Source organism: Pogona vitticeps, chromosome 5 (genome assembly GCF_051106095.1).
Source record: "Pogona vitticeps strain Pit_001003342236 chromosome 5, PviZW2.1, whole genome shotgun sequence".
Classification (NCBI taxonomy): Eukaryota; Metazoa; Chordata; class Lepidosauria; order Squamata; family Agamidae; genus Pogona; species Pogona vitticeps.
In genome coordinates this window covers 121651571-121905784 of record NC_135787.1, presented here as the reverse complement: position 1 = coordinate 121905784, position 254214 = coordinate 121651571, and the positions used below count along the sequence as shown (strand labels likewise).

At 40.7% G+C, this 254214-nt stretch overlaps 3 long non-coding RNA genes across 4 annotated transcripts in view; 2 read left to right on the top strand and 1 right to left on the bottom strand.

Moving 5' to 3' along the window:
* The window catches only part of LOC144589538 (uncharacterized), a 22348-nt gene extending 20114 nt beyond the window's left edge, over positions 1–2234 (bottom strand). Inside the window, exon 1 of the long non-coding RNA XR_013545705.1 lies at positions 1809–2234. This is a non-coding gene — a long non-coding RNA (uncharacterized LOC144589538). The remainder of the gene's footprint in view (positions 1–1808) is intronic.
* Positions 1–3270, top strand: part of LOC144589539 (uncharacterized) — a 5472-nt gene extending 2202 nt beyond the window's left edge. The window contains exons 1-2 of the long non-coding RNA XR_013545706.1: positions 1–1040; positions 2212–3270. The exon at positions 1–1040 is cut by the window's left edge and continues 2202 nt beyond it. This is a non-coding gene — a long non-coding RNA (uncharacterized LOC144589539). The remainder of the gene's footprint in view (positions 1041–2211) is intronic.
* Positions 3271–20723: 17453 nt separating this feature from the next.
* On the top strand, positions 20724–132257 carry LOC140707740 (uncharacterized). Of its 2 annotated transcripts, none has more exons than XR_013545704.1 (3): positions 20724–20811; positions 81862–81983; positions 127616–132257. It is a non-coding gene; the product is annotated as an uncharacterized LOC140707740 (long non-coding RNA). The 2 variants fall into 2 exon arrangements; XR_013545703.1 differs by lacking the exon at positions 127616–132257 and adding an exon at positions 89203–89277.
* Positions 132258–254214: the final 121957 nt, after the last annotated feature.

The following is a 254214-nucleotide window of genomic DNA, read 5'->3' as shown; positions in this document are numbered from 1 at the left end:
ATGTGTAGAAACTGTGTATTTCCTTTGTCTGGTATTGTATAAAAAAAAACTCTGATGGTGATAAATCTAGGTGTATATATTCAGGTAGAGGTATTCTCTCTGGCCCATAAATTTAGAAAACAGCAGAGTTTCTGGAAATATATAAAACAGAAATAGGACTCCCTCTAGACAGAAGGGCATTGCAATAAAAAATGAAGTTCTCTTTTTGCACAGGTCTTTTATAGGAAAGTATATGACTGCGCTGGTTCAATATAGTTTTAAAAAATTCTACCTAGGACTCTAAATCATCTTCAATGTGAAGATGAGAATGAATTATATTTTTGATGTTGAATTCAATGAGGTGCAAAAGATATGATGATTATGGTTTTAATGCCATTTAGGAGCTCTTGGTCAGGCAAAAATATAGCTAGTATTAAGGTCCTAAGTCCCAATCTTGTCAACTGTTTAAACTGAGGATAAAACTTAAATGGTTAATGTAGGTAGTGCACTTTCAACCTGAGAGTGCTTCTGGATGTAATTTATGGAGACATGGAAACAGACACATACATTATGTACAATACACCCAGTGCTCACTCACAATAGACATCTGTGTTTTGTCTAAATAGACCAGTGATATTCTTGCCTCAATCAAAACCTTTAAAGCTATCCAAATGCAAAACGGGACATAGTTCAGATGTGTTGCCTAGAATTCAAATGAATTATGTCATGCTGATCTCACATAATTTAAAACAGCAATTTCCCCCCTTCAGTGTGCTGAATTTAGTTGCTGATACCTTTATGGAAAGTTGTTCCTCTCTCTCTCTCTCTCTCTCTCTCTCTCTTTTTCTCTCTCTGTGTGTTACATGTCTACAAACAGCATGATATACAATCAAATAACTAAGTCATCATGTCATTATTTTACATTAGCAGCTCCACCAGTACCCATCCGTTTTGATTGCTCCCCAAGACAGCTGAGAACTGGATGAGCTGAAACTAAACCAGCTAAAGCTGTGCCCTTGGGATTCTGGACATTACTCAAGACCCTGGCTTAACCCTCACAGGTAGATAAGTTCATTATGCTCTTCTCCGCTTGTGAAATGCACTGCTTTAGATGGGCTATTATTGAAACAAAATATATGCTAGAAAGTGTGCTACGTATATGTGAATAATATGTAAAATCTGTCATCATTGGATTATCTGCTTTTCAGACATTGATGAGATCAAATTCTTGTGTTCATATTATCATGTTACTTTCCTTCACTTCCCTCTTTCTGTTTTATTATTTTGCTTATTTATTTAATTTGTTTTTATTTAAAATGTTTTTACCCTGCCTTTCTCCTAAAAAAGGACCCAAGGCAGCTTACATCATTAAAAAAATATTAAAAGCTAAAAACATTACATTATCTGAATATTAAAAAAAGACTTAAACTAAATTATTTTGAATCTACTAAAACAGTTTTAATTGATTTTAATTTTTGTCCTATTATAATTTCTCTTTCCTTAAATTTATCTAAATTTACCTAATGTTTTAAAAAGGGTATCCTTTAAGATTTTCATTTATTTCTTATTTTGTTCATAAATAGAAGTGGAAGTAAATATTTTATATCCCCAAATCAAGTCTTCTTTTGAGTTTTTATTTTCCCTTTTCCAAATGGGAATGCTGCTGAAAAAAAATTATGGCTACTCCTCTTGACTTAGAATTTCCTGGGGCAGAGTAAGGTTGCCAATTATGTCTATGTTTTAGCAGTCCCTCTTCTCCTTTACTATGATGCATCTCCTGGAGCATAGCAACTCCTAGGCACAATTCTATTACACAGTTTGCAACTCACCTTAATAGGATCACCCGTTCCTCTTACAGTTAGTGTATAGATTTTAACATCTCCTTTTAACATCTCCTTTTTCAGTCAGAGTTTTAACACTCCACTCCATATTTTTCCCCTCTCCATCTTCAGATCATCTTCTCTCTGCCTAGACAGGAACACAAGGTCCTATGAGTGACCTGCCACATGTGTAGGACCAATGACATCTTGGGACAGGCCCATGGATGTCATGGAGTCCATGAACCCTAGGCTATCCCAGCAACCTGCATCTTAGCATGAATTTTAAAGTCTCCCAGAAATAAAAGTCTGGGGACCTCAACAGTGAACCTGAGATGAAGTCTGTCAGCCCTGGTAGGGAAAGCGCTGGATCTCAAATGAAGTGGTATATCAACACAATTCCCTCTCTTTCCAGATTGTCCAACATCAGGTGAAGATGTACAAAGCCTGGGCATGAATGGGCAAAGATTTTGCTTGCCTTAATAGGTTTCCTATGGACTATGGCAACACCCCCTCCTTGCCCTTCTGATCTGCCATGATGCTTGATGTAACATCCTGGGGGGCATATCTGGGTAAGCGCAATCCTACCTTCTACACCCACCCAGGTTTCAGTTATACAGACCTGGTCAGCCTTTTTATCTACTATTAGACCACAAATTAGCTCAGACTTACCTGGCATTTAGCAGCATCATGAGCATATAAGACGGTCACCTGATAAGGGTATCTTGATTCTGCCTGGTGGGAGAAGGGCCAGAGCATGGGATAGGTATTTAAATCTGGAGCATGCTCTCCTGTAATGGCCAGTCCTTCATCCAATGCCATGTGTCCCCCTACTCATTTTCACAAATATAACCTTGCTCCTGGCCTCATCCATGGTTAGCTAACAGCGAGCGCTTTCCTACCTTTTATCAACCTGAGTTCCCTTCAGATGTGAGACAAAAAGAGTAAAAAGAAAATATATATACAAATGCGAAAATAAGATAGTAATAGTACACTGTATAATTATATCTCCTAGACAGACATGCCTAATGCCTCCAATCCAGTCATAGTCATTTAAATTAAAATTACATAAATTGAATAATCAGCCTCATAATAATAATGAATAACCAGCCTCATAATAATAACGTCCTGGGCTATAAATGAATTTAATAACACAAAACCACACTCCTTACCTCCTCTCCATTAACTAAACCAACTCAACCCCCTTCCAACCCAGAAAAAGTCCTCTAAAGCAAATCAATCATATAGTTAGGGATTAAAGATAAATTCATTTAAATGAAACTGTTTAGATTAATTTACATAAATTAGACAAAGTAAGGTTTTGGGATCCAGTCAACAAAATCAGTTAGAATCTAAGTAGGTAAGGAGTGAGCAAATAACTGAGAAGAGACAGAATGCAAATTAGCAATTTAAAAAGTAACAGTAGTCACTAATAAATACAAGTGTTAGAGTCTTTACCAAATTAACAAAGAAATGTCAGAAATGATCAGTTAATAAAGAACAGACTAAAGCCAAAATGGGAAGTAGAATAACCAAACAAAGCTGCAGTATGGTCCTTAAATTTAAGGTCCTTAAATCTTCCTCAACCTCCATGGCAGACTATTACTATCAGACAAATTCAGTTTACGCTGCCAGCTGTTCAAGCCCATTGCTTGCCAGATATGCCAATGCTTTTTGAAGGGAAAAGCTGGAGCAGGCGGCAATAAAGATTGGAATGTCTGATAGTTACCCAGTTCTCCACAGCTTCTCATTTCAACACAGTTCAGACTTCAAAAGCTGTAACCTGGAGGCAGGTTAATGGTGGCAGACAAAGCTTGAAGATATAGGATAATTCTTGTTTTTCTTAGAGGCCAAATTCTGCCTCAGTACTCCAGTTCACAATCAAGGGCATAGATTTTTGTCTGTAAATTATCTCTCTGAACACATTCTGATGGTGGGGATCACACCAGGAAATACAGTGGTGCCTCGCTAGACAGTTACCCCACATGACAGTTTTTTCGCTAGACATTGACTTTTTGCGATCGCTATAGCGATTCGCAAAACAGTGATTCCTATGGGGGAATTTCGCTAGACAATGTTTGGTCCCTGCTTCGCAAACCAATTTTCACTAGACAACAATTTGCTTTTCGCTAGACATTGATTTCGTTAAACAGCTATTTCAGTGGAATGGATTATCATTGTCTAGCGAGGCACCACTGTATAACCCTGTCCCCTAACATTGCCATACTTTACTGATGCTTTGGAACAACATGATGAACTACTGGGATCCACTCTACCTTCCATGGAGAAGGAGTAACTCAAAACCTGATCTCTGTCAGAGGTTACCAAACTACCAGGAAATGTATAAAGTCAACATTCTAACAAAAACAAAAAACAAAACAAAAAACAAAACAAAAAACAAAACCAAGACCACATCGGCATGTCATGTTGTCATCATATGGGGGATTTTTTAAAAAAAATTGGTAAAACTCAGCATTAAAGCTTTTTTGTACCAGGAGATTTATTCAATTATATCTCTGAGTTACTCAAGCCCCTGCGCCACGACAAGGCAGCAATCCATGAAGGGTGTATATATATATATATATATATATATACACACACACACCCTCCATATATATATATATATACACCCTTCATGGATTGCTGCCTTGTCGTGGCGCAGGGGCTTGAGTAACTCAGAGAAGCTATGGGCTAGGCCGTGCAGGGACACCCAAGATGGACAGATCATAATGGAGAGTTCCGACTAAACGCAATCCACCTGGAGTAGGAAATGGCAAGCCACTCCAGTGTCTTTGCCAAGAATACCCCATGAACAGAAACAAAAGGCTAAAAGATATGACGCTGGAAGATGGGCCCCTCAGGTTGGAAGGCGTCCAACATGCTACTGAGGAAGAGCGGAGGACAAGTACAAGTAGCTCCAGAGCTAATGAAGTGGTTGGGCCAAAGCCGAAAGGACGCTCAGCTGTGGACGTGCCTGGAAGTGAAAGAAAAGTCCAATGCTGCAAAGAAAAATACTGCATATGAACCTGGAATGTAAGATCTATGAACCTTGGGAAGCTGGAGGTGGTCAAACAGGAGATGGCAAGAATAAACATCGACATCCTGGGCATCAGTGAACTAAAATGGACAGGAATGGGCGAATTCAGCTCAGATGATTATCATATCTTCTATTGTGGGCAAGAATCCCGTAGAAGGAATGGAGTAGCCTTCATAGTCAACAGAAGAGTGGGAAAAGCTGTAATGGGATACAGTCTCAAAAATGATAGAATGATGTCAATACAAATCCAAGGCAGACCTTTCAACATCACAATAATCCAAGTTTATGCACCAACCACCATTGCTGAGGAGACTGAAATTGAACCGTTTTATGAAGATTTACAACACCTTCTAGAACTGACACCAAAGAAAGATGTTCTTCTTATTCTAGGAGACTGGAATGCTAAAGTAGGGAGCCAAGAGATAAAAGGAACAACAGGGAAGTTTGGCCTTGGAGTTCAGAATGAAGCAGGACAAAGGGTAATAGAGTTTTGTCAAGAGAACAAGCTGGTCATCACAAACACTCTTTTCCAACAACACAAGAGGCGACTCTATACATGGAAATCACCAGATGGGCAATATCGAAATCAGATTGATTATATTCTCTGCAGCCAAAGATGGAGAAGCTCTATACAGTCAGCAAAAACAAGACCTGGAGCTGACTGCGGCTCTGATCATCAGCTTCTCATAGCAAAATTCAAGCTTAGACTGAAGAGAGTAGGAAAAACCACTAGGCCACTCAGGTATCATATAAACCAAATCCCTTATGAATACACAGTGGAAGTAAAGAACAGATTTAAGGAACTAGATTTGGTGGACAGAGTGCCTGAAGAACTTTGGACAGAGGCTCGTAACATTGTCCAGGAGGCAGCAACAAAAACCATCCCAAAGAAAAGGAAATGCAAGAAAGCAAAGTGGCTGTCCAGTGAGGCCTTAGAAATAGCAGAGAGGAGAAGGGAAGGAAAATGCAAGGGAGATAGGGAAAGTTACAGAAAATTGAATGCAGACTTCCAAAGAATAGCAAGGAGAGACAAGAGGGCCTTCTTAAATGAACAATGCAAAGAAATAGAGGAAAATAACAGAAAAGGAAAAATCAGAGATCTGTTCAGGAAAATTGGAGATATTAGAGGAACATTTTGCGCAAAGATGGACATGATAAAGGACAAAAATGGGAGGGACCTAACAGAAGCAGAAGACGTCAAGAAGAGGTGGTGAGAGTACACAGAGGAATTATATCAGAAAGATTTGGATATCCCGGACAACCCAGATAATGTAGTTGCTGACCCTGAGCCAGACATCCTGGAGAGTGAAGTCAAGTGGGCCTTAGAAAGCCTGGCTAACAACAAGGCCAGCGGAGGTGATGGCATTCCAGATGAACTATTTAAAATCTTGAAAGATGATGCTGTTAAGGTGCTACATTCAATATGCCAGCAAGTTTGGAAAACCCAACAGTGGCCAGAGGATTGGAAAAGATCAGTCTACATCCCAATCCCAAAGAAAGGCAGTGCCAAAGAATGCTCCAACTACCGTACAATTGCACTCATTTCACACGCTAGTAAGGTTATGCTCAAAATCCTGCAAGGTAGGCTTCAGCAATATGTGGACCGAGAACTCCCAGAAGTACAAGCTGGATTCTGATGAGGCAGAGGAACTAGAGACCAAATTGCTAACTTGCGCTGGATTATGGAGAAAGCCAGAGAGTGCCAGAAAAATATCTACTTCTGCTTCATTGACTATGCAAAATCCTTTGACTGTGTGGACCACAGCAAACTATGGCAAGTTCTTAAAGAAATGGGAGTGCCTGACCACCTTATCCATCTCCTGAGAAACCTATATGTGGGACAGGAAGCAACAGTTAGAACTGGATGTGGGACAACTGATTGGTTCAAAATTGGGAAAGGAGTACGACAAGGCTGTATATTGTCCCCCAGCTTATTTAACTTATATGCAGAATACATCATGTGGAAGGCTGGACTGGAGGAATCCCAAACCGGAATTAAGATTGCCTGAAGAAATATCAACAATCTCCGATATGCAGATGATACCACTCTGATGGCAGAAAGTGAGGAGGAATTAAAGAACCTTGTAATGAGGGTGAAAGAGGAGAGTGCAAAAAACGGTCTGAAACTCAACATCGAAAAAACTAAGATCATGGCCACTGGTCCCATCACCTCCTGGGAAATAGAAGGGGAAGATACGGAGGCAGTGACAGATTTTATTTTCCTGGGCTCCATGATCACTGCAGATGGCGACAGCGGCCACGAAATTAAAAGACGCCTGCTTCTTGGGAGGAAAGCGATGACAAATCTTGACAGCATCTTAAAAAGCAGAGACATAACCTTGCCAACAAAAGTCTGAATAGTCAAAACTATGGTTTTTCCTGTTGTGATGTATGGATGTAAGAGCTGGATCATAAAGAAAGCAGACCGCCGAAGAATGGATGCTTTTGAATTGTGGTGCTGGAGGAGGCTCTGGAGAGTCCCCTGGACTGCAAGGAGAACAAACCTATCAATTCTAAAGGAAATCAACCCTGAGTGCTCACTGGAAGGACAGATCCTGAAGCTGAGGCTCCAATACTCTGGCCATCTCATGAGAAGAGAAGACTCCCTGGAAAGATACCCTGATGTTAGGAAAGTGTGAAGGCAAGAGGAGAAGGGGACGACCGAGGATGAGATGGCTGGACAGTGTCTGCGAAGCAACCAACATGAATTTGACACAGCTCCGGGAGGCAGTGGAAGATAGGAGGGCCTGGCGTGCTCTGGTCCATGGGGTCACGAAGAGTCGGACACAACTAAACAACTAAACGAAACGAAACGAAAATATTTTTGTTGCTTGTAAAAACTAATCCTTAGATTATTCTTAGGAAAGAAATTTGTCATTTTCCAATCTTCTGCTGTTATAATAGAAATTGTTATACCTCCCTTAAATTTCTCAATTTAACATTTGGGAAATCTGTTTCATACTCTGGTGAAGCATGTAACATTGAGAGTAGACCCATTTGAATCAATGGAATTTACAGAGAAGTTGCTTCACCAAATCTGCACTGATTCAATAGGCGTACTCTAAGCACATTGTGCTATGCTAAGCAACAGGATTTCAGCCATTATCTGAAATATTTATTTCAAATACTCAGGAACAGACCACCAGAATCTTTTTTTTAAATAATATTTTTTAAAAATAATAATTTTTTTTGGTATTTTATATCCCATTCCAGTTTTTTTTTTTCAACATGATGCCAGAATCTCCAGGAAGCAGAAATTAAGCAAAACCTGTTACTATCTATTTTGTGCTTGTCTTTGTTGTTTCTATTTCACTTATTTTAAACTAGATCTATAACACCTTTATGGTAACCTCTAATTATGATTTCTTTTTCAGCAAATTCATAAATATATTTAATTAATTGAGCAAAAACCATGACTTAATTGTTTATGTTCGCCTGTGTCGGACCAAGAGTTCCAAATGTCTCCTTAAGAATAATAAAATCCCTTTCTTTGTCATTTTGACTTCTGTTGGGATGAAGATGACTGGATGCTTTAATTGCTATAGCAATTCCTTTTGATTCAGTCTTTGAATAAGAAGCATAGATTAGGCCTATTCTGAAGGCTCTAAACATTATTTTTCTCTCTATATTTTTAATATGAAAATAAATTTTAAAAATAACTTACCATTTTAATCTGTCCCAGTTATTAGGAAGACTATTGTTAAAAAATCAGTGACTCTCTTCTAGTTGTCAGATCTTCATCTATCTGAGTTGTTGTCCTCCTTTTATTTTTTTAAATGCTATGTCTTATAAATATTCCTAATCTCTTTCCACCAACATAATAGATCTGTCTGGGGGCTAGATAAAAGGCAGAATGGAATGGAACAGTCTGGAACAGAGATTTCTTAATAAAGATTTATGCCAAAAATAGTAGGATGTGATGGACAAACATCCAAACAATAAGAGCCCCGTGGCGCAGTGGTTAAAACGCTGTACTGCAGCTAAAACTGTGCTCACGACCTGGGGTTCAAATCCCAGGTAGCCGGCTCAAGGTTGACTCAGCCTTCCATCCTTCCGAGGTCGGTAAAATGAGTACCCAGCTTGCTGGGGGGGCAATGTGTAGCCTTTATAATTAAAATTGTAAACCGCCCGGAGAGTGCTTGTAGCGCTATGGGGCGGTATATAAGTCCAATAAATAAATAAATATATAAATAAATTTAGGCCTCAAACCCAATGAATATTAATCTTTCATTATCCTTTGGTTGTCCTCAAACCGGCTAGAATGGAACACAATCCAAGTAGGGCAGCCCAACCAGGTTCACCCATCTGACTAGGAGGGACTGATGCAGCTGTTCATAAAACACCCCCAGGAGCAACATTTCAGTACCCATTCCAGGCAGAAAAGTGACATCACAAAAAATAGCCCAGAACAGCAACTTCTCAGTAGGACAGCCCAACTGCATTCCCTATCCCTCCTGACTAAGGGAGACTCTTAGAAGAAGTGACAAAACATCCCCAAGTCACAAAACATCCCACACATGTTCAGGATAGAAAATCAATATTGCAAAAAATAGCACAGAACAGCATCTTCAGAGTAGGATTGCTCAACCAAATTCACCTGCCCCACCCAGGTAGCACATATTGATGGAGTTAGCTACAAAATGCCCCCAGGAAGACCATTCTGGTATTTATTCAAAAGAGAAGAATTAATATTCTTTGTTACAAAACCTATTCATAGAAGAATCACCAAAGATGCCAAATTAGAAGTAATTGGTTATAGAATTCGAATACAAGGCAGAATTTTTTCCAAGTCTCAACATGCACAAACATCTCTTGAACCCATAGTTGTCACTTCCAAAAAATCACATCATTTCGCAAAGGAATTTATTCTTCTTCCCTCTCCTTGCCCTCTTTCTGCTAACTTTCTGTAATCTCCTTACCTTTCAGAATAGAAAGATAATGACACATATGTCTCATAATATTCACTATATTTTTCACCATGAGTCTTATTCTCTCTCTCTTTTCCTCCAACACACACATCTCAAATTATCCATCTGTCCTTGGCATAGATCCTCACTGCCCTTTCAAGATTCCATTATTTTTCTGATATCCTCTCAATCAACAAATGAACCTCAATCTCAGTTTCCATGTAGCTGTTTCTCCAGCTTTTGCTAACCTCCCCAGACCTATCACCTTGGGTTATCCTGGAGAAGAGAAGACTAAGATGACACACACTGTCGTTGTTCTGATCCTTCAAGCTGATGCTGACTTACAATGGCTCACCCATGTTTTTCAAGGTATCTGAGATGTTTCAAGACTGGCTTACCATTACCACCCCCCCCCAGTGAATTTCTGGGGCCACAACCTCTGCAGCAATGCTGGCAGCACTCATACGTCTATTTCGCTAACCTCTGGATATGATGCTGAGCATGGGCACTCAAATTCTTTGGTCGACCATAGCAAGGCCTGTTCTGAGTGGAACCTGTCCTGTTAAACCACTGTATGATCTTGGCCACTGTGCTGCAGCTCAGTTTCAGGTTTTTGGCAATCTGCTTATAGCCTAGGCCATCTTTATGTAGAGCAATAATTCATTTTTTCAGATCCTCAGACAGTTCATTACCATGAAGTGCCATGTGGAACTTCCAGTGACCAGTCTGAGAGAGTGAGAGCGATAACACCTGCTCCCCCTTCACACCTGAGACTTGTGACACTAATGGGTCTCATGACACCAGGAGGGGGGGAAACAGCTACTTGGGCCCAGTTTGGATATTGTCACTTAGGGGTGTACTCACTTAGACATTAATGGCTGTGTGTTGTTTTATTTTGAGGGGACAACATATTTACACTGTTATACAAGCTGTATACTTAGTGCTTTACATTGTAGTCAAGTGTCATTTCTTCAGTGTTGTCACATGAAAAGATATACTAAAATATTTATGAAATGTGAGGGGGTGTAACTTACTTCTGTGACATAGTGTATGTCATGGTTTGGGACTGCATGAGTGCTGCCGGAACTGGAGAACTACAGTTCATTGAGGGAACTATGAATGCCAACATGTACTGTGACATACTGAAGCACAGCATGATTCCCTCCCTTTGGGGACTGGGCCACAGGGCAGTATTCCAACATGATAACGACCCCAAACACACCTCCAAAATGACCACTGCCTTGCTAAAGAAGCTGAGGGTAAAGGTGATGGACTGGCCAAGCAGGTCTCCAGACCTAAATCCTATTGAGCATCTGTGGAGCATCCTGAAATGGAAGGTGGAGGTGAACAAGGTCTCTAACATCCAACAGATGTTGTCATGGAGGAGTGGAAGAGGACTCCAGTGGTAACCTGTGAAGCTCTGGTGAACTCTATGCCCAAGAGGGTTAAGGCAGTGCTGGAAAATAATGATGGCCACCCAAAATATTGACACTTTGTGCCCAATTTGGACATTGTCACTTAGGGGTGTACTCACTTTTGTTACCAGTGGTTTAGACATGAATGGCTGTGTGTTGCGTTACTTTGCGGGGACAACATATTCACACTGTTATAGTCCCTGATGTACATTGTAGCCAAGTGTCATTTCTTCAATGTTGTCACATGAAAGGATATACTAAAATATTTATGAGATGTGAGGGGGTGGACTCACTTCTGTGATATATTGTAAAGTTATACTATTGTTTTGTTCTGATTGCTGTTGTTCTGAATGTGTAAGGATGTCAGTTCCGTTCTGCTAGACATTTTGCTTTATTGTGTTTTTGTTTTTTAAAAAATCAGAACATAGGGCTGAAAATCAACTTATGTAAAAAAAATCTTTCTCTCTCTGACAAGTGATGAAACTACATTCATTTTGTCCTCTTTTAGTTGACAACACTGATTCCCTTGGGAAGTGCCCCAGTTAAGTAGATAGGAAGAAAAAGAAAAGGGAGTCCCACTGTACTCTCGAAGGCTTTCATGGCTGGGATCCAATGGTTGTTGTAGGTTTTTTGGGCTATTTGTCCATGTTCTGGAGGTTTTTCTTCCTAACGTTTCACCAATCTCTGTAGCTGGCATCTTCAGAGGACAAGAGTTAGTTCTAACATTAGGAAGAAAAACCTCCAGAACACGGCCAAGCAGCCCGAAAAACCCACAACAACCAAAAGGGAGTTCCATTTAATTTGAGAAATGCTATTTTGACTCTACAAATGTGGTGGAGTGCAACATTCATAATCAAAAAATTACATCAAAATGTCTTTTAGCAGAAAACAATGATTTGAATCTGTTTTTTCAATTATTATCTGCTGGCTAATGGGTTCACACCACTTCAAAGTGCCCCTTTTGTTGTTTCTATGGTTATTAGGAGAGCCTGTTATTCGCCCTCTTCCAGCTTCTTTCTGTTAACTGCTGAACAGTTATTGGTGACTTTTTTTGAAGCTGCCATTTCAAGAACTGTAATATATGGCTCTTTTGCAAGGTCACCTAAGTCTCTAGTTATAAAATACTGCTTCATTAAGTAACCATTGCAAACATGAACTTGAGAACATGTGCGAATAAAGTGAGACTCAATCATATGCATATGTGCCTGGAAGTAAGACCCAATGAACACAGTGGACTTAATTTTGAGTTTATTATTGCTGCATGAGAGTGCAGCAATGATCTTCTGCTGGCAAAGCAAATCAACATTTTATAAGGCAATTCTAAAAATAGGGGCAACCCCCCAAAATTTATAACTTTAATACAGAGCTTTGGATCAGAACCAAATATGTCACAGTTGTAGCAGATGGTCTGCTCTTGCTCTGTTTCAAACTTGAGAAGTTTGGAAAAGTTTAAATCCCTGTTCCCAACCCCCCCCCCCAAATACTTTATTTATTTATTTATTTATTTATTTATTTATTTATTTATTTATTTATTTATTTATTTATTTATTTATTTATTTCAAGGGTAAAGGGAAATAACTCAGGATAACAGGGAATATATCATGCTATACATCACATATTATTTGTACTTAAACATATCATTTTCTGTTAGTGTCTGTTAGTTGCCTATATAATTCCTAGAGCTATTTGACTATTTTGCATTAAAATTATCACATTTGGCTTTCAGGTTATAGACCGGATCCAATTATACATAGTGTCCCATTTTTCAGATGCTTCTTTGACTGAATTGTCTTTCAAAGCTTCTGTTAATATGTCCATCTCCACCACTTCCATAATCTTTTCCACTAGTTCTTCACGATTTGGTATTTCGGTTTGCTTCCATTTCCATGCACATGGTATTCTGGCTGCAGTTATTATATGTATCACCAAATGGCTCTCTCTCCTATCTAAACTCTCTGGTAACATATTTAATAAGAATAATTCTGGTTTAAATAGTATATTACGTAGCAGAATTTTCTGTAAACATTCATGTATTTGTTGTTGTTGTTTAGTCATTAAGTCATCTCCAACTCTCTCTCTATACACACACACACACAGTTGGACATGACTTAATGACTAAACAACAACAACAACAAATACATTTATTTATTTATTTATTTTATTTTATTTTATTTTATTTTATTTTATTTTATTTTATTTTATTTATATCCTGCCTATCTGGTCGGTTGAGGACCACTCTAGGCGGCTAACAGTCAAACAATAGTATAATAAAATATAAATAGAAAGTTCTAAATGATAAAACAGTACATTACAACCCACAATGTGCAACAGGGAACAGTAAAGAAAAAGAAAGTGGGTCAGGAGTTATGTGATGGGAAGGGCTGCCGAAACATCCATGTCTTTAATTCCTTCTTAAAGGTACCCAGCGAGGGAGCCCCGCGAATCTCAGGAGGTAGATTGTTCCAGAGGCGAGGAGCCACCGCCGAGAAGGCCCGATTTACAGAATGTTTACAGAAAATTCTGCTATATATATATCTTGTCCTTCTAACTCGTCTTTTGTTTTTAATTCGCAATTTAAAAGGATCGTAGGGGGTGAAGGGAAAAAGCCTTAAAGTATAGTTTAAAACTATAGCTCAGAACTGGTAGTATGAGTAATCTCATAAAACTTTGAGTGTACCAAAACAATTGACCCCATACCAAGGATTCAGAATTTGTAAACAATGATAGCTATATGTTGAATATTTTTCATTGAGGTAGCTCCATCTTTCAGAAAAGTACTAATATTTGAACCCTGTGAAATTCAACAATATGCTGTACTTAAGTATCAAAAACAAAGGCACCACTTTCTTAAGGTTGAAAGATAGTAACAACAAAAATGTTTTCCAAACAAAAAACAGTTGACTTGGGGAAGAGGCAAAGGACCGAAATGAATGGGGATTTAAATGGGGCTGGAACATGTAGAAATTCCTATTGTTGAAAACCAAGTTAGCAAAACAAGATAAGAGGTAAATGAAAACAGTCTGTAAGAGTTATAAATATGGTGACAGGGTACACACAGTTATGAATGAACAGACATCCAGATATAGCATTGCAGCAACAGGTTTTGTTTCCAGATGCTGGCAACAACCACCAAATAGATCCAAATAGTCTGGATGAGAAAATCTTTTTCTGTGTGTGTACTTAACATGTTTAGAGGACAAGTAACACTTTTTTTACTTTATATATTTTTATTATTAATAGTTCTGGTATTTCCCCATGCTTTTCAAATTTAATAATTTTTTGTAAAAATATTTAAATAATTTTACTATGTAGAGATGTATCCTCTGCCATTATGGGCTGTTAAGCTTTTGCATTTTTATAATGTAACTAGAAATACTTCCATTGGTCTTTATTACTTTAAAAGAGATTTTCCTATATTTTTGACAAGTATGTGCTTACAGCTTAAGTTCAATTTTCACATATTTTTAAACATATGTGCCTACAGCTTTTACCTTACCTTTTGCATGTTCCAACAACTCTGAAGTAATTTTGTACATATGGAACCTAGAAATAATGTAAATAAACAAAGCTTTCCCCAGGAATATTATCTTTTCTGGTCAGTTCTGTATTCTCATTATATGTATAAGATAGGTTTGCTTCAATTTACTCTTTTTTGCTCTAGTGAAAGTTCAAACCTGGCTTTATTTGACGTTGCTTTCAAGGGACAATCTTTGATAAGTGCCACCCACACTTTTATTTCAAAGGACAAGGGGACATCTATTGGAAAACGAGCTGGCAATCTGTTTGTAGAACAAGAATTTGGAAAGAGGAACATAGCATTCTACTCTGCATTCTGAGAAGTAGGCATGGCAACGCTAGTTTACTTGAGGGATTAAAGGGTGTGTATGTTTGTGTTTCTTTGTTGCATGTATTGCACTCACTCACACTTTTGCTTCACACTTTATTAAGTCCAAAACAGCCCTTCATAATATTTTGGCACAGAGGGACTTGTTGCCACGTGCCGTCTGTTTTTGGTTCTGCCCTTCCCCAGCAACCATATTACAGATTATATGCGTATCTTCTTGAATCATGGAGGTAGGAGCATAATATCCCAAATTCATCAAACAAATTCTTTCCCTAATCTAGATGGATTTGCTCACCTCACCTTGGGCTGCAATCTTAAAGTGAATTGTCTTAATCCTAAGCATTGTTTTCAGAGTCATTTCATTTTCATAGGCATCCTTCAGTCTCGAGAGACAATGGTAACATGCTCTGAATCGAGGAGTGTCCTCTCCAGAGCATGAAGCCTGGGTAAAGTAATATGGAGGATAGGCTGTTACCCAAGCAGCAGATCCCCCCTCTCCACATTGCTGAAATGGTCCAATGGAAAGGCAAGAGCCAATACAACTGGTTCCAGCAACGTCGCAGGAGTTGACAGAATGACATGAACTGCCTTCGGGACTCCAGCTCCAGATTTTGCCTCTAGGTTAACTCCTGAAGTCTTTTCCATGAGTGGATATAGCTGCAAGGCAGTGTATCTGTTTCAGAGTCTCTGTTTGGATATGTTAATGCATGATTAACACTAAGTGCACACTATGTGCAAAAATGATATGCATTGTTTCAAAGCATTGTTTCCACTGTTAAACTGAACACAATCACATCTAATCTAATCTTTTCAATCACATTCTTCCTTCTAGGGATTCAGAATGGCATGCAAGAGTTGTCTTAATAAACTACAACCATTTTGTCCTCATAGTAAACCTATGAAGTAAGCTAGCCTGAGAGAAAGCAACGGGCCTAAAGTCACATGGCAAACTTCATGACTGAACAGAATATTAGAAACTGAGGCCATGGTCACACTAATGAAATATTTCCCAATTCTTCCTCATTGGTTTTGATTTTTGTGTATGTGTGGTCAGGTGATGCACAGCCATTATCAAATCTTTTGGTCTGCCTCTGTGTTATCTCTGCCTCAAATCCTGCCCACCAGGAGGCTTCTACATTTTTGTTGTGTGATTTATCATGCAACAGTTTTACAGTGACATCTTCTGTGCATGGATACTTGTTCTAGCAAGTTGCTTTGTGTTGCTTCTGCCAGTTGTGTCATTTTCCTATATATCTCTTTAACTTTTTTTTAAAAAAATTAGTGGGTGAAGTGTCAATGCATCAGAAAACTTACCTCATTGGTATTTGCAGATCCTTCCACCAGGTGGGTGTTCCTTCCTCTGAGCCCTTTCATCTCTTCCTCTTGGGGACCTTGTGGTACAGCTGCCATGAGAACAAAGTCCAGCTACAAGTTTCTCTGCTGCAAGAGGCACAAATGCAGCAGTGAAACTCGTACCCATCAAGGAAATGTAGTTGAAACATCGATGTAATGAATTTAAAACAGGAAAAAGCGTTCCCCCCCACCCCGAGATATAAACATCCAGAGGGTAATATTCTGGTACCAAAGTGTAGCCAATCATATCACATCAAATTTAGGGAAATGTCACAGTAATTCAAAAACACATCAGAATGCCCACCCCAGGATATCTGTCACATGACTGCAACACATGACTGCTCAGGGAGCAAAAGATATGAGAAAACAGGAGGACATTTCAGTGGTGTGACTATGGCCTGAATCTCTGCAGTCCTAGTTTGGTGCTCCACTCATTCCTACCCCATTGGACCTCGGTCTACGTATCTGAAACAGAGCTCTTCTAAGTCTATATATAATAAGAAAGCATTTAGGCTTCCTTGCTGTGGTTTTACCAGAAAAGGGTAAAGGAAAGCAGCCAGAATTCTTGTGCTATCTCATGCACAGAGCATGAAAACTCAACTTTAGTATCATGTCTGAAAAGGTTCACTGTCTGATTGGTCTCACTGACAATTTCTCCTCAGTAAATATGTTTCGTATTAGTCTGTAAAGCTATATCCTATAGATTTCCTCCCAGTTCTGGTTTTTACTGTTGAAAAATCAATGTTAAAAACTATGGTAAAGCTACTTCCTGCTAAGACAGAATAATAAAAATGTAAAGGTAAAGCTTTCCATTATTGATTGGCAGTGTCTTCAAACATTGCCTTGTTGTTTCTGCTTTCCCTCTTGTTATAACATGTAAACGAAGTAACATGAAATTACGTACTCCTTTTAGCTTATAAACAGCAGTCAAACAATGCTGAAAAGAAACTGCTAATAGTACAGTTACTTTTACTCTATGCAGATATTATAGCAAGAAATAACTGTTATCCCGTCCTTGGTAGTAAACAATATCTCTCTATTCTGTGAATGCAAAAGTTGTTATTGTTTTTTAACATGAATCACCCTTACCCCAAGACAGACGTCTTTGTCTGCTTTTAAAATTATATATATAATTATATAATTTAAATTTTATAATTTAAAAGCAGATACACACACACACACACACACACACACACAGAGAGAGAGAGAGAGAGAGAGAGAGAGAGAGAGAGAGAGAGTATATTAAAAATACCTCCAATATGGCCAGAATCAGCACTCGCTTCTTAATTTTTTTTACTGTGTTTATTTTAATTTGCATTACTTTCAAGTGGTTAGAAATAGTGGACACATATCCTGTATTGAAAATCTCTAAACTAATTTGAGTGCAATTATCTTCTAGTACTAGGGAAAGTATGTAGATTCACCCAAATTAGAAACTCTTTAATCCCACTCTTACTCTAGTGTTCTTCTCTGCCATTTCTCATTCTTTCTGATCTTTCTCCTCCTTCATCCCCAGTACCCATGACATTTGTATCAATTTCCTGAGTCTGAAAACCCTTCTGCGCAGATCACCTTACTGTTGCATAATTTCTCTCTCTACGTAATGGTTTAGATATTTGGCTGAGGAACCAGAGGATGGGAATTTTATTCTGCACTGTGTCTATTTGGGTGTCCACAGGGATCAGGGAGCAGAATTTTCTAAGCCAGGAGTTGGAACTACATCCATGAATTTCCATCTCCAGGTTATCTCCTATTTTGCTGATGCAACACACAAGCATGTAAGAGCCTTGTGTAGTACACATCGGTTACCTTCAATAAAAGTAAACAGTAATAACAAAGCATTATATTTCTTTATTACTTTGGTTTGAAGTAGAGATGGGGAATTCATATTCATCTCTTGGGGAAGACAAATATTAAGCCCGCCATCACAGCTAGATCGCCTGATGAAACCCTCCCCGCACACCAGGCGTCCACTTATAGCTTCCAGTGTGGCGCACGCTGCCATCATTCTCTCCACACCAATCACGGGAGTGATTGGCTGGGGCTCCCCCACCTCCCTGTGCTGCTGACCAATCAGCAGCTGTGTGGAGAGGCTTGCCATCCTGTCCCCTGGCCAGATTGTCCAGCAACACAGGGAGCTGGGGGGAAGCCCCAGCCAGGCTACCTCCACAATTGGCATAGAGAGAAGCAGCGTGCGCCACGGTGGAAGCTGTTAGTGGATGCTCAGTGAGGGGGGGGAGCGTTTCATCAGGCTGGCCAGTTGTGATGGCGGGCTTTGTATTTGTCTCCCCCAGGAGCTGAATGTGAATCCCTCATCTCCAGTTTTAAGTCTTAGACATTAAGTCTGTTATACCATCCCAAAATACTGACACTTGGGAAATCAACCCACAAACGCAATGGGGCCATCTCTCCAACAAAGTGAAGGTGATGCTGACATAAATTCAGATAGCTTTGTAGGGAAAAGGCACTATCTGTGGAGCCTCTTCAGCATGCTTTCTTTGAGTGCTTCCAATGTTGTCCTGAAGAATGGAGAGGACCAAATTTTCAAGCAGTCATTAGAAAGTTACGGGTCAGATCCCCATGCTAATATAGAACCAACTGGAGAGTTATATACTGAGTAAGTAAGCCAGCTATAGATCTTCAAAGTTGGCTCACTTAGAAGTTTATTTGGAAGTGAAAACAAGGTCAGTTGTTCAGCCTAGCAGGGAGAAATTAACTTCCAATTAGTCACAGCTGCATTCCTCTTGAGAGGACTGGGAATGTGTGAGATGGCTAGAAAGATTTGAGAAAACTGGATAGGGTTTGTCATCACTGCTGCTGAGGGCAAAAACAGACCTGTTTGAAATCCTATTGCATAAGTTATGCTACCTAAGGCTTGACACCATGAGCTACAGCATTTTTTCCAGAAATAAAATGCTTCCAATTTCTCCCCTGAAGGTCCTGAGGATTCCATAAAATCTTTTTCATTGTCAGGAAGCTATTGGGGTTCTTGAGATGAGTTGGAAGTCTTTAATTTCTGATAATTGCTGTCATTGGTAAAATCATCCCTCAGTGGCCTTAGGATGGGGGGGGGGAATTGTGAATATTATGTTTTTGGAAAATCACTGAAGCTGCTTATGTCATCATCAGCTTTACACAGCATAACTAACAGCAACAGGATTTCAGTCTTTATGTTAGACTACCTGAGGCTAGTCTTATCTTAGACTAGCTGACATCTCTTATCTTTGGGTGCAAGCATATACTTGATGAAATTTGCATTCTGTATAAGCCCACACATCGGTCTGCTTCTCTGGTGAGATCTCCTGATACAGTGGTTTGTTTCCAAAATTGTTCTATGTCTAATTAGTAATTGGCCCTTTGTTCTTCTTAATTCTCTGACCCTATCTTTTCCGATAAAATAAATTCTCCACATTTGATGTGTTTACCGGAAGTGTGGTGGGAAGAGAGTTGGTCCTAAATCATTCTTGGCTCCTTGGTTAGCTGCAGAGTTAAGTGATGCCACAGTTTTCCTTACTGGGATGGTATTGAGCCTGAGGGAAGAGAGTCATCAGCCAGCACTCCTGGGCACAAAAATTTTAACCGCTCTAAGGATGTTGAAAGCCTTGAACATTTTTATGCTTAGCGAGATGGGAGAGAAAGAAAGAAAGAGATCTCCGCCTATTAATAATATAAGAGGCTACTTATAAGGCCACAGATCTGCACCTTATATCTTTCCCTCAGGTGATCACTGCAAGACAGATTTGTGATGACAGCCAAATTAGTTGCTAGCTTTAAAAAGGAGACTAGACAGATAATTCATTGTGGAGCATCTATCAGTAGTTATCTGAATGTCACCAGGCTATAGCAGTAGAGGGGAACCACCAAGTAACTCTGAAAGTAAGAGGTAATGGCAGGCTAGGGAATAATGGAGGATTCTTAGCCCTGTGGAGGGCTTGGAATCTGGCCACTAGCATAGCTGAGCCCTCCGTCATGCCTTAATGGTTGAAGTTGCCACTGAAGCTTTATTGGAGTGTTCACTTGTCACTCATTTTCTCCTTTAGAGCCGGCAGCTTCATCTTTTGGTGTTCCATTTCCTCACTTCAAATGACTGGCTGTCTTTGCCTAAAAGATTTTAACCTCATGCATAGCCAGATGGAAAATGAAGAATCCATGGCAATGCTGCTTCATCCTGCAGGAGACAGATGTGTGTGTGTGTGTGTGTGTGTCTCTGTGTGTGTCTGTGTGTGTGTGTGTGTGTGTTTGCTTTGCTTTGCTTTGCTTTGCCGTTGCCCTAGAATTACAAAATGCCTCTGAGTTTGCATATTTGTCCAAACACAGTGTACATTCCTAATATCAACATTGAGAAAGTAGTAAAACATTAGCCTTCCAAGTAAAAACCACTAATTCAAACCTCCACATTTGTGTTTCTTTTCTCCCACTCCAACTACTACAATCTTTACCTTCATCACTGCCTCCTAAGGTAAGGAGATATGAAGGATGAGACTGAGAGATTAATACAGACAAGATGGGATAGAAGCCATGAACCTGAACCATACTGAAGAAGGGGTTGAGGCAGAGACCAGAGTACTGCTTTGAAAGTTCAATTTTTCTTCAAAGCATGTAATTTGAAGACCACAAGAACTTACTGTACAAGCCAGGCTTGGTCAAACTTAATACATAATGTTTCATCTTCCATAATACCCTGTTAGTGCACTTAGATACTATACGTAAACAGTAAACCAAAACAAGTGATTGATTGATTTTGTAAATCTCTGGTGATGGACCACACTAAAAATGTTATGACATTTATGAACTGAGAAATTGCATGAATGTTTCTTTTTAAAAAGTGTATAATAAACAAAGGAAGTCCATTCTAACTCAATGGCTTTGGGAAGATCAAAAAGTGACTGTGATTGCCCAGTTACGTCACTACCTTAACAGGGGATTCTTGGCAACAGTGGTACATGTGTTGGTGATCTCAAAAACTGACTATTCCCATGTTCTCCACATGGGGCTCCCCTTGCAACTGACTGGGAGACTGTAACAGGTGCAGAATGTGGTGTGGTTGTCACTGGGGTGGCAAAGGTTGATCACATTTTTCCTAGGGTTTGTGTGCCTTTCTGAGCCAGGTTCAAGGTTTTGCTCTTAATATACAAAGCCCTTAATGGTTTGGGACCCCAATATCTGTCTTAGTATCTCTTCCCTGAAGAACATCAGCCCACATCACACTATCCACTCAGGCCACTCACCTACAGGTGGCCACTCTGAGGAGAAGCTCCATGAAAAAATGAGCCTTCACAGTAGTGGCCCCAACCTTCAAGGGGTGGTTAAAGACCTGCTTCTTTGAGAGTCCCCCCACCTCCTGGGGTTTACCGTTCAGCTATAAGTGTGTTTGTTTATTATATGATGCTTTATTGGATTGGGTTTGTTTGGGATTTGATGTGTGTGGGGGAGGTGTATTGGGATTTAGTATATTATTGTCAACCACCCAGTGTAGTGCTTGGCACTAAATTGGGTGATATACAAATAAGTGAAACAAACATCCCAGAGGAGGTTTTAAACTTTGTCTTTCACTGTTTTCCTGATACAGAAAGAGTGACATTGGCAGGAACACTTCCATTTGTATTTTTCCTTCCAGGGATGGGGAGTCTCAAGTTGTGACTTGCTGTCAAGTTGGACTTAAGTCGCACCAGTGACTCGACTTGGACTTAGGCTTTTCTTTTTTTAAGACTTGGACTTAACACATCACGTGGACCCATTTTTCATGTTTTCAAGTCTCTATTACTTTAACAGAAACTTATTATGTATTGGATACTGACCTTTCATCAGTCAGCCTGCCAGGCCATCTATTTTTTTTCCCTCAGGGTCTTGGCCCTCAGACACAAAACCAAACCCAATTCCTTTATTTGTTTTTAAGCGACCACCTCCTGCCTTGTTCTTTCCGCCTCACTCTCTGAGATTGTGTATTTACCTCACGCCAGAGCTGCCAGCCCACCTCCCAACAACAGGCCACCCTTCGCCATCAGGCCTCCTTGGCCTACATATCCCAGCATGCCTGGCACATGCTTCCCATCATGTACCACTTTGCTCCTCTTAGCATTCCCTTGCCATGCAAAAAATTGTAGAGCCTTGAGTTATCAATCCCTTTCCAAGTTTCAGGGACTGTATTAACCACAAAGTGGCTCCAGAGCTTTGTGGGTAAAGGACCCCCTTCCTTCTCCGATTCCTCATTGGGCCCCTTGGGGTAAAGTAGGGCCTTTGGGCTTCCCTGGAAGGCTGAAAAGGGGGGGAGAGAAAAAGGGCTAGTTGGGAGGAAGAAATAGAACCTGAAACCTTTTAAATTTTTTTAAAAAGTCTTTAAAATTTCAAAACTTTTTAATAAGGACTTGGCACTTAGATTTGAGGCTTGAAATGCAGGATTTGGTACCACAGACTTGGACTTGGACTTGAAACTCAGATCTAAAGATTTGCCAACATCATTTTTATATTGGAGATAATGTTTAATCTCCCCCCCCCAATGGAAATGTTTAGAAGATTGAGAAATCTTGACAAATTATAAGGTTTATTCAGAGAGAATAAAGGTATGTGAATACCATTCAATCAGATCAGGCACTTTAAAAGAAATTCGAAAGTAGAAAATAGCCATGTGAGGAAGAGAAAAATAGTTTCTCATGCTACTTTGACCTGTCCAGTCAAAGCCCATACAATGTAGTCAGTTGTCCATTACAAATTCACACACACATTCATTCCTAAGTGTAATGAAGATTTGCTGTCACTATCTAAAAGAAAAAAAATCTAGAATTCCAACAGTCAAATAAGTGAGGCACAATCTCTCCTTTCTGTGTATGGACTCAAAATGGCTCAGTCAAATAGATGGGGGATAAATACAGTCCACTGAGGGATCTGATGAGATCAATCTAAGCCCTCGTCACAGGTTAGGCCAAGCCCCCAGAACTCAGCAATAGGAATTTCCAGAAAAAGTTTTGCCTTTCATCTCCTTCTGCTTTACAGCTTCCTTCTCTGGCTATAGAAGTTGGTGTCAAGTAGTTTTGTTCAAACATTAGCACTTTTCACTCACAAAACAACAAAGCAATATCAATGATTTATTGGGACACCCTCATTGACATAATATTCATTTTGAACTCACCCTGTATCTTTTTCAGTCATGTAAATATACCTTCTATTCTTCATTCTGCACACTTTTTGCACAATACTAATTGAGAATTGACGTGGTGACGCTGTGGGTTAAACCACAAAACCTCTGAGCTGCAAGGTCATAAGATCAGCAGTTTGAATCCACGTGACAGAGAGAGCTCCCATCGCTTGTCCCAGCTCCTGCCAACCTAGCAGTTCGAAAGCATATAAAAATTGTGAGTAGATAAATAGGTACCACCAAGGTGGGAAGGGAATGGCATTCCATGTCTAGCCGCACTGGCCATGTGACCACGGAAACTGTCTATGGACAAATGCTGACTCTATGGCTTGGAAATGGGGATGAGCACTGCCCCCTAGAGTCAGGCACAACTGGATAATTTGTCAAGGGAAAACTTTACCTTTAATAATTTAGAAGGTTACCTATATATTTGAAAACTTTAAAAACCGTTCTGATGAGTTGTGATGGAAATGAGGTGCACAAGCACTTGGGGGAAAAGGTAGTGCAACATTTTGATATCCAGTAGTTGCTTCTGTTCTGCTGAATAGGTTCAGCCAAAATTTCCCACATCCTATTGGCTCCTGTTTCCATTCAGATTCTTTTTAGAGAGTAAAATAAGAAAAAGGAAACCATGCAGCATCAAAGCTGTTCATACTGGTGTAGTCTCCAGTTCTTTTGGATAGATATGCCAATTGTGCTGCAAGAGGAGAAATCTTGTCTTCATAACATACCTTATTATAATGAAATAATTAGCTTTTCGTTATGCACTGTTTCCAAATACTGTGTGACTCTACATCATCATGTGGATTAGATTTTGTCACAGAATAGCTGTTTCAAAACTTGTAAGCATTTTGTTAAATGATATGTGGGAGTCTGTGTTGAGGGGATAACCCTAACTGTGCCGAGGCAGAGATAGAAAAGTTTTTTCTTACTACAAGTCCCATAATACCCCAGCCAGCATAACTAGCTGGGCATTCTGGGAACTGTTGTACAAAAAATTAAATTTCCCTGTCTCCGACCTGAATTGTTCAGCATGCTTTGAATACTGGATTCTGTTATTTAATTTATATATATTCACCATAAGTGAAATTCAGACTATTAATAGACGTTCTGATCCAGTCTTTGTTAAGGAAAATTTCCACTGATATCTGTAGGAGTAATAGTAGGCTGAACATACTAAGAGATTTGTTCCAAAGAGTCATATTCCAAAAATGAGCCAATTTCTTTTTATGAAAAGGCAATTTCCCATTATAAAAAAAAAACTTCTAGGTAAAACCAGAAGTTGCACATTGTGTTGCAATAATATCAACACAGCTGGTCTTTAATAATAGCTCAATTGTGATTATAAGCAGTGTATAGCCTGTGAATTTATAATTAGATGTTCATTAAGAATATGTCAGGGTGAACATAATCGATTCATTTCATCTGACAGAACAAGAATATATTATTTGGAGGAATTTTTTAAAATAACACATGTCTCCACTGTTTGAGCAAGTTAACTGAAAATCAGACCATTATGTTCAAATAATAAGCAAAAGGTCAATGTGGTGTAATTCATAGTCAAAGCAGGTATGACTTTAAAGAAGCAGTTAGCAGATTTTTAAGAAGAAACCTCTAGTAAGCACAGGGGGTCTGATATGGACTAGGACCCTTGGTCATGTGTGGTAGACCAACGTTTGGATATACAGTAACTAGTTATGAGTACTGTAATTACCTGACACCATTTTTTTTTCTAACAAGGGTATAACCTGCATATTAGAAGACATGCAATGAGCATTAGTAGCAGGTGTCATAGTTATTTTTGCCGTAATGAGAAACATTTTCCAGTTTATTTCAGAAATGAAATTTAAGAGGCATTTTAAGGTATTTATAGGGACATTTTGAGAGGAATGTTGCAAATTCCAGGAATTTGTCCTGTCAATCCTAGTCTTAATTGAAGTCTTGCTTTGTTTCATATTTTTATAACTACTTTCAAGTTGCAACATCAGAATTGTCCTCTAGTCTACAGGGAACTGGAGAGTATTTTTCTGGCACATTAGTAAGGCCAATACAGGATGCTAATAATGACACTTAATTGATTATTTTAGAGATTGAGCACCAGCAATAATAAAGATAACTTAGTTGCAAATAAATGAGTCATATAATGTGTTCTTGTTTTTAAAAAAGGACTTTGTATGGAGTTCTTTTTTTAATGTTTGCTCTGGTTACCCTATGCTTGCAACATAAATCTCTACCCTTTTTTGGTTTATTTGTCTAAATGGGGGAATATTGTATCCTGTATTCATAATTTAAGAAGCATTTTTCTATAGAGACATTTTACTTCAACACAGATAATTTTATGCATCCCCCAAGCCTGCTGCTACTATGATTATTTATTTTTACCCCTATTTACCTTGGAATGGTTTAGGGGACATGCTGAACTAACATAATTATTGAATCAGGAGATACGGTAAGCACCTCAACTGTTAAAGAATAATTGTCCCTTCATTCCATTCAAAGTTGAAGATTTACTCCACTTATCTTTTGTTTGAATAAAAGTGCTATTAATTGCATTTATATTCTTTAAATGAAGTATGTCAGATGCTTTTAGCTGATGACTTGCTTGCCAACCAATTTGCATTATAATGAATAAAATCACAAAAATCTTAAAATATGGTGATGAACAAAAGTGGTCAATATGCAAATACATGCATGAACTTTTAGGGTCTCAAATATTATCTAAATGTGCTTTAAAATACATTAAGTTTCTGTGAAAGTTAATTAAAATTAACATGTTCTCTTCCTATATTGTAGCAAATCTAGTGATAATTAAAACAGTTTGCACAATATAAAGTTTAGTTTTCCTTGTCTACTGAATTAGAACAGTGACATTGCATATGGACCAGCATGGGTATTTTGTAGTTCCTTTAACATTGCCATTTTAAACTACAAACAAAAGTAAAGTATCCAAAACATTTATATACATACACGCAAGGATTTTTGACTCAGAATAGGGGCTACTCAGATTTCAAGAATATTTTAGCTTGTGTAAATCTCTACTTCATTGTTTGGTTGTTATTGTCTTACAAAAACAAATTACTTTATATGTAACAAAAATAAATTTCTTGTCTGTATAGGCCAGACAAGAACTATTTGTGAGCAGAGTTTTCTGTATCTGAGAACTGTTCAGAAATAGTGTCTCAAAATTCTCCACCCTATTTGTGAGCAGAGGAAAGAGGGGACTACTTCACTAAATTTCTGCAGAGAAAGAACATTCTCCAAGAGCTTTCCAGAGAATCGACTAACAACTAATAACGGTAGTAGCACTGCATCTTTTTCTCTTCCCCCCCCCCCGGTAACAACTAGAGAGGCTTTGTTGGCTGCCTGGAAACCATTTTGCATTGTCTACAATATCTTGTACCTGATATTATTTTGAGGATGCTGTTTAGTGACAGAGAGGCAACCATCAACAAGGAGAAAATTTGGAAATAAAGTTTGCAAAATAGTCTTTATTGTCTAGATCATAGGTTCCCAAACTTTTTTGCCCCATAGACCATTTGCTGACTTATTTGCTTTCTGTAGACCCCTATGCAATCGTAACAACTACAAAATATGTATAAAATTTTGTACTTACTTTTCTTAGGCACTCCTAAAGAAGATGATTTTGATTCACTTGTCTTTTACCTATTTTCTATCTATATTTTTGAAAACACAGGTCATGGGCCAGGGCATGGACTCACCTCCCTCTATTGCCATCTCCACGCAAGAATTGGAGGTTGTTCATGACTTTGTGTACCTGGGCTCAACGATCTCTGACACTCTCTCTCTAGATGTCGAGCTGGATAAACGCATCGGCAAAGCAGCTATCATGTTCTCTAGACTCACAAAGAGAGTATGGCTTAATAAGAAGCTGACAGCATATGCCAAGATCCAAGTCCATAGAGCCTGTGTCCTGAGTACACTCCTGTACTTCAGTGCGTCCTGGACCCTTTATGCATGGCAGGAGAGGAAACTGAACACATTCCATATGCGCTGTCTCTGACACATTTTTGTATCTGGCAGGACAAAGCTCCAAATAGAGTAGTCCTAGAATGAGCTGGAATTTTTAGCATATATACATTACTGAAACACTGACATCTAGATTGGCTTGGGAATGTTGTAAGAATGGCTGATGGTCGGATTCCAAAAGATCTCCTGTATAGAGAATTAGTGAAGGGAAATTGCCCCAGAAGGGACACCACAGGTGCAGTACAAGGATATCTGCAAGCAGGATCTGAAGGCCTTAAGAATGGACCTCAACAGATGGTAAACCTTGACATCTGAGCGTTCAGCCTGGAGGCAGGCAGTGCATCATGGCCTCTCCCAATTTCAAGAGACCCTTATCCAGCAGGCTGAGACAAAGAGGCAATCCCGAAACCAGCAAAATCAGGGAGCTGGACGGGGTACAGATTGTATTTGTCTTCAGTGTGGAAGGGATTGTCACTCTAGAATTGGCCATACTCTCAGCCACACTAGACGCTGTTCCAAGTCCTCCATACAGAGCACGCTACCATAGTCTCTTGAAACTGAAAGATGCCTAACTAATTTTTGAACATATTTTTATGCCACTTTTCTTCTCAAAACTTAGAAAGCAATTGAACATCTCTAGCACTCCTATTTATCAATACAGACAGCACACAGTACGTAATTAAATAATATTATGAAATATTATGTACAGAATCTGTGTTTGGTGTAATTACGGATTGCCTAAATATTTATTATGATCTGCCTAATGGGATCTGCCCATTTACATCTCGTGCACCCCTAATTTTTTTCTCTCTGATGTGGACCCCCTGCAAGTCAAAATCGACCCCTGTTTAATATAGCTCCTGCGTGGTAGGCCTGGTATCATATAAGAAAGTTTGGGGTATTTTTGTTTCATTTTCATTGCCTTTTTGAACATATTTGAATAAGATTATACTCAAAAATATTCCATAACATTGCAAGGTGTCCAACAGCAATCAATTTTTTTCTGTTACATATCCCTTCATTACAATGCAGCTTCCTTAGCTCTTCCTCATCTGGGGGGGGGGGACTACAGGTGTTACCATCTTACTGTACTTCATAAACTTTAACCGGAGCCTTGTGGCACAGTGTTTAAACTACAGTACTGCAGAAAAGGCTCTGTTTGCGACTTGAGTTTAATCTTGGGCTCAGGTAGCTGCCTTGAAGTTGACTCAGCCTTCCATCCTTTAGAGGTCAATAAATTGAGTAACCAACTTCTGGGGGAAGCAATGTGTAGCCTGCATAATTAAATTGTAAACCACCCAGAGAGTGCTTTATGCACTATGGGGTGATATATGAGCAGCACAGTTTTGCTTTGATGCATGGGAAGTCTGTGAGCAAAGTAGGTGCCATATCATCAGACACAGACCAGTTTTCTAGACTCTTCAGACACTCCTTCTAAATAAGAAAGTAAAAAGTGCTACCTATGGGAATTTCACTGAAATTTTCTTTTCCTTCAAAATCCTTTAAAAAGGAATTTATTTCTCTCTCAGATTAAATGACAATGCTTTTTAAAAGTGGGAGAAAACTTAGCACAACACTAATATATATAGATTTAAACTATTGTGGGTACAATATAATGAACAATTGTTTACTGCAACCAGGTGTATATCTGTTATGAGGTCCTGTCAATGGGACGTATAACCAGGTTATGGATCTTACTTTTAAGTTGTACTTTAGGAAGGTACTTTATATAACTATCAAGTGGCATTCAGTGAGTTAATAGAGACTAAGTTTCAGTAAGGGCGTTAAGCGCTGTGTTTAAATCTCTTTTTGAAATCAATGGAACTGGAGTGGCTGGGGTCATTCCCAAGAATTGCATCAGTGCCTGCAATGTCAATGCTTAGATTTTTTTTTTTAAAAAAAGACTCTCAAATGATTATTATTTTCCAAGTTATTGTCTGTAATTGTAGTTAAAATTAAACTTCAGATTACTCATGGACAGGATATAGTCTCTTTTACAGAGAAAAATGCTGAATTGCACACAAATGAGACTTCACATTTTTGAAGAAGAGATGTTAATAAGAAGCACTATTATATCAAGGCCCATTAATTAAATATTGACAGAACAGTTTTGGAAGATGAATTTATTAAAGCAGCATGAGGTTTGATTAGCAATTAGCAGACTGAGGTAGTTGTGATTTTTCACATACAATAGAGACAAAGCATACCTTGTTTATTTAGTTCAGGCAGTTTTTCATGATATTAGCAAATGAGCTCAGTGCATCAAACAGCTTGGGTTGTTTATCTTTCAACAAAACTGGTGCATGTGGTTGTATTTTCCTAACTTCCCATTTTCCTGCCAAATTACATTCAATAAAGAAAACATTTGAAATATAATATTTCACTTGTGAGAATGAAGTAAGTGTAGTGAAGATTGAAATTCCTGCACTGCAACTGGCTGAAGATGAATCTTTTAAAAAGTCTGAGGAGAGGAGACAGGCATGGTGTCTCAAAAAATGGAAATCTTTTCCTACAAGGAAAACACTGGGATATTGGGTGGAGAAACGATGTATTGTATAGTTTAATCACTGGTGGCTCCAGTTTCTGATGACTTTGAAATGGGTCCTTAATCCCATTTCTTTAAGGGAGAAAACTTGAATTAATATATCAAATGGCCATTCCAATGTTCAGTGGTTTTCACGGATTCCACCTCCTGAGATGACTAATATTAAGTGTTTTGGTGTAATCTCTGGGTTCCGAAAGCATATAGTATTGTATGCATGCTTGGAAAATGCTGTAAGTTCAAGTCCACATGCAGCTTGTCATCCACCCCTTTCCTATTGCACTTTCTGTGACACTAGGAAAGTGAGCAGACAACAAAATAAGAAAAATATTCTTTAACTTATTCTTTCAGATTTTGTAGGTTTCTTGAGTGGAATATCCCTTTGAAGTATGAGGATTTCATACAAATTGCGTACGAACTGTGGAGGAAAGATATGAACCTGATCTGAATTTGTGTGGGTTTCTCAGCTAGGGTGACTCCATTTTTAATGTCATTTAGATAACAATTCTCAAAAGTGGATGTGCACAAATGTATATATTTACATATATCTCCTAAAATGTGCCAGGCACATTTCCTGCAAATTTTAGTCATTACACCAATAAATATAACAACTGCTGTTAGCTCTTTCAAAATATTTCCACAGAGATTAATTGTGTTAAGAGGCTACTATGCCTGTTAATTTCACTAAATAATTTCAACAGAAGGAAAATAATATTACCATGTATTAACTTCCAACTAAAGTCAACAGAAGGCCAAGGGATTTGGATTTCTGAAGCCAGAGTCAAAATCAAGAAGTCTCCAAAGAAGGCCTTGATCACATGAAGGAGATTTTTTTGGGTCCTTCAGATACTTTCCATACCTCTGGTGTACTGTACCATCGTAATGTGGTTTTTAGCTCTGGACAAACATCCCAAGAACTTTTAGTGCTACTGATTTATTTCCTCTTATTTGATTCGTTATGGCCAGCTAGACCATGGTATCAGTTTATTTTCTCTCTTGTTTCAAGGGGCAATTTAGGCCCTTTATTTATATGTATTCAAAAATAATATTTATCCAAACATTGATATATCAGGAACAAGGTTCTCTCTAACGTATGTGACTGCACGCGTGCACGTGACTCCACTCCCTCTGCACAGCTTTCCTCCTCCCCTGTATACCCATGATGATTGTTTCCAGCCCCTTTTGTTCCAGTTGCAATGTCCTACGTGGGAGGCCAGACTTGCACATGGGGGTTTGAACCCCACCCAGTGGGGCTGAAAATTAGGGGGAACAATGATCGGGAAGGGCTTTCAGTCTAGGAAAGTTTCCTCTGTTGCACTGGCTGCTCCTGAAGATATACATTGCACACAATGAACATGGGATAGCCGTGCGGCAGTACTGGCAATCACACACAGACATACCCTGGTGACATTGGCATATCAGTGTTTCAATGTATCTTCCCGTAAAATAATATTTTAAAAATTATTCACCAATAATGTAATGGCGACAGTCTCCTTGTGCCATACCTTTAGCAACATATCAATGTATCGAACACAATTTTTTTAAAAAAATAAGTGTGCCACAGTGATGGCAGCCACCTTCCCAGCTTCAATTCTGAAAAGAAGCAGGGCAATCCTGGTAAGGAATACGCCAGTACGACAAAGGTACCAAAAACCACAACCCTCCTGGCAATGGGGAAATGTTCCCCAGTTATATTGCTAGCTGGGAAAATGTCTTGATCATGAGTGTGCATTGTGTGACCAGGAAAAAAAAGAAACAAACTAAATGGGGAATAACTAGAGAACATTTCCCTCATGTTACCAGGGCCAAAGTCCGAACTTAATCAGGCTGTTTTTGTGTATTTCTAAGCTGGAGACAAGGTAGCCCCTTGTGGTCAATGACCACCTCTATTATCCATCTATAACTTCCCCCTATGTTAACTACCAGTAATCCCTGAATTTGATCACTTATTTATAAATGAATTGGGCATGCTTGTTGGAAACATAAAATAGTGCTTTGCTTGACCCAAGCAATGAATTTATTTTATTTGTTTTATTATTATAAGGGGATATCTGCTCTCTTGTGCAATGAAAAATCCTTACTTTGTTTTGCTTCCTCTTAGTAACCTCATCCTTTTATGAAGAAAGCTGAGACGGATATATATTTTTTTTCATTACTTGCAGCTGCTGTGATACTGATTTTGAGAAAGCAAGTAGGCTTAGCAGGAAGTTTCTTTGAAATGAACATTTTGCTCCGGCTTGAAGACTAAACTCAAAGTCTGAACTGTACTCTTTTCACTTAATTTCATGTGGCCCTCCCCCAAGTTTTCACTGCTCTAATTACTGCAACTGGGTCATCTGAAAGAGTAACAAAATCCTACCCTATATTTTTAAAAAGTCACCCACCTTTAACTACCTTTGGGGTTTATACTGCTCATGCTTTGAATCTACTCTTTTCTTGTTTTCTCTCTCCAAAATAGCTACTATTTATATCAGCTCCCTTGTGCAGAGTGTAGTCATCCTGCCTTCTGGCTCTCTGAATCAGAGGCAGCAACAATTGACCTGACATTACCCGTGGCTTCTTCAGCTATGCAAAGATTTCATAACCTAGCAGTTCAGTTTAACAGGTTGAGAGGTTGGATGTGCCTAAGCAGATTGCCCAAGAAGCATTTAAGTAATCTTTGGGAAAAAAATGGATGACTTTCTCCTGTCGACCTAGAAGGTCCAAGAAAGCATATTACTTCTGTGGAGAAGATCAGAAAAGGTTTTTTTTTTTTTTGGTTATTTTTTAAAAATACCCTTTTCCCCCTTTGGGGATCTGAGACATTTTCATAAAGTTTAATGAGGACATTAATATTTTATTAAGAGACTTATCAAAGCCACTTTCATTTAGTCATGGTGAAGGGGTAGTGGGAACAGTTAAGGGCTGAATTTTAAATAGTTCCAACATAATGAACCTAAGGTCTCAGGTTCATCATCTTTTGGGTTAGACAAAAAGTATTTTGCCTGTTACAATTGACCAGAACCATCGTAATTTTGCTGTTGACAGGCATTTAAGTGCTGTTTGCTTGTTCAGAAACAGGAATATCCTTTTCACATTGATCCCCACCACCCCCACCAAACCCACATGTTTCTCATTTGGTTTTTTATAATGGGAAAGTGCCACCCAGAAGAGGGAGACAGGTCCAGCCAATTCCACAGCTTTTGAAGACTGATTGATTTTCAGTTCATTAGAATCTGCTTCCTGATTGTTTCAATCTTTCTTCAGCTGACATTATGTGGGAGGACCTTCTGTACTCTGTGAGGTATATGAGCCAAACTCAACTCTTTTTGATTGTGGATCTTTTCCATGAAAGACCTCTGATAGAAGAGTGCTGGTGCATGAAAAATATAGCTGAATATCATAAGCGTGACAGAGTTTTTAATTAGGCTGGAAAAAGATGTTCCGCAAAACCTTTACATTTTACAGAGGACTCTGATGCAGCTTTGGAATTCCTCTTCCTGTGACCTTTTGAGATTGCATGGTAGGCAGAAAATGGAGAACTTCTGTTTTCCTGGTTTCTTCCCAGAATCCACACAGTAATAAAAGAGAAGAAAGGTGAGATGTATGTGGAGTCCTCACACTGCTGTATCAAAATGATTGCTCAGGGTGTGATCATTACACTGGATTGTGTTGGAAAGTGTCGCTTTATTTATTTGATTTATTTTAAAATATTTTTAAACTCCTTAAAAAGGACCCAAGGCAGCTTACAACAGTTAAATGCCATAAACAACCCTACATAGAGCATGTTACAGTAACCCAGCCAGGATGGAAATAAAGCATGTGTCACTGTGGCCAGATCAGACCTCTCCAGCAATGGATGCAGGTGACACACTTGTTGTAACTGTGCAAATGCACTACGGGTACAGCCACAATCTGGACATCCAGACTCAGAGACGAATCCAGGGGTACTCCAAGGCATCTGGGTGAGTATCACCCCATGCAGAACAGGCTGCATCACTGTTCTCTGATTTGCCTTTCATCTTACCAGGAACATCTCTGTCTTGTTTGGATAATGTTTCATTTTATTCATCCTCAACTAGTTCATTACTGATACTAGACACTGATCTAGAGCTGAACAGCTTCCTCAGATTTAGATGGCAAGGTGAGATAGAGTTGGGTGTCATTTGCATAGTGGTGACAGCAAACAAAAACAAAAAACTTTGCGAATCTCTCCCAGTGGTTTCATGTTGCTATAAAATAACATGGGAGACAAAACTGAACCCTGAGGGTCCCCGCAGACCAGTGGCCAGGGTATTGAACAGGAATACCCCAGCACCACCTTCTGAGTTTTCTCTTCCAGGAAGGTCCTGAGCCACTGTAAAACAGTGCCTCCAAGTCCAGTCCCAGAGAGAGAGGCCATAAGGACACCATGGTCAATGGTACTGAAAGCTGCTAAACAATCCAGTAGAATCAACAGGGACACACTCCCGTTGTCCAGTTCCTGGCGTAGGTAATCCACCAAAGTGACTACAGAAGTCTTCGTTCCATTACCAGCTTGAAGCCAGATTGAAATAGATCTAGATAATCAATCTCATTCTGGAACCTCTGGAGCTGAGAAGCCACAACCCACTCCAACACCTTGCTTAAGAATGGAATATTTGAGACAGGTTAGTAGTTATTCAGTATTGCATGATCTAAGGAGGGCTTTTTCAACAATGCTCTTATTATTGCCTCCTTTAAGCATGCTGGGATCCTACTCCGTTGCAAGGAGGCATTTACCACTCCTCCTATCCACTTGGCCAGTCACTTTCTGGCAGTTTTTATAAGCCAAGAAGGACATGAATCCAGCTGACATGTGGTAGGTAGCCTTTACATTTCCAAAGGTTTTGTCAACATCATCAGGCTGAAGAAACTGAAGCTCATCCATCAACACAGGGACCCTTTAAAGTAACTCTTTTGTCCAGTCCCAATTGCACAAGCCCACTCCAAAAGAAAAAGCAGCTGAGTACCCAGCTTGCTGGGGAGTAGGGGGACAACATGTAGCCTGCATAATGTAATTGAAAACCATCCAGAGAATGCTTTAAGCACCAAGGGGTGGTATATAAGCAACACACTTTTTTGCTTTTTTTGCTTACACGCTCTTTAACCTCTCAAGCAAATTAATATTGCCATACTCTGCAGAGTGTAGACTATAAATCCATGTTCCAATTTCCAAACACTTTCCTTGGCATAAGCAACCTCAAGAAGAAAAGCTACATCAGACCAAAAGCACTAGAAAGATTTTGCTTGCATGTTTTTCCAAAACATATCCCCTCACCTTTTGAAACTAAAGAGAGAGAGAGGGCTCATAGTCTCTAAAGACTGTCACTGAAAACCAAGGTCAAAACCATCCATATTGTGTAATGGAAAGATGGGAGGGAAATCAACTAATTTGAAAAGTAGTTTTGGATGAAAGCCTTAAAGATACCACTGACAACTAGAAAGGTAGAAAAGCGGGTGCTCAATCAAGTCAAGCCCGAACTTTCACTAGAGCAAAAGTGAGTGAACTGAGACTATCCTCCCATGTACATATAAGGAGAATGCAGAACTGACCATAAAGGACAATATATCTGGGAAGAGTGTGAGGGGGCAGTAGGAAGAAAGGAAGACCTAACATGAAACAGATTGTTGCAATAAAGGAAGCCACAGCTGTTAGTTTGCCAGACCTGATCAGAACATACTGGAAAAGACAATATTGCTAGGAAGGAGTGGCAAACCAGTAGGAAGAGAGAAGAACCTAAGATGTGATGCTGTTGGTTTGCAAAATCTGAGCAGAGCTGTTGCTGATTGGACATTAGGGAGGTCATTAACTGATATAGTCACCACTAAAGATGGGACAAAATTCAGTCCCTGATGATGAAATTCATTGGCATGGAACCACAGCTGTCTTGTGCCCCTGGACGGGGCCATTTACTTTGCATTGCATACTTTGCATTCCCTGGGCCATTTACTTTGCATTGCATACCACCAGGAGCCCTCTTCTCTGATGGTGCTTCAGTTTGGGCAGGTACCTGGGTTGCCCATCCCCACTTCCTCTGGCAGCCAACCACTCACTGGCTGCATGGGAAGAATCCCCATCCCACCTCCTCATTGGGAGTGATCGGCTGCCAGAGTAGGCAGGGATGGGCAGCCCAGGTACCTGCTCAGATTGGAGTGCTACCAGAGAAGAAAGAACCTAGCAGAGCATGATGCAAAGTAAGTGGTCCAGCTGGTGTGGGTGGGGTGAAGGGACACCTGGCAGCTGTGGTGTCATGCCGATGAACTTCATCACCATCTCTACTCACCACACATCAGAAGTGAGTTGATTGCACATAACATTGTATAGTGAAAGATAGATGGAATAGCTGAGTCTATGGCAGGATATAGGCACCAAAGCTCTGCTAATATCAAGACCATCCCCATAGCTTAAGAAACATTAATTTAAAAACTTAAATGAGTGAACTTCTGAATATTTATTCTTTATTCATTTAAATGTACCTTTAAAAATATTTTTACAGCTAGACACGAAATCCTTTTCCCAGCACAAATACCTGGCTGGAAAGGAAGTAATTAAAATGTTAAGCTAGTAAGAGAATACATTAAGCTAGTAAGTGAAGCAAATTTGGTCTTTTCAATTTGTATGAACTATTCTAAATCTGGAGACATTTGGAGAAGACACTCACAACTTTTTTTGGACATGGCCATAAATACAACATGAAAGCAATATAAGCTGAATCAAGACTGTGTAAGTTGCATAACTAACATTTTAAGATGGTGTGTTAAGAACTATTTCCCATCTATGCCCCCCTTCAAATATACCAGGGCCTTAATTGAAAATGCTGGTTTAGGGTCACCTATTTCTGAACCAGGTCAAACTGTTTACTTTAGAAAGTCAGAACTTGAAAGCCCTTTGAACAAACTTCTGCAAATCTGGCACAAAGCAGTAGCAAACAGTCAGCTACAGCAGTGCCAAAGTTGGTGCTGATCTGAAGTCCAGTTTCAGAGTTATAATTTTCTGTTTCAGCTGACCCCATTTTTAGAATTACCTTGTTGAATATTGATTTGTTCTGCTGCACAGTAACATAACTGAGCTATAATAAACCTTAGCTTCTTCTTCTTCTTCTTCTTCTTGGCCAGGAAAGTCAGAGCTTTTAAGTACTTTTGTAGCAGCATGAGACTCATGTTCAGCAGGTTCCCTTTGACTTTGCAGCCTCTCATCTTCAACTAACACTACATGTCATTTGTCAGTGTCACTTTCAAAAGCTGTATCTGACACCAAGAGTAGCGGGGGCAGAAGTAGTGGCCGCATCTTCTCCTTTTATCCAGCTGGAAATTCATCCTGGCATCGAAGTAGGAATAAGAACAAGAACTGCTAACAGGACAGATGAGTATCCAGTACAGAACCCTTCTAAGAAAATGCTAGTGTATGTTCACTGCCTCCATAGCCTTGTCACTTCCAAGGAAGCCTCCTCAGAGTCCCCCTTCTTCCCAGTGCTCTCCTTCCAAGTCGAGCCAAGGGATTTGGGCTTTAAAAAAAGGACAGCAATATATCTGGTATTTCTGAGGGCACTGCTCTATTAAGAATGGAAGAATCTGTTCCATTCAACTCATAACACAATGGTTAAACTGCAGTATTGCAATGAAGGCTCACATCCTGACTTCAATTTCAGCAGGCTCAGGTTGCTGGCTCAAGACTGACTCATCCATCCTTCCAAGATTGGTATACTGAATACCCAGCTTGCTGGGGTGGAGAGGCAATGTTTCGCTTGTGTCATTAAATTGTTAACCACTCAGAAAGATCTTTCAGCGCTATATAAGCAGCACACTTTGCTCTGCTTTAATTATACTTCCTTACCCCCACATTCCATTTTCTTTTAAAAGATGTCTATTCTTTTGATTCCAAGTATGAAGAAATTATAAGGGACATGGTGGTGCTGTGGGCTAAACCGCAGAAGCCTGTGCTGCAGGGTCAGAAGAACAAGCAGTTGTAAGATCGAATCCACGCGACGGAGTGAGCTCCCGTCACTTTGTCCCAGCTCCCGCCAACCTAGCGGTTCAAAAGCATGCAAATGCAAGTAGATAAATAGGGACCACCTCGGTGGGAAGGTAACAGCATTCCGTGTCTAAGTCGCACTGGCCATGTGACCACGGAAGATTGTCTTCGGACAAAACGCTGGCTCTAGGGCTTGGAAACGGGGATGAGGACCGCCCCCTAGAGTCGAACATGACTGGACAAAAATTGTCGAGGGGAACTTTTACCTTTACCTTTATGAAGAAATTAGCAAATGAAAAATTAGCAAATGATGGTAAGTCCTTTTTTTAAAAAAACAAACAGCTTTTATCATTTTTATGGAAAGCAGGCAATGTCATAAACAATAATTGTTATAAATCAAAACATACTAGAATAAAGCATGTAACAATGTACACGTGACATATTGGTGGGCGTGAAACTGAAGAATCCGTCAGTCATGATTCTAAGCCCAGCAATGTAGTGATTTTTGTCATCTGCATCCAGGAATGTGAGCCTTCATCATAAGTTTTGCTAAATCCTTGAAATAGAACTAAAATGAAATTCTCACCAGCTGGGCAAATTAAATAGGGTTCAGCTATCAAAATTGTACTAAATTGAAATTCTTACCCCTCCCTATCCTGAATTTTCTTTGTAAAGGGGAAAGGTTGCTCAGCTACCCTTCAGATAATGTTTAGAAAACCAGAGTTCCCATTCTTTGTGCTGACTAAAAAGAGCATAGAGCTGGAAAAAGGTCATAATGTTTTGGATGCCCCATGTTTTTATGAAATAAAGATTCCTTTGTATCCTAAAAAAGCAAGGGAAGGCTTTAAACCAGTCTTCATCTGGCCATGCACCATTATGTTGTGGACCGTGCAGTAAAAACATACTAAATCTCAAAAATCATGGCAGATATTAATGCCCGGTCTGTTTCTTAGAGTCCTGGAATGCAGGCTGTAAACACAGGTCAGGAGTGTTGGTTGCAAATTCCATCCCTGATGATGTTGGCTGGATTCTCTCTCCCAATTCATCAAAGGATCACCAGGAATTCAGCATTTCCCCATTCCCACACTGATTTATTTTGAAACTCAAAAATTCTCCTATTTGGCCAGGGGAAAAAGTTACACAGAGATGAGACAAACCCCTGAGAATAAAATTTAGTTTACCCATAGGTGAAGGCAATTGAAACCAAATTGATAACATTACCTAATGGTCAGAAGCAGATGTTTTCTTCAGTTTGCAGTCCTATATGGTTGGCGTTAAATGTCCATGTTGTCTTCTAAATGGTGTTGCGGGCACCAAATATCAGAACAGAGAATCATATGTTTTTACTGTACTATCCATTACATATTGGTGCACGCAGCCTGATTATGATGAGTATATCTCTAAAGCTAACTATTAAAAAAATAGTGGTCTAATAAAGGTGTAAGGACTGCATGGCTCTATTTGTTTCTTTTCTCTTATACCCTGTCCCTTTAGGTGCTCACCATGTCTCCACAAGCAGAATTAAACTTAGACATCTGTATATATTCTGTAAATCTGAAAACCGCACAACTATGGAACATGTCCAATTATTCTTACCATTTTTGACTGAAAATCCCATGCCTGCCAGATTAAGAATTAGAATCCACTCCCCCGCTGCCTGAAGTTCCATGGAAAAGTTGGTCCTTAACATGAACAATTCATACTGAATAAATGCAGTGAAGTGGAGGTAATAAATACCTGTCAGTAATTAGAGCCAAGGGCACATTATTCATCGCAAACACTGGCAGGCAAGGGAATCTTCCAAGAGTGTAATAATATTTTATTGTCATTTATGTTACAAGTCTACCAGAACAGAAACTGGCTTATGCAGAAGCAGTACTGAAAGGCATTGTACCCATCTTCTCTCCCCTGAACAACCCTGCAGGAGGCAATAGCTTTTTGTCTTGGCTGCTTTCCATAATTTGTAGAAGTAACAGTGAGAAAACTAAGAGATACTAAGGAATAAGAGGTGTGTGTCTGTATGTGTATGAGAGATGGATGGACGGACAGATTAGGAATAAATAGATTTCCTTCCCTTGGGCAAGTGGGGCTATAGCTAATGTCGGCAGATGTTGCATGTTGTTATGTGCTGTCAATTTACATCTAATCGATGGCAACCTTAATAGCATCTTCAAGATATGTTTTCGAGGTCTGTGAGGTATTTAAGGAAGAGCTTTATCGGTGCCAACCCTAGAGGGTTACCATGGCTGAGCAGGGAATTGAATCCAAGTCATTTCTATCCCAGCCCTTCATTCTATTCACTATACTATGTTGCACAACAGGTGGAACATTTGAAGCTTGGGAAAGTAGGTTTTCAGACTATAACTCCCAGAATCCTCCAGACATCCTGGCAATGCTGGGTTGGTGTCTTCAGAATTTGCAACTTTCTGGACCTTTTGTCACTTTTGTTACCCACTGAGGCTGTGCCTCAATGGCACTACATGGTTACAATTAATTTCAGAAGAAAACAGGCAGAAATCTGGCCTTTTTAAATCTTGAAACTGAATGTTGAATTGTGCCTGCTTTGGGAGCAGAGAGGAGAAAGCTGAAGTGTGTGTGTTTGGGAGGGGGGTATTGAGTGTTTGTGGGTGAGACAAGGGGGAAATGCAGAAGGTGAAGGGGGAAAAAAAACCTCCTTTCAGAGTTGCTTTGTCTTCTCAGCTGCAAGCAATCTTACTTCCATTTATGCAAGCATATGCTCCATATACTCACTAATATTTTTAAGTAAACTTGTGCAGGATTGCATTGTTAATGTCATTTCTGAAAACAAAGTAACTTTATGTCACAAGTGGCCAAGTTCAAAGACAATTGGTCCTTAGCTTCATTTTGAAACAGAAGCCAGTTGCTTAAAATGTGCCTGTTGAGCATTACCTCAATGATCTTTGAAGTACGGATAAAAATCCTCCTTGTGTTATCCTCTCATAGAAGGGCAAGGAAAAGCAGTATTCCTCTCTTCCCCAGAGGAGATTACAACGGTTTGCCTTGTACCCGCAATAGAGTCCTCACATACTAGAAAATTATTTCTTGTGAAAAAATATTTATTTTGGCACAAAACTGCTTGATTTTCTGTACAATCACTTAATTCAGACCTATGAATTGTGCAAATTGCTCGAAACAAGGATAACAGCTACTTAATTTTGGACTCTGAAGCACCAAATAGGTTGTTTGCATCTTTCTTAACAATCAACCAGTCCTTCTTTGCTTGTTTTGTTTCCCAAAGGCGCAGGTGTTGGTGATATTTTATGTAAATATCAAGGACCTTGTGGAAAGAGCTATTTGTCTCATTTATAGCTGAACATAATTCTGCATGGCTTTAATTTTTTTTTCTATGAGGAGTCTTTTTCTTTCAAGTCATCCTGAATAAGTGAGAACAAGGAATAAGTGAGAACATTTTTTCACCACTACTTTGTAGGTGCCCTAATCCCAAATGAAATCAATATGGTTGTAATCCTTTTGCAGTCAGAACCTTAACACAAGCATGTGCACAGATGCAGTTGGATAATTTTAGATGCCTGAAACAGGATCCGACATTTTGTGGGCTTCTTGTTCATAGCAATTTTAGGCTTGCTTAATAGCTGCATCTTCTGAAGTTGTTAAGGACAACACAGAATAGGTTCCCAAGTTGGCAAGTGGTGCATAAGGGTTTAGAGACTTAGTTCAGCCCTGTAGGACTGGGGGAAGTGTGGGAGGAAGGCCAGGGGAATGACACTATATCACTAATAAAAGGTGTTCTGAGCTGGAGCCCATGAAGTTATGGCCAAGGGACCCTAGTCCTGCTGATATTGCAAGTGGAGGTGCTGGTGGGGCACAGTAGTACTTTGTAAGTGTGTGTATACATATGCTGATCAACCTTGTCATAACCCACAATATGATTTGTCTAATAAGCAAATAATTTGTTCAGTTTGCGAGAGTAGGTGTCTGTATTTGAGGAACTAAGGTACAGTAATTCACAGACTGAGAGAGAAAGTGTGTGTGTGTGTATGTGTGTGTGTGTGTGTGTGTGTGTGTGTGTGTGTTCTGATGTCTGATAATGGAGAATTAGTGGAAAGGAGAATCAGAAAGGAAAGCTTTATAAGTGGCAGGAAAAGAAGGAAAAGAACAGCAAGAAAGAGAACAGGGAAGAGGATAAAACTACAAACATGGACTAAAAGGTTTCAAACGTGAAGCCGATACCGAGTGAAGACGTACCAAAGGAGAAGAAGCAAAAGGCTAGTGAGGAAAAGGTGGGCAGAGAGAAGGAAAATAGCAAGAGGATGGAGATGGAACAACAGATTTTGGGCCTATGCAAAGCTGGACACTTTCTCCAATACATTTAGAAACATCTTTAAGCCCCATTATGTTATTCTTACTATGTGTAGGTTTATTTGTGTATTAGTCACTCTACTGTCTTTTCTCTGTCTTTACATTCTTTCTTTCTTGTTATTTACTATTTTATTTATTTTTATACATATTTATTTTTCAGTAAATGAAATGTTTCTGAATAATTTTTTTTATGAAACGAGGAGGGCAGTGATTAGAAGTCACTTAAACTACCATCCTACACCCATGTACTTGACAGTAAACCCCACTGTGTATAGTGGGACTTATTTCTGATGAATCATGCATAAGATGTCTAGCATATAAAAGTGCACCGTTAGACATCATTTAACTGTAGCAACTGAGATGAACTGCTACTTTAGGCTGCACTACAGTTCTGTCTCAACCTCGTTAAGTGATGTTGCTGTTATGTGCTATCAAGCTGTTTCCAACTTATGGTGACCTTGTGAATTAATGACCTCCAAAAGTCCTGTCATTAACAGCTTTACTCTGCTCTTTCAAAGTAATAACCGTAATTAATTAAGGCTGGCACGCTATATCCACTTTCCTGGGAGAAAGCCCTACTGAACTCAGTGAAACTTACTTCAGAGTAGACATGTCAAAGGCTGGAATCTTATTGATTCTAACTCTCACTTCATCCATAATGATGCAATTCTAAAATGAGGGAACATAGTCTCCTTTTTGTCACCCATATATGAGTGCAACCGTTTTTTTTTAATGAATATGTGCACACATCCCTATTTTCAAACACAAGAAACACAACATTTATGGGGGAAAGGGATCCAGATATCTTGCAAGATTAGGAAGACTGACAGTAGAAAGTAGTATGGCCTTGCATGATTAACTTAAAGTTGAAGATACAAAGTAGAGAATTTTGACCCAACAATGGCAGCCCTGTCTTTGCTGGCATCAGAGTTGAAAATCCAGTTTCTAAGAGCTTGAGGACTAAAACAAAGAAACATTTCCATGGAAAGACTGTAAACCTTTAACTTATCTTGACACCACTGTGCCCATCCTCACATCTGCAGTTGCTCCAGCCAGCAGTACTTGGTCCTCCACGCTATTTAGCCTATGCCAGTATCTGGCCATAACTGAATCAGCTCTGGCCATAATTGAAAGGAGCCCCAACTCAGCCCTAATATGAGCCAAAGAGTCCCTGGAGGGAACGCCAGTATCTGTCTCATGAATTTATTCTGCACAACCTCCACATTTGCCTGGATTACCTCTCTCCATAGTTCTGCCCCATAAAGCATTTGAGTCAAAAGGGTGGGATTTATTAGCTGCCCCCCTTTGACATAAAAAAATATTTTCAGCTGCCCAATAGATATGGCAGTCAATATGTTTACAGCATTTGGCTAATCAATGACTAAAATCTTCTTGGTGTAATTTATGCCATGTAAGTCAGATGGTGCCACCACCTGGTCACTGGAAAATTTAATTTAAATTAATTGAAAACTTCTGAACACCTTTCAAGTTCCAGGGTTCCCTTGTGTTCTGTGGAAGACTTTGGGAGCCTTGCGATGGGGAGGAGCTTTTAATAATCCCAAATCACCTCTAGATAGGAAATTTTCAATTAATTAATTATCTCACTTGGTCATCCTACTTGCAAGACATAAAGTCATGCAAGAGGATTTCAGCCAATGTAATATTTTGTGCCTCTGTTTTAAAGAGTGAAGAGATTAGAGGAAACACGAAGATCTACCTTATATCTCAATGATTTGCTTAAAAATAAACAATTATATAAAACAAAACATTCAGATACAAAGGAATACATTGTTTAGCATAAATAAATTTTGCTGAGTTAATTGTTGTTGTAGGTTTTTTGGGCTGTTTGGCCATGTTCTTGCGGTTTTTCTTCCTAATGTTTCACCAGTCTCTGTGGCCTGCATTTTCAGAGAACAGGAGTTAGAACTCTGTCTGTGTTCTGGTGTAGTGTGTGGGATTGTTGAATATTTGTAGCTGTGGGATCAGTTTTTTGTTCTTTTTAGGAGACTGGGTGATTATTGTGATCAGGGTGTTTTTGTTATGGGTGTATTGTTGTGATAAGGGTGGAGGGGTGGTCTGTCACTGTGATCGATGAGTATTGTTAGCTAGTCTTTTGTGTGCAGCGATCACCGGTCCTTGTGGCTGGGTAGAGTTCACTGACCTTTTTGCAGGCTGTATTTTTCAGTGCTGGGAACCAGGCTTTGTTGAGTTTTAGACTGTCTTCTTTTTTGTTGAAGCTTTGCTCGTGTTTGTGGGTCTCAATGGGTTCCCTGTGCAGTCTAAAATAATGATTGCTGGTGTTGTCCAGTACTTCAGTATTTTGAAATAGGATTTCATGTCCAGTTTGTTTTAGGGAATGTTAAGTTACTGCAATTTTTCCAGTTGTTTTAGTCTGCAGTGTCTCTTGTGTTCTTTCATTCTGGTGTGGATGCTGTGTTTTGTGGTCCCAATATATACTTGCCCACAACTGCAAGGTATCCGGTATGCTTCTGTAGTGGTGAGGGGGTCCCTTTTGTCCTTTGCTGACCGTAACATTAGTTGTATTTTTGTGGTGGGCCTGAATACTGTTTGTAGGGGGGTTTTTTTCAACAGTTTCCCCATGCGGTCTGTGACCCCTTTGATGTATGGCAGAAATACTTTATTTGTGGATGGCTGTTTTTCTTCTTCAGTTCGGTGTTATTTTCTTGGTTTGATGGCTCTTGTGATTTCATTCTTGGAACAGCCATTTGCCTGTAGGGCCCAATTCAGATGGTTGAGTTCGGTGCTGAGAAATTGAGTTTCACAGTTCTGATTTGCATGGTCTACCAGTGTTTTCATTATGCCTCTTTTTTTGTTGTTGTTGTGGGTGGTGGTTGGAGTTTTTGTGTAGGTACCGCTCTGTGTGGGTGGGTTTTCTGTAGACCTTGTGTCCCAATAGGTTAGGTTTGCGTATGACCATGACATCTAAAAAAGGGTTGTAGATGTGGCTAGCCTGTGGGGAAATGAAGGTCTTTTTTGTCCTGAGGAAAGCTGATATGGTTTTTATGTCTCTGTAGCATAGTAGAAATGTTAAGGAACATAGTCGGTGCACTCTTTTTCGGAGTGTTTCCAGTCTCCAGGTCTGTCTTACTGTTTGCTTCCCATAGAGGTGTTTAATGTATTCTTGAAGGCTTTCACAGCCGGGATCCGATGGTGAGTTACTTTACTCTTTCAAAAAGCTTGTTGTCAATCCAGTGTAGGATGTTGTTTAAGGCAAACATTAAATTGTTTACAAGACAACCTACAATATTTATCATGATAATCAAAACCGCAGCTGTTCCTCTCTTAACAGAAAGGCACAGACAGACAGACAGATCCATCACCAAATCTTCTTCAATTTAAACAGAGAGGAAAGACAATATGTTCATCACATCTATACACGACTCATCCTCTCACCTCAGACACTCACAAATGCAAACAGACACACATTTTGTTTCCATTCTGTAGACAGCATTTGTTGTATGTTAATGTGGGGTTGCCTAACATTTTCCTGGAAACAGTGTAAAACTTGTTGTAGGACAGAAGTTATAGCATAACATTTTCAGATATCTTTCAAAGAGCCACGAAGTATATCTCCTCTTAATTGTTTCCATCTGCTATGGCACTGCACATCCTCAGCAGCATATTTAATCAAATTGGTTAGAGTTTTTAAAAAGGAAATCCTAAAGCAGTAGTTCAAATTGCATTCTGCTGCAGGCACAGAACTTCCTATTCAAATGACAAATGTCCCTCCTCACAGATTTGAAAAACTCACTTATTGACTCTTCCATCTTGTGTAAACAAATAATCATCCAATCTCAGTGCTAGCGCTGGGGTGGGGAGGGATGCAGATGTGTGTGTGTGTGTGTGTGTGTGTGTGTGTGTGTGTGTGTGTGTGTGTGTGTGTGTATGTGTGTGTGTATGTGTGTGTAAGGGGGGGAATTGGGGAGAGGATAACAGTGTGACTCTTTTGGGAGTGCTGCCAAACACTGCATTAGTCAGATTGAAAAACAACTTGTTTGCTGTTAATATTGCCATTATACACAGGCAGGAGACAGCAAAGATGAGGAAGAACAAAAGAAGATCTACAAAGAGTTGGTAATAGTATATATGTTTTCACACCTTAGAGAAAGTGAGCTGGCAGTCCCTCCCTGCCCTCAGTTCATGAATTATAGCAATGATATTATGTTGTTTTATAGCATCTTGGTGAACATTTGTACAAGGATAGAGAGAGCATGCAACGGACAAAATGTAGTTTAAAGATTTTGTAAATACTGATTTCACTTTTTCAGAAAGTTTAAATATGTTTTATATGTTGCATTTCCCCTTTTCTTCCCTTCCCTTTTCTTTTCATCTCTCCCTTTCTTTTCTGGCTTTCTTTTGATTTCCCCCCCCCCCCCCCACAATAGAATATCCTTGCATTCTAATAACCACGCAAGACCAAGCATATGGGTTAAACACGGGCCACACGTTATTAAACTCTATTCAGTTCTCATCAATATTGCTAATCCTTTGGCAAAGGGGGCTCCTGCTGTAGTGTGGATTCAGGCTTCCCTCTTGGGTTCTCAAATAGCCATCCAAACTGGCCTCCGTTATCCCCTTCTTAATGACTCACTTTTGCCTTGGACCCCATGCCCCTCTCTCTGTGCCAACCGAGTGTCAGGGTGCATCCCCAGCGCATCTTTCCCTCCAAGCACTGAATCACCTGATCAGCAGTGCTGGGAGTTCAGATGAGCTACAATTTCCTGCCGTTCCCATTAAAATCCTGGTTCCAATACCTGTCCAAGCCACACTACCTGCCACAGCATTGGGACTAGCCCTGCTATGTCCCATGCTCGCCATTGAGCTGCTCCAGCTCCAACAGAAGCCCCCCCTTGATGTCCTCCAGGAAAACATCCAAACCTTGTTCGGACAGATGAACGCCATCTGCTCTGAAAAATTCTGGCCTATCGATCTGGATCCTGTGGTGGCCGACCACTGATCCCAGGCCTCCACAAACTGTTCTGCAGATTTCCCTGTTAACACCCCACTGGGCATTGTTTACAGGCCAACACTGTCTGGCCTCTCTCCAATGCAGGTGAGGGATGACCATCAACCATATAATACTTATTTCCGGATAAGTGCCCTTCAGCCAAGTGAGGTCACAGATCACATCGATTACCAGGGACCTCCCTGGGTACCGTGCCAAATCGTTTCCGCCCAGGTGTATCACCAACACGTCCAGTGGGTGTTATCCAAAGGCAGCCACATGACAAAGATGACTCCACAGCATGCCGCGGCGCCCCCTCCATTCCACGTGAGCCCACACATTGAGGCCCAGGTTGCTCTCCCATGGGGATGCGGTGGTGTATCTTCCCACCCAAAACACATAACTGTGGCCTGTCATGACAATGTGTCTCCTCCTTGGTCCCAACAGGGCACCTGTAAAACATAAATACAGTAGGCCTCCTGCCTACACATTAGGTAGTGGCCGAACATACCGGCGATACGATGTTGATGCCCAATGACCTATCCACTTAATGTCCTGTGGTTGATAGCCAAGGGCCACCGCAGTGGAAGCAGCCCCAATTCTTAAAGAGTGTGTGCCAAATTGTGGGCCCTGGGCTCCTTCCCTTTGGAACACAACCTCAGCCAACTTCCAAAACTGGTACTTCGTCAGGGGGGAACCGTCCTTATGAATGAAAAGGTATCCTGGTTTCGCCCCCCTCTGACCCAAATATTCTTCCATAGCTTTCACCGGGCATATGAGATCAACCTGGCACCGGGCCAATGTCACCATCGCTCCTTTCCCCCATTGGTCAGCCTTGGATCGACGTATGTGCAAGCTGCACAGCGGCATTCTCCACCTGGATGTTGGTCAACTGCAAAGCTGCCCTCGATCTGTCCCTTTTGCCTGTGGCGACTACCTCACTAATCTGAAGGGTGGCAAAAAATGTTATTAAGGTTGCCGAAATAAGCTTATCTCAAACTCATCCCGACAAATGGATCCCCACTGTCGACAAATACCTTTCAATAGCTTGGGAGATATGGGCGACCTCGAATCCCTGACCCTGCCACTTTCCTTGGACCAACCTTCTATCATCTTTCGTATGCGGAAATCAGAAGAAAGATCTGTGAAACTCCTGGCTTTGGCACAAAAGGCTAAAGCTGAAAGCTTCCCTTGAATAGTACCTGGGGCCAAACCTTGCCCGTGCAAGCTGATGATGAACTGTTGCAAATGGTTGACTGGGACAGGCCATGTCTGTTCCAAACCCACTGTCTCTCTGCCTTTTTGAAAATCTCTACTCACTGGGGGCACCCTCTCCTTGTTCTTCATGCAAGGGCCAAGCATATCGCCTTCTCTGTGTCTTCACGCCAATTGACTAGACCTCCTGGGGAAGGACCTCCTGCACTTCGCTGGCCCATGGGTCCAGCTCCCTGATCTGTTGTATCTGTTGATGTGATAAGGCATCTGCTATATACTGTTATCCCTGCCAGGGACGTGCTGGGCCTGTATCGATATATTAAACTTCAACGCCCGCAATGTGAAAGCCCTTACCAGGGCCATAACCCTCTCTGAGTGGGATGTGAGATTGTTGACTATGTGCACCACAGCACGGTTGTCATACCAAAAAACATATTACCGAATCTGACCATTCCTCTGCCCACAGTCATAGTGTCCCCACAATGGGAAAAAATTCTAGAAATGTCAGGTCCCTTGTGACACCCGCCTGGTGCCATTCATCCGGCCAAGTACCAGCACACCATTTGCCCCTGTAGTAGATTCCAAATCCAGCTGAACCTGCCATATCCGACTGGACTTGGAAGTCTGCCTTGAGCAACCTTTGGCTTCTCCAGAAGGACACCCCATTATACTGCTCCAGAAACTGCCTCCAAATTTCCAAGTCCTCCCTGACTGCCGCCGTAACCCTCGTCCTGTGAAATGGATGATGCAGCCCTTGCATAGCTGCGCCAAGCCATCATAAGGAGACTCGACCCGGGGCACCACCCTACGTGCAAAATTAAGGTGGCCCACTAGCTTCTGCAGCTCCCACAGTGTAACCTTCTGGCGACAACCGGGAAGTCTGCCAGACCGTATCCAACTCAATCCCCAAAACATCAGGGTTGAGGCCGGTCCTTCAGTCTTTTCCTCAGCCAAAGGGAGTCCCAATTCCTTGGCCATTGCCTGGAAATTTTCAAGTATGAATCTACACTTTCTGGTATTTGCTTCCCCGCAAAACAGGTAGTCATCAAGGTAATGGGCGGTGCTATTGCATCCAATTCTGGACCTAAGTTTCCATTCCAGGAAGGTACTGAAATGCTGGAAAGCCAAGCAAGAAATAGAACAGCCCATTGGTAATACCCTGTCCACATAAAAGGACCCCTGAAACTGGCAACCTAACAAATCAAAATCTAACGGATTAACTGGCAAAATTCTAAATGCTGATTTAATATCACACTTCGCAATCTCGGCCCCCACTCCGCATTGACGGACCATACCCACTGCTTCGTCAAATGACATGTATCAAACTGTACAAAACTCTTGAGGGATGGCATTGTTGACTGAGGCCCCTTCTGGGAATGACAAATGCTGGATTAACCTGAATTCTCCAGGTGCTTTCTTAGGGACAATTCCTAGAGGTGACACCCTTAATGTAGCAAGGGGAGGTTTAGGGAACAGCCCCAACACCCTCCCCCCACGTGCCTCCTTTTCAATCTTTTCCTGTACAATCTTCTCCATCCCCTGTACCAATTTCAGCTTCCATGCAAAATATGCTTTTCACTCACCCACCGCTGGTATCCTAAAACTGTCTCTAAATCCAACTAACAAGTACTCGGCCTCCTCCATTTTGGGGTAATCCCTCAGCCATGCCTCGATAACAGCCAACTTAATTGGGCTGGGGCCCTTTCCCCGAATTAGTGCCTCTGCCTCCGGGTTTCCTTCCCCCTCCAGGGCCCCCTGATTGTCTTGCTGCACCTGCCCTAAAACAAGTGGCACTGCCGTGGAGGCCTCCACACACTGCGCACTTGTGCCTAAACTTGCACTGCTTCCTTGAACATGTGCCCTTCGGGTTGTACCCCCCCCCCACACCAGGTGGGGTTGAACCACCTGCCCTGTGTTCCTGCGGGGACCTGAATGTGTCACTGTCTTCCTAATCAAGTGCCCACTGTCAGTCCTATCATCCCAATTGGGCCTGGCCAGTGCCATAAGCTGCAGCCACCTCTAATCAGGATGTACAGCGCTTCTCATGAGGAACGCCTCATTGTACTCCAGCCATGCCCTCGCTGCAAAACCAATGTATGCCCGATATATAATACCCAGATGCTGGAACAATGAGGCGGCCTGCCAGGGCTGCGCCTTTACAACAACTCCACAATATATCACAAAACTGGGCAGCCAATTCGCCCATGTCTTATCGGGTCTCTTGCGCCTACACCTACACCTATCTCTATCTCTTTCATCTTCCTTATCCAAGTCCTTCTTTTCAACATTTCTGTTCAAAAGCTCAAAGAAATTCATGTACTTTTCCTCTATATTTTCTCTTTCGTGGCTGGTGTCAAGTGGTTCCCTAAGGGCATCCCTCTATCCCTGAAAGGCAGTACGTGACTACATCTGGTCCCCGGCCCTGCTGACTGCTGCCCCATGGACTGTACATCCCCGCTGGCCTGGGCACCTGAGTGTGGCCCAGCTGCAGCCGGGGCTGCAACAATCTGCTGACACCTGGTGCCATGCAGTTGCAACGAAGGCTGGCCAGTACTGGGCCAAGGCCACTCGTTGACCACCGCCAAGTGCCACAGCCAGGTTACAACCACCCCTGGGAAAATGGGGACATGCCTTGGCAGAGTCCTGTGCTTGTGCTGGATTGGTGCCGCTCCCCAACCCTCTTGGTTGGTGTGAAATCATGTTATGCTTGTGCAGTGACTCACCCAGTCCCGACAGTGCCAGCATCTCCTCCTGGCTAGTCTCACCTGAGGCTTCACTCATGCCTACTACTGTTGCAGTTGAGCTGCTGAACACTGTAGTAGTTTGTACCTCGTCAGCATTCCTGTGGTCTGTCTGCACTGCTGTCCCATTGGCTTCCAACTCATTTGCACCCTCCACTTGCAGCTCCGCCTCTAAAATGGCAAATCTGCTCTTTAAATCTTTGGCTATGGCCTTAAGGTTCGCCCTACGATGCCCCCTGGAATCCCTGGAGGATCTATGTGGTTGCACCCCTGACCTGACAAGGGGTACCTGTGCTGACCATGTTGCCTTGAAGGCCACCATCTTTTGTTGTAGCTCCTGCCATATGGGCCAGGCTTCCTCATCTGAGGAAGACTGAGGCAGGGACACTTCAGGCACTGGGCGCTTCCTGGCTTGTTGCTTCCCCCTTTTTCTGCCTTGTCCCTTCTGGGCAGATATTGTTAGGTCTAGATTTCCCCTTCCTCCCCCACCTGTAGGAGGCACAGTGGGGGAATTGAACTTCCAACCTCTGGCTCAGCAGCCAGCTGCCAGGTATCTAAATTGTTATTTTTTTGTGGTGCCCCCTTGAGGGACCAGGCCACCAGCTGGACTTTGGCCCTACTGGACTCTGTCCAGGGCACTCACCACACGTGGCTCAGGGAAAACAAAGGAGAAGCCAGCGAGAGAGAGGACATCCGCTGCAGACCCGTGGCCCAACACAGCAGTAGCCGAAAATAAAGGCAGAACAAGCAATCAATTCCCATGAGTAGACCAGACCTTCACACTCAACGAATTCCTATGAGGAGTAGACCAGACCTTTGCATTCAATGAATTCCTATGAGGAGTAGACCAGACCTTTGCATTCAATGAATTCTTAGGAGTAGACCAGACCTTTGCATTCAATTAATTCTTATGAGTAGACTGGACCTTTGCATTCAATTAATTCCTATGAGGTGTAGACTGGACCTTTGCATTCAATTAATTCCTATTAGTAGACCAGACCTCTTTTAACAAAAGAGGAAACCCCAACCAGAAACAAAGAGAAGGGAATCCCCAACCCCTACAAGCCACCGAGAAAGAGGAAATCCAACGTGATCAAAAGAGAAGAATTCATCACCATCCCTAACTCCATGCCAAGGAAGGGAATCCCCAATCAGTAGATGAGGAAAACCAGGGGTGAAAAAAACCCAAGCAACCCACGTGGCCTGCACTGGGCAACAAAGGAGGGGGGCAGACTACTCAAAGGGGGAAATCCCCACTCCCACAGCCAGAGAACAGTGAGAAAACCCCAGCCCCACTCCCGAAGCCAGGCAGCAAAGGAGGGGGCGGACTATTCAAAGGGGGAAATCCCCACTCCTGAGATCAAAGGAGACTGCCCCGCCACCACGAACCCGGGAACAAGGGAATCCCTGCTGCCTCGATGGTACCGGCCTGGCAGGGCAGACCCTTTCCCCTTTTAACTAGGGATCCCACCACGGGGGGAAAGACGTTGCTGCCCCCTAATCTTCCGCTTCATCACTCCTGGCCCGTTGGTAGGCCGTTCCGTCCCTCCCAGCCCACTGGTAGGCCACTCTGTCGCCCATAGGGCCACCCATGTGTTGCTCATTGGGCCTGAGCAGCGAGCTCCGAGCAGTGAGCTTCCTTCCTTGATGCCAAAGCAAACAAGGAGGAAGTCACAAGAAGTGCATGACCTTATATGCCCTCTGGTTCCCACGCCCCCCCGGCTGTTCGCAAACAGCCTCGTAATCTTGTGTGTCATCCAGGGAAGTGGCAAAGGGATGTCTCGCTGTAGGAGCCTTAGCCCCCCCCCCCCCACATCATCATCATTAGAACAGCCTTCCTGGGCATAGTGGTGACTCATGGTAGAACTTCAACTCTCAGCAACTCACATCGATATGGACAATTAGAAGACATGATGAAAGATATAATCCAAAGATTTGGGGAGGCAATTGATGGGGGAGACTGCTTTAATCAAGTACATAACATCTGTGAAAAGAACAGGACAAGCTCCATCAGTGGCCATGAAGGAAGCTGAATGGCAGACAGGGAGTCTTAAGTCCCTAAGCAAAGGTAGCATGTCATATCTTGTGATGTGCATAATGTACAATGATAATCAGGAAGTATCTTCTGACTTTGACTACATTTCCTTTTACATTTCTGAACTGGATAGCTACTTTTGATCTTGATTCACAGAAGCATTCCCTTGAAGCATTCTAGTGCTCAAAGGTATATTGTGTAGGAGAAGTACTGTCCAAGCAGAGTGTGGGAAGAAGAATGAGTAAAATGTCATGGATCAACCATCCCTTACAGAGCAGTGGTGGGATAATACTCTGGGGTTTAGAGCATTATCCAACCACTCCTCAGTTATGGATGGTAGCATCATATTGTTACATTCAGTTTTCTTTAAAACATTTTGAAAAAGCTTTAAAATATTGCCTTAATTTTGTACATAATTCCCTGATGCTATATAATCAATTATTGCAAAATAAACATGATAATTAATAGAACAGATAAACCCCTTAGGGCTACATCTACAGTGGTGCCTCGCTTGACGATGTTAATTCATTCCAGCGAAATCGCTGTAGAGCGAACACATCGTCAAATGAAATGAAAAAAACAATTGAAACGCATTAAACCCGGTTAATGTGTTCCAATGGGCTGAATACCTGCTTGTCCAGCGAAGATCCTCCATACGGCAGCCATTTTCAGTGCCTGTATAGCGAGGAATCTCTCCTAGAAAACAGTGGGGGGACAGTTTGAAAGCTGGTGGCCATTTTGAAACCCGACAATCAGCTGTTTGCTGATCATCGTAAAGCGAAAAATCGGTTCCCGAAACAGGGAACCGATCAACGTGAAGTGAAATTCCCCCATTTAAAACATCATTTTGCGATCACAAAAGTAATCACAAAAATGTTGACGTAATGCGGATTTGTCGTAGAGCGGGGTAATCATCCAGTGAGGCACGACTGTAATTCTAAATCCCAGCTAGTTTGGAACCACTGGATCAATAGGACTCACATAAGTGTTGATTTACTAAATGCCAGTTGCTTCAGTGGATTTACTTGAGTTGTGATTCACAGTTGAATTTATTTTTTTAATAATTAACATATTAAAAATGGCCTTCAGGGTAGCCTTCTCCCAGGCTCCAGACCTCCCTCCTGCTTAGGTGTCTTTCTATCAGCAGTAAAAGAATTTTCCATTCAGGCCAGACATTTATAAATGACTGGGCTTGCTGGAGAAGGGGTCTTTAAGTGGCAAGATACTCTATGTTATCTGAGTTTTTATTTTTATTTTTTTAATGGCTGAAATCCAATAGTAAGCTGCAACTAAAACAGGCTCACTGAATCAATGGAATGGGGATATGTGTTGACTCACCATTGATTCATTGGGTCAACTCCAGTTGTGCCTTACTATTAGATTTCAGCCAACATTTTTCTTCAGTCTGTGTTTTATGCATTTGTTTTAATTTATGTATTTGTTTTGTTAGTTCAAAAATCTTAATACACCTGAAAGAATGGAAAGATTTTCATCTGAATCTGAAAAGGCAGGTGATACAGATTCTCTGGGAATGGCTTTCCATCATTTATTTGCAACCACTGAATAGCCCACATGATATATCTAATTTTCTGGGGGTGCTTTGACAAGATACTCCATATTCAAAGAAAGAACAAATGAAAGAACAAAAGAAATTGCAGTGTGATGGCATATTTCCAACACAAATTAAGGTCTGGGGTTGCTTTTCAGTCATTACACACAAATTCTGCCCACATTGTCAGCAAATACATTTCTCATTTTCTATCTTTCTGCCAAAACCCTTTTAAAAAACGCATTCCCAGGAAAACTGACATAATTCACATTTCTCAGACTAGTGTGAGGTTTGTAGTGCAGGCATCCTCCAGTTGTCATACTTCTCTGTATTTTGTGAAACAATTTTCAGAAATAAAAAATAGAAGAGAAATAGCTGCATTTTCTTTCTGAAAACATTTCACATCAGACCGGCAGCTGAACAACAACAATGACAATTTAGCAGCTGGCTGACTCCAGCTGAGAGGTGGGTGCATGCACAGATGCAGAGATAGCAACTTTCTTGCTAGATGTGAGCATCAGCAGGACAAGGTAGAGATACAATGGGGACAGTGGGAAGGGGGCAGGGGCAGGCTGTGTTGGGGAAAAATGAACAAAGAAGTTCATTAAATCAGGAAAAACTTTGTTGGTTTGGGAATGTTTGCGTTCTCTCGTTCAGAACCAACCCAAATCAACGAACCAGTGATTTTTCACAAATTTCCTGGTTCAGTTTTTTTTCCTGTGTCCATCTATAAATAAGATGGCTACAAATAGGGTAAAAAAGCATCAGCATCAAATCAGTATTAGATCAAACTGCAGGTATGTTAGAGATGTAAGGAATAATTTCTAAGTTCTTCATTCTTTTTGGTTTGGACTCTCTTGATGCAACAAGACTTCTTGATGAACAGTTTTCAAGCCCTCCAATATTTCTTGCTTCCAGGCAAGAGGGAAAAAAGAGTGCAATTTTTTTCCTGGCATGATATCTCTAAGTTGCACAAACTGTTTCACAGCAAATAGGTGTCCTTTCTCTTTGAGAACTGAAAGAAACACACACACACACACACACACACACACACACACACACACACACACACACAGAGAGAGAGAGACAGAGACAGAGACAGAGACAGAGACAGAGACAGAGAACAGAACAGTTGGTTGATGGTTGGAAAAGTTGTGAACACCCAGTCCAATAGCATTGAAGCAGCAACTACTGTTGTTTTGTGCAGTCTGAATTATTTATGTTAGTTTGGTTTTAATTATTTGTGCTCTTTTGCTTAATTTACAAGGTATTTCCCCCTTATTCTCTTATCTTGTTGAGAGCATCAGAAATATCCTTCCTCACTTGTGGAGGGATAAGGAGAAAAGTGATGGAGACAAGCAAGGGTTTATACCTATACAGTATGCAGGTGACTATTCCAGAGGAAGATCAATATCAGCTTGTGCTTGATTCACTCCATATATTTTTGTCAGTTTGAGAATTAAAAGAAACATGAATCATTTTCACTTTTACTGAGCTGGTAGTTCTGTTTGATCTCACTTATCAGGTAATACACTTTGCCGTATGATTTCTCACTGTCTAGACACCCACTTAACATTAGAGTTCTTAAAATAGAAGATGGTTTTGCTGATGGGTATGTGTATCAGGCACCCTAGGGTTCTTGGCACAAAGGGATTCAAAATGCATTAATCCTCATCATTAATTCAGCTGAGCTATTCTTGTTTACACAGGCTGAAAGTCTTGTCTATTTTACTCCAGCTGGGTTTTCCCTTTTCTTTCAACATTTCCTGTAATGTATAATTCACTTACAAGTTAAAGGAAAGCATCCTGAAATAAATAATAATATGCAGATAATACCTTAAAGCTTGCCTTTGTCATTCAGATTCAGTGTATTTGCCACGTTATGAATCTCTTGGTTTTATATATATATGTGTTACTGCCCAAAGCAAAATGTAGCTTAATCTCACCAAACAGTTCATTCCTCTTAAATTAAGTATTTCCCCTCTAATGTTTGTGAACAGTGGTGACATTACTCAGAGTCCAACTGCACCATCAAGTAACTTGAGATTTACTCCGCTAATAAAATGGGTAAATTCAAAGCAATTTTCCTGCCCTTAGGACACAAAAACTGAATCAAACCCATCCACCTTTTTTTTTTTTTTTTGCTCACTGTGGGGCCAGCCCCAATCCCCCTGGCAGGGGGAGTGGGCTCTCCACCTCCTTGAGAGATGGCTAGATTCCCAACCCACAGTTCACGTATGAAATGGGGCACTGACAGCACAGACGACATCCTTGAGGCCATACCCCGGATGGGATTTAAGCAGGAGAGGAGGACGGCTGGGCTGATGCTGTGGACTAGGAGGCATTTGAGGCCCAGGAGGTGCTGCCATTACAGAGTTCTCGATGACTGGCCATGAACCCAACACTGGACACTGGGAGGAGTACCTGGATCCACCCAATGAGATTGCCCAAGTTCACTGAGATGAAGCCAGGCGCTGAGAGACTTGGGGGTTTGAGAACCAGAGATGAGCATGCCACCAGCAGAGAAAGCAGCAGGGGCAAGCAACCCAGCAACAGAGGCCTCCCAACCAGCCTACTCATAAGCAGTGGGCTGGCACTCGTTCTGTACCCCCTCCTTCTGTGCTATGTTACACTGGAGAGCCTAGCCAGGCCCAGGTAGAGTTTGGTCATGCCTCTTGGGAGGATTATCATAGCTGCTACCAGCGGGGACAATGGAGGCATAGCAGGCGATGATGCTCGTGCTACACTCCTCCAAGGCCAGCTGACTGAGTGCTTACAGCACCCCTGTTGCAACACTCAGTGCCTGGCTCACCTGAGAGGTTTCATCAAACTGGTAGAGGAGATAGGGGCTTTGTTTCTCCCAGTAACGTTTTTTCTTCGGGAAAACACTTTGAAAGCAAAGTCAGTTCCCTGGCATGCCTAAGTTACTAGTTTTATGTTGTTTGGCCCTTTTGACCCTTTAAGGAGTTCCATGGCTCTAATAAAGAGCTTGTTCCTGCAAGTATCTGTCATGTCATTACGGAAGGGGGTGCTCACACTCACAAAGCAGCTTTTTCTTCTCCTCCCTAGGAGTTCCTACTTTTGCTGAAAGGATTCAAAGGAGCTTTTTCTGTGTAGACAAGAGGGGGATTCTCTGTAGAGGAAGTGGGGGAAACAGTGGAAGGAGAAGCACCATCCAGGAGAAAAGAGAGGCAGCATGAGAGAGGGGGCAGTGAAAGAGGGCAGGGAGTGGTTTGTGTCTTTTGTGTGAGGGGGGAAGAGGGAGAGAGGGTGCCCATACTTGTGCACACAAACAAAGCCACTACTCACCTCTCTTCTCTAAGTGGCCACTTCTTTTGCTAAAATAGTTCCCCGCTCCCAGTCCTGTTTATTCATGTATTTAATTTTTAACACCTTCAGGAACTCTCTCGCTGTCAAGATAAGACACGGAAGTGATAAGGAGGAAGGAAAGCCTTCTTAAAGCAGTTCCTTTGAACAGAACCACCTACAGGCACTTTGAATGGAACTGCAAGTAGAAGGCATTTTTGCTCCTATGCTTGCTTGTACAGCCACTTATTTCGGAGAGAAGCAACCGCCCCCATTGAATTTTGCAGTGAGAGAAGGCGGGTGAATTCACATTTCCCTTACAGAGCAATCACAACCTTAGAGTACAGAATTAAAGACATACAAAGACATTTTTTTTCATGTGAATATATGTATTGCATTGCCACAAGTTAATTTTGAGGGAGATGTTTTGAAAGTCTGGACTCGGAGTGTAGGAGTAGAAGGGGTAGCCGTGTTAGTCTTTGCAAGCATTTTAGGTAAAGGCAAAACAGAAATGAAGAGTAAAAAAAAAAAGACAAAATGTGGTGGTACCTTAAAGACTAATTTTCATCTTTTTAATGTGATCTTTCATGGACAAAAGTGATGAAATGGATATTTCCACGAAAGCACACATAAAAAAAAAAAAGATAAAAGTTAGTTTTTAAGGTGCCATCACATTTTTGTCTTTTTTAAAAAACCTTTTTATTCCTCTTTTGCTTTTACCTATGGAATGTAGGAGTGTTTGAAGGCTAGGAATGATGTCTATCCATCCACATTTAAAATTCCAGTTTCATTTTGTGCAAGAAATATGTGAGCAAAGTTGGCTTGGATACAGAAGCACCTGAGAAATTTGTCGTCTCAAGATGACAGGAAGACCAGGTCACTCTCTTTGGAAAGCCATGCCACAGTACAAGTTTGCTTACAACATAAAAAACTTACATGGAGACCTGAAATACTTGTTAGCACAAATATTTCAAATCTCCAGATCTATCTACTCCCTGAATTAAACTACTGCTGAGAAGAATGGTCAATGGTATTCTTCCAGAAAATCTTCATTTAAATGTAGCTTTTTACTTTGGCTTTATGACCTGAAAGAAATACTTATTAACCTATATACTAGAGTAATTCTGAACCATATTTTTGGGGGAATATTACTTAGGGTTCTCTTATAAATGATTTATTAAAAGAATTCTTCTATCAATTACTTAATAATATTGGCTCTGTAACACAGAAGATCTGAACTCCACTTCATGCAACTCTTTATCCTTTATAATTTTGTCTTTGCATGCCTTATAAGTAAATGGGAAATATAAACTAGGAACAGGATTTAACTAATCAGGTAGCCAATGGTTAATTCTGTTCTATAGAGCAGAAGAAATAGAATCCACTGAGAAAAAGCATATGTGATTTGTTAATGGATCTTCTCCTAATAGAACGTGACTTAAGAGGAATTTGCTTTGAATTTATACAGAAACTGTAGATAGATTTGATTAAGTGATTCTTAGTCCTGTTGACTTCAGTAGGAAGTTTAAACATGCCCCTTAAAAGTGCAGCATTATAAATCAGAAGTACACCTAAACTTAAAAGACTATAACCCTCCTCTCTATCATAAAAATTGGTGTGTTATAAAAGGCTGCGTCATGCTTTATATTTTCACACTGTATATCCACAACATTGTCATCATAGCTGACCTGCAATCTGGTTGAGCATCTCACTTTGAAATCTTGGGGCTTTCCAGTCCTCCTGGTTGGACAATGGCTACCCCTAATGTTATTATTATTGTAAAGAGTAAATCTGGGAACTAATACTGCTTGTTCTCATGCAATAGTGCAAAGGAAAGTTTTTTTAAAAGTCAGTAGAGGAGTCAGAACTCCACTGAGGAGTCAAGCTTCATAGCTTCTTTCCCCTTAAAAAATAAAATAATTCCAGAACATCTTTAAGACTTTCAGACAATAATGTTATAGGTGGGGGATCCTGCCAGAGTTAAGAGGGCATTGATGTTGTTACTATTTTGCTCCACACTTAGGTAACAAGTGCTTTGATGACTTGAGGGTCTCCCTCTTCTACTGACTAGTTATGCATAATAGTTAGTTTGATCTTGTATCTTTAACCCTGAAAGTAAATTATCTGAAGGAAGTTGTGGAATGGAAAGTATCCTGCTTCATGCTCCATCTATAGCCACTTCTACTACTACTACAATGTCTCTTCAAAGCATCAGGTGACCCATTTTAAAAAATTCAAATATGGAACATGGGGAGCTTTGGGGAGCATGATGAGCCACCTCAATTTGAAGAAAGTTCAGAAAAAGTAGAAAAATAGAGACACTATTTTAAAAAATGTTGAGTTTGAAGTCTATGTATGACTTAAGTCTGGCTCAAACCCAGTATACTGAGGCATGTGAGAAGGTTATCACATATCCTTCAACAAACTGGGTTAGAGCCAAACTTAGTCATCCTTAAAGTATGCCAGCTGAAAACAGTCATGACTAACTCAAGTGCAGATAATTTCAGTCAAACTATTTTAATTATGACTAAGACCGGATGGCAGATTGCGCTTTGTTTTAAAATACTTATCTGAGACCCACAGCCTTTGAATTTGGAGAGTGACATATCACCTCAAGAGGATTTCTGCACTTGTTACCCTTAGATTGACTAGTGCTAAAAAGGGATGGATTAAATCTTTCTGACTCTGTTTATCACCAGCTCACTATTTACGAGCTTCTCTGATTCTTTAGAAAAATGCTTATCCGTTTCTGAGCATCCTCTACCAGCTCATAATGTTGACATAAATGCACTGCTCATTGTAGCATTGTATCTGTCCCACTGTACATATTTTGACAGCCATGTGAGGAATCTCTTTGAAGCCCAGTACCTCCAACTTGCTCCCACCAAAATATCTGAAAATATTATCAAGTTTTAGGCCTAGGAGAAATGCATCAAAGGCAAAGTGGAACTGCGATAAGTATTCCCCCTACTCACCAAAGTGTGTGATACTAAATCCTGGCCAAATAATTCTGGTGTGTAACTTGGCATAAGGGGGAGAAAATCCCACCAGACTAAGCAGCACTCCCCTTTCATCACAATAATAAAAGCAAAATCAAACCACTGAGAATTTGTAGCCTTTTATGACACCTGCATTTGCTACCTGAAACAGCTCTGCCTAATAAAAAAGCCAGTGCCAGTGGAAGCTATATTCCTAGGGTAAAATCACATCCAAGATAGAAGGGAAGGTTATTTTCACAAGGACAGAAGAAACTGAAAATGAAAGATTTCCCTATCCTCTAGGTCAGTGGTCCCCAACCTTGGGCCTCCAGATGTTCTTGGACCAACTCCCAGAAATCCTGGCCAGAAGAGGTGGTGGTGAGGGCTTCTGGGAGTTGTAGTCCATGAACATCTGGAGGCCCAAGGTTGAGGACCACTGCTCTAGGTCACTGATGGCGAACCTATGGCACCTGTGCCACAGCTGGCACACAGAGCTCTCTCTGGGGGCATATGAGCCACAAGTTGCTGGATTGCTACTCCCAGCAGCAATACCTGAGGACGTGGCTGCAGCCACGGTGCTAGCGCCCTGATAGGTGGTGGGCCAGAATCCAGAGCAGCTGGTGTTGGCACTGGCAGGCTGGCCGAGCTATAGGCAGTTGCAGGATTGGGCATGACTGGAAGCAGATCCAGAGTGGGGTCTGGAGGCACCTCCATGCTTGGGATTCCCCCTTCCACTGCTGCTTCCACCACTGCCCACTGGGTTGTAACGAAGAGCCTTGCGGCGCAGTGGTTAAACCGCTGTACTGCAGCCAAAACTGTGCTCACGACCTGGTTTTCAATCCCAGGTAGCACCCCCACAAATCCCTCACATTAAATCCAGCATTCACATATGGTGATTAGTTGGGGGGAAAGAGTATGCTCTTAACCTTTGATGTGAAACTTCTTTTTTCTTTCCTGCTGCAAAACCATTCTTTAAATCTTGAATCCCTTTCTGGTAGAAAGGCAAGACAGAAATATAATAAATGAATAAATGATTACAATTTAGTGATCACAGCACCATTAATCATGTACAGCATGATTAATCTGTACAGCAGGCAAACTCTGCTCATGACCTGGGGTTCAATCGCAAGTAGCCAACTCAAGGTTGACTCAGCCTTCTATCCTTCCGAGGTTGGTAAAATGAGCACCCAGCTTGCTGGGGGCTAATGTGTAGGCAATGGGGGGCATAATTAACTTGAAAACTGCCCAGAGAGTGCTTGAAGCACTATGGGGTGATATATAAGCAGCACACTTTGCTTTTGCTTTTATTTTTTTCAGTTTGGGCACTCTGGCTCAAAAAGGTTCACCATCACTGCTCTAGGTGGATGCAATATTGAGTCTCCAGTTTCTCTTTGAGAAATAATCTTACTTCATATTTACCTTAGTGAAAATTCTACCAAAAATTCCCGTCTTCTCCCAAAAAGTTTATTTCCTATTTTCTTCCTTATTTTTATCTGCATTGTTATAAAATTAAACCATTTTTAAAAAATGAAATGTAACTGGATTAGGCAGACAATAATATTCTCCAGATAAAAGTAGGATCATCTGTCCATACACTGCCTTAAGATTAAAAAAAAAGGTAATGGGTTAAAACACAGGAAGCAGAGGGGGATAAATGGACAATTCTCATAATCATAGAATAACTGAGTTGGAAGGGGCTTATAAGGCCATCACATCCATCTCCCTGCTCAATGGAGGAATAAAAATCAAAATAGATCAGACAGTACGTTGTCTAATTTTCTTTTGAATGTCTTAATTTTTGGCATGCTGACCACATCCTGAGGTAATTGATTCCATTGTCATTTTGCTCTAATAGTTAAGAGGTTTTTCCTGATATTTAGCCTAAATCTTCCTGTAGCTTGGCCCCATTATTACGTGTCCTGTAGTCTGGGATGATTAAGAACAGATCTTGCTCCTCCTCTGTATGACAGCCTTTCAATTATTTGAAAAGTGCTACCATATCTCCCCTCAGTCTTCCTTTCTCAAGGCTAAAGATGCCCAGTTCTTTCAGTCTTTCCTCATAGGGTTTGATTTCCAGTCCCCTGATTAAACTTGTGCTCCTCTGAACTTCCTCCAGTCTGCTAGCCTATTTCTTTAAGTGCAGCGTCCAGGGCTGGACACAGTGCTCTATATGAGGCCTGTGAAAGTATGAAACAATGGGCGGGGGAGGGCAATTACTGCTATTAATATGTGGGCAACTCCATTATTAACTTATTCCTTTGGAATAGAAGTACAGTGATCTTAGTGATTTAAACAGGAAATCCCGAGTCCTCCTATCATGAACCAAAGGCATGTACAAAGCAACTATATTTGCCCCAGAGCATGGGTGAGTGTTGGTTTGTTGACTTCAAGGGTCTTCGTATGGGTCAAACAGTCAAATTTGAAATGACTTCCATGACAGCACAGTCCCAATTCATCAGATAATAGTAGAAAACAGTAAAGGACTAACTGTATTACAACTTTCAAATGAGAATCAGCCTGTGTTAATGAAAGACTCACAGTGCACTGATGCATGGCTTGAGAAACCATTACATGGACAACACCAAACTTACCTGCTGGATGATAATGTGAATAAGCATCTACCAAACCTGTTAGACCATCCTGAGGCTGAAACTGAGGAATTCATACACGTGATTCAGGACATACTATAGATACTATAAAAAATTATGAAGGAAGTTGTAAGTGATACATGTTCGTTCGTTTGTTTAGTCGTGTCCGACTCTTCGTGACCCCATGGACCAGAGCACGCCAGGCCCTCCTATCTTCCACTGCCTCCTGGAGTTGTGTCAGATTCATGTTGGTTGCTTCGGTGACACTGTCCAACCATCTCATCCTCTGTCGTCCCCTTCTCCTCTTGCCTTCACACTTTCCCAACATCAGGGTCTTTTCCAGGGAGTCTTCTCTTCTCATGAGATGGCCAAAGTATTGGAGCCTCAGCTTCAGGATCTGTCCTTCCAGTGAGCACTCAGGGTTGATTTCCTTTAGAATTGATAGGTTTGTTCTCCTTGCACTCCAGGGGACTCTCAAGAGTCTCCTCCAGCACCACAATTCAAAGGCATCAATTCTTCGGCGGTCAGCTTTCTTTATGGTCCAGCTCTCACTTCCATACATCACTACAGGAAAAACCATAGCTTTGACTATTCAGACTTTTGTTGGCAAGGTGATATCTCTGCTTTTTAAGATGCTGTCAAGGTTTGTCATTGCTTTCCTCCCAAGAAGCAGGCGTCTTTTAATTTCGTGGCTGCTGTCTCCGTTTGCAGTGATTATGGAGCCCAAGAAGGTAAAATCTGTCACTGCCTCCATATCTTCCCCTTCTATTTGCCAGGATGAGATGGGACCAGTGGCCATGATCTTAGTTTTTTTGATGTTGAGTTTAAGACCGTTTTTTGCACTCTCCTATTTCACCCTCATTACAAGGTTCTTTAGTTCCTCCTCGCTTTCTGCCATCAGAGTGGTATCATCTGCATATCGGAGGTTGTTGATATTTCTTCCGGCAATCTTAATTCCAGCTTGGGATTCCTCCAGTCCAGCCTTCCGCATGATGTACTCTGCATATAAGTTAAATAAGCAGGGAGACAATATGCAGCCTTGTCGTACTCCTTTCCCAATTTTGAACCACTCAGTTGTTCCATATCCAGTTCTAACTGTTGCTTCCTGTCCCACATATAGGTTTCTCAGGAGTTGGATAAGGTGGTCAGGCACGCCCATTTCTTTAAGGACTTGCCATAGTTTGCTGTGGTCCACACAGTCAAAGGCTTTTGCATAGTCAATGAAGCAGAAGTGGATATTTTTCTGGTACTCTCTGGCTTTCTCCATAATCCAGCGCATGTTAGCAATTTGGTCTCGAGTTCCTCTGCCCCTTCAGAATCCTGCTTGTACATCTGGGAGTTCTCGGTCCACATATTGCTGAAGCCTACCTTGTAGGATTTTGAGCATAACCTTGCTAGCGTGTGAAATGAGCGCAATTGTGCGGTAGTTGGAGCATTCTTTGGCACTTCCCTTCTTTGGGATTGGGATGTAGACTGATCTTTTCCAGTCCTCTGGCCACTGCTGAGTTTTCCAAACTTGCTGGCATATTGAATGTAGCACCTTAACAGCATCATCTTTTAAGATTTTAAATAGTTCAGCTGGAATGCCATCACCTCCACTGGCCTTGTTGTTAGCCAGGCTTTCTAAGGCCCACTTGACTTCACTCTCCAGGATGTCTGGCTCTAGGTCAGCAACTACATTGCCTGGGTTGTCCGGGATATCCAAATCTTTCTGATATAATTCCTCTGTGTATTCTTGCCACCTCTTCTTGATGTCTTCTGCTTCTGTGAGGTCCCTTCCATTATTGTCCTTTATCATGTCCATCCTTGCACCAAAGGTTCCTCTGATATCTCCAATTTTCCTGAACAGATCTCTGGTTTTTCCCTTTCTGTTATTTTCCTCTATTTCTTTGCATTGTTCATTTAAGAAGGCTCTCTTGTCTCTCCTTGCTATTCTTTGGAAGTCTGCATTCAATTTTCTGTAACTTTCCCTATCTCCCCTGCATTTTGTTTCCCTTCTCCTCTCTGCTATTTCTAAGGCTTCCTTGGACAGCCACTTTGCTTTCTTGCATTTCCTTTTCTTTGGGATGGTTTTTGTTGCTGCCTCCTGTACAATGTTACGAGCCTCTATCCAAAGTTCTTCAGGCACTCTGTCCACCAAATCTAGTTCCTTAAATCTGTTCTTCACTTCCACTGTGTATTCATGAGGGATTTGATTTAGATTATACCTGAGTAGCCCAGTGGTTTTTCCTACTCTCTTCAGTTTAAGCTTGAATTTTGCTATGAGAAGCTGATGATCAGAGCCACAATCAGCTCCAGGTCTTGTTTTTGCTGACTGTATAGAGCTTCTCCATCTTTGGCTGCAGAGAATATAATCAATCTGATTATATTCTGTAGAGTCGCCTCTTGTGTTGTTGGAAAAGAGTGTTTGTGATAACCAGCTTGTTCTCTTGGCAAAACTCTATTAGCCTTTGCCCTGCTTCATTTTGAACTCCAAGGCCAAACTTCCCTGTTGTTCCTTTTATCTCTTGACTCCCTACCTTAGCATTCCAGTCCCCTAGAATGAGAAGAACATCTTTCTTCGGGGTCAGTTCTAGAAGGTGTTGTAAGTCTTCAAAAAAAATTTCAATTTCAGTCTCCTCAGCAATGGAGGTTGGTGCATAAACTTGGATTATTGTGATGTTGAAAGGTCTGCCTTGGATTCGTATTGACATCATTCTATCATTTTTGATAGACATGTAGGGCCTGTCATATATGCAAATAAACAATTCATTATATAATTAGGAGTCATATACAGTGGAACCTCTACTTACAAACTTAATCCGTTTTGGAATGGTGGCCATAAGCTGAAATGTTCGTTAAGCAGAAGCACCATTTCCCATAGGAATGCATTGAAAACCAATTAATCTGTTCCAGTCAAAGAAAAAATTACCCCCCCATGAAAATAAACAGAGCAAATTCCACGCTGGGACTGCAGAAAAACCCCACCAAAAAACAAAACAACATAGAAACGTAACCCCCCTCAGCCCAAACCTAACCTCCAAAAGCCACCCAGAACAACTTTTTGAAAAGGAAAAAGCAGCACCTTACTAGTCTGAAGCCTCTGTGGAGGCTTTCCCGGCTTCCACAACACCGGCACTGGGCCGCTTCTCCTTCCTCCTCCTCCCGCATGCCCCACCCAGGGCGTTTGGCAGTGATTACTCATGAGTAGACCCACACCTTCTATGACACTTACTCGTGAGCAGACCCAGGCCTTCGTTGGGGCTTACTCATGAGTAGGCCCGTGTGGCGGGGAAGACCTGGGAGGCCTCCGAAGGCGCCGATCGCTGGTGCTGGAAGCCCAGGAGGCTGAGCCTCCCTTTTCCTAACCGCTGGGGTGAAAGAGCTACAAAGAAGCAGCCTCTTCACCACCAATGGTTAGCAAATTTAAATTTTCCGCCCTTTCCCCCTGCCTTTTTCAGTTCGTACATTGAAGCTCCGGCCGCAAGTAGAAGCAATATTTTGCGGCCGGAGCTGGTCGTAAGTTGGAATGTTCGTAGGTAGGGATGTTTGTAAGTAGAGGTTCCACTGTATGCCCTAAGAAAGCATCCATAAATTATATGTGCAGTCATAACCACGCTGCAAAGATCATTTTTCAGCAGCTGGCTATATCTTATGAATTAGTCATAACTTTTCCTCCGTATTATAAATCCCAGTCATGTCCAGTTTCAGAAAGTGAAACTGCAATGATATACTGGAACAAGAACATTACCACAGACAAAATAGTTGATTTCAATAAGACAGATTATACTTTTGGACAAGCAGGAAAGAAAAACATTCCTTATAGAAAGTGGTGTTCCATCAAAAAAAGCAACTTCAAAAGTACAGAAAGCACACAAAAAATTGCAAAGTATTAAGCATTAAAACAAGAAATTAGAAGAACATGGAATATTTCAGGAACAAATGTTTTAAATTAGCAATCAACTGTTTTCATGTTATTGTTTATGGGTGGGGTGACATGTTTGCAGAATCACTAATGTTTTAACGTCAGGAAGCAAATTAGCCATTGCTGTTAATTTGCTTCCTAAAGTTAAAACATTAGATCTGTTTTAGGATTAAACGAGGATTGGATAGAATCATGGAGAACAATGAAATCAGTGGGCACTAGGTGAAATATTTATTATCTCCAGTATAAGGAACAATCCGCTTCTCAAATCAATATCTGTTGCTGGGGAACATGAATGGGAGGCCACAATTATGCTCCTGCCCTGCTTGTGGGCTTTCCAGAGGTATCTGGCTGGCTGTGGTGGGAACAGAATGCAGCATTAGATAGGCCTTTGATCTGATGAACTAGAGCTCTTATGTTCTTCAACAATTAGAGTGATAACTGCACATTGTGTCAGTCAGAAAAACAACAGGGACTAGACCTCCATGGATATTACACCTGCCTAAGTGCATTCCAATTACTTGTCCTCAGTGGAGTAACATTCTAAAAACAGTATATTGATTTCATGGGGAACTTAGATACACATTGTCTATACTAAACAGAAAAATTATTCCGGTTTGGCTTCAGAGTGAGAGCTAGGTTTTGCGCTAATTGCATTTCCTTCTTTAATGCTTAATGTGTCAGCAGCGCCACAGTGTTTATGTTTTTTAATTTAAAAGAAAAGTCTGCTTGCAAATGATCTGATTGTTCAAAGGTGTGAATTACTTTTAGAGGAAAACATGCTGGCACCTGGCTTGTTTTGGAGGCTCTTGCTCAGATAGATTGCTTTATGTTCATGCTGAAGACTAATGGCTACATCCTGAGATTAGAGATGAAAAGAATGGCTGCTTCGCCGGCGAGATCTCTTCACCACACGGGGTCTCTTTGCCGCACCCTCCGGAGTAGCGCGAGACAGCTGGCCATCATGAGTGCTCGGGGAGGGTGGGGGCAGGAGCGAGTTTGTTTTTTAAGAAAGCTCCACCCCTGGTTCGGCCTCCTCAGCAGAGAAGGAGGCTTGTCGTGCGGTGCTCTGGCTTGTACGTGCTTGTGTCGCACTTTGAATTGCTGTCACAGGCTTTGGATCCGGGGCTGTGGCCATGCCTTTGTGGTTTGGCTTGACTGTGCCAGCACAGTCAATCATTCATTTCACTTTATTATTGGGGATTGGAATTCGGCAATCACCTAGGGGCTTGGTAATGGGGCGTTCGGCCATGCCAGATTCGGTGGGGTTCTCAATAACCCAGCAGTTGGCCTTTCATGTGAATAATAATAATAATAATAATAATAATAATAATAATAATAATAATAATAATAATAATAATAATAATAGACAAATCTAAATTTATTAAATAAATAAATAATGTTAAAACAAAAATAATAGTAATAAATCTACTGCTAATAGCAGAGGGATACAACTGGGCATAAGGAAAAAGAGGTGGTCTGATCACAGTATCTTGAACATTGTATTGGGTTGCCCCCCCCTTCGGGCTCTAACTTAATTGGCTTATACGGCGTCTAGATTCCTATTTTCATTCAGTGCTAACTCAGTGCTGTTAGTTTCATGACAGAGATGTGGGGGATGGGCTTACACCTGATGTAATTTAACTCCTCACTGTTACATTGTTACATAACCACACATCAGCTTTGAAGCACTGAGTGTCTTCTGCATACATGACTGAAGCAATCCTTAATGCAATGTAATGGACATCTGAGAGACAGGCAGCCAAGCACCCCCACACCTCTATCCTTACTGCTGTGAAGCAGTTCCAACATTCCTGTCAAGTGCCCCACAGTTTTCACTGTGTTCCCAACAATAATACTGGGAAGTTCCAGCTCCGGTACCTCTTGCCATTGCCAACTGCCCCCATCACTCCCTCCTACAACTGCTGTATTAGCAGTGTCCTCAGGCAAAGTACCACAATTCAGAGAAGTGCACCATCACAGGTCTCCAGCACAGAATTTGAAATACTTTTGTTGTTGTTGTTTAGTCGTTTAGTTGTGTCTGACTCTTCGTGACCCCATGGACCAGAGCACGCCAGGCCCTCCTGTCTTCCACTGCTTCCCGGAGTTGGGTCAAATTCATGTCGGTAGCTTCAATGACACTGTCCAACCATCTCATCCTCTGTCGTCCCCTTCTCCTCTTGCCTTCACACTTTCCTAACATCAGGGTCTTTTCCAGGGAGTCTTCTCTTCTCATGAGATGGCCAAAGTATTGGAGCCTCAACTTCAGGATCTGTCCTTCCAGTGAGCACTCAGGGTTGATTTCCTTTAGAATGGATAGGTTTGTTCTCCTTGAAGTCCAGGGGACTCTCAAGAGCCTCCTCTAGCACCATAATTCAAAAGCATACTTTAGCAAACTATAAATCCCAGGATTTCATGAGAGGGAACATGGCTTTTAAACTAGCATCATACTGCTATAACCATATAGTGTAAAATAGGGATGTAACTGCTTGCCTGTCTCATCTTCACAACCACAAGGATGAAGATCTGTAAAATTTGTCCCCTTGCTTGCCTGACAAGAGATGTTTTCTACAGCTAATTAGGAGAGTTATTTCAGTGGTGAGAATGCTTTGTATGCAAATGGTGCAAATTACATAAAATGATATGCTTTATGAATGACCTTTTAAGGAACAGAAGCATCCAATTGATTTTCTTGTGCCTAGATGAACAATTAGCCAAGTCTTCTGGGCATGCTGTGTTTATGAGTGCTTTGCAGCTGATGTATACAAGAAGCAAGCACTGCTGATCTGTCCGTAGTTTTAATGAGAGGAAGGCAATAGTTTTCTGTACTTGTAGCCACTACAGCTGCCAGTGGAAAGGGAAAGGAAATGATGTAGAAAAGAGGAAAGTGAGATCTTATGATATTTGTCCCTCCCGCCCCATGTCCAACTAAGGGGGAAAGTGAATTAAACGTTTTCTGGTGCCACCTCTCTTTTGAGACAGCAGATGGGGATCAGTGACTACTTGATGCTAAGAGTTTGAAACTCTTCTCTTGCTCTGAGTACCTGGGGAAACCCGCCCCAACAAGTAGCTGCAGAAGGAATGGTGCTTCGTGGTCTTTGTTCTCTTCTTTTCCATTTCATATTTTGGGTCCTCTGCTCCCATTCTCAGGCTTGACTCAAAAGGAGACCAAGGCATCTGAAAGTGTGCCAAGCAGTGGAAGAGGAAAGCAACAGCAATGACAAGAACACAGCCTAGTTGAATTACCTTACCTTCAAGGCAGCAGAGAAAGCCAGTAGGAGAGGTCATATGGACGAATATTGCAGTTGAAAAGACACTTAGGGCCTGTTCATATGTGCTGAGGGCATGTTGTGGATTGGGGTGGGGCGGGGAAACTGTGTCTGCTTGCGTTTCTACTTTGATTGAGCCATCCTTCTCTTGGAGAGCTGTCTCACACCATTCTGACACAGGGCTAGGGCAGAATTCTTTTTCACATGCTCTGTTTAGCCAGGAGATTGCAGCTGGAGTATCATGGCTGCAGATTCCTAGGGAGACTGGAGAGAGAAGAAAAGGGATAAAGAGCGGGGGAAGAAAATTGAATAGCATGGATAGAGGGGTTGAGGAGCAATATAAAAGTATTTTCAGTTTCCCAGACAATCCACAGATGATCAAGAAAAGTGCTTAATTGACAGCTGATCAAACTACAAGGGCTTGTTTACTGTTCTGACAGGAGGAGTGCACCAAATGACATATTGCTCCACTGCCTGACCTAACTTTTATAGCCTCATTTACCCAACACCCCAAAAAGGCCAGTACATTCCTACTTTCTCTCTCCTCTCCTAATTCACAGTTGTCAGGGTTCACTAGAAGAGGCACCAGGACCCAGTCTAGAGCCAACCCCGCAGCCCAAGCAGAGACCAACCAGCTGGGGTTTTGAGTCCAAACAGCAGCCAGGTGGAAAGGTGATGCAAATCATGGTCAGACAGTCCAAGGGTCAAAAGCCAAGAGGAACCATATCAAGGCAGCAGGGTCTAGGGATGCAGGAGAGACAAGGCAGGAACAACCAGTCAGGGAAGGAATCACCAGGCCAGGCAGGAACAATTTATTTATTTATTAGATTTATATACCGCCCATCTAGAACGTGTCTACTCTGGGCAGTTTACATATAACATAAAAATAAAGGTAAATCCAGATTAATCACAGAGTCCAAGATGGGAAAGGAAGAAAAGAAGAAAAAGAAAGAAAAAAGGAGATAGGCTAGGTAATGGCTGTAGGGAAGGCCTGCCTATATAGCCGCGTCTTCAAGTTAATCTTGAAGGCCCTCAGTGAGGGAGCCAGGCGGATCTCTACAGGTAAGTTGTTCCAGAGGCAAGTGGCCACTGCCGAGAAAGCCTGATTTCTAGTTTTTTCCCACCTGGCCTCTCTTGGTGTTAGGCCCCTCAGCCACCCGGCCTGACTGGAGCAGGTGATATGGCTAGAACTGGGCCAAAGAAAGTGCCTGTCAGGTATCGAGGGCCTAAACCGTTAAGGGCTTTGTATGTAATGGTTGACATCTTGAAATCAATGAGGAAGCAGATAGGTAGCCAGTGTAAGGCAGCCAAGACGATGAAAATATGGTGAAATCTTTTCACCTCCGTTAATAGCCTGGCTGCCGTGTTCTGGACCATCTGGGGCTTCCGCCTCAGTCTCAAAGAAAGCCCCATGTAGAGAGCTATACAATAGTCTATTCTTCAGACTACGAGTGCATGGACCAGTGTGGTAAGCGCCCCAGCATCTAGATAGGGACGCAGCTGGGCGATCTGCCCAAGATGTAAATGGGCAGACCGAACCACAGATGCTACCTGGGTCTCCATGGTAAGCGCTGGCTCAAGATGGACCCCCAGACTGCAAACTGAATTCTTTGTGGTGAGAGTCACCCCCCCCCCAAAAAGAGAGGGAGTTACCCAAACCATTGACATCAGGGCAACCCACCCGCAGGACCTCAGTCTTGTCCGTGTTCAACCTTAGTCCATGCGACTGCATCCATTGCAGAAGAGCCTCCAGGCAGCACCCAAAGGACAGAACAGCATCCACTGCAGATGGAAAAAAGGAGATGTAGAGCAGGGTGTCATCAGCATATTGGTGACATGAAGCTTCACATCCCTGGATGACCCCTCCCAACAGCCTCATGTAGATGTTAAACAGCATTAGGGAGATGATCAAACCCTGCAGGACCCCACAATTGAGGAACCACAGGGCCAATACATTCTCCCCAAGCTGCACTCTCTGAAGACAGCCCTTCAAGTAGGACTGGAGTCAAGCAAGAGGAAGGCCACCAATCCCCAACTCAGAGAGCCTCTCCAGGAGGATACCATGGTCAACGTTATGAAAGACAGCTGAGATATCAAGGAGAACGAGCAAGGACATTTTGCCCCTGTTGGCCTCCCTAGGTAGGTCATCTAGCAGGGCAAACAATGCTGTTTCTGTGCTGTGACACAGCCTGAAGCACAACTGAAACAGATCCAGGGCATCTGTTTCATCGAAGAGAGCCTGAAGTTGGTCAGCCACCACCCTCTCAACCACCTTGCTAAGAAAAGAAACATTGGCAACAGGCCTGTAATTGCCATTGTTGTCCACCACCAAGATTGGTTTCTTTCTAATGGACCTAATGTGCATTTCCTCAAGAAGAGACCCATTTATAATTTCAGTGGCTCATTCAGTTATCACCAGCCTGGCAGCTTTGATTAGCCAGGCCAGACAAAGGAGGAGGTGGTGGCTCAGCAGCAATCAAGGACCTTGTCCACCTCTACAGACATCACAGGTTGAAACGGAGTAATTCTCAACAGTCAAGGCACTGCACTGGATGTTTCAGCTAGATCCCTCCAACAAGGAGGCTTCCAGACAAGGCAGAAATATCAATTCAGCACAACCAGAGACCATCATCATTGAGGCAAAGACCTGTTCTTATGTAGCCCAGACCTCAGCTTCCCCAGGTGGCACTCCTGAGGAACTGGGCAACAGCTGAAGGGAAAGGGCCCAGTCCTGAAATCTCTAGAGCAGTTCTCCCCAGAGGAATGGGTTCCAGCAAGGCCCCAGTCCTGAGAACAGTATACATAATACTGCTATATCCATCTTTTTCTTTCTAACTACACATAGGGTGGTGGCAGCAAAGGTACAGAAGAAAATGGAAGTAAGTGAAGGGAATGAATGGGTGAGCCACTTTCCCAAGATTGTGCAAATGTACCTGCTTTGTTGTGTGGACTTTTAAAGATCAGACGCATCCAACAGGCTGTTTCCATCCTTTTGAAATAGCAATGAATCTAACCAAGCATGATGGGCTTCTCTGTGAATGTGACAGGGGTGCATTTTATTTGAAGTGAGACTGTTGCTGCTGCTCTTTATTTATACTGAGGCCTAGTTCCTTTAATGAGGAGATTAAATGCTTAACCAGAATTTTAATATTGCCATTTTTGATAGCAGACTGTTGCTCACACAACTGAATCCTTCTGAATACCAATAATCTGACAGCTCCAGGAACAGGTGAAGATGTAACTGTGCAAACACACTCCTAGCCACCACTGCCAGTCCAAGAAAAATAGAAAAGAGAGAGAACAGAAGGCAAACTTGTTTATTGAATCTCATGAGAGTGTGAGTCCAAGCAATTTTATTTTTTAAAAAAATATGCCATTTAGGCAGGGGGCAGGGAACTAATGAGAAAGTCTTGTTCTTGAGAATTCTCTCCTTTTCTTCTTCATAGACCCATGACATGCTGCTGGCAGGAAAGCATTTTAAACCTTGTCACCCACAGTGTGCTTTTCTAATAACTTTTTGTTCACACCAAACTGAGAGACTATGAAAAAATAGGTATTTTAAGCCGTATCTATCATGTAAAAGGTGCCCCTCTCCCCCCGCTGCTGCTTCTGTCTCTCTGTGGCTGACTGTCAGAACATTTTATCATCTTGACTAGAAAACAAGTGTTACTTGTTAGCTTGATAACAAGCTTTCCTCACAGAGCACATATGATACATACCAAGATTTTGCATTACATTGAGCAGGGGGCTAGACTCAATGGCCTTATGGAGCCCTTCCAATGCCATGACTCAATGATTCTTTTTTTTTTTTGCCTTTGCACTTATTTAAATGCAAATACTGTTCCCCAATTTAGCTTTTTATGTAACCTTTTGAGTTAATGTATTTAAGATTGACAAGAGGTGATGGCTGACCTGTCAGATCATGTTTGCACACAGCTCAGCCTTGATTGTGAGGTCAATGCTGAAGAGTAGGAATGAGCCCCATTTCACAGAAGCATAGACATCTGTGATCTTCCATAAAGCTATGTTTACATGAAACACAGTTTGTTAGAAATGTTGTAATCAGCGAGAGAGCTATAATAATTCGAGAGGTCTAAAGTAACAAATTGAAGCACTACTTTGGATACCTGTCAATCAACCTTAAATGTACTTTGATCATAGTTTCATTGTTGTTGCTCTTTAGTCATTAAGTCTGGTCTGACTCTTCGTGACCCTATGGACCAGAGCATGCCAGGCCCTCCTGTCTTCCACTGTCTCCTGGAGTTTGGTCAAATTCATCTTGGTAGCTTCAATGACACTGTCCAATCATCTCATCCTCTGTTGTCCCCTTCTTCTCTTGCCTTGACTCTTTCCCAACATCAGGGGATTTTCCAGGGAGTCTTCTCTTCTCATGAGATGACCAAAGTACTGGAGCCTCAGCTTCAGGATCTGTCCTTCCAGTGAGCACCCAGGGTTGATTTCCTTCAAAATGGATAGGTTTGATCTCCTTGTGGTCCAGGGGACTCTCAAGAATCTCCTCCAGCACCACAATTCAAAAGCATTAATTCTTCAGCAGTCAGCCTTCTTTATGGTCCAGCTCTCACTTCTGTACATCACGACAGGAAAAACCATAGCTTTGACTATGCGGACCTTTGTTGGCAAGGTGATGTCTCTGCTTTTTAAGATGTTGGCTAGGTTTGTCATCCCTTTCCTCCACAGAAGCAGGTGTCTTTTAATTTCATGTTTGCTGTCACCATCTGCAGTGATCATGGAGCCCAAGAAAGTAAAATCTGTCACTGCCTCCACATATTCCGCTTCTATTTACCAGGAGGGACCAGTGGCCATGATCTTTATTTTTTTTTTATGTTGAGTTTCAGACCGTTTTTGTACTCTCCTCTTTCACCTTCATTAAAAAGTTCTTTAATTCCTCCTCACTTTCTGCCATCAGAGTGGTATCATCTGCATATCTGATAATAGTTTTTACTGGAGCCGAAATGCCTGTGTTGTCTGATACTGTCTTTAGCCCAGAGGCCTACTTCCAAAAGTTAGCCTCAGATAGAAAAGGACCTAGTCAATAAGTGGGAACTGTTTTTTTACTGATTCAATAGGTCAACAGTTGGATTTAGAACAGCTTTCCCAAGAGCAAAACTTGCCTCATGGAACACATCTCCTGATGGAAGAGACTAGGATTATTTGTTAACACTCCTCCCTGCAGCCATCCACACTTTCTGAATCTCTAATTCATACTGCCTAGGAGAGAAAAGGTAATTAATAAAAAAATTACATTTCCCTTTCCTCCAAAGAGGGATTCTTCAACTGCAGTACATTTCATAAACAGGAGACATTCTGTTTGCTGAAGGACAAACCAAGATCCAATCCAAAGTGCTCACTTTATGTGAAGACCATAAGCACTGCATCATATTATAAAACATGGTGAATGTTGCATTTACCACTCGTTTACTGGTTATTCTTAAAATCTCCAGAAAATCTGAGGTATGCGAATAAATAGAAAACATTCAGTTAAGTGCCCACCTTCTGTTAATCAGTAGACTGAGAACCCTTCATCTCTTACATCATTCAGGCAGGCAGCATATAGATGACAACTGTGCACAAATACTGTTTGGGATATCTAGTGTTCTGTTATTGAACTCTGTGCTTAAACTTTTTTTTAAAACAAAATTAGAATACATATTTTTTAACAAATTTGACTCATTTTGTTTTGAGATGTTCTTGTTGGTTTATTTTTGTTCTGTTGCTTCTTTAAGTTATTTATTTAATATTTAAGCAAATTAAAGTTCATTAAAATTAGCCAAATTTTCACAAGGATCCCCTATTTCAATAATAATACTAAAATAGCTGTTTATTAGGCACGGTAGTACACTACTTCTCAAAGGAAACTGTTCAAAACAATTTAATCTTGAAAATTTGGTGATGAAGCCCATTTACTGGACCACCTCAGTGTTTTGGTGCTAGTGTCTATGACACTGACTAAAGAAAAAGGAAAGGGAAAGGAAAAATGGTACTACTTGAAAAGTTAACAAGTCTATTTCAGTATGAGCTTTTGTGGCTCAAAGTCCGCTTTCTCAGATATTGAAGTACAAATAAATTACCAGTATAAATCTATACATATCCCCATGACCAGATGGCAGAAAATAGACAAAGTGACAGTGGTTCACTAACACTGGAAAGGGACTATCATGTTCTAATTGCTTAATTAGCAGGTCCCGGTCAGACAATAGTTGTAGGCCAGGTGAATGTGACTGTCGAAGGAATGGTAAGAGATTTCTTCTGGGACAGAGGTGAGAGTCTGTCAAAGGAAGCAGTAATTTATACCCATGAAATATTACAGAATGCTGAGTTATTAATATATGTACCGTGTGTAGATGCCTTGATGTCTATTGAGGCCCCTGGAAATCCTTTGTAACTTGTTTGTGTCTACTGTGGCCTGTGAGGTGAAAGTGTTTTGAAGTTTATTTCTCCACGATGCCATTCCATATGTCAGATCTGCTTCATCCATGCTTTTGCACAGAGTCTGGTCTGCTTGTCCCATGTAGACTGCAGAGGGGCACTGCTGTAGAAGTTGGCATAAATCATATTAGAAGAGCAGCAAGTAAACCAGACCCTAATGTTATGGCTCACATTGTCAGGACCCTTTAGGGCAGTGGTCCCAACCTTGGGCCTCCAGATGTTCTTGGACTACAATTCCCAGAAACCTTCACCACCACCTCTGCTGGCCAGGATTTCTGGGAGTTGAAGTCCAGGAACATCTGGAGGCCCAAGGTTGAGGACCACTCTTTAGGGTACTGCACTGTAGGGATAGCAGTGGCAATCCCCAGTCTGTTCCACACACCCCAGTCCCCTTTCCATTCACTTTTGTCAGAGGACAAAGTTGTTTGAGTGAGCTGAAATGGGTTTGATCTCTTAAGCAGCTGTGGTAGAGGGCTCTGTGCTATCACCAACATCAAAATAAGGTTATCCAGGAATCCAATTTTTGTGTGGAACTGACGAAGAGGGGCATCATCTTGTTACTTGTTTCAAGAAGGAAAATTTCTTGAGCTGACTCTTTTCATGGGTTGCGGTTCATCTAATTAATAATTACTGTACATGCACCAAAGGGACTCAAGAGCTTTGCAGACAGATATCTTACATGTTGTTATGTTGCTACATGCTGATAAGTCACCTCCAATTTATGGCACCTTTATCAATGAATGATCCCCAATATGTCCTGTTCAGCACTTGAAAGCTCAAGGCTGTAGCTTCCCTTATGGATCCACATCAATAGAAGAGAATGAATAATTCCAAGGGTGATTTCTGGAGATCAGCTGCTGGACAGCAGTGGTAGCAGAAGGAAACACTGGAGGAAAATCTTTCACAGACAACAGCAATGACGCTCAGGTTAACTTTTGTTAGTATTGTGCAAAAGAAGGCAAGGATGAACAACTTATGAACATTTCTTACCTAATATATAAGCCTACAGCAATCAGCCCCAGTGTAGTGTAGTGGATTGAGTAATGGACTAGAAATCAGGATGCCTGAGTTCAAATCACCATTCATCCATGGAAACTCACTGGAATAACAGAACTGGTAAAACCACCCCTGAAATACCTTACTTACTTTGAAAACCCTATTGAGGTTGCTATAAGTCAGTTCCAACTTGATAACAATGATCAGCAGCAATGGAATAAACAGAGCTTGGAGATAATTTATTTGTTACAGTAGCATTACTCAGCTGTAACAATTTACTTTTGGAGGCAACAGAAGGATAGCATCATTTGCATGAGGAATATTACCGAGAAACATTTTTATGTCATTCAGGAAATGTCACTGGGGAAGTATCACCCTATGTATCCACATGAGAATCCCTCCTCCTATTGTATGATATCAGCCGATCATAGGAAAAGGTCCTTTGCTACATTCTGCAATACATGGAAACTTTTTAAAAATTTAAATAGACAACAGGGGAATTACCCTCTTATCGCCTTTTATATCAGGATTAGCACCCTACACCCCATAATAAGGACTAGGAATGAGTTGGACAGTAACACTCATAACACAATAATGTACGGAGGAGCACATCCAAGCTCTAGGAATAAAGCCATTCATTATCAAGCACTGTTGAATAAAATTGCAGGTACCTTTGTTTATTTCCAAAGTTTATCTCCATTTTACTGTGTATTTTTGGAGCTATAGCAGTCTGCTTCACTTCTCACCCAAGACAATGAAAAATAAAAACATACTCTTTGCTATTTTTCCCTGCCAACAGTGTTTTGTTATGACCATAGGGCCTTAACAACAGTAGTATACTTCCTAGTGAAATTAACAGCATCTCTATGTACATAATGATGAACAGTCAGCAGTCACTGTTTGCTGGCCTCTGACAATATCACTCTCTCGTCCTTTCCCTCTAGTGAATTCCATTGATCTTGCTGAAGACACTTCAGCAAGCGTATAAATATTGATCTCAAGGAGTGAGTAATTCATGGATAAGGGTTGTTAGCAACCACTTTCTTGGATGCAAATGGAACCAAAAACAAACAAACGAACAAAAAACTCAGTGCTTATGTGCAAGCTTTCATCTAGGCTGAAACCAAACAAAGAGTTGATTCCTGTAAAGACAGAAAAGATGAGATTCGGTATTTTTGGTAAAATAATCAGATGGCATTCAGGATGCAGCACCCTATAAATTATGGTCAATTTGTATATCTTCTTTCATGTATGCAGAGATTTCAAGTAATTATAAGCTCTGGGCTCCCTACACAACCCATTTTAGAGTCTGAACTGATAGTCCAATGTGGATCAACAGGGAACCTATAGACAAATAATAAGTTGCACTAAGAAGTTGTGTGGTAAGTTGCACTAAAGTAGGCCTATTGACTCACTAGGGATCTCATAAGTCAAATCCTCCTTAAATTCCATTGAATCAAGGGCCTATGACTTACTATGCTAAGCAACAAAATTTCAGCCCTTGTGATATAAGGGTAGAAATAAAGGTACCAAATGTCCATTTGCAGCCTTATGCTGAGCATAACACCTAGTTCTGCCCTTGGATGTGGAGTTTCATCCTATGAACATAAGTATCAAAACAGATCATATAAAAATAATTGCACTCTGAAAGATTATGCTCACTTTAATTATTTCCAATTTGTCTGTCTGTTCATCCATCTGCTTTGCTCCATAATATATCCTATCTACATATCCATGACACTTTGTGGCTGCTAAGCATGCTCAGTTCTCCTGAACTGACTTGAGCTGTTTCAGAGTTAGCCCCCCCCCCCAATGTATTCTTTTTCTATTTCCTTGAACTTTTGCATAATGATGGGCCATTTGTGTTTATATGGAAGACCCAAAACATGAAAGTGACCTTGTTTTGTGTACTGTATGTTCTTTTATCGATTACCACAAGATAGCCTTTAAAACATCAATGATTTGTATTAAGGAAAGAAGGGTACGCAAAGGTTGTGTTTCTTTTCTTTTGCTTATCTCTTATTTCACAGTTTCTCTTTAAAATCATCTGAGAAGTTTTATTTTATAAAATAGCACCTAGCAGCAGCCAGCCAGAATAACTGTGAGAATTTGGATTCCCCCCCCCCCCCGGAACCCAATGAGGGTTGTTCCTTGTTGGTGGGAGTACTGTGTGCTGAGCTCCTAAGTGTCCTCAATCTTGGATTGCTTTTGCTGCCTGACTGTGCTTCTATAATAGTTTTGCCCCTCTTTTTTTGGCCTTTTTTCAATTAATGTTTGGGGGATGCCCCCTACCCATTTCTTTGGATTGTTTTTGCTATTGTCTGTCTCTGTTTTGTGATTCCTCTTTTTGACTCCTTTCCCTGATTTCTTTTGGGATTTTCCCATTCTATGGATTTCCTCCCATCATTTTTTTGCTTTATTTTTGCTGCCACCTGCCTGGCTTACCTGCTGCCACCTGCAATGCAAGGAAGAGAAGCAATCAAGTGCTGAGGAGCGAGGACTCTCCCTGTATTCTAGCAATTTTGGTTTGATGGGGGCTTTGGTTATATATATTTTTGGCTTTGTTTGCTTACATCCTTTTCAAGTTTGTTTGTTTGTGGAGAGAGGGGGCTGTTCAGTTTTGTTTTGTTTTTTAACTTTCCATTTTTTCCCCCTTATCTGTGTGGGAGGGGTGCTTTTTAATGACTGGCCTCTTTTTCCCCCCTTTTCTTTTTTGCGTAGTTAGTTTTAAAGCATTCATTAGGGCTTTCGGAGCGCTCGGAAGCAGGGATGGAGAAACAGAAGACAAATTACCTGAAAGAGGCTTTTCCTTTTTCTATGGAACAAAAGAACTGGTATATAAAAAATATGAAAATGAATAACACAAAAGAGGCATCTAGAAAAATCCTGAAACAGAAGAAGTATGAAATGTTTTGCTTTGTATATCTCTACTTTTGTGTTCCCTTGAGCATGCTGTTATATGGTTAACGTAAGGAAGCAGCTGAGTTTGCTGCTGAGATATGAAAGATAACCCTCTTGTTTCTCCCCAGGGTCATAATGCTGTTAAATTCAAAGTGCACAGTGGTTTCTTGTACCTGTGGCTTTATGTCAAATCACATATTCCTATATACAGTTTGATAATGAATTTGATTCTGTGTTCTGTTTCAGTTTTATTACATTTGCAAGGAATTTGTTTGGGTCTATATGAGAGAAAGAGGGAGAGCCTTAAGGATCAGTAGTATCCATGTTTTTAGTTCCCCACCTACAATCTGAAACGATACCACTTTGCAATGGTCTCATCATCTTGGCATTCTGTTCACCTGTTTTAGTTCTTAATTTAAAGCTTTACAAAGATTTGGGGGAAAGTCTAGCGAGGGAAATGTCTGAGATGTAAAGACATTTAACAGCTGCCCACACATATCTGTAGCAGCTCGGCCCAATCTGTTCCTGTTTTTTTTATTATGCCTCTTTCAATACGATATGTTTAATTTCAGAATAATCATTTAAATATATGTATTTCTAAAAGAAATCTGGTTTCCTAACTGAATTATCTCTTTTTCAGAACACTTCATAATCATTGGAAATGTTTGGCAATACACAAGAACTTGGAGGAAGAGAATTTTGCTTTTAGACCTCATTTATTAGCCATTTTCTTCAAGAAACCAGCTGGGCATGAATATCTGAGTGAGTTTGTATATATATATAAATGAATTGTGATTCCTAGTAAATGAAATTCATTTAAATCATAGGGCAATGCTGTGTATTCAATAAACGCTTCAAAATTAAACGGATAAATGTAACATTTTATGCCATCTCATATTGCAGAGATCTAATTAAAAGTTAAATGTGAGCTTCACAGAACAAGTTGAAGTGAAAGAGCAACTGCAGAAATTGACTTTTCTGGTGAGACCAATGGGAGCTTTGCAGATTTACATTGGCTCTATGAATCTGATCATGACAAGGGTGGATGTTATGTGAATTGATATTTAAAGAGGCTTTCTTATTCATCAGGCTACAGGATAAATTATATGAATATGGGGAAGGGGGGGAATCAGGCTATTCTAGCTTTTCCTAGTATATCTCTTGACTAATGTACTTCCCTCATAAGCTCATTGCCCTGGATGATCATCATGTAGAGCAATATATCATACCAAGTGCCATATGAGTTTTACTTCAGAAAGGGACTATACATAACTGCTCTAGTATGAGTACTGGGTGGAAGAGCCTTGCCCACCTTGTCCCACCAAATGGGACCAATAACCCATTTTCGATTCAGACTTGTAAGGAATGTTGACTGAGGGCTAAGTCAGGCTTACCACCCAAGACCGTGACCCTGAAATATTTTGGACTGCAGTGCCGATAACCACTCCTGGTAGGCTAAGCTGACGAAGGCTGAGTATGGCTGTGGTCCAGAGCATCTGGAGAGCACCACGTTGTGAAAGGTTGGATTAAATGGGCCTTAAGTCATATTGAGGGAGGGAGATAGGCCCAACAAGAATAATATGGGCAGCAATTAAAACGTCTGACTGTGTTAGAGTGGACAACTTTCAAAGGTTAGGAGCTACACCTACCCATCCTCAGATCTTGGGAGGCTACCTATTCTAATTTTTTAATCAGATGACCCCTTGTGCTCTAGTCTACAGTCTACATTTTGCCAAGCCCGGACTCCAGGTTTAACACATACACAGCCCAGTCTTTAACCTCACAACTGAACTTAGGTCTGTTAAACTCTCCTAGGACAAGTCAATTTTACCAGTATTTTGTTGCACTGCCTTTTCATCTTAAAAGTATTCCTCCCCTGCAAGGATGTCACTTTTCTCTCTCTTTCTTCGCTGTCCTCTACCGGGCCATTTACAGCAGAGCAGAACCCACAAACATGGGGAGTGGGAAAAGGTTATTTGAAAAGTTCAGGCTTTATATGGTCTCTGTTTCAGTTCTGATCACTGGAGAGATGCCTCCCTGCTTTGGATAACGCAAGAGATGGCCCAAAGTAGCATGAGTCAGCTTGGGATTCAGGTTTCAGCTGCATCCAGTGCCTAACCCTATCTCTCTATCTTAATTTTTTTAAGCCATTCATGGACATTCGTATCAAATGCATGTGCTGCCTGAATATGCAAGATGAGACATAGTGGGGAAGTAACAGAGCCAGTGCAATTCAGAGGTACTTAACCAAAGTACTTCTCTGTACCACTATGAATCTCTCCTAGGAAAGCTGGTTTTGTTGCAGTCTCAAACTCCTTTAGTGATGCTAAAGGAAATGATAATAAGTGCTCTCTGGAAGTTTTTCTTTCCTTTTCACAAAGAGAGAGTTCCTCTACCAATTATATCTCAACAGTTCCTTCCATGTTCCAAATCCAGCTGACAGTGGCTTTTTAGAAACAAAGCTCAAGACCCTTCATCTTCCTCTTGTTTATTATCTGCTCGGTTCCACATGCCCTCAGTAACATCTCAAGCAGCAGGAGCTCACAAATTGCAGTGACTGGAGGCCAAATCAAAGTAGCTCAGGAGCCACTCTTAATCGACTCCTTGGGCAATGTCATCAGGGTAGCAAGCTGTAACCTGAATCTCCATCCTACCACACCAACAAAATGTGACTCATATAACAAAGGGGTGTTTTGGGTGGTTTTTGTTTTTAAAGATCTTAACCAATAATATTAACCCACTAGAGGAAACACAGCTTAACAAAACAAGGCCATGGAACCCTCATCTATCCACCTGTGGGCAGGGCACATGCTTTGTATGGGTGTCCTCCTTGGTGGAATCTTAGATATCTCCCAGGTAATCTCCACTTAACAAATTTCAGTTATCAGAGCTGGCGAAGGCAGTCCGAAAGAACTATGATTGCAGTTCTGGACTATATGACCCGCTGTTCTGTCTCGGTATAAGAGCCAGCTTAACTTTTACTCAGTTTAAAAGTCATCACCATAAATGCAAATAATAAAGGACAGGTTCACAGTAGAAACCCTGACAAATAACCAGTGAATCCCTGTTTAACATTTTCCAGCAAAGGGTAGCCCAACTGCCTCTGAGTAAATCTGCTCTATTGTTGAGCATCTCATACTGTTATTATGTTCTTCCTAAAGTTCAGTCAATATTTCCTTTCTAATTTGCATCCATTGGTATACGTTCTGCCCTTTTGGAACCACAGAAAACAAGCTAGCTCTAGGAAAATCCTTCATATATATGAAGTTTCCCAGTCTTCTCCTCGCCATACAAAGTTCCCTGACCCCTTCTTTATGCTACATGGTTTCCAGATCTGTTGCCACCTTAATGTCCTCTTGTGCACATGTTCCAGTTTGCCCATGTCCTTTCTTTTACTCTGGTGACCAGAACTGAACACTGTACCCCAAGGGAAAGTCTGAACAAAACAGAATAGAGTGGTACTATTTTTCTGACTTTAAATTGAAAGTGGGAGAGGGAAAAATTTGGCATTCAAAAAGAGATGGTAACAAAACTATCATATTTCTTTCATATTTTCTCTTTCAGAGTAACTCTGTCTAACTCACATATGCAAAATTACCTCATTGATATTCCAGCAAATAATGTCACAACTGAGGAGGGCTCTTAGCTGGCAATAAGGATTAAGAGAACATCCTGGAAGGCAAAAGGAGTGAAAGTTTGGGTCTTTAAGGAGACCTGGGAAATGGGAGTGGCTGCTCTTAAGATGCAGTGCTTGATGACTTGTTGTTGTTGTGAAACTCTTAATGGCATTTACAAACTACAACAACACAAGCAAAGTAGGAGAAGTAAAATTACACAAATTTCACAAATTAAGAGCAAGAAGCAGGAGACAATTTCAGAATTGCAGATAAGAAACCTGCAACAGCAGCAGTCAGGGAATTATATTCATCACTCATGAAAATAGAAAGAATTGACTCAGAAGAATTGGAAAAATAAAAGTGTGCTGCTTATATACCGCAAAGTATGCTGCTTATTTACCACCCCATAGCACTTCCTCTCTGGGCGGTTTACAAGTTAATTATGCAGGCTACACATTGCCCCCTGCCACGCGAGCTGGGCACTCATTTTACTGACCTCGGAAGGATAGAAGGCTGAGTCAACCTTGAGCCGCTACCCAGGATTGAACCCCAGGTCGTGAGCACAGTTTTGGCTTCAGTACAGGAGTTTAAACACTGCGCCATGAGGCTCCTTGTGGTAAGAGATAATAAGAGATCTAAGGTTCAAGAAAAAAAAATTGGAGGTAAGAATGAGCAGGGCATTGAAACAGTATATGAACCAGGGTGTCAGGAGTCTCTATAAAAAAAACACCAAGGTCTTTTTTCACGCGGGATATTAAGAAATCGACCGGCATAGGTGTCTGAAGGAAAAATATTAAAATGGGTTAACATAAAAGCTCTTCGTAGATGTGGGTTTACTAGGGAATGGAAATATTTGGGAGAATGATCCTGAGATGGAAAGAATCCAACAGAAAGAGGGGAATATACAGAATTAAGGTTATTGCATAGGTAATTGAATTGGGCGTGACAGAGCTTGTCCTTGATTATGGAATAAGCCCTAGGGAGATTCATATCTACCAAAGATTCCAGGGATATTTGAAGAGAGAAGAGTTTCTTTTCAAGAAGCTGGAACCAAGAAAAAGAGTAAGAATCACACAATATATCATATATCAGGGAACCAGGATGTAAATTTTTAAAAAAGACTGAGCCAAAATTTAAATGTGAGTAACCAGGCAGTTGTGGAAGGTAGGTGAATGCCCAATTCTAAAGAAATAGTAGAATGCCAAATTAAGTTGGGAACTCCTAATATTCTGTGAAAAACATTGCTGCAACTTGATCAATATTCAAATTAACCAAATGGATCCATATAGGCATACCATATATCAAGTGAGAAAGAATCTTAGACTGAAAAATCTGAATGGCTGCTGGGATATATTGGTTTCCGGAAGAATAATGAAACTTAGAAATAGATTTCAATTGGGGAGAAATTGAAAAGATGGCAGCTTTTATATGTAATGTCCAGCTGAGTTTGTGATGAATAAGAAGACCCAAATACTTATAAGAGTGTACTTGATAATAGGAAGAAGATCCTATTGTCCAAGGGGTAGGGGACCAAGAGCAGGAAAAAAAAACAAAATTTGGGTTTTACTAGGGTTAATGGATATATCATTAAGATCACAGAAATCCTGAAATTTAAGTAAAGTGCAACGAGACATCAGCACTATATCATCGGCATAGAGGAGTATAGATAAGGGAACACCATTAAGAGGCGGAGCTGACTGATTACAAGGAAAAAGAAAAGAGGGAAGATTGGCTAAAAATAAATTAAATAATAGAGGGGCCAAAAAGCAACCTTGGCAGACACCTTTGAAAATTGGATTTTTTTTCCGGTAAGTGTTGGAATTAGGTAAACAAACCGGGCAGGAATTAAGGGAATGCAACTGGTGGAGCAAAAATAGCAGGTGTGGATCGATATTCCAGTTGGAAAGTTTTTCCATACTAGATCTCTATTTACGGAATCAAATGCCCCTTGGAGGTCCACTAAGGGAACAAAAAGTTCGGTTTTGTTGTGGATTGCATATTTTTCAGCAAGAAAAGTCAGCAAAAAGATATGATCCAGAGTGGACACTCCAGCACAAAGCTTGGTGACTTGTTCATTGGTGTTGCTTAGAAGGCTCCATTATCCTATGTTTTGGATTAGATTTATTTTCAGGGGCCTGTTTCAATTGCTGCTACTGATTCACCATTACAAAACTGTATTTTTTAAAAATTATTATTATCTTGATATCACATTCCCAGGGGGTTTCAACAGGCAAAAGTCCAATAAGTGAATCTAATAGCAGAAGTACAGAAGATGCAAAGCAGATACCAAAATGCCAAAGCCAAAACACAAACCATAGTCAGAAGTCAGAGTCCAAAGCCAAGGGTCCAGAGAACAAGGTCCAAAATAAGCAGGAATGTGAATGCAAGCCAGGTTGTTGACTTGTTGCTTCCACAAGCTTCCAAGCCTTTGGATGCAGATTTTTATAGCAGCTGCAGTCCTCTAAACACTTCATCCTGCTAAAACTCAGGGTTGGTCAACCTGATGTTCCTATGGGAAGCACTCATGGGAGCCTCTGATCTTCGTGTCATGAGTCCTTGCGGAAGCTTATCTCTCACTCTGGCTACTGGGGGAGGAGAATCTGGTGGTGATTCAGCTGTCTGCTATTCTGATTGCCCATCATTTTCCACAGCTGTAATTAACCCCTCAGATTCCAGATCTTCTTTGGCTGAACTCATGACGCATGATGCCATTCCTCCATTTTTGGTTTATTTCAGGTTTACTTTGATCCCCTGATTTTTTTCTTTTTCTTTTACTGATTTTTTTGGAGGGAAATCCCACCCCCCACTCCCACATCTTTTATTGTTGCCTGGACTGCCTGCCTGCCCACCCTTCACCTGCTGGGTTCCTCCCAGCACTGCTGGACTGCAACCATTGAAGTGGTGGTAGGAGGAGCTGCCTCCCCGATTCCCCATATTATATCTTAGGGTTGGGAGTGTTGATAATTTTGCCCTTAATAAGAGTGTAAAGTTTGTATTGATATGATCATGATGATGAATTAGTTATTTTCCCCATCTGTATTGTTTTCTGCTGAAGAATTGATGAGAATGACGAGGATGGTGATGTGTTGACAAATGTTAACTTTAAAGTACTGTTGGTGCTGGCATAGGCCTGTGAATGGCCTCCCTCCCTCCCTCCCTCCCTCCCTCATGTACTGTTGCTGTTGCCCACTTTTGGAATAGATGGTTTTCTGTTGCATTACTCCAGCCTTTGCTGGAATAGTTTTGAGGGTTCTGTAGGGTTTCATTTGCTTAGTGTCAGAAAACCAAATTGGAAAATTAATTTTTTTTTATTTTTACAAAAGATGTAAGTATTTCTGGGTTTAGCAAAAGGACCAATACCAAAGATACCCTGAAATCAAGTTATTTATTTTTTATTATTTTATTTTATTAGATTTCTACTCTGCCCATCTAACTCAACGGTCTACTATGGGTGGCATTAGAAATTTAAAAATAGTTAGACCAATAAACATATACATAAATCCAAGATGGCAAAATATAGAATTTAAGATATGGCAGGAGGGAAATGCAATACAAAATCCTCTCTCCCTTCCCCAAACCACACATTCCTACTTGGCACCAGTAACTTGATTCAGACTTGACTCGGTTCCCCTCCCCCCATGACTCAGACTCAACTCACAAGTTGGAACCCATCCACCCCTCCTTTTTTTCTGAGGAAAAACCCTTGTTTTTAATAGATACTCAGACTCGGGGCTTGGAACTCAGGACTTGGTACCAAAGACTCGGATTTGGACCTGGAACTCAAGCTCAAAGACTTGCCAACATCCTTGATGTTTACCTTATGGTTTACTAAGACTTCTAGATCCTGGTACTACTGCCAAGATAAATGTCACACATCCTAGATTTCTGTGCCTGATGTTTTTTTTAAAAAAACATTTTAAAATATTCCCTATTGAAGTTCAGAGGATTCTTGTATCTGTTCCACTGTTGTAATATATGTCTTCCTTTCCCGTTGAAGTCTTCTCAAATCTCAGGCATGAGCATGGTTCATATAGGCTGGGCATCAGTAGCTACAGCACAAGGCAACTGAAGTAATGGGGGTTGGGGAGTGGCAGCAAGATTTTGGTGGCACTGCCGTATATCCCTACACTGCATCCTATTTCTGGCTGGCAAGGCCAGAGTGCACTACGGCCAGTTAATTGACAGTCCAATTAGGCTATGTGTACAGAGAATGTGACATTATATTATCATTTTCTTTTGGAGGCAATAAATTTGGCCTACTCTGTGGGAGGCATCTTTGTAGTCTGAATGTCCTATCAGACTACCAATGTGAATAAGCAGATTGGAAGCACTGAGACAAGTCTGATGTCTGTTCTGTTCCTCAGGATGAATGAGCTTCTTACAATGAATGATGACAGCAAAATGAACCATTCCAAATATGCTTACATGGTAAATTATGCAGTTCTTACTTTACATATCCAAATATTGGCATGTTCAGCAATGCAGTGTTCCTGGCCACTATGAAAGCTTTGAGAAATATATATACATACATATATTATTATTGTATGGTTGTACTGTTTGCAATATGGGGTATTTTCTGACCTCAGTGAGGATTCTGCTATATAGGGAGAGATAGAATTTCCCCATGCGGTTTGTGTGTGTGCAAAATCTATACTATTTACAGTGACAGTGTTGTAGAATGCCGGCTTTGTAGGTCTGCCTCTATGTGAATTCTTCAACAAAATGTGACTCTTGGGGGCCAGAAGCCCACTGAAGTGCAAGGCAGTTAAATGAGTTTCGGACAAAATAGATGTTGGGTTCAAATTGCTTCCCCAGAAAACTATAGGTATACAAAATGGTCAATAAATTGTCCAATATATGCATTTGATTGCATTTTATTCAATTTGAAATGAAAGGGCTGTCGGGATTTTGCAGTGCAATCTTACACATTAACTGAGAAGTAAGTATCATTGACCACTATCTCATGTGCTACAGCTGAAATGAAACACTCAGTCTGCAGAACTGCAACAACCTCGCACTTGCCACTGCATGAGACAGAGATAGCTCCCATTAATTCCAACAGGGTTGATGCTCATGCAAGGAGGAACTGGATACTTTGCCCTCCCAGCCCAGAAATAAAGAGGTGAGACACAGGTTGTTGGGTTAAAACTTTCCATCTTTTACCCTGTTGGGTTAGAACCTACCACCTTTTACCCAATCTTTTACAACTTTATTAACTATTTAAACTAGATCCCCAACTACAAGGGGGCCTAACATAGTGCGAGATTCTTCAAAATCCAGAGTAGCCTTGACCTCCAGACCATTCATAGAGCAGGGTGAGCTCCTGTTTCTGAATCATGCTGTCCACTGTACAGCATGCCTTTAGGTGCTCTGTGATAAGGGTACCCCCCTGCCTCAACCCACCAAACCTCATGACCTTAAGTGGGCTGCTGGCTGGGAGGTCCCCCTATGGGACCTTCCATCAGATGCCTGAGTGGCTCCACCTGACAGAGAGATGGGATAATTTTCACACCACGTGTCCTCTATGAACTCACCCGACTCTTCTCTTCATGCTACCTGCTGCTATGACCGAAATGACTCTAATTAAACAACTAACGATTATAGAAATTTAAGTAACCTCACCCTACAGGTAAGAATGGGATGATAAAAAACACACCCGCATCCAACGGTGACTCAGCACTATGGTGGAGCGAACAATCTTGTGTGAGCTTAGGAAAAGCCCCAAAATGTGCAAGAACTAGGCAGGATTCTCCCAACAAATTTAATGAGACCTCATACCAGATAAATAGCTGCAGAACTGCAGCTGAATGTACTGAACTAATGAAAGTAGATGTGTCAGCAGCATCATTGTAAATTTCTTCCCAGTATCAGAGGAAGAAACAATGCAGTGCCATATAAACTCTAAAGTGACACCATCTTTAATGAATTTGGAATGGGCAGAAGCCTTTTTGCTGGAAAAGCTTCCCTTGAGCTAGTAGAAGCCCCGTTTACTAGTTGATTTCAGCTCTGTGGACACAACTGGATCTGCTGGTACATCTGCTGTGTTGGCTGAGATGAGTTGGTAGAAGAGTCAAAAAAAGGGGGAGCAGAAAAAGGAAGGTGTGGACGAGTGTCTGACTCATGCCAGATCCAAAACCTCTCAGGCCAGATTCACATCTAGGGATGGGCTTTTTCTGTTTATATGGAAGGGAAAATACATAAAAGTTTTTTCCCCATGTTCTTTCATTGATTTCCAAATGAGAGTCTCTTAAATGACTTTCATTAATGAAAGATGTGTATACAAAAGTTTCATGTTTCCTTCTATCATGTACTTTCTTTCACGTTTCTCTGTTAAATTGCCTAGGAAATATTTTATTCAATATCATCATGAAAGCTGTTGTTAGCAACTGATCAGAACATTTGGGGTGGGAATTTTGAGCCTGTGCAGGTTCACAGATTGGTTGGAGCCCAGTGAACAGTACTTTTTCTTTGCATTCATCATTCCTTGTGGGTTTGCAAGTAGTTGGTGCCCTCCACCTCGGAATATACTGCCTGCTTGCCTCTGTACTTCAATTTCAGATCCTTTCCTTTTTTTTTGATTTTTGCTTTTTTTGCTTGATTTTTTGGGGATTTCTCCCCATCTACTTGAATTGGTTTTGATGCTACCAGACATTGGTTTTGATGCTACCAGACATTCTGCCTGTAGCAGCATGCCTTCTTTGGATTACGTTTTAATTCCCTTCCTCCTGCTGATTTCTTTGGGGATTTTCCCCCTTTCTGGTCTTTTCCCTTCGTGGAGCTTGCCTGCACCTACCAGTTGGACTCAAAGAAAAGAAGTGGCAAAGGGGAGAGATAAATCTCTCCATATTCATAATATGAAATCCCCCCCCCCCAAAAAAACAAGCAGTCTCTTTCATGTTACATAAAAAGACTGGTGCATGAAAAAACATGAAAATGAAAGAGGCACCCCTGAAAGCAAGACAAATAAATCAAATACAAAAACAACCCCCACAAAACTTCACCACACATATCCTGACTCACAGCTTCTATGCAGGCACAAAAACAGTGTGAGGATAGCCGTAAGTAATTTCTGATAACTCTAGGCAGAGAGGAATTTGGATAGCATTTGCTTGCATGACATTAGCTGAGTTTTCTTAGCTAGTTAGGATTGTACCTTTAATTTAATAAGGATACTTTTTGAAGGAGTAGCAGGGTTTCATACCTGGTAATGATTTATGAGATACCCAGTGTGATGTAGTAGATAGAGTAATGGACTAGGATTCAGAAGACCTGGTTTCACATCCCTGCTTTGCCATGGAAACTCAATGGGGGTGTAGAACAAGGAAAACCACTCTTTAAATATCTCACTTACCTTGAAAGCCCTATTAGGATTATTATAAGCCAGTTTCAACTTGAAGTACATAACTACAAATGAATTAAAAAGCCATAATTGATATTCTGCTATTTTAAGTGGATCTCCAGCGTCAATACGTACCTTATATCAGCCATTTATCTTTCAAGTCTCATTTTGTGGGTTCTTCCCCCTGCCCAACAAAAACTGATGTTCAGATCATTCAAAGAGTGCCCAGATAGACTGAAATGATCTGAAACAAATTTCTCTGTGTTACTGTTCCTAATATTAGATTTCTGTTCATCAATTCTTTTGTACAGAAATTGTCCTGCTTGTCATGTATAGAGTACAGAAGGTCATTGTTTTTCTCTCTTATTTTATATAAGAATGTAAGAATTATTATTTATAATAATTGTGTGTTTTCAAGTCAATTCCGATTTCTGGCGACCCTTTCCATGGTTTTCTAGAAAGAGAATACTCAGAAGTAGTTTACCATTCCTATCTTCTGGGGTCCCCTGGAACTGGGCAGCTTGTCCAGAGCTACATGGGCTGACTCTCCTCCCAGGAGACACAGTAGGGAATCAAATTTTCACCTTCTGGCTCTACAACCAGATTCCTAAACCACTGAGCTATCCAGCCAGCAAGAATTATTATTACAAGCAGTCTTATCAAACATTTAAGAAAACAAAGGCATGCTATAGTTCTCAGGAACAGTTTCAGTAACACAAAATAGAGAACAGCATTTGGTCAGTTTATCAAAGGACCATTTTTAATTCATAACTCGTTATTTATTTATTTATTTATTTATTTATTTATTTATTTATTTATTTATTTATATCCCGCCTATCTCGTCATACTAGACCACTCTAGGCGGCTTACAATAAAAAGCAACAATATAATTTTAAAAACATTACACCTAAATAGAAGTCAAAGATATAGAGAAAGAAGGACAATAAACAATAAATCACATTTTAAAAGGGAGAAATCTATGAGGAGTTGTTGAAAGATCAGCAGTTTAATGAGAAAAGGAGTCCATTTCCAACAAAATCATATGAAGTATTTATAAAAATTGATACTTGCTGTGTTTGGATATCACAGCTGGAAGTAAATTATCTTCATTCCTTCTGCAAAGGACATGTGCACTTTGTGTCTTTTCTATTGCCATGACCAATCTAGCTCTGATGACCAAATTATATTGGTCTATTAAATTTATGGTCTTCATTGATATAAATTTTCTAGCACTACCTGTGCCAACTGCTATGTAGTAATAACATGGTAAACCCAAGTGCTATTGCTCTGTACATGCTGATCTCAAGCTAGTTTGACTATGTGTACTTATTCATATAGCCATATGTTTATTTCACCATGTGTCCAGAAACAAGCTGCAATATCTCTTACAGAACCTTATTCCAACCTCATGAATTTCAGATATCTCAAATAAAAATCATCTTCCGCTAGCCACCATCCCTTTCCACCAGTGTTTCCTAGTAGTTGTGTGCTGGATGCCCTTACACTGGTGCTAGCATATATCTGGTGCAAATTAATTTGCATAGAATTTTAATATTTAATAATGTTTTAATCCTTGTATCAGTCAGGCACTGAAACTGTTGTGTGCTGAATATAAAGTAGCAATATATTTTTCTCAGTGGCTAAAATCCTGTTCCTTAAAGTAGTAACTCACACCTAGAATAGGCTTAGTGAATCAGTGGAACGTATGAAGCAGATTACTGATTCAGTGGGCCTACTTTAGTTGTGATTTACTAGGCTAAGCAACAGGATTTCAGCCAATACTCCGAGGATTTTTACTTCAGAGTTATGTTTGTTTCGAAAGGAACAGTTTGTTAGCGGCAAGGAACACTGTCCCGGTCAAGCCTCGTGGTCAAGCCTCATGGTGTTTGTTACACCTATTTAACATGCAGAGGCAGGTTTGGTTTATTTGTATGTTTTTTCCAGGTAGAAAAGAAAGAGCCATCTATCAAATTATCAATGGCTCAACACTGCCATCTTCCATCTGTAGTAGAGTTTCTCATAGGTTCATCTATTGACCTCCGTTATGTTGATAATGCTTGTCTGCACAGATCAGCTAGAATGAGGTAAGCTGAAACTCTGCTATTGTAAGTAGTGAATCTGAAGTGATGGTGTGAAGCATCAGTCATGAAGCTTATCATAAAATTTGTATCTTAAATTGAATAGGTTTCCTGGACTCGGAACATTCCACTGTTCCCACAGCACCATCTATATATGCTTTATAAATCATTTTGTGCTCCTACTGTTGAACAATGTTGTGATACATCTTAACTAAGATTATAAATCCTCATAGTCTTACCTTTACAATAAGGGAAGATGCAAAACTACTATATTCTTCTCCTCTCCAGTGAATATGGTGAACGTTTGTAGAGTCTCTGAATGCTTTTCTTCTAGGAGAGGAAACAGTGTTTTACATGAAGCATTTGCACTAAATTTCACAAATTGTCTGGACTGTACATAAATGTACAATGACCGCTGCATTGTTTCATGAATATGCAAGAATCTGAAGCATTGCATGGGTTGTTTGAAAGTTCTTCAGTCCTTCTGTGTTTGTTGTGTGTTCCTTGCTTCACAAAGGGAAAAGGCACTAGTTTTGTGCATACTTATTTTGGGCAGAATACTGAGACCTTAGCAGGAGAAATGGCATTCTTTGTCTCATGTCTTGAGGTTACAGCCTAAATGGATGATGATGCATTTAATCAGTATTCTTCACATCCTTAATCTTGATGCTGCCTGGAGGAATTCCGAAGTTCCTCTGACTCTAGTTATGACCTCAACTGTAGGACAGCAAAATTGAAATATCTGCTTTACCATGAAGTTCAATGGATGACCTTGAGAAACCACTATATCTTATTCTAAGAGATGACTTCATACATGTATATCTAGTAACAGATTATTCAATGGCTGCATTTCATGACCTCTTAGATTTAAGCAATATGGAACTTTTGGCTGTGGCTTTGATCAATGATGTCTGTTTAATACATGGAAGATATGGCTTTAGGTTGCAGACCCAAAATGCTGCAATATTCATGTGTGACTACATCATAGTCAATCCAAGCAAAGAATAACCAAATTCCATACTTCATGGACTGAAGAGGTACAGAAGTATTATACTAATGCAAAAATAATAGGCTTGCCCAAATGAATGTGACTATTTTCAAGCTTATCTTATATTTGTGAGGTGGCGGAGGGCATTGTCTGTTCTTCTTTCTGTCCCTTGTATAGAGTTCTATTGCTCTGCAGCCGTCTTCCACTTTCCACATTTCCAAATTTTAAATGTGACAAATGTCACACTATGCCATATTTATTGGATATTAACTGAAGTGTGGGCATTCAGGAACGCTGTAGAACATCAGAAAGATAACCATGCAATCAATGACAGGGCAGTCACTCCCATTTAAGGCAGTTTGTAACTAAGGTAACCTGCACTTGAGGATTTTGCCGATCCCTCCAGCATTTAATAGAAGTCTTCTGCCTCTATATTCAGTGTTCTATGAGTATTTCCCTCAAATGATTTCTCTTCTGTTAAATTGAATGGCAATGGTCAGGAAAAACAATGCAAAGACTTTGTGACCCAGCACTATTCTGCACAGGCAATGTTGCAGAAGCATCCCTTTTGAAAGTTTTACTATCATGCAACTATGAATGATACAGAGGCATAGAGAACTTTTTACAGCTGATCAGATTACTGCTCAGCTGTAGCTGGTAAAGATACTTGATTAAGGTTTTACGATCACCTTATCAGAGTCTTAATGATTCACAGCTGAAGTTGTGAACAGGTATCCAGAAAAGAGATGACAAGATTGTGGGGAAAAAAGAGTGAGGGAAATCATGGATGCCTTCACTCCTGGTTTTTGGAGGAGATGTGAAGTACTACGTTAGTGTCTAGGATGCAGGATAAAAAATGCCAACTTAAACATAAAATGCTGAGAAGACACAACATAAAAGAGCTTCTGCTGCTGAGGCCACTGTGTTTCTGCCTGTAATCAAATTCAGGAATACACGTTTGCTTGTCGTATCTTGAAACAAGCAGTGGCTAACGTCCCATTAAAAGAGCTTTCAGCTGTAAATCCACAAAGGCAAGCATGAAAGAACTTGGTAAACCTTCCATTTCCACTCAGCTCATTGAATATAATTCAGTTTACCATTTATGTCTCATCCTTAGTCTATGAAAAACCTTTGGTTTATGAATGTGGGATAATGTGCTCCTGTGTCCACAGTTCAAAACATCAGGAAATGGTGCACAGTATCACACCTGCATTGTTAGTTTTGGTACGTTTTTGCATAGAAACTTGTGGGAGGAGAGACTTTTTTTTGGTTGTACTGCCCCCATTTTCAGAATTGCCTTGTAGAATATTGTTTGCTCTGCTGCATAATAACATCATTGCACTCTCATGCAGTGCTAATCCAAGCACAAGCTTTGCTGTCAGATTTAGGTTTTTTGCATCTCCAGTTAAAATAGTGGCTCTTAAACCTGGGCCCCCATGATGCTGATGATCCCAATGCCCAGAAGCTCCAGCCACCATAATCCATGTTAAGAGAGTCTGAGATTTGACTTTCAAGGACTTCTGCAGAAACAGATTTGGCAAGCACTAAGTTCAACGTTTAGAAGACAAGGAAAAATTAAACTCTATTGTCAAAGAGCAGGATAGATGACAATGAGCAATACAGACTTAATTGCAGCTTGAAATTTACTTATGAAATGACAATTTGTTACCTACAATTTGTTATCATTTTCTTTAAAAAATAATGAATTAAATGATTAAAGAGTGATTGTGTTCATCATGCTAACATTGATGTTTACAATTTGAAAATTTTCAGATTTTATACTTTTCATAAGTATGTATATATATAATATGTTCTTGGGTGTATATGTATGTATGTATGTATGTGTATGTGTGTGTGTGTTTGTGTGTGTGTGTGTGTGTACATACGTACGTAAATACATACATACATACAGTATATATGTGTGTGTGTGTGTGTGTATGTGTATAGATAGATAGATAGATAGATAGATAGATAGATAGATAGATAGATAGATAGATAGATAGATAGATAGATAGATAGATAGATAGATAGATAGATAGATAGATAGATAGATATGCTTGGGGTAATTTTGGGTATTTGGGACCATGTTTAGTTACTTGAAATATTTTTTTAAAAAATCAGAAGTGATTTGTCACTAAATATTGACCTAATGGATTAATTTCAAAATATTCAGTAATTAGTGTTAATCTTTTTTAAAATAACAGTAATAATTTGACACTAATATATCTGCTTTGAGAGTAGTATTTCCATGCTCTGGACACAATGGGGTTGAAAGGCAGAGATCTGGCAACAGATGTTCCCCAAAAAAGGTCATGATGGGCACATTATATCCCTGGGCTCTGTATCAAGGGAGTTTCTGACATTTTCAATGACATTTTCTGGTGTCAAAGATACTGGGTGCAAGATATTTCATGGCTTTTGCGACTGGGGATTAGCTTAAACCCATATTTGTACTTCTAGCTTATCATGCTTTATAACCCCCTTCTGTGCTAAAGGATGGTAATAGATTTGAGTTCATATATCTCTTTTTCACAGCAACCTCTTGGGATAAGTTTTCTCCTTTGAATGAGACACTGATATACTAGTCACTGGGGAAAATAAGACAGTGTAGGAGTCTAGCACTAAGGGAGAGTAGACAGCTTAATTTTTTTTGTCACTGATTTAAAGAAAAGAAAAATCTGTTAAATAAATTACATTAGCACACAACAAAAATACACTTTGCTACCTCAAGCACTCAGTAATAGACAGTGGCAATGAGCTGTCAGGCTCACAAAATTTTTTATATGTTTATTTATTTATGATAAATGTATACCTGACCTTTCCACTGACTGCTGTTAAAGAGGATAACAATCATAAATTATTCCCCAACACATGAATTTTTACAATGAATGTAAAGTAGTTGCTTGTCTTATCCTCATACGTGAAGACAAGGAATTTCTACATTCTGCACAACCTGAATGGTGAGGAGTTCACATGTACCATCAATACCATTATCTGTTGTTTTCTATCAGTTCTCCGTTTACTGTTTGAAAGCTGCCCAAGTTGACAGTATGGATGCCTAAGGAACACAGTGACTCTGATACAAATTGACCTGAATTTTTTTCGGGGAGGGGTGGGAAGGGAATTTCTATCATCACCTAATATTGGACAAAATTCGACCATTTGGTGTAGCAAATTGCACTAGGGTAGACCCCTTGAATCAATGAGAATTTAGTGAGTCAACTCCTCTGTATGTTCCATTAATTCAAAAGGGCCTGCTGTAATGTGGCTTATTATGCTTACTATAGCACAGTAAATCACACTTAGAATAGACCTATTTAAATTAATTGAACCTACAGAGTTGACTCACTAGATCCCCACTGATTTAAGGGGCCTACTCTAGCATGATGTTCTACACTAAGCAACAGAGTCATACATTAAGCATTTGGTTGATATCAAGTGTATCAGCCACATTTTGCATTTTCTGAACGTTCCAATGTCATTTTAGAACTTATTCATGAAATAATATTTGCTTGAGGAAACATTGTTTAGGATCAGTTGCACTCATTCTAATGGCTATAAAACAAAATTTGCATTTAGTTTAAATCGTATTTGTCACATAGGCTTGATTTCAGAATATTTGGCTTTCATAAAGATAAATTGGGTTCAAATGTTTACTCATCCAGGGACTTATTAGTGTCTTCTATCTCTCCTTGACAAGGGTTGTCAACATTCTACAGAACCTCCGTCAGTTCCTGCTCAAGAGTTCTATCATCTTCAATTATGTATATATTTATGTATTGCTAATTATTCTGAAATCAAGCCATTGTGACAAATAACACATACACTAAGAAGGCAAAGGTTGTATTCCAACATTCTAATAATATTCAGTTAATTAATTAAAGTGGACAGAATTCATAAACAGGAAGGGATGGAGGTCCCATAGAAGGCTGACAGCCTGAAAAGTTCTATTCATAGTGGCCTTGTCTCCATGGCTACTCCTTCACCCTGTGTTACTATTACAGCAAGAGGTGAAGCTGTCTATTGTGCTGGTGGAACAGCCTAGCTTTCCTAGGTGGCATAAATATAACATTTTAGCCCTTTCCCCTCTACCATCTGTTGCTTCACATGGAAAGTGGTAAATATGAAGAAGTCTAGTTCCTCTTCAAATACTCCGTGTAAGCAAGAATTCTGAAAAATCAAGGATCTTGCTCACATGGAGAATCTCCACAGGAATATAAACCCTTCAAACCCATTACTCTTCATTTAATGAAAGTGATGGTGATGAGGGATGGATTCTGTATTTTCTGGTTTGCCTGTTGGATATAGCTAGTGAGTAATGCCTGAATAGAGTTTCTGCCCTAGTCCTACTTAGAGAGATGATGGCTGGTACGCTAAACAGTTCAACAAGCAACTTTGCTGAATGCATGGATGTCTGCATTTCACAGCTCCGTGGAAAGGGTCCAATCAACGTTCCTGTATAAAATCTTTAGCTTGCCCCACTGTGTCTCCTATGCAACCCTATGCCTTAAAGGCGGTCAACACAGGATCAAGACCCTGGCTTGGCTCAGATTCTTTAAATACTGGATCAGAATCTGTTTCTTCTCAGCCCAGGACATCCTATTTCAAGCACTGCTTTCTGACAGTGTATTTCCAAAAGGTTTGGTCCTATTTCACAAGAAAATCAAGACCCTGGGGTTGTCACCAGATCTGCTGGGTTCAATACCCCCTTCCAAGGTATTCCATACAATCAAAAATAGAGTTCTGGATATTGAGGGGTAAACCCCGCATAGCGCTGCACAAAGGGTCTGTTCCCCACTATACTTTCAGTTGCCCCTCTCCCATGGCAGAAGACCGAATTACTTCTTTCACTTAGAGCATCCAGAAGATCGATGGACATTTACCCTTGCTAGGTACAATACTGTTATTTCAGACTTAGCACAGGGCAGATATACGGGTTTACCCACAGAACTGAGAGTCTGCCCTTGTGGTGAGACAGTGGATGAATCCTTGCAGCATATGTTGTTTTACTGTATCTTGTATAAGGATACCAACCTATCTTATCTGAGCACTTTCCTTTTGTTAGTGCAAAATTGTGGAAATTCAGTAGAATCAGCAGAGTAATGTCCAGTCCAGGAAGTCAAAATAAATCATACACACACAGGGTTTATATTCCTGTGGAGATTCTTCATGTGAGCAAGATCCTTGATTTTTCAGAATTCTTGCTTACACGGAGCATTTGAAGAGGAACTAGACAGGATATATACAGCAGTGCAGTCTGGCAGCATAACAGGATAACATTCATCATAGAACAGGAAGATACCTCTACTGTACAGGTTCACACATATATACTTATGTACATCTGCCTGTGGCCAATGACATTAGACATTATATCATGTATGAGTCAGTGCTCATGAGTCATCATGACTCAGCATTACTACACATGTGTTCATCATGGCCGCTCATTAATGCACCTTGTTCTGCTCAGGCCTGGAAATTATTCTTGACACCTTTCCTCCCATTCTGGATGGGATGACCTGATAAAAATGCAACACCTCCTAGGTGGCACTGTTAAGGAACCTACCCTGATAACAGCCAAATACATCTCCTCCATCATGCAGAGGCGATGCAGCATGCTGTTGAAGAATGCCAAGCCCTATATATGCATTTGGCTGTTCCCTGCCACATGTTAGCTGTTGAATGTTTTATTTGCATTTTAGTGTGTTTTAATTTTGTACAGTAAACCAATAAATGTTTCCGTCTTTCTGTCTTTCTGTCGGAATGCATGCCACAGTGATGGAAACTCAGGTTTGCTGGTGCATTGAAGATATACTCCAGAATATTAATACTGCAGGATCACATAAGCACAAAATGCTTGAGAGAAGTTACTTGATGCAACAATGAATGTATTTTTCTTGGACAAAATCACAGCAAATCAATTTAAGCATAACAGTTCATCCCTATAGAAACCAAGTTGTTTGTAAATATGTTAAAGGCACACCGGGAGAGAAAAGAAGAGGAGCAAACTTCACTGTTTGTTTTTCAATTAGGGTATTTTATCTACTCAAAAATAAGACATCTTAAGATGGCCTCTTTTTCTCCAAGTATCGCAGTCATCAGGTTCACCACCATTACCTGTGCTAACAAAATGACAGGACCAAGGCAAGGGAAACAGTATGAATATGAACAAAAGCTGCTGCAGCATTTATAGCTCAAAATTGAATTTACTAATATTAAACAAAAAGAAAACAGGTCTAATTTGTGAGATGCACCAGGAACTAATTTACTACTATTTAGTGAGAGATAAAAGTCTTTATACACTTGTTTAAAATATTAACAATTTGCTATTCCATCAAATAACGTGATGATAATAACCAGAGAAATAAGGCTTTTAAAGGCATAAAGATAAATCAGGTCATATAGTAGGTGAACAGTAGAATACAAGATGTTGTTTTTTTTTTTTAAAAAAAAGTCAAGTAGAGTGACCTGCATAAAATAGTGAGCATTGTGACAAGTGAAAAGAAAAGGCTTTTAAAGAAAAAAAATCATTATTCCCCACCCCAAATCCACTGCACCATTCTTAGCAAAATGTGAGGATAGGATCTGTTTTTGAGGATATGACATGCACTTTTGGGAAGAGTTTCTCACTGGAGTTCCAGTCAGCTACCAGCTGCCACTTTTCTGTCCAGTGTATCCCATGTTCTAGTGAGTGTTACACAGTAGAAATGGTAGCTGCCATGCTATTTATTTTTGCGGCATCACTATTTGCCCATAACTGGCTTGGAATGGAGCATGAAGAAAGAGGGAAATGCAAAGGAGTTCCTACATTTAAATTCTTGGCTTCATTGTACTATTTGGTATTATTCTTATTGCTGCTTTTCTCTCATATTTGTTGTCCTGTTGAGTCAATAGACATCGTATGAAGAGCATACAGTGAAATGAGAACTTAAATCTGGAAGGCAGAAAATAGTAAAAAGAGCAATTTGGAATTTTGATATGGCAATATGTATAGAATGGATGTTAGCATGTTATTGTTTCTCCTTTTCCCCCTGAACCTCAATCACCCTTTTTCCTTTCTTTCTGTCACCCCTTGTAAAAAATAAATTAAAAAAATATTTGTTGTCCTGTTGCTTTAGATTGTATGCCACCTGGGGAAAATAGTGGGATAGATAGACACATTGCTATTCTAATACAACTTGCAATGCAGGGGCCAGTCCTGCATCATGCAAACCCATTTCATTTTTTAGTTGTGCTGCTGTGCAAGGAGGACTGGCTTGTGTTCAAAATGGTTTGCCTGGGGATGATCAGCTGGGTTAACTTGGAATTCACTTGACAAGACCTTGAGAAAATGTCAAATCTGTAAAATAGTCAGAAAGGCAGTCTGCACACTGTACAAAGTAGGGGGACCCCGATTCCCTGGATAAGGAAGGACAGTATTAGAAGGCCTGGGGACAATTATGCCATCCTCTTGGTCTCTCAAAGAATTGCAACAGGCCAGAAATCCACTTCCAGGTAGTGTTTTTTAAATGGATAACCATTAGAAACAGGCTGTGGCTTTTGTAGGCTTCCATGTGCACAGTTCTCCATTTTACTGGTTTTTTTTTTTTTAAGAGGCAGAAGGCCTCTGGATCCACAAAATAGCTGGTATTGGATACATGCAGTCTATGTGCTTCCCCTCCCCCAGACTAGTTATCCTCCCCATATACTTATCTTATTCAAGGGTCTTCTTCATTATATAAATTTAATTCAGAGGATTGTTCTGTTCTTCTCAACTAGATCTGTTCCTCCTGACTGGTTTCATTCTTCCATATTGTTGTTCTTTAGTTGTTAAGTCATGCCCGACTCTTTGTGACCCCATGGACCAGAGCACGCCAGGCCCTCCTGTCTTCCACTGCCTCACATGAGTTTGGTCAAATTCATGTTGGTAGCTTCGATGACACTGTCCAACCATCTCGTCCTCTGTCATGCCCTTCTCTTGCCTTCACACTTTTGGAAAATCAGGGTCTTTTCCAGGGAGTCTTCTCTTCTCATGAGATGGCTGTTCTTCCACAGTGAACAAGAAAATGTGAGAATTTTCTTGAGCTTTCCCCCCTCTCTTAGAAAGATTTTGTTTATGTATAAGACTGGTTTTGTCAAATTTCTGAAAACTCCCTTATTAAAAACAAGATAGTTTCTCCCCCCCCCCCTTTTGCAGGGACTAGTAGGCATAGCAGCAGTGGTTACGTGTGCCTTATTATCAATCAGCCTGCCCTTTTGTGCTGCTTCTGCTTGTGTTCTTAAGGGAAAATACCAATTTTGCACTGCTGTTTTTTTTTTCCTTTTGGCAAAACACAGAAAATATTAAAGTACTAGTTGTTTTGTTCTGTTGCCAGAGATAAGAATTCCTATGGGAATTGGATAATTCTGTGGGCTGCACTGCAGTGTTGGGATGGCCTATCTCTCTGTGAAAAGGGGTAAGATTTGTTCATCTCCTTACTAGAATCTATGATAGAGTCTAATCTTTAAGAATGAGGGAAGGCATATGTCAAGACAGACTGGAACAGCCAGTCACCTTGAACAGGTAACAATTTAACTAAATTGTATCAGCTGCACTAAGAAGATTGTAGAGCAAGCACCAGTTCTGCATATTGTGTCTTCTACATAGAGAACTTGGAAAAGTTAGTTTTATTTGTACTATAGCTCCCAGAAACATCTGCTTAGACTGACTGACAGTCACATTGGCTGCTGGATTCTGGTAGTTATAATCAAAAAATGTATTATTTCCTATTTCTTGGTGAACATATGCAAGATAAAATTAATCAAGAGGCTGAAGATACGTACCTTATTTCTCCTATGTGGGCCCTTCAAATACCTAGTGTCGGCCTTGTATTGAAACCCAAGGAGACCAATTTATTAACAAGCTTATGAAATGCTAGTCAATTTTACAGGCTTACGGCACAACAGCATTAAGACTATTCTGAGCCAAACTTGTTGAAATTGTAATTAAAAGGATCCATAAGCAAAAAGTAAAAGATGAGAGGAGTTAAAAGACTATTTTTATTAAAATGGGACTATGTAAAACCCCAGAAGATTAAGATTACACAAGCCAATTAAGAAGCTTTACAAAGGTAAAAAGAGCATGGAAATTCACCTATACTTACAGGAAAGTATCACCAGCGTCAGAAATGTTTCCATCATGTAAATTCAGAACAAAGGTAATTTGAGAACTGAATTGTGGAATGAAAGTGAAGCAAATACAAACCTAGTTAAAGTAGGAAATATAGTAGAAATGACTAAAGAGATTGCAAATTTTTGGCAATGGAGAGAAATGTTCCCAATTTTTGATTTGTTTTTCCATCAGGAACCAAAACAAAATGAGTTGAAGATGTGCATGTACTCAGAAAGGGTAGTTCTAGGAGAGACAGGATTGCCTTTACTCTGAGTTGGCTTTGGCCTCTATGTGTTTTATTATTAGATCAACAGATCATCTTATGTACATAGAGAAGATATGAATTGGAATGCATAAAGACTTTCTTCATCTTGTATTTTGAGTTGATTTCTCTAGTCTACACCACCCAGAAACAGGTGCGGACTGGGTGTGGCCCTACCATATAGGCATATAATTGAGGACTGATAAATAAATCTGATAAAATGTACATAATTGAGAAGTGTGTGTAGAAAAATCCACACATTAAAATGTACGCAAACCTGCTTTAAATAGTAGCTATTTATATGGAGTGTAAATGATGCACATGATATGAAAAATGTGGACAAAAGTATGACGATATTTTGAGATCCTGCCCTGCCTCAAAACCTCTGGGGGGGGTATCTTCCCCTGCAAACCGTCATAGTGGTCATCACTGTGATGTTTACCCCGTGGCCCTTGCTTGTTTCACCAAACACAGAGTTGACGATAAACCTTTTACCTTGCTGCCACCAGTTGATCTCTTTACCAACTATGCTTCCTATGAAAGACTGAGGTCCATTCAGTACTGAACTTTGAAATAAAAACAGGTTTATTGATTACAAGTTGTTTTAGGAATAGTTCTTATGCACATTCTTAAAGTTACACAAAGCTTCAGTATTTTACTTTAACCTTTTCTTTCTTACTCTTAATGAATACAGATAACACTCTAACCATTCACCCCTTGTTCTTTCTCTGCCTCAAAACCAAACTACCTTCCTGTCTCTTCAGACCTTTTTCTCTCCCCCCCCCCAACTCTATCTTCTGCTAGAGCTCCCCTTTTTATCTAGCTGACTCCTCCTCCCAACAGCTCTCATTGGTACATGCAATCGCCACAGCCACAAATATACAACTTATCAGACATGGCAGGCAGGACATAGAAGTGGGAAAAGGGACAGATTTGTCAGATGTACAGGTCATTCAGACACATCCCATAAATGGCATAAGTAATCCTGTTCGCTATATGATTTGTGCTTGAGTAAGCCCTTGGCAGAACTGCATCATTCTCTGCATTCTGGCTAGGGAGGGGCACATCAGTCTATATCAGTGTTTGTCCAGTTTCTGCATGAGTCTGTGATGAAAAAGAAATGCATGGACATTCGGCTTTGTGTGTGCAAGTTCTTCTAAAATGTGTACTTTTGTATACAGGAAAGGTGGTTGTTTCATTGTTTGTTGACTGTGTATCTGTTGGCTTGCTTATTTGCTTGCAGAGAGTTTTAGAAAGAAATAGCCAAAATGCAAAGAGCAAGATTGTTTGGGTGGGATGAAAAAGTAGCCAAACCAATCCTACAAGAGAAATTTTTTTAAAATCCAAAAAGATATTGAAAGAGCAATAAAGTAGTTGCTCAAAAAGCTGAAAGCTCAATTTAAAGCACACATAAACACAAAACAGCCCACCTTTTCCTTCCCTCTAGAGTCCTCAGAGCTGCTAACCATAGGGTTGCCACACAATGAGGGAACATAATTTTTTAAAAAGTAATCTCATACTCCCATGTACAACCTCACTCAAAAGCAAAGGATGATAACAAAAGAAAGCTATTATTTACTGCTCTGTTGCTCAAACCAAGAGGATTCTGTGCTGAAAGAGAACAAGAGCTAATCTAATGGTTTGCTTCCGTCTTTGTTCATATGCTGATTGGCTTGGACATATGGCTTCACTTCCATGTCTTCATTTAAACTTTCAATTCCTCAATTTGTCAAGGGACTATGGCCTACAGAAGTACCTCAGGCAGTCTGATAAACCTCAATTACATCCCTCATGCCTAATCTGTTGCCATAACTGACTATAGGAGGAAGAGCCAAAATTGAGAAAACTAGGTTTGGGCTACCTGAAAGACTGTGTCTCCCTGTATGAGTCCCCCACATGTGACTAAAAACCTAACAGGAGTGCCTTCTCTTGATCCCACCATTCTCACATACATATCTGGTGAGGACCAGAGAGATGGCTGCTCCCACAGTATGGAACTCCTTCCTTTCGCTGGTATGGCTGGATCCTTCCCTCCTTTTCTTCTGCTTGCAGGTGAAAACATACCTCTTTAGAAAGGCTTTTAAGGAGCCAGGAGGCAGTTGAGATGGAAAGGTATTTTAAAATATATGGTTTTAAAATACTTTAAAGTATGTATACTGTATAGCTTTTAATCTAAATTAACTTGTTTTAACTAATTGTTTATTTTAAGTGTTTGTATATACTGCCTTGGGTCCCTGCTAGGGGAGAAAGGCGGGATAAAAATCAAATGAGTAGAATAAATGAATAAAATAAGTTGAAGATGAATAATTTGTTAGAATATGACTGCAGGCTTCATAGGTGTATTAAGAATTATGAGTGAGGCCAGCAGTAATGGAAGCCAGGAGGAGCTGGAGCTGAATGATATGTGGACACTAAGAGAATAGCCTTCTCTGGAGGAAAGGAAAGATAACAGATGGCTGCTTTAGGCCTATTTAGACAATCATCTTAGGAAATCTTCCACAAACAGTCAGGGTCCCCTCTAGTCTTGTCCTCACCTCTAGTTTTGCCCTCACCTCTTTGAAAAATCTGAATAAGAGAGCTTCTGCTGTCCATGGGAACTTTCTGTGTGAATTGCAGTCCTGGAAAATCAAGGTTCCAGCTCACAAGGAGGACTTCCATGCACAACAGAGACTGCCCTGTTCAGATTCATGGCTTTCCACACATTCAAGGGCAAAGAAACTCCACACATTCAAGGAGAAAGAAATTATGTTGAGTATTTTGTGATACAAATGTTGGAATAGGGCTTTTGTCACTCTTCCCTTTCCTGAAAAAAAGGGGAAAAAAGAGAAAGAAATCTGCTCTGTGTAAATAATGTGAAAAATGTGTTAGCCTGGGGCCAAAGCAATAAAAGAGTCTGATTGTAGGATCTAGTTAAGCCTAGGAGTTGAAGCAGACTGTAAGGGCATTTGAAAGTCTTCTCTAACACATACTGTATGGAGATGGTGCATCTGAACACATGAGCTGTAGTCTATGAAAACTTATGCCAAATCAAGCTTTTTAGTAATTAAGGTGCCACAACACTTAGCTGTTTTTGCTGTAACAGACCAACACGGCTACCCTCTCGGGGAAAAAATCTTTTAACATATTTAGGGTAGGAGATAGAACTGTACTGTCTTGTCATGCATCCAAATACAGATGGCTTTTGGACATATGACCCTACAAGCATCCTGATGTTCCTTGACATTCATTCATTGGACACAAATGTAGGTTTGTGCAGGTGGCAGTGCTTATTGGGACAAGCACATGGCTCTTTGGCCCATTTATTTTCTCATTGATGCATTTATTAATTTCATTTGACTGGTGAAGAGGCAAGACCTGTTGATACTCTGGTAGATTACAGAGGCAGAAGAACTTGGGGACCTCAGAAGTTAGGGTTTTTTGTGGGCAAGAGTCCTAACAGAACTGGTAGTAAGGTTAATATGGGGTGGGGTAAATAAGCATGCTGGCTACAAATACCTGTTTTTGTGAACACAATATTGATATTATTGATATTAAACTTTGCTAAAAGTATTGACCATACAAGTAAAATATCTCAAAGTTGCCAATCATAATATTTGGAGACTATGTGAGATTTTGGCCTGGCTGGTTAATATTCAACATGTGATCTTGTGCTCATATCTTACACCAACATTTGGAAAAGTTTGGTAATAATTTAGATTTGTGGTCAAGTTTGTCATTGCTGTCAATAGACAACTAGATTTTACATTGTTGTGTTCCCCTGTGTCTTTCAATATTTATTTCTCATTATTTATTTAAAATATTTATACCCTGCCTTTCTCCTCTATAGGGCCCAAGACAGACATTTGCATTTCAAATGCCAAGTGTTAGAAATAAGAAAGGAAACAGCACCCTAGAAGGCAGAATTACTATTTATACTGAATGACCACTCATCATCATAGGTATCTTTCAGTCTCGAGAGACTATGGTATCGTGCTCTGCATGGAGGACTTGGAACAGTGTCTAGTGTGGCTGAGAAGGCCAATTCGAGAGTGACAATCCCTCCCACACTTAGGACAAGTACAATCTGTACCCCATCTAGCTCCCTGATTTTGCTGCTTTCGTGACTGCCTCTTTGCCTCAGCCTGCTGGGCGAGGGTCTCTTCAAAGTGGGAGAGGCCGTGATGCACCACATGTCTCCAGGCTGAACGCTCAGATGTCAGGGTTTCCCATCTGTTGAGATCCATTTCCAAGGCCTTCAAATCCCGCTTGCAGATATCCTTGTATCACAGCTGTGGTCTCCCTCTGGGGTGATTTCCCTGCACTAATTCTCCATACAGGAGATCCTTTGGAATCCGACCATCAGCCATTCTCACAACATGCCCGAGCCAACGTAGGCGTCGCTGTTTCAGTAGCGTATACATGCTAAAAATTCCAGCTCGATCTAGGACTACTGAATGACCACTATGGAACTGTGAAACAGCCACACCCAAACACCACACAAGCAAGAGTGTTTAGCTGCCACGATAGAAGGCTTTGAGGATACACTGACTAGTAGATGTTGGATGAAAAAAATGAGATGCAGTTTCCAGAAATTTGCCATATTTAGTTTGACAAATGATATCTGCAGCAAATTTATCATTTTAAACCAGTAACCCAAGGCTACAATCCAGGGAAGTAGAAGGCAGAAATTAATTAATCAGCTAGCTAAGCTGAGAGCACTGCTTGCTTTTAGATGCCCAGTGAACAAAGCTAAGGACACTAAAAGGACTTCCATAAATTATATATCACCGAAATCTGTGAAGGTCTTCATGTTAAAATGAAGAGCAGCTTAACAAGATAAATAACAAGTGCTTAGTGATACCAGACAAATAATAATAATAATAACCTGCATTCAGACAGATAATAAATTAGAACCAGATGGTAGTTAGAATCTGCAAATGTCTCACTGTTCCATCTGCCTTCATCTATTGATACTGTTTTAGATTGAATTCCAGAAATGCTCCATTTTTTTATCCTTTTCAAATTTCATTAGAGGTGTCAGCTTGCTTCATTCTGCTCAGTGATGTACATTGGCAAAGACAATTGTTAACATGTGTTACGGCAAAGCCCAAAATTGACTCTTCTTGATCGGCTAAGATTTGAGTAGAGTAGTCTCAAGTAGGAAAGTTAGGGTAACCTCAAGCAGAAACATGTTTTGTGTGTGTGTATGTAGAAAATGTATTCTCGGGCTCACTTTCTTTTTTTTCTTTTGCAGCGGCAGAAATGCAAAACTGAACCAGTGCAGTTTCCATTCTAGGCAAATCTATTGCACAAACATACTGATATTCTGATAAATAAATATTGCCTCCTTTTAGTATATGTATAAAAAGAGAAAATTTCAAAATGTGAGTGCTGTGCTGTATGGTATATTGTTTTACTAGGAAATGTTGGCTGGAGTGTGTTTTTAAAAACAAAGTATGGTTCTGTTCAAAACTAGATATCTTAGGCCCTGGTCCCAAGAGGAAAATTTTATGTAGTTATGTTGGGTTTTTTTCCCTGGTCACACAATGCAGGGTCCGGACCAAGACAATTTCCTGGCTAGCAGGTCAACTACAGAACATTCCCGCATCACCAGGAAGGTTGTGGTATTTTGTACCTTTGTTATATTGGTGCAGTCCTTACCGAGATTGCCTGTCTACACAACCTGACCCACTTCTTTTCAGAATTGAAGCCAGGAAGGTGGCCGCCATTACTGCAGTTAATGCACATTTTAAAAAAAATTTATTTGTGCCCGATACATGCATACATTGGTAAAAGAATGTCACCAGGGGGCTACTGCCATTACATTACTGGCAAATTACAATATTTTCTTTCCTGTGGGGAGATGCATTGAAACTTTGGTGTGCCAGTGTCACTGGCAGAGGGGGATTGCCAATACTGCTGCATGGATATCCCAAGTCCACTGTGTGCAATGCATTTCTGCAGGAGCAGCCAGTGCAACCGAGGGACACTTTCCTAAACAGAAACCCCTTTCTGATCAATGTTCCCTCTAATTTCCATCCCTTCCATGTGCGAAATGGCCCAATATTGTCCCCATGTTGCCAGCAGGAAAAAGGATGCCAAGCTTTACGTAGCAAAGGGTAGCATGAATGTTGACAACACCAATGGCAGAGGTCAAGATGATCTACAAGTTACCCTCTTATGCTCACTGCCATTCACAAAGTGACACCATGCAAGGGAAAATCTCAGAAACTGACTCCTTTTTTCACCAGTTAGCCACTTCTCACCCAATCACAGAGCAATTGTCAGGCCTGTTTTTAACATGTGGAAATGGTAGATTGTTTCAGCAAGGGAAGCAGAATCTACTGGGAAGGACAATATTGCTAGATAGGTGGGCGGAGTAGGAAGAGAGAGCAACTTAACATGAGATGCTGTTGGTTTGCAAAATCTGAGCAGAGCTGATAATGATAGGACATTTTTGCTGGTCGTTAAATCATATGATCACCACAAATCAGAACTGACTTGATGACACATACGTCTTGGGGGGGGGGACAATTGTATAGTGACCTAACGTGGTTTATAACAGTAGTGAGTCCTGGAAAGCAGAATAGGTAGGTACCAAGTTGGAAAATCTTGGTATACTTTTAGATATTTATAGGAAGGAGAAATTTCTGTCAGTTAACAGATATGAAGGTTTCTGATATCATAGTTATCCATCCCTATGTTTCCTCTGATTTTCTCTCCTTCATTTCTTGTAGCTTGAAGCACTCCCACTGACCAGAGTGCTAAAGGCCGATGGGCTTGTGCCTTGTTAATATTGTGAGGTGAAAAGGAAAGTTTGGCCATCTTACCACCTAGAAGACACTAAGGTTCTGATCATGGAACAAAGGAAAGATGTGATTATCCTACTTGGAAATAAGATGCCTTAGCTTAGTCTGGGATATTTCATCATGAATCTGACATCCTTAGACTAGGATAGCTTTATTTCCTGGACCCTGAAATGCTGTAATATAGGTAATTTATTTTTTTAAAAAAGCCCAGTAAAATAATGTAAAATTTAAAATTTGAACAGCCCTGGTGACATTGCTACTTTGGATTCAACCCCTGAACGTCTACTCCTTGTTTAGGCTTCAGAATGGAGGAATTACTTTGTCCCAGGTTGTTTCTTCTTTTCCACAGTGCCAGGACAGACTGAGCATGTCCCACATATTTTGCTGCTTGAGTAAAAGGGCAACATGAATTCCTGTCCCTGAAATAACACTCAGACAGCAATCTTGATTAGAAGTGAAGGCAGCAGATGTGTCTATTAAGAATAGGAATAGTGCGGGCAGTGTCCAGAATTCTTTCTCCTAAGGCCAAGTAAAGACCAGAAGACTCAGTAGGACCAATCAAGGACTGACATTGTTGCTCTCCAACATCAGCTACTTCAAGTGGATGTCTCATTTGGCCTTGCCAGTAGGACTAGCCCCAAAGAAAAACATGATGGAGGCTGTAAGAATTCTAAAAACAGAAAGGAATTTGTGAGTTATAAATTAAGAAAGGTTATGGATAGAGTTTTACAGTATGTGGGGAAATGTCCAGTCTTTGGGGTAGGGATATGATCATCATTATATAACTATATATGACCCCATAATTCGAGTCTTTATGGCTGTGACCATGTTATTAAGTCAAGGAAAATGAAAGGTTTGAGGGGATAGTGCTATATTTGCATTCGGCTTTCCATCAAGACACCTGCAGCTACTCAGACAGAGCCATTTATCACCATCCTCTGGAATAAAAAAAGTTTTTATAAGCAGTCTAATGAGCCTAATTCTCCAACCTGACAGAACCTAGCCCCAGGAAGCAGAACTCTGAAATATTGTTCTTTATCTGCTTTATGAAGGTCTACTATTTTTTGGAGAAGAGGTGAAGAAGGCAGAAATGGTATGGGGCATATGTTCATTTTTTTTCCCTGGTAAATAACACATAAGGTTGTTTTAGCTTGATCTATGTAGTCAATCAGATAGAAGACTTATATGCTAGAATCTTATTTAAATCAGGGAAACTTTGCATCTGGTAGTGCTGCTACATTCCAGTGACAATTCCATGCCAGTGTTCACCCTTCTGCATCTCTTCAGTCAGTGGACTTTTAAATTTTATCTACCAAAGATAAAATTGCATCTACAAGGCACATTACGTGGCTTACAGCTATAAAAACTGTCAAGTCACCTTCTGCAATTTCTCATATCATGGAGCTGCTTTGGGTCCCTTGCTGGGAGAAATACAGCATAATAATAATAATAATAATAATAATAATAATAATAATAATAATAATAATAATAATAATAATAATAATAATAAAATAATAATAATAATAATAATAATAATAATAATAATAATAATAATAATAATAATAATAATAATAATAATAATAATAATAATAATAATAATAATAATAATAATAATAATAATAATAATAATAATAATAATAATAATAATAAATGGAGTGGATCAATAAACAAGCTAATTCAGAATACCAGCAAATTTAAGACTTCCCCTAATCCTTTGTGGAGGGCAGGGATAGTGAAATTATTAGGGTTTTTTTTATCTGCTGTACCATCACTGTTGCACTGTATCACTTAGATTTTTAAAATTGTTTTTGTGTGAAGTGTTGGTTGAAACTGCAGCTTAAAGCAGTTTCTTGATTGGCACTTCATACAAGGGAAAGAAAAAATAATTTAATGAGTGATTCAGTGCATCAGCCATGATCTACCACAGGCAAAAGCAATAATTTCACTTTTGGTGGAATGGTTTACTGAGGTCTCGAGGAATGTGAAGCCTCTTCTCAATGCCTTATTCTGATGACTATCAGAGCTGTCCGTCTTTTCCCCACTTTGTGCATTTTCTCACTCAGCACAGACATACACACACATAAGAAAACACACAGGTGCACATAGCTATCAGGGGAAAGGTAGAATCCATATCACTCCTTTTGTCTCTATGTTTTATTTTCACTCCTCTCTCTCCTGCTTGTATTCCTTCCCTTCATTTTTTCACTCCCTTCTTCCTTTCCCAATGCAGAAGGAGAGAGTGGGCTTCCTTGCTGGCTGGCTCCCTCTCAGTACTCACTTTCTGGCTTCCTTGCACAGCAGAGGAGGAGCTCCATCACAGCTTTGTGATGTGGATCCCTTTTATTGGTCAATGTCTCTTGCTGTCCCCCCCCTTTTTGACTGACAGTGTTCAGTTGAATGGGAAAGAATTCAACTGAGTGACAGCAAAAGGAGCCAGATTGTGCCAAATAGCATATTGTTTCTCCCCTTGACCTCAAGCACCACTATTCAGACTACCCCAGCCTGCCTCGAAAGGGCCAGGGTAGACGTGGGGGTTGGGGTCTGCTACAGCTAGTCCTTTTAGGGCTCTTTGGGGAGAGTCTGAAGATTTTTCTAATCCTGAGATTGTAAACCTCCCTTTTGTGGACTACAACTCACAGAATCTGCCTGCCATCATAATCGTATGACATGTAGCAGGTGGGATTCTGGGATTTTTAGGCTAAGAAAGAATTTTTCCAAGTCAAAGTGCACAGTCCACATGAAAATAAATGGGCAACTTGCAATATTTCAAGAGATGAAGGTAAAGATTCAGGAAGGTCTGAAGCCTTACTCAGGGAAGCATCTACAAATGTTATGAAACAAGAGTTTTTTAAGAGTATTTTATTTTTTGTATAAATCATGGCTATGTAAACCTAACAATAGATTTATGCAAAGGGATTTATGTACAGTCTATGAGCAAACTCGGTAGAGTACCATTTGTCCTACTGTGACCACACCAAATATCTCTAGGAAGTCCTCAAAAAGATACAACAGCCAAGTCTGTCTTTTGTTGTTGCTCACTGTCCAGTGCTATTGGATGGCACGCTGCCACTGAACCTGATGGCTAAGTATGGTCATTGCTGAGTCGTAGCTTTTGAAATCTCTCTGAGCAGATAGTCATCACCCTGTCCTGTGGCAGTGAATTTCATAAATGTATTATATACTGTGTGGAAGCAGTTCATCAGGATGTCAGGAAAAACATGAAACTGAAATCCCAATATGAGTTTTCATTTCAGTCTGGACATATTTTGGCCCATGGGGGACAACTCCTCTCTTCCATTTTCATGTACAGAAGCAAGCTAGAAGGCCAGCTGAATCTTGCTTTAACACTGGCAGTGGGAGAGCATCTTCTACTGCATCTCCAATAGTATTCTTCCTTTCCTCTTCTCCCAGCACCTACTGCCTCAGACAGCAGCCTCAGTCTGCCTAATGACAGAACCAGCCTCATGTTTAAGAGGAAGCTGTTAAGAGTCCAGCATCCAAAGGGGGGTGCATATATCAATTGGAAGCCACAGTGAACTGACTGGAGAAGCATGTGGTTCAGTTTATATTTCTCCTCACAGGATTACGCCTCTCCTTACAGAAGTTTTTTGATCCTCTCCTTTCCTATTTATTTGAACAACATTTTTCCTGTTGCAATTTGTCAGTTATCCGTGGCAAGAAATGCCTAATTAACATGCAGTTCCAAGCTTGCCTCAGGATGCTGTTTAGGCTTGTTAACAGTGAAAAGGAGTAGATAATAAACTTGTATGCAAGATTTGGAAGAAATAGCTGCTTTCAGAGTAATGTAGTGATCTAGCAAAGCAGTCCTGTGTTGGTAATGAGGGGGAAATCATTTTCTGCTGTGAACTGGTCTGCAAATTTGAATATATTCTCTGATTGGGTGGGAAAGGTGGAGTGCCTTTAAAAAGACCCAATTTTTCTCTGTAAAGATAGCTATCAACTCATATGAAGACAAAACCTCAAAATCACAATTTCTGCATAAGCCAATTCATATAAAATGGCTACTCCCTGGTAAAATAAGGGAGACACCCATCCCTTAATATGCATTGTTTAAAAAGATGAGACAACTTTTAAGGGAGAAATGCACACCAGATCAGACAAGGGCCTCTTTAGGTTAGAGAATAAATGTTTTATCAGAGCTGTGGAGAAAGTACCTTAAACCTTGACAGTAATTACCCAATGGAAAATAAGAAAGAAGTTATCCCTAAAACTTGTGGATTCTTTTGCTGGCCTGTGGCTCCAGGAAGGCACTTAAAAATGCTCCAGCTATTTGTGGGAAGAAATAGATGTTTTAAAAATGGATGAAACAAACTTACAGAGTTCTTTCACTACTATCTTGCTTATGACCAGCTTCCATTTCGGAATATTCTCTCGGCAGTGCTGAAGGCATTGTTAAGAGTATTTCCAACCACTGACTTCCCAAACGATATTAGTAGTAGAACTGGAACTGAAGCAGGAAGTCCTTCAAAGCAGTGAAATGGTGTTGTTGTTGGTGGTGAGACTGACATGGAAGATATGGTTGGAAATAAAAGATAAAGCCTGGGCTAAGAAATTCACATGGGACAGGGACTTCTGCATTCTGGATGCCACAGCAGAAGTCTCTGTTGTATGTCTTCACTCATGGCTCCTCAGAAGGGCTCTAGCAATTAGCAGATGGGAAGATGCATATCCCAGTGCAATGGAAGATTGAAAGAAAACAGGACAATTTTGATAAATTTATTGGTTTCCTGATTTCACTTACCTTGAGTACTATTTTGCTAGCAGAATGCTGAGATAAAAGAAACACACCAGTAGCTAATGCAATATGCCTATGGAGTAACATACTCCAAAACAGATCATCACTGGCAAACTCTGAAAAAAGCATTGCCTCCCTACCCCGGAATAATGACGCAAGACAAGTATCTTGGGACAAACATGGGGCACACTTATTGAATAATCATTATTGCCCACCATAAAAAGGGGGTCCTACTGTAGTATGAAATCAGGTTCTGCACAGGGGTCTCAATAGACGCCTTATGAAACAATGGGCAAGTCCCTAGCCCCAAGTTCACCAATTCAAGGCCATTGTGCACTGCCCGATACACTTCAATGTTAACACTTCTCCATGCAATGTTAACACACTGGACATTTCAAAAGAGCTCAGGCCAAACCGTGCAGATCTTCTGGTGACCAATCATTGATTCATGTTCATTACATACTGCTCTGCATACTTCTCTGTTAACACTCCTCCTTCAGTTAACTCACTGAACTTGGCATTCTATTCTCCATGCAAGCCTTGGGTTGGTCATAGACCATACAATGCACATAGCAGGTAAGTTGACCTTAGATGGCTGTGTGTAGTGCATCAAGATCAAGGCCTTTCAACCATACAGGCATGATCATTACCTCCCAAGTGTAATAACAACACATCTGGGGGGAGTTGCAAGCCCAATGCAACCCCTCTGTAGAATTTGCCACACTGCCTTCCTCAAAGCCCCTTCTATTCGATCAGAGCTCTAGCTTTGAGACCCAAATTACTCCCATACACAGACTTAGCCACGCAGTGTGCTGCCCAAAACATATCACTATGGCCGATTACCATAATGTGCAGCTGCCTCTTCATCACCACTGAACCTGCAATGATAGAAAAGAACCAAGCACCTGCCCAGACATGAGGGAGTGTTCTGGCATATTCACAGTAAGCTGTTGAATGATCAATACCCAAACCTTTGAATATCATCAGGATGGAAGCCTAGGGCAGCTGCAGTAGAAGAAGCACCCCTTCTAACAAAATGTGCACCAAAGCTTAAACCTTGAATTCCCACCTTATGCAGTGCCAAGTCTATCGTCTTCCATGACTGATGCTCTGTTAGGGGGAACGTCTTTGTGCCCAAGGAAGTCATCCTGTCCTTACTCCCTGACTTCCAAATTTGCACCACCTGCTCTTACTGGGTATAGCTCCACTATAGAACATGGTGCTAGAGTAAAATTGATGCCTCTACCATGCTGATCAGCCTTGGATCAGCAAATATACATCCTGACCATACTATCCTCTCACCTAGCATCCTGCCAATGTAATGCTACTTTGGTCAGATCACTCCTGTAGTTACCAGTTCACTAATCCTTAATGCGCCAAACTGTGTAAACAAAGACACCACCCTAAATAACGCTGCCTTGTACTCATCCTTACAAGTAGCAAGCATCAATGGCCAATTTTTACAATGCTTGGTATATGGGTACCCTTGTATCCTTGTCCTGACCCCTTTCATTACTCCAGCCTGTAATCATCTTCCTAATGCATAAGTCAGATATATCATCTTAATACCCCCAAATCCTGGTGTGAAAAAACTAATGCTGACATTCTACCCCTTATGGATCCCGGCAACAGTCCTTTCCTATGTGAATAAACTCTAAACTGTTGCAAGTGCTCCACTGGAGCGAGCCAAATCAGCTCCAAGCCCATTAGGTTTCTGAACTCCTGAAATTCTGTACTCATTGCCGAGTACACTCTTCACACCCTCGGTGTCAGGACACCAACCTAGCACCCTTTCTGCATCAAATTACCAATTCTGCCAAACCTCTGGGGGAACAGTCTCTGGGAATTCATTGGCTCCTGTACCTAACTTCTTCACCCTATTGATCTGTTGGTGTGATAGTGCATCAGCTAAGCCAATATCAAGGCCAAGAACATGCTTTGCTTAAATTTATGTTGTATCATAAAGTGTACAACATCAGTGCACGTACTAATGCCTTAATGCGTTCAAAGAGCTAATTGAGTTGTTTAATGTAAGCCACCATCATTATCATCATATCACCACCTGAATGAGGAAATCCAGACTTGGAGGAAATCCAGACTTGGAATTGACCTGAGGTTTGTCTCGGAACTCCAAACAGACGCTGTTAGACCCGTGCTACCAACTGGCCAGACTTCTAAATCTTGTTTCACACCCACTGTAACTCTTGTTCTATGGAAAGTGCAGCGGGGACCTTTATAACGTACTCATTGCAAGAATGTGTGACCCTGTGCTACTTCGCTGTGTGCAAAAATTTAGTTGGCTTACAACTTCCAGCAGCTCTTAGTGAAACTTTCCTTTCCTTAATATTGAACTGATTCGAACACAAGGTCATTCAATTTACTGCCTAGCAATCTGGAAGGCTGCATCTTTGTGTCCAACCCTATTCTCAAAATGTGAGGGAAGCAGCTGGTCCCTCAGCTTTCCTTTTGGCTAGGGGTAAACCCAGCTCACATGCCATTACTTGAATTGTTTCTAGAATGAATTACATCTACTGGTGTTACTAGTGTCACATTTCATAAGCTACACCCCCTACTTCAAACCTACGAAGCATACACACTTCCTCATATTGAGGTATAACGCACTGAGCAAAATTCCGGATGAATGACGTCATTCACTGACTCTCCCTCCGGGTATGACATGTGATGCAAGAGCCTAAACTCTCCTTGATCTTTGGGAACAAAGCCCCATGGTAAGACTCATAGGATCTCCAATGGAGTGTGTAAAAGGTCCCAACACCCTACAAACCTTTACTTCCATTCTCTTTTTTTTACTATGCATTCCCTCCCTTTACAGATTTCAGATTTTAGGCAAAGAACTTCTTGTGTTCCCATACAGCCGTTAACTTGAAACAATTCCCAAAAACCTTCCAAAAGGTGAACGGCATCTGCCTGCTTAGGGCAGTCCTGTAACCATGCCTCTAATACCGTAATCTTAATTGGGCTGGGGCCCTTTAATAAGGTGACCCCTTCCATCATTTGCCTTTTGTTACCTTCAGGGACTTTGCTGATGCTCCTCTGTGCCCCGGCTCTGAAACACAATGAGCTAGGGTCCTGACCGCCACACACCGAGCACTGATGCCTAATCCAGTATGCTTTACATCAGTTGTTCTTAACCTTTGTTACTCGGATGTTTTTGAACTGCAACTCCCAGAAACCCCAGCCAGCACAGTTGGTGGTGAAGGCTTCTGGGAGTTGCAGTCCAAAACTCCTGAGTAACCCAAGATTAAGAACCAGTGTTTTACATGAACCTGAGCCTTTCACATTATAGCCCCAGTAGAGCAGGCGGGGCTGAACCGCCCGCCCTGTGCACACATGGGGGTTTCATTTCTGGCCAGCTCTGCTAAATAAGATGCCCACTATCAACCCTGTCAACTAAATTTGGTTTAGTAAAAAGGTAAGGGTTCCCCTTGACATTTAGTCCAGTCATGTCCAACTCTAGGGGGCGGTGCTCATCCCCATTTCCAAGCTGTAGAGCCAGCGTTTGTCCGTAGACAGTTTCCATGGTCTCGTGGCTAGCGTGACTAACACAGAACGCCGTTACCTTCCCACTGAGGTGGTACCTATTTATCTACTTGCATTTTTACATGTTTTTCAACTGCTAGTTTGGGACAAGTGACGGGAGCTCACTCCATCGTGTGGATTCGATCTTATGACTGAGGTCTTCTCAGGGTTCTGCGGTTTCACTTGCAGTGCCACCATGTCCCTTTTAAATTTGGCCTAGCTGGTGTCATATACTGTAACCAGAGGCCTGGCAAAGGCTCATCCCAGGGTAAGCTTAGGTGAATAGCACCTCTCTTCCAAAATAATTCATCAGGAAGCAACCAAGCCAGCCCTATAAAGTCTATGTATGCCCTGCAGATCAAGTCAAGGTATTGAAACATTGACTGATCTCTCCAAGTTTGTGCCTTCACCACCATCCCTGCATAAAGTAAGAAGCTGGGGAGCCAGTTGACCATGTCCATTAGGCCTACGCCCTGTGCACTTTCTTCTTCCTTGTCATCCACTTTCTCAAGCTCCTTATCATCTAAGTTCCTATCAAGGAGTTCAAACATATCTCTGTAATTCCTTCACCGTATGTTTCTTTAGTAGCTGGAGTGAGGGAATCACCTAGATGCATAGTGTGATCTCCAGCAGGCAGAGCCTTTAGGGGGGCAGAGTTGTAGCCATTGTTGTGTGTGTATATATATATGTGTGTGTGTGCGTGTGTGTCTAGTATTATTGTTTTAGTTTTGTTTCTGTATAAAATATAGAAACAAAACTAAAACAATAATACTAGACAATTTAAAATAACAATAAGTTTAAAAATTAATTAAAAATTGAATTAAATTTAAATTTCAACTAATTGAAATTATTAATAAATAGCACAAGTTGATAATTGAGGGAATACGGACAGGTAGTATTTTAAATAGTTAATAAAGGAAGGGGCTTGGAAAAGTTTTTTTTAACTGACTATGATATTTACATTATTAGCTAATTTATTAGTTGACACTTATTAGTGGTAGTGTGATAACAGTCCATAGGTAATTTTAAAACTGAGGCTGCTTAGGTGGTTGATTTCAAGCGGTTGGAGAGGTTTTTTTTACATACTGAGGGTTGACTAGTGCGAGCGATGGCTTCCAGGAAGGACCAAGCTAATAAAAAGGGCAAACAGCCTGCTAAGAAGCGGGCTGCTCCACAAGTTTTGCCATCTCAGTAATCCTCAGATGAGGAGTCTGGGCCTATTTGGCAACAGCTGCAAGACAAAATTTCAGCTTTAGAAGCTGAATGTGCAGGACTAAAGGCCCAGCAGCTAAATGGCATGCAACCTCGCCATTTGGCTAGGGATGCTAAGAGTAATAGATGGGCTAAACCTACGACTATTGCAGATAACCTTGGCAAGCCCCTGGGTTGTCCAGGAAGGATGCAGATGTGTGTGCAGTGACACCGCATCATCTGAGCAAGGAGGAGGAGAGAGTGGAGCAGACCCCGGAGGCACCTTGACCATTGGCATCAGCTGGCCGGTGTCAGGAGGCCTTGGACATGGTGGCAACGGGTTGCCAGCAAGACAGGAAGGAACAAGATGCACCACAGCCTATGTCACCAGAGGCTGACTGGCAGCCTGTGGGCCATCCAGAAGAGAATCTGATGACTCCGCAGTAATGCCTCAGTGCCAGAGTGAGGAAGAGGTACCAGCATGGCAGTGATTCAACATCACCTCTGACATCAGGTGAGATGGCGGTTGCACTGGACACCCTCCCAATATTACCAGCCTGGCCATGGCCAGGCAGTGGACAGGGTAGTTTACAATTCCACACAGCACACAGCATTCAGGGGTTTGGGGCCCCATCTTACTCTTGGGCTTAGTACAAACATGCAGGTAGGAAACTTGGCAGCTCCGTCTCCACAAATTACCTTCCCAGTGCTGCTGAGTTTAATGGCTGGCATAGGGGTTTTGGCCCTACCCATCAGTACCCAACTCCCAGAAGCCTTCACCATCAACTGTGCTGGCTGCGGTTTCTGGGAGTTGCAGTTCAAAAACATCCGAGTAACAAAGGTTAAGAACCACTGCACTAAGAGACCGCCACACAGCCCTGTGCAGCTTTGCTAGTGTCATTGTGCCCCCACTCCAGATTGAAGAAATTAAAGGACTGAATTTTGAGAAAAGAAAAGTTACCCCATGTGATCACAGAAGCCTTAAAAGCTTTTTTTCATCCTTCAGAATGTCTGAAAAATATTTGTTATGCAGGAAAGATTTTGGCTCCTGAGGTTTGGAATTTTTTTCAAAAGAAAAACACTGGCAGCTGGTTGACCTGCTTGTGACTTCTTCTATTTCTAGACTTTTTATCATTGCTGTTGTTGACAGACTTTATATGGTTGATTGATGGCATTTTTAAATCACAGCAAGAACCTTCAAGTTAGTCAATGAGATATTAAGTGTTAATACTAGCAGGAGGAGAAGGAAAATAAAAATAATACAAAAGGAGAGGGGAAAGGACGTTCAGCCTAGCATAGCAAGGAATAGGGATAGCATTTGGAATCAAGATCCAATCTCTGGGTTATCTGTTTCAGTATAGGCAAATAAAACAATTTTCCATTACATTTACTAAAATGGCACAGTGGCAATTAATGACATGGGGAAAATACATCTGGGTACCATGTCACTTCTCCATGAAATGATGATGATACATCATTTGTAATCTTTATAGAAGACACTGGCATCTTTGCCAAAATATTCTGTATTGTGACGAGCCCCCAAAAGTTAGCTGCAAATATCTTTGGAAGGGTGTGGAGTGTCTCAGGAGGCCATGCAGATTCACGAGTGACTTTGTTTAAAATACATTAAGAAAAGACACATTATTATCTTTCTCCTGTCCTTTCTCTCCGGCTTACTCATTATGATGGCTTGTATGCTTGTGTGAGTCCACAGTTCTCTAAGGCTAAAATTCTAGAAGAAAAGCGGGGGGTACCATACTAATCACACATTTGGTGACATTCCTTGCATGCTTGCTTTGTCTGTTTTCAGATTTGAATGGACTGTGGAAGGTGAAATGAAAGAGGAAGGGAAGGCTTCTTCTCAGCTCTTTGTGTGTGCTATGTATGATGACCACTCACATCCTCAGATCATGCAAATTCACTTTGGCAGTACTGGGGCTAAAATACTAGCAGAAAAATGAAGTGTGGTAGGAGGATGAGATTGACAGCTGAACCACCAACAAAACTCCAGAACTCTTGTGGTCAGTCCACTGGAAAAAGCTCAGAATGAAGTCACTGGAGTCTACATGGCCCCCTACAGCTGCATAGGCACCAGTGGGGTATACTGTGATGGATGAGTGTGTTATTCCGTATGCATACTTTGATTAGTAGGTTATAAAAACATTGTAGACTATCTGCCTCTGTCCTTTTTCTATGTTTTTCTTCTTTTTGCTTTTTGGCACACCTCAAAGAAATACCAGTGCCTGCTGCTCTTGTTGTTTTTGGCAGAAGTAAGAAGAACTGGACATTTTCCTATTGAAATCAACTTTTTCTCTTCATGGCAGACCTTTTTTTGTTGTCATTGGGAACAAAATCCTTTTGGTATCTTATGTGGGTGTAATACTGGATGATAGATAACAAACTGGGGAAATAATAATAATAATAATAATAATAATAATAATAATAATAATAATAATAATAATAATAATAATAATAATAATAATAATAATTATTATTATTATTATTATTATTATTATTATTATTATTATTATTATTATTATTATTAGCATTATTATTATTATTATTATTATTATTATTATTATTATTAGCATTATTAGCATTATTAGCATTATTAGCATTATTATTAGCATTATTATTATTATTATTATTATTATTATTATTATTATTAGCATTAGCATTAGCATTAGCATTAGCATTAGCATTATTTATTTATTTATTTATTTATTTATTTATTTATTTAACTAACTAACTAACTAACTAACTAACTAACTAACTAACTAACTAACTAACTTATATGCTGCCCACACTACCCAAAGGTCTCTGGGCTGCTTACAACAATTAAAATACAACAAAATGATAAAACAATTAAAATACAATGTATAATCTCAAAATTGCCATCAAGACCCACAGTTGATATTATTTCAATTAAAGGTGAATATGAATTCACTGGGACACCATTAAGAGCTTTTTTGATTTGTAAGATCCAATGGTGAGGTTTGCCTAGTTTATAGATTGTTTTGGAGTCCATGATCATTTGGCTCATACTCCAATGAGTCACTTCTTTTTACTGCTCTCTAACCTCCCCCCCCCAAAAAAAAAGTTTAGTGGCTACCTCAGGGTTACTGTTGCTTTTGCTGCTGCTCCTGAAATCAATTCTTCTCAATATCATACCCAAGGAACTTTTGCAAATGCCAGCTTCCCCAGACAGATTGTTTGCCTGGAGTAGTTACAACATACCCCTTGGAGGAAATGTCAAACTTAATAAAGAATAACTGCTTCCTCAGTGTGGCTATCACACAAACATGCCTAAAGTACGAAGCATATGCAGACTCTTGCTGATTAGGTTGAAACATAGCTAATAATGATTCCTGGAAAAGCAGATTTAGCTCTCATTCACAGGGTAATGAAATACTGGTTATTTCTCAGCTGTTTATGAGCTGTATGGGTGTGAGGTTATGGAAACTAATATCTCTGAATGGGGGATGGATTTCAATCAGACATAGAGAATTAACTTGCCAGCATCCAAATGCCTTCTTACTCTTCTCTGGGACTAGGAGATTTATATCTTAGATCCCTGTCAGGAAACATTATATAACCTGTCTAAAAACCAACTGCATTTTCACAGCTGTGTGGAGAGCTGATCAAAACCAAACCCTAAGGGCAAGTTTACATCTCTGAATGGTGGGTGGGGCCAACTAGACTTATGAATTTATATCCTGCTCTACCCACCATTTATCTGTGGGTATCTGAGGGGCACCAGCTGTGGAAAAGCTAACATTTTATATGTGAAAGATAAACTGGACTTCCTGCTTCAAGGGACAAACCAATATGTGGCCTATATGTAATAAAGGTGGCTAGATGCAAGGGGAAATTTAAGGACTCTGGACTAAAGCCAATAGTGAGCTCTGAAAATATAAATGAATATAATCTGATAAACTCACTAATCTTAGTGTATCTGAATACAATCACAGTTAAATACCACCTGTAACTGATTGATCTATCTCATAAGTATTGATTCAAAGATTTAGATGTACCTAACATGCATGTATATTTATTACATCTCTCACCTTAATTTTAGCTTTTACTCTTATTTTATGTCAGTCTGACTGACTGCAACTGTTTCATCTTGCCATGGTCTTTGACTGGTGCAATAAATATTATTATTGGACTATTGGGAGAGGGCTAACATTGCCCCTATCTTCAAAAAGGGCAAAAAGGGCTGAAAACAAGAGAATGAAATTTAACAGGGATAAATGCAAAGTACTATATCTTGAAAAAAGAAACCAAATACACAGTTTCAAGATGGGGGATACCTGGCTCAGAAATACTATGAACGAGAAGGATCTTGGAGTTGTTGTAAATGAAAAGTTGAATATGAGCGAACAGTATGATGTGCCCACAAAAAAGGCAAATGCTATTTTAGGCTGTATTAATAGAAGTATAGTTTCCAGATCCCGTGAGGTGCTGGTTACCCTCTATTCAGCACTGGTTAGGCCTCACCTTGAGTATTGTGTCCAGTTCTGGACACCACACTTCAAGTAGGATGGTAACAAATTGGAACAAGTTCAGAGGGGGGGGTGACAAGGATGATCAGGCTGGAAACCAAGCCTTATGAGAAAAGGCTGAAAGAACTGGGCATGTTTTGCCTTGAGAAAAGAAGACTGAGGGGTGATATATGATAGCACTTTTCAAATATTTGAAAAGCTGTCATACAGAGGAGGGGCAAGATCTGTTCTCAATTATCCCAGATTGCAGGACACGCAACAAGGGGCTCAAGTTAAAGGAAGCCAGATTTATGTTGAATATCAGGGAAAACTTCCTGTTAGAGCAGTATGACAGTGGAACCAATTACATTGAGAGGTGGTGAGTGCTCAACCCTGGAGGCATTCAAAACAAATTTACACAACTATCTGGCAGATATCCTTTGATTTCTATTCCTGAATTGAGCAGAGGGTTGGACTCAATGGACTTATAGGCCCCTTCAGACTTTATTATTTTATTATTCTATTGTCAAGTTTGATTTCCTCAACTTTATACACTTGCATTATCCATTGCATCATCTCCAGCTAGCATAGAACTTCTAGCAAGGGCCAATGGAAAATGGAGAGTAATGGGAATTTCAATCTAAAGCATTTAGAGGATACCAGGTTAGGGTTACAATTATTCAAGCTCATTTTTAAGCAAATATTCATTATAGTAATGTCAAAAACTCCATTCATTATTCAAATATAAATTTGTTGATATTTTACTGAATATATACAACTGATCAGTAAAACCCCATCAGATTGTACTGGAATGCCATACTAATCAAAAAGAAATTTCTCCAAAAGAGATCCAACAAAGTACAACTTTGTAGAGCTGAGATTTGTTCCATTAAGACCCGTAGGAAGCATTAGAAAGGTGAGAATGATTAAGAACAACAATGAAGATAACTGTCACTTTTAATTATTAGAGGTGTCAACTTTTCTAGGCGCAGGGAAGAGAAAGCGAGAAACAGAGAGATCAAAAGAGGACTGTACAGTTTCTCCCACCAGATGCCTCATTTGTGTTGCAGGAGAGCTTGAACCAGGTTTCTCTCATTCTCATATCTTCTGGGACATCAGGAACTGTTGCAACCAGGAACCAGATGTTTAATATCACAGAAATGTGCCCAATTAAATCACCCCTAGGATGACTTGGCATATGGACTTAATTTATAATCATGGTCTCACTAGATGCAGTTGATGTTAAGAGGTTTCCTCAAGGTCAATTGGGAATGATTCTGTTTCTCCTCTCAGCTGATTGATTTGCCCTGCAAACATCCTGATGGTTGATTTTTTCCAGTCCTTCTGTCTAATACAGATGTCCTCTGTGTGTTCAAGAACAAGATACTGATTGGGGCATAGCTACTCAAATGTTAACACATACGTTCCTGCAGTCCATCACACAGGTTGAGAACATATGGAGGAGGGTGGTTGGAAATTCTTTTTCTTACCTATTCCACCAGGAGATATTTCTACATGAGGAGAGGTATCTGGAATTTTCTATTCACTTTCAGGATCTTTTTGCAGATGCACACTGAAGCTCAGAGTTTGCTCCTTTGTCTGTCCGACCAAACATAATTTTCCACCTACCCCTAGGATTTCATCTCTTCTCCTGTCTTCTGGTTTTAGAAAGTAGAACAATAAAAGGATGAGTATGAGCACTGTACTCTGCAGAACTTGAGCTACCATACCTACGTCAATTCTTCTTCTGATATTGCATTATATCTTTTCCTTATATTCCCCACACAATTTCCATGGCCTGCCCAATGAAGTTAAACATGAACTGACACATTTGATAAGACCACCCCAATGGCCTCACTTGCAAAGGCTACATGTGTCTTGTGATCACACAGGCTTTAAACAAAACTGTGCAAGTATGTTAAATCAAAAGGAAAAGAGAACTATATTCATTGCCTTGAGGCACTCTACCACATGGTATTAAATTAACTAAAATATTAAAGAAGGATCTGTCTGCATGGCAGAAAAGTGTTTAGATTTTAAAAGAGCACAGCACATATATATGATCAATCAGGGTTGCAGACAGTTGTGCAAAATGTAGGAGCCAGACACAATTTCTGAGTCCAGATTGAAGGGAGGGAGAAGTGATGACCTCAGTATACCATTAAAGAGGAGGCGTTATATTATTATTATTATGTTAACATTTCTTGCCCATTTTCTTCCATAGGTAAATGAGGCTCAAGCTTACTAGAAACTATCATGGCTGTGTCTGCACAGAGTGAGACCCAGGATTTGCCAAAACAACTTCTATGAAACATCCAATCCTGCTTGGCTTCTCCCACAAGCATGACCAGTTGAACAAACCAGAAATGGTTCACTCAGCATGTCAACCAAATCTGAAATGAAGACTTACAGGTGCCAAGCAAGGAATCATAATCAAGAGCAAACCTGTTTTATGATTTTGGCTGGGAAAATTAAAAATGAGTCCTGATTTTGGCTATGAATAATGTGCAAAGCAAACCTCTTCTAGTTAGCTGCTTCCACAAATAGTAGATCCAAAGCAGAAACAAATAAGGTGCATGAATCAAAATGCAACTTATTCACAATAAACCAGATTTATGTTGAACCCTGGATTCTACATAATCCTGGCTTGTTGTTTCATCACATGAATATGAATGGTTTCTCACCTGATTACCATTCTTGATTTACTATTATGGTGAGGACATAAAAAGAGTAAGTAGCCTAAGTCTCTCATAAAATGACATTCATTTGAAGAGAGAAACTTATGTCCTACTCTGTTCATTAATCAGGTGCCGGTTACTAGGACAAATTCTTTTAGTTTCCAGTGTCAATTCCTTCTCCAACCTAGTGCCCTCCAGTTGCATAAGATTATAGCACCTACCATGCCCAACCATGATTGAAGCAGAATGCTTGAGCCTGTGAATGTTTTTCAGTTAGAAATAACTGATCACAGAAAATCTTTTTTTTTTCCTGAGAGCTGAGCATAAATTCTTTCATATGCCCCCTATTTTAAAATTATTTCAAAGCCTGTAATCTTTAGCTTCTGGATTGAAAGTCCATTTTCTAGTACTCATCCTAAAGAGCTGTAAAGAATGACAAATAGTACACCCAGAATGACAATGTTTAATATAGTAAACTGTTTTCTCCTGGGAAACAGAAATGTCCCCTGTTTCCCCCCCACAAAGAACCTGCTGAAGCATGGCCAGATATTTCAATATGGAGACAAAATGGAAACAGTTAACTGCTAGGGCCCTGTACTTGAACAAGGATGTACTATATGTATGCAGGATGGATCGTTCTTTTCTTGGCTAAGTACAGACTTATCAGGTAATTCTGAACTGATTATCTAGGGCTAGGATTATTTATGGCACAGCATAAAACTTGCATTGGGAGAAAGAAAATGCACTTGCTAATTTATAGGCATCAATACTGCAAGAGAACACAGCAATTTCCTTGAAAAGAAGCACTGTGCTGAGTGTTTATGCTTTTTAATGCTGTGAACAAATAAACAAACAAAACTCAGTGGGACTGTAGTGTGCATTTTTGGTTACCTAAATCTCCCTGTTGAATGAAGAGGTTCTAAGCGTTCGCCTGAATGTGTTCTGTTCTGGATGAGTGTGTACTTCTTGTCCCTGTTTTGATTCAGTCAGGCACTTGCTTGCCTCCAGTTCACTTGCTAAGAGGCTCCAGTTGCTGCCAAAGACTCTGCCTCAGATCAATCTCTGAGTGGCGAGCTACTCCAGAAGAACAGGATTTTGGGGGAAAGAACAAGTGGCTTCCTTTTATGGCAGCTTGAGAAGCTCCTGCTCAATTCTGATTTCACACTTCCTTTCTCAGCCTCCCCAGCTCCTGTTGTCTTACCTTGTCCCCCCACCCCATATCATGTCTTGCTCCATAGAGTCCAAGCAGGGCTGGCCTTACAATATGGCAGAACAACGTGCCCATATGTGAGAGTGATAATGGTTCCCACAAAAGGGCAGCAAAACACTGGTTTTATAAATTGTGGTGAACTTATTTTTAATACAGTTGATTGCATAGCCTGAGGGACTTTTTGTCTCATGTGCCAAAATGATCTGATTGGCCTTGGGTACCACACACTGTGTTTCCTGTTAGTGTATGAAGGAGCAGCATTTGCTATTGCACTCTGAGTGACTTTGACTGGCCTAGCAAAAGGGATAGGATTCAAATAGTTCCTTGTAGACAAATAAGACACTTTTGTGCACACACAGTTGTGTTTCTTTTCTCTTTTTTGGAAAACTTATTAAAGAATAAACAATAAAGAACATTCGAAATATAAAAAAAGACACAAGAAATACAAACATCTTACATTAACCCAATAAACTAAATTAGTGTATTCCCAATTGTGTTTATCACCACAGCCCCTTGGGTAGCATCACATATAGTACAGGTGACTATGGATGTAAATTGTCACTTGTCTTGGCCTAACACACAAGAGCAAGCACTGTTCTTCTCCTTGATAGCAAGAAATTTCTGGACATTCTTGATAGAGCTTTCACAGTAGTAAACTTGCCCATATGCTTTGCAAAATGGCCCATTTTTTGTAAAAATACGATAATTCTGCAACTTGCTGTAGACTAGGGTTTTGCTTTAAGAATTTGAAGCACTTGGTCAGTTGTTTGCATCTTAACCTCTCCTTGCTGTGGGTGTGCATGCTTTGTTTGTCAAATGGGGAAAATACATGAAATACCTTGGACACAACCAAGATGATTTTTTAAAGAAAATATTAAAGCTGATGCAGCACATCAATGATAGTCCATTACAAAGTCTTTTTTAAAAAATCGGCTCCCCTTCTCCTATCCATTCTAAAGGAAATCAACCATGAGTGCTCACTGGAAGGACAGATCCTGAAGCTGAGGAGCAAAGGAAGTGATTAATATTCCAATATCCTGAAGTGATCCATTTATTAAGCCACTTCATGTTATTAGTAAATTCAACCCAGAGGGCTTGCTTTGGATTGGTTCCAGCAATCACACATGGTGGAACTGTTCCAAATTAGAGAAATCTTACCTGCACCAAAAAAAGTCGAAGCCCTGACAGGAACTCAGTGAGATACAGATAGGACTGCTCTGGGTGCAAGCTGGTTTGCTCCAACAAAGACAACATCTGAGCAACATCTTGAAGAATGAACCTATTCCTTTCTGCAGTGAACCAAACAGAAGGCTTAACACCCATGTAGTCAGCCTCTAAGTCACAGTTAGAGTAGACACATTTGAATCAATGGAGTTTACAGAGGAGTTGACTCACTTAATACCTATTAATTTAATAGGCCTTTTCAGAATTCCTGCCCTGTCCCTTGCAGAGTGTTAAGTATCCTATTTTATTTGGAGAGGTCTTGGTCTTTTTATATCATCATCACTATCTTAGAACTGCAGAATTGGAAGGAACCCTATGGATCATCAAGTCAAGCCCCCATCAAGGAGGCATGGTGGGGAATTGAACTCCCAACCTCAGGCTCTGCAGACAGATACCTAAACCACTCAGCTATCCATGCTGGTGTCTTTTTTGTTTGAAAGATTGATATAAGTACAGTTTGTAGACATACAGACATAAGAAGAAACATCAGGAGACCTGAGCATGAAATCAACAGTTAGTGCCTAGTCAGCAGGTTGAGCAGTCAAACAGCTCATCTCATCACGTGTTCCCCTCCCCCAAGATGTATTACATTTCTATTTAAATAATAATAATTGTTTTGAAATGTACATCTATACATAATCGGTTATTATATATTTAATTTTTTTGCAAATCTTGCCCTTTCTTTGTGTCTCTTTGAGACTGAAAATTAAAGCTTTTTGCTGGTGGCATATGAGAATGCTCGGCTAGGACCACACTGGGAGACAAAAGTATTTGAGTGGCATAAGAAAAATAGAGGAAATTTTTGAGAATGACATGAGATGTGCCACACATTTGAACATGTATTTCTGTCATTTTAGATAAATGAGCTAATCTTCCTAAACTTTCTACTGTACCTAAAGGGGAAATGTCTACTGGCAATATCTGAAAATCTGAAACACACAAATAAATGGTAAAATCCATGAATGCATCATTTTAATACATCCAGTTTTGTTTTTCTGCAGTTCCGGATGTATACAGAAGGAAAGATAAACAGCAGTTCTGAAAATGCTATGTGTAGATTTGTTTTAATAGTAGAGAGTGTCTTTGCTAGGTTCTCTTCAGAAATATGAATATATGCCATAGCTGTGTAAGTGTAACACAGACCTGTCTGCAATATATTGGGGATCCTACACTAGAATTAACTCCCCACTGGCAGTTTGTGCTCTGTTATACCAAAACCTCCAGGGCTTTAAAAGCCCTAGGCAGTTCCAAAGCTAGAGGAAAATTGCTCAAGCGGCAAATGCATGCATTCCAATCATCTGCACAATGGCCAGTCAGAAAAGAAAGGCAGGAGCTGCTGGTGTCTGCTTGTAAAATACAGGCACACGTTTAAGAGGAGGTATGCAGGAAATCTGTTGCTGTTACATAGTCTCTATTTATTTATTTATTTATTTATTTATTTATTTATTTATTTATTTATTTATTTATTTATTTATTTATTTAGTGACCACTGCAGATGGTAACAGCAGCCACGAAATTAAAAGACGCCTGCTTCTTGGGAGGAAAGCAATAACAAACCTCAACAGCATCTTAAAAACCAGAGACATCACCTTGCCAAAAAAGGTCCACATAGTTAAGGCTATGGTTTTTCCTGTAGTGATGTATGAAAGTGAGAGCTGGACCATAAAGAAAGCTAACCGCTGAAGAACTGATGCTTTTGAATTGTGGTGCTGGAGGAGGCTCTTGAGAGTCGCCTGGACTGCAAGGAGAACAAACTTATCCATTCTAAAGGAAATCAACCCTGAGTGCTCACTGGAAGGACAGATCCTGAAGCTGAAGCTCCAATACTTTTGCCATCTCCTGAGAAGAGAAGACTCCCTGGAAAATACCCTGATGTTAGGAAAGTGTGACAGCAAGAGGAGAAGGGGACGGCAGAGGACGAGATAGTTGGACAGTGTCATCGAAGCTACCAACATGAATTTGACCAAACTCCAAGAGACAGTGGAAGACAGGAGGGCCTGCGTGCTCTGTTCCATGGGGTCACGAAGAGATGGACACGACTAAACAACTAAACAACAATAACAACATACCCCACCCGCCTAGATAGATAGTTTACTCTGGGAGGCATAACAAAGTTTAAAAACAATAAAACCAATAACATACAAAAATCCAAGATGTAAAAATATAGATATTAAAATACAGCAGAAGTGAAAGTCTGCTTAAATAGCCATGTCTTTAGTTTACTTCTAAAGACACCCAGAGAGGGAGCCAGGGGCAAGTTGTTCCAGAGGCAAGGGGCCACTGCCGAGAAGGCCCGGTTCCTCGTTCTTTCCTTTTGAGCTGCCCTCAGCATTAGGCCCTTCAATTTCCCAGCCTGGCTAGAACGAGTGTCTCTGGTAGAACTGAGTGGGAGAAGGCGCTCTGCCAGATATCAAGGTCCTAAACTGTTTAGGGCTTTATAAATAATCATAATAACTTTGAAATCAGCGTGGAAGTGAATGGGCAACCAATGCAAGGTGGCCAGCATGGGGGAGATATGTTGGTGCCTCTTCACCCCAGTTAGAAGTCTGGCTGCAGCATTTTGCACCATCTGAACTTTCCGCGTCAGTCTCAAAGGCAGCCCCACGTAGAGCGCATTTCCAACTTCATACCTGTCAGCTGAGCAGTGGGCACAGGTTCACTGGTAGCAGGACCGGCATCTGTGCAAGGAGCCAGGCCTGCTGCCTTTCAGGATGGCGGCAACAGCTGCGGAAGGAGCAGTAATAGCTTGAAGACAAGGTAGGGAGGCAACAAGGGGAGGAGGCAGGCATCCGCTTTGCCAAAGCAAAACAAAGTGCCAAGGAGAAAAAAGTTCAGCACTTTGTTTCATTTGGCAAAATGGGTTGCATGAACTAAACCATGAACCAGCTCAATTTGACTTTTTCTCTCTCTCTTTGTAGTTCAGTTTGTGCCCATCTCTAATCATGATTTAAAAAATCAAGTATATATAAACATTAAAAACATCAAAGCCCCTGTAAGTTAAAAACCAGCATTCCTAAGATAGTAGGCATCCTTCAGTCTTGAGAGACTATGGTAATGAGCTCTGTATGGAGAACTTGGAACAGCGTCTAGTGTGGCTGAGAAGGCCAATTCGAGAGTGACAGTCCCTTCCACACTGAAGACAAATCCAATTTGTCCCCTGTCCGGCTCCCTGATTTTGCTGCTTTTGTGACTTCCTCTTTGCCTCGGCCTGCTGGGCAAGGGTCTCTTCGAATTGGGAGAGGCCGTGATGCAGTGCCTGCCTCCAGGCTGAACGCTCAGATGTCAGGTTTTCCCATCTGTTGAGGTCTATTCCTAAGGCCTTCAGATCCCGCTTGCAGATGTCCTTGTATCGCAGCTGTGGTCTCCCTCTGGGGCGCTTTCCCTGCACTAATTCTCCATACAGGAGATCCTTTGGAATCCGACCATCAGTCATTCTCACGACGTGCCCGAGCCAACGTAGACGTCGCTGCTTCAGTAATGTATTCATGCTGAATATTCCAGCTCGTTCTAGGACTACAGTGTTTGGAACTTTGTCCTGCCAGGTGATACCAAAAATCCGTCGGAGGCAACGCATATGGAAGGTGTTCAGCTTCCTCTCCTGCCGTGCACGAAGGGTCCAGGACTCACTGCAGTACAGGAGTGTGCTTAGGACACATGCTCTATAGACCTGGATCTTCGTATGTGTCGTCAGCTTCTTATTGAGCCATACTCTCTTTGTGAGTCTAGAGAACATTCCTAAGATAACTTACTGCTAAATGCCAAATTCCTAACTGTTGAGCACTACGGCAGTGGAACCAGTTACCTCAGGAGTTGTTGAGTGCTCCAACACTGGAGGCATTCAAGAAAAACTTAAATAATCACCTGGCAAATATGCTTTGATTGGATTCGATGGCCTTGTGGGCCCCTTCCAACTTCACTTTTCTATGATTATATGATTAAAGATCTGTCTGAAGAGGAAGGTCTTTGCCTGATGGTGGAAGGACGAGAAGGAGGGGACCAACTTGCCTTCTTGGGGTAGTGTATTCCAAAACCTGGAAAAGCCACTGAGAAAGTCCTCTCCTATGTCCTTAACTATTTAGCTGCCATTTAACTGTTAACAGAAACAGGACATATGGCAGATACGTTGCAATCCACTGATGTAGTGAGGTTGAAAAACAGGCTGGTCCAATCTATCTTATATATGAGGGAGTAGAAAATACCACCTCATACCTAGGGCAACACCAGTTGATATGGGTGCATTTGAAGCCACAAACTACTGCAGACAATATTTTTGTTAGACCTTTATCACTCACCCTTATTTTTTGGATCAGCTTTTTCATTGGAAGCCAGCCATTTTATTTTCACGCATGAAGCAAAACATCCTCAAACAGTCTTCCCCAGAGTAAAAGGAGTATAGTAACAAAATGTGAGGTAACTAGCAGTTGATGCTCTGTGGAGGCCCCCCATTCCTGGTCTCTGAGGCAGTTGCCTCTTTTTGCCTTACATTAGGACTTCTCATTCTAATAATATTAGTGCCATCTCATCCATCTTCCCAGGTGTTCTGATTCAAGGAACGTGTTAGCTCTACCTGTTGGCTTTAGCCAGTACATATAGTCAACAATTTTGTTATTTTTTGAAAGAAAATAAGAACCAAATTCCTAAATTTTATGGAAAGAAACAGATTTTGGAGGCATCCATTCTCACCTCTGCACTCCACTCACCCCCTGGCCCTTCTCTCGATCATTATTGCTTTATACATGTGGAAAACAAGGATTCTTGCACATGTGTAGAGTCTACCCATGAGCAAGAACATCTCCGCTACAGAAGTCTCATTTTCCAAGTGTAAAAAGCTAAGCCAGAGAGGGATGGGGTAGACATTTCTATCTAAATGTAGTGGGTGTATCCATGCAAACAATGACTAAATGCTTCTTTTTCAATAATATGAATATGGGAAAGGTGGAACTGACAGATTTTTTTCACCCCAGTTGATAGCAATAAAACATGGGAGGAACAGGCAGGGCTGTTCCTCCAGGAGCACCTGGAGCTTATGCCCAGGGCACAAAATTTCAGAGAGCAGTAAAATCAAGAAGGGAATCTTTTGGTGAGTGTTAGGAAGATAAACAGTCATACCTCCCACCCAGATCATGTTCTTTTCTTTGAAAGTATAAACACTGCATATCTTTGGAGAGAGGAAAATACTTTTCCCCCAATTTTTTGTGGAATTGTGCCCTTGCAGAGTGGGCCAGAATTTATGCTGCTTGTCTCAGGAGCCTAAATAGCTCTGGGATCAGGAGATGGGGATGGACAGATTGGGGGAAGCTTCCAATGAACGGAATTGTCAATCCTCCTTTATGTGGTTTTCAATCATGCCTCAGGCAAGGAGGAAATTTATCCCAGCCAGTTGAATATAATGGGGAAAAAAATAATACTCTTCCTTCATGAAAGGAGAAAAACTGCACCCCCCCACTCATGTGCTTCTTCCTCATAACCTTAGGGCATGCCAGGTACTCCAAATGAGCAGGTGGGGTTGCCCTGTAATTGCATATTAACCAATTTGTTTCTACAGTGGGGTCTTGACTTGAGAACTTAATCCGTATTGGAAGGCGGTTCTCAAGTCAAAAAGTCTGTAAATCAAGTCTCCATTGACCTACAGTGCATTGAAAACCGATTAATCCCGTAACAGGCCGTTTTTGTTCCATTTTGGTTTTTTTCTGGTCTGTAAGTCAATTCTCAGGCTGCAAGTCAAACCTAAATTTTGCGGCCAGAGAAGTCTGTAACTCAAAAAGTCTGTAAATCAAGCCATCTGTAAGTCAAGGGTCCACTGTATGTGTAATTTTTGATTATGTATTGAATCACTCTTTCTTTTTTATTGTTAGTGCTCTCTTTTTTATTGTTAGTGTGTTTAGCTCTCTTCTTAAAATAATTAAAACTTGCAGGATCTGACCCTCTTTTTTCACAAAACAGAGTGATTAATCTACAAACCCATAAGACCAAGCAGCTGATCAATAACATGTGGAAGACAAGCAAGTGGGTGTCTGAGGTGTGAAGATTTTGTGATGTGGACACTATGAGTTGCATCATGACTTAGATCTAAAATTCTAAACCAAGTTGTTTGGGAGTCCCTCTCAGTGAACACTTCTAAGTCAACATGCCTGGCTTTGTGTTATGTGTTAGTTTCCATTGGAAATGATGGGACTTAAGTGAAGCTGTGATTATCATGTCATGTCGTCCATGGGAACCAAGTGCCCTCAACTTTGTCTGGATCCAGTATTTTGTACATTGGCATACGTTCTTACTACTCATCCCTTATCAGAACAGATAAAAGATTGAGCAAACTAGGTCTGCACAAGGTTACATGAATACATCACTTTTGTCTCAGATTATCTTGTACATCTAGTGAACAGCAACTGAAGTGCTACTCTTGGAAACTTGGCAAACAATTCTATGAAGGGGCCAAAAGGTTCAGTTTTCCAGGACTGTCTGATTTCTTGCCAGAATTAACACTACTGTACAGTCAGGATTAGCCTTGTATAAATAAGGTTCTATTTGAATATCCAATATTTCCTTATGACTCCTCAGCGGTGACTCTGTATATTTGCAATGAAAGGAATTGCATTACAGAAAGATTTTTCAATTTAAAAGTCTATTTGGATACTGTAACATAGAGACATCTTTTCCGAGAATAAATAGTTGCTCTTTCTTATACATCAAGTATGAGAAATACAGTCAAGATTCCGATCGTTGAAGAGTTGGCTCCATTGTTGCATTTACAATTCCAATTTTCAAAAGCACACTATACACTGTTTAAACTTCCCACTTTGCTTTGCAGTTAGATGGAGTATTAATCAACTGAATTTGAATATCAACATTTAACCTATTAAACAGATGCCATAATTTACTCCAGATGTGGGTAATTTATCATGCTGAATAATGAGATTATGGCTGGTATTTAGTGTATCTTATTAGTTTAAAAAATTCAAGAAATATTTTAATACTTTGTAGTGAAAATGTCAGTCTCGCAGCATTTGTAGCACTGCTTAATGCCAGAGCATCACCACCACCTCTCTAAATTGTGCAGGAGAAAAGATTTTCAAAGAGAAGCACACTGGCCAAAATCCTGTTTAGCACAATAAATGACACTAAAGTAGGCCCATTGAATTACCTCCTTCATAAGTGTCATTGATGCAAATGGGCCTATTCTAACTACAAGTTATTTTAGTATAATATGTTGAAGTTAGAGGACGCCCACTTTGAGTCAATGAAACTTATGGAAGAGTTGATTCAGTGGGCCTACTCTAGTGTGATTTACTGTGCTTAAGCAAGAAGATTTTATTATTCATTTTTCTTCTTTGCTTAGTTTACTGAAATATTATTACACTATTAGGACTGGAGATATGTGTGACTGTGGAAGGATGATTGTTACCTGGGCTTTGAGTGAGCTGAGCACACAGAATTATAGTGTCTGTTTTTCCTCTCTCTGTGCCTCCCCACCCTTATTCATGTGGTTATACCACACTGGAAAATACAAATGACTGCCTGCTGGCCTTAGCATCATAAAGTATGTGGAGCCCACAACTAAGAAGAGGTGTGTAATACAAAGAGCATCTTGTTAAATTACTAGTAGTTTGCCACCATGACTTGTGTAATTTCTGTTACTCGTGCATACATTCTCACTAGAACTCTGCCCTCAGCATTTATGGTCTGTTACATCTCCATAACAGAATGTGCTATCCAGCCTCTTCCGTGTCATGGACAGTTCTGTTGTCCCCATTTTTTCCCTGAGGTACAGAAATATATAGATAATGACACAAGCCAAGAGAAAAAGTCAGAATATCTCCTGTAGGGTACAAGGCACATTGGCACTAATCTGTTAGCCCTTTATAGAATGGGAAAAAAGGTATACAGATTGTAAGTCTGTATCTACCTTGAAGTATTTGTGGTTTGTGTGTAATCTGGTTTAGTTGTGCAAAAAAAGAAAAAGTTACTGTTTTTATGCTGGTAGTATAACAAAATGCCTCATTATCTTGCCGGGTGAGAATAATTATTCTACGGCTCTTCATCTTCACATGTGAGGCTGGGATAAGGAAAAAAAATCCATCCCTAAATCATGTTAGGGCTAAGTCTTCAAAACCCAGCTTCACCTTCTAATATGCTTGGCCTTTCTGAATGTCAGAGTTGTCCAGCAACTCCTGCTCATATTTGGTTGAGCTCAGGTATACAGTATGTGAGTAGAACTGCCCTGTAAACCTTATCATCCAGCTTAAGAAGTGTGCATACCTGAGGTAATGGAGATGGCACAGGCAAGGATGTCGAGGGTAGGGCCAGCATGCATGATCTCTTCTTGGTTTTGCCTCCCCTTCCTTCTGTCAAAGAGAGGGATAGTCTAGAATCCTTACTGGAGTCATATATTTGTTATACAAAGAGAATGTATACCTTTTCTTACAGAGCAGCATTCTGCTGTTACCAACTACATTAGCTGCTGGTCTTGTTTTGTCAAACATCTCTTTAAACCAATTTCAAAAAAACTAGTGAACCTTTTAAAGTCATCATTCTAGGAGATCCCTTTTCATCTGTCCCCCAACATGTTTACATGTAGAAGCGCATAAACTTGGGATAAGAAAAGGCTGTCTTTTAAAAATGACGATCAAGGCCCATTGCCTTGTACCTGTTCAAGTATATGCAGAATTATCTTCAAACTGACAGCCTTCCAGTTACCTGAATGCAATTTGTGCGCATGCATACATTAGAGAAAATTGAATAGCATATGGAGCTGAGGCAGTCACAATTTGTGCGGCTTGAAAATAGCACACTCCTGAAAGCTGCTGACAAATTTTATGGGTTTTCTCTCCCGCTAATTTATGGAAAAATAGCTCTTAACTATTTATCCGCAGAAGCACTGCCTAAGCTCCGGTTGTAAAAATTCACGGCAAGACCTATTTCTAAGTAAATTACTCTCTATAAAATGCAAGAGACCTATGCAAGATTTTCTTATTACACTGTATATGCAGTTTTTGTTTTGTTGTGTTCTCTTGCTTCTTTTGAGTATTGCCATGTGTTTTTCTACCTCCTCTTGTGCAGTATTCGGGAAAGCAGAAGGAATGGGCCAAGCACCATTCTTAACCGCAGTTCTAATAAAAGAACATGCTGGAAATCCATAGAACTGTTTTTAATGTTTAATATTTTTAAATGGCTTGACCATTTTTTTAAGCTCTAAGTACAATACAAACTGTATCAAAAAATCCCTGCAATATATTAATGCATATCTAAAGCTTTATTATGGAAATAAAGTAAAAGCTGCTTATATACCGTTCCATAGCGCTTAAAGCACTCTCTGGATGGTTTACAATTTAATTATGGAGGCTACAGATTGCCCCCCCCCCCCCAGTGAGCTGGGCACTCATTTTACCAACCTCAGAAGGAGAGAAGGCCAAGTGAACCTTGAGCCAGCTACCTGGGATAGAACCCCTGGTTGCAAGCAGATTTTGGCCACAGTACAGCAATGTAACCACTGCAACACAAGGCTCCTTGAAATAAAATAACAATGTCCAGAATCTCCTTTGCTCAATCCATACACACAGCCACCATTGTGTGAACCACTGGGTGTTTTTCCCCCCTGATCGTGTTCAAAGTGGTATTTGGTATCTTCCTGCACAAGAATAATGTTCTATTAGCTGCAGTAGGCCAATCTCTGATTTCTGTAATGGCAAATGAGACAGCTTGCAGAGAGTTCCGCCATCGGGGCTTTATGTTCTTGGATTACAAACATGATCCTGGCTACCTGGCCAGTATTTGTCACAGAATTACTCTATTCCTTACATTTATAACTTGCCTTTTCTTCTGGCTAAAGCGAAAGGCACTGCATATGATTCTCCTTTCCTTACCCACATGAAAATCCTGTGAAATGGGTGAAGCAGACAGGTAGTGACTGATCCAACAACCCTTTGTCTGGCTGGGTATTTGAGCCTGGGTCTCTTGCGTCCTCCTTTTATATAGTAAACTCCAGAATAAGGACAGGAAATATGGCCTTTCAGATACTGTTAAATCGAAGCTCCTCTATCCCCTCATCGTCTCCTCATTGATGGATGCTGAAGTTCAGCAATGTCTGGAGGGACACATATTGCCCATATTCTCCATTTGTGCTGTAAAATAAATTGCTTATTTGCTTTCAGTTTAGTTGTCTGGATAGCTCAGTGAGTTGTGGACTTGAACCCAAGGCTGGGAATTCAATTCCCTACTGTGTTCCAGAAAAACAGCTAGCCTGTGCAGCCTTGGGCAAGCTGCCAGTGAGCTGCCAGAAGAAGGGAATGGCAATTTTTTTTGAGAACTCTATACAGTACCGTGGTGCCTCGCATTATGATGTTAATTCGTTCCAGCTAAATTGCTGTAGAACAAAAACATCGCAAAGCGATTTTTAAAAGCCCATAGAAACGCATAAAAACCCGATTAATGCGTTCCTATGGGCTTGAAACTCACCGTCCAGCAAAGATTCTCCATAGCGTTGCCATTTTCGCTGCCCGTGCAGCGAGGAATCCATCCCAGAAAACAGCGGGCGGCCATTTTTTTACCCAGCGGCCCTTTTTCAAACTGCCGATCAGCTATGTGAAAATCTTCGTTTTGCGATAATCGGTTAGCAAAGCAGGTAACCGATCATCACAAAGCGAAAAAAAACCCATAGGAAACATCATTTTGCAATCGCTTTTGCAATCGCAAAAACTTCTTCATTATGCGATTTCTTCGTTAAATGAAGCACTCGTCTTGCGAAGCACCACTGTACTTAGAAAATCCTAGAAAGAACTGCCATAAATCATAATTGACTAGACAGCATGGGATTATATGTACTAATTATTATGTCATGGGGACAGAACAGGACAATATAGAATTGGAACTTGGGAACTCCCAGTTCTCATTCCCAGCAGGCCATGGAACTTGGCTCAGGCAGCCTTGCTAATTCTTAGCCTATTATATTTTACAGAGGAGTCATGAGGATAAAGTGTTATGATGGGGTTGGGGTGATGAGAAAAGCCATATATATTGGTTTTAGCAATGCGAAGGGTTATACAACTGGTCAAGAGCCCATCAGCTCTGTATTTGGTTGCCCAAAACAAGGTTTTAAAACAAACAAAAAGCTCTAAACTAAAACAAAGCCATTTGTCATCTTCAATATGGAATCTGGATCAGTTTTATTAAGAGTGGGCAAGTTTTTCATTGGGTGGTTTACATAACCAAAGTTGTCAGGTCTTGGCCTAGTCTGTGATGCCATAAGCTCCATTGGCTCCATTTGAGAAGAGGCTTAGGGAGGTCTGATTAATAAGGCAGAGCTGGTGGGAGCCAATAATATATTAATGTATTCACTGACACTCTGCATTTGCACAATTGTCCTTCTAAAATTCGGAACTTGTTCCCCTTCAGGCTCAAGAGATTCCCCCCCATACTAAATGTTTTTAAGAGTGAGATTAAGGCTCTTCTTTTTAATATTTTTTCCATGAGTTCCTGTCTAATCCCTTTTAAAGTTTACGCTGCCTTGGGATGTTTGCATGAATAAGGTGCCCACTAATGAGACTCTGTGTTGAAATTATGCCAGCGCCGAGTTCAAAAATGAACCTTCGTGCCTCTCATAATGTGAGAGATGAGTAAATGAAAGAGATTCATTACTTGCAAAAAGGTGTCTGAAGGTCATCACATTTGAAAAGAACACCTCCATGGGTTTCTTCTTCATCATCCTTTGATTGGAGGTTCCTCCAGGCATTGGGATACAGCAAGTGGTGCAATGAAGACTTGGGACTGACTCGATGGTGACAGCACCCAATGTTAATGATTCTCTTAATATTCTTGGCAGGCTTGGTGGCTCAGTGGCAGCAGTGGCAATCTGATCTAGCCTCACCCTTGTGCTTCACATGATAGGCTTTGTTGTTCCTCTTGTCGGCAGTGCTACTGATGTTTGTGCTATTGTTCATGGCAGTCACTTTCTAAGTATGCCTAATTAACAAAGACACTGAATACTTTATTTCTTGATGCAGTGCAATGTAAGACCCAGGGAGTGTAGAAGCTGTGGCACTCCAGATATTGTTGGATCACAATTCCTATCATCCCTGACCCCTGGCTAGGAATAATGTGAATTAGAGGCCAACAATATCTAAAAGGCCTACCAAGCTCTCTTCAAAATGTGGTTTAGTCAGTTTTATACACAATCCTGTCAAACCGAAAGAGTCTGACTAGCTCAAGGCCACCTAGTGAGTTTCAGGGCTTAGTAGAAATTTGAACTCAGATCTTCTGACTTCTAGCCTAGTGCTCTAACCACTACACTGACTTGCTGTCACTTGTTGATCATTTGTTTGTCACAGAGGCCAACAAAATTCAGGACACACTATTCTGTCAAGTAGCCCATGAATAAAAGCAATATGAACCCGGGCCTATGCATTCGGTTATGTGGCAGCAATTCCCACTAAACAGGTTTGGACAAACTAGCTGACTGAAGCAACTGTCTTAATCCCATCTTCTCAATTAACCCCCCTTGCACATGTTACAAAGCATGTGAAGAGAACAGGGTGAGTTGTGACGTGGGAGGTGAGAGGGATTCTATAAAATCAGTCAGATGCACTATCTCCGAGTCAAGAGTGCTTCTCTGTATGGATAACACTCCCTGGATTCAACCCAATAGATCTATCTAGGACAGTGCTGTAAGTCAAGAAGTGAGCAAATTGGATTTTAGTAGAATTAGAGTCCAATCACAAAGCTAGGAACCCCATGTTCTCCCATTAATATTATTAATAATAGTACTGAACTGAATCATGCTGGGTTCTTGCTCATTATATGTCCCACATTGACGCAATGGTTGGCTACTCTGCATGGGTCTATTCAAAAACACAAACCAAGCAATTTGCTTAATAACACAGTAGCCGGTGCAAGAAGCCATCAAGGTTTCTTTCTTTTTTTTCCCGGCAGATCAGATGACACTTCAATTGCAACAGGGAATACACCATTATTGTTCAGAAGTGGCACAGATAGAATACCATGACCACATGAACAACTAAGGCAGGTTTACAGGTCCCAGCTGCTGGAAAAAGTGTTTTAATGGTTTTTGGGATGTGGCCAGAGAGAGCTAGAAGGCAAAGGTGCCCAATACAAAGATTAAAACACACCTGAAATTCTGATTTCAGCATATGTTTGGGGAGCCTTTTCAAGGGAAAAAGAAACAAACCTAACACCAAAGATGACACCAGCATGAGTGCCAGCCTCCAAAATGTGTCATCAGGAGCCATTTGTTATTCATGTTTCTTCAAATGACCAATGGGGTTTTTTATAATTTATTGATTTAAAATATTTTTATCTCATCCTTCTCCTTAAAAAGGAACCAAGGTGACATACATTGTTAAAAGGCAATATTTAAAAGCTGAAAACAGTAATTATACAGATATTAAAGAGGAATCAAATAAATACGGCACTAAAGATAGTAAACAAAATCAACACTAAAAACATATTCAAAGCATAATCAACACCAGAAAGAGGTTCAAAGCAACAAGAAACAATACTTCATTTAAAAAATCCCTCCCAGACTGCCAATCCTGAAGGGAAAGGTCTTCATCTGCTTGCAGAAGCAAAGATGAGGCCACCCTTTTTGCCACAGCAAAATGAAGCACGAAGCGGGGGGGGGGGAAGTTTGGTGCTTCCTTTCATTTCAGCCAAACAGGTTGCAGGACTCAAGCCGTGAGTCCAGTTCATAATTTGGTTTGTGCCCATTTCTAGTTAGAAACAGCACTTTGAATTGTGCCTGGAAATGGATCGGCAGCCAGTGGAGCTGCTGTAACGGGGGGGGGGGGGGGTTGTTATGTGATCCCTGTGACCAGCCCCAGTCAGCAATCTGGCTTCAGTGTTTTCAACTTTCCAAAGACAGCCTCACATAGAGGACGATACAGTAATCCAGCTGGGATACAACTAAGGCCTGTGTCACCATGGCCAGATCAGACTTTTCCAGGGAAATGGAAATGGCGCAGTTGGCACACACTAGTTTTAACTGCTTTTTAACTGTTCTTGAACATCCCGAAGAAGCAAAGTATTATTACTGATGTGGGTCAAGAAATGTCAAGGAATGTTTTGGTGCATTTGGGGTTTTCTTATAGTACCGCATTTCATGACAGCCATGAATTTATCCGGCTGTAGACAAAATAAATACAAAATTACATTTTTTCCCCCATTGAGTAATTTTTTCTCTTTTGGACAGAAAGCAGCAGTGCCAATGAGATCATTTCTCCAGATGGTCTTGTAGTGATCAGAGTAGAGGACTTCCTGTGTAGCCAAGTGGGTAAACAACCTTGATCAGAAAAGAGAGTCCCTGGCCTGGACCACCACATGCTCTGTTAACAGTTGCAGCTGTGTTGGCTGCCACACAAAAATGGCAAAGTCTCTGTGCATCGTTTCTTGTTTCCTAGGAAATACAGCAGCAGGGCGAGGAAAACGGTGCTTCCAATGAAACACATTAACCTCAGGAAATCTAGCCAAAATATACCAGAGCCGGGAGAAATCAATATTCAGGCTCCATCTCCCAGAATCCCCTGCCAGCATGGTCAGCATGGGCATGCTCCAAGGGAATGCTGTGAACTGTAGTCTGAAGGTAGTTTTCCTGAGCTCTGAAATAGCCTCTTGTCTTTCGGAAGGAAGAGAGGCTCAGTGGCAGAAAATGGAACAGAACTAGAAATAGGGTGGCCAGATAACTTTTCCACTCAATGTATCTCTTAGAGGTATCTTTAAGACTGAACATACAGTGGTGCCCCGCATGACGATGATAATCCATCTCATAGAAATCGCTGTTTAGCGAAATCATCGTCATGCGAAAACCATTTCCCCATTGGAATGCATTGAAATCTGTTTTATGCATTCCAATGGGGAAAATACCTCGTCGTTTTGCGAAGATCACCCATAGGGCGGCCATTTTGCGATGCACCGATCAGCTGTTAAAATTGTTGTTCTGCGAAGCATAGGTCCCAAAAACATAGGGCAACCGTTTTGCGAAGCCGCCGATCAGCTGTAGAAATCGTCGTCTTGCGAATAAATGGTCCGCGAAGCACGGACCAAATCATCATCAGGCGAAAATTGCCCATTGGAATGACTGTTATGCGAATTGCTATAGCGATCGCAAAAAGTCATTGTTATGTTGATTCCTTGTTTAGCAGGGTCATCTAGTGAGGTACCACTGTATAAGGGCAAGAATATGGATAAATCAGTCAGGATGGGATGGGGAGAGCAGCATATACTTTCTTAATTCTACTTTCCATCCTTTCTATCATCATGGTGTTTCAAGACACTGTAGTGATACACTGTAGAAAAGGTACAAGGTTTTCTCTCCTTTAACAGTAAGTACAAAATGTGCCTTCCATTCAGGATCAAAAACTAGACTTTCTTCTCCATACTTGCATTGATTATGGCTCACTGAGGTCTTGCATTTGCAGAAGGCCTCCCTAAACGAGTTAGATGTGTGATCAGCTGCCACAGTGAACAAGTAAACGAGAAAAGGAACCATGAGTGCTATGAACAAGCACGGGTAGATAGTTACTGAATTCTGGGGAACAGATTGATGTCCTTTTCCTAAATGAGGCCTGCAAAGGTTGGGAAGATGGGGAAAAAACCCTGAAAAAGGTACCGATTCGCCCATGCCCTGAGAAGGCTCTGGAAAAGCAGATTAACTTATCTTTTTATGTGAGGTCTGTAAAATGGAGAAGTGGGTGTGGATGGTTCTGGAGAGCCTGGACACGATTCCCACAGTTTAATTTAACTGGTGACAGTTCTGATCTTGGCAGTTTCCTTTCCTTGCCCCCAGCTTGTGCTTTTTTTTCTTTTTGGCCAGAGCTGTAGTCCCTCCAAACCATCTACAACTTTTTGCAGTCTCCATCAAGTTATTTTCATATTTAATTAGTTATTTTATCACCCCCCCCATGAGTAGTTGGTTATGATCATATTTATAGTTTTGAAAACCAAACATTTCCTCTCCCATTTCTCAAAGGTAATGAAAAGTTAACTAAGCCCATGATTACACGGGCAAAAGAAACATTCTTTAAGATGCATCCGCCTTCAAAGGAATTGACATTTAAAAGAGTATCTCCATTATGCAAACGCAAGGCCGGATTATTTTGCTAGGGAAGCATGTTTTATAGGTGGAATGTGAGCTAAAATATTGTTCTGCTAGAGGATTGGTATGCATGTGAAACTCATTTCTGCACATGTGCACCCCTGTTGCTGCAAACCGCACCTTGAGGTAACCAGCAGAGGCAGTAGGAGAGGGCAGGAAGAAGGAAGGAGGGAGGCAATGTGTACTGGAGAATTGTTTGTGAAAAGCTTGGCTATGTCTATCCCTTTAAGAATGCTTTCGCTGGTCTCTGGGAGGCAGAGAGAAGGGGAGGACTTGATAGGCAGTGGGGGTCCCAAGAAACGTTTGTACTAGCTTTTCATGTGTGCTGCTGGGTCCACAGTTCTATTTCTTTTATTTATTTATTTATTTTATTGACTGACCTGTCTCTATGCTTTTTTCTGCCGGGGGTGGGGGTGGGGAAGACCCAAATACACAACCCCACATAGGGACTGCTGTTGCTGACAGTCTCCTGGGTGGGAACACAAACAGCATTTCAAATAGTCATGTGATTTTAAATCAGATCCATTTGGAACAGAGCCTATTGGGTGCAAATGTAAATGCAGATTAGCCCTAATACGTGTAAGCCATTTGGGGTGAGGAGTTAAGTTAGTTAATTTAATTGATACATCTGAAAACTGACCTGTGTCCAGTCTATGATACAAAACATAACCTGTTCCTATCTATCTTAACATCAACTTAAAATGCACAATAGAGAACAAGGCAGATAGATACATGAACCACAAAATGAGTCACCACTTAAACTATAGTATTTTCCCTCTGTCATTAAGTGATGCCACAGCCTTATGATTATCAACATATGAACTAACATTTTCTAATTACACCAAAATGTAAATGATATATTATTCCTTGTTTGAGTACAACTGTAATGTAACTTCATTATATGCTCCTCCTAAATAATTAGTTATTTGTAACTACTTCCTTCCAAACTCTCATTCAACAATTAATAATTCTCTCCATGTGTCTATGTACATCTCTTGGGCATCTTTTTGTAGGCCAGAGATAGGAAAGTTAGTTAGAATTGTCACATAATTGTTAAAATCTAATTCAGATTCACTGAAAGGCAATGTTTAAAGGTTTATATTAATTTTAAATTAGGTGTTTAATTTTACATTATGGCCAGAATCCTGTAGGTGATGTACACATGCTTGAGTTACTGTAAATTGAATGGCAAATTACTATTCATTAATGGCTACCAGTCATGTTCCAGGTTGCATGCTCATTGTGCAACCAGCATACAAACACAAATGCAATTAGCACTAAATTAGCTGCAATTTGCCACCATTACTTATGAGATTCCTCTTACATATATGTATTAATGCCAGTAGGATTCCAGCCTATGTTACTTGCCCAAAAGCCTTACCAGAATGAAACTTAAAAATCCCATCCATGATCTGACTTCGTCCTCTTCCCCAGGAAATTTGAGCTTCCAATAGAATGAAAGAGCTGTATTTGTGAAAGCCCCATTTCTCACCCACCCCACCAAAGGACAGTATTTTGCCTTCTCTCTTTTCTACTTCTCTCTTAATCTTACCTGCTTACTCCTTCTTTCTTTGAGCTCGCATTAGGAGTTTTCCCTCAAATGCTCAATAAAACATGAGAAACAAAAAGATATTTTTAAAAAGCCAACAACTTCTTGGTTGGATCCGCAATTAAAGTAACATTTTTCAGCCCCTGAAAAACTGAACCAAAAGTTTGAGATAGAGGGATATCAGGTTTCACCTGAAGGAATATAGAATGAATTTTTCTCTCTCAGTTTCTATAGATGAAAGGCTGCTCCTGTCCTGGCTGGAAGCAGAATGTGTTCTGTGCCATCAAGTTACATCCAATTTATGTTGGCATTAATGGGTTTTTTCAAGGTAAGGGAGGTATTTAAGAACTCATTTTACCATTACCATCCCCAGTCAGTTTCCATGGCCAAGCGGGGATTTAACCCCAAGTCTCCTGGCTCCTAGTCCATTGTCCCATCCGTTACCTCACGCTGGCTATCTCCCAGAAACATGACAATTCCCACAGTGGAAAAACAGGAGATTAAATTTAAACAGCATATGTTGGATATTATAGCTGTAACATCTAGCTTGGATGATTCGAGGACTTTCAGACTCTTTTTCTTCTCCCTTCCTACCCTAAGCTCTGAGACAGACAGAGTCCTGGAGGACTAACATTCTTATATTGCTCCGATATATGTTACCCAATTCAATTTTGACATTTTGCTTGGAGACTAAAACAGCTCTGTTTCCTGTGCGGAAGGTCAGGCTAAGAAAGAAGGAATGGCGTTGGATACCTGAATTATGTTCATGCTCTGTGGGGAATTAAATCCCCCATCCAACATTCTAATCTAACCCCACCTGCTTTCTCCATTGGCCTTCAAAGATCAGCTCCCAAGTTAAATACAGAATTTTAACATTTTATAAATAACTTTATTCTTTGACTGCAGTTTGGGCATATAGTTGTATGTCATTTACTACTGCAATGCCCAATATGATTTTAACATTTAATCATCTACTTGCCCCTCAAGGAGCTCAGTGTGTATAGTTTTCTTCCTCCCAACAAATACTGGCTTGGCAGCTTTCCAGAAGGGCTGGACATTGTTGGAGCTGAGTTTTTTTTGACAGCAACCACAACTTTTGTTACTCAAAAGCTGCAACTGTTGTTGTTTATGTTTTTTTTACTTAACTAATGCAAGCCATGAGGGATTACTGGAAAAATATTCATGCAAAGAACAAAAAAAAAATCCAGCTTGAATGACTAGATCAAATTGGGAAATGAGGTAAAAGAGATTCCTGTGAGGCTTTTCATATGTGCATGAGAGTGCATTGGGGGTCAAGGTGGCTAAACATGAACCTCCCCAAAGAGAAGGAATGCACTGTGAATACACCCAGGCACCCCCTGGGCAATGGTGTGCAACTGGCAAATCCTTCACTTGCAGAAGCATTGCTCTGGAACAGCACCAAACTCACACACTCTATTGACACCAACCCTGTGAAGGATGGCTGAAGGCAAAGAAAAGTTTCTGCACACATTTCAAAATCTGATGGTTTTTGGTCAAAAATAGTTTGATTGTCTTGACAGGTTAATTGTTTTTTTTTATTTTGACTAATATTTCATGTGCATCCGTGATTTTAAATTGCTCTGATACAAATAAAGATTGGACAATTATTTTACTTGTGACTGACTTTATCATTCTGTGCAAGGACAGGAATACATACATACTATACATGCACCAGGCTGCACTTTATGATGCTGGAAGCTTAATTGGTCCAGGCTTCCTCCTTTCATGGTGGAGCTCTAGCCATTTACATCAAAAGAACTAAATACACAGCTAATGTGGAATATGGCTGGCACGTGCATTGGCAGTGGAAGAGCGAGGCTGTTTGATTTGACCCTGTTCCTCTCTTCTGATTATGATCATTACATATTTATATCCCATCTTCCCTCCAATGAGATCGAGGTTCAGTGGAGACTTGAACCACAATCTCTGAAGTTATGCCAATGAATAAACAAGCTGTTTTGCAAGGCATGCCAAGAAAATTGCTGGAAATGAATTGAATATTCGGTACTGCCAAAATATTCTCCAAAGCTTTAGACCTGGGAGAACACTGATGACATATAAGGATCATATGAAGAGGCCGTGAAAACAAAAGGAATGAAGAATTTTGATTTCTACCCTGTGCACTTTGTAAGAATGTAAGGAGTTTGATGTTTTCGTTCCCCCCCAAAAAAACTACTCATAGCTGAGAGGATGAGAACATTTTTCCCAGTCTTTTCCTTGATGCCAAGGCCTCTCAAGTGCTGTCAAAGAAAATATTCTTTTGTGCAAAAGATTAAGCCACCTAGATGTAGATGTGCTTGATGTCTCCCTCGCTGTCATCTTTTGACATTCCTCATTCACACATTTGAATGGAATGTTTCCTATTCACTCAGTCACTTCTGTAAACCTCACTGCTGGCACTTATGTGAGTTGCAGGATGAGCAAACACCCAGACTCAACCAGCCTAGCTTGCAATTCCTTATTTTTAAAAAATATGGTATCATTTGTAACTCAGTTGCATCATCAAGACCAAAGGACCCATGACAAGCATTGAAGCAGATTATTTACCACCATATCCTGCAGTGCCCAGAAAAATATAACACCCTTACATCTATTCTGTAGATCACAACATAGGGCACCCCTCTAGTTTTAGCGTGCTGGTTGATTTCCATTGAATTTAATTCCATTTGTTTAATTTGAAGATCACATTTCGGAAGTCTTGATCAGCTATGGCTATTTTTGGTCACTATGAACTTCTGCTTTTGTGTTTTTAACAGCAGCTTGATCTGCAAAAATATTAACAAGGTGACAAAATATTATCTTCAGTCTTGCAGTGATTTATTTTGTTTGTTTTCGGTGATTTTTTTTCTTCTGTTGGAACGGATTAATTGCATTTCAGTGCTTTCCTATGGAAAATGGTGCTTCGACGTATGACCATTTCGAATTACGACTGGAGTTCTGGAACCAATTCAGTTTGTAAGTCGAGGCACCACTCTACTTCTGAATGCTGTTTTGCTTCAGACTAAGTATTTTTGAGACTCCTGTCTGAGTGTAAAGGCAGAACTAGGGATGGGGATTCACATACAATTGCAATCTTGAAGTGCCCTCAAGGTCTTGGAAACATGCTAAAACTTTGATCGCTCCACCAGGTGCACGGTTGCCATGGCAGGGACACTTTGCTTACCCACTTGGAGATCAGCGTCGCAGGCGATGATGATGCTTTCTCCAAGGGGAGGAGGGACGGAGCTTCTTCGATTGGCTGAGCAGGGAAAGGTGAGCAGCTCTGTCCAAGCGCTTTCATTTTCCCCACATGTGGCTGCTGCAGGAAGATCAGATCTTTGGGTCACGCAACAGTGCGACCTGCAGTTTGGTGTTTTCTCCTTATCAAGGAGATTTATTGGGACTCCCCCCTCCTTTGCCCTTGATTTCATTTGAATTAAAAAAAATTGAAAAATAAATAAATTCATCATCATCATCATCATCATCATCATCATCATCATCATCACCATAAATTAAGCAGGCAGCACTTAGTGCTAGGGCAATCACCATAAGAATCGTTCCTAGCACCAGGCGCAGCTATGGAGCTGCTTGTGAGGAGTTTTTCGATTTTTGTAATAATGAAGGTCTGGGAAGGCCTTGGCCTATGACAGTCGATCATTTGCAATGTTTTGGAGTTTATCTTCACCGTAAAGGTTTGGCTCCTTGCACAATTCAAGGAAAAATGTCTGCCCTGGCATTTGACGCTAAGGCTCAGGGGTGTCCAGATTCAGCAAGTGATTTCCAGATTAGGAAAATGATTGAATGATGGAACAAGGAAAGGGATTGTCAGGAAGATAGTCACACTCCTATGTCAACAAAAATATTATCTCAAGTGAGTCAGGTTTGGTTTGCTGTGTGCAGTGACCAATACGAGGCTGCCCTGTTTAGGGCAGCAACGTTGTGTGCATTTTTGGGGACCTTTAGAGTAAGTGAATTATTTAGAACATCAAAGGAGGACAATTCAAGGATGGCCTTACAGATGGCAGACTTATTGGTCTCTGAAGAGAGAGTCTTGTTTCATCTTTGTTGGTCTAAAACAAATCAGTTGGGTAAAGGCCAGGTTATAAGTTTAGGCCGTTGTTCTGTGGGTGAGTTATGCTCAGTTAGAGCCATTTCTGAATGTGTGGAGTTAAGGGGCACCTTTAGCAGAGATTTATTTTGCCATAGCGATCAATCACCCCTCACAAGATACCAATTTTGGACAATCACATCCTGAGGGCTTAACAAGGCAGGTGTAGTGGTATGGAAATTTGGCATGCATACCTTTTGCATAGGGGCAGCGTCTACACCTGCTGCCTTGGGAAAAGTCTCAGTGTTGAGAAGGCTGGAAAACCATACCAAAAATGGCATGCAAGTGTAGTCTCCAGATACACCAGTACACAATACAATGTATTGCATTGGACATAGGAAAATTGCACGATAGTGTCACACTGTAACAAGTCCGTTTAGGTGCACTTTAAAGACATGAGCTGAATCATGCAGAAGTGTCTTCTGCAGAAGGAAGGAAATTGAACCAAATGACAAATTACCCAGAGAAAAGACTATCTTTCCTGCAAGAACACCAACCTTAAAAGCAAACAGCTGTTTTTACATTCTGTGCTGGAAATCCTGCCCTCCACAAATGTGTGCGATGTTCAGACATGGTCTCTTGGCTGCTTGTACTCATTCCCATCTGTTGAGATGGCATTTTGCCCGGGCATAAAGTGGTATGTAAATTTCAGTAGGACACAGGTGCCATCGTGGTGGGTGAAGGGGCAAGACCGGTGCCACCTTGATGATCTCCCCCTCCAATAGCCTCCATCTGTTTCCCAGCAGCTTCAGAATGCTTATATTGGAGGGTGGGACTTTTTTTTCCTCCACCTGGTGTCAGCTGGTAAACCTCATCTGTGTGGGTGAGTTGCTGCAGAATGTGTAATTAATTCAAGGAGCTTGGTAGACAGTAACTACAGCAATGGATGAGGCCAGCAGTACCTTGAGCTGCCCAGTTGTTTCAACTGGCCTGGTATCAATCAGCAGCTTTGTTACATGTCTGTAGTTGGAAAGGCAATGCTCAGTGGGAAGTGGTGCCAGCTGCTCAACCTAGTCTCTGTTCAGGTGCTCTTCAGTGAGGTAGGGGTGGGGAGTAGATCTAGCCTTAAGCTATCATAAGTCATTTATGAAGGGAAGGCATCATAGGGATTAGTCCTATTTGTATGGACTGGTGTTGGAAATTTTGATTGTATCATGCTGTATCAGAGCATTCCTTTGTTTAGGGATAAGCAGATTAATCTGGCAGGAAGGATTGCTTTCCGCAAATAGGAGAATCATTCTTTTCTCCATTCATGGCACGGGTGGGGTCTAAATACAACATTGCACTGATGACTGCAATGGAACTTTTTTTCTCACCTCCCACCTCTGCTGCCTGAAGGTCAACTTTCTAGAATTGGTTTCAGGAGCATACAGGAGCTGCAGTAGAATACTGAAATTGCCTCCTTCCATTTTCACTGGATTGTGCCATTTCTCCAAAGGAATCCCACAACCAGGCTTTGAATCAGTGGAAGAATAAATAAAAATGAATGAATGAATGTGTAAGTGAGTGGTGAGTGAGTGAACTGGAAAAAGTAAGGAAGAGATGCAGTAACAGCATAGTTAACTATGCCTGGCATAGTTCCAGTGCTCCTCTCTGGGCTAGTCTTACTTACAGACTGGATTTTCTTGCAAACTGAGATGGATATTGACTGCATTTTATTAAATCAATAATGAAATATCTGTCTCAAGTGAACATTAAAGATAAACTAAACGGCTGACTTGGTTTGATGCAGAGAAAAAACAGTTTGGACCCAGATGCTCCCTTATGAACCGCCTAACCCAAAATGTAGTTCAAGTTGAATCATCCATCTGATTTTGGAATCTGAAGTTCTGAGCTTGAACTACAAAGCCACGTTATTGGGGAAAAAACCCACATCCCCTTTTCTTCATTTTGAAATCATTGGGAGAGGCCTTATTTCCTTTCCTTCAACATCAGAAACATGTTTGTGGGTGAGACTTTCCTCATAATTATGACTGATTTAAAGAAGGAAGTTAAAACACATCTTCTTAGACTGCCATATTATGTCTAACCTGTTTTGCTGTGTTGTTTTTGATCTGCTGATTTTAATAGTATTTTAATGTATTTTTATTGTTTTACACTAGGGTGGTTTACATGATTTCATGAAGTTTTTAAAGCTAAGTGTTTTTATTCTTTGTAAACCACCATGTGGACAATCTTTTAGTGAAAAGGTGGAGGTATAAATACTTAATATTTAAATTAAACAAACAAGCTTCTCTGCAGGTTTAGGACTCTTCCAAGGGATACCTGTCTAACTAACAGTGAGCACAGCCATCTTTGTTCAGATACGTTTTTGGCCTCATAAGCTGACTTGTTCTACATTTTGCTGAATTTTCTTCAACTGATTGTTTCTTTAATTGACTTTCCTTTGTTTACATGATTTAGGGATTAGTTTTCTTTTTGTATTTAACTCTGCCTTTTTGGTTTCTTTCTTTCTTTCTTTCTTTGTTTGTTAACCAAATTGAGCACCATTTCAGTCAAAAGGTAGGATACAATTTAATGAAATGGAAAAACAGGCTGTTCTCAAAAATCACACTTTTTACAGGCGTGGATGGTAAGCACAATAATAACAAACTCTTCCAAACCATTATTCTTTCACCAGAAGTATGGCTTTTTGCATTTGACCACTTTTTCTAGAAATCTAAGTGTTATTTTGTAAGTACAAAAGGCCCATTGATTCAGAGACCCTTTTTATCAATAAATTGCTTTTCTATTAAAGGCACTCAAGATGATGTCCAGGTTGTCCTTTCAAAAATCCAGACCAAATTAAGCAGACAAAAGGCAAGTGGGAACATAGTGGAGTTTCTTTTACAGTTCATCCCCCTCTGTGGAAGGGATGTTCTACACTAGAATTCATTTTATCAGAGAAGTGGCTAAGAAGTTCTGTTGCATACAAAGTTCCATGACTTAAAATTTTGTAGCCTCAGTTTAGAGCAGTGGTGTCGAACTGTGGCCCTCCAGATGTTCTTGGACTTCAACTCCCAGAAGCCTTCACCACCACCTCTGCTGGCCAGGATTTCTGGGAGTTGAAGGCCAAGAACATCTGGAGGGCCACAGTTCGACACCACTGGTTTAGAGTCTCTTGGAAGCTCACATTGGTATATCACAATTACAGTAATTTCTATGCAAAATATTCTAATAATTTTAGAACTTCAGAGCTGGCAGGGACCCTATGGATCATCAAGTCCAGCCCTTGTCATGGAGGCACAGTGGGGAACTGAGCTCCCAAACTCTGGCTGTGCAGCCAGATACCTAAAATATGGAGCTATCCAACTCATTGGCCATGTTCTGAGACCAGTGAGATTTACTGGCATTGCCCTATGTGTTGAATCACTGCCAACAGAATGCATGAGTCATTGCCCATGAGTGTTCTCCTATACCATCAGCTATCAGAACGATGTTTGGTGACTATAGAGAGGCTTATCATCAGCTCTCAATCATTCTACTGTAGAAGAATTCTGAACCATCACAAATTGCCAGCTTCCCAGTTCATGCCCATTTCTATTTCTGAGCTAGCAGTGAATGACAAATTGCTACTAGGAGAAGGACTTTTTAAAGGGAAAAACAAAAGAAAAAAGAAAAAGACAGAAATTTTGCATCACCTTAGAGACTGCAAAATTTTGATGTTGATCTTTTGTGACCAGTCCCTTTCCTCAGACTTAAGAGTGGGATGCTCTGTCTGAGGAACTGGATTTTTCTTCCTATGTCTGAGTGTTTAAGGTCCCACAGCTTTATTATTATTATTATTATTATTATTATTATTATTATTATTATTATTATTATTATTATTATTATTATTATTATTATTATTATTATTATTATTATTATTATTATTATTATTATTATTATTATTATTATTTTGCTTTTTTTGCCTGTTACATTGACAATTGTTCACAGGAAACATATGCTTCACAAAAGTGTGTATTTTCGAGATATGGTGCCTCAGGAGTTGCTAAATATGTAATTTTTTGCAAGAATCTTGAAACCACCTAAATCATTTCCTGCCCTGCCTTATGTTTTACTTGATTGTCCCACTGCACTTATATCACCCTTTTGTGTTGTTCCCTTCTTCCACCAGTATATCATATTATTCCAACCACATACTCTATCATTCTTCCTCTTCTTCCCTACCATTCTGCTTTTTAGCTTCTTTGATAAATTATCATCATTATTTCCCTCCTAAGTGTTCATGTGCCATACATCATCGGTGACATTAACTAACTGCTCTTCTGTCAAAATAATGTACCTGTTTCATCTAGCCAAATAAATGTTCACCAATTCTATTCTATGAAAGAGATGGTGTGAAAGTGATGCATTTAAGCCACCTGTCTATCTGCAGAGGAATGTATGACTCAGTCATACCCAGGGGAGGGAGTTGTGCACTTTATATAAGGGTTCTGTGCCAACACGAAATTCTTCAGAAAACAAAAAAAAAATGGTGTTGTAAGCATTTGGAAGGATTTTACCAAGGCTTTGACTCATTTCTGGGAGATTGATAATTACCTGTACTGTGCATATTTTTTAAATTCTGATTTCCCACTCCATTCAGGTATCCAGGTAAAAAAAGTCCAAAAGTATTAACTTATGATACATTATGTGTAGCCTGCATAATTAACTTGTAAATCGCCTAGAGAGTGCTTGAAGCGCTGTGGGGCGGTATATAAGCAGCACACTTTTTTTTGCTTTTTATACCATTGACTCTCCACAGTAGTAGATTTCTGGTTAGAGAATCCACTGGGCAGGAAAAGCGCAAGCTCCCGCTCCCCCTTCACAACAGAGATTGTGGAGGTCTTTCTGCCAATCATGACCTTTCATCCAGCCCAGAGGATAAATAAGGTGAGAAGAATTAAACAAATGAATCAAAACATACAGTATTCCTCCATGACTAGGCTGCACTTTTGATTTGCATGAATTAGAATGCTTTTGGAGTAACATATTACCAAATTCAAAGTACTTAATATTTACAGCCCTAAACAGTTTAAGACCTTGCTACTTGTCCAAGAGCCTCTCATTCAGAACAACTGCCCACCTCACTCGCTCAGTACATGCTGGAATTTTATGGGTGGGTGAGGAAGGCCCAGGGACTGTGGTGACCACATCATTATAGAACTCTCTCCTGATATATATGTAGCATTAGTTATTTTATATGTAGAGATTTGGTCTTGCTCTAATAATCCAATAATGTTATTGGATTATTACCTAGGATTTCTAACATTGATGATTACTAAGATAGCAACTTCATGTTTCAAAAAAGGTCTCTATTCAATATTAATTAGATTTAAATATTTAATAGAATTATTATTTAAATATTAAAACAGATTCAATTTTGAAAACCATTATCAGTAAATTAATTACCATGAGGAACTGTTTTTGAGTTCCTGTACTATAGGACTTTATTCTAAAGGTCTGTGGTTTGTTGTTATTGTTATTGCAAACTTTGGGGTTGTCCAAACTAGCGGGTAATTCCTTCTTGTCTACATGATACCTCCCACCACATCTACTTACACTACAACACATATCTGTGGATGCTTAAGACAGAGGAAGTGGCTTAATTAAATCACCACATCATACACAAGATTGTAGCTGAGGAAAGCTTGAGTTCATCTATAGCATACTTGTCTGCCTTCTAAAGCTCTGTTTTGTTCACTGATTCAGGCAAACATTGTTTCATGTATTGTTACAACCACAGAAAAGCTCTAAGCTTCTACCAGTATGCTGCTTTCAATGAACTTTGTATTCATGTGTCCATAACTAGTCATATAAACCATATTAGGGGAAGGGAAAGATGAAGCATTTTCAAATAACCAAGCTTGATCAAGAGCACTTTGGTCTAGGTAAGATGAAAGGCTGTTTCTTTTCTTGGTCTTCTGACTTTAAGCAGTAATTTGAACATGAAGGAAGAGGGGTGGTTAGAATGAAAAAAGAAAGCTGGCCTTTTAGCACGATATTTTACTGCAGAAAGCTATTTATCATACAGGGAGGAAATCAATACTTACATGCAGAAATGTCAAATAAAATATTGAATATTTACAATGCACAAGCAAAGAAAAAAAAGAAAAAAGAAAAAGAAAAAAAGACAGAGAATATAAAATACCACTTTCCACAGGTATTCCGACATGAATGAATGAGCCGAAATCAAACTGATTGAAAAGCTTACAGCTTTAAACCACTGAAATCAATGAAATCCAGGGTGACAGAAAGCAAAACTTTAAAGTATATAACACAAATATAAGAACATGAAAAAATAGTACATTCAAAAAAGAAAATCTGGCTTGTTCCTGTGTACTGCTGTTCATTTTCAAATATCTGAGGTTAACACAAGGAAAAACAAAGCTAAACTCAACTTAGCAAAGATATTTTTATATGCAATATTATTTTATAGTTCTTAGTGGACTGTATGTCAGTCCTTAGTAGAAATAATTCCTATGGGCCTAAGAGACCTTTTCACATGTTCCATTACACAGATTCTCCCCCAAAAATCAGTGCTAATGCAACAGCCTGTTTACATGGACACTGTAATACTGCATGAAGGAAAATCAAAGTACAAAAGAGGAGTGCTGCTCCCTCACACATAAAACAATGGGTTTTTCCCCCTCCCCCCCTCTGGCAAATGGCCTGCTTGTATCAGCAGTTGCTTACATGAGCCTGAGAGTCAGCACAGTGTACAGGCTACGAGATTGGTTGGTTGATTGATTGATTTGATTTGAGTTCTCTCCCAACAGAGGAATCCAAGACACTTTACAAATGACTAAGAAATAAACACAATTAAAATCAAAATAAATCACAATATTAAAATACTATTAAGCATACACTGATACTTAAAAACACACTTGTTTAAAACCAGTTAGAAAGGCATTGGATAACAGAAAGCTGTTCAATTTCCAGAAGCCTGCTTGAAATCAAACGTTGTTGCCTGTTGGTGGAAAGAGACCACAAAGAGCAGGCCAACCTAGTGCTGTGCAAAAATATGAGTTTGCCTCAGTTCATCTCTGGTTCAAGTGCCTTTGTCATGTGCTCCCTAGTTCTCTGGGCAAGCAATAGCACAAAGCCCATGGTGGTTAGGGGAAAAAGTTACACCAGAGGTGCTTCTTTTTGTTTTGAAAGCAACAGATCTCTCTCACAGTCTCTCTGACTCTCTCCAACACATGCCCGCACATGTGAGGTGAAGAGGTGCAGCTCCACTCTGTGCTCAAAAAAAGTGCACGTAGATTGGAGCCAATGTTTCTGTGTAAATTTTTGGTTCACCCTTGAAAGACAACAGAGGAAAGCTGTGCATCTACACTTTGCATCCTTTCTCTCTGCCCCAGTTCTTCCTGTTTCCTGGCTCTGAAACGAGTGGTGTTGTGCCCATGAGATTCTGATGACTTTGTGGCAGAAAAAGCAAAGATGGGACCTGAAAGATGGCATGTATCAGTGAAAAGCAAAAACTTGTTTATTTCTATATAACTCAATGCAGATTTATCAACATTCCACTAAGAAATGAAGATTTAACTCTACAAGGCACATACAAATGCAACCATTGTTATATATATACCATTACTAAGGGTGTTCCAAATAAAAGTAGAGAGAGGAATGTGGTCCATTACATAAAAGAAAGTTCAGGAGAGGTGACCCCTCTTTTAGACCACAAAAATTAAACATTTGGCATGAGCTTTTTTGGTTTTAAAAAAACCAACTCCCACTTCTTCAGGCATGCATCAAAATCTTGTGTAGAGTGTAGAAAAATTATCTCATGAGGAAATGGCTTGCATTTTGGACTGTCTGTGGCACAGTCTAGAATGAAATATTTCCCAGTGATCATACAGCATATGGGCAATAGTGATTCACCTCAATCTGTGACCAAGCTGGTATGTTCTGATCCAGTGGCAGGACTGCTCTCTTTTGGGGTCTGACTGGAGTGATTCCCAGATAAACCTATTAAAGGCAGCATGTGAGGTTGCCAAAACTCTAATATCATTTTCACTCTTCTTGCATCCCCTATGCCCTCAGATAGGCACTTGTAGTCTCTTTATCTTCTCACCACTAGTCCTTAGAGAGCAGATAAAACAATTAAAGTCTGTGTTCATTAGGTGCTTCCCTTCCACTATTAAAGCCAATGTGTAAAACTGTGCAGAGTCACCAATAAACAATTCCTGACTTTTCCTGAAGCATTTTGTAGGAAGCCAGTGAAACATTTTAATGTTGAAAAGAAGGCCCTGCATGGCAATCTTTCAAGTGTTTGAAAAGTGCTATAATACCTCCCCTCAGTCTTCTTTTCTCAAAGTTAAACATGCCTAGTTATTTCAGTCTTTCCTCATAGGGCTTGGTTTTGAGTCCTTTGATGATCCTTGTTGCTCTCCTCTGAATTGTTTGTCTGAAACCTTCTTAAAGTGCAGTGTCCAGAATTGGACACAGTAGTCAAGATGAGGCCTAACTAGGGCTGAATAGAGAGGAACTAGTTCTTTACAAGATTTGGAGACTAAACTTCTGTTGATGCAACCTAAAATCTCATTTGCTTTTTTTTTTTTTTTTTTTTTTTTTTTTTTTTTGCAGCCACATCACACTGTTGACCCTTTTAGCTTGTGGTCCACAGTTCCAAAATCATTCTCCCTTGAAGTATTACTACTACAATGGCCAGACTTCTAGGATGGTACCAATACAGTTAGTCTTGGTTGCCTAAACAGTCATTACAAAACATGTTAGAGCGAGTATCTTATTGCTGGTCTCAGGTACACTAGACCCATTGGAGCAATGGAATTTGTCTAAATATTGTCTTGTCAGTCAATGCTTGGTTCACTACTTGATTCTCTAGTTGAGATGGTTGTTGTTCTTTAGTTGTTAAGTCGTGTCCGACTCTTCGTGACCCCATGGACCAGAGCACTCCAGGCTCTCCTGTCTTCCACTGCCTCACAGCATTTGGTCCAATTCATATTGGTAGCTTCGATGACACTGTCCAACCATCTCGTCCTCTGTCGTCCCCTTCTTCTCTTGTCCTCACACTTTCCCAACATCAGGGTCTTTTCCAGGGAGTCGAGTCTTCTCATGAGATGCCAAAGTACTGGAGCCTCAGCTTCAGGATCTGTCCTTCCAGTGAGCACTCAGGTTTAATTTCCTTCATAATGGATAAGTTTGTTCTCTTTGCAGTCCAGGGGACTCTCAAGAGTCTCCTCCAGCACCACAATTCAAAAGCACCAATTCTTCGGTGGCCAGCCTTCTTTATGGTCCAGCTCTCACTTCCATGCATCACAACTGGGGAAAAAAATATAGCTTTGACTATGCAGACCTTTGTCGGCAAGGTGATGTCTCTGCTTTTAAAGATGCTGTCTAGGTTTGTCATCACTTTCCTCCCAAGAAGCAGGCGTCTTTTAATTTCGTGGCTGCTGTCACAGTGATCATGGAACTCAAGAAAGTAAAATCTGTCACTACCTCCATATCTTCCCCTTCTATTGGACAGGAGGTGATGGGACCAGTGGCCGTGATCTTAGTTTTTTTGATGTTAAGCTTCAGACCATTTTTTGCACTCTCCTCTTTCACCTTCATTAAGAGGTTCTTTAATCCCTCCTCACTTTTTGCCATCAGAGTGGTATCATCTGCATATCTGAGCTTGTTGATATTTCTTCCGGCAATCTTAATTCCGGCTTGGGATTCATCCTGTCCTGCCTGAAGTGTTCTGTATATAAGTTAAATAAGCTGGTGGACAATATACAGCCTTGTCATACTCCTTTCCCAATTTTGAACCAATCAGTTGTTCCACATCCAGTTCTAACTGTTGCTTCCTGTCCCACATATAGATTTCTCAGGAGGTAGATGAAGTGGTCAGGCACTCCCATTTCTTTAAGAACTTGCCATAGTTTGCTGTGGTCCACACAGTCAAAGGCTTTTGCATAGTCAATGAAGCAGAAGTAGATGTTTTTCTGGAACTCTCTGGCTTTCTCCATAATCCAGAGCATGTTAGCAATTTGGTCTCTAGTTCCTCTGCCCCTTCAAAATCCAGCTTGTACTTCTGGGAGTTCTCGGTCCACATACTGCTGAAGTCTGCCTTGTAGGATTTTGAGCATAACCTTGCTACTGTGCGAAATGAGTGCAATTGTATGGTAGTTGGAGCATTCTTTGGCACTGCCCTTCTTTGGGATTGGGATGTAGACTGATCTTTTCCTGTCCTCTGGCCACTGCTGAGTTTTCCAAACTCACTGGCATATTGAGTGTAGCACCTTGACAGATTTTAAATAATTCAACTGGAATGCCATCCAGTATTAAAATTAGCAATAGGCTATTGGCCATTGCATCTTGTAACTCAGTCACTGAAACCTTTTGTTTTCTCTTTCAGTCCAGACAGTTGAGGGGTTCCTGCCTTCACTATCTATTTGGGGTACTTGTTTTACTTCCATTGCCTTTGGCTGTCTGTGCAGGCACAGTACAGGGTAATATGGTTGTGAGTATATGATTCAATGCACATGAGATCAAATCTTTCATACATCTCCTGGCGTTTTTGGGGGGCAGGATTGGCAACACAACTTTGGAAAATGTTCAGACATGTCCCACCCTTGATGGCAAAAGGCAAACTGAGGCACCAGATTAGTAGGGGACGACAGAAAAGCTTGGATTCTTCTTCACACTCAGGTCTATTGGTGAGGAATTTCATTTCACTGTGGCTCTATATACAACGCTTTGATTTTCTTTCTCTTGTTGCTGATGCCAAGGCAAGTCCCATTACTTATTTCAATGAGACAGCTTCTACTAGAGGCTATCTCATAATTGTGTAATTTTCGCTTCAGAGATGAAATGAATTTCAGTGCAGATATCGAATATTTGATATTCCTGTTTTTACATCCAATGATATTTGATGTGTGACTTCGATACTTGATTTCAATATTACAGTTCTGCTTTGCAACACAGAGCTGGGAGCAGAGAAAAGCTGCTCAGCAGACATGCCTTTGGTAATTACATATCTCTATTTGTTATTCCTTCTTCATGCATAATTCAAAATATTTTGCAAATGTCTATTTAAAAATTAGTCAGAGGGTTGCCAATAAAATGGTCTCTATGAATTTTGTACATTCTTTTAAAGAGGCCTCTCATTCATAACCAGGAAGAGCTGGAAGCCAGACTGGGTGGGAGATGACATGTTTCCTTCAACAAAAGTTAAAGGAAACTGTCTTGTGTCCATCTCCTAATGCCAGCAGGTAATTTGGCCCTAATGACTCCAGACTGACTAAAAGCCCATCATTCTGAAGCCTAACATGCTTTAATTATTATGGCTTTATATATCCAGCCATTAATCTCCCAGATAATCATTAAAAGTATGCGGCGTTGTACAGCATTATGTGAGGTTACATAAAAGAAAATTCTCTGTGAGAAAGGAGTCTTTATAATGCTGCGCCTGCCAAAAGTGATTAAAGGCTGTCTTTGCCATCAGAGAAGTGAAAGAACCATATATTACAGGCTACCCCTGCAAATTGAATACCACATCTGCTTATATCGACCACCTAAATTGTCTATGTGAAATTGGAGGCATCTTGGGTTTGTACGTATTATTTTATGGACAAATGTAAGAAAATAAGCCTTATTGCACAAAAAGAAAAGGGAGAAAAAATCCTCCAAAGTGAAAACCACAAAGGAGAATCATGATGATTGATAGTCTCTGTAAAGCATCCATAAACTAGGTGTGTGTGTGTTAAAAAAACTAATGCACTTAATGATGCCTGATTTGTGATCTTCCTTTTTAGAAAATTGGCTAGAACTGCACCTTTTTTTCTAAATCTTTTAAAAAACCAATGATGTTTTGATGTGTAGCCTTTGGGGGAAACAGATTTCTAAGGCTCAGCCTTGGCAGCTCCTGGAGAGTATAACTGAACATCAAAAGTTAAACATTATCATAAACAAATCTGAAAACTTCACAGGTAAATGTTTGTGGTCTCATTGAATGCTCTGAGCAAATACCTCATTGAAGCAAGGCAATTGAAAACCTCTTTGTAAATCCTTATAGTAAAAAATATAGCACCATTAAGCTGCCTTCCTTTCTTAACTGTTCTGTTAACAGAAGCCTAAGTCTACCTGTGTCACAACACAGCATTATAATTAACAACCATACAGACAGGTACATTCGCTTTTCTATGGTTATGAAATACCTAAATATGTGCATTATAAGCCATAAGTAGACAAATGACAATGCATGAACAACTAACTTGTTATTTGGGCAACCAACATGCAAACAAAAAGCCTTACATTAATCCATTAAAAGGAAATGCTGGCTAGTTCAGTGGTTTAGGCATAGGAGTTCCATTCCCCATTATGCCTTCTTGACAGGGGCTGGTCTTAATGATCCACAGGATCTCTTTCATCTTTTCAGGTCTGAGATGATGATGAGGAAATACATTTTTAAAGAGATATCCATTTTAAACCTTATCAAATCATAAATCAACATTCTTTAAACTCATTACCTTTTAGATGCATTGAATCACAAGTTTGTACCTTAGGAGTTTAGGTAATTGTTTATATGTAAACACATATGCCCAGACTGGTTTACAATAAATAGTTGTTGAAGTCCTGTTGCTTAGTATATAGCCACTGAATCAGATGAGCCAACTATTCTGTAAATTTCACCGATTCAGTGGACCTACTCTAATTGTGACTTACTCTAGGACAATTGGCTGATGACGACGGGACTTGTGGTCTAACACAACTGGAGGATTGTCCCTTTCTCAAGCTCTGTCTGGGGAAGGCTGATATGCAATTTCATAATCTATGAACAAGGCCAAGATCCTGGAATGGAAAATTGTGTTAAATCTTGACAGTAAATTGCTGTTCATTAATGAGGTGCTGACTGCATTCAGCAGACGTGCTCTGGAACACAACCAGCACTGTTTTAATAAGCAGTGTTTTAATAAGCAGTCATTTGCTGCCAAGACTTATGCAATTTCCTCACATATAAGCAGGCAATAGCATGCTGAATACAGTTACATTGATGCTCTAAATCTATAACTTGAGGTATTTTTTGCCTCATTCATGGAATGGTGTGGGGGCAAAATGGGTCTAGGAGGGGATGCTGTCTTTCAGTTGTAGTGTTGCTGTATTTCTCTCCCTCTTCTTTCATTTTGTTTTGAAAGAAAGGAAATCTATTTAGAACAAAGAGATGAAATAACCTAACTGTTTCTTTTGATCACCGTTAGCCATCTGACTGGAAGCCCCCTTAGTTATGCCACTGGAATAATCAAAATAATAACCGTAAAGATATCAATATAGAAAAGTCATGTACTCATTTAATACTTCCATCCCTTAGGCTGTGACACATACTTTCTTAAATAAATTTCCCTTCAGAAATGGGCAAGTATTTCCATTGTGTGCTAAGCTGACTCTAGCATGCAAAATGCTTGTTCAGTGTTCACATCATCATCCTACATACCGTAAAATGCCAAACCATTGTTGCCTTAACAATATGGTTTCCCTTCCCCCCATTCAGATATTTTAAAAAGGGTTAATCAGAATCTGAGAGCAGGGGGAGACTTCTAGCCCCACCACTTCCCCCCACAACCTCTCCTTGCCCACAAGCAAAAAGAGGAAATCACCTCTTCCATGTGCAATCTCTCTTACTCAATGGGAAACTGTGGGAAATTGAGGTTCCTAAATGTGTGGACAGTCTGTGCAGGTGGAAGCCACCTGTCTCTTCAGATGGTCCTTATTTGAGACAGTGACAGGAGAGGGAACACGGCTAGGACTCTCTTCTGTTGACACATTCAGCTTAACCCATTTCTGAACACCTGAATAAGACCACACATTTTCACTCACAGCTGGCTGTTCTTATATTTATTTAAAGTTTGACTCATGCAACAACATTTATATGAAGGTTGTTGTATGCACCATTGTCAGCATCTGAGATAGAAAAAGCTTGAGACTTTTTTTAAAAAAGACTAGCAGAAACTGAAAAAGTCTGTTTTATTTGTTCATTCTAGGATCTCAAATACGTAACTCTTAACAGCTTGGAAATGAATCCGACTATTCCCTTCAATTTTAGGGTTAAGGCTAGACATGGGGATGAATTAAAAAATGAATTGAAATATGTGTTAAAAATTTCTGATTCATTACATATTCATCCCTTCATATTCATCAGTTCTGGAGACCCCAACGAATCTGAAGGGAGGAATATCACCCCATTTTTATTTGGCCTTCCCATTCTGCCTATGGGCCTGTCAATCAGCTGATTGGTACGCTGATAGGCAGCCACCCACCCCCACAGCAATCCATCCCCACAGCCTATCCCCTGCCCCCTTCCTCTCCCTACCTTAGCTGCTGCCACCATCCACCACTGCCTGCTGCACTGACTCCTGCAGCCACAGCCTGCAGTAAGGGACACTGGCTGCCCTTTGCCAAGATGGCAGCTGCAGCTTCTCTTAGGCAAAGAAGCTACAGCTGCCATCTTTGTAAGCAGCCCAGAGACCTTTGGGTAGTGTGGGTGGCATATAAATAAATAAATAAATAAATAAATAAATAAATAAATAAATAAATAAATAAATAAATGGCAGCTCAGATTCCCTTAAGGCAGGCAATAGCGGTAGATGCCAGCATAGTGAGCAGTGATGGATGGAGACTGCAAAGGCCACCATGGTACTGGCTGCCATGGATGGCAGCTGCAGGGGCGGTGTCACATTTCCAGGGGATACAGCAGGTGGAAGTCTAATAAGTCAGTTCAAAGTCAGAAGCCCAGGGGATACAAAGCAGATGCCAAAACACAAACCATAGTCAGAAGTCAGAGTCCAAGGGTCAAGTAAGCAAGGTTCAAGACAGCAGGAACATGGACACAAGCAAGAGAATGGATTTGTTGCTTCCACAAGCTTCCAACCTCTGGGTGCAGAGTTTATAGCAGTAGCAGTCATCTAAACACTTCCTCCTGCTAAAATTCAGGACTGGTCAACCTGATGTTCCTATGGGAAGCATTCATGTGAGCCTCAGACCTTTGTGTCATGAGTCTTTGCCGAAGCTTTTCCCTCACTCTGGCTACTGGGGGAGGAGAATCTGGTGTTGATTCAGCTGTCTGCTATTCTGATTGCCCAGCATTTTCCTCAGCTGTAATTAACCCCTCAGATTCCAGATCTTCTTTGGCTGAACTTGTGACAGAGGGTGACACGGCAGGGGGTGGCAGGCCAGCAGCAGTGGCACAGACTGCAACTGCCAAGGTAGAGACAGGGTCAGAGGGACAGGCAGGGGGGTCACAAACCCCGATGAACAAACAAATACATTCATGTTTCGTCGGTTCATGGGGATTAGCTTTGTGCTTCATGATTTGGCAACTTTGACAGATCCCCATCTCTAGTTAAGACCTCTCTCTCTTTTTTTCCTGAGAGGCTCCCCAACTTTAACACTTCTATTGCACCTTTACAGAAGGCAAGTACATCATGGTTCTCCCAGGTTGGGAACAGTTCTGTGTCACATTCCCAGGGGTTTCAAGAGCAAAGTCCAATAGGACAGTCCAATATAAGTTCAGAGGATGCAGAGGTGATACCAAAATGCCAAAGCCAAATCACATACCACAAGCCAAGGTCAGGGTCCAAAGTCAAATCGCACAACATAGTCTGGGGTCAGAGTCCAAAGCCAAGGGTCCAGAAAACAAGGTTAAAGGTAGTCAGGAGTGTGGATGCGAGCCAGAGATTTGACTTGTTGCTTCCACAAGCTTCCCAGAAGTCTGGGAGCTGATTATATAGCGAACAGTCATTGAACTGCTGGAAGCCTTTCATCCTGTCAAAAACTCAGGACTAGCTGACCTGATGTTTCTGCAGGCAGAATTCAAGCAATCCTCTGACCTTTGCATCATAAGTCTTTGCTGAAGTCTAGCCCTCACCTTGGTTACTGGGGGAGGAGAATCTGGTGGTGATTCAGCTGTCTGTGCTTCTAATTGCTCAGCATTCTCCTCAGCTGTAGTTAACCCCTCAGGTTCCAGATCTTCAGCTGAACTTATGACATTCTGTCAATTTAATTCAACATTGGTTCATTTAGCAAAAATCTCAAATTGAAAATGGAAAGAAATTTAATTGTGCTTTCATTAATGAGAACTTCTTCATGCAGTAATTTCAACAGAGCCATTTTAATGCTGTTTTAGAAGGGGACTTCCAATGAACCTTCAAAGGTATTACTTGTACATAGGAAGTAGAGATGTGAAAATTTCTCTGTTCCATTGGCTTTCTTTGGATCCCACCTGTATTTTCTTCCTATTGCTGTTTCATCTCCGTTTAAGACAGCTGTTTATTTTGACCCACATTGAAATTAATACACATTTGTATATCTTTTTTTTCTGAATATGCACCTTTCTTTACCTCTTTTTCCAAAGGCATGCATTTCCCCCCCTCATTGATTAAAGTGCATCTATATGTGGAATCAAAACCATTTGCATTGTTTTGTGCCCACTTTTCCCTCTGAAATATCCTGTAGGTCTTGCAGTGAGAAGACAAAACCCCCGCCTGGGGGTGGGGCCTAGGGGTGGGACTTCCTGATTTAAAACAGTGTGTCCTAGGACCCTGGACCCTTTCCCCTAGGAAGCTGGGCTGAGGGCGAAGGCCAGGTCTGTTTGCATGGATGCCTTGCTGAGTTTTTTTTCCCCTGGGCTTTCTTTTTGTCTCCTGAGCATATGGCCTGGGGGTGGGGCCTAGGGGTGGGACTTCCTGATTTAAAAGAGCGTGTCCTAGGACCCTGGACCCTTTCCCCTAGGAAGCTGGGCTGAGGGCGAAGGCCAGGTCTGTTTGCATGGATGCCTTGCTGGGGTTTTTTTTCCCTGGGCTTTCTTTTTGTCTCCTGAGCACATGGCCTGGGGGTGGGGCCTAGGGGTGGGACTTCCTGATTTAAAAGAGCATGTCCTAGGACCCTGGACCCTTTCCCCTAGGAAGCTGGGCTGAGGGCGAAGGCCAGGTCTGTTTGCATGGATGCCTTGCTGAGGTTTTTTTTCCTGGGCTTTCTTTTTGTCTCCTCACCACATGGCCTCGGGGTGGGGAGCGTGTCCCAGGACCGTGCACCATTAGGTACGCAAAATTCTCAAATTTTATATCTGGCCTTAATATGGTAAATAGGAAAGCCAATGAGATTTGCATAAGCCGGGTAGTCAGGAAAGTTTTAAGGATCAGATCATACTTTTGCACTATTAAAGAGCAGGCCGGGTAGGTAGGGCTCGTCAGCCCTGGAAGGCAGCCCATCTAGGAGAAGGAAAACTCCGATTTCAAACCTCCACTGCCTTGTGGCTATATCCACTCATGGAAAAGGCTTCAGGAGTTAACCTCGAGGAAAAATCCGGAGCTGGAGTCCCGAAGGCAGCATGTGTCATTCTGCCAACTCCTGCGACATTGCTGGAACCAGTTGTATTGGCTCTTGCCTTTCCATTGGACCATTACAGCAATGTGGAGAGGGGGGATCCGCTGCTTGGGTAATAGCCTATCCTCCATATTACCTTACCCGGGCGTCATGCTCTGGAGAGGACACTCCTCGATTCAGAGCATGTTACCATAGTCTCTCGAGACTGAAGGATGCCTATGCTTGCAGTGAATACATGAGGCAAGGGGCATTTCTTCTCACAGCAAGTTTTGGAAGGTGTGAAACTTCTCCTATTGTTGAGTGTCAAGTCCAATGAAATTCCTTTCCATCTCTGCTGTGGAATCACTTCAGTCAATGGCTTAACTTGTGGAACAGCTTGTGCACATATTCTTTCCAAGTGGCTACACAGAGGAGCCTCTACATGTGTGAGTCAAGGGCTGCTGGCCAAAAACTGAAATCAAACAGATGTGGAAGAGTAGACAGGTGCCACTTGAACCAGCTGACATGCATAAAATAGACAGGCTCTCTTGCCTGATGAACCAGGGGCTGCTGTCTGAGGGGAGTACTGGGAGACTATTTCATAGTAGAGAATGGGAGCAGAAATGGGCTGCTCGCATAAGGCAGAGGGAGTGATTCCATTTGATTTCATGGGTCAGGCTCTGTGTATACGATGCCAAGTATTACTGCTTCTGTCTCTCAAGAGTGTCTACTTCAATAGTTGCCACTGATTACTTAAAAAATATGTCATTGAAGTAGAACTGGACATTCTTGCGAGACAGAAGCAATAGTACTAAACCTGACAGCTTTGAAAGGGCAGCAATGATTGATTCAAAATGAAAGAGGGCAGGCTTAAAGTGACAGTAGAGTCTGTTTGGAAAACACAACAAGAATTGGTCCATTTGCACTGATCTGTTACTCTGCATACCTGTATAGAACCACAGACCTAGAATGGATAAGCCCTATATGAGGAATTCACAAGAAAAGGTTTCTCATCCTTACACAACAGATATACCTATGGGGTTCTGAGCAAAGCCTTCTTTGAGGTGGCAATTATCACATGAATATTGTAAGCTGTTCCATATTCTTGGGAAAGAGTTTCTCAGAGAGGGAGGGGCACAAGGCCCTGCATTGGGCCACCTTCTTTAAAGAGCTTTTAAAGGAAGTCATCTTCAGCAATTGTGAAAAGAAAGGAAACGAAGGAGAGTGAATATAGGGAAGACATTTCATTAATTCTTATATTATATCAAGGCAGCCTATCAAGGTTTCATTAAAGCCGCCCAGAGTGGTCGACCAGACCAGATGGGCGGGATATAAATCAAATAAATAATAATAATAATAAATGTGGCAGGTTTCCTTTGTATTTTTTTAAAAAATGTGCAACATATGGTAGCTCTGCACTAAATGTGTTTTTTTCCTTTGTGCGCATGTGCACACACACACAAGATGCCTGATTAAACAAAAAGAAAAAAGATGCAAAGAAACCACCAGTACCTCTGTGTTTTAAAAATCCACAGGGAAAGGCAACAGTTATTGTAGTTTTGTGCAATGACACAATCAGGTAATTTGCACAAAGTTTTCATGAAAATGAGATTCATTCATGAGGTAGTTCTTGTTGAGACCTATAAAAAATTTCACTGAATTGAAAGAAAGGAGAAATGTTTATGACATTTCTCATTCTCACCCACAAGAGACCTATGAAGTTTTCCATCTCTATTTGTTTTCTCCTCTGACTGCTTCCTCCTCTTTAAGGAGGTGGATACTTTTTATAAGCATTCAGGTTGAGCTAAAATATCACTCCACCTGTCACTGGTTTCAATAAAAGATGGTGTGCGTGTTTTTGTTTGTTTATTTTTTAATATCTTGAAGATTGGCCAGAACAAAGATAAGAATATAGTGTAACCTAACAATAACATGGGTAAGCCCATCTCCTACCGTAGCCAATTTAATCAAGAAGAGCTTTGTAACTGGCAGCTCGTCCTCCACCCAATCCCTGAGGATTGTTCTGGCTACTCATTTTATCTGATTTCCTTTGAAATCTATGTCATGATTCCAGAAGTCCCATTCATTTAAATGGTAACTAAACAAAACCAATCTTGTTTCAATCCCTCCCAGGCACTCATCTGACAATGAGAGTCTAGAACTATGTACGAGAAAGAACTCAACTGAGAAGGTTCCGGCCGCAGGAAGGACGTGGCAATGCCCTTGAACTGTGGAGCCAGCCTTTTGCCTTCCTCAGCGCTGAAAGGGTGGAAGCCAGCTCAGACCACGTGTCAAGGGGGGAGCGCTAGGCTCGAATTGTTCTCTTTCTCTTTTGGGCGCCCACCCTCTTTCTAGTGTGAATTTGGTTGCCTTATGGGGCCGGATAGGAATTTTTGACCTCTATCCTGATTGGCTAATGGATGGAGGGATTTTTTGCCTATCCCACACTGGAGAAGGGTTGTTGGCATTTGATTGGTGGTTATCCCTTTGATAATTATGCTAAGCCAACAGCGCATCGGACCTCCCGGCTCTGCGGATCATGTGATTACAGGGCCGGCGGTGGGAGATGCGCTGGGCCACATTCGGACCGACAGCCATCAAATAAAGATGGCTCAAGGTCTGGGGTGTTTAATAGAGGCCGCTCGGGTTCCTGATGTTGTCAAGACAGCTGGAACCTGGGGCCTGGGACTCGCCCATTGACTGATAAGGGTATCATGGATGCCCTGCGTTTCTTTTTCTGCACTACCGCAGGCCCCCTCATTTTATGAGGACAATGATATCAATAATCAGAATTGAATTAATAAAGTGTGGCTCATATTTAATCCATATCACTGTCTTGGGTCTTCATTTCGGGGCCTGGGAGGGCAAATAGCTCAGACTGGCTTTCCTTGATGTGTCTCCACCTGGAAGGCTGCACTTAGCAGGCAAATCTGTTTTTGTTTTTTCGTATGTGTCAGTCTCAATGTCATATAATGATTGCAACTGAAACACTTGCCATACTGCAAGTGCATGGAGTTGTGCCAATGTTGCTGCCTTCCTGGTGACTAAGATAACTTTAGGACATTGTGCAGATAAGTCACCATCAAACAGTGTGTCTCCATCCAGCTCCATGCTGTGCAGCAGCTGTGCGGCACATTGCTGTGCCACACCTTGCCCTGGTAGATGCGACAGTTCAGCAGCACTCACCTGAACTTTTCTCACATTATCTCTGTATGGCTCCAAAGCCCATGATGTGGCTGTCACTTTAGTCATTTTTTAACAGTTGTTTTGTCACTGATGTAGCTTTTGGGATCAGGCTTTTTATTGTCGTTTAACAGCTTGAAAATGTGAATTTGATCTTAATAAATGTCTCAGGATTGCTTTCAGAGAGAGAGAGAGAGAGAAGGAGTGAAAAATATATTAAGAGAAACAGGAAAAAATAAATATTTTCTTGTTGTTTGGTATTTGATTCCAATGGTTCACTGCTAGGGTCATTGTGCAGTAGGGTAAAATGCTATGAGATTCTATTTTATGATCTGAATTAGTTTATAACTATCAAAGTTTTAGTTAAACAGAGTATGGGAATATTGTTCACTTTAAGCATCTCGTGGGGCTTCTATTTTAAATGGATTAATGCTGACATTCCTCTAGCTAGCAAATGCTTGATGAGAACAATATTCAAAGAGCATACTTATACCCTGCAGTACAACACCATCATCATTATAATTATTTTGAAGAAATAATAAACATGGTTCAGTTTCATTTCAGTATTCAGTTGTGCTATCATTTGTTTCTATACTGATAATCTGAATTATGTTCTGAAAAGTTTGAAGAATAAAGACCAAAGAAATATACACACCACAGCTTCTGTAACATCAGATTCACTTTTTTTAAAATACACTGTAAATTTGTTTTGGATGTGTTGCATTTGTCCAAGTCTGACAACTTTACCTGCTCTGAAATCAGTGTTTGAAATTTGGCTGACTTTGGTCACATATTTTGTGAACATTGATTCTGGTGCCTCATTGGAGACGCCTTTACACCATTCAGCCATATGACAGTTGCTAGATAAATGGTTTGCTGCAGATTGTTGTTGTTTAGTCATTAAGTCATGACTGACTCTTTGTGACCCCATGGACCAGAGCATGCCAGGCCCTCCTGTCTTCCACTGCCTACCAGATTTTGGTCAAATTCATATCGGTAGCTTGGATGACACTGTCCAACCATCTTGTCCTCTGTCATCCCCTTCTCCTCTTGCCGTCACATTTTCTCAACATCAGGGTCTTTTCCAAGGAGTCTTCTTTTCTCATGAAATAGCCAAAGTATTGGAGCCTCAGCTTCAGGATCTGTCCTTCCAGTGAGCACTCAGGGTTGATTTCCTTCAGAATGGATAGGTTTCTTCTCTTTGCAGTCCAGGGGACTCTCAAGAGTCTCCTCCAGCACCACAATTCAAAAGCATAAATTCTTCGGTGGTCAGCCTTCTTTACAGTCCAGCTCTCACTTCCATACATCCCAACTGGAAAAAACCATAGCTTTGACTATGCGGACCTTTGCCAGCAAGGTGATGTCTCTGCTTTTTAAGATGCTGTCTAGGTTTGTCATCACTTTCCTCCCAAGAAGCAGGCGTCTTTTAATTCCGTGGCTGCTGTCTCCATCTGCAGTGATGATGGAACTCAAGAAAGTAAAATCTGTCACTACCTCCATATCTTCCCCTTCTATTGGACAGGAGGTGATGGGACCAGTGGCCATGATCTTTGTTTTTTTTTTTTATGTTGAGCTTCAGACCGTTTTTTGCACTCTCCTCTTTCACCTTCATTAAGAGGTTCTTTAATTCCTCCTCACTTTTTGCCATCAGAATGGTATCATCTGCATATCGGAGGTTGTTGATATTTCTTCCGGCATTCTTAATTCTGGCTTGGGATTCATCCAGTCCTGCCTTTCGCATGAAGTGTTCTGCATATAAGTTAAAAAAGCTGGTGGACAATATACAGCCTTGTCGTACTCCTTTCCCAATTTTGAACCAATCAGTTGTTCCATATCCAGTTCTAACTGTTGCTTCCTGTCCCACGTATAGCTTTCTCAGGAGATAGATAAGGTGATCAGGCATTCCCATTTCTTTAAAAACTTGCCGTAGCTTGCTGTGGTTCACACAGTCAAAGTCTTTTGCATAGTCAATGAAGCAGAAGTAGATATTTTCTCGAACACTCTGGTTTTTTCCATAATCTAGCGCATGCTAGCAAATTGGTCTCTAGTTCCTCTGCCCCTTCAGATTCAGATTTGTACTTCTGGGAGTTCTTGGTCCACATACTGCTGAAGCCTGCCTTGGAGGATTTTGAGAATAACCTTGCTAGCATGTGAAATGAGTGCAATTATATGGTAGTTGGAGCATTCTTTGGCATTGCCCTTCTTTGGGATTGGGATGTAGACTGATCTTTTCCAGTCCTCTGGCCACTGCTGAGTTTTCCAAATTTGCTGGCATATTGAGTATAGCAGCTTAACAGTGTCATCTTTTAAGATTTTAAATAGTTCAACTGGAATGCCAGCACCTCCACTGGCCTTGTTAGCCATGCTCTCTAAGGCCCACTTGACTTCACTCTTCAGGATGTCTGGCTCGAGGTCAGCAACCACACTTTCTGGGTTGTTTGGGACATCCAGATCTTTTTGGTATAATTCCTCTGTTTATTCTTGCCACCTCTTCTTGATGTCTTCTGCTTCTCTGAGGTTCCTACCATTTTTGTCCTTTATCATGTCCATCTTTGAACAAAATGTTCCTTTAACATCTCCAATTTTCTTGAACAGATCTCTATATTATTTTCCTCTATTTCTTTGCACTGTTCATTTAAGAAGGCCCTCTTGTCTCTGCTTGCTATTCTTTGGAAGTCTGCTTTCAGTTTTCTGTAACTTTCCCCATCTCCCTTGCATTTTGTTTCCCTTCTCTTCCCTGCTATTTGTAAAGCCTTGTTGGACAGCCACTTTGCTTTCTTACATTTCCTTTTCTTTGGGATGGTTTTTGTTGCTGCCTCCTATACAATGCTATGAGCCTCCATCCACAGTTTTTCAGGCACTCTGTCCACCAAATCAAGTTCCTTAAATCTGTTCTTCACTTCCACTGTGTATTCATAAGGGATTTGGTTTAGATTATATCTGACTAGCCCAGTGGCTTTCCCTACTTTCTTCAGTTTAAGCTTGAATTTTGCTGTAAGAAGCTGATGATAAGAGCCATAATCAACTCTAGGTATTGTTTTCGCTGACTGTATAGAGCTTCTCCATCTTTGGCTGCAGATAGCATAATCAATCTGGTTTTGGTATTGCCCACCTGGTGATATCCATGTGTAGAGTCACCTCTTGTGTTGTTGGGAAAGAGTGTTTGTGATGACCAGCTTGTTCTCTTGATAAAACTCTATTAGCCTTTGCCCTGCTTCATTTTGAACTCCAAGGCCAAACTTACCAATTGTTCCTTTTATCTCTTGACTCCCTACTTTAGCATTCCAGTCCCCTATAATGAGAAGAACATCTTTCTTTGGTGTCAGTTCTAGAAGGTCTTGTAAGTCTTTATAGAAATGGGCAATTTCAGCCTCTTCAGCATTGGTGGTTGGTGCATAAACTTGGATTACTGTGATGTTGAAAAGTCTGCCTTAGATTCGTATTGAAATCATTCTAACATTTTTGAGATTGTATCCCAGTACAGCTTTTCCCACACTTTTGTTGACTATCAGGGCTACTCCATTTCTTCTACAGGATTCTTGCCCACAATAGTAGATATGATAATCGTCTGAATTGAATTCGCCCATTCCTGTCCATTTTAGTTCACTGATGCCCTGGATGTCAATGTTTATTCTTGCCATCTCCTGTTTGACAACAACCAGCTTACCAAGGTTCATAGATCTTACATTCCAGGTTCCTATGCGGTATTTTTCTTTGCAGCATCGGACTTTCCTTTCACTTCCAGGCATGTCCGCAGCTGAGCATCCTTTCGGCTTTGACCCAACCACTTCATTAGCTCTGGAGCTACTTGTACTTGTCCTCCACTCTTCCTCAGCAGCATGTTGGACACCTTCCGACCTGAGGGGCTCATCTTCCAGCATCATATCTTTTAGCTTTTTGTTTATGTCCATGGAGTTTTCTTGGCAAAGATACTGGAGTGGCTTGACAGTTTCTGCTCCAGGTGGATGGCATTTAGTCAGAACTCTCCACTATGACCTGTCCGTCTTGGGTGTCCCTGCACGGCATAGCCCATATCTGCTCTGAATTACTCAAGCCCCTTCACCACGACAAGGCAGCAATCCATGAAGCAACAGATACTGAGCATATAATCACACTTGATTTTGACAGTAGCCCACAATTGCTGTGATGGAAGAGAAAAGGAATAATGTTTCCTTCACACCTGCAAGTCCTGCAGTGAACACAGTGCAACCAAAGTTTTATAGCTAAATACATATCACCTACTTTGCCAGTGTGCAGATGGTGCAGTCAGAGCCAATTAAAACTGGAGGATCTATGACCTGGCCCCTTTTCATGTGGGATGTTGAATAACTGATGTTGCTGTAAGCTGATGGCCACTGTTTTTAACCATTCACCCCATGTAGAAAATATCACTTATAGAGAGTTGCCCTAAACCTTAAGAATTATAGGATCAAGAATCATAGTCAAAGATGCCCTATAGGGTGTTCAATCACACTTGGACACCCCATAGGGCAACTTTCTTTAGCCAAGCATCCACCCATCAGTGTCCTGTATGTAAGTAATGATGAGAGTTGTAGTCCAGCATACTTGGACTGCTGTTGTAAGGCATGCTTTCAAATCGTAGCATGCTTTCTTCACCGCTACCTTCTCCTAACAACAGCTTTTTTTCTATAAGCCACAGTGAAGGCACCATAGCATCCAGTTATTTTAACAAACTTTTTATCATTTTAAAATTCAGACTCTTTGGCTCAACTGGTTTGTGAATTTTCCTCCTGCGAAAATCGATGGGACAAAGCACTCTTAGAACAACTGATTTTTGCTTCATTTAGTTAGTGAATTAGGGCTGTTAAATCTAAAGTTCGTCTATTCACTTGCTGATGCTCTTTTCTGCCATCCTTTATACCTACTGTTTGCACTTACAATTACTGGAGGAACTTCTTCTCTTATGGCACCCATTACTCATACTGGAAATCCATATTCTATTCTCCAGTCTTGTTCTGCTATTACAATTCTTATTGCCAGAAGGGAATGGAAAGAAGCAGCAGCAGTATTGAACGCAGAATAGCTGAGTTCAGTTCCGAAGATGAGAAAATAAAATACTTCCTAAATCCCTCTGAATGCCAGGTTCCTAGTTTTTTTGTTCCTGAAAGGTTTCCCCCAGTGACCTACACTTGTTTATGGCTTTTGCTGGCTCCTTTATCTCATCTCCCTTAGCTTGCTTATGTATTCAGATAGCTCACTCAGGTATAACAAACTGTTTGCAGCTTGATGCACATATAGTCCATTCACACATTCTGTTTCAAATGCAGAAAGCTGGGCAATTTGTTAATCATATTCTGTTGTATGGGCCTGTTATCAGGGTGGGATTGAAATGCCTGAAATTCTTGGGTCCAGCAGTGGCGGACTTGGGTTCTAAGTCTTTTGGGGATCAGATCCCTTGACATGAACCAGGGAAGAAGTATGTCTGTGCAATACATTGGAACACAGGAATCTACCTTTATAGGGCACCAGATCATCAGTCTATCTACGTAACAACTACATCAGGACTGGTGCCCCTGTGCCCATCCAGATGTTGCTGTACTCCAATTCCCCTTTGCACCCTACCAGCTTGATTAGTAGTGACAAAGGAGAGGAGCAATAGTTTATCAGCATCTGACGGGTCAAAGGATCCTTACTCCTAATCTACATTGACAAGCAACAGGTCTCTGGGGTTTCAAGATTGTAAGGGCAACTTTACTCTAAGAGAGATTGTCCCTGGATACTTTTTCACATATTTTGTGTTCCTGCCATTTCTATGCAACTGTGAGAGAGCATTTTATTAAACTTTTATTTGATTCACTGGAAATATCATTTTCTGAAGATCTTGTCCCTGCACTATTAGAAGATTAAAATCCTTATTTCTGTGTAGTAGTTATTCTGTCCCCCAAGATAATTGGACCTCATGTTATTTAAACATTTTGGTTGTTTGCTTCAAGAGTTTATCATGGATTTGTAAGGGGAAAGGAAAGGAAAAGGCTTCAAGCAAAATCTTTCCCAGCTGTACCTGGAGCAAAAACAAAATTAACTTGGAACTTCAACATACAAACAATCCCCCCGTACTTTGTAGCAGAGCTATATGTTACAGAGGAAGGGGGGGTTGAAGCCTAGCTGTTAGTGTTTAGTCATTTTAATAAGAGTTTAAAAATTCGTGGTTGTTGTGGGTTTTTCAGGCTCTTTGGCCGTGTTCTGAAGTTTGTTCGCCAGTCTGTGTGGCTGGCATCTTCAGAGGACAGCACTCTGTGCTCTGGTGTAGTTGGCTTGGGAGTGGAGTATTTATGGCTGTGAGATGGGCTTTTGTCTTTTTCTGTAGATGGGTGATTAATGTGTCTTCTTGTGGGTGTATTGTTGTGATAAGAAGGAGAGATTATTTGTCACTGTGGTTGATGGGTGTCATTAGCTGGTCTTTTGTTTGTAGTGATCCCCGGTCCTTGTGGCTGGGTAGCGTTCTTTGACCTTTTGGATGCTGTATTTTTGAGAGCTGGGAGCCAAGTTCTGTTGAGTTTCAAACATTCCTCTTTTTTGTTGAAGTTCTGCTGGTGCTTGTGGATTTCAATGGCTTCCCTTTGCAGTCTGACGTAATGATTGCTGGTGTTGTCCAGTATTTCGGTATTTTGAAATAGAATTTCATGTCCAGTTTGTTTAAGGGCATGTTCAGCTACTGCAGATTTTTCTGGTTGTTTTTAGTCTGCAGTGCCTCTCATGTTCTTTGATTCTGGTGTGGATGCTTCGTTTTGTGGTTCACATATATACTTGGCCACAACTGCAAGATATCCGGTATACTCCTGCAGTGGTGAGGGGGTCCCTTCTGTCCTTTGCTGACCGTTACCTTTGTTGTATTTTTGTGGTGGGCTTGAATACTGTTTGTAGGCTGTATTTTTTCAAAAGTTTTCCCATGTAGTCCGTGACCCCTTTGATGTATGGCAGAAATACTTTATTTGTGGGTGGCTGTTTTTCTTCTTCAGTTTGGTGTTGTTTTCTTGGTTTGATGGCTCTTGTGATTTCATTTTTGGAGTAGCCATTTGCCTGTAGGGCCCAATTCAGGTGGTTGAGTTCAGTGCTGAGAAACTGAGCTTCACAGTTCCGATTTGCACGGTCTACCAGTGTTTTGATTATGCCTCTCTTTTTTTTGCTGTGGATGGTGGTTGAAGTTTTTATGTAGGTACCAGTCTGTGTGGGTGGGTTTTCTGTAGACCTTGTGTTTAAAAATTCCTTTACCTCTAGCATAGATTATTGCCTCTTTCCCATAGCTTTGTTGTTTTACTGTACTTATTGTCTCCATATAGAAACAAAAAGCAGAATGAAGAGTGGCATACCCTGTGCTGGGCAGACGACTGGATTAGATTTTAAATGGAAAAGAAAATTGGGAAACATTTTCCCCTCACTGGAAAATAAGCAAACAAATAAACAAACAAAATTGGGGTAGGTGAGGCAGAGAAGCTTAGGCCTCCATGCCCTGTTCCAAAATACATGCCTGGGCCCATTGAGCAGTGGAGCACAGGAGCAAAGAAGTGCATTGTATTTGACCCTAATGGTTGTACTTGTTATCATTCGTCATTCTTCTCAAATATTTGCAAAGACTGAACCTCTGCAGGGAAATGCAATGGTGCGCTCTTACCTCCTAAAAGAGCTTCCAGCCCTGAGAAAGATTTCATTTCCATTATTCCTTGCCCAAAAGCAAGGGCAGAGACTGGAAAATACTTGCCTTTCTTCTCAATTTAACTGAATTTAGGAGAAAGTGAACTTGTCGTAACCACTGTCTCCATATGAGGTAACTGAAGGCTATAGTAAGATTCTGTTAGGGCAATGCATTAACTTTAAATTGAGTTTAGAAATGTTGTGACAGGAGAGCTGGGGCCTATCCAACCAGTGCACCTGTTCCACTGATTTTTAGCCATCACTTGACACATATTTTATTTTACACTTACCATATGCACAGGAAACATTTTGTGTGCGTTGACTAAATAATGTTGTTCATGACAGAAGCTGTTGTTCACATTCATGTTGTATGAGCTCAAGACCAGTAAACAATAGGCTGAACACTTTCCTATATGGCTATTCTTTTCCTACAGCATCTTCAGAATGTTATGTTTCTTTCAAATCTTAGCATCATCTACTGTGTATTTAGTATAGCCAGAATCCAAGTAGGTTTTCATAATACATTGAAGATTTTACCAGGGGTAACATCCTAGTCTTATCAAAGCCAAGGCTAAACTCCCACTGTGATGAATACAAGCAGAAACTACTTAAGCTATTAAAACCTTTTAAACTTTCACAAAGCAACCTCTCCCCCTTCCATTCCTATGTTGATTGACAGCTTCTAACATCTCCAGTACCTCACAAGGATTCACTGAAATATTTGTTGGCTACATTCTAATGAGGTCCTGCAGATCCTTAGTTTTTACAGCCAGATAATGAGGAAACTAGGCACCCAGTGGGATCTTCTAGTGGAACACTACTCCCAGAACAAATCTATATGAGACAAACACAATAAGGCAAGTAAAAAACAAATGGAGATATAACCATTCTTCCTAGAACATGAGAGAAACAGGAAGCCACAGGGAGACACTGGAGTCTGAATTAACAGAGGAATCGAAATATTAGTGTGGGGAAAACAGGTAAGGAAATGGGAAAGAAACTGGATTTGCTTATTCACATTTGTCTTCAGAGTGGAAGACATTTGAGTAGATGCACCATCCGGAATTAAAAAAAAAAAAGAGGTTCGCTAAAGAATTCAACCCAGGAATTAAAGATTAACTATCTGGGGTACTTCATCACTAATAAAACACCAGGTTCAGATGCAATCCAACTCTGTCAAACAATTTCATATGTGTTTGTTGATCTCCTACAATCGATGTTATCACTGAAGACAGTCCATTGGTTTGAAAGAAGCTGCCATAAGATTTTTTAAAAAATTATAATCGGAAGATAATTTGTGAGAAGCCATGATCTTACAAGTCAGTTGCCTTGTCATTCAAAATAAATTTTTGGGACAAAAAGAATGATTAGAGATGAGAGTTTTACAAAAGCAAGTAGAGGGACTTGACTTACTGACAAAGAACCAGCATGGCTTCTGCAAGGTATGCCCTCCAGAATATCACAGAGCAGCTGGATCACAATGATTTGTTGATGTTATTCACTTAAATGTTTTAGTTGGTTATATTGGTTAGTAATTGGATGTTTCAGATTCAAGCAGTTAAACAATACTCTTATTTTAAGTGCTGGCTACTTTTGCTTGCACGCAGGAAAACAAAGACAGATATTTTAAGTAAAATAAAAATAATTCAATTTATTTGAAGCCAAATTCCAAACATAGCTGAGCCCCCCAACAATGTTTTTTTGAGTAAAAAACAAAACAAAACAGCAAGTTCTTGCCTAATTGGTTTTTCAGTTCCTTACTCCCACTCATCCCCCATCTTATTTTCCTTTACAGGTGGAAAAAAGAAAAAAATGACAAAAACATAGAGGCACCTTAAAGACTAACTTTTATATTTTTTTTAATGTGAGCTTTCAAGGACAAGTCACTTTATCAAACATAAGAGCTCATTTTGTCTTTTTTTCTTTACTTTTAAAATTTTTTGTTTTCACCTGTAATGCTTGCACAGACAAATGCTTGCTACGCCTTCTACAACTTATTTTCCTTGGACTTCTCAGTATTGCTTGCAAAACAACCTTCTGGCATTTTAAAAGCTTGATTCACAGCCATAGTTGCATATCAGGTGCCACAGGGAAGGTAGGAAATAGCTCTTTCCATCTTTACTATTGCTGGAGTAGCACAGGGGGTCAGTGAAGAGCTGGATGTGAGTGGACCTGAATGAGAGACTAGAAAAGATGGCGAGAACTAAGCATCATTTCACACCTGGTTTAGATCACATTGTGCACCTTTCTCCTCTTCTCATTGTTTTCTCTATCTATTCACAAAGCTAGAGGTCTCTAGGTGTTAAAATCACTTGAGATACTATGTCTCATCTTTCTAAGTACTTATATGAAAGTGGATGATCAAGGTTTTTCTCAACATCCAGCATTGTGATTCTAGTCATTGCATTAGGAATGACTGTATCAATAACTGGCTCATTTTCCAATGTGATCTCTGTCTCTGCCATCACTCGCCAACAAAGACATCTAAAGATATATCACTCACTGTCTGCATAGGACAAGTGGGTCAATCTCATGCAAGAGATTTAAAGGATATGAATCAGAAACAGTGGTAGGAAGAGAGTGGGGGATGGAGCCAAAAGGCAAAGCAAGAAATGCAGTCTGTGATGTTGAAAGTAACATAATAGACATCCAGAAAAATGGGAGGTGGTGAAGATGATTACCTCATCATTTCAGTTTTTCTATGTTAGCTGCAGTTTGACAAGAAATTGTTCCTTCTATTCAAGCCCAAGTGTATTAACACAAACTCTTTGACTAGTCCTAATTCAGCTAATTCATGCTGGTGGGACAGATCAAAGGAACGTTCTAGGTTGGGATTATTGAACTAGATGTTATTTGCACATTTGAGTTTATTCATTTTAAGATGAATCAGACATCTCTGGCTTGTCTCTCACTATAGGTATTAAATTAGTTGACTATAAAGACTATGTTGTAAAAAATGATATACATTGCAGGCCACCTTCCTGTCATATTTGTACTGCTGCAGCTGAGCATTACAGCATGGAGTTTCAGCCCAGTATTTTATAGTGGGCAAAATCCTATTGGTGTAGTCATGGTGGGGGAAAATGGATCTAGGCCCTGGAAATATTCAACTGAAATTAACCGAAAGCTTCCTATTCATCCCATTTCATGATTTTGAGGCTCCCTGGGGCTCCCTTTTCCCCTGGGGAAGCCTTTGGGAGCCTCAGGACATGGAGGGGGAGTAAAAAAATCAGTGCTGGGATATTGTTGCCTGGATCAGGACTGTAGGTGGTGATCTGTCAATAATTTTTGTCTATTAAAAACTCCTTCACCACTCCCATGTTGGAGATCCAAAGGTTTTCCAAAGGCAATAGAAAACTTTAGGGAGCCTCGGATCTTGAAATAGTGGAGAGGGGAGTTAAGAAGCTTTCAGTTAATTTCAATTAATAATTTCTAGTGTCTGGATCCATTTTTCCCTGCCATGTAACAAGATTTTACCCAATGGGATTCACCCCCTTGTGTCTGCATTTCTATGTGTGTATCTGTCTATCCACATTAAATGAAATTAACACTTCATTTATCCACCTGTTGCCCTTTAAGGTACCACTGCAAGACTTTCTGTTGTTTTTCCTGGTGACTTTTTCCTCTTCGGAGACTCTGCCTAAACTCAAGAGGCCCTTTTTGAATTCAAAGACTTTCCTCTTGCATTTAATTCATCATGAGATGACAATCATGGATCTCAATGGTATATCTGAGGGCTTGCAATAGTGATTAACAAAGGCCTGCTGCTATTCTGAAGTGCAATGAAGTATGTAATTAAACATTTTTCCTCCCATATTGGGAGTAGAGTTTTGAGGGGAATGTCATTTGATTGAACAGCCAACTTTGTGAATAATTGAGTTCTTCTTAAACCACAGTCATCTCTGAAACCTGGTGTCAAAGAAAGCAAAGCTGGTATAAGTAATATCTATTGAGTACACTGTGAGGTAAACTTTAAGGTTGCAGGGCTACCTGAAAATGAACCTACTGTATACAAATGTGACTTGATCCTGATTATAATGTGCCATCAAGTCAATTCTTACTTATGACAACCCTTTCTAGGTTTTCCAGATAGAGAATACTCAGAAGTGGTTTACCATTCCCCTCTTTGGGGGGTGCCATGGGACTGTGCAACTTGCCCAAGGCCACACAGGCTGGCTCCTCTCCTAGGAGGGACAGTGGTGAGTTGAAATCCCAACCTCTGGCTCCACAGCCAGATACCTAAACCACTGAGCTATCCAGCCAGCTACAGTGGGATTTATATTGACAATGTTGCTCTAAGACACGTACTTGTAAGGCCTTCCAGTAATTGGATAATTTCCACCTGTATCAATTTGATCATGTCATGCTACGTTTTTTCTTGCATTACTGGAAAAAAAATTGTACTGGACTCAGTGAAGTCTTTTTAATTTTTTTTTATTTTTAAAAACTAGGGATAAGGTAAGGAGTACCAAAGGTAGAGGGGGATATGGGTGGGAAAAGAGGGGGGAGGAGAACACAAAATGTACTGTCATCCAATCTGTTTGTTCATGTTGTGATATCAAGTCGACTTTTCGCCTTTCTACAATTTGATTGCCCTCCAGGTTTCAACTTGCAGTTACATCTTAGTTTAATTTTATGTTCATAGTCATCCTTCAGTCTCAAGAGACTAGTGTTTTGATGCTGTACGCGAAGCTGGAGTGCCCTCTCCAGGGCACGAAGTCTGGGTAAAATAATATAGAGGATAGGCTGTTACCCAAGCAGCAAATCCCCCCTCCCCACATCACTGAAATAATCCAATGGAAAGGCAAGAGCCAATACAACTGGTTTCAGCAATGTTGCAGGAGTTGACAGAATGACACGAACTGCCTCCGGGATTCCGGTTCTGGATTTTGCCTCAAGGTTAACTCCTGAAGCCTTTCCCATCAGTGATATAGCCACAAGGCAGTGGAGGTTTGAAGTCAGAGTTTTCCTTCTCCTGGATGGGCTGCCTTCCAGGGCTGACGAGTCCCACCTACTCGGCCTGTTCCCTCATGGTATGGAGGTCGATGGTGGCGCCTCAGTGGGGGTTTGAAATCAGAATTTTCCTTCTACTAGATGCGCTGCCTTCTAGGGCTGAACAAATACCACCTACCCGGCCTGTTCCCTCATGGCTATGTTTTTCAAGCACTATCTAGTGACTCAAGCCATTTATATAATAAATCCCATCGTTCAGTTGCCTTTTGTATTGGACAGTATTTCAACACTTCTGATAGAATATCCATTTCTGCTGCTTCCCATATCTTCTCAATGAGTTCCTCTTGTTTTGGTATCTCCAATTTCTTCCAGTTCTTAGCATAAAGAATTCTGGATGCAGTGACTACGTATATATATAACTAGGTAGTTCTTTGTCTTATCTATATTATCTGGTAAAATGCTCAGTTAAATTCTGGGGTTAGTGGAACATTACAAAGCAGTATTTTTGTACAGTTTTCTGAGGCAAAAATTAGTTTTGGTTCCAGTTCTTGTATACATAGCCACACCTTTCTTCTTTTTTACTTATGTCCGAACCTGCAAACAATTTTCCTAACCTTGAAAATTCCAGCAGTTTCTGATCTGCTCTTTTCATATGGGTTTCTTGTATGCAAATTACATCAGATTACTGTTTCTGCAGTTCTTTCTACAACTGCAGACCTTTGTCTTTTTCCATTTTTGAGGTAGCTGCTGGCAGCACCATAACAAGATTCAGTGAAGTCTTTGACAGTTATACACGGATTGAGATATCTCCAATAGATCTAGCACCATGAGATAACTAACCTGCCTCCAGCTGAAGACAGAATGTGTTAAGGGCTTCTCTTCCTTCGGTTCCTGCAGGATATACCCATTGTCCCCACTCCTGTGTGAGTGGGGAAAATGGGCACAACATCCCAAAATTAAGAGAAGTGTGGGGGAAAGGTAAAGGTAAAGGTTCCCCTTGACATTTAGTCCAGTCGTGTCTGACTCTAGGGCGCGGTGCTCATCCCCATTTCCATGCCATAGAGCCAGAAATTGTCCAAAGACAGTTTCCATGGTCACATGGCCAGCACGACTAGATTCGGAATGCTGTTTACCTTCCCACTGAGGTGGTACCAATTTATCTACTTGCATTTTGCATGCTTTCGAACTGCTAGGTTGGCAGGAGCTGGGACAAGCGCTGGAAGCTCATTCCGTCATGTGGATTCGATCTTACAACTGCTGGTCTTCTGATCTTGCAGCACAGAGGCTTCTATGGTTTAACCTGCAGCGCCACCAAACCCTTTATAAAATACATATTAAAATGTGTACAAATTTTCATGCAAGAACTAAAATGAGATTTTGGGGAAAAGAAGGTGGAACAGAAAGGCAGGTGGAATTTATAGAAACTTCAGATTAAGGACAGTGTTTTTAACATCCCTTAAAGTTTGTGGCATTGTGCATGCTTGCAACAATGGTCCTTTTTTTTTCTTTTTTACACAGACCTTTATCCTCTCCTATACGTATATAGTACACCGTGAGTCATGAAATAAAAGTTTCTATTTTAATTTTGAAATTATTTTTCCATTATTAAGAAATTATACCACAGTTCACCCTGGAACTTCTCTTCCCCTTCTCCAATTACATGGTATGATATATTTATTTATCATAATATCCAGCCTGAGCAAGAATCTTCCAAATTTCTTGGCCGGTTTGGTTGGTGTTATCATGGCAAAAGTTTTGTTTTGTTTTTCTTTTTTTAAATATGACTGGAAGAACAGAGCTGCAAGGATTTTATAGCTAGACCTGATATTTTTGGTGATTTCCATAAACATGGAAAGATAATTTGAGGTCCTTTTATTCCCCCATTGCAATTATTTAGCCTCATTAAATTTCTAGTGGCTTGGTTTACATTTCTATGTTTGTTTGTTTCTTTGTTTCTTTGTTTGTTTAATGCAAATACTTCCCATTGGTGTCCGGGTAAAAATATAAAATCCATCAGGACATAACAAAACAAAACAATATAAAATAATACAGTCATAAAACATGGAATACACAGATGAATGAAATTAAGTCAACCTTATATCTATATACTGTAAGGTCCTATTAGAGATAAAGAACTGGACATGTAGGTCACATTCATATGGCTGAGGAACCCACATGATGGAGCATTCTGATGGCAGAGCAGAAGGAATGGTGGATACATCTCTCTTTTTTTTTTCTTCTCCCAGAATTTCACTCTGGAAAAGAGGCCCTACTAAGGAAAGAGTTACAATTTGGAAGGGCCAGGTGGGAGCATCTGACACTGGATCTTTTCATCTGTGATTTGAGTTTCGTTTAAGGTTTGGAAAAACTTTCATAGCATTCCTATAGCTCTTGATACTGTCTTTCCTGGAACTGTAGAGTAGTACTTTTACATATTTGGGGAACTTATATCCTGTCAACAGCTCTGGCTCCCCCTGTTCCTGGGACCCATATCCCAGATTATTACAGTGTTCCATCTCACTCTTCTACCTGTCTAGTCAAGGTTTCTGGGAGCTGTAGTTCTTGAGGAAGCATCTTCGACAGTAGAACATGACTAAAATTCTTAGTTTAACTGCACGAAGCACAGTGTCTCTGTTTTAAAGAGTCCACCAACAATGCACTGTCCAAATGTTGCTTGCTGCGCTCGAACACTGCTTCGGACTGGTTCCAATAAATCTCAAAAGAATGGGGCAAGGGCTGCACAGATTCCAGGAAATAAGATGGTTTACATTTCTCCTTTATTTTTGCCCTCCCAATGGTGAGAGATTTGTAGCCTGGAGATCATCAATGGGTATCCTCTCTGACCCCAGATTTAGTCGCTGATCTGTGGCTAATGTTTTAGCTCATGGAGAGCTCCATCTCCTGTTATAGACGGTCCATTAAACCATGAGCTGGGAGCTTCAGACCATGGTGCCCCACTCTTATCCTCTGGCCTTCATCAGATGGCCACGCTCCTATCATCCTGGCACGATTGTTTGATGGCTTCCTGCCTTCTGCATGATATATGTCTCCTAAAACTTAAGCCTGGGCAATAAGAGTGTCAAATTAAAATACGCTAGTATTTCTGGTCCTATTCTTTTGCCTTTGGTTCTGCCCCACTGCAATGTCTCTAAGAATTTCTCCCCAATGGAATTTGGTCCTCAGGCTGAAAATGTTTCCTGACTGTACATTAAGCCAATATAAAGTCCTTTACAAGAAGCTTCCTCTCTCCTTATTCAACTTACTCATCCCCTGCTCTCTCTGTCTGCCATATTTCTAAGTTATATATCTTTAATAAGATTTGCTCCAAGGAAGAAACCTACATTTCTCCACAATCTTCACTATACAGGATAAATGTCAAGTTTCGGCTATTTCACTTCCTCATCTGTAAAATCCTCTTTTTAAAACATTTCCCCTCCATTTTTTTTTCACTGCCAATTTTGTGTGAATTTTCCTAGTGCTTATTTTCAGAGAAAGAAGGAAGAAGAATAAACAAGCCAGGGAGTATTTCTATCCGCAAAGAAGTCTTTGAAAACAGATGCTTTTTCACAATGTTCTATATCTATACACTCAAATAAGTTGCTGATGCTGATAATATACCTTTTATATTTAGCTCTAAAGAGAATAATAGATTGCCCAGTTTACAGTTTCCTTTGCATCTCATGCAAACCGCTTTGTTAGATTTCATAAGCTCTTTAGCTCTCGTTACCAGCACATGTATTCTCATAAAATATTCATTTGGAGAAACCACATTGGGGAGAAAGCAGATTTACACACGTCCACAGAGAAGAGATAGAAAAGAGGTATTGCAAAATACATAAACACCACTGAGCTATACCGTAAATAACATGGCCAGGGGATGGGGGGAGCAGCAGCAATGATTTTGTGCAGAGTACTGCAAATCTCTTTTTTAAATCCCTGGGTAGGCTTCCACTTTTCCAAGCTAAAATCTGTCAAAAATTGCGACAGCCAGGGCAATACCACTTCGTATTAGTTAGGAGACTCAGTTTGGCCAGTGGCCTTAGTATTGTGTATGTGTGTGCGGATACTTTTTCCCTCCTGACATTGAGGACCTGTTACAGTACTCCCATAATACTTCTGCATGGAAAAGGTTGGCTAGGGCCTACGGCAGAACAAGTAGACTGTCTGATGATCACAAATTTGTTTTAAACCCACCAATAGTGATCAATGAAATACAGCAGACAACTGAAAGATTCAAACCACATAAGGCACTAGGATTAAATGAATTCTGTGGTGGGCTTTACAAGGGATACTTTAATCATTAGAAATACTGCTAAGGTGACTGCTTAATTCTGTGTGGCAGTCCTTTACCACATTCCTGGCAGCAAGCCCATACCAACCTTCTCTCAAAACCAGACAAAGATCCAGGAAAACCAGCCTCTTAGCACCCTATTACACCAGTGAACCAAGACTGTAGACTGTTCACCAGCTTACTAGCTTACAAACTGGGTGCAATGAAGAACTCCCCTATGGAAGAATGGCAATACAACTTTATTAGGTGATACCATATATCCTGTGTGAAAGCTCTTTAGCATCATCCATTATAGCAGCAAGAACAAACACACTCTAATTGTGATAGCATCTTTTCACACATTGAAAGTGTTCACCGCATTGTGATAACTTTTTAAAATTGCAGGTACACAAGGAAATGGATCAGACAAACCTGCAGACACCGTGCGGTCAATATAGGGCTGCTATATGGACTAATGTTATAGACTTTTCACCATTTTCATCATGAGAGGCACATAACAGGGCTGCCCACTGTCTCCATCGTCCCATGCCTTGGCTTTGGAACCACTTGCCAACTTCCTGGACCAATCCCAGGATATCAAAAGGGTACATGCTGATAGCCATGGAAGCACCCTCCAACTATTTACATAGTTGTTTCTTTCACAAACTCAGAAAAAGACTTAAGCAGGATTAGCTGGCTACTGAGAACAGCAGCAACAGAAATATTTATGCTTCCAAAGATCAGTTACTTATTCTATACTTTGCCAACCGGGATCCCAAAGGAATTTCTAGACTTACAGCAGGACATAATCATGAAATTTATTTAACAAGGAAAGTATTCTAGGACTCAGAAGACTATAAAATTAATGAATACAGAAGAGAGACATATAGGGTAAAGACATCTTGATACACACTGTTATGCAGCCTGAACCTCGGTACTGAATTCTAGACCTGGAAGAAAATGGCCCATGGCTACAGCGGTAGGCTCTGGAGCAGGCAGAAGAAAAATCTAGGAACTCGTCCTTACAATTTGGAAGAGAGCCTTTTGGGATTGCATGGCCAATACCATTCTAAAAAATGAATATAAGGTGTGGATCCAATGGAACAGACAACTATTGGCATCCCATCCCCATTAATTCCATTTTAAGCATCCCCTTTGCTTTAATGAGATCTATAGGGCACATACAGTTTAGGGGATGAGGAGGGACAAAGAGCTGTTCTGATTCAGATACCTATTTGTAGGCAGAACCTCTTTTAAAAAGAGTGTAACTACAAATGCAACTGAGAATCTTAATCCCTCTTGGTTTCAGTTTTTACAACTCATCCAATGATGCTTCTGGAGAGGAAGGATCAGCCAACAGAGTGCTAGAGTTGCTTAGGGTGCTGCAGTTACATATTCCTTAAATTCCTCACATTATTTGCCTGTGGGACATGGAGGACAGTTATATTAGAGAAAATATATATATAATTGAATTGGGTTTATCATGTTCTGCATTGATTTAAGGAACCTCATGGCACAATGGTTAAACCACAGTACTGCAGTGAAGACTGCTTACAACCTGAGTTTGATCCTGGGCTCTAATAGATGGCTCAAGATTCACTCGGCCTTCTATCCTTTTGAGGCTGGTAAATTAAGTCCCCAACTTGGAATGTGTAGCCTGTATATTTAAATTGTAAACCACCCAGAAAGTGATTTAAGTGTGATGGGGTAGAATATAAGCAGCACGTTTTACATCAATTAAAACAAAGATGATTACACAATGCATGTGGAAGCATGGATTGTTTTGACAGGGAATCCATTTATTTTGATCAGAAGTGAGGTATTCTACTTTTCCACCAGAGAGCTGTTTATTTTAACTCAGATGTCAAATCAATTTCAATTAAATTGATTTCGCATCTGTTAATGTGTCTGCTGTTCTTTTTAATGAGCCTGTGCGCTGCCTGCCTCTCATAAGCACTTGCCCCTCTTCCTGTGCTGTTATTTTTAATATTTATTTTATATTATTTTGATTCTTGCTGTCTGGCATAGCATTCTATCAGGTAGCAAGAATTAAAATATAAATTAAAAAAATAAAATACAGTTTTGCCTTGCTCTCCGTCACTACTGTCCGCCACTTGTCTCTCCAGGGGTCTGGGTCTCTGCAGTCAGTGCACCAATCACTGCTGGGCAGGAGCCCCTCCACAGTTGTAGGGTGTGCTGATCAGCTGTTTGGCAGGCACACCTGCCTATTTGCCTGCTCTTCTGCATCTATTAGCACTAGGCTACTTTGAAATATTAAACCAAAAACATAACAAAAATCAATATGTCAATGTATCCGTTTCTTGGGTATGACCCAGAGCTGAGATGTCCAGCGCTCCGTCCTGCCCGGTGACACTTGACTCTTTTCAGCCTGTCACGCCTGACTCTGTGCCCAGGGTGATTGATCGCTGCCATGCCACCACCTCCTCCTTGGACCCTTGCCCGGCCTGGCTAATCAAAGCAGCCAGGCTTTAACAACGGAATGGGCCACGGTAATAATCAATGGATTCCCATCTGCCCTCAAGGAGACACTCATTGGGCCCATTAGGAAGAAACCTAGTTTGGCGGCGGATGAAAATGGCAATTATAGACCCGTCGCCAACGTTTCTTTCTTAAGCAAGGTGGTCGAGAGGGTGGTGGCCGATCAGCTTCAAGCGCTCCTGGATGAAACAGATGCCCTGGATCCATTTCAGTCGGGCTTCAGGTCGCGCCATTGTACAGAAATGGCATTGGTCGCCCTGTGCGATGACCTACTGAGGGAGGCCGACGGGGGCAAAGTGTCCCTGTTGGTTCTCCTCGACATCTCAGCGGTCTTTGATACCATTGACCACGGTATCCTCCTGGGGAGGCTCTCCGAGCTGGGAATAGGTGGTCGGGCATTGGCCTGGCTCCGTTCCTTCTTGGAGGACCGTCCCCAGAGAGTGCAGCTTGGGGAGAACATCTCGGCCCCGTGGAGCCTCAATTGTGGGGTTCCACAGGGGTCGATTATCTCCCCAATGCTATTTAACATCTAAATGAGGCCGCTGGGTGGGGTCATCAGGGGGTGTGGAGCTCGGTGTCATCAGTACGCTGATGATACTCAGCTCTACATCTCCTTTCCACCTTCTGCAGGAGATGCCGTTCTGTCCCTTCAGCGCTGCCTGGGGACCGTACTGAAATGGATGCAGGAGAACGGGCTGAGGCTGAACCCGGACAAGACGGAGGTACTGAGGGTGGGCCCTCCCACAGTTGGGGATTTGGGAAACTCCCTCTTTTTTGAGGGAGTGACCCTGCCTGCCAAGGACGGGGTTCGCAGCTTGGGGATCCACCTGGACCATGGAATCACAGGTGGCGTCGGTAGTCCGCTCCGCCTTTTTTCACCTTAGGCGGATAGCCCAGCTGCGGCCCTACCTTGATTTGGGGGCGCTCACCATCTTGCTACATGCACTCGTAATCTCAAGATTAGACCACTGTAATGCGCTCTACATGGGGCTCCCTTTGAGGCTGCTGCGGAAACTACAGGTGGTGCAGAATGTGGCAGCCAGATTACTTAGTGGAGTGAGGAAATTCCAACATATCTCACCCACTCTGGCCGCATTGCATTGGCTGCCCATACGATTCCGCATCGACTTCAAAGTGTTGTCGCTTACGTACAAAGCCCTAAACGGTTTAGGGCCTCGATATCTGGCGGAACGCCTACTCCCACCAAGTTCTACCCGTGTCACTCGTGCGAGCCAGGAGGTGAGGTTGAGGAGCCTAACGCCGAGGGAGGCCCGGAAGGAGAAGACAAGAAATCGGGCCTTCTCGGCGGTGGCTCCTCGCCTCTGGAACAATCTCCCTCCTGAGATTCGCGGTGTCTCCCTCGCTGGGTATCTTTAAGAAACAATTGAAGACATGGATGTTTGGGCAGGCCTTTCCATCATATTCCTCTTGACCTCCTTCTTCCCTCTTTACTGTTTCTGTTTTGCACTCTATGTAATGTATTGTAGTGTTTTTACTAATTAGAATTGCTTATTTATATTGTTACTGTATTTTATTGTTGTTAGCCGCCTAGAGTGGTCCTCACCGACCAGATAGGTGGGGTATAAATTAAATAAATAATAATAATAATTAATAATAATAGCTCCACAATCATTAAGTAAATATTGCGATCCATGGATGTCTTGGATATGCAATGATTTAAATAAGCATGATTTAAATCATGAGTGTATTCTCTGACAGTGGTACAAAATTTAAAACGAAACACTGGATTCAAAGTCACCCCAAAGGAACCCACACAGCAATTCAAACCCCAGGTGACTTCAAATCAATTTCAAAATTACCACTGCATATTTCAACATATTTCATTAATGAAACTGCACCCTTAGCATCCTGTTTGTTTTCATTTTGACTATTTTACTGTGCAGGTCCAGGGAAGGGGACAGAACCTCAACATAATTCCTTATACAGTGGTGCCTCGCTTGATGAGGATAATCCGTTCCAGCGAAATCGCTGTAGAGCAAAATCCTCGTCAAGCGAAATAAAAAAGCCCATTGAAATGCATTGAAAACCGCTCAATGCGTTCCAATGGGCTAAATACCTCAGTGTCCAGCGAAGATCCTCCATAGGTCAGCCATTTTCCAATGCCTGTGCAGTGAAAATCCATCCTAAAGCACAGCGGGGAACCATTTTACACAGCGGGTGGCCATTTTGATACCCGACAATCAGCTGTTTTGATCATCATAATGCGAAGAATCGGTTCCCGAAGCAGGGAACCGATCGTTGGGAAGCAAACTTTGCCCATTAAAACATCATTTTGTGATCGCAAAAGCGATCACAAAAACCTCATCATCAAGCGGATTCGTCGTTTAATGAGGTAATCATTAAGTGAGGCACCACCGTATATTGGTAAGCAGGGATTCTGTTCATCTTGGATTGATGAACAAAGGGAGGTGGCAGCAGCTAATTCATTTAAAGTCTGATGCCAGTAAGGCTCCTGATTAGCTTTTCATACAAGCTTGTCAAAATGCTCTCGATATTGCCATTACTGGATAAAATTATCTGAGGTGTTTATTACTTTTACTGTACTGCTTCTGACACAGAGAAAGACAGATATGTTTTACCCATTTGCCTCTTAATGTCTGTTCTTCAGGTTATGCTGCTTCTTTAACCCCAGTTGGAATGGGCATTGACAGTCAAAAGGGATAGGCTTCCAAAATCTATAAAATCACTAACTCACTTAAATTTATAAAACTTTTAATTCAATAAACAGAAAGGTCTAAGACCTCAAGGAAGTTTTGAGTGGGGATCTGATATATCACATTATTGAAAACAAAGTAGAAGGAGATTTGGACCACACCAGCATTTAAATCATGTTCGCTGACAAAGAAGTACTTCCTTGAAATCTGTCTGTGGCATAATATGCTCTTAAAACTAGGCTATACAGTGGGGTCTTGACTTGAGAACTTAATCCGTATTGGAAGGCGGTTCTCAAGTCAAAAAGTCTGTAAGTCAAGTCTCCATTGACCTACAGTGCATTGAAAACTGATTAATCCCGTAACAGGCCGCTTTTGTTCCATTTTGGTTTTTTTCTGGTCTGTAAGTCAAACCTAAATTTTGCGGCCAGAGAAGTCTGTAACTCAAAAAGTCTGTAAGTCAAGCCGTCTGTAAGTCAAGGGTCCACTGTACAAATGAAGACCTGGACCTCAAATGCTGGAGAGGATGAGGTGTCACAGTGATTCATACCTGCATATGTGAAGGCAGTGTCACAAGCTCCTATGCTTAGAATTGGTAAGTGAACAAACAATTGAGTTCTTGACCTACACCACCACTGGGCCTCATATCACTTTATGAAGGACATAATGGCTGAAATCCTGTTGCTTAGTGTAGTGTTGCTTTCTTTTAAGTATTCCCATTGAATCAATGTGAATCAGCTACTCCATAAGTTCCACTGATCCAATGAGCTACATTTAGTTGCAACTTAGTATACTAAGCAACAGAATTTCAGCCCTTTGCCACAAAGCTCTTATATAGCTTCTCTGCCTGGCAGAAAAGTTAATGACAGTCAATAAATTAAAAGAGATTGGAGAACTCTTTTTTAAATTTATGGGAGGCAAAGGTGCAGGCTCCAATCTTACCTGTGAAATCGATATAAACAACTACAATTACAGTGTTATGTCAAATGGTTTCCTGTTTTCAGAGCATTATAATTCAGATAATATAAATAGTTCTTTGCTGACCTCTCAGGATTGCCTGATGGATAAATGTTTTAAATTATACTGTATCTAGCTAAGTTACCCAATAACAATTATTGGCTTGTGTGCATTCCTTTGGTATTTATGTTCTGTCTATTTTTATAAAGGATAATTTGAAAAATTAATCTAAACTTTTAAATAAGTGTTTTGAAAACAGACTGCTTGAAGAAACAGCATGGGAAAGCTGCTAGTCTGGGTCAGAATCCTGATCTACCGTATTTTTCTGTCAAAAATCACATTTTCGAACTTTCCTTGATAGTATTTAGAAAAGCTACTTTCGGGAGCCATTGGCCATGGTGGAGGTGTATCCCAAACAAGTAACATTTACCATTTCTTCACACAGTATTTATGTATTCATTTAATTTGAATGCAGCCAATAATCAAACTTCTCTGGGCTTTGTAGAAATGAATTAAGTAACTCAAAAGTAATGTGGTACTGAAGGAATGTGAAACAAATTTTCTCTAAGAACCTAGAGAACAAATTTGATTTATAACAACATTCTTCACAAGAGGTAATAAGTAATGCCACGAAAATGTCATATTTAACATTTATTTGTTGTCTTTTTTTAAAAAAAAACTTTTAAACGAGGAGGGGGAGAGAAGAAATAATCCTTCAGTTGCATGAGTTATGGTTATTTTTTTAATCCATGAAAATTCCAGTACTGTGAAGTAAGCAGTAAGGTTAGGAATGTGGTTAAAGTTCTGTGCACAGGTCTTCTATTTCCTAAAATATACTGAGAATTCCAGCATCTCACCTGAATGCTGCCAGAGTACATCTCTTCAGCCTCTTGGCATCGTGGCTTGAAAAAAAGGGGGGAGGGCAAGATATCTGCGTTTGTTTTTTAATCCCAATATGTTACATTGACTGGGAGAAAATAAAAGTACCCCAATAGGAAAATGCAATGTATTTTACTAGTGCAATTTTTGTCCCAATTGTTTGTTTTTCTCCTGTATTTTTTAAAGGGACAAAAGCAGAAAAGCATACAAACTGATCCTTCATCACTGAGTGAAATCCAAGTACGTTGTTCACACTGTTCACTCTTCAAGTTAACAAGTAGTAAGAGAAAAACTATATCAAGTTTTATATCTATTCTGCAACAAAAAATACAACTCTGGGGAACTAAAGTGTCTCACTTGAGTGTATAACGGTTAAATATTATCTAAGAAGTGGGAAAAACTGTTCTGTGTTCTTGACTAACTGTAATAAGTTCAATTGAGAATGTATTGATGTTTACAGTACACTGGCTGCATTGCTAAATGATAATTTACTCAAGGGCACTAAAAATACTAAGTACATTGTACCTATTATTTCTGTTAATTAGTGAACCCTTTAAACACATTCATTTGCCAAAGCCAGAAAGTAATAGAATCAGAATTAAGGCTGAACATTATCAAGAGATTTGGGGAACTCATACATGGTGGGAGAGGGGAGAAGGCTAGGAGGGAGGTCTTACCCAGAGGCTCTGTGAGAAATGAGAAGCTCTGGTTGGAAGAAGATTTGCAATCCTGTAAAAAAATCTGTGAGGGAAACTTGAAGCAAATAGGAAATTAGGGAATGTTCTAAAAGAAAAAAAATATTTTGACTATGCTACTGTCTCTGACGGTTGAGAATCAAAGAAAGGATTGAGCATAAAAGGAAGGAGTCACTACCTTCCCACTTCACAACCACCATAAATGTTAGTCAGTCTCCCTAAGAAAGGCATCTGAAGGTCTTCAGCCTGCCTACAAATATGTTGTATCTTTGCAGCCTCAGAATGAAAGAGAGGCTTCCCGAAAAAGAAAAAAAGATCCATGTGGCACTTGTGAGACTAATAGACTTGTTATAGTCTGATGTTTCATGGACACACACAGGCTCCTAAAGATGTATCTGAAGACGTGGGTGATGTGTCCAGGAAACCCAGGCTGTAATAAATCCACTAGTCTTAACGGTGCCATGTGACACTTTGTTATTGTGCTGCAGAAGACTAACATGGCTCTTAAGCGAAATTTTCTGAACAGCACACAGCATGATTTCCTCGTGTTTAGAACAAGCAGCTATGAGTCAGCTTTCTTCTTCTTGCCCTGAAATTCTGTCCCTAATTAAAATATATATTTTTTAAAAAATTATCATCGGTGTAGCACTCTTGCTCTTGTGTGTTCAGCATTAATTGGACTAGCCAGGAGCTGCTCTTAGTGCTTGCTCAAAAGATGATTCCTTTAGTCATGAAGGAAAATGTCCTTGATTGCTGAAATGTGGTTTGCAATTTTAAAATTAGATTGTGTTTTAGAACAACGTATCGGACCTTAGGTTGTCAGTTACCTCAGGAGTGCTACATATAAGGCAAAATCCTCTTGCATAAAATTATGTGTTGCAAACCAGATGATGCCATCAGCTGGTACAGCTAATATGTAATTTAAACTAATTAAAAGCTTCCTATGCCCCTCCCGTATTTAAAGTTCTGAAGCTTCCTAGGCTTTCCATTTGCCCTGGGGAAACCTTTGGGGGGGTTTGGGATTGGGGGATGGCAGAAGCCTTTAATAGTCAAAAATTGCTGCCAGATTGCTACTGCCAAAAGTGGCACTGCTGCCAGTGATCTAACAGTGGGTATTTTTTTTAAATTACTATTAAAGGCTTTGTCCCCCATTGCGAGGCCTCCAAAGGCTTCCCTATGGCAAAAGGTAGCCCTAAGGAGCCATAGAATCTGAGATAGGAAGCTTTTGGTTAGTTTATATCAAATATTACTGATGGTAGATGATGACTTCATCTGGTTGCACCTCATAACTTTACCTGAACAGGAGTCTGGCCAGTGAATTGTGAGAAATCTGCTTTGCTGATGTTGTTTTTAAAACTTACTTGCCTGATTCTGCATCTTCCAAACTGTGCAAAGAACCAAATACAACCTACACTTAGGAATCTATGATTTTCTGAGCTTGCACTATGTCCTGTGATAAGGGAAGAAAGAGCATTCAACAACATATGTACACTTCTCAAGTACCGGGGGGTGGGGTGGGACCGGTACTTGAGATTTCTAAAAATCACTGATGTCTCCATTTATGTGCCTATTTAAAAAAATGTGCACTAACATGTGAATTGTTCCCCTATAAAATCCTTCATGAAGTTGGCACAGTTTTCATTTTTTTAAGAGATGGAAAAAGGAGGTCCTCTGTGGAAACATTCTTAACAGATTTGTTTTTGTCTCTTGTCACATATTCTCTGTGTTTGGCTGGAATGCGGGATATTAGTATAAGATTTCCCAGGTGAGGAGATTCTTTGGTGTGTTTGCTTTGCTTCTGTGCAGTCTCTGCATGTGCTTATATGTGTGCATGAGAGAGAGAATAAGCAACAGAACAACCTGGACTATTCACAACTTGTGACTTCAGTGTAGTCAACACACTATTTCCCCTTCTACTCACCCTACAGTTTCCACATATGTTCAGAACATCAAACGCCAACAGGGAACCTTGAAAAATGTGCATTTTGTCACCTTAAGTATGTAACAGTGCTCACAGTTTTGCAACCCAATTGCTAGTGGTCTTCACACCTCACTGTAGTTATTTTTGTGACATCCATTTTCAGTTTCATTTCAAAGAGCTCTGCAACTGTAAACTATCCATCTTAAAAAGTGAAACAAAGTTGGGATTGGCTGGCATACAAAGCTCAATTGCTAACACTACTGTGCTTACACCTACTTAGGACAATTACAATATATACTTGATGGAGAACTCTCATTCAGTTTAAGGGCTTTTAATGAGCTGTTTTAGTAATTGGAATTCTATTAAAGTATCATATACCAGTTCCTACCATGTATCTTGATTATCTCTCTCTCAGTTCTCTGCCTACTATAATCCACTAAGTAGAAAAGAGAGGTGCTTAGATCCCTTTAGTTATAGACTCAGCACTGGGGCTTAGTAACCTTTTCTTTGTTTGTTTGTTTCAAAGTGCACATTTAGCTATTTGGTTGACTGCTACTATACTGCTCTGTTCTATGAGTTACTGATGTGATACCTTCTGATAATGCAATTTACATCCCAAGATAAATTATATATACAAGTGCCTATTCAGAGACTGCTTTGTATTTGCTTTTGCCCATGAATATTATTAGTTTCCTTTCATGCTATATCAGAGTGAATTGTCATCAACAGCTGATGCATGCCATGGTTACAGCATGGCTGCTGAAATTGCTGCACCTGAATCACAGCTTTCATCGATTTAGTCTCCTCTTTATCATTCTCCAAAGCAAGATCTGAAAATGGAGATCAAATCTATGGCATTTCTCAGACTCAACTTGCATAGTGGCATTATTGAGGTCAAACCAGCATCATTCTGGCACAAGCTTTGGCTGGAATGTAATGCAAAATATTCATATGTTTCGGTGTGGCTTGCTATTGAATGAGAAGTCAAAGCAATTGCTTTGTCCAAGCCAACCAAATTGTTTTCTTGACTTGAAGCTTAAGACCATCTGTTCTAGGACTTAGAGAAAACACACACACCCCATGTTGCCACTCAATTCTCAGGTGACTGTTTTGGCTAAAATCTAAAAGCAATGGCAAGGCTTTCTCAGCTCACTGAAATAGTATAAAAACATGCAGGCTTATGAATTCTGCAGGACTTCAAGCTGGGCACGACAGAGCTGGAGGATGGAGAAGAGAAGTGGGGAGAGAAAAAGAAAAGTCCAAAAATTAGCCAGATTTTTAGGCTTCAGCCCCCAAGATGTAGGGTGTAAATGTGTAAAATCAGCTGGAAATGTGTTTGTATAAGTTTACATTTTGGAATATGTAGCATATGCTGTTTTCCCCAGCTCTGTGGGAAAAGAGTTGCCACTCACTAGTGAATACCACAGTGGCTTTTGCCAAAACATACACCACTATCTTGGCTGGAATTGGTGACACCCAGAACATGGCAACCTTCATCTTTGGGGCCTCTGTTTTTATTTCCATTGGTATAGGGGGTAGCAAAACAATATGTGGGTAACTCCAAGGTGTGCCACTTACTAGAGTGACAGTAGTCCTCCCTCCCTCCCTGCCTAGCTACCTACCTACACTTTTAAGTAGGGAAAAATGGATCTATCAGTTTTGATTCACTGTTTCATTTCTTCACTAGAAAATGCACTTCAGCATGTTTCTGTACCACTATAGAAATGGGGGGAGGGGCAGGGGGAAATGAAGAATCTTCTACTATGGACACTTTTATAGTACTACATGTTTTGTAGTGCTTAGGGTGAGATCAGACAAAACTGTCTCGTATTTTGGATCACTTGGGGAACTGGGTAGCTCACTCCATTTTCTGGCAACTACACAATGTCCAGGCAATTGCAAGCCAACCAGACCCTTATTTACACTTACCTGCACCTTTTTTAGATCTCTAGACGGGGCTACTGCTTTTTAATACAAGTAGAATAGCTCCATTTAGTTCAATTTCTGGCAGGTGTGGTTGCTGGTATTGACCCAAAGTGGCACAAGTAGGTATTTCCCCCAACAATCTAGTGCTGTTTCCTTTTGATAGCAAACCAATGAAGTGATGTGTAACATATCAATACATCCAAGATAAAACACAACTTTCTTCCACTCCTCATCAAGGGGGAGACAGAAGAAGGGGTGAGGGAATCTTTCTTTTCTTTTTTCTCCCTCCTTTTTCCCCCCTGTAAAATCTAGTGCTGTTTCACTTCAGTGACAAGCCAAAGGAGTGATATATCAGTTACCAATAAATAATTACAAGAATAATTTAGCTTTCTTCCATTCCCCAGGGAGGAGGAGACAGGAGAGGATGTGGGAGCATGGAAACTTAGAGGGAGGAACAAGCTAAAGAGGGTCATTTCAAGGTGGAGTGTGGCTTCCTGCCCCCAAACCACCCATTCCTTATATGTAGGTGCAAGGATTGTTTCAAATCTCAGACTGCATTTTCCAGCGACCCTGTTTAGCCCAATCCAGCCCAGAATAACTTCACTGTCCAGTCACACCCTTAGTTTACTCCATTGCCTGGATGGGGAAATCTGATAGGAAAAGATTTAATCTTGCCTGGTGCCTATACCTGCCCTTACCTTTGTAAACAAAAATTCTGCAATTATATACACTTTTATGGACAGGGCTGTGCCCTCAAATAAGAAAAACACTGTGGTAATAGAAAGACAGGACTAAAACCCCTTCTTCTAGTTTTCTTTGTGTGGACTAATTTTGGAGAGGAAACTGCCAGATGGAGTCTGAAGTTCTGCTATCCAGGAACATCTTCCTGTTATACAAAATCACAGTTCCGTGCAACGTGCATTACCAGGAACAAACCATCATGTATCTCAGTTGTCCTTTCCTTTTTCTATTTCCTTGAGTTTGTGTAATGTTTTGAGTTCAAAAAAGCCTGGGGAAATCATAAATGATCATGATTAGGATGATGATAAATAGTTATTCCAAGCAGTCTTCAAGAGCTTCCACTCCATTCTCAGGCGGCATATTTTGTATAGGTCATTTGAAAGCCATCCCTCTTCAGGGACAATCCCCAGATTTCCACATCATTGCTACTAAGAGATAAAGTAGAAACCATCATTACAGCTCCCTGCAGCTGGGAGGAAGACTTCTGCAATGTTTAGGTACACATTCTATGTATCTCAGCTTGTTGTGTCATTTAGATTATGCTGTACAATAAACATTTGTTAGTCTGACAAGCCACTTTCAGAAAGTATAGATGAATTATTTGAAATTCAGTAGAGTTCTCCAAGAACGATGATCTGTTGTTTGTAGAATGGGACAAGATTCAGGGCATGTGACCTGGTTCTGCACAGAGTAGAGAGGGGAGTGGTCGTGTGCAAGGTTGAGGCTCTCCGTGGCTGGTTCCTACTCATGCATGTCACTCCAGAGCATACAAAAAGGGCCAATTCCAACTTGCTTGTGTAAAGCAGGCTTTCATATCCAGCCTTTTGATTAGTGATAAAGCTTCAAGGATCATCTCCCTAAAGTGCTAAATTCTGTGCTCGCAAAGGTTCAAGGCAGCTTCTACCTAAACGAGAGGATCAGGACACTATTTTTATAAATGTGGATATCACACTAGTGGAAGAACACTGGTGGAACTATTAAAAGAGGTGTAACAACTGAGTCTAGTACAGTAGATCTAATAGCCACAGCACAACCGGGGCCTAATTGTTTTGTTTCACTGTGTAAGCAATGCAGTACGAATGGCTTTTTTATTTTTAAGTCATTAGCTATGAACAGAAGCAGTTTCTGACACAGAAAATGCAGAACCGTGCCCTTTGAAAATGAGGCAGAAGGTAGCTTCCCTGTTAATACAGCATGGACAAGTATAAGAAAGGTGGAATAATAATGTCATGGCAACCATTAAGAGAACCAAATAAAGAATGTATTTTCAAGCAAAAGTTAGAAATATCACAGCATTCTTTGGAGGAATGGGGGAAGGAAACATTGGTGCACTGAAATTTTAGAACATGTGTGACCATCAATTAAACAAAAATGAATAATTTAAAGTTATAGAAGAATTTCTAGACATAATAGCACCTCTATATTCCTAAGAATATTAAAGCACACTATGAGCTTTAAGTAATTACTGTATATACTCGAGTATAAGCCTAGTTTTTAAGCACAATTTTTTTTTTGCTGAAAAAGCACCCCTCAGCTTATACTCGAGTCAGTGTCAAAATTACATGTTCTCCCCTGCAGTGTGGGTGTTCTCGGGTCATCTACGGGTGCCTGCTTGATGACCCAGGTTAAACACACTGCATTTTCGCTTCCAGGACACTCCCATCCTCCTCCTCCTGCATATTTATGTACCCACCTTCCTCCTCCATCCTCTGTCTCCCTCCATCTTGTTACGCAGCAGTAGAACAGTAGACAAGCACAGCATCCAGTATGAGTCCTCCCTCTGCAGGAAGTGAGGTGTGTCTCGCAGCTCAGAAGGGCAGTATCTTCAAAAACTTTTAACCTACTGATGCCTCAATTAATGTAATTTTATTGGTATGTATTTTTATTTTTGAAATTTACCAGTAGCTGCTGCATTTTCCACCCTCGGCTTATACTTGAGTTTTCCAGTTTTTGTGGTAAAATTGGGTGACTGGCTTATATTCGGGTCGGCTTATACTCGAGTATATACGGTAAGTGTCTGTTGCAACACCTCTGTATGATAAGTATTATTATTCCTGCTTTAAAGACAAGTCAACATATCATGCAACTGGATTTGAAATCTGCTGAACTGTTATCTACCTGGCTATTATTAGCACACTTAGAGAGGGGCAACTAGCCCCCTTCCTCCACTCCTGCTTTCATCACTTGGAGGAGGGTATATCTGAAATGAGAAACGCTTTTGTGTCAATTCTCATTTATGACAACCCTTCCCAAGGTCGTCTAGGTATAGAATGTTCAGAGGGGATTTACCATTCTCTTCTTCTTGGACTGTGCAGCTTACTCAAGGCTACACAGGCTAGGAGACATAGTGGGGAAACACATGAACACAAACCCCAGAAAAACTGGGTTCTTACAGAACCTATACAGATGCAGGAGTTTCTCCTTCTCGGAGACATTACTCTATCTGTGGAAAAAAGCAAGAACAGACTGGACTTGGGCAGAAACATTTCTATTAATTCTGAAGCTATATATGTTGGCATCCCTGTAATATACTTTCTTCCAAATTGTTGCACATTTTGGTCTGAGACTACCTGGTTCTAAAGCTTCCTACATTGTTTCTGAGTAACTCACAGAACGCTTGTAGGCAAGTGTTAAGGTAAGAAATGCAACTGTTAAATGACACTAAAGGATTTGCCTGAAATATTTACAGTCAGTAATGTTTATAGCTATTTCATCTGTATTAATTGGCACAGCATCTCCATGCCAGATGGCTTGTTGGAGGGATAGAACATTACCCCCAGTAGGTTTATCCAGATTGTGCTTTAAGGAGGGAGTTTCATGAATGCCACTCGCCTATTTCACTGGTTAGAGAAAATAGTTGCTCTCTCTTCTGTTGGTTGAGGTTTTTCTAAAAATCTGTAGGAAGCTTTAAATAGAATGCAACATATTAACAGCTGCTCTTTTGCAGCAGTCCAGTTGTTAATATCCTCAAAGTCTAATTCAGTACTTGTCTGTTTCTTTGAACACTGAAATCCTAATCTGTTGCATTGGGAGCTTTCGAACTACAGTATGAGTACCAAAAGATAGTGGCGAGCACTATGAATTATGTGGGAGGGGTGTGAATTATGGAAATCTATAAGACTCAGTCTCATTCAAGTTGTTGTTTTTACATCAGAAAGCTTCTCCCTGATTTAGATCCACATTGGATTGCAAGCTGTTCCTACCCTCTCACTTGCAGACACATACATATTTGTTCACAGTTTTCAAATTATGTGCACACTTTGTGCTCCTTTTCCTAATACACACATTTTGTATGCATTTTCATTGACCAAAGCAAGTGTCACACATTTTAATTGGCTTATTTTTTTCCACGTGTATTTTACAAATATAAATTAGAAAAAAACACTGCTGTTTAACAGGAGGATGGGAAGCCTTTGTACTAGAAGCTGCCTGTGTCTTCCATCAAACAAAACTTTAATCTCCAGTCCTTCCCCCAATCAAGTCACTATAGTTCGGTGACCAAGTATCAATTTCTTTTTAAAAGAAGAAGGAGGGCATGCTAATTTTAAATGGGTTTTCATGGTTTGCCACCAACACTTTTCACGGAACTGTGAGAACCTTTCTACAATAACGTTTCCCACATGGGTTAAAGCCATTTCCCACCTTTTGCTACTGAGTTCCATCATTATGGTTTGCCACTGGAACATGGTGTCATGGCAACAGGGGTGCATCCTATGGTGAGTTCAGGACTTTTCAGGTTGCTCCCCCACAGTTTCCATTTGCTCTGCAAGCTTGGAAATGTATGAATTTCCGAGCACAAATTATGTTTGGATCTTCATTCAGCTCTGGGACATGCAAATTGAGTAATCTAGCATTAAAATGCGAACCAAATTAATTTTTCAACCATCCCTAAGGTTAATGCAAAACAGGGGAATGAGTCATATTGGGAAGGACAGAAGGCAGTTTGTAATGAGTATCTATCTGGAGGAAGTAATGGAGAAAACACTAGTTAGGTTACATTTTAGTGAAGCAAGACTAGGGAGGCACATGAGGATTTGCAGTTGCCTGTAATAGGAATAGGAGTGGGCTTTTCTCTCTCTCTTTCATATATTTCATGTTAAAATGGAAATGCAGGACCTGCTGAAGCAGTAGTTGGGATCCTGTTGCACAAGTTATGCCACATAACACTGATGATTTCTTCCACTGCAGCCATGCCATGGCCATTTGGGGAAAATTAAAACCTTCCTATTTTCTCTGCCAGGTTCCAGAGATTCGCTTAGCTGAGAAAGCTTTTGGGAGCCATGGAACAGGGTAAGGAATGATATAAAGCCACTGGCAGGACTAAAACTGGCAACAGAGATTTTTTTTCTGGCATTAAACTGTTTCCTATCCTTTTCTGTGGCTCCTGAAGGCTTCCCAGGATGATGGCAATTCACAGAACCTGGCAGAGAGGTTGAATAAGAAACCAATGGGACATGGCCATGGCCGATAATGCCATCAGAGTTGCATGGCATAGCTGTGCCAACTGGATTCTGGCCAGTGAGTCTATGAGTGACATACCAGGATATGTCTTTTGGTTATTGGGTCTTTATGGACATGACTTCATATACAAAAGCTGATGGTGAAATGAGATAACAACTAAAGGAAATGGATGGATAACTTCCAGATAGGTATGTTCTTGACAGCTGTAAATTCCATCTGTTTTGAAAAGACTTGAACAACTCAGACTTTAGAAGAAATGTTTAAAAGTAGATGCATGGGAGTCTCAGGCAATGATGATGATAATTTTCTTTTACATTAAAGGCTCAGTTGTAAACCTGCACTGTTACAGCAACACTAACAGGGGTTTCAATGTAAGTGGGATACTTAAGGAGTGGCTTTACCAGTTCCACCATCCCCATGAGTACATAACTAAATGTTCTCCAGAGTCCTAGTCTGTCACTCTACCCTCTACACCGCACTGGGAAGATATATAGGCCACATAGGGGCAAACAATTTGCACACATCTGTCACATGCAGTTTCATTCAACATGGAAAGTTGACATTGAGTCAGATGATTGGCCCGTCTAGTTATGTATTTTCAACTCTGACTGAAAGCACATGTTTAGGTTCTCAAGAAAGACTCTTCCCTAGCCTTTGCTGGAGATTCTTGGTTATCTCCCATCCACTCACTAACCGCACACAATCTTGGCTCTGAGGTAATCCTTGGAGGGACTGCTACAAGTCTAAAGAAGTGAATTTGGCCATGAAACCTCACATTAAAACATAGCAGTTAGTTTTAAGGTGCCACAATGTTTTTGTCTTCTTTAATTTTTGATGTGTGTGTGTGTGTGGTTTTTTTTTTTTTTTTTGCCTGGCAGGGTAATGTGAATGGACTGAGATTCAGGCAAGAAGAGTGAGGACTTGCACAAGGTAAAAAGACTATGCCCATATTTTCTTCAAGGCAGAAAGTTGTACATGGTTGACATGGCAACCCATTCAAACAGTGTTAGTATTTTATACTATCATTTTGTTTTGCTTTGTTTTGCTTTTTAGTTGTGAATGCAGCATTTTATATTTAGGGCTGCGTTTCATATACAGCACTTACATGCCTGGATAGCATATTGTTTTCTATTTGTTCCTCCCACTTATTAATGATGAAATCCTATATATAAATACTACCTTAAATATTGATAAGGTGAGAGTCTGGTGGTGCAGCATAAAATATTTGGGTGGATCTATTTATAGCTTTAGTTTATACAAAAATGCTGGCTTAGGAAAATCATTGCTTTTTCTCTCTCCTGGAACTGAAAAAAAGCAAAAGATCACAGAGAAAAATTCAGGATAAACATAATGTTGCACTGCAGGATGAAAGGCAGCCATATCCACACAGAAAACCATCCATGGCACATGATAAGGGAATCCCTTGGATGGACATGGTGATATTTGTTAAAATTCTGAATTTGTGAACAGCACTAAGAAAAAGTACTCCAAACACAGCAAATTCCCTCTTCTATTAGAATTTTAATACTATATGCAACTTATACGTTCCCTCGGTAAGTCAGTCACAGTATTAATAAATATCAGGAAAGCTGCAGGATGTGACCCTGCCAGAAGCAGCCAATTATTAGTTCCACCCTCTATTAGAAGAACTATTAGAAGATAGTGTGTATATTACCTGTAGTGTATATATACTACACAGTCAGCCAGCATAGAGAAGCAAGGATTGGCACATTAGGCTTCTTGTGGCTCACTCTGACTAAGAACTGAGCTAGAGGTGGGCAGTTATGATGGTTTGGTGGTTTGCCGTGGTTCACATATCAGGTGCACAGGTGTTGTGTGGGCTCCCTGCATTCCACACACCCCCTTCCACAGACACCCACTCAGAGGAGGAGGTAGGGCAGGGAAGCCCACAGTGCTCCTTCTGACCTGCTATCCATGGGATGAAATGAAGCATGGAATCCAGGGAGCATGTGGACACCTGTGGGGTCGATCCACTAAACCATGCTCAATCACCCAACCATAGTACCGTATTTGCCACCGTACAAGGCGACTGGCCATATAAGACGACCCCCCCAACATTTCCACTCAAAATATAGAGTGGACGGCTCTGCTGCGGCACCTGGAAGTTCATGGCCGGCGGGGAGGAGGGCGAGGATGGTGGGTGGTGGGAGGAGGAAGAGGGGAAGCGGGTGGGTGGCGGGCGAGCGTGCGCCAGCTGGCTCAAACAGTGAGAGGGTGAGGAAGAGGGGAAGAGGCTGGGTGGGCAGTGGGAGGAGGAGGAGGAGGAAGAAGAAGATGGGAAGCGGGTGGGTGGTGGGCGAGCAACTGCCTCCATCCCGACCGCCTGGCCGCTTGCCCGCCTCCCTTCCTCCCTGGTGGCGGCTCCTTCCTGGCCCAAATGAAGTGCACCTGGCGCACAAGACGACCCCCCACTTGGAGGCATGTTTTTGGGCCAAAAAAGTCATCTTGTATGCCGGCAAATACGGTAAGTGTCCATCTCTAAACGGAATTATGAAATTCTTCAGTAGTTGAAGAGTTTTCAGCCTTTAGGAGACATTTTAGGATCAGTATTTGATATCAGTAATGGACTGTATGAGGGTGAATAAACTGATACTTAATCCAGACAAGACAGAGGTGGTTCTGGTCAGTTGAAAGGCAGATCAAGGAATAGGGATGCAGCCTGTGGTAGATGGGATTACACTCCAACTTTTAAAAAAAACAGATACTCAGCTTGGGGGAGCTTCTGGATTCATCCCTGAGCCTGGATGCCCAGGTCTCAGCAGTGGCCAGGAAGGCATTTGCATAATTGAAACTAATGTATCAGCTGTGTCTGTTTCTTGGGAGTTCTGATCTGGCCACTGTGGCACATGTCCTAGTTACTTTCCAGATAGATTACTGTAATTACTCTATGTGGGGCTACCGATGGAATGTGTCTGGTGAACTAAGGTCCAAAGAAGAGTTAGAGTCACAGAATGTCTATATAGATTGGTGGTCTAGAGCACAATTGGAATCTAAATATACAAAAGATAAAATAGAAGGTTTCTACTTAGAGCAAATGATTTTTGATAAGCTCTTGTTAGGTTCAAAAGAACAAATTGTTAAGAAAATGTATAATTATATGCTGGAAACTAAAATGCAAGATGAAATGGTTGAAGAATGTATGATTAAGTGGGCACAAAACATAGGGCATGATATTGATATTGATCAATGGTTGAAAATATGGCAAAGTAATATAAAGCTTACAAGATGAGTGTTGGAAATGCGAAGCACAAGTGGGAAGTTTTTATCATATGTGGTGGTCATGTAGAATAGCGAAACAATACTGGAAAAGAGTACATGCTATGCTACAACAAATATTGTTCTGTGAGGTGCCATTAACTCCAGAACAGTTTTTATTGAGTATGATACCTGACAACATAGACAAATCAAAGGATTATATAGTTATATATATTGTTATTGCAGCCAGAATTTTATATGCCAAAAATTGGAAAAGTCTGGCAGTACCAAAACAAGAAGTTCTTATTGAAAAGATACGGGAAATAGCGGAAATGGACATTTTATCAGAAGTGATGAAGGACTGTCCTATACAAAAGGCAACAGAAAGATGGGATCTATTCAACAAGTGGACTGAATTAACAGGCAGCGTATGAATACCATATATTGAAATGAGAACTTAAACCTAGAAGGCAGCAGTGGTTAAAACGCTGTACTGCAGCTAAAACTGTGCTCACGACCTGGGGTTCAAATCCCAGGTAGCCGGCTCAAGGTTGACTCAGCCTTCCATCCTTCTGAGGTCGGTAAAATGAGTACCCAGCTTGCTGGGGGGGCAATGTGTAGCCTGTATAATTAAAATTGTGAACCGCCCGGAGAGTGCTTGTAGCGCTATGGGGCGGTATATAAGTCCAATAAATAAATAAATAAATAAATAAATAAATAAATAAATAAATAAATAAATAAATAAATAAATAAATAAATAAATAGAATAATTTGAAATTTTGATATGGCAATAGGTATAGAATGGATGTTAGTATGTTATTGCTTCTCTTCTCCCCCATCAGTTCCAATTCCCCTTTTCCTTTCTGTCCTCCCTTTTGTTAAAAAATAAAAATCTTGGGGAAAAAGAATACATTGTCTTTTACTGTTGTTCACCACCATTGTTATACTCATTGTTTTCAACTTTAAATATTTTCTTTCATTGTTGTAAGCCACCTTGGGTCCTTTTCAAGCAGAAAGGCAGGATACTTTTTAAATAATTAAATAAATAAATAAATTTGGTAAATTTATATCTTGTCTTTCTGCTAAAAGGTAGCACTCAAGGCAATTAACAACAATAGAATCCAAATAAAAACAAATGCATTTAAAATGTAAAATTAGCCTAAAGACAAATGGAAACAGATAGATGTAAATAAAGAGCAGATCCCATCAATTAAAAAACTCAGTGCCAAAGAATAAATGCTGGCAGAATAAAAAGGCCTTTGCTGGCCAGCGGAAGCACAATAAGGCATGGGCCGGCCAAGGTTAAGACCTATCTAGGATTTGGCTTGCCCATTGTTGGATGAACTCTCCCCCCGGCCTTGGGGGTTACCTTAAAGTGACTAGAAGGGTCAATGTACATCTTTACTTGTCTCACATATTTCTGATAACAAGTTCTTTTTCTCTTCATTCCTAAGACAGGGAGATATTTTCCACTGATACTGATGAGGGTTCTCACATTTGTGATAACATTTTATGCATTTGTATAAATGGTGAAGATTGTTGTGATAGCTGCTCGTTGTTGCACAGACGTCCCAAAAGCAGAAGCATTGCGGGTTCTTTGTGTTGATCAGTCAGCCAATGTTCTGCAATGCTTTCTCTGTGTGTACATGTTCATGTTGTTTTACAATTGGGATTTTCTCCCCCACAGAGATATTTTGCACAAATGAGGAAATCTCTGTATGGGGAAAATAGAGCTCCCTGTCTCTTTCTTGCACAAGAAGTGACAAAGCCAGTGGAAGTTGGTGATTTCTTAACAGATTTTCTCATCCTGGCATACAGAAACTGTAATATCGAAAAGTAATTTTCTGAGAATTCTTCTTATCCTTAGTTTGCAGAGTCTTCCTTGTCAGGTACAACATAGTCCCTGAACACTGGAATATACACATGGTGTTAAGTTGTGCAACATATTAACTATGTGCAACGCAAGAACCCACCAGCTATGGAATATTGCTTTCAGCACTGCTTAGATTGGTAAACTGACCAGACTACACAACACAGTCTTGCCAATATTGACTTCAGCAGAAACCCTCAGGTTCACATTATTTCTGTTTATTGGTTTTTCCTCTGGTAAAGGTGGGGGGGGGGAGAGAATAGCTCCGTGAAATATGTGCTTATTTAATTGAGTGTTTCCAAGCATGTGCACTCCTTTGTGGTAAAATGGCAGAGGACTTAATTCTGTGCCATATAGGAGGCAGTGCTTATGTCTTTTGAGGTTTTAATGGCCAGTGGCTTTTATATGTCTTCCATGACATACCCACCTTTAAGTGTCAGCCTAAGTACACAGCACAGCTCCTATTAGTTAATGTGGCTTTTGTTGCCACTCCATAGTTTCTAAACATAATGAGTGACTGTTATTTATTAAATAAATATACGGTAATGAAGGAGCCTTTTAGCAAAATTCAAATTAGATAGTATGTTTGCCAAAGTGCATTGGTTTCTCTGTGACTGTAATTATGATTTGATCTTGTTTGTGGGTGGACGGGGTTGATGTCAAAGGAAACAAAGAAGATTTCCCATTCACTGTGACTATTCGGTCTTCTAAAGGCAACACGTACAGTAGAGCAGCTTTAAGAAAAAGGAAAACATAACCAAAGAAAACGTTTGTTCCCTTTCCTTGCAAAATTCCATCAAAATCATGCAAACTTTGATGACGTCTGGAAACAGTTGTTTTTACATCCATCCATTTGAACAAGATGTAGAATCCATGCTCATTTCATTTTGAATTTTTCAGAAAGGCACAGTACAGTATTTATGTGTTTGTTTGTCTATAGTATGCATATTGCTATTGAATATAGCTCCATCTAGTGGCTAACAAAACTAATTGCATCATTTGTTTATGTGATGAGACTGGAGAAAGGCATGATGGGAGCACATTGGTGTATTAAAAGAAGTCCATAAGAAAACAGCAGGGAGAGATATGTGGTTTGTTTTTGTGTGTGTTGCATTTTGGATGCACATCTATATCAAGTCTATCAGATGGCACATGCTGAAATGGTTTTCTGAAAAATTAGCAGGGAGAATTTTGGTGATGCATGCAATCTGCTGATGCAAATACAGTGGACCCTCTACTTACAGAATTAATCCGTATTGGAATGGTAGCTGCAGGTCGAAAAGTCTGTAGGTCTAGTCTCCATTGACCTACAATGCATTGAAAACCGATTAATCCGTAACTGGCCGTTTTTGTTCCGTTTTTGTTCCATTTTGGTTTTTTTCTGGTCTGTAGGTCGATTCCCAGGCTGCAAGTCGAACCTAAATTTTGCGGCCAGAGAAGTCTGTAACTCGAAAAGTCTGTAAGTTGAGCCGTCTGTAAGTCGAGGGTCCACTGTAACCAGCAAACGTTATCTTGATACTCAAGTTAATGGTTTATGTACTTGATATTCAAAATAAGGGATTGTGACTCTCATTGTCCAAGCACTGATGTAAGAGATGCCGGACCTGGAGCAGTCCCCAAATCTGGTCAAAACAGATGGGAGGAAGAGAAGAAGGAAATGCTTTGTTGTTAGATTCGAAGTCTGCTTGTGTGATTTTGGATGTAGCCCAATATTCTGTAGCTCAGCTTGTTGAAATACTCAAATTTTTATCAGGCTTCTGCTGTCAACACTATATGCCACAAGTAGTTAATCTCAATCACTCCTGTGTTTATAATGTAAAATGAGATCAACAGCATCTACTGCTAATGTCTGCTTCTTCAGTCTGATAGACTGGTGGCAATTTGCCAGTGCGAATAGCCACCAGACTATCACTCTCCATCTTAATTGGCTTTCCAAGGAATATCCACCTGTCATCATCTGGAATACTGTTCCTGAACTTAGTGAGAGTTTTTCATGAAGAACCGGTAACAGGATTGCTGGCTGAGTAATTGGATCACTAAATTGGATCAGAGTCTTCACTCTGTTGTAGAATGTTGCCCCCCTGCCTTGTTACTAATGATTCCATTCTATCCCACATCACACAGAGACCCCAGTCTTTTCAACAGATGCAGCTATCTGAGGATGTGACAAAGGACTAAACTGGCAAAGATGATGATACCAAGACAAAAGAAGCTGGCAATTTTGGGATCTGGGTTGGCTGCCCACTGTGGCCAGGTGTTTGTAGAAAGGAGAACAAAATGGCAGTGGGTTGGAACAACACATCCGCACCAGAGTTGTCTTCCATTTTGTGTGCTTGTTTGCTTCATTGGCCATATTATTACTAATTCTGGGAGGGTGGCTTTCCCCCCATAGCACATAGCCATAATTTTTCGTCCTTGAGTTTAGTTGGCTCTCACACTTTTCTTTTGTCTTTGGATTTTCTATTCTTTTACTGCCTTTTCTTTTTCAATCAGTTCCTTTGTGAGTGCATTGAATGTTCAAGAACAAAAAGGACTGGTGCATCTACTGAAGCTGTCAAGCAAAGAGAGACGGTAGTCCCAGGATGTAAAAATGGGTATCAATACTGTATTCAAAGATAAGCCCGACGCGTTTTGGCTATTGCACTTTTAGCCACCTTCAGGGGCACTGATGTTATGCTTATGTAGAATCTGTCTCTAAGGATATTTTTGTGGACAATCTCTCACTCCTTTCCGTTTATCTGAAAAGGACACGACACGTGACTTTTGAATTCCAAAAGATCTCCGGTATGGAGAATTAATGCAGGGAAAGCAACCCAGAGGGAGACCACAGCTGCGATACAAGGATATCTGCAAGCAGGAGTCTGAAGACCTTAGGAATGGACCTCAACAGATAGGAAACCTTGACATCTGACTGTTCAACCTGGAGGCAGACGGTGCAGCATGGCCTCTCCCATTTTGAAGAGGCACTTGTTCTGCAGGCTAAGGCAAAGAGGCAGTCCTGAAACCAGCAAAATCAGGGAGCGTGACATGGGACAGATTGTATTTGTCTTCAGTGTGGAAGGGATTGTCACTCTCAAATTGGCCTTCTCAGACACACCAGATGTTGTTCCAAGAGCTCTATTTAGAGCACATTACCATAGTCTCTCAAGACTAAAGGCTGCCTACAGTACACATGACTAAGGCAAGACATGAATGCAAGGCAGGAAGTGTCTAATTACTGAAGCTGTCCATCTGCCAGTGATGTCAACACTCTTCCATAGGCATAACTTAAACCACAGGATTTTGGCTTCTGACTGGTATTCAACCTCCTCTCTTTTCCCTTCTCCTTCCACTTGGTGGCCATATATCATCTGCCTAGACATACCTGTTGCCTTCTAGAAAAGATGGGAAAAGTTTAGGGGGCAACGGTATCCAGAATACCACAGGCACAGGGTGAGGACAAAGAAAAATCTGTCTGGTATCCCGAGAGGACCTTCACTGACCCAAATATAAATGTTCAAACAATGCTGTGTGCAAAACGCAAAGGACTGGAATGGAAATGTTTAGGTATGCTTTAGTTGTTGCTGGTGAACCAATTATAATAAACATTGTGTACACAGAGGAGAAGAAACAATAATCTAATTTGACATACAGTTCATGCTTTCTCTCAGGACTATAATGTGCAATAATAACAACAAGCACAGGAATGGGTTTAAGATAAGGTAGCAAATGAGAGGCATACTGTAGTAAATTCAATTCTCCCCCCACCCAATGTTTATTCATTGAGGAAGTTGGAGCCCAAAGAGGATTTTTTTTCCAATTATAAATGATAACCATTATTCCATGCAGGGTAAAGCCAAATTATGTGTGTGTTGTCACTGAAGTATATTAGATATTTCAGGCTGACATAGAAGAACTAAACCTTTCTTTTTGCAAAGATGATTACTAGATCTATTCTATAAATTCCTACCAGCTTAACTTTATAGCAAGAATGATTGAACAGCTAAGGCTAGATGAATGTTTGGGATGAATTCTGATTTTTTTTCATCTGCCTAATCCTTTTCAAAGCTCAGCCCTTCTAGTAATGGCCAACAGGAGTACCTGGCCAAGAACAAGAAACAGTGTTTTTGCTACACCTTGCCACTTTGCAGTCCTCAGGTTCAAAAACTGTTACTTGAAATTATAAGCTTCTTTATTTGTTCTTGAAAAGCTGGTAGTGACATTGGTGTGCAATGCATGTTTGCATTTCATCTGCATGATTGTTGTTGTTCTCTCCAAAATGTAAATAGCGCCAACCTGATATGTTTGTATGCAATTATCAGGGTCTCAGCAGGTATGTCAGGGGAATTCAACATGCATTCATCAGTGAGTCTGAAAATAAGAATATTACTATCCATGGAAAGACTCTCCATGCAAGTAATAACCCCAATTTTCCAGGACGCTTGCATGCAGGGACAGTTTCATCCTATGTGTGTCTCTCTGGCTGAAATGCAGTAACAAGCTGCAACTAGAGTAGGCCAACTAAATTAATGGAATTTATGGAGGGGTTGATTCACCAAATCCCCACTGATTCAATGGATATGCTCTAGTTGTCACTCTACTAGAGTTCAGCTACTGAAATTAATCTGAAGTAAGTCTACACAAAAATTACTTTTCTTGGATGGAAATTATATTAAAAGTGAAATGCAGTAGGACCCCCTTATCCATGGGACCAGTGTCCACAAGTTCACTTATCCACATAAAACATAAAAGTTATTAAAAGAAAATGCAGAAAAAACTATTTTCACATATATTACTACAACTGGCCACTAGAGGGAGACAGAGACTGTGCTATGAATAACCTGGTCTCTGGCCCCCTTTAGTGGCCAGTTCTGGTAATACATTTGAAAATTATATATATATGTGTGTGTGTGTATACAGTGATGCTTCGCAAGACAAATGCCTTGCGCAACAAAAACTCATGAGACAAAAGCATTTTGTGATTTATTTATTTTTTTGGTGACTTGCAAGACAAATTTTTCTATGGAAAACCTCCATTGTGCAGTTCTCTCTGCAGTTCTTTTAAACCTCCAATTTGCCTGGAGGTTTAAAAAGCCTCCCCAATGCAGCCTGGGCTCACTTCTCCATGTGCAGTTCCAGGGTTGACTTCGGGGAGCAACTGTGGCCTGCGCTGTGGGTGCATCCTGTCTTTGATCAACTGTTCTGAGCAGTTGGGAGGTAGGGAGCTTAGCTACACCATGTGCATTTGTTCTCCTGTGTTGTGGGGGGCTGTTATGCCACTTGTTTGTCCAGGGCAGGTTTGGCCAGGGGTGGGAAGGGATGTGTGAAGCGGATGTGAAGTACTGCCTTTTGTTTTTGTGAATGTAGCAACTGTGCTGACATGGGTCCCAAAAAGGTTGCTCCTGCAGAGGCCAGGAAGAGGACAAAGGAGAAGCTTACATTAGAAATGAAGAAGAAGATCGTCAGGAAGCCCAACGGAGGCATGCGAGTGACAGACCTCGCCAGGGAGCGCGGGAGGAATCCATCCACCATCGGGACCATCCTGAAGATAAGGGAGAAGATCCTTGCGACAGATGTAGCCAAGGGAGTCACCAAGATTGTGAAGAACCGGCCAGCTGTTCTGGAGGAGGTGGAGAAGTTCCTGCTCATCTGGATGGAAGAGAAGCAGTGTGCAGGGGACACAGTGACTGAGGCTGTCATTTGTAAGAAGTCCAAGGCCTTGCACACAGACCTCGTACAGCAAGAGCCAGGAACCTCGGCCGAGCCAGAAGTCTTCAAGGCAAGCAGAGGCTGCTTTGAACACTTCAGAACCAGATCTGGAATCCACAGCATGGTCAGGCATAGAGAGGCTGCCAGTTCTGATGTTCCTGCAGCTGAGGACTTTGCCATGGAGTTCCTGGAAATCGTGACTGCACAGGGCTACCTTCCACAGCAGGTCTTCAACTGCTATGAGACTGGGCTTTGCCCAAAAGGACTTTCCTCACTCAAGAGGATACCAAGCTGCCTGGCCACAAGCCCCTGAAGGACTGTCTGACCCTCCTCTTCTGTGCCAATGGCAGCAGGGACCGGAAGATAAAGCCCTTGCTGGTGTACCACTCTGAGAACCCACGAGCCTTCAAGAAGCACACAGTTAACAAAGGCCAGCTGAGTGTGTTGTGGCGATCCAACGCTAAGGCTTGGGTCACACGCGTCCTGTTTATGGACTGGGTCAATCTGGCTTTTGGCCCTGCTGTTAAGCAGTACCTGCTGGACAATGACCTGCTGCTGAAGGCCATGCTTCTGATGGACAATGCTCCTGCTCATCCTCCAGGCCTTGAGAAAGACTTGTTAGAAGACTTCTGCTTCATAAAAATCATGTTCCTGCCGCCTAACACCACCCCAGTACTCCAGCCAATGGAACAACAGGTCATTGCCAATTTAAAAAAATGCTACACCAAAGAGCTTTTCAGGCGCTGCTTTGAGGTGACCGATTGCACCAACCTCACCTTGCGTGAATTCTGGAAAGACCACTTCGACATCGTCAGTGTCATGAGTTCAGCTGAAGATCTGGAACCTGAGGAGTTAACTATTGGACTGGCTTATCGGACTTTGCTCTTGAAACCCCCGGGAACGTGACAGTCAGCTGCATGAAGATGATCATCACAGCCTGGGACGGGATCAGCCAGATAAATCTGAATTCCGCTTGGGGCAACCTGTGGCCAGACTGTGGGGCAACAAGTGACTCTGATGCTTCTGTGCCTGCACCAGAGTCAACAGTGCTGGAGGACATTGTTTCCTTGGGGAGGACCATGGGCCTCGAGGTCACAGAGGAAGACATCTGCAAGCTGGTGGAGGACCATGACCAGGAGCTGTCCACCCAGGAGCTGGTTAAACTGCAGGCAGAGGCTACGCAGGAGCAGGCCACTTTGGAAGAGGAAGAAGCGACAAGTGAGGAACAGCTGTCCTCCACGAAACTGAAGGCCATCTGCCAACAATGGAAAACCGTGCAGACTTATGAACAGTGGCACCACCCAGACAAGGCTCTGGCACATGACCTTGCGAACACCTTTGATACAAGGATCATGTCCTCTTTCAGAGGGGTGCGGAAAAGGCAGCAGAAGCAGCAGACCACGGAGAGGTTCATCATGAAGAAGCAAAGAAAGGAAGAGGAACCTGATGCTTCTACCAGCGGTGCCCAGTTGCCTTCCTCCTCCTCCTCGTCCTCCTAGAAGCCTTGAAGTCAGACTGTTTCTGTTCAGTTTCAGTGTTGAGCCTCAAGTCAGATGGTCCAGCCTCATGTTTGCTGATTTTTAAATGTTTTTCTGTCATGTTTAATAAGTTGAAGTTTTGTGCTTGAAATTTTTGAAATCCTCTGTACAGCATGTATGCCTTTAAAGAGCACCTAATAAACACATTGTAAACCAAATTTGACTTTGTTCTGACTTGTTTTGCCCATAGGAGCGCATTAACTAAATTTCAATTCATTCCTATGGGAAATTGTGCTTCGTAAGATGAAATTTGGATAAAGTGGATCATTAGATAGGTCAAATGGCAGAAACTCACATTAGTTTTTTGAAGAATATACCCCGCCCCCATAAGGCAACTCTCTTCGTATTAGGAATGAGAAGGACTCGAGGTTTAGATAAACTGGATTTTTTAGTAAATAAAACAGACCGTTTTCTCCATTCCTATGCAGAAGCAAGGCTGGGGTTATGCAACTGTTGCATTGATATGATCAACTCATACGTTCATCCCAGTGCCAATTCAGCATGGTGGTTATTTCTCAGATAGGAAACCATTCAGTCAGGAAAAGAATATTCATGATGATGAGGGAGAGTTTTGAAAGGGGGGGGGGAGAATGCAGCCCATTCAGCCCAGTTTTTAGCAGCTATTTTGGTCTTGCCAGCTAATAAGCATAAGCAGAAATAAAGCTTCCATTTCCCCTCTCCCCTCATGACTCAGGTATGTGTAATTCAAAATAGAGAAAAGATCTTTCTTTTTTAGAAACATAGTCTCTCCAACACCCTGCAATCCACTTTTGGCAGATCAAAATGAGATTTTAAAGGGTCGTTCATAGCAACAGGTGCTAAAATAAATCAAGAGTGAACACCTGCAAACGCATACTTTTCCCTGCCTCAAGTCACATAGTATTTATAGTTGTGTTTCAAAATTATTGCATTTTAATTTTCATTAATTTTACCTAAACTAGATTGATTCTTTAGGCAGCAGGACGACCATGTAAGGCAGTTTCTGTCAAGCCGTTTCTGGTCCTATGCCCTGAGTACCCATCGCCGAAGAGGAATAGAATAGAAAATGTCATCAAAAATGATTTGCTATTCACGTTTAGTCTGAGTTTAGTTACAGAGCTTTGGGCCGAATACCAAATCCTCATTTATAAGAGTATTCAGAAAGGAGCTTGAAAAGAAGAATCAGCCTTGAAGTGTTTCCTTGTAATTCCAGGAATGTCTTAATCCAATTTAAAATTAATTACCTGCAAGCCATATATCAGGATACCTTTGGCTCTTTAGGCAGTGGCATTAATCAGCCTCACAACCAAGTTTTATTCCCCTTCCCCACCCCCGCCCATGCTCTTGGAGAATATTGGGAATGGGCATTGCCTCCAGATGAACATGTGAAAAGGATGAAATTAGGATACTGTGTAGAGATGGGCATGAGCTGCCAGTTCGGCAGTTTGTGCCAGTTTGTTTATCGGCCCAACAGGTGTTCAGCACTTCCCAGCCCCACCTCCTCTGACAGGGGCCCACTCAGAGGTAGCACCCCGGATTCCCTGCCGCGCCTCCTCTGCGTGCTGCGTCTGAGTCGAGTGACAGCTGAACACAACCCAAGCAAAAATCTCAGAATATTCCAGCTACTGTGATATTAAGGCTCAAGAGGTGGTCATTTCACAGCAGATATATCCCTTTGCAGTTGCTTTGCTAGTCATGTTGCAATGCTTTAGGGCAGTAGTTTGCAATTTTGGGTTCCCAGATGTTCTTAGTCTACACCCCCCAGAAATCCTGGCCCACACAGCTAGTAGTGAAGGCTTCTGGGAGTTTTAGTCCAAGATCACTTGGAGACCCAACGTTGAAAGATAGTGCTGCAGAGCAAAGAGAAAACTTTGCAACAGTGTTTATAAACTCATTTGTGTTCTGGAATTGCCATCTCTCTCTCTCTCTCTCTCTCTCAATCCTTGCACAGTTTATTAAATTTTACTGAAACACTATTACATTATTGGGATTGACTGGGAATATAATCACATCTGCTCAAACCCACAAGAGAGACTCCAAATTTATGGACCTATGAAAGGCATTTCTCAAATTACAATACCCACCCAATATGATCGAGAACAAAGAGGACAATTTCTATGAAAAAGAATTGATGGACATAAACCTGAAATCAGGAATGGTAACACAAAAGAAGGCAAGTGAGAGTAAGTGCAGATAATTTGATAGTTCTTTGTTTGAAGAGTTAGAAGGAGAAATCCAGCCAACTGCTACCTGGGGTGGAGTTTGAAACCATACCTTTCATGGTGTTTGCAGACTATGTTTTGACCCAGCAGTTCTGGCCCAATCATATGTCATGGATTTTTGGGATTCTCATATCTGTTTTTCTGCACTGTCCACACAATCTTAGTGCATAGCCTGAGGAAGATAGATTAACATTGGAAGCCAGCTTTATCTTCAGGGTTTTAGTGGTTTAATAAAGGCATCAACTGTTCTTACATTTGTATTATGTAAGGACCACACATAATACTAATTTTAATTTTGATTTTAATCAACATTTAATTAAATGTTCTGTTTCAGAACATTTCACTCTACCTGGATGTTCCCTGAATGACCAGAAAGTGACTGTTTTAGAAAAAAAAAACCTACAGAACTAGACTTGAAAGAGAGACAGATGAGATAAGGTCTATACTGATATTGGAGGCCCATTCAAAAGGACTGAAAATCAATCAAAGTTTCCTACATCATTACCAAGTGTGATATCCTACCTTGATTCCCATAGTTTGCCACTTGTGTTAACAATGCTATTGTTCATTTTTAGACTCATGATTAAAATTGTTCACAACCCGAGAGTCCTATTCTTTTCTTAACTGTCCATTGTTCAGATACCCTGAGCTCAAGCATGTTTATAGTGAATAATAATCTATGTTTCTGATTAGAATATGTACAAATCCAGCATTGTTTCATTCATATAAGAGAGTGCATTGCCTAGCTACTCTTTTGTAGGAGATTGTATCAGCCTGGCTTTCTCTTTGTAGAAGGTGTGTTTTGTGTTATGTGTGTGGTAGAAGTAAGTAAGTGATTCTTTTACTGCCCCATATGGGACCCTTGTGGTAGGAATGTGATAACTACTCATAAATTTTCTAATTCTTGACAATTTTCTAAGGTATTGACATGCCAAAACTCACCAAGACTTCTTCCTCCATTAGTGAGATCTCCTGCAAGAACGAGACCCAGGTCTCATCCTCCTTCTTTTTTGTTGTTTCTTTGTTTGATTTTGACCCCTTGTTCTGCACAAAAAAACTTCCAAATTCTGTATAATCTAATATCCTTTTCAGTGGATCGTATGTAGGAAAGTTATCTTTCTGCACAGGAATTCTAACAGTCCTGTAGAATTTGATATTTCTGTTGCCTTTTCCAAGGGAATCCAACATAGAAAAAAAATGACATTCTGTGCAGGAATTCTAGTGTGAAATTTCTTCCAGAAAACAAACACAAACATGCTGAATTTGTGCCTGTTCAAAGTAGGAAGATACCAGAATTTGGAGACTGGTAAATAGTGGCTGGCCCTTTAAGAGACCAAACCTTCTACTGAGCATGCTCCAGAGTTATAAAATGGCTGATGTTGTGTTTAAAAGGGGTGTTTTAACTTTTGAATATTTCTACAACTACTGGATGGATTTGCTGCAAAAAGGGAGCTAAAGTGATTACCATTATTTTTAGATTAGAAGTTAGATGTTTGAAAACATATTTTAGTAGCTATCTGCTGACAAAAGAAGGTCATCAGTGTCTGCATGGGAGGGTAAATCATGTGCATACTTTAAAAATTATAACTAAAACTATTGGACCAAACATCACCAAATGTGGCACACAGCAACATCAGACTGAATGTGCCAGATGTGGTGCTAATCTGCAGCCTGGCTTAAAAGTTACATGTTTTTGTTTGGATGCCCCCATTTTTAGAATGTAAACTGTTGTTTTGCTCTGCTCCAAATGACATGACTGTGCTGTGCAGTGATAATGTATTTTAGAATGCCATGTGTTTCTCTAGCATCACACATCTCTGATATTGTTGCATTGTACAACTGGAGTTGGAAAATACAGCGTTTTTTATTTTGTTTCGTTTTGTTTTACTCAGAAGCTGAATTCGAATGTGAGATGTGTTTCAGTGGTCTTACTCCAAATGTGGATATGGCAGAAAGCTGGGGGAGGGATGAAGGGCACAAGTGGCATCAAGGAAAGAGCAGGCAAGGAACAAAGAAAGTATAAAGTGTCAGATGTGATTCTTCTTTCCAATCAAGAATACAAAGCAGAGACCAGGTCTATTTATTCAGATCAGTAATTCAGAAGAAAGCCACAGTTCTGGGCAATTCAGAAGAGAGCCCCAGCTGTGCTGTCTGTAAAGCATAGCCATAGCTTAGTTCAGTTCAGTAGATTTCTTGTCTTCCAAGCTCAGTGCAGTTCCATCCAGGATATTTACAGTTCAAATGCCCCCCAGAGCACTGACTGGATATAATAATAGATGTAGTTTACAGGACAAATTGGAGACTCTATTCAGCCTGGCAGTGAGGGTTTCCCTTTTCCCACTGTTCAATTTGGTCTTGTGTCTCACTTTCAGAACTAGTGTATAGGTAACTTTAAATGTGCTGTGTACTGCAACAAGAGAAGGGAATTTTTTTAAATTGTGGGAAGCCCAGCCTAGGTCAGAAGCACAGCACGTTTGATGTGATCTTGACAAAATATCCTCCTCACATGGCAAATAAGATATATACAAATTTTAAAGTTTTCCATATGGCACTATTTATAGTAATGCTGTTAATTTTTATATTGTTAATTTAAAACAGCTTGTATCCTCTCCATCACAGAATCTGCATACCACTCAGGGATCTAACAGCAATTAAAACCAGTCACAAAATAGTATAAAAATATATAAACTGTAATAAAATTATAAAATAATGCCACAGAAGGAGACTCAGAGTACAGTAAGTCTTTTAGTTAAGCTGTAAAAGCTGCTCTCAGAAGTTATGCCTGAGGAATAAGTCCCAAGTTTGCTTCATATTTCACTGTCGATAAAATATCAGGGGTAGCTTGGGGCGGGGGCTATTCAAATATTCTATAACCCAGTGCTATTAACACGCTTAGAAGGGAGCTTCTTGTCCTGATCTTTTCTGTCGCTCGGTTCTTCAAAGTTACCACAGTAGGTCAGAGAAGGAGAATAGTCTTTCTCACATTTTGGCTGTAATGCACTCTTCTTCAGTGGGGAAAGATAATGAAAAATAAAGCAGGTCCAGGAGATCTGGAGCCAGAGCCAGAAACAATTCCAATGACAGTGGTGCCTCGACTTACGACTGTCTTGACTTGCGACCAATTCAAGGTACGACTAGCTCCGGTCGCAACATTTTGCTTTGACTTGCGACCAGTGCTTTGAGATACGATTGGAAAAAAAAGGCAGGGAAATGTGAACTGCTAACCATTGGTCAGTGAAGAGGCTGCTTCTCTATATTGCCTTCGCCCCAGCGTTTAGAGAGTGTGCATTCACAGGGAGGCTTGGGACTGCCTGCTACTGCTTTTTGCTTTTTAAAATTTTTAAAACTGCCTCTGCTGGGTGAGTACTGCACATAGTTTTGCAGTGTGGGTTTGGGCTGGGTGGGGGGTTATGCTTCTGTGCTGTGATGGGTCTTTCAGTGTGTTTTTTTAGTTCCTGCTGGAATGGGTTTGTTTGATTCTGTGGCTCCTAGGGTTTGGGCCGGGTGGGGGCTTATGATGGGTGTTGCAGTTAGTTTTTTTTAGTCCTTGCTTTTTTTTTTTTTTTTTGCCAGAACGGATTGATCATGTTTCAATGTATTCTTATGGGAAATGGTGCTTTGACTTATGACCAACTTCAGTTACGACCATCATTCCAGAACAGATTCATTTCTCAACTCAAGGCACCACTGTAAGTCCATCCAAGAGTTGTCACAACCAAACAGGGAAAGTCTATGAACATAGTCTTGCACTGTGAAGAATCTGGTGATGGAGTGTAGTGGGTCTAAGAAGGCATTCTCTGCTAATTATGTGGACTGCACAAGGCTGTGGAATACCAGCAAAGAGCTTCTAGGAGCGAAGACAAAGCAAAGGCCAACATCATCTATAGAATTTGCTGAATGCATTTTTTATTTTAATTTTTTTACTATCAGAAATTTGAAAGACAGAGTGCTAATTTGTCACTAGCTGTACTGGAACTTGTATGTACATATAATATACATTACATTGGGCATATTGTGTATAGTATATACATGTCATTTATGTGTGTGACTTTGTGTATATGTACTACATCTATAGTATGCTTGAAGGAGTCTGGGGAAAAGGATTGTAATCCACAAAAGCCAACACTGAAATAAAAGTGTTCGTCATTAAAATGACATGATAATATTCCTATTTTTGCTCTGTTTCTTTGGCTATATATGGAGCTACTACATGGTACACAGATGTTCTGAAGATCTGTGGTGATCATGGCACATGCTGTTGTATGTTATCATAATCATGGCTTTATGAAAAGATATAATATTTTGCATCCTCATCTTTAGAAAACAAGAGAATTTAAGAAACACTAAAAAAGCCCATTTTATATTGGATTTCACTTTACCACCTATTTTACCACATTGTTATATAGATACAATTTTTTTAAAAAAAAATCTGTTTTTCAGAGAGGAAGCCTTGTTAGTTTCCTTTAGGAAAAACAGAAATGAAAATGAAAAAAATGGCACTTTAAAGATTAACAAATGTATTTCTGTGTGAGCTTTTGTAGATTACAATTTACTCCTCTAGACTTATGTAATTTATCTATGATGATGGGTCTTCATCGGGAGTAAGAAAAGCAGTAACATGTCCATGGTACTCACCCCCCCTCTGTTCAAAATGGTTTGGCCTCATCTTGAGTACTGTATCCAGTTCTGGACACCACACTTCAAGAAGGATGCTAACAAATTGGAACAGGTTCAGAGGAAAGCAACAAGGATGATCAGGGGGTTGGAAACCAAGCCCCTGTGAGGAAAGACTGAAAGAACTCGGCATGTTTAGCTTTGAGAAAAGAACAATGAAGGGAGATATGGCAGCACTTTCAAATACTTGAAAGGCTGTCATACAGAGAGGCAGAATCTGTTCTTGATTAACCCAGAGTGCAGGACACAATGGGCTCAAGTTACAAGAAGCCAAATTTCCATTGAATATCAGGTAAAACTTCCTAACTGTTAGAGTAGTATGACAATGGAGCAAATTGCCTCAAGAGTGAGTGCTCCAACACTGGAGGTATTCAGGAGAAATTTAGACAATCACCTAGCAGATATCCTTTGATTTGTATTCCTGCATTGACCAGGGGGTTGGACTCAATGGCCTTTTAGCTCCCTTTCAACTTAATGGTTCTATTATTCTATGGGCCCATTGTGAATATCCATGCAACAGAGATGACAGTATAAACTGAGGGAGAGGTCTAACAGCAATTTGAAGGGTACATCCATATGACACCCTTAAAGAGGGACAGATGTGCTTCCAGAGCATATCTATCTCCTGCAGCCTCCCTATATTTATCTGTTGGTTTCCTTTCTGTTTTGTCTTTTTATACAATACAAGATGCCATGAATACAGAAGCAGCACAAGCTGTGTGGTCTACTTGCCTGGAGCAGCACATAGGGTAAGAATTTGCTCTTCTATTTCAAATTTGAGATCCAGGCAACATGACTACCACCTGCATGCAGCTTCTCCAGAAGCAAGTGTTAACATGGGAAAAGTGTACCTGCAAAACTTAAATTGGTGTCTGCATTTAACAGAGTAATCACTGCACATTACAGTGCTTCTCCCCAATTATTCTGATCACACGAACAGCCCATCAATACAAGTTAGAGATAGCATGGGGTTGCTCAAAGATCTATATCGTATTAGAAAGATAAGTGCCAATTTAAGATATGATGAGATGGTCAGCTCAGATAGTAGGTTCTGAATGCTATGAAGAGCTAAATGGGTCACTTTCCAGAGCACAACTGGAGTTTGTCAACTACAAATTTCATTGACATGAAACAAAAACTGCTCAAGCAGACAGCTGTAACAGACTAAACAGGTAGGTGTTATTAATTGTACTGAATAAACAACTTTGTGAATACTCATTCATTTTTCAAAACATCACCAGTAATTATGCAATTATTTGTAACTCATTGCATCAGACTCTGGATGGATGTAACCCTCCAACAACATCTGGAGGACCTTGAACTTGGAGAAGTTACTTTTTAGACTACCATTTCCAGAATCCTCCAGACAGAATGGCCATGTTGGCTAGAGGTGCCATGGTCTACCTGGCAGAGACTTCTTGGACTGATGAAAGCAAAGACAACCTTCCTCATGAGGAAGGAACTTCAACAGAGGTTGAGATCCTAGCTGGCAGCTCTCCTAGATGTACATGAGGCAGGTTCTGGTCCTTCCAGTCACTCCAAATCTTAAAGGAGACTTTGAAGGGAGATGACCCTGAGAATGAATTGGCTCCAAGCATTAGACAAAAGGACAGAACAGAGATGAATCACACATCTCTAAGGACAACCTAAATCTTTAGATATCTAACAGGTGACGAATTGTGGCATCCAAGCCACGGACAGCTAAGGACAATTCATGAGCCTTAACCAAGATGCTGAAGAAAACCTCTTTCCTGTTCCTGTTGTTGGCCTTCAGTCTTCCTTATCTCCTGGACTGATTGATCTCCTCCTAACTTGTCCTGAACTATTGAATGGCCCTATTTGGAACCTCAACTGGATACATGCCTGTTTTAAATATTTACCTTAGCTTTGAACTGTGATTATTTTTGCACAAACTGTGAACTTGGATGTATTCTTTTTGCCCTGATTCAGTTTGGCCTTGGATTTCCCTCAGGAAACTTACCTCCTATCTCATTGGCTATGGTTCATCATAGACCAGAACCAAAGGATTCAAAAAGGTGTCAGCCAGAAAAGTAACCTTTTCAGGCTTTGGAACAGCCAGCATTGCAGAATGTCCAGCAGCATGGCTGTGCAAAAAGTGCTATGGGCTAACATAGCATCATTACAATGGGCCTTTCAGAACAAGAGCAACCATTGGGTTTTTTTTTCCTGTACAGGGCATCATATAATGATGATGCAGCACCATGTTGCATAATTTCCAATGAACATTCGTTGTTGTCATTGTCGTTGTTGTCATTTTGGAAATCATTCATTCAACTTGATGAATGAATGATTTCCAAAATGTCTTGTCCACAACATGAGCTGTTCAGCTGTTGCAAACTCAAGGCTGTGACTTCCTTTATATACAATAGTGTGGATGATTTTGTTCTTGATCTCTAAAAATGTTTGGTTTAACATTGTTTCCTACTTTTGCATTCTGGTCTCCTGTAATTACATATAAGCATGTCTTGTTTTGGTATGTGGTCAGTTTTCTCTTGGATGCTTGTGTAAAAACTTTCAGCTTCGTCTTCTTCAGCATTGGTAGCTGGAGCATAGATTTAAATGATAAATACATCTATGGGTTCTCCACAGAGTCTGAGTAATATCATTTGGTCAGACCTTGCATTATAGCCCTTAACTGCCTGTGCTATATTGCGATCGCAAAAACCTTGTCATAGTGCGGATTTTTCGTCGTTAAACGGAGTGCCCGTCTTGCAAGGCACCACTGTATCTGACTTTTCTTTCACCTCTGTGCATGTCAGCCATGATACGTCTTTTTGGCTTTAATCATTAGTGACAGTGTTGTTCATGCTTGTCTTTTGTTCTTCCCCAGTACGTAGCTGCTTGAGTAGTTTCCAATCTGTGACTTTCATCTTCCAGCACTATCTCTTGTTTCATTTTGACTGTCACATCATCAGGTTTTCAATGTAAGAAAAATTCAGTAGTAGTTTACCATTGTTCTCTTCTGCACAGAACTAACGAAAGTTAGATCGAGTGTCACTGCTATTGTCCGTGAAAGATCCTTCACCAGTGCCACCTTCAGCTACTGGTGTTGCCCAGTAGTTGCCCTCCAGATATTTCTTCACAGTCATCACCATTTTAACCATCAATTCTGTTATGCTGATGCAGCTGTTACTCCTGAGGAGGCTAACTGCATCTTAGACTGGTGCCTCAGCTGTGACCATTCTCCCTTGGGTGACCCCTGCTGATGGCATTGCTTTCAGTTTCACTGACACACTGAAACTGCCTCACCATGTTAAGGCCTGCATCCAAGTAGAGGCCAATGGACATTAGCAGCCCCATGTTCAAAGTACCTGGATGCACTGCCAGATGCTTCACCATGGCTTTAGTTTTACATATAAAACAACGATAAAACCCTTGGATTAACTTCTAATTAAAAGAATACCCCCTGAAGTTTCCTGAACTGACCATTCCTCACAGAGGAAAAATGTGCAACTGAGGCATGTGTGGGATGTTCACCCAGGCCTGTTTCCAGTATCAGTGAGCATGGACATCCTTTTCTGTGGAGAAAGAATGCTTTTTGAATGTGTGTGTCTGTGTTTGTGTTTGTGTTACCGATCCTACAGACTAAGCTCTTTAATGCCTATATTTTATCTGTCAGGTTCTGCCCCTTGAACATTTGTCAAGAAAGTATGCGCACACACAAAACGGTGGCATTACAGAATGGAAGGCAGCCTTCTGATTTAGATATAGTGTACTACTGCTGTAATTTGGTTCATGTTGAAGTCTATAAGGTAAAGAAACCACTTAGAGAATTGACAGCTGAAAAGAAAATATATATATATATAAAGGGAGGAATTTGAAATGTCCTGTAAGGGAAAAAAAAACAGAGCTGACATACCATACATCTTCATTTAGAAACAGGACCTTGTATTAAATGTAATTACATTTACCGTTCTAGCCTGCAGACTGAAGGCATTGTTATTGTAATAAAGTAAGACACAGTGGCACCAGTAATGCCTGTGTTATCTCTAAAGTGGATATGTTGAAATCAGTCTCATGCAGTGGCTTCCAAACTTTTGCCACTCCTGGCTCCCTTGACTTATCAGCCACTGGCTGCCCCCACATACGATACTTTGGGGGAAGGCACTGGAGAGAAGGGAGTCAGGAAGCCCAGCCTTAGTAGTACTTTTGTTGATCCCATGTAATTCCACAGTGCTCCTGGCTGGGTTTGGCGGTGCCGGGGGGTACTGCAGCACATAGTTTAGAAACCACGGGTCTGATGGGTTTCTACTTTATACTAGTTTTAAATTCAGACTTACTTGGATTTAGCCCCGTTTTTCTAACTTTGGCTCTATCCTCCTGGCTTTACTTTCAACATACATTTAAGGGTACTTTTCAAACGATGTTGACTGCAGGCTTTGCTCCCTTCTTGCATAGCAGAGGGGCTTTGGATTCAAAAGCAAGAGGCAGGGGCCTGAAGCACCCTCTGCAGAGGTTTAAAATGCCAACAGCCTACAAATTGGCCTTTGCATTGGGGTGAATTTCACACAGCAAGAACAAGGTTCTGAATCCATCATAAAGCCTATTTATTATGAATTATTCACTCAGTTCTTGTAATAATGTGCTGCCTGAAGCAACAGAGAAATAATGTCAAACTGTTCCTTACAACTGTATTCTCACATTCAAATGATGTATGCATGTCGAGGAATAGTTAGACCTATATTTTTGCTACCATCATGGGATTTTTTTTTTGACAGGGCATTCCATCTACTGTGCAGTTTAGGCTGAGTTATTTTGAGAATAAAACACTGCCATACACATGTCTTGCAGGAACCATGTCACTTTAAAGATGTTCAGCACCTTCAAAATACAGTACCTTTCAGCAGGAGAAATGAAGAATAAGGTCCACATTGTGATGTTAAATATCATAGCAAATTAATTGTAGCACATGAGGAAATGAAGAACTTGAGCTGTTGACATGTAAAAATAATTGGACCAGCAGTATAGAGTTTTTGTGTTCTGCCCCTTCTTTGATCTCTGTTATGGGCATGCCATTTTCCCAAAATAGTTAGTGGCAGTAACAACTCAGCATTTTCAGTGCTAAAATGCCAAATGAAGTGCTGAAAGCATTTTGCAGGAACATTTGTAAGAGCAGAAATCATGGAAATGAGGACACTTGGAAAAGTATTTAGACTAAATCTTCTGTGAAACAGTCAAAAGTTCCCTGTCAACATATATTACATTTGGAGTAGTCTGATGCTCAGTGAATATCCAGTGTTGTGACTCTTGTTGGCTGATTTTAGATTAAGTCAATCAAACCAATGACCAAATTCCTCTTTCATAATTAATGACCAGTTAATAAAGAGCCTCTACTGTGATCCTTAGGGGAGTGCACATACCCTGGCTCATTGTGTATGCACATGCCCCCCAAATTGCAGTGAAGGTGCTTTATTACGACTTTGATTACAGTGGCATCTTGTCTCTGTGGGTTACACCATTTCAATTCTGCCAGTGTAACTATGGAAGAGAACTTTAGCCAAAATATAATTCTATTAAACTTATTTCAAGATAGCAGACTAGAAAACATTGTCTTGAAATAAATGAAGTCAGGTGGGCATTTAGGCTGCTGTTTGGTCTGCTGGTTTGCTCCTTTTTCCAGCAATCACATGAGTGAACCAGCCTATCCCCAGAATGTTCCTACCCACATATTTCTGAGCCGCTCTCAGAAGCTTCTAATTTCTTTTTGGCATGGGTAGGATTGCTTTATTTTGGTTATGTTCCAGCCAACGTACTCTCTAATTTTCAACCCCATTAGGTGGGACTACACCTCTCGTGCACACAACTTCACCCCTGCATGCACGAACTCCCCCCCCCCATGTGTGGGGTTCCATTGCAAATGGAACCAAAGGGACTGAAAATGAACATTACTCAGAGGAGGAAGAAAGTTGCACAGAGGGAGCCTGACATCTTGGAATCCTTGGTTCCAGTCCATGCCATTTATGGAAATGAACCAAAGTGAGCTTGCAGTTGTCAAAGTTCCTTCTGCTGGGAATTTCCTACATATATTGTGAAGTGGCTTCAGAAGACAGCCACTTCATGATTTTGGCAAATTAACTACTTCCTCTGCTTTATGAAGAGGCACAGGGCATGAAACATTATTTCATGGTTGTATTAGGAAGTGAAAGGAGACAGGAGGAGACAAAGGAGGGGGGGACTGTTTTTCTTTCGTTTTGATTTATCTTAAAGGTTGACTCAAGAACCTGCCCACAACTGAATCTACTCGTACCACTGGTTGGCAGTGAAAATATATTGCTTCAAACTGGGAGCTCTACTTTTTACAAGTAGATAATCTGGATCCTCTGAAAATAAGCTTAAGGAAGTTTGTAGAAAGAAAAAGTCTTCCCTCCCTCAGGGCCACCTGTATTCCCCAAAGGGTTATTAGGCCCTCTTGAACATTGTAGGATGGGGCTCTGGAAGCCTCAGGGAGATCAAAGTGATAAGAACTTTTCTTTCTATAACATACTTAACATATTTAAGCTAATGCCTCTTTCCCACCTGGTCTTTGTATCTTTCTCACAGAAATGTTGGAAATCTGACTAGCCAACATGAACTTCACTTGTAATGTTCCATTATTTTATTTAGCCAGGTTTCCCCTTTAAGACCAGAACTGACTGGGCAAGAGAAAATCAAAAGAGGAGTTTAATGCATTTTGTCCATTTGGACTGTGTTGTGGTTGGCTAATTTGATACTCAGCATCACTGTTCTAAGCACTGAACAGCTTTGTGATTAATGAGCCAAGCACTACCCTATTAAGCTTAGGCCCAGTCATCAGTACTCAGCAAAATTGCAGAAATTTTCCATGCCTTCTTTTTAGAACTGCGGCTCTTTCTAACAGGCTGATTTAATCAGCTGGGAATTCAAAACAATGTGCAGAGAAATATCTATGTATTTATTTATCTACCTAGTATGATTCCATACAGTTCTTTCTAGGCTATCCGTATAGAACCAGGACTCTGGTACAGGTTTGGAGATACCATAGTTAGAACATCTTTGCTTCCTCATTGCAAGGGATTACTTGCATGAATGCAGTGAACAATTCCAAAGAACTGGAATCTTTACATATAGAGAGTGAGAATTGTAGTCTACCAAAAGGAGGAGGGAATGGGTTCGTTTATTGTACGGTAGGCCGTGGTTCTAATGCAACTTGGAAGCAATTAGGTTTTGGGGCTAGGCATCATCTTGTGTAGTTCTGCACATGGCAAAATGTCTGAAGACAAGCTGCCCCAAGTTGTGAAATCACCATAGACCTTATGAGCTGCATGCTAAGTCCTACAACTCAGTATGCACCTGATAATGTTTACGGTGATTTCTTAATTTAGGACAATTCACTTCCCAAAGTTACACCATTTGTGCTATTTCAGCATAACAAGCTAAGAGGATTTGGACCACTGAGTCTAGCCACCATTGTTGACAACTTGCTTGGCATTAATACGATACTAGTGTGCACAGGCAAGATCCTAGTCCCAATGTAGCAATTTACTTGCTAACTAATTAACAGAATGAATAGGCAACCCTATAGTTACTGCAGGGTGGCTCACAACGATAAAAAAATAATGTACAAGTCAAGACCAATATGAATAATTAAGAACAATAAGAACATAAGTGAAATTACAACACAACAAAGTTACAAGCAGCAGGGAGTAAATACAGTTAAAAGCTAACACAACTTAAAAGACTATGACAAGCATTAATAAATAAACAATCAGCTTGCATAATATTGCAGAAAAATTGCTAACTAAAGATGCTTGGACCAGTATGTCTTTGATTTAAACATTGTATCAAAGCTACCATGTGCTTAAATAAGTTCATGCTTCACAACCCTACTTCCTCATCTGAAATATGGAGATGATAATACTGAGCAAGCCTATGAGACTGTTGTGACCCATTATTACACAAACTGCTTGAAAACCTTAAATGATGATAGTAGAGATGAGCACAAACCAGCAAAATGGTGGTTCATCTTGGCTTGTGGTTCATCAAAGTCCATAAACCAGGAACCACAAACTTCTGAACTTTTGCCAAATGAACCACAAACCAGTTTGATGGTTTGCCAGCCCTATAAAATGGCACTTAGGCATCTAGAGACATCAAAATCGCCTTCTCATTGCTCCCCATCCCTTCCCATTGCCCCCATTGCCTCCCTATCTTTTGCTGCTGCCTCCTCCACTGCCATTTTGAGAGGCAGTCGTGCCGGCTGCCACTGCAAATGCACCTGCCACTCAGCTGAGGCAGCCATTAAAAAAAAGAAAAACAACAGTGGGCCTAGCTGAGGCAGCCATGTTTTATTTTTGTTTTTTAATGAGAGGCAGCTGGCTGGCTCCTGGCTAGCTGCCTCTGTGCCTGCACCTGCTTATCAGCTGAGGGGTGGGTGCATGCCCAGAGATGGCATGCCCAGCTCCCAGATGGGAAGTCAGACTACTGTCTCCAAAGATGGTGGTGGTGGAGGTGGCAGGATAAGGTAGGTAGGTGATGGGGGCAGGGGCAATGGGAACTGATGAGGACAGCTATCTTTTTGGCCACTGGGAATTTGGCAGTGAGACTGCAGATGTTCTACCCCTTCCTTCCCTAATGGTCAGCTGCTTCATGATGCTCAGTTAGTTTGTGGGGAGATCATAGGGAGGGAGTTGCTGAGCAGTGGGCCGAATTGTGGTGCTGCAGCAGTGAGACAAAGGAGAGGGACTAGGACCTCGAAGAAAAGATAGACCTGTGGGCCAGTTGTCCCCCCCCAACTCTAACACATAGAATTTTCTTGGTATCTGAGTTTTTATAAAGGACTGTGTTTTGCTCTAGCCCTTGAGTTTATGCGAAGCTGCATTTGCTCATCAAAGAACCATAGTGTATTCATTATGGTAGAAAAGACACCATGAAAGTTGCTTCCCCCTTTCTGTAACAAGTAGTGATCAAAAGATACACTCATGCAGTTGCAAGCTTCCATATCCTGAAAGTAGTCATGACAATCTCATACTTCTGAAACCATCAAGAAAGAGAGAAAAACAATTTTTAAACTTTAGATTAAATAACATGATCGGCAAAATATCTCAAGAACTGCTTCCTCAAACGGGTGAGAAGAATGCATCAGACACTCCTAATAAGTACATGGACAGGTTGGAGGTATTCCTGGGGTTGAAAGCTAGTTGCTATTTTGTTTTATAATTTGCTGGTTTTATATTAATTATAAACAGGTCTAAGTGGGAAGAATGTTCCACTGAAGTTTTAGCTAAGGTTTTATTTTTGAAAATGATCTTGTCTCATCTGAGCCTTAGATAAGTATTGTCATTAGTAGTACTGAAGTTCCTTTAGTTGACGGTACAGTGGACCCTTGACTTACAGACGGCTCGACTTACAGACTTTTCGAGTTACAGACTTCTCTGGCCGCAAAATTTAGGTTCGACTTGCAGCCACAGAATTGACCTACAGATCAGGGGAAAAAATGGAACAAAAATGGAACAAAAACAGGCAGTTACGGGATTAATCGGTTTTCAATGCATTGTAGGTCAATGGAGACTTGACCTACAGACTTTTCGACCTGCAGCCACCATTCCAATATGGATTAATTCCGTAAGTAGAGGGTCCACTGTATTTGGAAAAGCTCCTCTTTCTTTTAATTTCAGCAGCACCAGAAGAGGGCATGAAGGACTGTGTGACTGATTTTTCTGCTCCACCTTTCTATTACACCCAAGGAGGCTAGCTGGCTCCTGAGAAAAATCAAAAGGAACATGAAACCAATATGAAAGAGGATCTTCAAATTTTGCCTGCCTTGTGAAGTAGGACCCCACCCCATACCTTATAAAGGGGTGGCCACTATCAGTAGCCATTCCTCATACCCTAGAGATGTACACTGTTTCTGCCAAATATGTAAATATGGATGAAATCAGTGGTATTTCTTTCTTTCTGGGCAGAGCCGAGAGGCATGACTGAGTATTCATATTATTCCAAGCCTTAGTGGGCCAGGGCATGGACTCATCTCCCTCTATTACCATCTCTACGCAAGAATTGGAGGTTGTTCATGACTTGGTGTACCTTGGCTCAACAATCTCTGACCCTCTCTCCCTAGATATCGGGGTAGATAAATGCATTGGCAAAGCAGCTACCATGTTCTCTAGACTCACAAAGAGATTATGGCTCAATAAGAAGCTGACAGCATATACCAAGATCTAGGTCTATAGAGCCTGTGTCCTGAGTACACTGCTGTACTGCAGTGAATCCTCGACCCTTTGTACATGGCAGGAGAGGAGGCTGAACACGTTCCATATGGTATCACCTGGCAGGACAAAGTTCCTAATAAAGTTCCTAGAATGAGCTGGAATTTTTAGGATGTATGCATTACTGAAACAGCAACGTCTACATTGGCTCGGGCATGTCGTGAGAATGGCTGACGGTCAGATTCCAAAAGATCTTCTGTATAAAGAATTAGAGCAGGGAAAGCACCCCAGAGGGAGACCACAGCTGCGATACAAGGATATCTGCAAGCGGGATCTGAAGGCCTTAGGAATGGACCTCAACAGATCGGAAACCTTAACATCTGACCGTTCAGCCTGGAGGCAGGCATTGCATCACGGCCTCTTCCAATTTGAAGAGATACTTGTCCAGCAGGCTGAGGCAAATAAGCAGTCCCCAAACCAGCAAAATCAGGGAGCTGGACAGGGGACAGATTGTGTGTGTCTTCAGTGTGGAAGGGATTGTCACTCTTGAATTGGCCTTCTCAGCCACACTAGATGCTGTTCCAAGTCCTCCCTACAGAGCACATTATCATAGTCTCTTGAGTGAAGGATACTGAATCTAATCTAAGTATGTCTATATAATATCATTACAGGGTTGATTAAGTTTTGTTCCCACATCAATGACATCTGTGTTTCTGCACTCATCCAACATTCTGCATCCTCACAGCCAACAGAGCAGGAAGGGCCACAGCACCATTAATTTTGGATCCAGGGCTTACAAAGAAGAGAAGAAGAGGGAAGGAAGGATACAAAGAGTCTAGACACAGCTGGATGGTTGCCTTCCCCCTTTTTTAAAAAAAAATAGAAGTAGATTGTTTTCTTGACTAAAGTTTCTTGTTGATGGATGGCAGAAGACAGGCATGAGAAAATGAGAGGATGATGTGAAATTCAAAGTAGTGTGAATGAAGGGCAGGCTTCTCACATTGTCCTTTTCAGATCAAGGAGGACCATGACATTGCCTTTTATAGGCCCTCATTCACACCTTTTCCTCTGGCTGTCTCAGCAGGCCATGTTCCTCACCAGTGAGATCAAGATTTTCTTTTGATGACTGGGAAAGAGGAGGACACATATAAAACAGAATGCTGGGCTTTGCAGGTTGCTGCCACCTGACTAGAAGCTGTTCTGTTCTGTCCTGCCTGCACCTCAGTGCTCCCTCCCCTTCAAAATAATTACCTGGGTTCTGGTGCAGTTGCACCAGTTGTGTAGTCTATGGTTTGACCTTGTTTTTTCTCATGGCCTCATCCCACCCACCCAGGATCTGGAAACATGCAAAGCCCATCACAAACTGAGGGAATTATTTGGTTGGGAGTGTCTCCAAAAGGAAAATTATCTCCCTGATCACATTTTCAAATTAAAATTTCAATGAAAAATAGCACTCAGGGTTCAGTTTAAAATGTATATATTAAATATATTAAAATTTCTAGAAGGAAATAAGTGGGGAAAATACTGCACTAAAATTATATATATTATACACACACACACACACACACACACACACACACATACATACATACATACATACATACATACATACATACATACATACATACATACATACATACATACATACATACATACATATATGGGGCAATATTATGGGGCAGTATACAAACAGCACAGTTTAATACCCATACGGGGCATTTTGAACGAAACAATATTCTTTGCCTTTCCTACTTAGATGCAGGCAGCCAATATTATCCCAGAGTAGAACATCTCTACTTTGGAATTATGAACAAGGACTTGAATACAGTATGTTCTGGAAGCCTAGGATGATGAGTGTGACACAGTGAAAGCAAATACATTCTTAGCATATGGTTAGTTCAGAGAAATGATTAGATTTCCCTAGCTCAGAGAGATAACTGGAAGAGGTAAGATTTGAGGGTATTATTTTTCTCCCTCTCTGAAATTCACATGAAGAGTCTTCAACTTTCTGTCTGGGTGGAAAAAGTCAGATACAGTACTGTATTGGGTTTTATGCTGTTACAATGTCCATTTTAGTAGAAACAGAACAATACCAATAGCTTCAGAGGGATCTATACTCTGGCTAGGCATGTGAAAATAATTCATTTTCATTTCTGTGCTTTCTCAATTTCACACCTGCTTTCTCATTCCATGCTGTCTTTGTATTGAGTTGTGAGACCATTTTTCCCACACCCCATGGAAACTCATGTATTTTTGTGCATATTTCTCCTCAAAAATGTATTATTTTCATATGCATTTTTCTAACATGAGCAATTTTGTACTTGGCTTTGACTGACTCATGCTTGTGGGTGTTATCGTTTTGTAATAATGAAAAATATTGACACATACAGATAGTTCCGTGTTCCTTTTTTCTTCCTTTTCCTCCTTTTCTTCCTTACTCACAAGACTTGGAAATACAAACGTTTGGGACAATGTGAATTCTGTTCTGTTAGCAATCTTGGGCATAAATATGCATTTATTGTATGCTGAATTGCAACATTCTTCCTCATTTTAGCTATGGTACTACTTTTGAATTTTTTTCCTTCAAGACTTGTGTAGAATATGTAGGAAGACAAGAATATGTTGGTTTTGCTTTCTCTCTCATTCATTTTTTAATATCCAAAGTATCTTTATACCTTAAATATGAAGAATTATGAGCATTTTGATGCATTATTCCTGAGAACTGAAATGAAACTCTCCCTCAACTCTACCAGCAAAATTCAAGAGATGTATGTTTTCACAGCATGGAGAGGGCCATGTCCTTTGAGGTAAGGGACTTATGATGGAAAAAAGCTATTGTAATTCAGCACTAGTATGGAAGAATCCACAGGATTTTGAAAGTTTAGCACTCAGATCCATAAGCGTGGATAAATACATCAATCTATGATGATTTGTCCCACTTCCAACACATTTTTCACTCTCAAACTTTTTTTGAATATGAAGACTTAATTGCTGGGAGATTCTTCCAGAAAAACTGAAATGAAATTCTCACCTATAAAGTACCCTTTGCCCCCTCCACCAGGAAATAAAGTAGGGAGACATGATGGAGTGAAAAGAGGCACAGATTTATTACTTCTAGGTCCTTGCAGTGCGGCTTCCCTATACTGCAGATCCTAGGCCCAGGAAGGAAAGGCCCAGCCCTGGGGCCCTTCTGTAATTTACAGCTGTGACCTGGTCAGCTTAATTTGAGGAGGCCTTCCTGAGCCAATTTCTGAGTCAAGTCCCATGGCTTTAACCTGGTTGTGATCTGCGTCAGCCTTAAAAATTGATTCTCCACTCACGTCCCATGATACTAGGCACCACAGAGAGGGCCCTCAATTGCCAGCTGCTGCCCTGAGGAACTCACTGCTGCCTCCCCTCTCTCCTGCACTGCTTGCTATGGTCATGGTCACCAATTTATAACTCAGTGCCACCACAGATCAGCCTGTGTAGCCCATAAGCATTCAGAATGTGATACGCAAAATAAAGGGTCCCTTTGTGTAATGCTTTCTAAAAATTCCTATCCAGCTCCTAAGCAGCCAGCGAGCTCATTCTGGATCTACAGTCATGCCTCGCTTAATGATTGCCTCGCTTAACAAGGAAATCACTATATGATTAGGTTTTTGTGATCGCTTTTGCAATCGAAAAACAATGTTTTAAATGAGTTTTTTTCATTTAACAATTATCGGTTCCCTGCTTCGGGAACTGATTTTCACTTTACGATAATCTGATTGTCGGGTTTCAAAATGGCTGCCGGCTGAAGAGAATGGCCCCCCACTGTTTTCTAGGATGGATTCCTCACTTTACAGGCACCGAAAATGGCCACCGTATGGAGGATCTTCGCTGGACGAGCAGGCATTCAGCCCATTGGAACGCATCAATGGTTTTTTTCATTTTGTTTGACGATGTTTTCGCTCTACAGCGATTTCGCTGGAACGAATTAACATCGTCAAGCGAGGCACCACTGTATAGGGCAAATGCAAATGAAAGGGGGCAGTGCTAATGCAGGGACTATATATAACCTTTCCTTTCCTGGCTCCAGAGTCTAAGGCAATTTCATCAACATGCCTGCCTCACCTCTTCCTGGAAGCAAAAAAAGAAGTGCTCCCTTCCCTCCAGCTACAGACCTACACTGTCAAAATGGAGGCTTTGTTCTTAAAAGCAACTTGCTTGATCCAGAGACATGATCAAAGTGTTGTTGTTCCAAAGAATGCCTGAAAAAAGAAGTATTTGTCAAGCTGCAGGGTTTTTTTAAACAATGAACTTGGCTCAACCCCATTATCATTTGAAGACATTCAGAGTTATCAACGGGCTGGATAAGAAGTGTCAATTTGCTGCTCAATTTATCTCTTTCCAATGCTGATGTCTGCTTCTGCCTCGCATTTCTCATTGTACAATTTCTGAGATATTTTAAATATGCCTTTGCACTCACTATTTAGCATCACTGTAGCTTCACACTTAGGAAAAACAGGAGAGCAGAAGTTAATCAGCTCAGCTGATGATGGAGTCTGAGGCATGGTCTCAAGATCAGGACACTGTGATTGATGCCATTGGAGAGTTCTGATCCTCAGTCAATACGAAGCTGCAGAAATCTCATTTTCTTTACTTGTGTTAAGAGACTGTTTCAACAGTGGCTTAGGAGAGAGCCTTCCAAAGAGTACGAGGTTATTAGCACTGTAGTCTATAATCAGCTTAACAGCTCAAGGATGAGTTGAGGTTTTCTGTTTAAAACTACGTTGCTCGTTCGGTATTTTGCCTCCCTGTATTTAGTGCTACTGCAGGAGCACAGTGGTGCCAGGAGAATTCAAACAACTCAGTTGTACTAGAAGATCAATCTAGCTCACTCTTTCCAGATCAATACTGGCCTGGTATTTTGCACCATTTTCATTGTACAGCCCTCTTATTTTCTTACCAGACCTATGTAAGTCTCAAAAGGCTGTTGTCATATCTGACTATTTTTCATGCTAATGAAGTACATACAAAGTTTACAGCATTTAGAACATGAAGAAGATTACAGGGGTGCCTTGACTTACGAACGTCCCGACATACAACCATTTTGAGTTGCGACCAGCTCTGGCTGCAAAATTTTGCTTCAACTTGTGGCCGGAGCTTCGAGTTGCAATCAAAAGAGGCTGGGGGAAAAGGTGGGGGATTCAAATTAGAGGGCTAACCGTTGGTCAGTGAAGACCTTCCTTGTAGCTCTTTCGCCCCAACAGTTAGTGTCTGCGCATTTGCAGAGAGGCTTCTGACTGCCTGCTGCTGCTTTCTGCTTCTGGGTGAGTACATTTACAGGGGTTTGCAGGGTGGGTTTGGGTTTTTAGGTATGTGTTTTTCCCCAGCCCCATCATGTTCCAATGGAGCTGGTTGCGTGTGTGTGAGAGAAAGTTTCCCCAAGCTCCATGGTGTTCCAATGGAGCTGGCTGGGCGGGGGGTGTTGATTTTTCCCCCAGCCCCATCACGTTCCAATGGAGCTGGCTGTGGGGTGTGTGTGTGTGTGTGTTGATTTCCCCCCCATCTCCATCGCATTTTGATGGAGCTGGGTGTGGGTGTGTTTTTTATTTTTTATTTCCCAGCCCCATAGCATTCCGATGGGGCTGGCTGTATGTGGGGTTTTTTTTAAAAAAAATTTCCCCAGCCCCATTGCATTCTGATGAGGCTTGGAGTGGTGTGTTTGTTTACGTTTGGGTTGTTGTTGTTGTTGTTTTGGTCTGGAACGGATTAATCATGTTCCAATGCATTCCTATGGGAAATTGTCCTTCAACTTACGACTATTTTGAGTTACGCCCATCTTCTGGAACAGATTATGGTCATAAGTTGAGGCACCACTGTACAGACTGTTTTATTCATTTCTTAACAGCCCACACTGATATTAAATAGTCAGAAACAAAGGTGTGAAGAACCTTTGTTTAAATATTATTAATAGTCACATGAACTACCTGGGACTTACGATGAAAGGGCAAAAACTCACTTGTAATACACCAAAGGATACCAACATCAAAACCTGGAAATAACAAGTTGAAATAACAAACTGACTGATAGTTTATTGTTGTAATGATGGCAAATGACCATGGACTGTGATTCTAACATAATAAGACGCCTGTTCAAAAGTTTGAAATGACTGGCTGAAATTCAGTATTAAATCACAACTACAGTAGGCCTATTGAATCAATGGGGCTCATGCAGGTATTGACTCCCCAAATTCTCACTGATTCAATGAGCCTGCTCTAGTTGTGACTTACAACTGGATTTCTGCCATTGTCTTTGAAACTTTAATATTAAATTTGTTAGTTTTGGATTAGATGGGCTGAAATGTCACTTGGCAATATAAGGTTTTGAAAATAACTTTTAAAAAATAACTACCATTATTTTAGTCATTAGAACTGATGAATAGCTCAGTGGTTTAAGCTCTGGTGGTGGAGCCAGAGGTTGGGTGTTTTATTCCCCACTGTACCTCGTTGAAAGGGGCTGGACTTGAAGAACCATAGCGTCCTTTCCAGCTGTGCAGTTCTTAGATGATATTATTATTATTATTATTATTATTATTATTATTATTATTATTATTATTATTATTATTATTATTATTATTATTATTATTATTATTAGTAGTAGTAGTAGTAGTAGTAGTAGTAGTAGTAGTAGTAGTAGTATTAGTATTAGTATTAGTATTAGTATTAGTATTATTATTATTATTATTATTATTATTATTATTATTATTATTATTATTATTATTATTAGTAGTAGTAGTAGTAGTAGTAGTAGTAGTAGTAGTATTAGTATTAGTATTAGTATTAGTATTAGTATTAGTATTATTAAGAAACTCCAGGCACAGTCAAAATTATAAAAACATTGAGTGGTATTATATAACAGATACATGTTTTAACCAAAAACCTAAGTATCTATTAATTATCGACACACTATGTATGCTGTTCCTAATATTGCCATTTTTTGGAGATCTGATGGTGTGATTTCTGCAACTGCTTATAGTACTGCGTGAAATTGCTTGATATTGTTCCAAAACCCCAATGACTATGGGGACGACTGAGGTGTGTTTCATCCACAAGCAAGATGTTTCGAAGCAACAAAAGGCTCTAAAAGAGCCAATAGCAAACGGGGTGAGCCTTGAAGGAGTCCTCTCTCTCCCTCCAATTATTTTAAAATTTTCAGCTTCAATAAGGAATTAGTAACTAATTCAACAAATTATTAATGCATTATTGAGAATGGTTTTGAATCTTAGCCAAAAAGATTAATCTTCCCATTTCCGTTTAATATCAAACCATTCATTAATTAGTTAATTATCTTAGAAATGCAGGTTTTTGACTTCTAGGCTTTTAAATGTTTTTCAGTTATTTATATACTGGCTTGTTTTAATCGTAATTTATTTTTAATTGTTTTTGAAATGTGATATTCACATAGTGTTTTTAAATTTCTTATTTTACATGTTGTCAGCTACCTTGGGTTCCCCTATGAGGAGAAAGGTGACATAGAAACAAACAAACAAATTTCAGATCTAACATTCTGAATGCTAGAAAGGGCATGATCCTTAAGGGGTTTTTATCCCCCCAAAATGCTAATGAGTTCCAAGACAAAAGATGCTTGATAATGCCATTTTAGGACCTCAGAGACTGAACATTGAGAATAGTCTGACCACGGTTGTTGTAGGTTTTTTGGGCTCTTTGGCTGTGTTCTGAAGGTTGTTCTTCCTAACGTTTCACCAGTCTCTGTGGCCGGCATCTTCAGAGGACAGCACTCTGTGCTCTGGTGACCATCTCTGGGCCGGGATGTCCATAAACCCCAGCTCTGGAATACTTATGGAGCCCTTCCCCTGCAAAAGCATATTTGTCAATTTCAATAGGTGGTCATGAGCAAGGACTGCAGGGTCACAGGTGCTGGATCTGTTTAGAGTTTCACTCCTGCACAAGTAGAGTCATATAAACAGTGTCCTTATATCCTCTGCTCTTCAGTGAGGAAAGTAATATAAAAAATGACACTGCCTTCCCTCTCACACACTTATGAAATCGAAGAAGCGGGGTTGCATCCGACTGTTCCCCCAGCCTGACCTCTTAGGATTAGAAGTGATACTGGTAGAAAGCCAACTGGAAGCCCAAATGGACTATTGCATACATAATACCATTTATTTATTTATTGGTGTGATAAATTTATACTATCCTTTTATCCAAGTGCCCATCAAAGCAGCTTTAAATTTCAAGACATTATCCGAATGGTGTCCCCTACTGTGGCGCGTGAGTTGCCATTTTAAAAGAGAAAGAAAAGGACATCCGTTCACATTAAATTCAGTAGAAGTGCTTGACTTTGTTAAGATTGTGCAAAGTTTATGAAGTTTGCATATTTATAAATTTCACAAAGATCTCTCCAAGCTTGCACTGAGTATAAGTGACACAATTCAGGAGAAAGCTGGATAGATCCAGGCCACCATGGGGGATGGGGAAGGATGATGTTGTTCTCAATCATGAACGGAAGACTTCTGGAAAGAACACCTTCAGATAATAGTTTGCTGCCTGAAGCGATTGCTTCACTCTGCTTTATGGTGCGGTCAGTTCTGGGAACCTGGATAAACAAACTCTCAAGAGGAATCTCACACTCTAAGGCAGGTGGGGCTGTTGTATTTTTGGCTCCCCCATCCCCACCAGTCCTGACCTGTCACTTCAGGCAAGCTTTGCCTGAGTGGGTTTCTTTAATGGATGGTTGCACCTTACTGCCTTGAATGTGTTTTTGGTGTCCCTTTTGTTTACTGTTTTTTTTTAAGTGTGGTATTTGTTTGATCCTTTGTAGTATTTGTATATGTATTGTTTTCAGCTTTAAATGTTGTCTTTTAATGCTGTAAGCCACTTTGGGTCCTTTCTAAAGGGAAAGGAAAAATATTTTCAATGAATACATAAACATCCCCCAAAATTTAATCTAAAAACAGGAGGCACTAGAGCAGGGGTCTCAAACATGCGGCCCAGGGTCCATTTGCGGCCTGCCAGATGATAATTTGTGGCCCTCACCTTGCATGCTCCCCCAAAGCGCCCGCGTGCCCTCTGCTGTCAAGAGTATAAAAAAGCCTCTCCTTGCTTGCCGGCTCTCTCCCAAGACAGCGCCTCTTGCACCCCCCCATCCGGAATTGCAGCCTGCCAGCCAGCCAGCCCCTCTATCGGCTAAGGAAACTCCTGGGCGGCTTCCTCAGGCTCTTGCTCCGCTTGGTGGAAAATCTGATGCGGCCCAGCCTCACCCAGACTCTGCCTCCAGTGGCCCCCAGGTAAATTGAGTTTGAGACCCCTGCACTAGAGGGTGCAAGGCAGCTTTTTTGGGTTTTAAAAAACCCCTCAATTTTTGTGAAACCGATTTTTCAGTGAACAAAAATCCCCTGGATAGTCTTCTGTTGGGCAGCTCCACCTGTGCAATTGAGAATGATGTCATCATCATCAGCAAACTGCTGCTGATCTAAGACTTTGTCTCATTGCCTGTGAGTCATGAGTAACTCCCCCCCCAAAGGAGTCTTTAATCATTATTCCCATTGGATAGGCACAACTGCACAACTGGCCATGGATCAACCTTTCCAATATACAATCACTGCATTAGAAATTATTTTTAAAAGTAATTTTAAAACACATGCAGATCTCTACCCTTTCCCTGTGAAGTAGCAAGCCTTAGGCTGCCAGCAAATGTGAAAAATGACCCTTGGCACCACTGAAACTGCCCAGATGAGGTCACTCCTTTAAGGCTTCAATCCTTTACCAATGTCTATCTCCTACTGAATTCAATGAGACTTAATTCTGAGTAGATATATGTAGAATTGTTCTGTTAGCTACTCATATGCTGGCAACAATGTTAGTTGAGTGCCACTCTGTGCATCCCCTTCTTTCAGCATGATCCATAAGCAATTTCTGCCCAGTACTATGAACTGAAGTGATGGAGGTGGAGTTTATAACTACCCTTAGGTGCATCTAACAAACAGCAATTATTTTCAGTTCATGTGTGTCATGCTGTGATGCTGATTGCCATGTTTGTTCATTAGATGATAGAGGAAAGGGCCAGAATTTAATATCAAAAAAGGATGGATGAGGAAAGCTAAATACCTTCCATTTTTCCATTGCCACATGTATTACCTTCCAGACTTGATCACATCCAGTGTCATGAAAAAGAGAATTCTTTCATATCCATCTAATTTTGGCCTTCGTATTTCTTAAAGCACAACACTTTTTAAGAGGCAAAAATAAAATAATTCAGCTCACTCTGAAATATCAATGGTTAAGTAAATACTAGTCGAGATAATCAAGTGATGTGCGCCTATGTGCGAATATGCCCTCAACATAGCTGAAATTAAAGACTCAAATTGTCAGTCATCTGCTTGCTGGCTAATGGAACCTTTTCTTCATGCCTGAAGCCCGAACAATGCAAACTGTAACATCACAATTTCCTAAGTGTCTAATAGGATGTGAACGTTATACCAGCTATGCAAGGTGTTTAAAACATAAACACAATTTGAGCAATTGTTATCTAATTACAAAACATGTCATGCTGCTAATTGACAAAAAGAAACTACTGCTAAGATGCAGAAAGTTGCACCTTTTAAATTACCTCATGGGGCTAAAGACTTTATTGTTGTTAGTTGTGATTGACTGCACTGATTACCCACTTCATATTCACTTAATGCTTTTCTCCAGGCTCTGGAATGTAAGGAAAGGGGGTAGGATGAGGCGCACTAAGTAGGCCCAAACCAAGTCACTGTCATCAATAACCTTCATCTCTCTTCCCCCCATTCAATTTACCCACAGAAGAACATTTGGGGGGGGGGGAGACAGTACAAAGACTTCTTCCTTCATTTTTTTTCGCTGTTGAAATACTTGGAGAATGCAGATGAATGGACAAAGGTGAAGGTTTAGTGTCAGGGATTTTGACAGGGATTGACAGTGGGTCCCATCTTGTGGGGTGGGCTTAATTAACTGCCCAGGTATACCAACTCTTGGTTCTAGTCTAAATGCAGTAATACTGTACATTGACAGTAAGCTTGGGGTCACAGCCACATATTAATCAACATGGTAGTTACCTGCTTATGCTGCAGCTCCACCCGACAAAATGTGTATGAATGCTATAACCCCTTGGGTGATGACCACAAATGGAGGCTAAGACTGTGAGAAGGAATGGCCTGAGACCAGTTTTGGCCCATGAAGCCAAAATAATTCACAACTTGTTTTTCAACTAAAACATCATAATCATATTTATTATGATCCCTCCTTATCCCACTCTTTAGGACAGGGGATGGAGTACATGTGGAGCAGGGAAAGTGTGAGGTAGAGAAGGTGTGAGGAACGCCCCTTCTGGATATATATAACTCTGACTCCTCTCAAAATCCATCACTCAGCATTGCCCAAAAATGGCTAAGGTTGATGGGGAAATGGAATCTGGAGGGCTGCACATTCTCCACCCTGCATTTGATTGTATTTCCAGCCTATTTCCCACTTTGCATGGTATAGTTTCAACAATGGTTTGGAGATACTGTGATAGGGGAAAATACACCAAATTCTGGTTGCATATGAATTGTTACCTCTACCTTTGTAGATGCTAGCTAGTCGTGTGACTTGTATATAAATTACCATTTTTCACTCCTTCCAATGATGAGGTCTGTGATACTCAAAAATTAGCATGCTGTGCTGCAGAAAATAGTAATGAATAACATAAGCTATTTTTTTTTTACCCATCATGTATTGTGGCCAAGATGGTTTGGTGTGTTACCCCGTTAGAAAGTGCCTGTAGTTACCTAACTGACTCATGATGCAATATTTTATAGCAGAAGAGAATGAAATAATTTAATCACAGTCATACTAAATATACCAATTTTGTCTTTCCATTCTCTGTTTGAAAGGTCATTTGTTATTTGCTGTTTCATGGAAGTGGGTGAATGTAAATGTCAGAAGGAAGCACTATTTCTATCAATGAAGCTAAAGCTGAACCATGTAAGCAGTGTGATTAATACAGAGAGAGAGAATGCATGGAATGCAACCTCTTGTTTGAATTTAACATTAATGCCAGCAAGCAGGCAACTAATTCAATGACTAATGCAATGGCATTGTTTGTTTTCATTGGTCCCAGTCCTCCTCCACACATCCCTTTTCCGCAATGTACAAAACAATACAGTGGATGTGCTTAGCATACTAAGATTTATCATTCTCAAAATGTCATAGTTTCATGTATCTGGGAAAGCTGATTTATAGTACTAGACATTCTCAAGTTGTGGAAAAATAAACCCCAGTGAGTTGGGTTGGGTTTTCCTCTCTATCTATCTATCTATCTATCTATCTATCTATCTATCTATCTATCTATCTATCTATCTATCTGTCTGTCTGTCTGTCTGTCTGTCTGTCTGTCTGTCTGTCTGTCTGTCTGTCTGTCTGTCTGTCTGTCTGTCTGTCTGTCTGTCTGTCTGTGTGGTGGGGTAGACCTTTAAAACTATTTGATGGCCTACTGCTGAGCTGGCTGGGCCTGAATTAACTGACACACACAACATAGTTGGAGGAAAATAGATCACAACTTTATTGATCACAGCAGCAGTTGTTCTGGCCAAGCATTGGGTTGGATCCACCTTGTCAGGGAACCCTATTGCCTCCCCCCACCCCCCCTAGAAATCCACCATCTCCTTGAGAAACCTCTGGGGTGGCAGTTCCCTCAGGAGGCCACGCAGACGTAAGCCACTCTGTGGCACCCCTGCCTCCTAGGGTGTGGGCAAATCTCCCCCCTCCCCCCCTGAGCCATTCTGTTTTGAGGATGTGTTTATTCAGAACCAAAATTGAGCATATGTGCTTATGCGGTTGAAATAAAAAAGAATGCCTACTAATTATTGTTCAAATTGATTTAGGTTGCTTCAACATGATTGAGACTTCAACAATAGATTTTCAAGCCCTGCAAGACCGCTTGCCTCTAGGTGAGAATGAGACAAGAAGTGGCTTTTTTTTTCTTGTCAAAGTTTTTCTTGTCAAAGAACTAATGTTCTTTCTCTTTCAACAAGGGAAGTGTGCATGTTGAAAGAGTTTGTGCCAATACTTCTTTCTTCCCACTATCACAGGCACTACCAATGGCAGCTGCCATTATAAGCAGGCAGCCTCCCACTCCAAGGAAGAAGCTTTAAGAGGACACTATTTAAAGGAAGAGGCTTCCCAGAATGTTGTTTATAATCTCACAGCCTAGCCTGAGTCCACTCAAAAACCCCAAAATCTGGGCGGGGGTGGGGGTGGGGAATAGCTATCAACACATTAAATATGAGGTGTGGGATCAGAGGTTTGTATGTTTTCAAAGCCTGCATATACAACTGGTGTGGCAGATAAGAACCAAAGATGTGTTTTATTCTCTTCTTTCTGATGTTTTTCAGTTTGTTATGTTCAGTTTGCAATGCATCGAAAAGAAATTCCAGACATCATTAAAAGCCAGTGAAGGTGGGAAGGAGGACAACTAAAATTAAAAAATAAAACTCGTGCTTTGAAAAAAATCAACAAGAACAAAAGAAGGACACAAGCTACATTCCAGTTTCTAAAGGGCCACAGATATGGCCCTTTACTTCTAAGCAGAAGTACCTTGTCTCTTAGGCTGCAGTTCTGTACAAATTATTTGTCAGAAAGCTAGAATAAACCGGATTTTAAATATGCACACATGGAATTGCATTGTTACAAAGTGTTCAGGAACAATCAAATTGCACATTGTGCCATCTTTGGACATATATGCAAATCCAGATCAAATATGGGATATCTGTATGATTCTGGGGTGACTATAGGGTGGAAGAAAGGGCCACTGTGCACACACACAAGAGGAGACAAAAATCACTTGTGCCAATATAACACTGGAGATAAAAATTCTCACAGAGATGAAGAATCTTTGATAAGCAGTGAGATTTCCTCACATCTTTAAATGTTATGGACATTTTTCCATTAGTTGGGTTGATGTATAAAGACTTATTCCACTTCCCCAGAGTAGTTATGGAATGTGGAAAATGTATTTAATAAGTATTTTAACAATGTATTTAGCAAGTATTTGTAACAAAGCTCATATCAGCTGCATTAAATGCACCCACCCAAGTAAAAATGTATTACATTAAAATCCAACTTATGGGCATCATGGTGCAGTAATTAAACTGCAGAACTGCAGTGAAGACTCTGTTCACAACTTGAGTTCGATCCTGGGTTCAGGTTGCTGGTTTGAAGTAGACTCAGCCTTACAGCCTTCTGAGCTTGGTAAAACTGAGTACCCAGCTCACTGGAGCAGGAGGCAATACGTAGCCTGCGTAATGAAATTGAAAACCACCCGGAGTGTGCTTTAAGTGCTAAGGGTGGTATATAAGCAATACATTTTTATACTTTTAACTTTGGCAGAAGTGGGCAGAAACCCCACAAGTACCACTTCCCATCTCTGGAAATAAAAACAGAATAATAATGATGTAAATAACTAACAATTTCTTGCTTTGTCATGAACTCCCCCTCCTACATTTGCTCCCTGAGGAGACAGCCTCACTCTGCCTAATGGTAGGGCCAGCATGATTGACTGGGAAAGGGAGTCTGACTGTGCATAAGCCTGCAGGTATATATTGCCACACATGTATAGAGAGTCCATTCTCACTTGCAGCACAATATGCAACACATTTTCTTCCTGAGCTCTTTCTCTTTATCCACAAAAGCTGAGTATGATGTTGTTGGTGGTGGGAGCCATAGTTTGAGCCACAAAATTGTTTGCAACTCTGTATTTCTATGTCCTTCTCTGGAAGTAACAGCAAACACGCCCTATGCGTAGTGCAAAGTTTCTTCTCAGCCAATGCTGAGAACATTCTTCAGTATTTACTACTAAACTGTTTCATTCTTTGAAGCTCTGATTTTATCACCTAATATGCTAATTGATGAGGCAGAACAGAAACTGAGCACATTTTGAATGAGGCGAACTGCTACAAGATGGACTGCTACAAGGTTTCTTATTTTAATGCAGTGCATATCCAGACATATAACATCTTCCTCCGGAAAATGCCTGCCATAATTCTGCTAAAAGTAACTCTTCTCTGACTAACATTTTTTTCCCTCCAAGTGTCAGCTAATATATTGTGGGTTCAGACTTCTACTTTAAAGTGCACACTAATAAACTGAATGTAAGTTTAGCTTTGCAAAGCCACATCCTGAATGCCACCAGTCAGCTGTGGTCAGAAACTGTGCTGTGCATTGTTTTCAAAGACAAATGGATAAAAAGGGGATTAGGCCTATGGGGCTGAGTAGCCTTTAAAAAAAATCTATTTGTTCAGAACTGAACAGCCTCATGTGGGCTTTTTTAGAAAACTTGAGTGACATTTTTATTTAATCTGGCCTTAATATAGTCTTAGGTAAAAAGATAAAGGTAAAGGTTCCCCTTGACATTTTCAGTTCAGTCGTGTCTGACTCTAGGGGGCGATGCTCATCCCGTTTTTCAAGCCATAGAGCCATCGCTTTTCCGAAGACGGTTTCCATTGTCACGTGGCCAGCGTGATTAGGGAGCGCTGTTTTACCTTCCCACCGAGGTGGTACCTATTTATCTACTCGCATTTGCATGCTTTCAAACTGCTAGGTTGGCAAGGAGCTGGGATAAAGTGATGGGAGCTCACTCCATTGTGTGGATTCGATCTTACGACTGCTGGTCTTCTGACCCTGCAGCACACAAAGGCTTCTGCACTTTAGCCCACAGCGCCACCACGTCCCATAGTCTTAGGTAGATTCCTCTAAACTCCTTGGAGGAAATAGATGTTCCTCAGGCAGCATCTTAATGAAAGAAGCACAGCTAGTAATTATGATTAAACAAACAAAAAAAAAAAACCCCAGGCTTTTAAAATAGCTTTAAAATTCAAATATCAATAAGTGAGTAGCTCAGCCCGAATATATTCATACTTTTGGTATCAGGAAAAACTAAAGAGCCTTGAATATTCGCCTCATGGATTCTTTTAATGTTTGTTGAACATGTTTATAGGATGGTAACTATAAAAAGGATGATATTTACAATGGTTTTTGCACTTGATGCCAGAGCAGTAGTGGCCACATTGTAAAGAAGTATGATAAAGATAGAGGCTGGAAGGCTGGAATAGATGGGATTAGGAGATTCACTGTGAAGAGACTTTATTGATTTTCACAGGTCCTTGTGGTTGCCTTTCTCTTGTTCTGCTGGAAAGAAATGGGGAGGGGTGTTGGCAGGAGGGGACAAAGAAACACAAAGAGATTTATATTGTTTCCAGAAGAGACTCCTCCGGAACCATTCCTTGATGAGCATCTACCAGCATGTGTTTTTGGAGGATGGAAAGATCAGGAAGTGCTCAGATTAAGACTGGTGGAAACTGATGAGTATTTCTGAAGGGAATACTAAATAGGATATGTTTCCTCCTCAGTCCTTTTTGAAGGTGACTATGTACTACTTGGATGCTTTGTAGTAGAAAGTCCAGAGGAAATTTAGTGGATAAATTTCCTCTGACTTAAGCATCTAGGAATAATACCATACAATGTCAACTTTACATCGAATTATTTTTCATAGGCTGATTCAGAAAAATGCTGGAAACGACAGTTTTGTTAGGGAATTATATGCATATGTGAATACAAGCAAATGCATGTATATCTCTACTCTCTCTCTCTCTCTCTCTCTCTCTCACACACACACACACACACACACACACACACACACACACACACACACACACACACACACACACACACACACACACACACAAGACACATACATTACCTACACAAGAGAGAGAGAGAGAGAGAGAGAGAGCTACTCCAATCTTTACAATAATTCCCAAGATTTCTAGGGAATAAATAATAATAATTTTAAAAAGCTTAACTTGAGAAGGCAAAATATAATTGTATAGTTAAGCTCTAATCAGCTTTCAGGTCACATTTTATGGTTGCCAAATACCTTTGCCATGCAGAAAAATCTCTAGTTTGTCCAGAACCACAATACATATAATGAATTCATTTCGTTTAGTCGTTTAGTCGTGTCCGACTCTTCGTGACCCCATGGACCAGAGCACACCAGGCCCTCCTATCTTCCACTGCCTCCTGGAGTTGTGTCAAATTCATGTTGGCTGCTTCGCAGACACTGTCCAGCCATCTCATCCTCGGTCGTCCCCTTCTCCTCTTGCCGTCACACTTTCCTAACATCAAGGTCTTTTCCAAGGAGTCTTCTCTTCTCATGAGATGGCCAAAGTATTCAAAGCAAGCATAAAAAAACATTTTTTAAAAATAGTATCAAGATGTGAGTCTAACTTGAAGAACTTGTGAAGCAGGTCATAAATTCCATATTTCTATGGCTTATTTGATGGATTTAGCAGTCCTATAGGATATAGGACTGCTAGAATAAATAAAATATAAACTGAACCATAATACATAGGGTGCATATGGTGGATCAGGACCACTATGTTGTAATTCTCTTATTTCTTCCATTCAGTGTTCCTAGAGGCTTGTGAGTAGCGTAGAAACCTATAATGATAAGTGGAATAAATATCCAAAATAATTAAATATGATAAAACGGGGAGGGGCAAAGTTCAAACCCCAACGTTGTACCTATTCTAGATGGGGTGCCTCATCCATCAGTTCACACAACTCCTACCTCAGATCCATAACAAAGATGCTTGTGAGAATGGTGGGACTGAGATAAGAATCTCTCCTGAAAATCTTAGGATTTATGCAGGTTTTTTAACCCCTAACAATGCAGCCTATTCTTATTTTTAGCAATGAAGGGTTTTGAAATAAAATATATTCAAAATGTGCACAGATTACAAAACACTTCAAAGGAGGGGGGAAAAAATCCTTTGGCATCTTAGTCTCATGCCAGAGCCAAGATGTCTCAGCAGAGCTTGACAATTGCTCACAGTGACATCTCCTCAGGCCAAGATGGGCAGATTTGAGGGGGGGGGAAATCCCAGAAACTACGAGATTCTTTTTCACCCTTAGTTCCATCTTCTTTTTTTCTAGGAAGATGCTTGTGGCAAGAGGAAGACTGACTCCTTCTTGTCTATCTGCTAGAGAAAGAGCTAGGGAAGTAAGCTCCTACCCCTGTGTCAACTGGAAAGCTTTGTTCCAGCTGACAGTTGCCTACAATCTACAGAACAGAAGTTGAAGACGCTCTGACATCAGCCCCCATTAGCTAGCTAGCAGAGTAATGCCTGGTGTGTCAGCTGCCGCAAACTCCGTTCACACAAGACAGAGAAATTGCTTGTGTTTCGGATTAATTGTAGCCCCGTCTGGTGCAAACTATATTCCATCGTTCAGACAACATCCAGGAGATCATGAACCAGCCTGACCGTACTCCATCCCCATTCCAGATCTTTTTGGTCTAGTAGTAGCACTACTCTTCTAAGAAACTGAACTGGAGTGATTCCCAGTGAAGTGATTTTTTTTACAGAGTGATCAGATGTGATCCTTTTTTGCTGTCCGTTTGCTCCCTCAATGCAGAGCCAGAGGTCAGGAGAAGAGCCACCCTGTACAGACCGGAAAGGGTCACCA